At 40.5% G+C, this 217,464-nt stretch overlaps 8 protein-coding genes and 1 long non-coding RNA gene across 15 annotated transcripts; 4 read left to right on the forward strand and 5 right to left on the reverse strand.

The window, feature by feature from the left end:
- Positions 1-13,067: 13,067 nt before the first annotated feature.
- Positions 13,068-25,778, forward strand: LOC115381890 (ceramide synthase 2-like). Of its 3 annotated transcripts, none has more exons than XM_030083521.1 (11): positions 13,068-13,186; positions 14,232-14,408; positions 16,836-16,953; positions 18,533-18,651; positions 18,839-18,896; positions 19,136-19,186; positions 21,153-21,245; positions 21,928-22,056; positions 22,780-22,886; positions 23,564-23,720; positions 23,831-25,778. In XM_030083521.1, the coding sequence occupies exons 2-11, from the start codon at positions 14,233-14,235 to the stop codon at positions 24,026-24,028; spliced, it is 1,206 nt and encodes a 401-aa protein (XP_029939381.1). In that variant the 5' UTR covers positions 13,068-13,186; position 14,232; the 3' UTR covers positions 24,029-25,778. The 3 variants fall into 3 exon arrangements, with proteins under 3 accessions (XP_029939381.1, XP_029939379.1, XP_029939380.1); XM_030083519.1 differs by lacking the exon at positions 13,068-13,186 and adding an exon at positions 13,188-13,317; XM_030083520.1 differs by lacking the exon at positions 13,068-13,186 and adding an exon at positions 13,193-13,330.
- A 1,547-nt stretch (positions 25,779-27,325) lies between these two features.
- On the reverse strand, positions 27,326-29,309 carry LOC115382046 (kelch-like protein 23). The gene is made up of 3 exons (XM_030083687.1): positions 28,328-29,309; positions 27,754-28,165; positions 27,326-27,629 (listed from the first exon to the last, which is right to left on the reverse strand). Exons 1-3 carry the CDS (start codon positions 29,307-29,309, stop codon positions 27,326-27,328), a joined length of 1,698 nt encoding a protein of 565 aa, XP_029939547.1.
- Positions 29,310-30,102: 793 nt separating this feature from the next.
- lsm7 (LSM7 homolog, U6 small nuclear RNA and mRNA degradation associated) lies at positions 30,103-31,692 on the forward strand. Its single transcript, XM_030083282.1, has 4 exons — positions 30,103-30,132; positions 30,365-30,455; positions 30,574-30,645; positions 31,118-31,692. The coding sequence occupies exons 1-4, from the start codon at positions 30,127-30,129 to the stop codon at positions 31,258-31,260; spliced, it is 312 nt and encodes a 103-aa protein (XP_029939142.1). The 5' UTR covers positions 30,103-30,126; the 3' UTR covers positions 31,261-31,692.
- A 3,041-nt stretch (positions 31,693-34,733) lies between these two features.
- On the forward strand, positions 34,734-41,640 carry tmprss9 (transmembrane serine protease 9). Its single transcript, XM_030083688.1, has 15 exons — positions 34,734-34,878; positions 35,071-35,198; positions 35,308-35,375; positions 35,461-35,636; positions 35,781-35,825; positions 36,213-36,326; positions 36,757-36,928; positions 37,526-37,800; positions 37,976-38,118; positions 39,135-39,420; positions 39,545-39,658; positions 39,730-39,898; positions 39,991-40,256; positions 40,747-40,883; positions 41,479-41,640. The coding sequence occupies exons 1-15, from the start codon at positions 34,734-34,736 to the stop codon at positions 41,638-41,640; spliced, it is 2,400 nt and encodes a 799-aa protein (XP_029939548.1).
- Positions 41,641-42,128: 488 nt separating this feature from the next.
- On the reverse strand, positions 42,129-44,871 carry timm13 (translocase of inner mitochondrial membrane 13 homolog (yeast)). The gene is made up of 3 exons (XM_030083109.1): positions 44,639-44,871; positions 44,012-44,080; positions 42,129-43,277 (listed from the first exon to the last, which is right to left on the reverse strand). The coding sequence occupies exons 1-3, from the start codon at positions 44,756-44,758 to the stop codon at positions 43,179-43,181; spliced, it is 288 nt and encodes a 95-aa protein (XP_029938969.1). The 5' UTR covers positions 44,759-44,871; the 3' UTR covers positions 42,129-43,178.
- Positions 44,872-50,451: 5,580 nt separating this feature from the next.
- enc3 (ectodermal-neural cortex 3) lies at positions 50,452-64,395 on the forward strand. 2 transcript variants are annotated; one of them, XM_030083525.1, is made up of 3 exons: positions 50,452-50,708; positions 52,904-53,939; positions 54,028-54,774. In XM_030083525.1, exons 2-3 carry the CDS (start codon positions 52,917-52,919, stop codon positions 54,772-54,774), a joined length of 1,770 nt encoding a protein of 589 aa, XP_029939385.1. In that variant the 5' UTR covers positions 50,452-50,708; positions 52,904-52,916. The 2 variants fall into 2 exon arrangements, with proteins under 2 accessions (XP_029939385.1, XP_029939384.1); XM_030083524.1 differs by lacking the exon at positions 50,452-50,708 and adding an exon at positions 62,886-64,395 and having other exon boundaries at positions 52,917-53,939; positions 54,028-54,802.
- Positions 64,396-78,486: 14,091 nt separating this feature from the next.
- Positions 78,487-122,778, reverse strand: arhgef18b (rho/rac guanine nucleotide exchange factor (GEF) 18b). Of its 4 annotated transcripts, none has more exons than XM_030083354.1 (31): positions 122,621-122,778; positions 116,162-116,304; positions 114,519-115,141; positions 114,140-114,281; positions 112,921-113,047; positions 112,768-112,822; positions 111,570-111,644; positions 110,964-111,072; positions 110,415-110,604; positions 99,636-99,703; positions 97,981-98,023; positions 96,810-97,017; positions 96,422-96,528; positions 94,947-95,087; positions 94,468-94,718; positions 94,221-94,346; positions 93,991-94,108; positions 93,637-93,891; positions 93,451-93,527; positions 93,068-93,246; positions 92,731-92,804; positions 92,256-92,441; positions 91,895-92,041; positions 91,381-91,493; positions 90,637-90,705; positions 90,380-90,427; positions 89,849-90,130; positions 89,580-89,729; positions 83,595-83,946; positions 82,813-82,956; positions 78,487-82,296 (listed from the first exon to the last, which is right to left on the reverse strand). In XM_030083354.1, exons 3-31 carry the CDS (start codon positions 114,686-114,688, stop codon positions 81,977-81,979), a joined length of 4,326 nt encoding a protein of 1,441 aa, XP_029939214.1. In that variant the 5' UTR covers positions 114,689-115,141; positions 116,162-116,304; positions 122,621-122,778; the 3' UTR covers positions 78,487-81,976. The 4 variants fall into 4 exon arrangements, with proteins under 4 accessions (XP_029939214.1, XP_029939212.1, XP_029939211.1 ...); XM_030083352.1 differs by lacking the exon at positions 122,621-122,778 and adding an exon at positions 121,537-121,644 and having other exon boundaries at positions 94,947-95,084; XM_030083351.1 differs by lacking the exon at positions 122,621-122,778 and adding an exon at positions 121,537-121,644.
- A 2,306-nt stretch (positions 122,779-125,084) lies between these two features.
- LOC115381762 (uncharacterized) lies at positions 125,085-131,336 on the reverse strand. Its single transcript, XR_003930445.1, has 2 exons — positions 127,344-131,336; positions 125,085-127,273 (listed from the first exon to the last, which is right to left on the reverse strand). It is a non-coding gene; the product is annotated as an uncharacterized LOC115381762 (long non-coding RNA).
- A 798-nt stretch (positions 131,337-132,134) lies between these two features.
- On the reverse strand, positions 132,135-212,923 carry insrb (insulin receptor b). The gene is made up of 23 exons (XM_030083355.1): positions 211,406-212,923; positions 184,757-185,305; positions 151,376-151,584; positions 151,133-151,263; positions 144,655-144,794; positions 144,346-144,490; positions 144,047-144,261; positions 143,039-143,165; positions 142,228-142,478; positions 141,223-141,390; positions 140,926-141,124; positions 139,105-139,243; positions 138,516-138,669; positions 138,181-138,329; positions 136,741-136,897; positions 136,398-136,494; positions 136,189-136,256; positions 135,815-136,044; positions 135,039-135,149; positions 134,729-134,891; positions 134,468-134,597; positions 134,233-134,367; positions 132,135-132,949 (listed from the first exon to the last, which is right to left on the reverse strand). Exons 1-23 carry the CDS (start codon positions 211,497-211,499, stop codon positions 132,595-132,597), a joined length of 4,116 nt encoding a protein of 1,371 aa, XP_029939215.1. The 5' UTR covers positions 211,500-212,923; the 3' UTR covers positions 132,135-132,594.
- Between the last annotated feature and the right edge of the window lie 4,541 nt (positions 212,924-217,464).

Raw genomic sequence — 217,464 nt, forward strand, 5'->3', positions numbered from 1 at the left:
CTTGCCAGCAACAAATAAAACTTGATAATGGAAAAGAAACACTCCCAGCATGCCAGGATATGGTAGGTGAGCTAGACTAGTCTTGTATGTACTGGTAATTTAAAAGCTTGCTGGTCCAATCTGACTGGGGAATAACTGCGGGTCCCTGATCAAGTTCCTAAAGCTCCATCTAAATGCTTGGACTCGGTTAGGAAGGACATTGTTGACCGTGATAACGAGCAGCTAAAACACATTCTCTCTCTCTGTAGATCAATATTCCCATTTTTAAATATAGCCTTGATGATGAAAGTAATTTAACTACTCGACCAAATGATATTAAGTTCAACATCCTTTTCACAATAAAAGGCATTAATTCTCATTATCAGCAATGAGAAATTTCATACATCCATCTATATCAAAAATGAGTATTTGACTTAATCTTGTCCTAAAAAACCTGGTAGACAGACTTTGTTACCAACTACCAAAGTGAAGTATTTTACTGCAATAGTTGCTGCAGGTAGTGGAAACCAGAGGCATTAGAAAAAATAATAAAATTACATGTTGGCAAAGTTGCCAATGTGTAAAGAGGTAACTGCTGACAAGCCTTCCACATGTGGTTAGAAAAAGATATACTTGATGTTGTGTTTACATGATTTTTCAGCTGCTCACTGCGAGCAATACGATACTGTTCAGGGGCTAATTCTGAGAATTTAATATCAAACATTACTGGAAAATCAAGACAAAAAAAAAGTGGAAGCTAAGAGAATGAAATATCTTAAGACAAAAATCTCACTGACCAAAAATAATTTCCAAACCCAAGGTTTTCTCTTAGAGTTGTCAGATTTTACTGTGCTTAAAAACTCCTAAGTCTTGTTGACACAAGACCTCAGCACAGTGTAGGCCAGCTCAGGGAAGCCGCCAGCTGTGCACAAACACTGCTCTGCGGTTACATATTGCTGTGGTGTTACTTGAAATCCAGTCATGTCAAATGTGCAGTGGCTAAGCTTGTTTATCAGATGTTTTCTAATACAACTTTTCAGTGAAATTGAAACCATGTCAGTGTGCCAAAAAGTCACAAATAAAGTTAAGTGTGGACCATATTTTTGAATTTACAACACATACAAAATGAGATGCGAGAATCATCATAGTGATAACACAATATATAATAACACACACAACCAGACACAGACACAGAGATAAATACACAGAGATAAATACACAGATACAGGAAATAACACAGCTGACAAATGCATGAACAGTCATACAAACCCACCCTGTTGTTAAAGTATAGCAACGCTATGAAAACAGCATAATAGTTGGGTAATTGCTTTAGCACATTCCCTGATGTTACTGCTGTGTCCTTGATAAGAAAACTGCCCTGGAGTGGCCGGTTTGGAGAGCAGTCGGTGCAGCCCGTTGTAAAAGGGAACAGTTATTACCCGCTCGAACAAAAAGCTGAGGCGAGAAAATGTGAAAGATGTTGCGTGTAAATTCCTTTAACTACTTTAAAACTCAAAAGGGCAAATAAGTGAGGTGATGGAAAAAGAATAAAAACAGCTGCCGGTGATAAGACACTGAAGAAATGTTTTGTGCAGGATGAGAACAGATAACTACAATCAGAGGATATAAACTTGATTTTTATTGGCATGATAATGATAAGGCAAGGTCAAAGACATGAGAAGTGCTTGAAGTCTTCAGGTAGCGTCTGCTGCGATTCAGATAGCACACACTGCAGCTTTACGCTACACTGTTTTCCCATTAGTTTCCAAAATACATGCTCTCAACCCCACTGTCTGCTTCCTCCTTCACTCTCGGCCCCACATACCTCAACGCCACCCAAACACTGCTTCTCCTTCTGTTATCCTCTTTCCAAGGACCAGGGAGGAAGTCAGCCAAAGATGATGCAGTTGGAGTTACCCTGCGGTGTGATAATGATAATTATTAGAGAAATGATGATGAAAGATGTGTTGCTGTGAGTAATTCAATGATGTCACCGGAAGACAATGAGAGGCCGAGGCGGGAGAGGCAGCTGTGCGCGTCCTGCTCAGCGAAACAAAGGGACAAGGTTGAAGACAGATGGGGTGAAGGAGGAATGACAAAGTGGACTGAGAGGAATTGAAGTGAAGCTTATCAAAGGGTGGTATCTGGGCCAATCCTAAAATGTCTCTACAGACAATACTGTAATTAGTTTGAAGTCTGGAGCCCTGCCCAGCTGTTGAAGGACATGCTAGAGAATGATTAGGTGAAGAGGTAAAGGCCAGCAAGGAGAGCGGGAGAAATTTACAAGTGATGATGGTATTTTTTTTTCTTCCGTTTTTTTAACCACACAAGTCAGACTGCAACAAAGAAGAGCTCATTTGGGGATTAGAGGCAAGAAGTACAATATGTGCTAAAGTTGACGTGACAAACAGTGATGGTCTCCATTTAAACTTAGGTCACTGAGCTGGCCGTGGTCCAGATTAAGATGCAAAAAATACTGTTGTTCTCAAATATTAATCTGATCCACTAAACAATATGAAAAACACATGAATGCACCAATATTGCTCGTGGGCAAAGATGGAAATAGTATTTATCTCAGTGTCAACAGGTCCTGTAGAAAGCCCAAAACTAACAACCAGCTTCTCGTTCAGGATTCATTCTAAGAGCCAAAGACTAACAAAACAAATTCACTGTTGGCCTGAACAGTCAAAAAGCAACACATTTCCTGATCACCAAAGAAGATAATTTTCAACAACTGTTACTTGTGTGCTCTTGTCTCCTCTTTTTGAGTATCCTGAATACCTGTGCTCAGAAAAAATGTAGTAATTTACGTCAGGAAATAATCTGTATCAAACTGACGCCTGTTTTTAGAAATGACCTGCCTTTCTGTGCTCATAAATACATATTTCATCTCTGTAAACTACAGAAGTCAATGGGTGCAAAGTTTCAGTCTGAGTTCTGTTGTCTGTGTTTACAAGAGACAAAACTGGGATTTCTGGGAAGATTTAAAATGTGTCATTCCTAAAATGAAGTAATAACACTCTCTCTCTCACACACACACACACACACACACACACACACACACACACACACACACACACACACACACACACACACACACACAAAGAGATCACATTTCTATCTTGTTAAAGTGTTTCAAGCCAGAGAAACTCTTTTTCTGCCAAGGTCTGTGTACTCCTATTTTCCTCTGACAGAGGCCCCTGGTCTTGTTTCCAATTATCATTCCTCTCCAATAAACTAAAACATAACATGAATGTGGATGACCCACTTCCCTTTGCTTTACTGTAATCTGGCAGGCAGACATTTTCGTAACACTGACCATTATGATACTGTTCATAAGATTCACAATTTAAAGAATACATCTTGAAATCCGCTAATCATGAGATTTTAAAAAGAAAAACATGACTGTGAATTAAAATAGCACTGTGAATATATATATGCGGCCTTATCATGACAATGATAAGGCATGACAATGATAAGGCATATATATATATATATATATATATATATATATATATATATATATATATATATATATATATATATATATATATATATATATATATATATACATATACATATATATATATATATATATATATATATATATACGTTCACAGCAGACACTTTTGAGCTGAGAGCAGAGTCCGCCTCTTGGCTGATCACAGAGATTTTAGAGTTATTCAAACAATATGATTTGAAACTCATTTAAGATGTCTTTGACAGCTTGTTGATGAGAATATCGCCTGACCATATCCAAAGGTTACTTCCTGAACATTTTGCCTGAAAGACACACACACACACACACACAACTCTACACACACACACACACACACACACACACACACACACACACACACACACACACAATCACGCTACACATTTTAGAGTGAAAAACTACATCAAATGCATATTTCAGACTGTGGATAGTAACAATAGTATCTAGGGGAAGAAAAAGACTGCTCAAGAAAATTTTGAAAAATTGGTAAAAGTAACGTGAACTCCTGGATATTTCACTGCAAGGCGAGAATGTAAATAACTCAACCTCCATACAATGAAACATGTTGATAATTGCAGCTATTGTCCACGCTCCAGTTATCAATAATGTGCAGCATGGGTTTTAAACATTCTTCTTTTTAGTTCATATTATTCTTTAAGCATTTTTGCTACTTTTGGTTATTCAATCTTTTCCTTTATATTATTTTTTTCCACAATTTCTCTGTGCGTTTGTTAGTGGATGCTTTTTCCCCCTCCAATTTGCCCTGGCAAGAGAAATGTATCTGCAGCAACAATTAAAGCAAGCAGTTTAAACTTGGCAAGGGTATTATTTACATAAAAGTAAATTAGGTGTGTATGCTGTGTTTCTTTGATTACTTACTTCCCCTATTTTTTTTCCGATTAGAACAATAACCTCTGAAACCACATCCCATTATTGTAAAACAATAATTAGGCACAATGCTCAGTGCTGGTTTGCACTCAGAGGTTCAATCTTATGACCTCAGGGTCTCTTAAATAGTTGTGGGGTGAAACCATGAGCGACGCATCTCCAGCCTGACACGAGTGATGACGTAACCTCCATCTGACTTGACGTTTGCCTGTTAATTAAGGCTGTAAACAGATGGGAGAAAGAGGCTTTGTAGCTGACTTTATACTTGACAATCAAACTTCCTCACTCTCAGTTTAATGATGTTTACCTCCTCAGGTTCCCTTGAAGGATGGAAATGTACCTTTCACCGAGCACACGAGCACACATCTTTACTCAGAAGGCACGCTATATGAGGAATGCCTATGCAGCTGGTGGCTGTATAAAAATGGGTGTTCTTTCTCCATTGTAGCTGCTAGAGGAGGACTTTAATGAGAAAAATTACATTTCCATCAATGCCTCGGCATGCACAAAGCACCTGAATATACCATGATGGCTATTCCTCTAAGTTAATTGGAGGGTGTGGTGCGTTCTCCTGGCAGCCTGTTTTGTATTTACAGCTGCATACATTCATTTTTGGGAATGTTTTTTCTTTTTCACTAAATCCAAAGTAAGAGTTTAGAATTATTTTCAAGGCATGAATAATTTGACTATAAGCAACAGGAAAAGATTTTGACATCCTTCACCATTTGCACATACATTAATTCCTTCACTCAGCAAAGGTAAAAATTGATGGAGAGTGCTCACATGCCATTGGACCAACATAGGGTTTGGGTCTTGTCCCAGGACACTTCGCCTCGTTGACAGGGTGAGTTCTGCGGCTTTCCCACCGACTTCAGCTCATACACTCCCTCTTATTCGTGAGTGGGCTTGTATTCTTTCTGGGAGATACTCACAATATCCAGTCATCAACAAAAACAAAGTCCCCCACCAGCACCACCTCACCAGACCTCGGGATAACCTGCACTCACAGTCCAGTAATTTCATTTACCAAGTGTTTACAAATGTTTTTTAATTCAATTCTCATCTGGACCACAGAATTATGGAGTTGTTTGCACTCAATAAGAATTCCCAGACTCCAGCCCATTTCAGGCTTTGGGCACATTCCTGTCAGGGGTTTGCATGTTCTTTTTGTCCTTGTGACGGTTTTCTGCGGGTCATCTAGGTTCCTCCCACAGTACAGAGAAGTGCATTTGAGGCTTGTTGGTGACTCTGAACTCTCTGTTTGTAACTGTCTGTCTCTGCATTTGCACAAACTGCAAACATTGCCCCGGCCTAGATGCAGACTTGTCAGTTACCATTGCTTGAGATACAGAAATAGTGGAATCACTAAATAAAATACATAGCACCCTCTGGTGGAGTATTGTAGCAAGACCTTTACTCCACCACTGGAAATTGTGCTCATGAATGAAACTTTCAGTTTCTCCTGAAGCACCCGTTTTACTGGAAGTCTCCAGCTGATGCTTTAGCCTCGTCTCTGAGGAGAGGCTTTTCCCTGTTGTCTTAAGAGCTTAAAGCTGGAGAGTGAGCTGGCTTCGCCCTGGGGGTCCAGCGGAGACCTGATGCCAAAAACAACACACAAAAGAATGAGAAACAACTCACAGGGAAGGAAATGGTCTTAAAAAACGAAGGAGAATTAATAGAGAGGTAGAGATGGAAAGGGAGGAAGAAAGTCATGATTTAAGAAAAAGATTCCTTGGAGACTTTCACAGTGAAATGTGAACAGGGGCCCTGTTGTGTTGGCAGCCATATGGTGCTGGCCGAACACCTGGCCGAGGGAAGAGGAAGGGGATGACAAGAAGTGTCAGAGCTCAGAGAAACAAGGCGGAAATAAGACAAAAAAAGGGATTAAAAAAACTGTGTGTTGATTGTGACTATGAGTCCTCTGGTTTTCTTTTTACAGAGAGAAGAGAGTAAATCAGATGTAACACACACAGTGCACAGAAAACTGGTTTAGGTGAGAGATAATTATGCACATGTGTATAGTATAATCTCAGGTTATGCTCCTGTGGGAAAGTGAGTGAGTGTGTTTCCTGGAAAGAGCGTTCCTCCCCTTTCCTTCCCCTCTTGTCCCGACTGAAACGTGACTGAGCCCCCAGGGAGGTCGTCAGCAGCCCAACCCGGCTCAGCCGAGCTCGGAGCGGCCACCACCGCTGGCTGCTGTGAGGAGCTGGTTTCCTGTGCACATTCCTCACCTCAGCGTCTGTTATTGTTGGCCTGGAATGGGGGGTGCAGAGCTAAAACCCCTCTGGTTATTGATGGATCTTACATGGATTTCTTTGAAATGTAATTACTGATCTCAGGCTCAAACTTCTAATCAAACTTCTTTATTCCTTTCAATGTAATTTTGTTTGTGATAACAGATAGATAAGTCAGAAGCACATATTTACTTCCCTAAAGTGGAAATAATGACACTTTTGAGGAAACTGGTCTCACATATAGATTCAGCTTCATCAAGTGAAAAGAAATCCATGCTCTGAAGTACAGTATGTTCTTCTATAAATGTATAAAATCAATATATTCAGGGGGCTTTGTTGCCCCTTGCAATTAAACAGAGCATGCCATTTAATTTGTCGCTATATTCAATTTTAGCAAATACAATCTTGACCTAAGATGGCACCTATGGTGGAAATTATCTCTGAATGCAGTTTGTGTGATATAGCCTTAGTTTTTAGCTTTGCTAAATTCTTCTCTTTGTTTAAGCAGTGGTGGTCTGGAGAGTAGGCAGTGAGCATGCGGCAGGAAAGTCAGGTTCAAATCCCATGGCCCCCCTTAATTTGTTCAGGTATTGCATCAGGAAGGGCATCAGGTGTAGAGCTTGTGCTAATTCTTAAATGCAGGTCATTATCTACTGTGGCAAAAGCTGGTGAAAGACCATATCCATCCTCATCCTCATCCTCATCCTCATCCTCATCCTCATCATCCTCATCATCATATTGCCACCCTTCTACACCAGTGGCCAAAGGAATTTTTTTTAATTCCTCAAAAAAAAAAGTCAGGGAAAAAAATCAACCAAATAATTAGAATCTGATGTGTGGAAATAACAGTGTCTTAGGATTTAAGCTAAATAAAGTGACTTATGTTACAAACTTTAAAAAGTCATCAAGGTTTTGAATTGTTAGTTTAGAAAGATGTCGATATTTATATTATTCTGGAGATGTCTGGTTACCTCAATGGCTGCTGTCCAACCCCAGAATAGCACTCAACAAACAGAAAGCTTGACCTCCTGAATAAAACAAGACGACTATCACTGACATGTATTGTGTTCATAAGTGAATTATTACTGGAGAATAGACCAGTTGGTACATCGGTCTGAAGTGGACTTCAGATGTTTGATAGATCGTCAAAAGTTATTTAACACCTTTCCTCCTGTACATTAGTTGTTGTGACTGATTTCAAAACAGAACATGACCTTGCTGGTTGTCATACTTGTTTAGATGTAAAAATTCCACTGATCATACCAGCTATAGATACACACAGGCATGAATAGGCACGCATTCATACAGAAATGCAGTCATATGTCTCAATGGCCTTAGAAAATCAGGAAATTTACCGTGATCTAAACTATTACAATCTGCCCATTCCCAATACTGACCCAAAATTCTGTCTTCAGCAAAGAATTAAATTTTAGTTCAAAAGTTAGCAAGCAGATATTAATGTTGGTGATCTTAACAAAGGGAATGTTACCCATGAACTACCCAAATTCAAACAAACTGCCAAACCTGAGAGGGCACTGGACATTTACCACAGTCTGGAATGCAGAGCGCGATGTCCCCCACACTGATTCCTCCACATCATGGTGCATCTGACCTCTGCATACAGGACAAAATTGAATATGGAAACACCACACACATATCCAGTCATAGTCCTCTGTATTGAGAAACGTTCGGTGTTGCGGGGCACTGATCCCAGCTAACTGTGGGTGAGTGCAGGGGACACAATGGACCGGCTGCCAGTCAATCACAGGACAAACACACAGAGAAGATACCATCTAACTGTGAGGTAAAATCCCTGAAACATTGCACCATTATACGTCTGTGAGGAGTGCCGTTTACCAACATGAACCGGGACATGATACACTAATAACAAACCATGGTTTACAACCAAACTCAGCTGAGGGAGCAGAAAGTAGAGGTGTTCAGGAGTGGAAATAGGCACACGTTCGGAGAGATAAACTACAGGTTTAGCAGGAAGTGAAGCATCTGCATGCTGAGAAGCACAAATGCCACTGTCTGGACAGGTCTTATGAAAATCAGTGCCTATGGACCAGGATCCCCCCCTCCAAGGATGGCAAATAGCAAACAAAATAAACCCGTTGTACTGTTGATTTGATAAACAAAGCAACAGTCCTGACACCAACCTAAACAACATCCCCAACTGGTTTCAGCTCACAAGCTCCACCCTGTCTGTGTGAGACATCTGTTTGCATCAGCGTGGTGTGTGTGCTAGACGACCTGTAAAGGTCTGTTCATGCGTCGTCCACAGGTCTGCCTGGCCTGCGTTGAAAAACGTCTTCAATCGTCGAGCACAACAGTCCGCTCGGACTCCTCTGTGGTCAGCGCACAGAGTGAACGTGTTCCTACCACCGTGCGTTTCTTTTTGTGATCCTCTTCAGCCAAAATTTACCAATATAGGAGTTCAACTTACTTAGACTTTGGTTGGGACGCCATTTTGGTTATGACTGCACATGCGTGCAGCTTGTTTGCTGGCGGAGACCAATGCGCATGTGTTGGGTACGTACATGTGAATTCAAAATGTTGTGTGGATGGAATTGCATGTGTGTCCACAGTTCACATAGGTCCAAAGAGGTTTACGGACGTGCAATGTGAAAGTACGAACAGGCCTTAAGGGTACCACCAAGCACAGGCATCATCGTCTTACATGGGCCAAGGAGCATTTACGCTGGACGAGGGGCCAACGGAGCCTCCGCGCTCTTCTCTGAGAGCCCATTCATGTTACGCATTAATGATGGATGCCAGCAATGTTGAAGATTCCAAGGAAAATATTCTGAATCAGCCACTGTTGTCACCAGACGATACTTTGGTGGAGCTGTTATAGTGAAGACAGGTGTGTGAAGTCAATACAGAACTGCCCAACACTTGGTGGAATGTACAGCGACAGCCCAGTCATCCAGTCATCATTGTGCCCCTGCATGAACAACATAGGCCTAATATCATCTTCATGGATGCCAGTGCTCCAGCTCATTGAGGTGGTATGATTAGGGAATGGCTTTTTAAAGACCGGGGTACCTAAAAGAAGTGACCTGCACTTTCTCCTGACTAGAAAACCTCTGGGATCAGCCGTGCGGCGGCTTCTAACTCTTTACCCCAGAACCTTAATGACCTGTGGACTGTCCTTCAAGAAGCTTGGGGTGCCTAATCTTAGCAGACAGCAAGTGAACTTGTAAACTGTGGACACAAATGTCGATTCAGAGTCAGGGGAGAGTTTTACAGTGTTTATTGCCAGAAACTTGAGAAGTAGAGGTATACAAAACCGGCAATCCAGAAGGTAAGTTCAAAAAACACAAAGTTCAAAAGCACAGGTTATCAGAAACACGAGGGAAGTGTGGGATGTCTGAACATAAGGAAGAAAGATGATATGGCTCTGAAGAAACAAAGAGAAGAGAGTTTTCATACAGGGAAGGGGAAGACCCAGGTGAAACATACTGCACGATCAGACACAGACAGAGGGCAGACAAGAAGGGCAGGTGTGCATTGACATAGACGAGACAGGTGAGTACCAAAATAAAACAGGAAAGGACAAAACACAGAAGGGGACCCGACTTTGAACAGCAGGAGACGTCATTGTCAAGCTGTAAATGACGCTACACAACACATGACATGTTATTGAGATGTTGACTTTTTTTTTTTACTGTGCATTACTGTTGCTGGCTTTAGCGTCAATTACATTTATTTGAGACAAGAAAATCACCATTGCGTGCTTCAACTTGAAAGCCATACTTTGATGATATAATTGTCAAGAGTCCCTCTGCTCCTCCTATTCCTCCTTAGCCCTTGTGTGTTTTTTCATCCCCATCTGTCGTCTGTGTCTCTCCCTGCACCCTGTCTTTCCCTCCTCGTCTTCCTGTTATTATTTCACCCAAAGGCCGACAGCCTATGTCTTTGTGAGTAGTGTATATTTAGAGTTATCAGTTATCTTCAGAAGCTTGGATTTAAATTGTGTAAGGAAGAAAAGAAAATTCATGTAGATACATAAACATATACAATCTCCCCACAGAAAGGCCAAGTTGGCAAGCAGTTATTACACTTGCTAGCCTTTGCTTCAAATTGCAGCAGTTTGTCAATGCAGTGCTCTATTGAAAGACTTATTATGAGATTAAAGTTGTATGTAATTAATCAAAAAATTGTTCTAATTATTCTGGTGTGAGCCCCTCTAACAAGGTGATTTACCTCAGATTTGGTCACATCTCTTGTAAGGGAGGTAACTTCTGAGGATATACTGACAGCGTTAACTAGTCCAAGTGGTTTTACATACCAATGTGTGCAACAAGTTTGTATCATTACAGACAAAATAAGCAAGAGCTGGGCAACACAACACAACACGCAGTGGGAGCATGATACACACACACGAGCAGAAGTGGCTGTGTAGCTCAGCTTTGATGACAATATGATGGCAACACAATCACTCCTATCAGGGCTTATCACAGCATATCTATCAGCAAACATAAAATACTCATTATCATGATCAGACAGTGTACTTTTTCCATCTTATTTTGTTTATGGAACTTGGTTACACATTGAATAGTTCCTGTTCTATAATTACATGTAATGTTTTGCACGAGTTTTTATTTTCCACAGACAGAAATGTCTGTAATGTCTCCAAGCCCTTAATCAACATATCTGTGACAAAAAATAATGCGTTACACCCTGGACGGGTCTCCAGTCCATCACAGAGATGATCAATTTAAATGTCACCGATGTGGTGTTTGAGTTCCCCGTGGTTTTGGACAATGGGAGGACACTGAAGTACCCAGAGAGCTCACATGCGCACACACACAAGCTCCAAATAGAAAAGCTCAGTCAGTATTTGATCCCATGAGGTTTGTGCTACGAGACTAACCACTGCCCCATCATGGTATCAAGTTCAAATGGTGGAATCCTAACCATTTTCATTGGATGTTCAAAATAATATATCATACATAATCGCATAAATCTCAGTTTCATGTAGTAACTGAAGGGGGTTGTCTTTGTGACCATAGAGGTGAACAGAGTATATCTTCCATAAACCTGTATAACACCTCCTACATTTGACAACAGCGAGTTAAGATGATACAGGGAAAAGCTGCTACTTTATATCTGTGAGAAAAATAAAACATGACTGTTTCTATGATAAGACATTGCAATTTGAGATTCTGCAAACACAATTTTTTTTTTTTTAACAAATAGCATTATAGGTAAATTCCTCTACATGTCAGAGCTTGGTTCAGGGTATTTGAAACCAAAGAGCGGAAATCTGAATATACTGAGAGGTAACTGTGAGAAGTTTTACCTCTGAAGTCCTTCTCTTTTTTCACAATTGTAGAGAATGAGAGGTATGAAAGACAGCCTCACGTGAACATACCAGTAAATCTTATCAGTTTTCCTGACGTGAACATTGATTGATAAACGATATCAGTGACAAGATGCATACCTGTGCTCTTTTTCTTTTTACACCAGTTTTTCTTTCCTGACTCGGTGTTTAAAATAATTTGGGTTCTAGAGTTGTGATAATGACAAAACATCAACAAGCCTTTACTTTAGTTGTAAAATCATCAAGAAATGTATGTTGGGGCTGTGGTTGAAAATAAAAACAACTATCACAACACATGTACACACAAAGAAGGCTTTTTTTTTTTTTTTTTGAGTAACCACAAGTACACTCAGTAAATCAGAGTAAACATGCAAAGATTGAACATGCAAGCTGCTACAAAAAGGCCCCAAGCCCTGGTACTACTCTGATCAACACAAATGGCTTATTCATGGATGTTTGAGGACATAGTTAAATTGATTAAAAAAAAAACAAAACAAAACAAAACAAACATTAATGAGAACTTGATTTGGTATCCCTTAATCCGTCTTTCTCTGTAAGGAAGTGACATCCCCCTGTTTTTATATTAGCTCAAAAAATTCAATACAACTGTAATAACAAGATATATTGTCAATATTTGTAAGTTAAAAAGACAGCAAAATAAGCTTCTGGGACGTTTGATCACACGAGAGCTTTCAGGCTATGATGTAAAAAGACCTACAGTTGGAGTTTGAAGCAGACTGAATTGGATATACTACTACTACTACAGCTGCTACTACTACTAATATAATAATAATAATAATAATAATAATAATAATAATAATAACAATAATGTGTATTTATTGACGTATTACCCGAGCATTTATTTTACCAGTAGTAAAATATGTATCCTATTCATATTTGTGTCAGAGGATTCCTCGTTTGAGTGGCTTCTTATTATTCACGATGTGATGTCAAAGGCAATAACATTCAGGCAACTGTTCCATCTAACTGCGCACCTAAAATTTTGATGATGATGATGATGATGATGATGATGATGATGATGATGATGATGATGACGGTGTTTTCCTGCATGTTTCGGCCGTCCAGCACATTGTGATAAGCCTCCCGCATGCAGAGGGACAGCCCAGCGTCTTGGTGTGGATGAAAGCGCGCGCCAGTCTCCGCCCTCGGTTAGGAGCAGGGTGCGTCAAACACGCTCCACCTCTGGTGTTCGCCGCTGTGCGTATCCCATCCCCATCACAGGAGCGCGGTCAGGTGAGCACAATAACATTTGTGTACTGTCACAGCACAACCAGCCGTTTGTTTGGATAATTTCGAGTAAGAGATCGATAGGATGGAGGATGCGTATTGATAAGGCTGCTCAGCTCCATGCTGCTGGGCTGGAGGTGCGTGTCGGAGGTGGGCTTCATTTCGCCGCGCAGCCACACTTTTTTTTATTATTTAATTTTATCGTTGTTTGGTTGGTTGGCGTTTCTTTCCCAGCTAAGAAGTGGTGTGTTTCTTAACTATGTCGTCTCTTTATTCTGCTGGAGGACACGCCGCACCTGCTGACGGAGCTCTGCTGCTGCTCGCGCAGTGTTGTGGTTTGTGTTGGCAGCAGGCTGGATGGAGGCTTTGACACACGCAGCACCGATATAGTCTCATCGATATGCCAATCAGCATGTCTCTCTTGAAACTGGAGTCACTTTTAAACTGCGACGCTCATCTGCAGCTGCAAGAAGACTAACTGGGCTCTGCAGTTGTCTTTCTGTGTTTGAGCTCTTGAATCACTTGGGTTTTGATGGATTTATACTGTACTATATTAATAGATGGAGAATAGTGAAAGAGAGAGAGGGCGCTTTGTATATTGTGATGCATGCTACACTGTTTTTTTATTGTCAGTTTTCTTGCTGACCCTGACATTAACATGGAAATTACTGGTCAATAGGTGGATGAGAAAAACTGGCCCTGCAGCTCCAGTATTCATGATGAACAGTTTGTGTTTTTACACGAAGATGTGACATACATAGCTGTATAGAAACCACTGTGAAGTTTTAGTGGAGCTGAATAACTTGTATTGTGTATTAATAGATAATGTTGAACATGGATAGACAGAACCTCATAATGGACAAGATGCTCTTGCTCATTAATTCAATGTCATGCAAACTGTACTTGCATATTTGCTATTCTCATTCAGATATTGAGTTTCAACTACTGTTTGGAATAAGTATGAATAAGGCATGAAAGCTTTAGCAAGTTAGATCTGCTCAGGAGTCCAGAAACTTCAATGAAACAGTCTTCTCCTCTCCTCTCCTCTCAGGATGGAGCACTTACTGAATGAGTGGCTGTGGCAGGAGGAGTACTGGCTGCCTTCTGGTATCCACTGGCAGGACATTGAATTGACAGAAGGCGGAGGCCGCTTTCCTCTACCTCGGGACCTCATCTACACCTTGCCCCTGGCTTTTGCCTTCATAGCACTCAGATACGTCTTTGAGAGGTGAGATTGTCACGACTTTAACATTTAATTAGAAATACATAATTTCTTTTTTCTCTTTCTCTTTTTTTTTTTTTAGTATTTTTGTTTGCTCAAATTCTGCTTATTTCATCTCAGCGGAACACAATTTCAGTATTCATGATGTACCTGAACAGTTTGAATAACTCACCGAGTGAAATAATTGTCACAGAAACAGTTAAAGTATTACACTTCTTAATACCTGTTTGATTTGCTCGGCAGACTGATGTACTGACAACCTTTCCGCCTGCTAAGCTGCTTCTGTTGCTCTTGATAAAAGCTACTTTACCTGGTTTTAGTGCCCCACAGATAGAGCGTAGCTCAGAGAGAGGCCGGTCGTTGTGAGCAGGCCGTTTTAACTGCTGACTGTGAAAAATTCTGACCTGGGAGTGACTGGAGTCGTGCAGCTTGTTTTAAGAAAATGAAGATAATAACTCTGATGGATGACAGTGATGATGATGGTCCTAGCAGGCTGGACACAAGTACGCATAACACATTAAGCTAAGTTTTGTGATAATCCATGGCAGCTCACTGCTGTGCTGATTCACTTCACTAATTACCGGAAAGAAACGCAGCCTGCAAAGCCTCTTGGAGAGATAGGTCCCTGCCGAACACTGGGTACTGTCTCCCCGAGAAGACTGTAATGATTCCCAGCTGTGCTGATTATGAAAATTGGGATGAAGCATCTTGAGAAATGAGAATAGGTCAGAACAACAGCGACTCAGTAATTTGGCACTGTAAGTTTTTCAAAAATGATTTATATTCTTTGATAACAGGAGGTGTTTACTGATTGATTGCTTTGTCTTTTTTAAGCAAACACTGCAGTTTTTATGCTCTTCAGCTCTCAAATGTGAAAGATCTAAAGAGATTACAGGACATGATGGCAAATTGAACATTTTTGGGTTTGAATTGGTGATCCCGCAAATTTTTTGAATTACTATAGAATAATTTAATAGTTATGCATGTTACCTTTATCCCTTTCATCCTACAAGTTGATTGGTTTACAGATTAACCAAGTTGTACATTCTTAAAGGTTAGTTGTTTGTGACTTTGCCTCTTTTATACATCACAAACTAATGGGGTTTTATTTATCTATTTTCAGTAGGCATAAGTGTAACAATGGCACAAGTTTAGTAAAATAAGAAGTAGCATAGCACAGAAAAATTGAGACAAAACCTGCATTATGTGTGGTAAGTCGTATCATATATCCCTCTAATGTCACGCAGTGCCTTTATAACAGGACTTTTATTAGTTGAATCGGTTGTTTAAAACGTGGTTTTAGAGCAATGCGTGATGCATATTGTATGGACAGCTGGTGCTTTTCTACATGCAGTGACTCAAGGTTTTCTTTACATTCAGAAATGCATGACTGTGAGCTGATGATTGAAAACAAGGCTGTTGCAAAGGGCAGCAGCCTTTTACACTTAACTAGTTTAGCTGGTAACAGTACAGCAGTTCAGCATGACGGAGACAAGATTCAAAGATATGTGATGGCTGAACCGATAGGTTTGTTTGTGAATGCTTCTGTTATCTGTTCTCCTGTAAAAAAATAAAATAAAAAATAAAGGTTTGCTTGGCAAATACTGGGTAAGATCAGCTCTGACATGTGCATGTTCCTCAGGTACTTATTAGCAGAATAGTGACGTTACAGATATTATCAGGAGACTGGGGCGGGAGGGGGAATAGCATATGGCTAATACAAACATGAACATAAGTGCGTTGTAGCAGTGAGCATCTGTGCTTTGATGGATGAGGAGGTTTTGAACTACTGCTGCCATCTGAGGAGACAACAGCTGGAAGGTCAATAGGCACCTATTGACCTGCATTTTATTTGCCTCATCATCTCAGGCCATAGTGCTGCCCCCGTCTTTGTGTGTGTGTGTGTGTGTGTGTGTGTGTGTGTGTGTGTGTGTGTGTGTGTGTACAAAGCTGCCCTGCCTGACCTTCTCATTCTCTGTGATCTCTCCCTCCGTGCTCAGTCCAGGATGATTATCTCAGCGATAGAGTTACACACATGTGATCATGCATGTGGACACAAACACACACAAACATACATTAAACCATCTCTGCTGTATTTATATGCTCGTGTTCCCTTCTTCTTTTTGCCACTTCATCTCTTTCTTCTCTGTCATACACGCTCACATGTATCAAGTGTCTCTTGATGCCATATCAGCTAATGACAAAGACTGTTGGGCTGAATGTCACAATATGCCCATGGGAGCGGCTCTGCAGGCTGTCAGGCGCAGCATAATGAGCTATCCTGTTGCTGCGCTCCGTACTGTACTGTGTTACGTTACACTGGGCAGGTGTTGATGACTTTTCACATCAATGCTGGTTGAGCTGTTTGAGAAAAATACTGTTCAAAAAAACACAAATTTAGTTGCTTTTCTCTTATTTAATCTTCCCTCTCAGGGTCATCGCTGTTCCCTTCAGCAGATACTTAGGTGTGAAAGATCGAATTCGAGTTCGAGCTCCTGCAGTCCCAAAGCTCGAGGCCTTCTACAAACAGCATCGCCGACCACCATCACAAGTTTGTATTTCTTCTCTTTCTGATTGAGACTATATTATTTCACGGAACAGCATCGATAAGCGTAGCGTTCAGTTTAGTAAGGATTAAAGAAATGTGCTGGCATAACTAATAAGTGCATAAATTGTGTCAGCACATAATGACATAAATGAAATTCTTGATGCATTATAAAATAATATTCATCAGTGGTTCTTGGAAATATGTCTTACAGGTATTCTAAGCAAGCACGTCAGAATATCATAGCATGAAATGGAAATATAATCCATTTCCACCTCCCTTCCACCTCCACCCACCATATATACACATACAACTACACATGAATGCATACACACACACACACACACACACACACACACACACACACACACACACACACACACACACACGTTCTCATCACTTACTGTAGACAGACACGGTATCTAGCAGGGCTTTTCTTTTTTGATGAGTTGTCAGCTAGTTTTGAACAAGGAAAAAGGAAGTACGGTACTCAAGGAAATTCCCTTCAAACAGGAGTCACACAAACAATAATTGGTTCGTGTGTTACACACACCCAGCATGCTCTCTTCAAAGAAGACTTCAAATGCTTAGTGATAGGCGTGTTCTCTCAACAGCATGAGGAAAGCATTTCCTCCTGCAAAAGGCGTCACATCAGGTCTGTTCACCTCGGATGGCATTACTATGTTTCATAATCAGTATTCCTTCTCTTATAATCTACTAATGTGAGTGTTAAACTCTGAATTAGCAAAATAACAATAATTACTGAATATTTAATTATTAACACACTCATAAATATCCTAAAATACACCAGTCACGTGTTCCTGTGCAGGAAAGCAGAGTGGCGCACTTCTCAGGGCAACACATGGCTCGAAATATCAAATTAAAAGCACCACTCCTCGTGCTCTGTTCTGCTTTCTGTGGCTGCTGTGGGCACACTGTTGCATGAGTGTATTGTTCAGTTGTTGCCTGTGCACCCTCATTTGCAAAGCTTTTGTTTCCATGTGGAATAGACCACAAGCTATAGCAACAGGTGGCGTGTGTGTTGTTCTGCCATGTAAATGCGAGAATACAGGCTCATGATGAAATCGGAAAAATTCGTGCGTGCGTGCGTGCGTGTGTGTGTGTGTGTGTGTGTGTGTGTGTGTGTGTGTGTGTGTGTGTGTGTGTGTGTGTGTGTGTGTGTGTGTGTGTGTGTGTGTGTGTGTGTGAGAGAGTGAGTAAGATTGCAGCCACAATGAAATGTCTCAATTCCATTATTATAATAATTGTGTTGTAATCATCATATACACATGTTTCAGTTTTTCATTAATGCAGAATGTTACTGATCTTTGATGTGTAACATTAAGTTTGACCCCCTCAAGTACATTCCCAGCAGTATTGTAACCCTGTGCCAAGTATCAGGTTGCAGTGATCATCAGACTGACATTAAGGATCCGTCGAAAGAAAAAAATGCAAGATAAATCTGTTAATAAATCTAATATGAAGCCAAGCTAGTAGTATCACAAGTTTTATTTTGCATGTCAAGCTGAGACAGTTGATTATTGTGTGCTGTTTAAAACACTTTTTCCTATCTGTGTGTGTCCAGAATGAATGTGTGAGCCTGGAGAAGCAGTGTGGACTCTCTCAGAGAAAGATCCAGACATGGTTTAGACACAGAAAGAACCAAGACCGACCCAGCAACACCAAAAAGTTCTGCGAGGCCTCGTGAGTTACTTTTGCCTTGTAACAAAGCAGATTCACTTCAGATTTCATCAAATGATCTCATCCACACCGCTGCAAGTTACTGGTTTGTGCAAAGTAGACATATTTTTGAGGAAAGGTTTTTGCTGATAATCTGATGTTTACGACATTAAACCAACGCCTCTAATGGTCTTTATTTTTATCTATGCAGCTGGCGGTTTGTGTTCTACCTTGTAGCATTCATAGCAGGGCTTGGCTCTTTAATTAATGTAAGTGTGTCAGTCACTTTTTTCATTTGACAGATAATAATATCCTTTATTTTATGCTGTTTATATAATAAGTACTTACACTTAAAGAACAAGACAGTATTGTCGGTATGGCTATTTTCCTTCTTGTGTTAAGTAGTATCATAGAAGCATTGTGTTCTGTAATTTTGTTTGTTTCAATTGATGTACAGACTCAGGCTTATTTTAATGTGAAATCTCATGAGATTGACTTGATCTTTTAGACTCCCTGGTTCTGGAAACACAGAGAGTGTTGGAGAAACTTCCCCAGGCAGGTGAGTAGTTGATCGTTCGACAACAACTTGATGCTTTACTCAGCATTTGGGTTTTTGTGATCTAAAATATTCCTGGCATGCTGTAGATATTCATTGACCCTTTGATGATGGCGCTGCCTTGCTTTTTCACTGTGATGCTGTAGAGTTAAAATGAGGATATAATGGCCATTTCAACTTTTAATATCTGGCAAGAAACTTTAAAGAAAACTGTGTCTTTGATGGTATAAAGTTGTATGTGACTGGATGTTTATACTGTGGCCATTCTGAGGGACTCTGTATTGACTAGTATGGGCACAAACCTCTATTTTCCTGCTTTCTGGAAGTTTTTAGATTTCATAGATATCATCAGTGGCCTAGAAGTTATGGCTGTGCGTCGTATTTATACCAGATTCTGAATACAGAGCCTATCAATAGATTGATGTCCATCCTCACACACACACACACACACGCACACGCACATGCACACATTTTTCATTCTATTTTAATTCACCCCTTTAATGTGGGGATCAAACAACTTATCAATAAAATACAAATACTAGAGTGAAAAATAAGTATATGACATGCATATTTAAAACAAATATATAAAGTAAATTCATAACTGGTATGTAAGCTTCCCCTTCTGTATGTTCAGGTCAGCCATAATGGTTCAGAGGTCAGTAATGGTACACACTCTGAAGTTTGCTCTACATTACAACACTAAGTTATTGCCTTTTTTTATTATTCATTTAAATAAGTAAAACACTATCTTCATATTTTATGCAAATTGTAACTGTTGTAGAATGTTTAGCTACATATTGCATCGTGTTGACAAATTAATGATAAAGCAAGTTATCAGCTTTTCAGGCTCTAAATCACAACTACATAGATATAGAAATAATCAAATGATTCTCATTCTGTGTGACTCTTACAATAATAATTGCACAAAGCAGTGACTAAAAGTCAAAAGCTGGAGTAAATCCAGTGACTGAATTAGTTGATGAAGAGTGATTTTGCCTTAAAGCAGACTGGCCAGCACACTTCACTCATCCACTTTATCTCCATTTCTTCACTTCCTTAAAGGCAACACTGGCCTGAATGCTTTGTGTTTCTGCAGGTTTTTGCACCCTTTTTTTTAACCCTGAGTTTGAATATCATTATCTTTGCTCTGTTGGCGACAGTTAGGTATGCCTGCACGTCGGCATTCCTCCCGTCTTTGCAAGGTCATGGCCTCAAATAGAAAACACGAGAAGGAAAAAAGAAAAAGTAAAACCGCAGCTGTTTCTGTCTGCAGTGTGGCTGATTACAGCTCCTGCAGGCAATACTGCTGTTACCCTTGTATCCTCTTCTGAGGGCTTGTGGCCTCTGACAGGCAGAAAGGATGTGTTTTTAGGGGTCGAATGCTCCATTGAACTTCCTACCATTGTATTGCTGTTAACTTTGAATGTTGTGTCTTCATCCAGTGTTTTCACTGGAGATAGTGCACCGTGACTTCCTCCGGCTAAAACACTTCCTCTTTTTGAAAACATGCCAACAGTTCTGTAATTGAAATGTTCAGAAATTGAACTTGAAGAGGTTTTCATATCCAGCCTCTGAATTGCCAAGGTGATCTACAGTTGTTCTATTTCCACACACACAGCTTGCAGACAGGTGAAGCTGTGGTGGGGCTGCAGGGTGGGTTTGGAACAAAAGGCTCTTTAGGGGGTCTCGTTACCTCCTCAGCTCTCAAGTCTTTTTCAGTAAACTCTTGCATGGGTAGCAAAAGTGAGTCTGCTTTATAGGTTGATTCTATTCTTTTCAGCATTTTAACTCTATATACAGTAGATGAAAAAAGATTCACAGTTTTTAATGTTTACTGCCTGTAAATGTCGCAGCATGAAAAAAACTAAGTTTTTTTGTGGCCAATAAGCATAAAAAACTTATGCTTCTGCCACATAACCACTGAATTGAAAATCTGACTTTTCGGTGCTCTCTTCGTGTCTTTCTTCAGCCCGTGGCCGAGGCTCATTACTGGTATTACATGTTGGAACTGGCTTTCTACTTGTCTCTGCTTCTGTGTGTCTCTGTGGACATCAAGCGAAAAGTGAGTATGAGTTTGACTGATGAAGAGATCCCACCCAAACAACTAACCGTAAAGACGAGCATCTCATGCAAATGTTCATCATCAGTCCTTCAGCAACATCATATTTTCTGTATTTTTTGTCTAATTTTTGTCTAAAATTGAAATCAGCAGTTGATTGGGAAGAACACATTGTGTGCACATTGTAACCCCAATGCTGTTTTTTTTCTTGCACAATTTAATCCAGATTATTATGGATTATCAGCCCAGTTGTTACATCATAACTTTGCATACTGCTACAACAGTAATTTAGATAATTTGCCGAAGAGAAGATCACACTGTTTTCTCTTAAGAAACGTAATTTTATTCTTTGCATGCTCTTAATTTAACTTCTCAAATAAGAAAAATATAACTTTTACACAAATACTAACTGTATTGCTCCTGTTTGTATGTAAACCCTCCAATGTGGTTTCAGACAGTTTGCTTGAGTTTGAGTGAAAAACATTTAAGTAGCTTTCTGTCATTTGTAAGTCCACAAGTTGCTGTGCTGAGTTTCACACAAGAAAGTAAAGGCAATTTGTGTAAATCTTGTTTTTCCCTAACTCGGAATTAAACTGTTTCACAACCCCACCAATGAATTGTCCGAAGATTATTTTCAGTTCCAGTTTGCGTTTCTCAAACTGTGTGGTCTGTGTTCATTCTCCAGGATTTCAAGGAGCAGGTAATTCATCACATCGCCACCATCTTCCTCATTGGCTTCTCTTACTGTGCCAACTATGTGAGAGTCGGCACACTGGTGATGCTGGTGCACGACTCCTCTGACTTCCTTCTGGAGGTAAATCATTATTAGTTGATTCAAATTTCATTTTATTTATTTTTTCAGTACTTACACACTGATCACAATCTTCAAACATGCTACTGGAGAGCACGGGATGTGCAAAGCTTGGAAATGCCAAAGCCTTGCTCAAAGGTCATACGACACCTGTCTTGAATACTTCGCATTGCATTTGTCTGGGTTTTTATTTTGTTTTGTTTTTTTGCTTCCTGCAGTGACCTGTGCTCAAAAAAGCATTGCGGTCTGTGGTACCCAGTGTGCCTGTAACTGTTTTACCTGACAGTCTTACAACATGCCTATTGTGTTTGGTCATATGACTCAGAGTGTGTCACATTTTGCTGATAACATCTGGAAATCAGGATTGGCATCTCAGTACAGAGAAAACATGTTTAGCTAGTCGTGTCACCACAAGCACAACTCGGAAACTTAGTTACGTTAAAATTTACAGGAAAGTAGGATTCTTGGGTGAGATTTCATCATGTGGTTCCAGGAAATACAGACTTCTTGATACACCAAAGATAAATGTTTTCAGCATTTCAACTTCAATATGAGTTTGGTGTATTAAAAAACATTTTGGGCTCTTAATTATTTTTGGAAAACTGTACCAGCTGAAAAACTATTGTTTTCAGTGGGTTCTGACAGACTGTCAACTATTCAAAAATCTGAAAATTTCCTCTCTGAAATAACTAAAAATAATTTCTTTATACCCTTTTCTTGCTATAGTCTGCAAAGATGTTTCACTACGCTGTGTGGACGAGGACATGCGACTCGCTGTTTGTCATCTTCGCTCTGGTCTTCCTCATCACAAGGCTCGTGGTGTTTCCTGGCTGGTAAGATGCTGCGAACGCACTTCAGATTTATTATGGATTAACAACACAACTCAAGCATTTGGCAGCTTTTCTGACTTCATTGCAAATGCTGGCCAGTACGCACCAAAAGAACTGTACACTTCCTCGGTGTGTTATTTGGGAAGTGACGACAGCGACGGCAGGCGTTGCTAGTAAAAGCCAATTATCAATCAAACTTCTGTATCCTAATTATCTCTTTACAGCTCGGCATCTCTTGTGTGATTTTACATTGTTGATGTAAATGTACATATTACGATATTTTTTTTAAATAATTTAAGAAATCGTCTTTAAAGTTTGATTTAAATGCAGGACGGAAACCGAGTCCTGCTGATTCCCGTCAAAACACAACCTGGACATGTCTCCAGTCCATCGCAGACAGACAGACAACAAAAAACACTCACATTCACGCCTTGCAGGAATTTAGCCAGCTCAGACTCAATCTCACTTTTATTTCTTTTTTCTTTTTTCCTGTGGAGTTAGAGTACTAACCGTCATACGAGAAAGCTCATTTGTATGACTCAGACTGGATTATCACTCTTTCCTAAAGCAACTTAATCATAATGTAAAAACCAACAACAGAAACAAAGAATCCACATTCTCTAAGCTCTGCTTTGGAGTAGTTCAAGCAAATCTGACTAGTTTATATTTGTGTTTTGCAGGGTCATCCACACAACACTGGTGGTGTCTCTTGATTTCTTCCAACCTTTCTTTGGCTATTATTTCTTTAATTCTCTGCTATTAGTCCTTCAAGCACTGCACATCTTCTGGGCCTATCTGATCCTGCGTATGGTCTACAAGTTCGTGTTTCTAGGCAAGGTGAGAGGATTGCATTGTTGAAGCCAAAAATGCCTTAATTTTCTGGAAATGATGGTGCTGGGAATTGCTTGATTCTTTTTTTTTTTTTTTTTCCTTTCCTGTCTCCATAGGTTGAACGTGACGAACGAAGTGATGCCGAGAGTGAGTTGGATGATGACGAAGAGGAAGAGCCTGACGAAAATGCAGAAGAGTGTGGCTGGACGCAAAGGAAAGGTGCAATCAACTCCAAACTGGCCTCCCTGGCTAACAACTGTGTCCTGAACAATCTGACCCAGCAGATGAACAGTAGACTACCCAAAGCCAGATAGTGGAGTAGTTTCCCTCAACACCCACCACCTCCACTGAAAGATGAGTCATTCCCCCCTTTTCATTGTTGGAGATTAACTTAATTTCTACTGTATGATACATACTCGTCGCTTGTGCACACCCATCACGGTCCATCAATGATTTCAGGGTGGATCTGCATCATGTTTTTCTTTAAAAAAGAATGATTGTAGATCTACAGAGATAATGTGAGTTTAGATCACATCTGTCACTCATACTGCTGCTTGAAGAAAAAGTTATAATTGGAAAAACAATGAGATAGTGCGCTGCCTCTCACATCTAGAAATAATTTGTGCACAATTGTTTTTGTAAATTTTAGATTCTGCAGTTTCCTCTTATTTTATTGTCACCTTTTTGGGGGGTAAATATGTAAAAACAAATTATTCTTAATTTTTTTTTCTTTTTCTTGATAGTAAAATTTAAAGGCTTTTTATACAAAATCAAACTCTTACATACGCTGCAGTATGTTATATATTTTAAAGAAAGCTAATTTTAGGGTGCAATTTAATAATATTCAAATTTCTATGGTTGACTGTAAATACTAAAAACAAGAAGTCCTGGTGAATACCCACTTCACTGAGCTTATTTTTATGAATTAGCAGGAGGATCATTTTTGCAATCTGTGGCAAATTATCAAAATGCCACAGCACAGATCAGATCTCTGAGGAAACATGAAGATATATTCTTTTTTTTTTTTGATAGGAGCCCCCCAGTTTGATCTCACTGCTTAGAAAAGATATGGTGCCCCCTGGTGCCTAAAGTGGAGAAGACACTTTCTGGCTGACAATATGCTGCCTTCAAAAAGTAATACTGCTGATAGCAATGTGGACCTGGACCATACTTGCAAGTTTGCTTTTTGCCTTTTCTTTCTACTAAGCAGTTCATTTTTGCTGGTTTGCGCCACTGGACTCTTGTTTTGTGCCTTGCCTGCTGTTCATATATAGTTTGTGTGTGCTTGTAAGATTTGTGTTTATTGAACAAACTCAAAGGAAGGGCCTTATCTGAACATGTTTTGCATATATTTTTTTCAAGCTGACAATGCCAGAGTAAGCCGTGAATAGTTTGCACACAGACTTGATTTGTGGAGTTATTCACAATGTTGAAACTCGTTATGCCTCAGAAGATGACAAGGACTTTTAACTTCACTTGAAGGTTAAAATATATATTTATTTATAAAATGTTTATGGTATATTTTTAATAAGATCTCATTCTATTAAGTTACTTGAAACAAAAAGTTAATAAATATATTCATTCACAACACTGAAGAAAAATTGAGGTTTGTGGGTCAGTACTGCTTGAGTCCATGTCACTAATCATACCTTTGACTTTAAAAAGTGCAAACATTGTTTACATTCACACCATGTCATTCATCCCCATAAGGTTTTGGTTGATAGCAAGGAAATCTTCATGGTTGATTGGCTGTTGTGCACACCTCTTTTAATTTTCTGTATAACGATGTACGATATAATGGCAGTAGCCACAGTGATGAGTTTGTACTGAGCCCACAGTGTGAAGTGGGATCTGAAATAAAGTCATAGGGTATTTAAAGGGCTGATCCACTAAATGACACAATACTTAGACCACCCAGAATATCATTTTTCTAAAATAAATACAAAGACAGAAGAAATGTGTCCATCAAACCTTCATCTGACTTTTCACCCATGAGTGTGTCTGGATATTTTGTCGCTTGTGTAGTTACTTAAAGTCTTTGAATAAATTATTCTACTAAATCCTCAGAAATTGTTGCACTGCTTTTTGTGTATCTGTTTATTTGGTGTTTATGCCTGGGTCAATGTTTTGATGTCTAAGAAGTAGTGTTTTGGAGATTTCATTCCACCTGTGTTGTCATTGATATGTCAATTCCAAACTATAAGACATAGTCTTAGACAAGTTACTCTGACCCCCTGAGCGAACAATCTTCTTAAGGGGGTTATTATTATTACTGTCATCTATTTGTGACGATTTCATATCTCATAATTTGATATCTGTGTTCCCCCACAAATAATAATTCTTACGAGTCATAAGAATTATAGATTACGTCGTCAGTTACGACATAATCTATAATTAAATACCATTAATAAGACTGCTGATCAGTCTTTCATTACAATCTGCCAGTTGTCTTAGCTTTAGCTTTGTTGGTGGTCAGATGCAAACAAGTCCAGTTCTGACTATGACTGGAGTTTTCACAAAGAGGCATGAAACATACATTTCATATACAGAAAAGGGTCATTTTATTTGGCATCTCGCATAAACAATTACAACAGCCCCCAAACGAGCTTGGAGGTAGTTACGACCATGTTGCTGCTGTGAATAAATTATTTTATGTTACACATATAAGCACAAACTGCATTAAATGAATGTATGCCTTCAACAGACACATCCCAAAATCAGAATAAAATGCCCCTGATTCAGAAATTACACATTAAAGGGAATGTGCCGTTGTTTATTCAGCCCAACAAAAGTCACAGTGTAGCACAGGCTAAATAACTGAATACACACACAATTCACATTGTTAGTATGATGAAGAGAAGTCTATTCATACATCAATTCATTCATCTAGTCTGACTAGTTCACACAGTTTGAGTCTAGATTCATATCGGAAAAAAGAATAATCATACTAAGTGTTATGGTAAAATGAAATATAGTGTTTTCGTGTTCTTTCTGATAATAGTTAACCCATATGACTGAATGCTCCTTTTGTACTAACAGTTAGCTTCATGATACATTGTTTTTAATAACACACAAGACTCGTATTACATTCAGATTCAGGCCTGGAAAATTTTCTGATAAAATAATAAGACAATGGCTGCATTGTCTTCTAAGGTTGTTTTCCTCTAAAATGCCCAGAACCTGTTCTCGACTCCCCCCAACTTGGAAGGTGTATAAGTTTTTTTCTTCTGTGTATGTCTCTCAGATGGATTTCTTCATGCAGGCAGGCCGGCTGTCTGTATGACTCCGGCACTCCAAATAAAACTTTCAAAAGGCCATTCATTGAGGATTCTTTTTTACCCAAGGCTGTGAGTGGCACATCATAGAATTTCCACAACAAAGAGGTCACTGGTTTATGGGCTAATAAAGGTACAGTTACAGAAAGCATTTTGACTCTTGTCCATTTAGAGACAGATCTGTTTGATTGAAAATCATGCACTGAAATATTAGGACCGTTGGATACACTGGGTTGGCTCCATGCGTGCGGCGTAATCCAATACTTTAAATCAATTGGTATATTGTGAAAAATAATGCTGATTGGTCCTGTAATTCCGATTAATTTCAATACATCATCATGTGACCATTTTCATTGTAACACAGCCTTTGATGGGCACGGGACAAGGTATGGCATCATCTACTTCTATACAGGTGTCGATGTAAGGGTCTAGCAGGATCATGTTTGGGACTGCTTTGTTGCTCTTCCTTTCACTGACCAGATATATCTGTCCGCTGACTGTGGTGCAACCACAAAAGAACTTTCCGTGCAGACACTCTTCCTCTACGACATTCCACTCATCTGTCTCCAGGTCATAGCGTAGGGGTTGACCTCCAAACAGGTAGAGAGCGCCATTGAGCTCTGTGGCAACTAGGTCATATCTGGGAAAAATATTAATTTTGAATCAAATATCTTGCTTGTTCTGGAGAAAAGAATACCAACAAAACATGTTTCACATTTCTATCATGTGTAAAACAGCTAATGAATTGCTGTAATTTCACTCACCGTGGAAATGGAGAAAAAGATATCACATCCCACTGATCCTCCTTCACCAGGTACCTCTGAATTCCACCATACGCCTCTCCATTTTCATCCAGGCCACATGCCACATAGATACACAGATCCATTGCTACAGTGGCTGCCCTCTCCACAGCCTTGATCATGGGGCTCACTCCCTCCCAGCCCTCCTGTGACCCCAGGACCAACCTTTCTACATCAGCCACAAGCCCTTCGTCCATGCTGCCACCCACGACATATAGCACTGAATCCAAGCCGATGGAGCAGTGGCTGTGTCTGGATTTCTGCAGGGCTGGACCATCCACCCAGCGCTGGTTTGCACACTCGTATATCCTGACCCAGTCCACACTGAACCACAGCACATCTCGGTAGTATCCACCTGTTACAAATAAACTGTCTCCTGAAGGAGTAATGAGAAAACAAAATAGAATATAATTTCAAATTACAATGTCCACAAGAATAAAATCAGAAGAAAAAAATACTTATTTGGCTTCTTATTCATTAGCAGTTTGATTACTACTGCCTTCTTTATCCACACAATCAGCATCAATGCACACTTTACCTACTGCTGCAACAGAGTACTGTGTAAGGTTCTTCCTCTGCAGAGATGCACAGCACTGCCATCGACCACTCACTGGGTGGAACTGGTACAGTGCCTGTTGCTCCTGATCGTGAGGTCCACCCAGAACATACAGAGTCTCTCTGCCCTTGGTCCTTTTAACTGACCTGCCCACCGACCAAGATGCTGGAAAATGCTCATTCAGCTTGCATATGAGCTTAGCTCTGGGGTCAGAACTTTTCATTCTGGTCAAAAGATCAGTAATAAAAGGCAAAGACAGAGACTCTGGTCTCACCAGCTCAATGAGCTCCAGGAAATATTCTTCTCGTTTGGGGTCAAATGAAACCCAACGCAAGGTGGCCTCCAGGGCTAAGTCATCATGAGAAATAGCCAGGTCATCACTGGCTAATAGAGCTGCTAGTGTGTCCTTGGAAAGGGACAAAAAATCCTCTTCAGAAATGATAGCGGAGAAGTGTGTGAGGGCCACATGTCTAGCTGCAGTGTAAAGCTGTTTGCAACCCAGCTGCCAGGCATAGGCCATCATTCCCAGACAATTAGTGAGGTGCAGTTCACGCTCAAGAAACTTGCAGCACAGCAGTCTAGCTCGATCCAGTTGCAAAAAGTCTGCAGTCTCAAGAATGCCCAGAACATTCTCTCTTTCCAAAGTTAGGTTGCACGTTCTGCTGTAGTCCATCAAGGCCCTGAAATGTTGCAGCTGCACGCCTTTAATTTCCACCTGGCTTCTGTTGCTCTCCACACCACAGCCGAAAAACAGAGCCCTGAAGTAGGGGCTCTGGAGGGACAGATATTGACGATTCACATAGAAATTCTCTCCTTGCACTTGTAGAACAGCATCAGGGATAACACCAAGTTCAGAGTCCTCTCCTGAGAAAGAAGATTCATCTTCCTGTTTGTCTCTTTGCCCAGAAATGAGTGTCAGTTTAACACTCTGAGTTTTCAGTTCAGCGTCAGATCTGCAGGCCATGACAGAGCAAACAGCCACAGCTGCTGTCTTGTGCAGAATGCCTCCCCTCCTTCTGCTTTACAACACACATACTGGTGGTATTAATAGACTTTCCTCCACATGGACAAAACAGCAAGGGAAAATATAGGTCAGTCTTAAAGTTTGGATCTGCTGGCAATCCAGGCTTTTAAATCAGATAATTTAACAATGGGTGTTTTGTTATGGCATTTAGAAACCAGTTAAACCAGTGAATAAAATCATTAGTACTTAAAAAAACAGAACTTTATTGAACAAAGAAAAAATAAAAAGTTGCGCAAACATAGCACAAATAAACGATTTTGACTTGCAAGTGCTCACAGTAGTAAATAAAATTTGGCAGCCTTACCCTCTATATCGAGTACAGGCTGTTAATTTTTGAATCCTAAAGGACAGATAAATTTATATATCTGTCTTTATATTTTGGGAATAAACAATATAATAAAAATATAAAGGAGATAGGACAGCACAAAGAACATTTTTGTAAGAGTTTTTTTGAGAGTTACATTGCTTTTTTGAGTTTATATTATTTAATTTTTTAATGTATTCTTCAAATTCTCTTCATAGAACTCTTTAAAGTTCCGGTTCACATTTTCCAAAGTGAAATTTTCAAGTTAGAGCTGCCGAATTAACTATGAATTCTATTTCCTTATTTTGGTCCTAAAAAATGTTTTAACATTGTTTACTTTTAAACAAGGTGCATAAAATCATGAGCGCTCGCGGCAGAAATGATTGAGGTCTGACGTCAGCTCCGCCTGTGCGTTAAAGGAGAATCAGATTACTTCCGGGTCACACAGCAGCCATGGCGGTGAGTGCGTGCGTCGTACGCTATCATTCAAACATTCAGTCGCTTTTCTACCGATTTAATTGCTCTTTGTTACTTACTGACCGTATAATTCAAATATAACCTGCAATACTGGCCGCGTTGTTAAGTCCTCCGTTTTACTGGCGGCTTACGGTCTGCTTGGTCCGGATCATCTTGCGTCCCACTGCCTCTCTGTCTCATGGGAATAATAACAGCATTGTTTTACTCTTTGCAGGAAAAGGAGAAGAAGAAAAAGGAAAGCATCTTCGATTTGTCCAAATACATCGACAAGCCGATCCGTGTGAAATTCCAAGGTGGACGTGAAGGTGGGGATGAGTCGGATTAACGCGATGCTAACAAAGCCCATTGAAACCATTTGGACTTCATCTTCAAACATTTCCACTTTTAGGCTTTTATTGATTAAAGTTTATGTTTAATTCTCAGCCAGTGGCGTCCTTAAAGGGTTTGATCCTTTGCTGAACCTGGTGCTCGACGGAACAATTGAGTACATGCGTGGTAAGTCAACACAAATCCTCTTTTCCGTGGACAGATGCTTTTCTTCATCCAGCGGTTACTGATTTGGATTTGAGGACACACGCAGTCTTAACAATTGGAAACTATTTCTTGATGACCCTCATAACTCCAGTGGCTGCTGAGAAGTTCCAAATATGAGACCTAAAGACTCGGCGCAGTGTAGTTACTGATGCTTAAAGTGACGCTGCTGCTATATTTTGCTTAAAGATGAGAGTTTTGGAGGGGTTTGAAATAAACTGCAGTCATTTAAGTTGAGCATGTACCTTAATGACTCATGCTGTCCAAAGTCTTTATACATTGCAGTAATGTTTGAAAGGTGCATTGAAATCTATATACAACTTTTTTCAACTCTGTCAGCCAAACTTGAAACCTAAATCATTTTGATGAAGCTGAAATTCTTTGAGAACAAACAGGTCTTTTACCGTGATGTTTTCCTTTTGTGTCTGTTCTTCAGATCCAGATGACCAGCTGAAGCTGACAGAAGACACCAGGCAGCTGGGGCTGGTGGTTTGCAGAGGGACCTCAGTCGTGCTCATCTGCCCTCAGGATGGCATGGAGGCCATACCAAACCCTTTTATACAGCAGCAGGATGGTTAACAAAAATCATGGGTGGGGAAAAAAAATCATGCACATGCTTCTTCTTCTTTTTTTTTTTTTTTTGCCTTTTCAACTTTTGTATTTGTTTCTACCATTATTGTAGTGCATGCAACAAATTTTGTTAATCGGTAAAGACTTTTGCACTTCAGTTTCATTTTTGTGCAAATATTTTTGTTGCGATGCGCCCACATGTTATAGGGGTGATAGCTGTAAGTTAGGAATTCAAAATGCACACCTTTTATTGTTCTTTGTTTTATCATTGACCCAGAGTATCATTCTGGCACAGCTGTAAAGATTTAATTTCTTGGCTGGTCTGTACGCGGCTCAGGGTCCCTCTGGGCTGTTTAGCTTTCTAACTTGTCACTGCATTCTCAATTTGTTGAAACAATGACTTTTGTTTTTGATAAGAAAATAAAGTCAAAATGAAGTGCATGCTGGGTTCTTCTCTTTTATTTTACACAAAGGTGATCCTAAGTAATGCATTATTTAGCAGATTGATGACCTGTACAGTATCCAGAAAGGCTGACAGACTCCTTGGGCTCTTTCCACTGCTGCCTCTCTAGACTCACACAATTTCAAAGCGCCATGGTTAGGTGGTGCTCATTACCGTCTGCTGCTCCTACATACTTATTCATAAAGAATGCTAAGATAATCTTAATCTAAAAAAAAAAAAAAAAAACTTCTCATCCTCTGGCTGTAATTAATTCATGGGTGCAGTCAGTCATTCCACAGAGCAATGTATAGCACCGCCTTCTTTTCATGCATAAACTGGAATTTGTAGTCTTAAGTATTTAAAGGTTGTGTAAACAGACAAAGACACTTGTGGGTTTAGTGCCTTAAGCAAAGGGATAGAATCACAAAGCTTGTTTACTATATTGTTGGGACTTGGTGTGGAAAACTTTATACAAACAATCATGAGGGTTTTTCCCAAAAGCCAGCAAACTCTATCGATCAATTTCAATCAATTTATTTTTGTATAGCCCAGTATCACAACAACAGTTGCCTCAGAGGGCTTCAAGATGTTACATTGGTCGGTAAAGTAAAAACAGTGAATAAGCATAATGGTAATATGTCAATATTTACAGTAACGAGACAGAACGAAGCAACCACCGCCTTCGACCCTCACATCCGGCAAGAAAAAACTCCAAAAACCCAGTGGGAAAAGAAGAAATCTTGGGGAGAACCACAGTATGGAGGGATCCCTCTCCCAGGGACGGACAGCTTTGGCAACTAAAGTGCTAAAAATAATTACCTTCACTGGTATCTCATAAATTACAATTTAAAAAAAGTAATTTAAATCAACAGTGAAACTTACATCTATCTTAATTACAGATAACTTGAAAGATTTCAAGCCAATTTTTTGTTCAAGTCTTCATTATTGTAATTTATGACTCATGAAAATAAAACATTTTCACTATAACATTACACAGAATAGTAATTTGATTTTTAAACCTGCAACCATCATCACAACCAAAACATGTCAAAGATGTTCTTTTTGGTGGCGTAGTAATTTGTGCTCTTGCATTATAGTATAAATTCTTTTTTTCAGGTTTGACTTTAATTTGCTGTGTGTGTGTGTGTGTGTGTGTGTGTGTGTGTGTGTGTGTGTGTGTGTGTGTGTGTGTGTGTGTGTGTGTGTGTGTGTGTGTGTGTGTGTGTGTGTGTGTGTGTGTACGCATGTCCACCCTGTGCCTTCATGTATGGAAAAATTGTCTCATGCTGAATTGAAGTGTCATGAATACGTTTTGTTCAGTAATTTAATCTCTTTTTAAAGGTGTTTTTTTTTTTTTTTTTGAAGAATTTAAACAGTTCTAACTGTTGATTGTAAACTCTTTTCAGATGTTTTAAAAACTTGAACTGTTTTACCATTTTGAATTACTTTTAGCAATTCCACTAATGTTGTTGGGTTTTTAGAGTAGTTTTTTTTTTTTTCTGTTATACTTTTTCCTTTTTGCTGATTCTAGATATTTTAGCCATTTATGGATATTTTTGCTTCTCACATTTTCTTTTTCCACAGTGTGGAACAGTGGTTAGCACTCTGACAGCCCACAGTGAGAAGGATGTGGGTTCGAATGCAGTGCCTTTCTTTATGCAGTTTCTCCCACACCTGGGCCTCCTTCAGGCTCTATAACATACACTGGAGGTTAACTGGTGACCCGGTGATGTCCTGTGATGGCCTGGAGACCTGTCCAGAGTCCACAGTGAGTCAATAAAGTCACGCAGAGACACCTGAACTAGTTTACAGGAGCTGTAACCCAGTGGAAAGACCCCGAAGATTTGGCAGGTGTGAGCAGATCTTAGAGCCAGGACTGAAAGGCAGATCCAGGGGGGCTTCGCTCCTCCTCTGCTGCTCAGTCACTGTGTCAATGGAGCACAGACTGAGCACCGAGCCTGACTGAGGATTATAGGAGCTGCTCACTATTTACCTGAAGCCTATGGGAACCCTGAGCTGACCGTAAAAATACATTTGCACACCTGGGTGTGACTGAAGGGATCAAGACGGATGAAAAGAGGGTCGGGAGGGTATTTGTAAAGCCCACGGTCCACTCCTTCAAGTAAACACCAAACGCGAGTGACCGGCAGGACGCAGCGGACACGCCCCGCACAGGTGAGACAAAAAGCGGACCCGTGCCTGCATCCGTCCTGTTTTTCCTCCGTGTTTCTGTTCTTGTGCAGGACGTAGTGGATGTCGGCGCTTCAGAGCAATCGCTGAAGAAAAGGGTGAGTGAGTCTACCTGCGCACATAAAGCCCGTATTGTTCAGCGCTGCAGTGAGTGCTGCGCGCCGCACCTGCACTCATGCACCCTGCTTCATTTACAGATCTCACAAGCCCAGGTCTGCCTGAAAAAAAGGGGGGAAATGTTTGTTTTTAACTCTGTCCTTTTTTTCACCACGGAACTGTTCCCTCCTAGGTATCAGCTGTTTATTATTAACCCAAAGTTTGATGTTTCTGTTCCGTTTTGATGAGTTTATAACTTGTGATCCTTTATTTACTCTACTCCTTATACTCAGTTCAGTTTTGAAATACTGCCAATCAAATATTTGATTCATGATTCTATTAATTACTTTAGCAGCTGTGCTTTACTCATTCAGAAGGAGGAAAAAAATCATGGAAGTGGATTTTTCTTCTGTTATCTGTAGGTTTAGATTGTCCTAAAGTAGGTTCACACATTGTTTGAAACACAGTCATTAATCACTGAGGACACAGTGAACTGATCTTTGATATGATACAGTGTTGTATGTTTGTATTTGTATAGAAGGTTTGATTGTACCCTGTATATTTAGGTATTATACTGGCACATCTAAACATCTTTATTGTTTTGTTGAGTTAGAGAGTCATATAATGTCACATTCAATTGTAACTCATAAAGTTGTGTATCTTTTGCAGCAACTGTTTATCTATTTCTGAATCAGGCATTATGAGACTGAAGACTTTTGAAAGTGAGCTGTGAAACTGGTGTTGTGAATCCAGCATGGAGATGAAGAAAGAGGGAGGAGGAGGACCATGGCCATCCTCGGGAGCTGCTTCTCCCTTCACCCCCACCTGCTACAGGAGCATGCTCGTACTCATCGTCCTCTTCTTCCTTATTATTGGTGTACTTGTAGGCCTTGCTGTAGGTTAGTAAGTAAACACAAATATCACAAATAGCTCAGCTTTTGTAAAATACACTTGAACATCCATAAGTTGTTAACACATTTTGAATTACACACACAGTACATGTTTCATTCAGATAACCCCTCGAGGACATGTTAACATTCCTTAATTACACGTGTCTTTATGCATACCATTTTTTTGTCTTTCTTTGGCAGCATATCTTGTGCAGGAGCAGCATTACTTCATGGAGACAGTGGAGCTGAAAGGACTGAAGTATGACCCAGTTCTACGGGATGAGAATTCCGGTTTCTCCATAATGCTGTCCTCAGTTTTGAAGGCTAAGGTTAGTGCTGTTTTTCAGAAAAGAGTCCATCGTTTCTTCTCTATTCTTGTAACCTGTTGTTTTTTGTTTTTTTTTTCAATTCTGATTTCATTATTATCATTATGTTCAGATTAAAAACACCTTCACTGCCTCATCTATATCACATCACTATGCTGACTGCCGTATTGTTGCCTTTGGGTAAGCACATCTTCAATCGTCTATTCAAACTGACACAAAATGGACCATATGAAGGAAACTTTTTTTTCCCCACTTATCTTGCCAGTAACAATGATGGTAATGTGATGGTGACGTTCAAGCTGGTGTTCTGGGTGTCCAAGATCCAGCAGTATTCAGACACCTTTCTACAGGACTTGCTGAGAGCAGGCCTCAACTCGGCAATGCACGGCAATCCTCTGGAGGTGCCGGGGTTCGGACAGATCAACACCATCGTTTTACTCGGTAGTAAAGTTATGCTATCGCCTGTTGACTTTTCTCTGACCAGTTGATGTGTATAATAGCAATAATGGAAAAAAAAAGACCCCAGCAGTGCAGGTGGGACTGATGGAAATCACTGCGTCTAATGGTGTTCTGATTAATCCCTAGGAGCCAGTGGGAAATCATTTTATACTATTGGAGAGGATATGATTGGTAAGACGACCCACCAATGTTATTCTTTTTCTCTCTCACATGCAAAACATTCATGTTACATGTTCTCTATTGAGAAACAATGTGTGAAAAAATTATTGCAGGTGTTTGTAACCCTGTGGTTCCTTTACAACGTTGTGGTGATCAAATTACAGTCAGATGCAACTATGAATTTCCCACCAGAACATTCCTCTGTTAGTTTTAGAGCATTCCTCTGATAATCTAGTGTGTTGTAAATTCTTTACTCAACCAGAAAAGTGTGCTTTTTCTCTTCTTTGAAGAAACGTCTCAGATTTAACATGAAAAAGCTATTGTCGTCTTTTTTTTTTTATTAATCTTATTCATGTTCTGGCTTTTCCTTTACTGCCCGTCTGTTTCTCTCCTCTGTAGCCAGGTGTCCTGATAATACGTTCACCTGTGATAGTGGAGAGTGTGTCACCAAAGTAAATCCAGAGTGTGACTCTATCCCCGACTGCGCTGACGGATCCGATGAAGCTCACTGTGGTACGTGCTTCATAAAACTAAATGACAAAACTGTCAGAAATAGCTCCATGATATCATGTGTTTATTGTCTCAGGTGGAAGGTTTAAGGTTTGATCTCTAATCTGTCCACATGTTGAAGTGTCCTTGAGCAAGACACTGAAGCTCAAACTGCTCTTAATGGATGGACTGAATGCTTTGCATGGCAGCTGCCAACATCAGTGTGCGAATGCGTGTATGAACGGATGAATGTGACTAACATTTGAGGTGCTTTGGAGGCAGGTAAATCAGTGGAAAAGCACTGAATGAGTGAAATCCATTTTGCCACTCACCGTTTATTTTCTGGTAATCGAAAAATACTGAGACAGACTTTACATGTTCAGATACTATTAATTACTTCCTACTTGACTAACCCCGAGGTTTTTTGTCATTTCTTACATATCTGAACCCTCAGCCTGTGGTCAGCGTATGGTCCCTGACATGGTGAATCGTATTGTGGGCGGTGAAGATGCTCGTGAAGGTGAACTGCCTTGGCAGGTCAGCCTGAGGCTTCATGGACAACATATCTGCGGAGCGTCCATCATTAACGAGCGCTGGCTTGTCAGTGCAGCGCACTGCTTCGAGGGGTGGGCTATGATACGGCTTTTCTTCTCTTCTCTTTTCTTTGTCTTTGTTTTCCTGCCAAAGGGTTACAGGTTAGCCACACACATATTGTACAGCTGCCTTCCAGGGGAAAATGGCATCATGCTATCTGCAAAGCATAGAATTAAGAATGACTGAGTAGACAAGTTTTGATTGGACCACAAAATACATAATTTGTATATATTTGCAAAACCGTTTTACTAACGCATTGATTTGAAAAATTGATGAATATATTTTGTTTGTGCCATAAAAATGTAACATTTATAAAATTGGAGGGTCAATAACAATTGGCCCTTGAGCAAGACTTTGGTCATGCCTGATCTATTTGGAACCTGCTGATTATTAAATCAGTGTTATATCTTCTTTTCCTTCTTCTTCTTTCATTGCTGCTGTTTTTGTAGGAATCGTTATTTTAGGTTTGAGTTATTTCTGTGTTTGTTTAGATATTTATTTTGACATACAGTTTAGATATTTGTCATACACATTTGATTTAAATGTAACCAGGTCTGCACCTGCATCATGCGTGATCGACCTGTAGATGATATTTGTGTTAACCCTCTTTTTCTTTTTTTTTGTCTTAGTGAAAACAACCCCAAAAGCTGGAAAGCCTTGGTTGGGGCAAGACTTGTGAACGGCGAGGAGTCTGAGTCCAAAATCATCAATGTGAAGTCCTTACTTTCATCTCCTGATTATAACCCTATGACCAATGACAATGACGTGAGCGTGCTAGAGCTGGAGACTCCGATTACCTTCAGCCCCTACATCCAGCCCGTATGCCTGCCCTCCCTGTCTCACGTATTTGCCCCGGGGCAGAGCTGCATCGTGTCAGGATGGGGCGCGCTCACTCAGTTTGACTGTGAGTCTACACGCAATCATTATACACCAACACATCAATTGAATAATTCAAATTTTAATGAAGGTTGCATGCTTTCACAATACAACCATATTTTTGGAGTGTAGTTAAATAACATGTTTAAATATGATCGGTGGGACTAATGACTGAATCATTTGTTATGTCCTCTGCTGTTCAGTTGATGGGGCGTCCACACTTCAGAAAGCACTGGTGAAAATCATTGATTCCAAGGTGTGCAATAAATCGTCTGTGTACAGAGGTGCTGTTACCCACAACATGATGTGTGCTGGATTCCTGCAAGGCAAGGTGGACTCTTGTCAGGTCAGTGTATGTTTCTATAGCTTCAGTGAAAACAATATCACATTATCACATATTGGGTCCAATATCACAGGCATTATTTTCCTTTCTCAGGGAAGAGTAGCAAGTAAACATTGATGATTATGACTTCTTTTCTATTTTGAATCCATAAGTAGGACCAAACCTATATAATAACCTCGGTTCCACGCTAAAAAAATATAAGTTAGGCAATTTGTCATGCCCTTTTCATTTAGGTTGGCATGTTAAATAACAAAGGTAAAGAGTACAGCCTTAAAGAATTATAGGTCAATACTTTTATTTATTTAATATGTATTATTTATGTATATTATGTATATATTTATAAAAATTTATACATTTTATATATTTATGTATATTATGTATATTAGAATTTTATTTTTCTACAACTGTGGTTAGGATGAGCATGTAGGGAAAAATCTACAGGAAAGATTAGTCATGAGTCACAAAAATCAGTCAGTAAGAATACACAAATCACAATTTAATTTGAAGGTCAGTTTCAGTTGAAAGTAATGGGCAACCTGCACACACACACACGCACACACACACACACACACACACACACACACACACACACGCACACACCATTACATTGTGCGCTTCTCAACTGGCAAGTTGTAATTTTTTCCTAATATGAATTTTTATAGTCAGTGACTTTCCAGGAACCATATTCAATAAAGACCTAGATACAGTAAATGCTTGAATTTTAAAGTATACTATATATCTTTTATCTTCAAAATTTGCATGGAAGCTATTCTTATAATGTGTTTATTTGTCTTCATTCCATTCAGACACTTTTAATAAAGTGATTCGTTTTTCTCACCCTCCATTTATTTTTATTATTAAAAAACTAAATTTCAGTTACTTCTTGAAAGAAAAATAATACATGCTGGGAAAAACCATCTCCATGATCTACAAACCTTCCAAATTTTAAAATCATCACATTTTCACTGGATTCATTTGGAGGTGATTTTAAACATCCATTGGTTGTGTGTGTCATGCAGGGCGACTCTGGAGGGCCTCTCGTGTGTGAATCGGCCCCAGGACGGTTCTTCTTGGCTGGGGTGGTGAGCTGGGGTGTGGGCTGTGCCCAGATCAACAAGCCTGGGGTTTACTCTCGGATCACCAGGCTCCGCAGCTGGATCCTCGGACACGCAGATCCCAGCATCGTCCATGATTACACCCAGCGTGTAACTACTCCTGCCGTTCCAATAACAGAGAAGACCCCCAATAACCCACCAGTACCCAGGACTGTGACCGTAGACGTGTCGCCATCAATTCAACTATCTGGTAAAGACATCCGGAAAACTATTTATTTACAAATCCTAATTCATATGATGTCATGACAAAGAGATGAAATCGGCTAAAGATACAACATCAATCTATTGTTAAATATTTCTGTTGTTTCCACCAGTGGTGAATTGCAGCGGAAACTTTCAGTGTGGTCCCAATATGTGCATCAGCAAGCTGAACCCAGAGTGTGACAGTGTTCCCGACTGCCCCAATGGGGCCGATGAGAGAAACTGTGGTGAGCAGAAATATGTGGATGGTGTATTCTGTTTTTAAAAGATGTGTTTCTGAGATGTGCTTTGGTTACAGACTGCGGCGTGCGTCCCGCATTGGGCTCCCATAGGATTGTGGGTGGAGTGACGGCTCGTCGGGGAGAGTGGCCGTGGATTGGCAGCCTTCACTACCAAAGACTTCATCGCTGTGGTGCAACACTCATTCACAGTCGATGGTTACTGACTGCAGCCCACTGCTTCAAAAGGTAATGTGTTCATTTACTTTCACACATACAGAGACAACAACCCCTTCGGTTTCGTTGTACTGACCTTCATTCCTCCTATAACCCATACCCAGTGACTCCAGTCCCAATAACTGGGCTGTGAGCCTGGGATCTGTGCTGCGCTCTGGGCTCGGAGCCCTTGTTATTCCAATCCAGAGAGTGATCCTTCACCCTGCTTTCAATGGCACCAACATGGACCATGACGTGGCTCTGCTGGAGCTGGCACTCCCAGCGCCCATGTCTTACACCATCCAGTCCGTCTGCCTTCCCTCGCCTGTGCACAATTTCTTGACTAATGCAGAGTGCTACATCACCGGCTGGGGATCCATGAGAGAAGGAGGTAACAGAAATAACACCAATCAGATGAAAACTAAATGGGAAATTGTAGCACATCCTTCACATAGCTTTAAGGTCTTATGCAATTATAAAAAATAAATAAATAAATAATGACTATAGCTGCAAAATAAATCTGTCTATAGATGTCTCAATATATTAATAAACAAATGAGAAACATGAACTAATACCAAACATTCCCTTTTTGATTTTAAAATCACCTAAATTTTGATTAATAACAAAGCAGTAACATCTATTTAAATATTTGCTTCTCACATTTATATTATGAGAACAGTTTTCAAATATTATTTCTCTCTCAAAATCTGGCAGTGTCTTTTATTTACTAGGTATTCACCACATCACTATAATGGAGGTGAATCGATTTTAATGTGGTTGTAAAAGCAACGGAGGACATTTGAAAGTTTAGCAGTCAGAATAAATCTTTGTGAATATGCATGAATGAACTATTACACTAATAACATTGTTTGTTTGCACAGGTTCATTAACCAACCTCCTCCAGAAAGCTGCAGTGAACATCATAGACCAGAAAGAGTGTCAGCAGTCGTATGGAAATGCACTGTCTTCCAACATGATGTGTGCTGGACTCATGGGTGGAGGCAGAGACACCTGTTTGGTAATATATCCATTCTGTGATGCAATATTCCTTTTTTTTCTGCCTGGGAATGTCATGGACTTAAGTCCTGATAAACGTGGTTTCAAGCTTTCACCTGTTTTGATGCAGTGAGAAACACGGCTACATAGAGCTGCAAGAAAAAAATATCACTGAATTCATGGTTAACCAAGTCAGAGCAACCTGAAGCTCATCCTTTTTCTGAAAAAAAAAAAAAAAAAATTAAAGGCATATGGATAAATCAGAGGATAATGCATTGTATTTGATAGTATAGTAGTAAAAAAAAAAAAAAAAAAATTCAAACTCCATAAGTGAGAATTGCTTATCTGATGGTTAGGGGCACTTTGCTTCCTAAAAATACAGCAGCTCCCTCTCACTCACGCCATAATCTTCTTATGTAAGGAAACCCCAATGCATTCCTGTCTCGGTCAAAGCACCCAGTATCGCAACTTCAATTCAAGTGACATTTTCTTTGCACCTGCCGGGCCTTTCCTGCTTTTGCACTCCTTAATCATTTTTGTTTAATTATTCTACATAACTGCAGTATTTGTGTTTGTTGTTCTATAAACATTGCACTATTTCTCCTTTATTCATGTAGGGGGACTCCGGTGGGCCGCTGACCTGTCGTCAGCTCTCCGGCCAGTGGTTCATTGCTGGAGTGACAAGCTGGGGACACGGATGTGGCCGAATTGGTTTTCCCGGGGTCTACACTCGTGTGACGTCTGTCAGGAAATGGATATCGACATACGTGCCTTTTTAAGGAGAAACAAAACAAGTCAGCTATGCCCTCAAGGAAACCACAACCAAGGGATGTTATTGATGCTTTTTCTTGACAAAACTGTACTGTACACGGACCAAAGTCATACTAACACATACTCCGTTTACACAGTCTTGACCGGTGTAAATTTCTGGTCATGGGTGCTGTTTGTAATTCTGTGCAATCCACTGAAACTGAACTGGAACCATCATGTGGCAACATATACTGAAACTACACAGAAAAATAATGTGTATTGACCTGCTTCTTACACATCCATGTCAAAGTATTTATTGCTGTTATTTATTTTTATATCTGGGAAATATCTAGTGTTGTCTTTAAAAAAAGAAAGGCACGAGGTTCTGAACAGATGGTGTCTTTTAGAACAGGAAGAATGAATCGGCTTAACCAACTGACATATTTGAACTTGACAAAAAAATTTAAGAAATATTTTGTTCCTAGGTTTATACTTATTAAATGAAAACATGAGAAGAACCTGTTTGACGATGTTTATTGGATTTTCTTGAAAAAGAAAAAAGATGGACATTCACATCTGAAATCCTACTGCAGATTATGCTCAGGGGATTTTTATGTTGGCTCTTACTGTCTCACACAAGCCCGTGGTAGAGAAGAATGGGAGTGAGGTTTCTACACAACAAACAAACTGCTTGCACAAATGAGAACAGAGCAGTAACCCGTCAGAAGCAAGACAAACCCCTGCTAAAACAAGCACACTACTGTGGAGGGCAGCAGATAGAGTGACGACTAGAAAACATGCCAGACAAAACAGTTTTGTTCTCCAGGTGTACTCTGATATAGGGCTTTTGAGAAGCCTGTGAATGTCACGTTTGACTGTGAAAACATAAAATTGATTGAGTTTTCCTGATGGTTTAAAGTAGGTCTCAGTCTTGTCCTGTGACAGCTCCAGTTGTGCTGCTTTTTTGCAAGCATGTTTATGCTGAAATGAATCTGTTTCATTAAGCCAGTGTAGTGACTGAGAGACCTGCTTATATGTGGTGGCAGTACGTGCAGTATGTATACCGTGAAGAAGCATTTGATAAAAGGAATGTGTCCCAACAACTTATTAAAATGTTACTCTAAGTGATTCATATTTGTGATACTGCATTGTTTTTTTTCTCCTCCCAGAACTGCTTTCCCATTTTGGAGATCAGATACCGAACCCTGAACTTATACAAGACATCACCCATACATCCTGAAAAACACCTCCACACTTGACTTAAAAAGAGGATTTAAAGTTTTCAATCAAACTGGCCAGGACATGAAGACTATTAGTATTAGCATACAACAAGAAAATATTTAAAATGTGTTAAAGAGCTGTCCATCAGAGAACACAAAAATGTCAGCAGAACTGCTATCTGGCAAGAGTCCACAGGCTTTGCTTGCAGGTCTGTGAGGTATTATGACAGAAGATGTGTGATGCTGTCATGACACACCCTTGCAAAACTCGTGGCCTCCAGTGGTGCCTGTACTGGTCCTGACTGTAAGCAGAAGCCTGACGGAGGGAAGGATGCACAGAGGGGTGTTCACATGCGAGCTCTTTCCCTCTGTAGTCTGGAGTTGTATGTTCGGGAAACTGTGTTCCAGGCATCCATATACCGGTCCATACACATAGCAATGCATTTCTGTGGACAAAACAGATTAGGTTAGCAATAGGAAGGAACAACCCAGGTAGATCTGCCAATTTATTTGGGTGACTGAAATATGAAAAGAGATTCTTTTACTTAAAATAATGTAAGACCAAATACATGCATATATGCTAAGTCTACAGTTCCACTCATTTTATGTACAAAGGCCTGTAATCATATGCCAAAACAGAAAAAATGTTACTGGGCCAAAAGTCTCAAGGTGATTTAGAACAGCATGGAAACCAGAAAAGCAACTGTCTATCTACTGGTATACCATTTTTATTTGTTAGATTAATAATATACATTTCTACACTGAGTGGTCAACATGTAGCCAAACAGTTTGGAAATGCAGTAAAGGATCAAGTCAAACATCTGCAATTCTGTTCCCAGAATGATAGAAGAAAAACAATTTATCCAAGCAGACAGTTCAAAAATCAGGGAACAAGATCAGCCAGGCACTCAATAAACCAACAGCTATCTTATTTTTCTGTGAGTGTCCACAAGTGATGGTATTATGCATAAACACAATCAACAGCAGAATATCTAAATAGTTAACAGAGGTGACTGAATTACACTATATTCTCACCTTGGTGCTATACTTCAGAATTTATTCGTTAGTATGGTGTTGTCACACATTTGTTGACTGACCAATTTTTCTTTCAGTGGCAACGCAGCACTGAAATATGACAATAAGTTTGCAGGAAGAATAAACTCAACAGTGTTTGAGTTACCTGCTCAGAGTTGTCCAGTGTACTTCCTGGTTTACCTATGCACTTCTTGAAGCATTTGTCAGTCATTCTCTGAAAGAAACAGCAATATGATCAAAATTTGTTTCACACTAGATCTGCAAATACAATCAAGTCAGTTCACTGTTTGGAGCATAGCTGATTCGAATGCTTCTAAATATTCCAGATAATTTTATTGCTATGTGTAAATGTTAAAATACCAGAAAGCGTAGGACAAAGTAAGTCCACTCAAGCCAATAGCCCATAAAAAAACGTAAATGCTACATTAACGAGGCCTGAAAAGACAGCATTCCAAAAAACGATAGAGCGATTTATCACTGCACAAAATCGTCAGTATATTCTCCAGTATTGCAGGTCAGATTTAAGATTAATAAGAGAGGTCAGTCTTTAACTGAACTCGGACAAAGTGTATGCAGCTGAACGTTTCCTCACTGTGTAAGTCGGAGAGTAGCAGCAGTCTGCTGCTGAGTGCTGCAACATTAAATTATGCTCCTGAAAACCGGCCAGGAGACCAGTCAGACAATCTGCAGTCCCCGCACAGCGGAGCTGTGTTGCCCCTGCCTGCTGCCTCCAGGTCAGTGTTGCCCCTGCCTGCTGCCTCCATTGAGTTACCTGCAGGAGCTCCTGAGCGTTAGCCACCGCGATCTGGACCTTGACCTGCTCCATGATGGTGCCGGTGTCCATTTTCCCTCCAGATCCGCCTGCTGAGAAGTCTGAGCCGAATCCGTCCATTTCTAAGAGTGTTGGTGCCTAACGCACGGCTCTGTAACGCTCCTGTAGACACACGTGTGCTCTGCTGCTGCTAGCTCAGGCTAACGACAGCTTCGATGCCCTTGACTGGAGGAAGCGTGTTGACGTCATTTCCGTACAGGTGCTAGGGCTGATGGGAAATGTGGTTTTAATAGAGTTCAAAAGCTCAATAAAAGGCGTTTGGTGTTTAATATTTTGATTAGAATTTTGACATGAAAAAATAACTGAAGAGAATTTAAAGAAAAACAAAACTAAGAACCTACCCACTAAAAACACCCGCGCTTACCGTCACCCAGTGAAAATAAAATAAAAGGTGTTTGAAGCAGGGGTGCATGTGAAAGAGTCACTTTTGTCATATTTAAATTGATCACGAAGAAAACATATTTCTTCTTTCTATTCAGTTTTACATGGATTATAGTTGATCTGTTTGGACAAGCAAGAATTTCATATTTTTGATGGAACAAGCAAGCACTGTGGTATTTCTAGAAAAATTGATTGACTCATACTTTAGGTTTTGTGTCAAATAATACCATAACTTGGATTTTAGAGTTCTAATTGATTCATTCATTTAAAAATCAACTTCATTAAAATTAAATTTATATATAAAAGAAATATCTTTATTTTAGCTCAACATCAGAACTTTACACTGTGGATGAAGCCTTTTTGAAGAAACTGAACATTTATTTGTCTGTCAGCAGACTTTTTGCGCGTGTGAATAAATGAAAAACTGTTTTTTTGTTTTTTTTTTTGTTTGTTTGTTTGTTTGTTTGTTTGTTTGTTTTGACATTCTGGTCTGTAGTCGTGAGAGATGAAGAGGTGGCGTATCTTGTTAAGATGAGTATAAATGTCTGTTAAAATGTTGCTGCTTTTTGTAGTGTGACTGTCATGAAGTATCAACATGTATTCCCAAGATTAGGAGTAAACACCGTCCATAGATAATCCAGTAAGTCTCTACTGTATATTCAGGTCACTCGTTGTGGTGATAACTTTTTGAATTAAGTGTAGTGGTACATCCCTTTTTCCACATAGTACACTTTGTGGACATTTTGACAGCCATGATATTGTGAACATGAAATAACTGCAATTCATTAGGCAATAAGCAATCCATGCTGATAGGAGTGTACAATATATACACAATAATTTATCTAAAGGTAAGCAATTTGGAGGTCCACCTGAAGGTGGCGCCATAAGTAAAGTAAAGTGAACAGACAAAGTCAGCAGCATCAGTCTGCATTTTTTTTTTTTTTTTTTTTTTGGGGGGGGGGTTGTTTTTAATGCGACCATTCAAACGTAAAACAAATGGAACTCATTGATTAGTATGGTCTTTCTACGGGTACCTATAGTGTTAGAATCTAATATTTTTTGTGAAAAAAACTGTTCTGTTTATAGTTTGAAAAACTGCATAAACACAATACCAGCAGCATGTACACAGCATCCAGAAATGAATGTTTGCCATGTGGTGATGTGTTCCTTTGGACATCCTCTGTAAATTGCTATATTCTGTATTATTATCTATTATGTCATCACTCTCACATGTTACTGTATTTGCGTTGTGTTGCTTGGTTTTTTAAACTAACAAACTACTTCTTCAGCACTTTAACATGTCAAGTATCTCAGATATAAGATGACTAAAAATGTTTCTACAGAGAAGAATTTCACGAAGACAAGTCAGCAACCGAAATGGAAAGTCATGTGTAAAATTGTCTTGTTTACTGTTGAGGCCTTGGGGTGAGGATGACCCCCACTCAGACCCCCTGTTATGTTTCAGACGTGATGACCTTGCTGAGGGGACCACCTGCCTCGGCTGAACAAACATCCAGTACAGTGAGTCTGCAGCCAACAATAGAGCGACGGTTACTGTCATCTGAATGGACATTCAATGGTTTTATGGCGGTGCTGGGGGGCATTGATGAATAATTGTAGGGGGTCTGATTAGTGGCGTGCCTTCCCAGGAGTAATTAATGACTGGTTAGACAATGCTTGCAATCATGCACATGTAAACACTCACACACATGCATATAAGTCCTCAAATCAGTTTGGCCTCAGGCCACAGTGTTGGAGGGGGGAGGGTTGAGCTAAAGTGCAACAAAATGAATTAACCCTAGATTACAATCATGAGTTCATTAATCTAATCTGCTTAAAGCATTAATCTCCAGCTAGGCACACTTGTGTGTATGAAAGCATTTGACCCAGTCAGCTATAAAACAGGCTTCAATGGGTAACAGTCACCAAGCTAGTGCGATTTACATGATTAATGCTGTTATCGGTCTCTTAGATTACACAGAGTGTCAGCAGCTAATTTATGACATGAAACTGTAAAAAAAAAACTAAATGAATTATATATTAAGTGAAGTGAAATGTGACTGTAGTCAAATGCAACGTATAATGACACCAGAACAACAGAAAATATCACACAAAAGGAAAGATTGCTTAAACAAGCAAAAAAAAAAAAAAAGAGCTCTCCTCCACACAAACTGTGACAGCTGGGAAACAGCAGTAGTTTTTAATCTTCAAAAGCAGCTGCTGATTGACACTAAGAGGGAGTGAAAGCAGGGAGAGAGGCAGGGGAAACCTGAGACTTGTGGCATCCACTTCGGTGGTTCTCCTTGTGTTTGAGATCTGTCAGCTTTGTGCACAGCAGACAGGCTCACCCAGCCAGTCTGATCAGTCTATTTTCTGAATAGAGGTAAAGCTTCAAACAATAAAAAGCCCACTGGTCAATAAAGAATAAAGTATAGCTTTTTGTTTGTTTTAGTTTTTATTTTCACCTGATGTTTTTAGTGCAGAGATTTTTTTTCACTAGAGAAAAGAAGAGGTACTGCTGCGGATATAAACAAAAGCTTTATTTGTAATGATATTCCAGTTAACTAAACTGGCCTAGAAATGGGAATGCCATATAAATGCATAGCTAATATTATTCATTTCACCCGCAGACATGCATTTTCAAAGAAATTTTATACCAGCATGTTGCTCCTGTAGCTCATTCATCGAAATGCAAACCTCTGGTTGTCCATCTTGGTTTTCATAGATTCAGAATTGTATGAGGGTTTAACTTGCTCAGGGGTTTCTCTGTATGTGTGGTCCGACTCGGTGTATTCATGTCCGAATAATCTGCCTGGAACAGAGAAACATTCTTGACAAATTCTTGTAAACCTCACAAGTATTTAGATCTTTCAGAAAATGCCAGGAATTCAGCTAAAGAAACAATCTCATGATTCTGTGAAGGATTTAATCTACAAACTTATGATCATTAAGACTGCTGATTATGTGGAGCTGACTGTAATCTAATTACACGTGCTGATCAACATTACTGAACGTCAGTGTAGACATCTGGCTGGAAAGCAGCATTGCAAGTCACAAGTGGAAGGCTTATGTTGAATCTCCTTTCATTTTTCATGAATGTGGAGGTTCTAGCGACATAAGAAATATATATTTTATGGAAATGGTGGATGTTTCATGTGCTGAGAGCAGTGTTTTGATGACAATATCTTTAAAATTTATAACAATTTAATAATTTCTTGCATCAAGGTATCCTGATTTAACTCCCAAGATTGTCACGTTTGGAAGCACAGTGTTATCTGTGACACATTTTGAATGTTCACTTTTTTTTTTAAAGTTACATAAGTTACTTGAATTAAAAATTTACATGAACAGTTTTGAAAAAAATTACTTTGACAAAACTTTCTTTTTGTTTGGCACAGTTGAATGTGTTCAACTTTCAGATTCTCTCCTATAATCTGTACCTTCATATTTCACATTCCTAGAGTTATGTGGTTATTATTATTCATTTACTAGGTGTTTTTAATCAATATTTGTTTACTTCCCATTTTGGCCAAACCATAGTTTCAACTATGAATTTATACTTGTATATGATGGTTTAAATACATATATGCATAATTACTCAATTTTATTTATATTTGCAAAGAAAAATAGCTTAAGGAGAACATTTTTTAACTGCTGTTGAATATTTCTATGAAGGTATGAATAATTGTGATGTAGTGATGGCTTTACATTGAGATTTTTGTTTGATGTTTGTTGCTAAAGAGGGATTCGTTTGGCAGAGCAGTTTCATGTTAACAGTCATGGCCATATTAAAGGGTCTGCGCTAGACTGCAGATGAAAGGGGTTCATGTATTATTAACAAAAAGCAGTGAAATGTATGTTTAAAATGAAGCTACAGTGTACAGTGTTCCCAGCTAAAATGAATCTATTTTTGTTGGATATTAAATAGTCTTAGCCTTTAAGTGTTTGCCTGCCAGTCATTTTTTTTTCTCATTTCAAATGCAAATGTGCATGATGATTTTGTACCTTTGTTCCTTCTTGAAGTCACAGCTGACCTATTTTTCAAACAAATGTCCAAAATGAATATGATTTATTTTTGTTTTTGTAATTCCCTCAAAATAAGATGGGTAGTTCTCACCTACTGTTTGCATCTGTCTTATGTAAAGACTTATTACCACTGATTGAAACTAATCTCCACTGTTTTTAGTTGAAATAGCATAGCGGTTTGCCTGGGTCCATTTTTGATACTTTACAAATTGCAAAAGAAATGGCAAAACATTGACAAATACCAGTCTATGACAGTCCATGTGCATATGTTTAGTAAACATATGATCATTATATGAATGGCCTGAGCTGCTGCACTTATTCCAATGTTTTTTCAAGTATATTATGTTTGATGAACCTTTAATGCTAAATAGCTTGTTATTACTTTCTGTGCTTGGCTTTAACACCCATATTATCCTGATTTTTACCAGATTCTTCTTTCTTTCGTTTTTTTATCCAAACAACACAATCTCTGTTTTTTCCTGACAATTGATCACATTGTACTGAAGTGGTGGAAGATTTGGAAGATGATACCCTGAGTCAAAAAAGAATTTTATTTAATCGTTCACCTCCCAATAAGACGTCTCCTTCCCCCATACATCCCCAGCCCCCACTGGACTGTATAACATATCCATCCATGGGACTCTGGGACTTTCTCCCTCTTTTTGTTTATTTATGAATTCTTCTTATGAGTCTCTGTCTTCCTTTGTCTTAATGCTGCCCTCATGGTCAGGCCTCGCTTGTAAAAGGCATCATTTGATCGAAAGCAGTTTGCCTGATAAAATAAATCCCAAAATAATGAAATAGTAAAATCAGATACAGAATTAGACTGAGTGGACATGAACAGGCTGGATTTGATGGCCAGGATTTAGCACTGACACTGAGGTAAAACAGAAAACACACTGCAGTTTAGTTCCACCTGTGTGATCACGTTTGCTCCAGTAATCAAGGATAAATAAATAAGTAAATAAAGAAAAAAAAACTATGTCTATAAAATGTGACTAACTGGAGAGCTCAGGTCTCACAGACCAGTGAAATGGTTGTTTAGATCGGATACAGACAAAGGTTTAGTAGAGGACGACAGTGAATGAATGACTCTTGCTTATTTATGAGAGGGTTGAGGCGGTATACATGCGGGTGAACCGGGAGCACTTGCATTTTTTATAGCATCCACTCAGGACACAGGTGCTGTACACTGTTCAAAGTTGAGGTTAGGATAAAGAAACGCTTTGCTCCTCGTGCTGCTGCAGCTGATTGGGCCGCCGCAGCAGCAGGAGGAGGAGTCTGAGTGGAAACCTCCGCTGCGTGTCTCCTTCCCTCTGTTCTGCTCGCTGCTCCCCGCAGGCTGCGTGACTTGTCCGCGGTGCACGGCGTGACCAACTTTCCACATTGTTGTCTCTTTCATTTCATTCACGTACAAACTCCAAAAGTTCGCTCCCCGGCGGTCAGATGGCGCAGCCGTTTCTCACCGCTACAGGACGAGGCGCATGGCTGAAATCTGAGCCCGGATTTGTTTAAAAATGTTCGCTTGAATTCCAAACAAGTCGACGACAAGATTGACAAGTTGTGGCCGAAATCAAGGAACCAGCCCCGCTCCAGTCTGAAGGTGAGCGTTGATCCTGCCTGATCACCCTGATCAGAGGAGCCGTGTGGGGTTGGAATGTGTGTTTTTCTGATACACTGTAGCTTCAGCAGCCTTTGATGTCGCCTGGCTGTGGCAGGCTGGATGTTTCAGGCTGCCGTTCCTCTTCCTGCTGCTAACTTGGGAGGAAAGTTGAGAGCATGCTGGAGTACTGAGCCGAGTTTCACGTTTACTGCACAAAATGATTTGCATTTCACACCGAGTCACCCCCCGAGGAAGCCCGCCGTCCCCCTTTCACAGGGGCTGAATGGTCGACTTAAATTTATCTACTTTGAAACAAAAGGTTATTCTAGGCGGAAGATATTTATTTGGTCTTGTCCAAGTTGTGTACAGTCTTTGTACTGTGCTGAGCGCTGCAGACTTTTCATTACCAGACGTTTCCATACATCGTAGTTTGGGAATGAAGACGTCTTTTGAAAAGTTAAAATATGACACTTATTTCTACCTTCGCAACAAAAAAAAAAGTCAAGCATTTTATGACTTCTAGTAGAAGAAAAGAAAACGTATTCCCATATTTTGTCGCGACAAAACACTTGAACTATTTCAATTTATTTAATAAATCTGAATTATATGGAAGTTATGTGGTTTGAATCAAGAAATATATATTTGATGATGAACATTAACTGTGTGTTTTTTAAAATTAATCTAATTGGATAGAAGTTAAAAAGGATAAAGGATTAAATTATTGAAGTTTCTGTAATAAAATAAAAATGTATGGAAGTTTCAGGGGGGAAAATAAATCTCACCTCCATAATGTGTGGAGTTTGCGTATTCTCTCTGTGCATTGATGTATTTCTCTCTGGATAATTTAGTGTCCTCACACAGTGTAAAAACATGCACTTGTGATCCTGAATTTCCTGTGGGTGGGACAGTGACTGACACTGTATGTATGAACATAAGGTATGGACCGGCAACCTGCACAGCCTGTTCTCAATTCCCTTTTCTCAACTGTAATCAGCTTCAGCACCTCCTGCATCCTTGATTTGGATAAAGTGATGTAAAAGGTGCATGGATATGCAATGAGGTTTCCATTTTGAATGTAATATTTTACATGCACTGATTGATGTACATAAATCCCTGTGCTGTACTGTGTTATTATTATATATATAAAAAAGTATTAAATACTGTGAAGTTATAATACAACTAGCAGGATGTAATTTAACAACAAACTGAATACAAATGAATGCCAATCTTAATGCAACAGTGTCTCTGCAGTGCAAGTATGTGCAATAAGCAGAGTATACATAATACAAAATGTATTGCAACAGCAGTTGATGTTGAATATTAGTCTGAAATTAAGACCAATAGTTGAAGATGTTGACAGTCATAGTGGAGCGCTACACATCGTTATGGTAGAGTGATTGAAAGCTAGAACCCCTGTCTCAGTCCTTGTGCATATCCATCATATTTGCAACAGTTAGTGAAAATAAATAAAGTTAATCTCATTAGGTCAGTTCCTCCCACTCTGTCTCAACCCACTTCAAATGATCAAAGGAAAGACTGGTTCTCAAATCTGTTGCGCTGTGGTTACATAATTTTATCCTTAAGGAGCTGAGGTGTCACATCTTATGTGGGCTTGAAAAGCTTTGCTTCTGGCACCATCTTGCATGCGAGCCAACCGAGGAACAGAACAAGCTGGCAGGGATTTATTGGCTCTGTCAATTTGGCTTGACGTGACTCACGAAATGTTGATAGGGGTGGAAACAGGTGAAGTACGACAACACGCCCAGGTGTTGCTTCTTTAACTCACAATAATAATTGAAGCTGATGCTGAGAGGTGGTTAATGTAGCTCATTTGCTGCGGCAGGCTTGAAAGTGATGCATGTTTCAGAGATTTTATAGGGTTAATCATTCGGGCACAAAGTGTACACATGCTGTTTTTTTTTCCTGTGGATATGCGCCTTATCAGATCTCCTTTCATCTCTCCAAGTCCAAAGTCCATTTCCGTTGTAACTCAGCATGCTGTTGAGTGTATTTAATTCTTGAACAGCCCATTCACCAGCTGCTGGCATGGTTTGATGTTTAGTCATAAAACAGGAGAGTTTATTGTGGTGCTCACATGAAAGGCGGTTTCACAACTCTATCAAAATTAAACAGTTCATAATTCAAGGATGGTCCACTCATGTGTTTGTAATTTACGTTATCTTTTACTGTTCCAGGTCAAAGTTCAAGATGTCTGTCAGCAACCACGAAAACAGAAAGTCTCGCTCCAGTTCTGGCTCCATGAACATCCAGCTCTTCCACAAAACATCCCATGCGGACAGTCTCCTGACTCAGCTCAACCTGCTGCGTAAACGAAAGGTTTTTACCGATGTGGTGCTGAAGGCGGGGAACCGCTCGTTCCCTTGCCACCGGGCCGTCCTGGCCTCCTGTAGCCGCTATTTTGAGGCCATGTTCAGTGGCGGGCTGAGGGAGAGTCGCGATGCCGACGTCAACTTCCACGACTCTCTCCATCCAGAGGTGCTGGAGCTCTTGCTTGACTACGTGTACTCGGCCCGGGTCATCATCAACGAGGAAAACGCAGAGTCCCTCCTTGAAGCCGGAGACATGCTTCAGTTCCATGACATCAGGGACGCAGCGGCAGAGTTTCTAGAAAAGAACCTGCACCAGTCGAACTGTTTAGGCATGATGCTGCTTTCCGATGCCCACCAGTGTCAGAGACTGTATGAGCTGTCCTGGAGGATGTGCCTGGCAAACTTTGCTACGCTTTTCAAGACAGAAGACTTCCTCAGCTTGCCCAGAGACAAAGTAAAGGAGCTGATCCTCAGTGAGGAGTTGGAGGTGGAGGATGAAAGTCTTGTGTATGAGGCCGTCATTGACTGGGTGAAGGCCGACATGGAGCGGAGGCACAGTGAGCTGCCCGAGCTGCTGCGCTGTGTTCGCCTGGCACTGCTACCTGAGTCTTACCTGCTGAAGAATGTGGCGTCTGAGGAGCTGGTGATGTGTGACAAAGTGAGTCGAGAGATTGTGGAGGATGCCGTTTGCTGTAAGATGAGGATCCTCCAGAATGACGGGATTGTTACGGGGTTCTGTGCTCGACCCAGAAAGGTCAGCCAGGCTCTGCTGCTGCTGGGGGGACAGACATTTATGTGTGATAAAGTCTACATGATTGACAACAAAACCAAGGAGATCACCCCAAAAACTGATATACCCAGCCCCAGGAAGGAGTGCAGTGCCTGTGCCATAGGCTGCAAGGTCTGTATCACAACTGAACTTAAAAAAAAAAGTTCTTCTTTTTACCTTACCTTGAAGATTAAGATTATGTTTCTCATCATTCTTTCAGGTTTACGTTACTGGAGGCCGTGGATCTGAAAATGGCGCCTCCAAAGATGTCTGGGTCTACGACACGCTGCACGACGAGTGGTCCAAAGCAGCACCTATGCTGGTGGCCAGATTTGGACATGGTTCTGCAGAACTCGACCATACACTGTATGTTGTGGGAGGACACACATCTTTGGCAGGATCCTTTCCTGCCTCCCCTTCTGTGTCTCTCAAGCAGGTGGAGCAATACGACCCTCAAACCAACAAATGGGCGCTTGTGGCTCCGTTGCGAGAAGGGGTGAGCAACGCTGCTGTGGTCGGTGCCAAAAACAAACTCTTCGCCTTTGGAGGCACCAGTGTGAACAGAGACAAATATCCCAAGGTGCAGTGCTTCGACCCCTGTCAGAATCGATGGTCGGTACCGGCAGCTTGTCCACAGCTGTGGCGATACACCGCGGCGGCCGTGGTCGGAAATCATGTCGTCGTCATCGGAGGCGATACTGAATTCTCAGCCAGCTCGGCGTACCGGTTCAACAGCGAGACGTACCAGTGGTCAAAGTTCGGTGACGTGACAGCCAAGCGGATCAGCTGTCATGCGGTGGCTTCAGGAAACCGACTGTATGTGGTTGGAGGGTACTTTGGGGCACAGAGGTGCAAGACGCTAGACTGTTATGATCCGTCTTCAGACTCCTGGGACAGCGTGACCAGTGTCCCCTACTCGCTCATTCCCACGGCCTTCGTCAGCACATGGAAGTACCTCTCGGCATAAAGACTGACCGGCTACTGGAAGTTTCATGGTAAGCAGTTGTAACCTCTTCACACTAACACGAATAAGCTGAAAATCATATGTGTCACTGGTTGTGTTCTTTATTTTGTCAGATAAAACTGATTTTATAGAATGATCAGTGTATTGAATTTGCTCAGATATGACCTGAAGAGTAGGATCAATTTTTGATGACTTAAAGCGTCACATATTTCAACATTCTTGCAAGAACAATATAAATTTTAAGACAGATTTTATACCATGTTAGATTCTCTTATGACATTTTCCTTGCTGTTTACACATTCTTCTGTGGCTGTGCTCTGTAACCTCACAGTCACCACCAAATAAATGCCTGTTCATCTGAGGTTAGCTAAGAGCGAAATGGGGCTTTTTCTGATGTGAATGCACTCAGTGATTGAACCCTGCTCCGTCTTAAAGTCCAAATGTTTAGTTTAAATGCACACCGTGAATAAAGAAAATGATTCTTGTTATCCAGTCTATGCTGGTTGCATGCCTTGCAAACAACGAAAATGTGATTTGAAGGAAGGCTGTCAATCTCACTACAGTGCTCTAGTTAGCAGGTCCAGGTGAGTCCACTTTTATCTGGAGGAACCCTTCTCTGCTTTCGTGGTTGCTCGTGGTTACACAGTTGACAGCTGAGTGTTTGATAAACATGGAGGAGACCTGGTTTAAAGTGCAGGAGGAATGTCAGTGGTGCTGATAATCACAGGGAGAGAGCTACAGGGCAACACCTCTGTCAGGGGCAGGATTTAGACCGAGGCAGGGATCAGGTCTGAGCCTGTAGTGCCAGCAGGGCCGGTGCGAAGGCTGCTCTGCACTCATGGTTTTAAAGATAGCATGATGCAAGTCAGTAACCTTAAACAGTCGTAAGTGATATAAGATGAAGTGACACATGGTGTTATATTTAGTAAATATAAGCTTGTGGACATACCTTTTGTCTCGTGCACTTTTCTATGATCTCAGAGTTTTTACATTATTTAACACTTTCCTCAAATCCATTTTGCTCTTCTTTATAAAAAAGAAGTCCTTAATCTGGTTCCTAATCAAAACAAATTAGCCAGTACTTTACACAATGGTAATGCATTAAACCTGTTATGATCCTTAAATGCATGCATACAGTTGCTGGGGGGTTTCTAAACACAAGAGTTTAAAAAAAGGCATAATTTATAATCGAGGAAAAGCGAAGTATTCATTCCCAGCGTATAACTGACTGACATATAGCATATACCGGTACCCCTGAAAGATTGAGAAGCCCAGTCTGCCTGAAGGAATGACAGGTGGCAGTGTTCACACTTTCAGTGGGATAAGAGATGACATGTTTTTTCCTGAGGTGCTCTTGGTTTTGCACTGAAAGGAGGAGGTGGCGGCGGCGGCGGCGGCTCACAGCTTAAATGAAGAGTCTGCAGTGTGATAATGTGTACAGGTTGCTTTCAGATATGCCCCATGGCTGTAAATCTGGTTCATGAAGTGAGAATAGTCATATGTAATAAATTGTTTTCAACGTTAGACTCCCATGTTTTGCATAGGTAGTTATGTGGTTTTAACTTTATTGGAGTGATGAAATCGAAATAATACAGTTTTCTTCAGAGGACCATCTTCTTATAGACGAAATGGTTTAATGTTGGTTCATCTAATAAATGTCCATACAAACAATGTTTCGCCAGTGCAATGTTTAACTATAATGATATATCCAGTTAGTTTGACGCAGCACAAACACAGGTGAAGAGGGGGGAATTGGCGAGCCTTGATATGTTAAAAGTTAACTAAAGGGAAATTAAGTGAACCTCATTTACATGCTAAACAACAGACATACCTAACAGATGAATTAATGTAGCAAAAATGCACTGGACTTAATTTGTTCCATTGTTTTCAGTCTCCTTGCTAGGATAACTCATCCCACTCCTTTGTCATGTTCATTAATCAGATAACTGGGTGAGTGAGAATGTTTCTCATGACATGAAAGTTCCTTTGAATCTTACTGAACAATGTTTTGTTTGTCAAATCATTGCAGCTTCAACCAGAGATTGAGTGCAATTTGTAAACATGTATATTTCTGAAATATTTGAAAAAGCATGAACACAGTGTAAAACCATCACAATGAAGTTAAAGTCTGAGACAACAGTCCCATCAGCGCCACCGATGCCAAAGTAGCAGATGGAGAATTATTATTTTATTGTTAGTGTAGTTTTGGTAGATTCCTTTCTGTTAAACAATCACTCTTCTTAAAAATGCATGAAAGTAACTCCGGACAAGCTCTTTTTTTCCATGAAGGCAGAGTGAAGCTGAAAGTGAAGCTAAACGCATATCGGTGAGAAAGGAAAGGTTTATGTGGGACTTGTGTCTACAGTAAACAGCTGGAGATGATGGACCTGGGGGCTTAGCCTCGGAAGGCTGCTGCTACAGTACGCTGTATCCATGGTAGCCGGGGTTTTTTTTGCCAGTATGGAGACAGACTGACTGTGAGAGATCGAGGCACCATAGCTTCATGCACTCTCAGAGTCATCGTAGACACTGCCATTTAACTTATATATACAAATACATCAGATGTAAAAAGTTCAAGCTTCTGTGTGTCAAGCACGTGTCCACCTTTGACATTGGATCACTCTCGTTCAGCCAGGAAATGGTTGAAAGGAGGAGTGAGGCAGCAAAAATGTGTATCCATCAAAGTAACGCCGTGCTCACATGCATGCAGAGGAGGGGATAAAATGGAGACATAGTAAGACCAGAATAGGCAAAGCTATACTTTGCTTTGTTTGGCAAGCGAGACTAACTCCACTCTAAAAATACTTTGCTACCGAGGCTGTCAACTTTCAGCTGGAAGAAAAACATTTGTGTGAAAGTGTGTCTGCGAATTTGTCCGCATTTTTTTAAACTCCATTTTGGTGTTATTGGTGCTAAAAACCACCAGTCAGCTGTTCAAGTATTCACAAGCAGTAGAGTAAGTTTTTATGTTGTTGTAAAACTCCTGGTTTTCCACTCACTGCTGAGACACACACACACACACACACACACACACACACACACAAAAAGGCAGTCAAATTGCTGGCATTGCCTGTCCTTTAAAAAGCCAACCATCCTTACTCTAATTTGGGAGGAATGAAGGTGTGGCCTGAATTCCCATTAGTAAAGATTTGTTAATGTTCTGTTGTGGTGCAGGCATCCCTGTTGTCCACAAAGTTTATGTGGCTTGTGTGGGATTACCAGACCTTTCTGCTCTTTTTATCACCGCCTACTGTAGTTTGCTGCCCTGTGCATTTTCACCAGATGTGACAAACCACAGAGTCCGATGCAAAGCCAGAGCCCGCTGTAAATGAAAAACTATTAGAGTTCTTATTTGTTATGGCTATGACAAAAACAAATAGCGTTTATCATCTCATTCAGTGTTGAAACATGCAGAACTAAAGGCAGTTAAAGGAGCCATTCACACCTTTGCATGTGCAGCCTTTACAGTTTAACTTCTAGTACCCAGTAGGTTCCTGGGAAGTAGTACGCTTGGAGAGGACTCCTCTGGCCACTTGTTGGTAACAACACTGAGGCAGCCACAATGCAACCGGAGACCCCAGTTCGACTTTTTCTCTGTCTCTTTGTCAATCAGTGGGCTTTTGGAGGTGCTGCAAGCTGCCATATAGCGAGTTTTATCAATAGCTGAGATTAGTTTTAGTGTGAGAGCGAATGGGGAACTTGAAGCCCACAAAAAACTGTAATTGCCTCTGAAACACTGAAAATGCTGTAGTTTGTATGTCAGGCCATGTCCTGCAACTACCAAGGCATGCACCAAACTCAGAGGTGGTGTTTTTCTGCTGTTACGGTTCGGTTATGAGGATAGAAGAGGAGAAAATAAGATGGACAGGGAAAATTGTCATTGAAGCTCTGGTTCAGGTGGAGGGTCTGGATTCAGTTCAACAGACAGAGATCCACTCACTGTAGACAGCTGGGGGGAGGCTCAGACCACCAAGTTTTCAGTTCCACTGTCAACGGTCCTGCAGGGAGGCAGAGAGGAGAGAGAGACGGAGAGCACAGAGCCCCTGATCATGATGATGGAGAAGTAAATATGCTCTTCATAGGGGAAGCAGTGTTAAAATGAAAGCAGCGAGCAACACAAACACACTGAATTTCTCCATTGCAGTTGTTGATCTATTCACAGTTGTTGAGCTGTTTGCTATGACCGTTGTGCACACATGCGCAATCTTACCATTTTCCAAAAAGTTACATTGCCCCCGCTTGAAAAGAGACGAAATCAGAATGTTTCCAAAAAGTACTGTGGAGGCCATTTTTCAAGTTTGAGTCTGTAAAGTTAGCTTTCACTTCAGAATGGGGCATGAGAGATGATGTGGACAAGAGAGTGTTGCTGAATCATTGTATTGCTAAAATAAAAGTAAAACTGGAGGTTCAATGCAATGTCCAGTGGCCTGAGCTAGGGGATATGAACGACAGATACGTGCAGTACAGATATTGAACAACCCTTCCACTTTAAACGGCTTCAACCAAAGCTCTTAAAAGGTGGGCTCAGCTCTTTGTGATAGGGTACACCTGGAGAGGTCAGGGGCCACCAGGGGACTCCTTTGCATCCTCTCTGGATCCCAGACAGCTGCTGTAAAACGGAAAGGTCACTGTGGGATCAGGGAGGAGGAGTGCAGAGGCCCCCAGTCACTCAATACTAATGTTTTATTAATGCCTAGCTGTGAGGGCCACCAGGAACACAAGCTGAATAAGGCTTTTATTGTGGCATCTGTGTACAACAACGACCCCCCCCCTTCCTGGCTCAGACACACACACACACACACACACACACACACACACACACACACACACACACACACACACACACACACACACACACACACACAAACATGCACAGTTAGATTTAGCACGTGCACGCACACGCCGTCTCCGGTCCCTTGAGTAATCAATCTGCCACATTACAGCCTTCAGCACAGCGGTTTAAATTTGCATAAATCTAATGGAGTTTTTATTGGTCTTTTCACCATGCAGTGAGCTACAAAAAAGGGAAAGGAAAGACGATGCTCAAAATGACTGAATAATCGCCCAGACTAATTTGATTACACCCTGAAAAAGAGATGGGCTGTCATACAGTTATACAGGGGCCTCTTCAAAAAGCCAGCTGGGGTAGGACAGAGGGCGTCTGCCTGGTAATTAATCTGAATTATGTAATATCTGCTAAAGTGTCTCTGAAGTGGTGCTCATTCACTTACAGATATGCTTTTTGGTTTCATCTGAATAAGAATTCCCTGCAAGGATTCATTGAGATGTACCTCTTGATGAATCCTAATTATATTTTATAGCTGCACTAAGATGCTCCTGACTGAACTCAGAATTCTTTGTCTGTCCCTGAAAACAAACTCATGTAAATGAAGTGAGTGTGATTCATACAACAGTCAATACAGTGGAGTTCTTGGTGGTCATTAGTAAGCATGGCGCAGGCGTTCTTGCACACAGGGGACAGATAAAGAAAGACCGCTCGGCTTTAGCTCAAATCCACATACCTAATTGGTCTTCAAGAGGACGCAGATGTTGTCTAAAGGTGCAGCTGAGAAAAAGATGAATGTCCCGGTGCATGAGTGCTCGGTTTGAAAAATGAATAGGAAAGGACAGAGTTTTCAAATCATACAAAGCCTTAAAATTGTCCGTTTTCTTTGTAAAGGAAAAATAAAAAAATCTGGAAGCAGAGTTCGACCTCTGACTGTCAGATCCAGTCATTTCACACAGGAACAACGCATCTGTTCGGTCTGCTGAAGGTCACAGAGACTCCCTCTGTCTCTCAGAGCAGCACGCTGTGCATCCTTCAGTGAACCAAAACAAACACACATGGACCCCTGGATAATTCTTGATAAGCGGGTGAAGGTGAATTGGCTTTCACTCTGCAGTGAACACAAAAAGATATCCCCTGTGTACATAGCTGCAATAAGCATAAAAACGTTCCCCCCCCCCCGAGTTTTGCTTCAGTAAATTTAAGTTCTTAAAACAAGGGCTGAAGAAACATTTGAGTTTCTTTAAACAGTCTTCTCTGTTTCATGTTGTCACTCTGTATGAAAGAAATGTTTCTGCGTGTGATCCAGACGACAAGGTAACAAATGTACAGGTGGAAATGAAGGGACTGACTCATTCCTGTTGGCAGCAGGACTCTTGTCATTAAAAGGGTCTCGCTGCTGTGTTATCAAGTACGATGACGGGCGAAGAAGGCCTGTTACTGGATGTTCTCATGATGACTGTATCTAAACTTTGTAGGGTCACAGTGTATCTGAAGAGGTTCAAAGCACCATTAAATTATGATTTTCAGGAGACTAAAGAAGTAGCAGATATGATCTCAGATTAAAAATCAAGAGAAGTAAATCTTTGAAAACTCTGCACGTTATTCCTCGATCTCGAGCCAAGCAGACATCCTGCTGGGCACAGCATGCGAACAACAACTTACATCTCTGTTGCGATGGATGACTAAAAATAACAACTCTTGTGATGTATTTCCAGAGTTTGAGCAAACCAGAGCCAGCACATTTAGATTTCAGAGGTATGATCTTTGTCATCTACTGCGAGAGATTAGACCTGTGGAAAGAACTTGCAGGTGTCCATGTCCAAGTTGATGGTTTGGAGCTAAGCAGCACAAAGGAAACGTACCATCTGGTCACATGTGATACAGTTGAAGGCTGCAAGTGTTGCTTTGACCAGGCCATGAATCCAACGGTGGCTGGATGTGGTAACTTTGAGAATATGGATCTTCATGGCTATGTTCCAAAGAATAGCATTAAAAAAAAATTCCAAACTCCATTAACAGGTGGTTTTGTGTATTTATATAAAAGTAGGATAAAAGCTCATGTGCTTTGTTATTTGAATTAGCCACTTTTTTGGATTATTGTGCACAAAAGTATATTATTTTAGAATTTTATTTACTTCATAAGATACTTACTTTGCATAACTCAAAATTTAGAATTTTGAGAAAGTGAAGATAATTCTAATTGTTTTTACACAAATACATTTTCATCTTTGCCATTATATGTTAGTCTTTTTCTATCTTGATTTTATATTGTGGTTTGTTTTAAGCTGGATAGATTTGTATTTAATTATCTGTCTTACTGGTTCTGACAAATGCTATTTGTAAGCATTAATATTAATTCATCTACTGAGTTTAAACATGAAACAAAAACGTTCCACTAATAATTTATTTTTAAACTTGAACGTTTGTGGCCACTGGTTGCCGCCATATTGTTTTTTCAGTAGATCTCTGCTCTGGCTGCTTCCTACTGTTGCACTCCTGGCAAAGTATTCACAACAGTAACGGATGCATATGGATCAGTGGAGGCTTCTGTAGTATCAACCAGCTTTGTCAGCCATGGAAATGAGGGCTCATTAGGTTATCCAAACAAACCCCCAGCAGAGCCAGAAATGTACACGGTCTTCTTCATAGAACAGTCTTCTGAGCCCAGCTATCGTCAACAATATGCAAATCAAAGGTAAACAGCATGTTAGGATTTCGCTCCAACCCCCCCAAACATGCAGCGTAACATTCCTCCATAACAGCAGGCGAGGAGAATTAGATGCTGAGTTATCTGGAGTTGCACAGAAAGCCTCAGATGAGATCTTTCAGAGAATTCAGCACAGTGTTTATGTTAAAGCTGGTGCTTGCAGATGCAGGAATTTGAGAGTCGGAGCGTAAACCACACATGGTATGAATTATATCCGGATAAAGCAGGCGAGAGAGGATGGCTTTGGAATATGTGTTTTATCTGCTTCCAGAGAAGCTTATTTTCACAGAGGGGTCCTCTCCACTGCCACCCTCACATAATTATTACCTAGCAACATAAATAGCTTGAGCAGCATAATCTCACATGCCAGGAGGACTTTAGTTAAATAATGCCCTGTCCCAAGGCATTATTCATGCTATGTGAGTAAGCCCGATAAAATGGCATGGTGATAAGCTGATGTGTAGCCTTGATGGCTGAAGTCTCGGCGTTCCTCTGCACTCGCTGGGAATGTCCTGGCCACCCGTCTGTGGTCATGTGTTGGGGAATTCACACACGGGGTCCTTGTACAGCAGAGCTCACAAGACCTAAACATTAATCTCCCTCTGTCTCTTTCCCCAGATGAGCTGTGATGTCTGGTATGCAGGTATGCGTCTCCCTTCACTGGCTCTGAAGACGGGGAGGAAGAAGAGGAAGGTTTTTCTTTTAAATGCCCATCATGGCTCCATCCTGCCTGAATCACAGTGTCGTCTTCAGCTGCGGAGGAGGAAAGGAAAGGGTCCTGGAATCGGCCTAGTTCTGTTTACTCAGACTTATTGTGTGACTTTCTCATGCAGCCTCTCATCTGAGCTGGACTGGTTGCCATGTGGACTACAGAGACCTCACAGACGCCTTTGTGATGCATGTGAGGCAGAGAGCATGGAGGTGAGCCATCTCTGCACAAAAACCCACAAACTTCTCTCTTTCCAGCCTTGGGGGCAAATAAGCTACTGTGACTTATTCAGTCAAGCACTTCTCAAATGACTTATTCCACCATCGGATGTGTATCATCTCGTGAGTACATTACCAGTTTTACTGACATGTTGTTTTTAAGTTAACTATAAAGAAAGTGAAGCAGTCTTTTGTTTTTTGTTTTGTTTTTAAACCGATCTTTACATTTGGAGAGGATAGACAGTTTGCCTTTTTCACTTGAAAACGTCACATTAGCATGGCCTGAATTAGACCTTTCCGATGCTACGTATAGAGGGATTATCAGTCTACGTCACTCCCTGCGCAAGGAGGAGAGAAAACATTTGGGGGGAGGTGTAGGATTTTGTTGCACAGGAACAATCTTCATGTCTGTATTTTTAGCCTTTGGACGTGGGCTTCCCTCAATTTTGGTGAGCTAAATTTGTGTCTTCCTCCTCAACTTAAAATACAAACGCGCAATAGAGATTGTGGCCCATCACGGCTGAAGGAGATCATTTTCTACTTCAAAATGCTATTTCAAATTGTGATTTTTGTCATTTCTCTGTGGTTTGTGTCTCAGGGTTATGTATAATTTTTGCCAGATTCTGTCCAATAAAAGGTTACATTTTCATTTCGTGTTGTTGTGAATGTACTGTTTTTGTGACAAACTGTCATTTACATTGTTTTTCCAACTGCAAATGTCTGGTTCAATCTTAACAGCAGCTGTCTTATTTAAAACATAATTGTTGCAAAATAGGATAGTTAGCGTTCGTCTGTATTTTAATAATGAAAGCTAAATGTGTCCTAAGTAGTCCAGTTGTACTATTTTTGTTGCATTCTAAAAATTCTTGTGGAAACGTTTTTTTTTTTTCTTTGAAGAATTTGTGTGTATAGTTTGTTTACTGCTTTTGTAATTAATTTGTAGAAGCCTTTGATTTGCACAATTTGTAAAAAGACATCTCTCAGTGGTCTTAATTTTGTATTTTTGTCTTAACCCAGCCTGGGTAGTGTGAATAATCAAATCCCCTTTGTAGCAGAAGCCTCCTGTCTCTAATCCTCATGCTTTTTCTTGTAACACCATTATGTCAAAGTATATGTCTGATATATGAAGCTATTATGGATACACACTCTGATTTCTTGTGCCGCAGCTCCTAAATTTTCAATAAATGTCCTTAAGTTGAAACTGGTGCTTATTTTCTCTTTTTTCCTGGGGAGGACTGGAGTTCAGCAGCCATGTCATTAACTAGTGTGGGCAGAGATATAATTACACAGGTGCTCTTAACATGCTTCACATAGTTTCCAAATGCAGGTTGCCAGTGGTTTGGGTATTTACCAGAAACACCCATCTCCTTCCTCCTGTCTGTGCACAGAAGATGCAGTGAGTTCACGTTCGCTCTCTGCAGCAATATCTCACATGAGAGCTACGTGTTACGTGAGGTGTGAACCTCTGCTGCTCGGACTGGCACTGGGCAATCTATACATGCACATTATAATGTGATAACGCTGCTCCGAACACCTCTGCGGTGGAGTTTCTGCTGGAGAGAAGGACAGTTCCCACCTATTCGCCATGAGAAGAGATGTTGGATGGGTCGGGAGAAACTGGAGGACGTTACTCAGCTTTATCAATGATTTGTTCAATAGTTACAGGGTCTTCATTGCACTGTAAAATAAAAGGGCTTTTTTTATTACTTTTCATTAATTAGTGCTATGATTTCAAATTTTGTCATTTCCCTCTTTCAAAGCAAACAATTCCTTCGAACGTCAAGAGTTTCTCCTACAAAACACAAAAGATCATTAGGAACCTTGAAAACTAGTCAGAGTCTAAATCGTTGTTTTACTAATTAACAGAAAAAAGGATGAGATAAAAACATAAGACTGAGCTATTTGAAGCAGTCTCTGTTGGCAGACCTGTGGACTTTGGAGCAGTGAAACGGCATGAAGACACCAAAGTATAACCAGTTTGGAGGTGTCTGAACAAAAACAAAATGAAGGATTTCCTAACACAAATGAAATCTTTTGGCAGCAGAAATGGGGATAAAGAAGTCTCTGGATATCCATGTGTACCTGTAACACACCAAACCCTATCAAGAGTGAGATTACAGAGCAGCTCTGTCACTAATGAGTGGGAGAATGGTGAATATAACTGACTGTGCAGACAGAATTTATGGTGCTGGAGTGGCAAAATTGAATGAGCTACATTTATTGCCTGTTATTTATAAATTAATATTCCTATTCATTTGTTTGCTTGTATTAAATAGGTGTGTTGTTTACATTCTGTGCATTTGTGTCTGACCTCTGGGATTTTGTGTGCAGGGGCATAATGTTCTCCCAGTTTATATTTTGGTGTAAGGCAGAAGCCACCATCCAGCGATATGTTTATAAGATGGTGATGGTGAGTCTCCAATGCCTAGAGGTCCGCGTCTGGTTTTCTTTTCACCCAAAGTCACATGGGATCAGCTCCACATGTCTACAATGCTAAGTTAAATAAATAGATGGCTATTGCATGTATCATTGCATGTGTATGTCTTTATTTGCTCTTTTTGTTGAAATTGTCCATTTTTCTTCATTATTCTGTTTTTTTAGGTAATGCCACTTTCCTTTGGTTCAACTTGTGATTTTTTTCCACCCACTGTGATAATGTCATTTTCCATGTAATGTGACGATGTGTGAATTTATGTGATCAAGAGAATATGTTAATAATCCAAGACGACATGAACTCAAATTTCTGTGTAACAAACATTACATAAAGTTTTCAGCCGGTCGAAAATCAATGACATAATGCAACGGCATTGTTCAATCATTTCAAAGACAGTCGGGAAACTTCAAAGTGCTCAGTTAATTGGATATAAACAAAAGGCGGCTCCAAAAAAAGCCCCTCTGCCGCCATGACATCATGCCTGTTACAGGCTACGTCCAGTCAAGCATGTGGATGTGATTGTGGCAGTATGAGTACAGGGATTCATCAAAAGATTAATTTATGGATATTTAAACACAATGCAGACGTACATAAAAAGATGAAACAGTGGCCTCTGAAAAGGAGACCTGGCACTGGACAGTGGGACGAGCCGCTTGGTCAATGGCTCCTATTGTGATGCAAAATGTGCAAACTGAGCAAATCTTCAAACAGATCTCACCGACGACACAATTATAAGACCAAGGATAAATTTGAAAGTGCACATGGAGACAAAACAACCTCAGAGAGCATCAAAACACAATCCCCCCATGAATGAAGGGGGAGGGGGGCGACCACACAGACACAGCTACCTGGATCTTACAGGGTTGTACACAGGCTGTCTGTGTCTGTGCCTGTAAATTTATGCACATACGTGTGTGCAAGATCATGCGCTTGTGCTTGATGTGAGGCGAAGCGGAGCTGTTATGGCTTCTTGTGAGCCGACAAGAAAGGAGGCAGTGAGGTGGAACGGACAGAGACGTTGCTCTCTGCCTCTCCACCCAAATATTGGGAGTGTGTCTGCTGGCCTGGGACCCCCAGCTGGGGCCTCTCTCGTTCAGGACCGAGGACAAAGATGCCCTCATGCAGCCAGAATCAGCCTTCCTCAGGGGGCCTGAATGTTGCCCTCGTGGGCCAGCTCTGTAAATCCCAGAGCAAAGCGGTGGATCAATACAGACCACCTGGCCAAGTCCAATCTTTAAAAAAGAAAAAAAAGCCAAAAAACATCTTTTATATACGAACATCACTCTTTGCCCTTATACTATCTATTTCCCTCTGAGTCACTTCCACATTTAGCTAAACTTCTTTGTACTTTGCTGGTGAGGAATCAAAGAAATGTGAAGAAACAAGAAACAATAATAATGAAGCAGTGTTGGTGATCTGCTCTGAGTCTGAGCTGCTGCTGGTGTTAAATGTCTCTCGGTTTTGTCTCTCCAGCTCGCTGTCTCTTTCTGGCTATCTTTGGAAGGGGGCTTCTGCCCTGGCAGCCGCTCTAAGGTTTCAGAGCTGACCGGGTGAGTAAATGAGGAGTAAACAGTGCGAGTGTGAGACAGACAGACGAACTGAGAAGCCAACCACTGGAGCGGATGCAAAAGTTGTCTGGTCTGCGCTGTCTCTGTGCGTGTGAGTGTGCGTGTGTGTGTGTGTGTGTGTGTGTGTGTGTGTGTGTGTGTGTGTGTGTTCTCGTATTTCTATCCTTGTTGGGGCCAAATGTCCCCACAAGGATAGCAAAACGTGGAACGACGTGCCTTGTGGGGACCTTTTTCCGGTCCTAAGTAGGAGAAACAGTGTTTTCTTGACCATGTTGTTGTTACTGAAAAAAGTAAAAGTGCAAAAACATTTCTTTAGGGTTAGGCTTTGTTGTGGTGTGGGTTAGGGTTAGGGTAAGGGTCAGGGTTAGGGGCTAGACATGAATGGGAGTCAATGGACGGTCCCCACAAGGATAGAAATACAAGACTGTGTGTGTGTGTGTGTGTGTGTGTGTGTGTGTGTGTGTGTGTGTTCTCTCTTGGCGGCAGGGGACTAACAGGTTGGCTGGTCCCAAGAGAGGCAGGAGAAGAGAAACCCAAAGTGTTTGCATTAAATATGCACTCACTGCCAACTGGCCCATTTTGTATAAATGAATTTGAATTTTTCGAGGGCAGTGTAGTGCTGAAATGTGTCAGAATGTAAAAATCTCCGGAACATAATTCTTTTGTCTTTTATGGTACATTGTTAAAGATTGCTAAAAAAAAAAAAAAAAAAAAAAAAAACAGGAAAAAAGAGAAAACAGTGACTCCTTCAGAAAAAGTCCAGACTAAGTGCAAGAACCACCTCAACATTAAACATGCATTTCTTCCCGCCTCTATTGTTTATTTTCATGAGTTATTTAGAATACAAACAGAATCTCTTTATGCATGTTTTGGTCTCACGGCATATATTTCTTTACATATCCTCATTAAATGGTCCAGTTTGGAGTCAGAGCTGTTGTATCAGGTCGTTCTGGTCTTGAAAACACCAAATGGTCGTGATCCTCTGCGAAAGGCAACAGAGTGGACAAGATGTAAATTAAAAGCTCAGGACCAGAGAATTATTGCAATGTCTTTGGTCTTGGCTCTAGCGTGGTGGTCCTACTCTGCACTGTGACAATGGTTCTAGGACCACCGTTGCCATGGTAAGACATCCTTCAATAAAACTCCAGTAGTTTCAGAAATTTGGGGTGATCATGGCTGTGGCTGCAACCTACATCAATTCCATCTCCACCTAAGACATCCATCAGTGACTGACATGAGGAAAATGAGCTCTGTCACAACCCTCCCTGCAAACAAGCCTGACTACCAGGCGAAGGTCAACAGCTCGCTGAATGGCAGCAGCGCATATGAGTCTTTGAAATGGAATCCTTCATGTGGTGACATGAAAAAGGTTGGACTGCCTAAAAAAGGCATGGAAATTCTAACATGGACCACCAACACAACTTCTGTGTCCACGAGCATCCACTATCCAACATTTAATCTACCTCGCCAGCCTGGTCTAGTGAATAGCATGAGTTGAAGAAGCCCTTCACATCAGGGACAAAACATCTTTCAATTAGATAATTTACTAATGGTAAAATATAACAAGCAAAGTCAAAAAAACGTTTATATGTTTTGACAGTGTTCTCTGCATTTCAGCTTTATTCTCTGTTCATTGACCTAATTCTTGAACCTGTTGTTTATGCTTCCATTATGTTTTTCTTGAAGTGGTTTTTATATATTTGAACATGTAGAAGCAGAGCTATACTCAACTATTCCCTTAAGAAAGCTAAATATACACAAACACTTCACATGGCTTCAAGACTATATTAAGCCTGTATAGTTTTACACATTCCTACTATCTTCGAGAAAATTATATAAGTGCACAACAGCTTTTTTCCTATAGATTTGCTCCAGCATCTTTTGACTCTTTCCTCTTTTCTCTCTCTTTCATCTCGCTGCCAGAAGATTAATTTTGCTGCCTCTATTTTTGTGTTTGTTCACCATGGACCTGTGGGTTGGACAGAGAGAGAGAGAGAGAGAGAGAGAGAGAGAGAGAGAGAGAGAGAGAAATCGAGCATTGTGACAGAAGAGCCCTTTCAGACTTGCCAGGATTCAGTCAGAGTAATAGCTGTTTACACAATGGAATAATTACCCAGTAAATTGCAGGGAAAGAAAGGAGAGAAGAGAGGAGAAGAACTTTCTTCTCCTGGCAGACACACACGGTGGATTTGATAGTCAGAGAACTGGTTTGCTTTTGAAGTGCTGCGTACAATGCATTTTCCACCTTACAATCTCACTGGAGCTTCAGTTTTAATTTAGGGTGTTGTTGTTTTATTTTGTTTTTCATGTCAAATGGTTCAAACAGGTCAGAGACATGAATATCCATGAGCTTCACTGAACTGAAAGCAACTGTGGATTAAATAATTTCCATGGTTTTAGATATAAACCATCAAGCGCTTGAACAATTTTGAGTTTAGTGTCATTCCATTATTCCAATTTCATCAAATTGATTTATGTCATCTCGGATCATTTTAAGTCTTGACCTGATTGTAGGAGACTTGCTGTGGTGACTCTTCAAATGAGAGAATAAATCTGATCCACTCATTATCGGACATTTCTGGCTTACACTTTAATCTTTTCTTATGAAATACGTACTTGTGCTAAATAAGCAGCACTGAAGGCAGACTGAATATAAGAAGGATAAATGAACGGATGGAGTGGAGAGGCTAACGATAACACCATGCAATGGGATTGAAATATTGCTTCAGAAATCCCTGAGCAATACAGGAGGAGGTCATCTTACCACCATTATTGAGCATCTGAGTATTCTGGTGGTTTGTCTGCGTCTACAAGTTCATGGATTAAACCTAAACCAGAATAGAGAGCCAGCTACTGTAGTTCATGATAAATTGACCTGTTTATTGGTTGAAAAGTTTTATGATGGAACTAACGATGACAGGAAGAACAGCGCCATGGCTTCAGGGTCTGGTTTGTTTGTGGAGCTCTGTCTGACCAACTGAGTGATTGGTTCAACAGTCTTTTAACAACACAAGAGTGCAAAGCGATACTGGATCAAAACTACAATCCACCAGAGACCGGCCCTGTAACTACAATAGAATATACCATGAACATTTTTTCTACTGCTGGTCATGTTATAATAAAATAAACGATGCCGAACATTCTTTGCCTCTGCTTTGCAAACAAATGTGGGAGGACTATTTGAAACATTCGCTTTGCCTGAGGAGCCATTTCTATCTCACGTCACGTCACAAAGTCAACACGAGGGCAGTTTCATTCACAAGGAAAGCACACAAAGCCTTCATCCACCGACCGTAGTTGATGAGCAAGGACTGTGGGCAGAATAGAGTCGAGCCAGCGGACATTCCACACAAGCCTGGCATACTTGAATCTATGAGCTACAGACAGACACATTTCTATTCCTGTTCGTCACACACACACAGACACACTCACACACACAAATTCAAACCCCCTTTGTTTCTACTCTTTTGTTTGAAATTAGATTTTCTCTTCTAATTGCGGTTTCCTCTGACACTTATTAATAAAACAGAGATGAATTCCCAGTGGGCTGAGCTGGAGTGAGGCTCAAAGAGGGGGGTGGGGAAGGTTGGGGTGACATGAAGGGGCTGGATATTTTGCCTGAGGTGAAACATGCATGTACGCACACGCACGCACACGCATGCACGCACACACGCACACTGCTGCAAACCCCAATCAAAGGTGTTGTTTCTCTCAGAGAAAACTTCAAAAGCTTCATCCACTGCCTGATGAGAGGAGCTCCAAGCTGGAGTGAGGCAGATGTAAACCTGCCCTCTGGCACACACACACTCACTTTACAAAAAAAAAAAAAAAGTCACGCCAAACAGAATTATGAATGTGTGTGTGTGTGTGTGTGTGTGTGTGTGTGTGTGTGTGTGTGTGTGTGTGTGTGTGTGTGTGTGTGTGTGTGTGTGTGTGTGTGTGTGTGTGTGTGTGAGGCAACCCCTTCTGTTGAGCCCTGTCCGGCTGACCACTTCAGATGAGATGTGACACTGAGGATGAATAATACAATAGAGAGATACTGGGACGTGTCAGCAGCATCTGTCTCTGTCTGGGCCTGACGTGTGTCATCCTCCCTCCTCATTCAGAGCAGAGCGTGGAGGCTTATACAAAACTAATGAAGCAGACACACGCCATATTAACACCCACACATGACCCCCTCATGCATGCGCACACAGACAGACAGACAAACAAGTGCGGTTCTGGTCGAAGGGTGTGCCATTTGCTCACTTTGGGACCGCCGTCTCATCTCGGATTCCTCAAATTCCCTCAAGGGCCTCACTCGCTCTGCTCTGGATGCACAGAGATGATTTCCCAGTCAAAAGGAAAAAGCTCAGTAGATGTTGGTCAATGCAAGACAGAGAAAAACACTGAAAGATTTATGATGAGACTGGAGAGGAGAGCTGATTGTTGTATTCTTCCAGATACAAAGCGAAGTGATTCTGAAGAGGGTCTTGCTGTTATTTTCAAAAGAGCTGTGATTGGTTAACGACTGTCACGGTGTTGGAGGGGCTGAAGGTAGGATAACTGAAAGAAACAGTGAGTGCAAACAGGAAGGGAAACTAGTGTGGTCTTCCTTTGTGGTGGAGCAGGTTCTGGTGGAGCTTACGGGAGATAACACGGCTCTCGTTGGAACTCTACTCACATTATTGAATTATCCTCCTTAATGCACTACAACACTCTGCCAAGAATCTCTGACATGTCAAAGATCTGAAACAAGATCCCCGGCTAGAAAATATACAGCATGTGAGTTTGGTTGAGTGCCCGGTGCACGTGCATGTGAATACACACCCAAGAGAGATTTTGAGAGTCTGGCAAACACAACTCAAACAGAGAGCTGTTGCATAAGTTAGTGAGGAACGATTAGACGCTCCCCTCATGACTGAAGGCTTTTGGCTGTGAAATCAGTTCATAGCAGGATGAGAAGCATTTTGCATGTCTGAGCGTAACACTGGACCTCAAAGTCAGTGTCCAACAGGATGTATGAGCACAACAACCTTCATTAAAGTCAAACCATTTACTTTTATTTTTTACCAGCAGATGCTGACAGGGTATCTCAGTGGAAGTCCTGAAACATAACGTAATAGGTTTTCTGACTGATAACCCGCAATTATATTTAAAGCACAGGAGGGCAATCATATTTTCTTGGAGAGCCACTTAAGTCTACCCTCCCTGAAGCTTTAAATAAAACACTTTCCTACTCAGTATCAAAATATTTTAAATCTATTCACAAACAACACTGTGTGTAGTATCTGTAGAGTAACTGAAGACTTATTAATTGCTTTTTAAAACGCTCTTATTTTGCATATAACTGTGTTTGTATTGCCAGTAAATAAGTCAAAATGCAGATACACCTATATGCATATGTTGAAAAAAAATTGGAAGAGTAAAATATAAAGTGAAGTAGATATGTTGCATGCATCATGTATACACTTTCTTTCTTTTTTATTTTATAAAATAGGCCCTGGGAGTGATGGACCCATTATACATATAATTATCTTTCAATAGATGGTTGAGTTAATGTTTGGGTTTCATCCATTCATTCGTCTTTTGTGCAAGCTTTGTCCACATTAAGAGCCTTTCAGCAGACGCTGCAGGACAGACAGGGTGTAGCCTGTAAAGCCACCCGTCCATGACAGATCCAACACAGAGAGACATATTTAATCACTCATGCACACATTCACAACTAGAAAACCAGAAATCTAGAGTCATCATTTACCAGCGCTGGGAATGCATCACTGTAACACCAATACTTCTGGCATTAATGCCCTAGTAAATTATTACTATTGTGAAATGAACCACCCTTTCACAATTGTATAACTTTCTGTGATTTTGTATTTTTTGCTTTTCCTGCTTGCGATGCCTGTTAGTCACAGCCATGCCGTCCACTGCACCGTGATGCATTCATCAAACAAAACTAAATACTAGTTCAATTTCCTGAGAGCTGTGTGCAGCAGGTCTTTTCACAGTTCTCATTAACTGTGCGGAAGTGTAGTCGTCCCCCTGGAGGACTGAGTCGTGGAGTACTCACAGTTATAAATACCAGACTGATATAGATGTACTGATACAGCCTGATCAGCTCAAACTATCGTGTGTGCACCACAGTTCGACAGGGCAAACATTCAGACTCCTCGCAGAAAAACAAGGACATTTTTTTCTAGGTGTCTACCAGCTGGATTAAATACTGCCGCACAGAGAGACTTTGGGTCTCTAACCAGGTTTTATTTGAGATGCACCTTCTGTTTCTATTTTTGTTTTATGAAACGGTTCATTAAATGCAGATTCACATTCAAATCACTCCTTTCTCTGCATGCTGACGCATAAAGTGCACCCGTCTTTGTTTCATTCTGCTGTTTGGCGTCGCAGCAGTTAGTGGCCTTTTGGTCTTTTGGCAGCGTCTTTCATTCCCTCCGGTCCCCCGCCCCTCCTCTTCCTCCATAGCCATCAACCGCAGCCAGGGAGCTACCCAGCCCTGCCAGCTCTGATGGGAGGCCGGCGACTGCTCAGTTTAAGCTCCTAAATCAGAGAGGCTGTGTTTAGATCCCCCCTGCAGAGCTACACATGCAGCAAGAACACTGCTGGGCGCTGCTGGCAGATGAAAGAAGGATGTGCTGAAGACGCTGTGTGTTGTTATTCCCACCCATGTTTAGCATTAAAAGCCTGATGTATGGGTCTTCCTGGTTTGGCAGCTTTCACCCCTTTGTGAGATAATTACACATTTATCATACACCGTGAGACTGCCGAGGTGGTTTTGACATTGAAGAGGTACTCAAGGAAAATGTCGAAGGATATTCACAGATATAAAAATCAGCATGTGTTCTCTGTGCTTGATGATGCTGAAAAGGTTTAGTGGAACAAAGTGCAAAGCCTCTGGCGATATTCTTCCCAAGGAACAACAAATCCTCACAGAGAGATGCACAGGACAACACAGTAAAATTTAAGTGCACCATCAACAAAAGTGCGTCTGGCTGAGCCGCGGTGGAGCGAGATCCTTCCAGCTCCATTTTACTTACTCAAGATACATTTCACATCACTGCCTATGAAAGCTTCCTCCAGCTCTGAAGTTGCTTTTTACTCAGCGTGCATTTTTCCACTACTTATTCCCATTTTCTTGAAAGCTCAGACTTTCAAAAACAACTTTTTGATGGGGAAGAACTTTTGCACAAAAGCTCCTGGGTCTCTCCGAGGAGAGACTTAGCATCTTAAATTGTCCACATCAACACTTTCTGACATGAAGTGGGTTTTCCATGCTGGCTGCCAGGAGGCTGTTTGCCTTGGCACCGCTGCTGTTTGACTTTAGGTACCAAAAATGTGAGCGAGTGTGCATTTGTGTGTGTATGAGGGAAGTTCTTTTGGATTCTTTGGGAATGCCATAGAGACCTCCCACACTGCATTAGCTGTGAACAATGCTGCATCCAGGAACACAGATGGAACATGTTCAAAGCTGTGGACAGGAATTGTATTTCTCCCACATTGTAAGTACAGCGCACACAGAGAGCCACCTCATAAAACGCTGGAGGGGATTCGCTCGTTTTCAGATGACAACGAGTAACAAAGGCGATACTGTTCCTGATCAGCTTATAACCTGCTGCAGCACATATGCTCTGCTGCTGCATGTTCGTTTCTTCTCTGTATTTTTCTACTGATGGCCTTCATGTCCAACATTTTGCAGCACAAAGCAAATTTAGTGTGATGTTCAGAGGCCAGGAGGAATAACTATAAAGTACACAAGTTAAGAAAAGATTAGAATGTGGCCTGTGACTTAAGGTGTTTCCATATTGCAGTTCACATAATTTTTAATAGTTTGTTAAAACTGTAGTAAAAAGTTAATTACTTTCTACATAAGATCTATTGTAAAATGAGATCGTAATGAATTAGATGTAACTATTAGTCATTTCATTGAGTTAAGAATTATATTTTGAATTTATTCTAAATGATTCATGGTGTGTGTGTGTGTGTGTGTGTGTGTGTGTGTGTGTGGGTGTGTGTGTGTGTGTGTGTGTTCTTGTATTTCTATCCTTGTCGGGGCCAAATGTCCCCACAAGGATAGCAAAACGTGGAACGACGTGCCTTGTGGGGACCTTTTTCCGGTCCTAAGTAGGAGAAACAGTGTTTTCTTGACCATGTTGTTGTTACTGAAAAAAGTAAAAGTGCAAAAACATTTCTTTAGGGTTAGGCTTTGTTGTGGTGTGGGTTAGGGTTAGGGTAAGGGTCAGGGTTAGGGGCTAGACATGAATGGGAGTCAATGGACGGTTCCCACAAGGATAGAAATACGAGACTGCGCGTGTGTGTGTGTGTGTGTGTGTGTGTGTGTGTGTGTGTGTGTGTGTGTGTGTGTGTGTGTGTGTGTATGCCTTATATGTAATTGTTAGTTTGTAATCGTGATTTAACCACACCAGGTAATTTTATAAAAGAGTCAGATGGTTCCAGTAGCATTTACAACAGCAGTAACATACATGTCTGTGAGATAGTTGGATTTTAAAGTATCTCACAGTGTTACGTGAACCAATTATACAAATAATTGTTTCCATTGGAGGAAGGAGAATCTAAATAGCAGTTATAGTTTGTCTGAGGTAATTTCACACAGAAGAGAAAACATGGGATGTGTGAGAAATCTTGATATCTCAGTGGATACAAAGGACTTGAAATTTAAAAATCCCGCAATTTTGCTTGTTTTTTCATAAGTTCCCACAGAAATCTCTTTTTTCTTAATCATTTTATTCTTTTACTTCAATATCGTTTATGTCTCTGAGGCTCGTAAATATTGTGAAAAAAAAATATACCTGAGATCTCAGCCTGAACATTGGCGACAAACAAATTCAGGTGCAGTGAAAGTAATATCGGCACCACGGCATCAGATGATGTTTACTCTCTTCTGGAAGTGGCTGATCTGCTACCAGTGGTGGCCATTCACCACTTCCCAATAGAGTGTATTCTGCTCACAAGCAAAACTGGACCGACGAGGCGGTCACCAGGCTGCAGCTGACTGCAAAATGCAAATCTTCGGAGCACAAAGGGCGAGTCAGCACAGAGCACGCTTCCTTTTCATTTCACCTGAGGCGTCTCTTCAGGCAGCAACAATGGCCCTGCACCTGATCTGATTTCTACCTGGCATAAACCTTTCTCTTGGGAGGCCTTTTCACTGTTGCCCCCCCCCACTCAGGGGCTTTCTTTGTTGATGCAAGATGGGAGATCGCTGGAGCAACTCGGAGGAACAATGATTCTCATTCATTCGAAACAAAACTACGTACCAGATGAATTAAATCAAAGTTGAGATATCGCACTTTACAGCCCATGAGAGATATCCGATGTCTGCACAGACAAACGCTGATGTTGTAAAACACACACACACACACACACACACACACACACACACACACACACACACACACACACGCACTTGTTGCAGGAAAAAAAAAAAAATGACTTAGTGATCAAATTTGCTTGAAAACACCACCGTCTGTTCAGGAAGTTATGTAGTCAGTGTGAAGCAACCTCAGCCAGGGCATGTGTTTTACTGCTGGCTATCTTTCTACTATCACCTTGTGTGAATAGAGGACAGATAAAGTCTGCTTTGTGTCTTTTCAACAAGGGGATCCTTGTGTCAGCCAGGAGCAATGAAACAACACTCAGATAAGCAGACATCTAACACATTCCTTCATAACATCACTTGCAAAAGAGCCAGCTGGAGGTTACAGAGGAACGCTGCTGGTAATAACAAAAGAAAGGTTCCCAAAATGTGCAAAATGTAGAGAGAAAAGTCCTCCAGTGACTTTAATAGCAAAGTGAAAGATCATGGGATCATTTTAAAATACAATAAAGAGCATATTCTTGCATATGGGAGCTTGTTTATAGGTCAGAGTATTGATTCATGGACTTCTGGCTTAAATTACAAATATCTTCATGATGACAAGATACACCATCGTGAAGTTTCACACAGATTGTTGCGGTAACTCTCTGGTGTGTATCCTGCCCTCATCCATAGTTAGCTGGGATTGGCTGCAGCACACAGCGACCCTGAACAGAACACAAGTGGTACAGAAGATAGATGCCAGACACTACATCTTCTGACTTTGTGGGTTTGATTAATATGTCTCAAAAAAAACAAAATGTTTGCCTCAGTTTGAATGCATGTTTGCTTTAGCAGTTGCTTGTGTGTAGTGATGTTATTCCATTGTAAACTAGTTTGAATCAAAATCTACATTTCAGGTCAGAATTGATTAAATCGAAGAAGACAGTTGCTTGTTCTGTGATGATAAGATAAACAGTTTCAAGGGTCACAGGCAAATTTCACTTTAAGATGTATGAGTACGATTTCTGCTGTGGCCAAGTGCAACAGAGAGAATGTTAAATCTGAGAGGAAGAAAAGAAACAAAAGATGAAACAACTGCTGACACAGAGCCCATCAAACTAAGATTTGCTCTGGCATTTTACGAGCTTACGGTGATGTTTGTCTGCACGTCTGGCTTTGCAGAGAATCTATTTGTTCTACTTTGTGGTGAAAAAGGAATAAGAGCAGCCTGGCATCCCGACTTCCTGCTCGCTACGTTACATAAAACGGCTTTTTAAGGCAGTTGAGCTGAGGTAGACGCTGGATGAGAGGAGAGGAGATGGGGGAGAGTCGAAATGGGCAGAGCAGTGGAAGGAATGACACAGAAACAAAGACGGAGTGAAGGCAGCTTCTCTCCGCAGGGGAAGCAGCCTGGAAAAATAATTGTTGAGAGGAGACAGAGGAAAGCCACTAATGACAGTAGACAATTAAAAAAAAAACAAACAAAAAAAGAAAACTGGCCACTACTGTAGCGTCTCCCCGGCCAGAAGGACGAGGAGACAGGAACTGACAGCTCTGCTGTTTGCGGCGTCTACCGTGGGATTGGGCAGCCTCCACCGCACCACCTGAAAATAGAGCTTTGTCTGGGAAGAGACTGTTATTAGGCCGTCTAAACATGGGGTCAGCAGCGGCGTTCCTGCACCTCCCAGACACAAAGAAGCAGCTCAGGTGCCGGCTGATTGGGTGGTCAGGTTTGTTTTGACGAGCGGTGAATATGAAACTAAATGACGAGGGAGAATTATATGTTGCATGCTCATGGGCTAGCTTAAAAGGTGCCATTTCCTTGTAGATACAAATTTAGTCCAGTGGAAATAATTCATCACATTCTTGACAGCAATGATCCAAATATGGAGCAATACAAATGGTTTCCTTCAGTTGACAGTCCTGTAAAAAGTCACGAAACGAAAAGAAAATCAATTCATTTAATATCCACGAGAGGAAAACAATTTCAAGACTTTTTATTTACTAAATCTTTCCTAAGGCAGCAGTTTGTGCCCACAGTACTTTCTACTGTTGCGCAGTGAATAAAATAGAACGGTACAAAAATCAGTTTTGCTGTGTGCTACAAACCTCATTAGACAGCTCTCGGTAAATAAAAGTTCACAGATAATAACAACAGGTGTTATAAACATTCATTTTCCCCTTCAAGTATGCTACTATCCAAAGTGACTAGTGTAAAATTGGCTGAGGAAATAAAATATGTTCACAATTATTTACACAATACAGGTCCAACAGCTGTTTAAGTATATGTGTGTAAAAAAAAAAAAAAAAAGTAAAGAAAAATTAAATGCTTCCACTCCGTTTTTGTGTTTCTTGCTGCACATTCACACATGGATGCAGTTCATCGATTGACTGACTTCCAAAACAGAGCAAAAATGTCAAGTAAAGCAAAGCAACATTTAAGACTTGAGCTGGTCGCAGCAGTGGCGCCCGCCGGCAGCCTGCAGTGCTCGTCGCGCTAAAGCCTCGTACCTGGAGCACAGCTGAGGGGTGGAAATGTACCAACAAACACATTTATTCCTGACCCTGACCAATTAAGACATGGAAAATAGATTCAGTGATATTTTAGCCTTGAACCACCAGAAGTGGTGTCCAGCAAATGAAATATTATTTCAGTTTTTTTTACTTCAAGGTGTCATTCAAGGACATTGGATTTTTTTTTTGAGGGGGAAGCCTTGAACAAGAGTCGTTTTGCCTAAATCTGTTAAGTAATAACATTTCTAGGAGGCCTCATCACATGCACGTTATAAGCACATTATCACAAATTTCCTCTGACTCAGTAAGAGTCTGATGAGGAGATTAAAAATCCCCCACATATAAAGTTTGAGTCAGAATCGTCACATTAAGTCTACACTGATGTCTTAAATTATATTTTTGTGCATGATTCCACACAGAATTGGGACTGGGTTGTGAGGTTAAATAAAATAAAGAATAGAGATAGAGAGAGAGCCGGACTCCTAAATGCTGTAAACACACTCTTTCTGGACACTCGCTGCAGGATGCTTTGATAAGTTGCAGCACACTGTGCAGCCCAGTGTCATTCATCCTTCATGAACCCATTCAGCTGAACGTCTCTTTGGTTAAACCGACTGAAACAGGCAAACAGTTTAGTTAACTTTTTGTTTTTCAACCGCTACATCACTCAGGAATCGTACCAGGGTGCTGGCAGACAGCACACCTCGACTTCACTGCTACAGCATCAACAAATGTTAAGAGATTAAATTAACACAGAATCAATATCCGCTTAACAACAGTCACAAATGATTATGGTTTCATTAACTGTGCGTACACATATACATGTGTGGATTTGAAGTGCACATGAGTATACGCACAAACTTCTGACAGATTTTTGCACCGTAATGTTAAAACATCTGGGTGGTCAGTGCAGAAGTTATCACACTCACTATGTACAACAGTTTACATAATATACATGAAAAACAAGCTCCAGCAAGCGGCTGCAGCTTCAGACCAGCTAATTGAGAAAATTACAATAAGACATGTCTCCAAAGACATAAAGCAGAACCATTATCAAATATTTCATGATTTAAAGGGATACACAGAGCACAGGGGAAAACAATGCGATGGACATCATATTTTCTGTGAAAACACACACAGGAATATGAGGCCGCCAGTGTTGCTGAAGGACCGCTGCACCTGTCACAGTATCGTTTTCACGTCAGGCACGGAGATTTAAGACCTGGCTAATGAAATGCAATCGATAAAACACACAGTAAGTGAAACCTCAGGGCCTTGATACGATCCGGCTGTCGATAAGGTGACGTCCACTGCCACAAAGCCGGCTCGTTTTAATGTGAATTACATGAAATAACTGCTGCGAACTGAAATGAGAGCTCCATAAAACTCATCCAGCTTCAGCTTTGCTTGTGCTCTCTTTTGCGAATTTAAATATTTATTGAACGATCAAGACAGCAAAGAATTCTGTAGTTCAATGTGATAAAACACTCTTAAGACTGCTTATGGTTCTGCTAACAATCGCAAAAAAAAAAAAAAAAATATGTATGCGTCGGTGTCTTAATAATAGAAGATCTTCTGGGCTGCGTAGTGCAAAATTAAATGTTGCATTTCATACTAGAGGGGTTCCTCATACTTTGTTTCTCAAATTAACATTAATAAAGTACCAGAAAAGCAAAGCAGCGTGAAGCTGTTGTAAAGCACAGCAATTATTACAATGACTGAAATGTTTGTCTTGATACCAAGGTGAGACAAACTCAGTGAAAACCTTTAAAATGTCAATCATTTGGTTCATAGGTGCTGCACTTCATTGCATGCCCCTCTTCTGTTTTTCCTGAAATGAGTGTTCATGTTCTCCCTGCGTGTTCAGTCCCAAAACATGCAACATTACATTAAGCTTAGTGGTTACTCCAAATCATCCACAGGTGTGACTGAGTGAGTGAGTGTGTGCGTACGTGATTTAAAAGTGGTTCAGCAGTTTGCACTGCAAGTGTGGGAAATACCATTAATAAGTTGTGGGCGATTTTCTTGAAAAGTACCAAAATACATACAGCTTTCTTTTAGGCAATTCATAGTGGTCTTTTATGGACTGTTTCACAAAGATGCAGTGATTGCAGTAAAGAATTTTGCTAAAAGTAATAAAATATGTGTAGAACTACTGGCAACTGTAAAAACATTGACTGCTAAATGCTGTAATAAGGCACAGAACCTCAAACTATATTGACAAAATGAAGGATCCACTGAGTTTGCATTGACTGAAGAAAAGAGTAGCCTGCTGAATGACGCAATATCTGACTATGATCTGTTTCACAACCAGCAGCAACACTGAAGTTGCAGCCTAAAGTTGAGATAACTAAGAACCATGAAATGAAAGGAAACTTTGAAACTTTGACTGCTGTACATTTGGTCCATACATGGTAATTAATCATGCTGGAGCTTCAAGCCTTTCCCATGAAACTGTGTGGTGAAGATGAGGATTCCATTGCTGCACTGCTCCTTTTGCACACTTCACCGAACTTCAGACTGAATGATTTTCATCCACAGTGTTTCCTTCAGAGACATCTTCAGCTCTCATGGCCGTCGTCTTTGGACTGGTACAACTTCATTGAAATATTTTTTGCAAACACATTTTAAGGAACCTTTGTTTTCTTGACAGTTCCTTTCACAAACCTCTACATTTGAGCTTAAGAAAAACACTAATTAAATAAAAACTAAATATTTCATATTGAAATAGGGGGCGGTGTTAGAACGGAAGGGTTGTCCCACCTGCATGAAATGCTATGACCTGCTTGTTCTGTGAAACAGATCCTGAAAATGTCTCATCTTCAACCAAACAGCTACAAGGAAATTCAACACAGGTGTCTCTTTACATAACGCAGTCATTCCGGTTTCGTACAGAAAACTCTGGACGAATAAGTTTCGCACAGTTGTTCCTGATGAGTTGGCACCAGTCTGGAGTTCAGAAAAATATGACGTCCTCCTTGTGGTCCTCTGCGGCGATCGTGTACGGCGGTGGCACGCTGTGGCTGAGCCCGTGAGCGTTGGGCTGTACCTGGGGAGGGACGAGCGGCGCGAGGCCCTGCGGCTGCACCTGAGCCTGGAACTGCAGCAGTCCGGCGCTCTGCGAGTGAGGAGGCAGGGTGGGAAGCTGTGTGGGAGCCGGCAGATGGGACTGTGCAGGAGGTATCGGGGGCTTCTGGACATTTGGAGGGTGGGAGGCGCTGATGGAGGAGGTGGAGTGGGGGTCTGGCCCAGCGCTATCTGGAGGACTGAGTTGATCTGTCAGCAAAATGAAGGGAAAGCAAGCAAAAAAAATTATTTGACATGGCATATATGTGGTTTGTGGCTGTGTAATGAAGCAGGGCTTTGTTATTGTTACAGATTATATTAAAAAGAAAAAACCTTGCTACAGCCTTTTTTTTCCTGAGAGGGAGTGGGATTAAAGTGTTAAAATGTCTGTGACAGCAGAACAGCCTGCCATTAATCATCAAGAAGCATGTGAAATTGATAGGTGTTTACACAGGGTGAGGCTGGGCATGAAGGACAGCCTTGGAGAAGAATGCATTTGGGTGGGGTCAAGATTACCCAGGTGGAGAATACATCTGTCTCATGTCTGCGTCTGTGAGAACACAGATTAATAATGCAGCATGCAAAGATCAACAAGAGGTGTTTTTGTTTGGGTTTGTCTTGAACAGAGAACAAAGCAGGAAGCGTGTGTGTGTGTGTGTGTGTGTGTGTGTGTGTGTGTGTGTGTGTGTGTGTGTGTTTATGTGCAGTGTACATGTAGAAGCACACCTGTGTGGTGATGTGCTGAGTGGGGCTGTGGAGGGGCAGCCAGCGGGAGCTGCTGGTGGGGGCTGATGGAGCGCTTGGCCTTCAGGGTATTGTCGTCCTTCGCAGAGAGTTTCATCGGGAGCATCTGCTTCATATCTACTGACGCTTATAGATGAAACCAAGGGAGGTAGAGAGAGCGATGAAAACAAGAGACAAGGAGTGGCAGGAGGTGATTCGACTGCAAAATGACACTGGAGTAGAAAACTGCAGCAGCCTGGCTTCTCTTAGGTCACTGCTTAATCAATCAGGGAGATGATCCACTCTGGACAACTATGTGACAATTATTGGAAAAACAAAGAATCTTTTTGCGAGTGTGAACCAGAGCAGGTACACACAAGTACAAAGTTGCCTGAGACAAATATGGAAGTGTGAGATGTAGGAACATTAAAATTGCAGCAAACGTGGATCAGACCAGGATGTACTGTCGGGAGAAGAGTAACTGAATGCTGCTGTCAGCGTTGCTCTTTTTCTTTTTTAATATCTTCTCATCTGAACTATTCTGCTGGGACATTGACAGCCATCAGTTATCCTGAAAGAAGCTGACATTAGCTGGACTTAGTCTGATAAATCAAAAGGTTCCCAGAGTATCGACGGTTCCGAGGAAAGGTTCAAGACCTGGCAACTGTTTAAAGAGTGATTTTAAATGTGTTTACATTTCATACCTGTAAAAATAAACAAATTTAATTTGTGAAAACTTAACCCATGAAACCGACTGCCCTCAGGATTAAAGAGTAAGTCAATACCTGTGCTGTCTGTGCGATGGGAGGCTTTGCCACTCTTGCCTCCTTTGCCTTTGCCGCTGTTGATTGCAGCCAGCTTGGTGGGTATTTGCTGCTGCACTCCTACTGGTTTGTGCTGCTGGTTGGTGGTGCTGAACAGATGGAGGGGTACGTCTGTCTTGAGCGGTAAGGTCGAAGAGCTCGTCTCCCGACGCAGCATCACCTCGGGGCGCTCCGGATAGTCGGCCGGTGCCACAGACAAGCTGGAACGCACCAGGGGCTTCTGGGGCAGCGGCAGGTCAGAGACGCTGGTGGAGCTGGTCAGGCCTGAGGACGACAGGAGCTCTCCGTTCAGGCTGCTGGACATAGGAGCCACCTTGAGGAGGGAAGTAGAGGTACATTTATTTTACATTATGTTATTGATGTCTTTGTGTTGTTCACACCTTCATAAACAAACTCAGAACAAGCTTCAAATAGACTGGATTCCCTACTCAGGACTGCAATAACACATCTATGGTTGGTTTGTGTTTAATTTAACATTTCATATTTGTACTCTGTGAAAGAATTCATTTTTAAATCAGAAAAACAAGAGATGGCTTAATCATACAGAAGGCAGGCAGGCACACACGCATACACACACACACACACCCCTTTTTTGGCGACATTGTGCCACAACAGATACACGTTTTGAGGTTCTCAGCATTTATGGGAAAGCAGTGGATCAAAAACACATGGGGTCCTTCTGCTGAGTGCGCATTTTGGTACCACTGAAGCACCCCCTCCCACTTTTTTTTTTTTTTTTTTTTTATAAGGAGCTAAGCACAATGCATACACGCACACACAAACACACACACGCACACACGCACAATGAGAAACATAAGCCTTTAATAGTCTGTGTGCACATAAAGGCGTGTCTAACACTACGGCAGTACTGACAGACAGGCCGAGAAACAGGAAAACAGCTGTCGTGGCATCAGCGGATTAAAGACAGTGGCTGCACTGTCCTCGTAATAACTAGATGCTGCAGAAATTATCCTGATCAATCTCTCTAATTACAGTTGACAACAATGCTCACTTGACCTCTGGTATTTCTTCATCAGTGGCATTTGTATCAGTTAAACTACATGTGCTCCAGGACCACAGCTTCTCCTGTTGTGAGGTTGTAAAAATTCTATTTTGTTGCTCTCTAAAGGGACATTTTTAATCATTAAATTTCCATTATGTGTTCGCTTGCACTTAGCCATACACTTTCAAAAAGTGTCCCACAGTCCTTCTTAGAGGCAATTCGCGGGAGGGTCACAGGAATAACTATTTGGAGTTACTGCACTACACAAAAATGTAAGAAAGTTTCTTTTTAGTGAACCATTGTGAAAACCATGATATACACCACGTTTCCCAAAATCCCTTCTACAGCACTTTTACCCAATAATGTTGCAGGGCATTCGTCTCAAATTATGAAACAGTCAATGTTTCCACTTTTCACTGTTAACAATCAAGTTTGTGTTAGACCACAATTGATTCTAGCATATCTCTGGGATAAGTTGCTGAAATAGTCTTGATGATTTAGAAAAACATTTCTTTAATTAAATCTTTGAACTTTTGGCCAAGAACACATTTATCACAGAAATCTATCACAACAGTCCCTTCTGAGTCACGTCTTGCATCAGTTCTGTTTGGTATGCCGTCTCCATGCTCCATGATTGATGATGATACTGAAGGCTTCCTGTGGCAACGGGAATATACAATGACTGTGTTTTAAAAGGGCACACTCTTATGGCTGTGCGGGAAGATTGCTGCCTTCTCCAGCAGGAAGGGCAAAGGAAGATGGGATGACCTGAGGCGGAGAAAGGCCCCTCTGTTGTGTGGGGGCCTCTATACCTTTCCCCATTCTTCCCGTTTCTCCATCATTTCTCCTCTTTCAGCACTCGCTCATCGTGGCACACAGATGTTCCATTGTTTCCAGAACAAGGTGATCAGCTTCAAGCAACACAAACAGCAGGTGTCCAGGTCGGTAAACTGCGAGGAGGCTGCAGAGCGCCCTGACTGACGACACATAAACAATTAGCCCTGAATGCCTTCCAGAGGGTTCAGGTAATGACAGGTTTGGAACAGCTAACTATAAAGCCAGGTTCTTCTAATCCTCCAAGCTGCCTGGATACTCCCATATCAAACACACATATCCACTAACACTGCACAATGTCTCACCTTGTGCAGGAAGAACAATGACTGGAGGCACAGACTCGTTAGGAGAATCTTGTTTGGATTAAATGATATGCAGAACAATGACACGGGAAATTTACACTCAGAGCTTATGTGTGCCATGTGCAGCTCTGATTCAGGGGATATAATGAGATTAACAAAAATAGTAGGTTAAACAACACTAATCCAAATTCAAATTGCGCCTAAGAAATTCATCCAGTTTAAGAGATTACTCACAGGAAACGCTGTGCTCTATTATTTATTGTGGAAATGAATTCTGTTGTCAAAATCTTTATAAGAATTTATCACTGATGTATCATTCATAAACTTTATCATTTTATAATGATAATGTGTTCACAAGACAAAGTTATCTGCACTGCAGCTCGAGACACGCTTTCAGTTTTCCAACATCTGTAAAATGTGGACGTCCAACAAATTGTTCAAGTTTGCTATTGAATCCAAGTGCTGCAGTGTACAGCGAAGAGGTGAGCAGTAGCTAGAATAACTAGCTACAGCGAGCCCTAAAGTTCCCACCATGAACAGAGCCAATGGGGCCAACGACGATCAGGTGGGAGACCAGATGAAAGAAAGGTTTCTCTGAAGTCAAGACATGCCTCAACAAGAGCCATTGTTGCTCAAGAGCTCACATATGTGAAGAAATGCACACATAAACACACTCAGAGGCACATCTCCTTTTATGAGGTCTAATCATAGCTTTCTGGGTTTGCTGATGAGTCTTAATTTTGGCATGGCGGTGATTAAATGTCTGTTGATATCAGGTTGGCCCAGAGCCTGGAACAGATCCTGTGGTTGCAGCTAATGAAAAGACCGTTTGATGTGTTTGACGCAGAAGGGCAACAGACCACCTCCAAATCTCCCAAAGCCGCAGTCAAAAATGTCCCGAACCACAGTCAGCAGTATAGAACCACAGCTCATACATGCACACAAATCATGAAGGCATAACTGAACTGGTTTGAAACAATTATTAGAGGCATGATAAAGTGAAGTGCGGATGATCTGTGTCAGGCCCAGTCTTAGCTGCAGTCAATGCAAAAACACTCTGCATGGAAATCTTGGATAACCTCACTGTGTCAGTGAATGCCTCTGCTTTAAAGAGTACAAATCTCACATGAGGACAGTTCTACTGGAATCTCTGCAAGACCAGGTGGAGTTTTTTTCTTTCCTTTTTTTTTTTTTTTGCAGTAATCAGGAGTCGCTTTCAAGATGTAACATATTCAAAGAGGTTCTTCTGCAGTCAGGAATGAATTACTAAATGAAATAACTCATGTGAGCTGCTGGTTAAGTAGGTACATGCCTCAGGTTAGCAGGCAAAATCTTTAATAAGGAAACACTTGTTGGCATTAAAAAAGAAAAGCCTTTCATTTGGTTACTGTTATAACCTTAAAGGGCGCAAAACAGTAATCCTGATTCATTGTGTGTAGATGTTTCTGCCTCAGAATACCTTGGAGCATTACTACTTTACAGTTTATCTTTCCAAAATATAAAAGGTGTATCAAGAAAGAAAGCTTCCTGTAAGCATCGTGACTCTCCCCATCTCTTAGTGTGTCTCAGAGTTCACCATTCAGCCAAGAGGCGATAGGGTGACACAGGCCCTTGAAAACACTACAAGCCAATATTAAGTAACTTAACAGTAAGTTGACGGATCTGTTAGCACCAGGCATGAAATTACATCAGTGGATCTTTCTCAGCGCTGCTCTCCCATGAAACCACAGACAAAGCACAGTGTTGTGCAGAAAAGACAGAAAGAGGGATACAAGTTATAAAATACAAGAAGAAGACAAGAGGGGAAAAAGAAGGGAAAGGAAAGTGAAATGAATCTACAAAGGTCAATTCCTGGCTTGAAAAGTTTGGAATTGCTTAAGTAGCTCACATTTTTATTCTTAAAGTTCAATTTATGAAAGAAGTTGTAGATGATGAAACTTCAGCATCTTTTAAATGTGCAGAGGAGCAGAACCCAGGAACCAACATGATAAACGTTGAAGAAAAATCTTATTTACTTTATAACTTGGTGAGAGACAGAAAAACATCAAGGACGACACACATACCATACTGTTAATCTGAAGATAACGCTATCATGCAGACAAAGCATCAACAGAACCTATTTTGGGTTATTAAGGACCTTATGAGGGCGAGTCCCAGAACCACACTACGAAGAACAAAGAAACAACGGAAAAACAGAGAGCAAGACGAAAGAGAAAGCCCCAAGCTTTTTTTTTTTCTTTTAACCCAGTGACTAAGTGCCATCCACAATACAGCTTCTGGTGTTACCTTGTCCTCATTCTATCTGTGACCTACACAAAATGTAAAAAGAAGAATCAATCCATCCAGTTTATCTAAGTTCTTCCAACTACAAACACTGCATCTGATCTGACCATCCCAAAACTTTAGCTACCACAAAAATACACAGTTTTTTAGAAACTGTAAGTTTGTCACCATGCTTTGATTTCTGTGTGGAATTATTACATCAAACTGCAGCAGCTGGCCAGCCTCCTCTACAGCTTCACTTCACTTCACTTCCTTTAATATGCAAAAGCATTTTGTATTTGCACATTTGTTCAACGTTAAACTTATCTGCTGTTAGTATAATTAAAATAAGGTAAGGGTACATTTATTGCTACTAAAAATCTCTTTGCTTTGGCAATACCAAGCACTGGTCCAAGGACACACTGGCTCTCTCATACACACACCGGTTGAGCCCATTACAGCCTTGATTCTCTTACAACACACACTTCTCTTCATATCGCTTGAAAATATGTTTACAGATTCCATCAATCACTTCACATTCTTCAAATAACTGAAGCCAAAGGCAGCAAAGTGTGGGAATTCATAAGTAAGCAGAGCTGCAAAGAAACCAAAAGGTGTGTCTAGAACAATGTTTTTAAATAGGGAGAGACAGACAGAGAGCGTGCTAAGACAAGTAAGTCACTGGCATGTCATTTATTTTCTAACAGAAGATAAATAGTGGGGTGTTTTCCTGAGAAAAAATTTTTGATTCAGCAATAATAATTTTTATTAAATTAAATTAGAAATAATATTAAAAAAAAAAAAAGACTGTGTGAAACTTTTCCATTCTTGCCTTTTCGGTGATTGGGGAACATAGAGAAACAAATCAAAGACAAAAGGCAGTTTGTCTCCAGGCCACAAGTGGCAGGCCGAGGAAAATATTGTCGAGGCAAAGGAGAAGGACAATGGAGGTGACAATGATGGTGATAGTGACCAAAAGCAACACACAGACCATCTCAAAAGACCTACAAGATAATCTTGTAGGAGGTGGTGTCCCTGAGCCTCTTAACAATTCAGCATGATTTGAACGATGGAGAGCTCTACTGGAGAGTCATGCTTACGACGCCTGTTTCACCACGAAACAGAGTCACTCCAGGCTTTCAAAAGCATATCTGGACAAGCCAGATTCGTTTTGGAATCAGGTGCTGTGGACTGATAAAAACAAAGACTGAACTATTTGGGCATAACAAGCAGAGTTAAAAATGGCGGTGAAAACACATGGCCTCGCAAGAAAAACACATGCTACCCTCAGTAAAATGTGGTGTAGGTGCCATCCCGCTGTGTGGCCAGTGCCTGTACTGAGTGTCCAGTTAAAGCTGAGGATCGCATGGATCCCTCTCAATGTGAGTGAATTCTTGAGAGGAATGCTCTTTGTCACATGACTGTACTGCATATACCTTTTTGTATAAACTGTGATTCAATGTTGGTAAAAAAAAAAAAAAAAAAAATTGTGATTGCTTTTAAAACTTGACCTTCAATAAATGCAGGAATCAAGGTTTTTCTAACCTCAATGGTTTTCCTCTTGATTTTCTTCAGGTGTTCGAGGCGCTCCTTTTCCTTTTCCACAGCTCTGGTGGATTCTCTCAGTCTCTCCAGGTCATGCTGGTACGTCTGTCTTTGTCTGTCCAACTCTTCCTTCTCATTCGCCAGATGATCCTGCAAAACAAAGAAAAATTTCACACAGTTATGCCATTCTCGTTTTGCAAGTTCATTAATTGCATGATTAGTCACAAATGTAATCCTCTACAGCCTTCGGGTAACAAAGGAGACCTCACCTCCAGCCGCCTGCACTCCTCCTCTCGAAGGCGTAGCCGGGCCTCGGTGGCCTCCAGCTGCTGCCGGTGCCTCTCCCTCTCCTTCTCCCAGCGCTGCTGCTCCTGTCTGTGCTGGGACTGCAGCTTGTGGAAACTGGCCAGCTCTTCTCTCTGCAGAGCCAGTGTCCGCTGTTTTTCCTGCTCCAAAAGGACATTACTCCTATGACGGCCCGGCAGGGAGGCCCGCTCTGTCAGCGAGGCCCGCTGCAGCTCAATATGACTATCCTGCTGCGATATGATGGCCTGGAGATGGAGACAGAAATGGAGAGAAAGCGGTGATTAGATAGATACTCAATTTTTTTTTGTTTTTACAAATTTAATACAGATTTTACATTACAACTTAAAAGTTGAACATTTTTTAAAAAAAGTTTAAGACTGCAAACACAAATATGAGAACATCAATGCCACAAACAAACAAAAGCTTTGTTTAATATCAATTCTGCCAGCTCAGTGGATAACGAATTTTCACATCGGCGATAGAGACATCATTACCTGGAGACTGTAGAGTCTTTGGGAAAGCATCAGCACTCCTTCAAAGAACTAGGATTTCAAAGAACAAGCAATCACTGTCAAACAATCATCAAACAATCACCCTCATGACCAACAATATGAACTCTTTCAGTGGATTAGTGCACATCTCATGGGGGCATCCCTTCAATTCAGCAGGCAGCTCTTTCGCTGCTGCCTATGAATTTCAAATCTACCTGTGTTTTGCAGCACAAGGTGACCGATGAGGGAGGAGATCTCACCTTAGCCTTAGGGGAGGGTTCAGGCCAGATGCGATTCCATCTGACATGAGAGCAGCAGCTCTCATCGACCTGAGTAATAGCAGTAAAAAAAACAACAAAAAGAGTCAAACACACAGTACTGCTGTACATTACAAGAACAACGATACAATGTGGATGTTCAAAATATTGCAATTTTATTTTTCTGCATCTTTTTTAAAATATATACCTATTCTGTATAATTTTTGTGCAAAAAGAACCTCCTATCCACCCTAAAATGTTTCATTACGGTAAACAAATGTATTGCCACATAGTATGGGAATCAATTGGCAAGAAATATTGCACCGGACGGAGTATTTTTCTTTGTTTTTTCTGTATGTGACAAAAGCAAAATGAAGTAAAGAATCGCTTTACATTTTTCTGATCCTTTATATAAAGGGATGTATGCATTCAGAACCAGTCCTATAACAGGGCACACCGGCGTTATGAGTCATGCACACTGCTGTCGCCAATATGTGGCTAATTTTAGTCTGCTCGATTATTTTCAAGGACCATAACTTGTTAAAATCAAACTATTGTTCAGATGAAAGTGTTTATCAAGGCTTTATCTTGTTTTAATCAAATGCAATGGCCTATTAGAACCAGGATACGGTAAACATCAGGTCATGGCAACCCTCCCAGTGTCATTATCTGGTTACTATTTACAGGAAATAACAGTGTGACTCATCAAAGATGTGCTGTATGTGCATATGTCTGCAGGGCACCTACCGTCTGCTCCGGGGTGTGGTTGTCACAGAGGTCTTTGAGCTGAGGGTCAGAACTGGCTCTTTGGCTCCTGTCTTTGTTTTTGGATTCGCAAGAAAACTTCTTAATGCTGCCATCTGGCACAGATGTACCAGAAACGATCCACACAAAGACAGACAGCAACATAAACAATTTACAAACTGTTAAAACAAACTGCCTGGAATACATTCATAAAAGCAAAACAGGAAGTGTACACACACACACACACACACACACACACACACACACACAGATATATATATATATATATATATATATGCACATACAAACAAAATTCAAAATTATATCCGTAGTTCACTGTGTTTTTGCAAATACATGAATAAAATCAGCCAATAGACCCATCCAAAAGTTCTTGAAAAAAGTCTTAATTTATTCATTATTATTTTATTTGTGCTTCGTAAATGAAAAAGTCACTCAAATACAAACAGAATCCATTAGGGGGTATTCTTCCTCAAGGCATGGAGACTGCTGCACTCACTCGTACTGAGGATGGTGGGGCTGCTGTCATAGCCTCCGAAGGTTTCTGCTCGTCTGGGCAGAGCCCCGGAGCCACCACCTTCTTCCAGGCGCGAGGGTGGAGCGTCTTCCCTCACTCCAGACTGCAAAAGGTTCTGGAGGTTCTCCACTGAAGTGAGAGGAATCGCTTGTTAGGCCGAAGAAAAACTGTATCACCAAAATGTTTACAGAAACATCAAAAAATCCCAAAAAGTTAGAGCATACTAAGAGCTTACATCTCTGAAATAAACGGTACATGAATGCAAAGATGATGAAATCTGTGTAAAAATGACAGCAGCACACATTTAGCTGTATTGCAGAAGCAAGTTATGGCATTGTCCAACCTTCAGTGATAGCTCCTTTGAGCAGGGCCTCCCCCTGCTGGAGGTCTGAGGCATCTCCTCGGAGCAGCAGTCTTGAACGCGACGCTGTGTCCTCCACACCTGCCGTCGACTCTGCCATCTCCGCATACAGCTGCAGTTTCTCCGTAAGAGCCTGCACGATCACCGCATCCTTCTGGCTGAGCCGCTCTACAGTTGGGAAACATTGGACAAGATAGAGGCTTTCTATGAAAAGTGCAAGAAAGTTTTAAACAAAGAATTCATTTTAAAATAAAACTCAAAAGCTTTGTGTGTGTGTGTGTGTGCGTGCGTGTGTTTTTTTACATATACAGTACATTGAAACCATTAATTTCCATTCAGTCTTCTAAAATTGACCGACAGAGTTGCCACATATGAATTTGACATATGAGCACCTTCTTGTGGCCCGGCTTTCAGGATTTATTAAAAATGTATTGCTGGCCAAGTGACCAGTTGTTACCTTGAAACTCTTTGAACTTGGACACCCGTGCCTCTTCCTCCTCGCTGAACAGTCTCTCCTCTGTGTGAGGACAGCTAAAGTAGAGCACAGGAAAGAAAAACAGGACACCACATGAGTTGGAGAGGAAAAGAAATCTCAATGAGTAATGTATTGTTTTTTTTTTTCCAACTTGGTAAAAAAACAGTGCAGGACATACTGTTCATCACAATATCTGGATACATCTCTTTTTCATAATAATTGCCCACATTTTCCAGTGTGTAATAAGGTTAGTCTTCTACAGACAGGAGTCGACATTTTGACAGAGCCAAAGTCACAAAGTCCATGAAACAGCAGCGACCTTTCAGCAGCTTGCCGTATGTGCGTCATCCAGGTGTTTCGCTCCTCCTTGGATGTTGTGTGGATCTCATACATCTCTGGCTCATCGGAAGAGGCACAGATAAGGAACATGGCCTTCTCCTCATGGGCCACCTCTCTGACTATCAGCTTCTGGAGAGATATCACTGATGGCTTGTTGTCCTGGATGGATTAAAAAAAAGAAACAAAGGAACAAAGAGACAAGAGTTTTCTCATTGTGCTTGACTGTTATGGACGAGACACATCACAGGAAAAACTACTCCCGCATTTATATACATGAGTGATAAATGTTTTTTTTCCCTCTTTGATAAACATTTTGTGTTCATTTGGTGCAGTACTGCTAAACATTCGAGACAAATTACTCACCACAGTAGCAAATACGTATCTCTGGTCCTTCTCTTGCAACAAGATTAATACATCTGACAGGAGCACCGCAAGAATATCTGGAACAATAACAACGCGTTCGAAAGCCAAAAGTCAACCGTCTAGATAGCAGATTATAACAGCATGTTACTGGAAGTATTCTGTTGTTGTTGTCATGTGACGACATACCTTTGAGCCTGCCAGAGGCAGCCTTCCAGCTGACTGTACCCTCATGGAGCAGTCGTCTCCTGCCCTGCGCCAGGTCTTCTCTCCGAAACACTCGACCATCTTTTATTTTTCCCTGCACCTTTAGCTCCATCTTACTGTGAATGTCTCGCAGTCGAGAGTTCTTCTCATGAAGATTAACGAGCGTGTCTACCTGGACAATGGTGTCTTTAATCAGAACCAGTGCGCGAGTGAGCTCCTCGTGTTCCTCAGTACCCGCTAGATGCAGAACAAAAAAAAAAATGTAATTGATTAAGAATACAACACCTTAAGTTCAAATATTCTCTAAAGAAAATGTGATTCATGTAGCATAAGAACCTTCAGTGTTTTGCAGAATACGCTCCACGAGTACAGGATACTTGGTAATTCGTTGCGTCACCAACAAAATACACTCAGTCACTCCGAGCCTTCGCACGATGGACAAGTTGTTTATTTTCTGACAACAAAGATGAAATTGTTAATTTTAATTTAAAAAAAAAAGTGGACAACAAAAATTCTGAAGGCTAAATGTGATCTTTGAAGTCAGAGAACAAGAAAACGTTCCTTACCCGTATGACGTTTTGAAACCTTTTATTGTTTTGCAGCTGATCTTTGTAATAGCTGACGGCTTCATGGTGGTGACTGCAGAAATCTCCGTAACTGTCTTTCATTTTCTCACCTATTTCACCTGAAAACTGAACAGCACAGAAACCGTCATGTCCTCAGTCATCTAGGAGGGTTTTTCCTGTTATCACACAGGTTCATGCATTATATAGCGCAAGACACCGATCATGGGATCTGCATCTCTTTTTCTACCTGCGCGATCAGGATGTCGGCCACTCTGCTGATCGTGTAGTTCCTTTCGTTGGGTGAGACAAGGCTTTCTCGCCTGCGCTCCTTAAGACGAGACAAGAAGCGTGTGTGCAGATCGAGGAGGTTTTCCAAGCGAGGGAACAGACAGTCGAGCCTACCCGACTCCATCTGAATATTCTCCTTCAACTCTCTGACATACACACACAGCATTATCTTCAGTGTCCGCACATGGTGCATTTCAGTCTGCATCAGCTCTGTAGAAAGACACAGGTGTAATGTTCAGTTAATCACATCAAATCAAAACAAGCTCCGGTAACATCCAAACTTTCAATAACCCATTTTGTCTCCTTGTTCTTACCGTGGATTACCTTAACACTGTACTGCACTACACCATTATCATGGCATCTGTGCATTGGCAGGACAACTGAGTCACGTATTGGGTCACTGCAGGTAAGAAGACACCTGAAGAAAGTCAGACTCACCGTATATCACATCCTGTCTCTTCACCACTTCTTTAGAGTGCTTCTTAAGGTGCTGCTGGTCTACTGCCAAACTCCACGAGTCTGCCTCCAAATCCTGGGCATCAGACTCCAGATCAGCCCGCACGGCTGTATAGTGAGCTTCTGAGGAGAGGCACCAATATTATAGCAAAACAGGCATTACAGTAACATTTTTCAGTCTGTCCAAGGCTTAAACTGTTGTTTGAAGTCTAAGATTTGAAGTCTAAGCACACCATGAGGTGATCAATTGGGCAATCTGGATTAATGAGGTTCTCTCTGAGGGGCCGTCTGAGGTGAGACCAGTTCTCAAACACTTAGGGTGCTTTCACACCTACTAGTCCACTAGAGTGGTTCGGTTCGGACATAAATTATTCATAAATGTTGCAGCTGTCAACTAGTTCGGTTCGCATTCACACCACTTGTTTTTGCAGATGAACTATCCACTATGACCCTCCTGCCCCTTGGTGGCGCTGTTCACACAATATTGTGTTTTGGGAGACGGAAGTGAACCTTGATTGGCCAGCATGTGTGACGTGATGCGCCGCGCGGCTTGCTACGGAAGCCTCCGCCGACCAAAAAGCCTTCTCCACAACAGAGCACACAGGACCGAGGCCGGTCAACATTCACACCAGCAGCGGACCGCACCGGGACCGTACCGAGACCACCTCCTCGAGGAGGTCTCGGTACGGTTCTTTGTCCCGGACCAAAACTAACTGGTCCGCTTTCACACCAGCGCATACGAACCGAACCTGCAGGAGTTGGAGACTGTAGTCCGCTTCAAGCGGACCAAATGCTGCAGGTGTGAAAGCACCCTTAAAATAATTCAAGACCCTTTCACGGCAGAGTTTTTCCTAAAAGACAACGGCTAATAAAGTCCCCATATACCCAAGACTGAATAATTTTGTGCCACTCATAAATTATGAAAAAGCATTTTGAAGAGATGAATCACTTCTCAATGATCAATGTTGATTTATGAAAGGATTTCTGGCATCTAAACCAAACAGTCGATCGTGCTCTGATTTCAATAATCATTCCTTAATGAAAACACTGGTGTAAATATTTTTAATGTCATTAATGCTCAACTGTGAACAATTTGAAATCTTTTGTTCATAATACCCTTGCAGGAGTTCTTACATGCTTCCCGGTGTGCCTGATAAAACTCCACTAAACTGGCAACTGAATAAAAATCTGAACTGGTGGTGTTCAATGAGTCTATCACTCCCACACACACCGGCCCAGTAAGACCTGGTTAAGTCACCCTTTGCTTCACACAACATCCTCAGCACACAGTCCCTGCTAGATTTCTAACAACTCCTCAAAGACAAACTGGTATCAAGGTAGATCCAGGCATGTCTTAGCAAAGTACCACAACAATAGTCCTCACAGTAAATACTTCCAACCACTTACGAGAACTGTCAAAATTAAATTCCACGGCCCATTTCAGCCAGTAGGCTCACCTTCTACAATGATGGGCTCAGTGGTCGAAGGAGCAAGGGAAATGGCGTCTTCATTACAACGTTTGGAGCGGAGGGCATCGGTCTCATCCATCTCCCCAGGAAGAGATCTGAGGGAAGAGAACCGCACACATGCTGAAACTGCTGTAAATACTTACAACGTGCTTTTAGTTAAGATGCAAAAGAAAAAAAAACAGCAACAATATTTTTCCTTTCTTCCTTTCTGGTTTAACTCTCGATGCTTCCCAGTTTTAGTTAACCATCTACTTCTTTCTTTTGTTTTTGTTTGCCTGGATATTTTAACTATAAATAAACAGACAAAACAGTTTTTAACCTGGCGAACAGCACCATGGAGTGGAGCGCTTTAATCTTACCTAGGACAGGCACTCACCCTGAGCTACTGTTGTAACGGAGGCTGTGGCCAAGGCTGGTGGCAGATGCTGCCGTGAAGCTGTTGGTATGGGCGGCAGCTGGGTGAGTGCTAGGTCCCCACGAGCTAATGGTCATGCCTGGGACACTGAGAAAACTTCGGTGCCCATCCAGGATCTGAGATGCAGTTGGGCCTGCTGGATCTCGCTCCCTTTCTCTGTCTTTTGCAGCTGGGAACGAAAGACGACAGATGGATGAACAGAGGAAACCAAAAGGTGGAATAGGAAGATGAGGACAAATCCCAGAAAAAAAAGTTAAACGGATGACCCCAGAATTAATTTTTCTTCACAACAATCAAGACAAAGATAGAATAATTTGCAGACAGAACCCTCAAAGAGGCAAAGGAGGCACAGTAAGAATGTTTAACACTGCTGTAACTTTCACTCCTTTCACTATGGAACGTTCAGGCAGCAGAATGAGAAGCATCATAATCTCCGAGGTAAGGTTTAACAGGGTCTGTTGAAATATAACTAGATCATTTTGCGCAATGTGGTCGGAGTTCTCTGGCAGCAGTACTCTGGAGCAGTGCATGAGGAGAAATCGTGTGCGGCTGACAAGACTCCAGCTGTTCACAAGACAATAACAACTGCTGCAGGAAAATTATTTTAAGCTGCTGCAGCTACTCACGTCTCCTGTGGGTTTAACTACATACAACAGGAGCTACAGTGGGTCACAATTAGCCTTGATGGCAGATTTTCTCAGACTGATTTAGAATCAATATAATTGTTAGCTCAATTAATTATTGAAGTGATTATCACATTTAGGGAAAAAAGTTTTTTTGTTTGCTTTTAATTAGTTGACACATTTTACTAAAATCAATTCATAATTGATCCAAATATTGCTATTTAAGTAAGCAAAGATTTTACAAAACAAATGGATCAGAAGTTACCCGACACTGTCACAGACTGGCCTTTCCCAGTCTACCCTCTCCTGCTACTCTCACTGAGCTGGAAAACCAGCTGAATAGATCCCTCTTCAGATTTCATAAAGGTATATTAATCCTCTGCAGCCATTTGATTTGACGAGAAGAAAAATGTCTGACCGTCCACGATAGCATCTGTTCTTTGTGAGCAGATAAAGTGGGGAGAAGGATTTATGAACTGGAAAGCTGTCAATTAGTTACTACTACTCACTAAAGTTAAGTGATCCCGGGGAGCTGGTTCTTGGAGTCTCTCTCTGAGGAAAAAACAAATAAAGATTATATTTTCAAAGTTATTTCTTCAAGCACTCAACTGTTCTGATTGGTTTCCTAACAAACAGATTCATGCCAGGGTCATTTACATGGTCAGCTATATAACCTTTGGCCTTTGAGCCCACAAAACGTGCCACACAAAGTGAATTTATGCTCATGCTTCCAGGAGTCCTTTCCAATGATGAGTTTTGAGTTTTCTGGTTCTTCAGTGCAGGTGTCTGTTTTTTAAACTGATAATGAGAAGGTGCTACATTCATATGGCCTTTTAAACTTGTTCACATCTTATTGTAAATCCCATATTGGTCCAAATACAATAAATATTGTAACATTTGTCAATATGGCCTCTTTTGGAGCACTTCAGTGCTTCACAATAACATACAGAGGAAGCTCGGCTCTGACAGCGACAGACTCTTTTCATTCCCAATGGGCCTCAGTGTTACCGATTTATCCCCTTTTTGTTTACACTGATGGATGCTGGCATGTAAAATAAAAAACATTTCCTCTCTGATTCTGGAGGGACTGATGAACTAACGCTGAAAAGACAGCAGCTTCGGACTGTAGTCTGAGTTCAGGATGGACCTTAGTTGTTCTTCTCCATAAAGGCAGTTTGTTACACTGCATGAATCAAGAACACCAGCGCAGGCTGGCTTTAAACTTACTATCATAGATGTTGAGCTCTTTGGAGACTTTCTGTGCTTTCAGCTGAGAAACAGCTTCCGTTATGTTCATTCTGTCTTTACGTTTCATGGTCAGTAATCGTTCCCTCTCCTATCTGTGTCTGTAAACCACAATAACGATCACATTACGGTGTCCTAGTCAGTCCCAAAGGAAAGACAAAATGCATGGTTTTCTCTGTGGACAAGGCTGAATCCACGGCACCTTATTGACGTCTCAACAGACAAACCTCGCTGTTGACATGTAAACCCCTTCGACGATATTAGGTCAACAATATAGTTCTAACACGCCACTGTTTCTGACACTGATGATCCTATTGAATATATGGATATGAATAAAAATATATGAGAAGTGCCTCAGACAGATGGAAATGATAATGGTAGGAAACAATGTGTGCATGCAACCTCATTAATATTAATCACCTGTAATGTCTTTTTACATTTCACAGTTGGCCTTTTAACCTCGGATTATTTGATAACTATGCAGACGTCATTATATTTTAAATTACCGTGTCTACGGCGGTTACTTGTGTAGCACAAAAGAAAGATAGTGGCCAACAAGTGCTTCAGCATGATAGAAGCTGCAGACAGGGAAACAGTGACTTTTTAAAACCAATATTTTAATGCACACATCTATATCGATATTGATAATATTTTCTTTTTAAATATTACATTTTAAGAAAACATCAATAAATCGTAATTCTGATGCATTGCTCATACCTATATAAATACTGTACAACTCACACTCTTTTCCATTTCATTTTCAAATTTTTTTTTTTTAAGGAAATCACTATTCTTACATTTACCAATCATGTTTGTATCCAAAACTATCTGGTAAACATATACTCTCCACGTTCCTGTGAGTAAGATGACTGTAGGTACATTGTCAGCTAAATTCTGCTGCATCCAGAGGAACTCTCACCTTATTCTTGATGCTGGTGCACTCACCCAGCAGAGACTTGCAGCTCTTGTGAACGTTCACAGCACAATCTGAAAAGCAACAGGGAAGTAGTTCAGAGTCAGCGTGGCATTACTCCTGCTGTACCATGTGCTCACATTACACATGACAACAGCACAGTAGTTTGATGTGAACATGAATGTCAAAGACAATCACAGGGATCAACTTTGAAATGTTAGAACTAATTCACACCCTCCTGAAGGCAGCACTAATTTTCTTAGAAACAAAGTTTGTTATACTGAGAGAGAAACACCGAGACATTTTTTTCCAGCTGGTACAGGCAATTACAATGTCAAGTATTAGTATTCAGAAAAGTCCTCTCCTCATGAATAGAATCCCTTCAGGCTCCCTGACACTGCTTCAACAGTAGCTCTGTAGCTTAAAAAAACAACTCTCACATTTAAGCTTAAGCAAACAAAAGTCAGAGTCACAGCTTAAAGAAAGTCCAGATACAGAGAAAAAGGGAGGACTTGACCTACATGCAAACTCCCTGCTTGTCAGCAACAGGTTTGTATTTCAGTCGACTTTTCTCCATTTTTGGGAACTGCAATTTTTGTTTACTGACTGACTGTCTCTCTCAAATTAGCACAAATAAAATTCAATACAATACTCTGGGGAATAAACGCTTCCTGTTGCGAGCTGTTCTTTTTTTTTTGTTTGTTTTTTTGAAACACAAAACAGGAGGCAAGACAATAACATTTTTATGTGTACTGTATTGGGAAAACAAGAAAAACCTTTCCTTGGGAACAGGGTTTGACAAACAAATTAGGTTATCATTATGCAAAATGTGATCTCAGCCCAGGCTGGTAAATGTGGGCTTTAAAGACAAGACTAAAAGGCCAGTAATGAAAAGCAAAGCTCAACATATAAGAACAATATGAAGACAAAAAAAAAAAAAAAAAAAAAAAAAAAAAAAAACACAACCTGTTTTATCACTTCTAATTGTACTTGCAATTCAGATTTTTAAAGGTTAACTTTGCTGTTTATGTTATCAAAAGTGTTTTAATGTTTTCTCTACTTTCAATGGACTAGTTTGCACTATTTGTGATATTCCGCGATTTTCTTTGTTCAATACGTAGCAATGTGTAATAATAATGATAAAGAAAAACTCAAATAAGCTTTATAGAGATGCAAAAGTAGAGATAATGCTTTGAAACAGTCACTCTAAACGTGTGGCTTTTACATTTGCCAGACATGTAGGATGACAGTGTACTATTTGAATTGGGTTGTTCAGCTTGTTGACAAAGACGACACTCCTGCTCTGTGAGCAGCACAATGTAAACATGAGCCATACTGGCAACTTCCACCACATGCTCTACAGCCTCCTCTAAAGGTCTTTCTCTGCTTACTCCATTGTACTGAAATAATGTAGACAAATACAAATGTGCCTTGTCCATTGAGTGAAGAATAAATTGGGGGAAAAAAAAAAAAAACACTTCAGAAAAACTGTATACATTTTTCATATTAAAAAGACTCTAGACAATCACGTATCGTGTCTGTATTTGGGTAGGATTCAAAGAAAAAAAACACCTTTTCACATCACGTGACTCAGACCTGAAGGTCCTTTTCAGCTTATTTAAAGTCAAAATGAAGAGACGATATTTCACAACAAAGCTAAAGCACAAAGACTGGGCAAGGCTAGTAACGGTACAACTAAAAGTAGTGGAAAAATAACACAAAAAAAAAAAAAAAATCCCCAGCAGACCTAAAATAAAGGTTAAAAAGATTCACCTGAGATCAGAAAGAACATTGCACTGTTCTGTGATAATGTCACGATTCGTCAGAACTTAATACGCTCAAGACTTCGTGTTTGTTGACGTCACAAGGCAATACTCAATATGATTTAATGAAACCAACAACATCACAGGAAATGATTCAAAACCTGCAGATCAAATATCGTAAAGCTCAGACACAAGATGAAGCCGTCACATCATGAGATGCGAAGCGCACGAGTCTGCTCTGCCACAAAGTCATGTCAGCAGCTCCTTCACAGGACACTCAGCACCCGTCAAAACCACCAACATCTGTTGACTGCTCAATACCATATCACTCGAGGAGAACACTTGTGGTTTAGGACTGCACACTTCAGTGACTAACACAGTCACCTCGCTTTGCAAACAAGGTCTGCCTCACTCAGCATCCAACAGACGTTCATTCATTTATCCACAAATCCATCTTCTGTGCCACTTTATCCCATTCATAGTCGCAAGGTGGAGCTGATCCCAACTTAACTGAGCGTGAAGGCAGGGTACATTTCACCAGTCCATCACAGAGGGTCACAGAGACAGTCACACACTCACAGTCATGACAATGGGCCATTTTAGGGTTGACAGGTAAGATCACATGCATGCCTTGGACTACGGGAGGTTTTGTTTTGATTTGGTTTTTTAGAGTTGATAGACACTGAAGTTTTTTTGTTCAGACCTGTCAAGAGCATTGAACACTCTGCCACATTTTTCAATTTCTAAGAGGAAACTGAAAACCGTCAAATCAGTTTTTAATCTCCGGTGCAGCCACACTCGTTACAGAAAATCTGTTTGCTTTGACTCAGCGCACAGGAAGAGGGTGTGTAGATGGGTAGAGGTCAAAGTCATAATGGGTGGGTTCTTCCAGAGAAATATCAAGTCATGCAGTAAAGAAACAAGCACTGTTGCTATCATACACATAAAAATAATGTCAAACTCCAGACAGTGTGTGGAGTTGTCATAATGTTGACAGGCTGTTTTGATGGTGATTTCACAATAACTCAGAAGGTGCGTTTTAGAAAAACTGTTCCAAACATTTTTTTCTTCCAAGAAAGGCTGTGGACAAACTGTCAAAACCATGAATCAAAGAGTAGAGAAAACACCCTCTATTGACCACATGAAATAGTACAATTTCTTCTAATTTTTTTTAAATGCACAAGTATCATGACACATGCAAATAGCAAATGTGTGATTTGCCTACAACAATTTGCCAGTGTCGGTCAGGCCAGCCCTTAATCTGACTGACCAATTCTGTCCGGCTTGAGCCTTAATATACACAAATAATGTATTCATCATAAAAAAAAAATAATAATAAAATTAAAAAAAAAAAAAAAAAAAACACTGCTGCAACCAACAGTATGCTGCCATCTCTGACATTATTTTCTGTGACATTATGTGGAAAAAGAAATCTCAATCTGGAGATTTTGTACGTTTCACTTGGAAATTTGTCAATGGCAACAAAATGCTGACTAAACCTCAGTTTGATGCTGTGATATGTCAATTAGACAGCACAGCATACATTTGTTTGTATATTTTGAACAACTCTTAAGTTTGTTCTAATCAATTGACAGCAACCGACTAGAAAAGTGTCACATTCAGACAGCAATATTTTTATTACATTCATTGCACTTTAGGAAATGCCAGAAATGTTGACATCTGCATGTTAGGCTACTAGTTGGTGCTGTGTTTTGCTTTTTGTAATCCAACCATACATGCAGGGCACACGGTGGCAGTGGTTAATGTGCTCGCCTCACATTCAGAAGGTCAGGTGTGGAGTCGCATGCTTGTTCAGTAGGTACATAGGTTTCCTTCCGGTAGCACAGTTTATTCTCACAGTCCAAAGACATACATGCGAGGTTAATTATTGACCCAAAAATTTCAACTAGGTGTGTAATGTGAGTGTGTGTGGCTGTCTGTCTCCGTTTGCCCTGTGATGGACTGGAGACTTGTCCAGGATGCAACTTGCCAATCGAATTGGTTCCAGTGCCCCTGAACAGGATACAAGAGGGATAGAATATGAATGGATCAAAACATGCATGTACAAGGAGAAAAGTGCACCCAAAACATTCAAGCTCATTCAAACTGTCTTTCTTTTTTGCATTTTACCCATTCATTAGTTGCTAAGATGCAGGAGGCTGGAGAGGAATCTGTTGTCTATTTGCTGCTACTCTTGCACTACAATTTTCAACTCTCTCTCTCTTTTTTTTTTTAAAACCACTTCGAACACCTCTCTTTTGCCTTTATCTGCTCCTGAGTCCCGACTAGACCACTGTAATGCACTCCTCATCGGGATCCCTGACAAGAGCCTCCAGAGACTACAATACATCCAACAGCACTGCTAGGAACCTGATGAGGGTGTGCAAACATGATCACATCACCCCATCCTGAAATCTCTCCACTTGCTCCCTGGACAAGGCCTCCCTCCTCATCCACCAGTGCATCGGTGGTCTTGCCCTCCTTTACTTTCAGGATCTCCTTACCTGTCAGAACTCTCCTTGCATCCCCCATTCTTTTAAAAAGTTACCTTTTTCAAAAAGTATTTCACTAAATGTTCCTAATGTGTCTATCTTAATTACTTTATCATCCTGTTACCTTTTTGTGGTCTCCTGCTCAGTAGCATTTTGAGATGACCTAAAGGTAAAGTGCATAAAAAATAAAATGCATTATTACTGTTACTAATCAGTATCTGCAACAATCAGTCCCACTTCAAAATAAAGTATGGATTTCAATCAAAGTAAAACCAAACCAGGTCACCAGTCTGTCCTGTTCAGTCCATGTGTATGATGAATGTTCAACTACATGACTGGTTTGCCAGCCAAGTTAAACATGTTGATCTTTCACTAATTAACCAATAAAGTGTCCAAGCAATATCAGAGCTGAATCCAATTTGATTAAGTTGAAGAAAAAGAAAGCATGTTACTATCAGACAAGAGCGAACAAAACAACCAAAGAATACAGCACCAGTTTAAAAAAAAAAAGTGGTTTCTCACATAGCAGACAAAAACATGGCTGACTTCCTGTATGTTCATGACCACAAAGATATGAAGCATGCTAAATTCCCAGCATACAAGTTACAAAAAGTTTTGGGCCAAGCTCTTAAGTGGCTAGGCAATCCCAAGTGTCATTTCGGGAATCAGGAGGAACTGGGACTGAGGACTTTGTTTTCACAATGAAGTGAAACATCACAGCCTGTTACAGTTCTCCACCCCAAAAGACAGGAGACACAACAGAGGAAATTATATCTATGTGCAAATGAAATAAGCAATGCAATACTTTGAAAAGCAACACTTTTCAATGTCAGATCATATTCTCAATCAAAATTACAGGAATTAAAATCACTGTTTGATCAGCTTAACACCTGATGAAATTTTTGCATAAACCTCACACAAACTACTGCCTCATTTATGTGCTTCTCTTTGTAGAGGAAGACATGAGAAGATTCACATTCTTCCATACTTATTTCTGAAGATCACTTTGCATTTCATCAGTCAGTTTTCATCAACTGAAAAGGTTATTTTGCTTCCAAGACTGACTGAATAAACAAACATTTAAACAGATCAGCATTGACTCCCTAAAAATGTGCCGAAACACTGCCAGCATTTACACCCTTAACATTTCGTATTAAAACTTTTCACTCTAAAAGTTCCAGCAGAAGCTACATTGCACTTTTTGATAAAGGGTGTTTGATGACGAGGCAAAGTGGAAACCAGGTAAACACAAGAATTGCTATGTTCAGGAAGTTCAAAGCTTCAATATTACAAATTTACATACTAAGGAAGTACCGGAAAGCATGAAAGCATGTAGGAAGGCAGAACAGTGATGCATGGAGAAGTGGTGCGCTAACAGGCTAAGATGAGTGAGACCCAAAGTCAGTGGAGTGGGCTGTTATGCACCGTCAGACCTGCCAAGCACAATTAGCACCATGTGACCCAGTCAGAGAGAAAGCTCAGTCAGGACAGAAGGGCTGAAGAGTGACTGGCTGAATGGTCACCCATGAGCCTGGGACATTCCTATTGGTAAAGGGCTTGCAGAAGGCATCACCTGCCTTGCAGAGGAATGGCAAGAATTTAACATTGAAGAAAAACAATTATTTAACACTTCGAGGAACAGGAAATTTCATGATATTGAGATCACTTTTTCAGCATCTCAAGGATAGTATCCAGAGTGATACAGAAGACTGCTGCACACTACAAGCAGATATATTGCATTGTACATGTGATACCCAAGTAGTTGTAAACATTTTCTTTAAATTAGACATCAAAATAATGGGGCTACCTAATAAGAGCAAATGCGTGATGTATGCCAATAACTGAAGGTTGGCTGGCATTCTGCTGTTAGGCTCCTGTATGTGGTTTAGGCCAGTCTTTCCCTGCTCCTCAATGACTACTGTCCTGCATGTTTCAGCTGTCTCACTGCTCCAATACACCTGACTCGAATGAATGAGTCTTCATGAAGCCCATCATAGGCCTGAAAACAAGCCATTCATTTGAATCAGACACCTAAACATGCAACGGGGCAGTGGACCTCGTCAAGAAAGATTCGTAAATATGGATTTAGACCACATTAAACCTGAAAATCCATTAATCATTTCAAACCTGGATTATCACTATTTTCCCTTGGTTCTTCTGGTTTGTGAAAATATACAATTAATATAAAAGTTTTATCATAATAGCTATGCCTCTCTCTCTTGGATGAGTCAAGCGGAAAATAGATATAGAGTAGACTCCATCTTTCTTAACTAGGCGATAAATCAATAAAGAAGTGAGTTCGGAGGGCTTAGTGGTTGTTAAGAAAGGTTATTTTTGGTGCATTTGTACGCATAACATAACGATTTACAGGTTTCATTTAGCTCCTAAATCGAGGTCAGGTAATCAATATTAGGTTAAAATAAATTCACTAATAAATAGGAAAAACAGTTTTCCCTCGTCGTCTCATTAATAATCGAGTCGGAGACCAACTTCGTCGTGAGCAGTCACCTGTTGAGCTTCATGCAACAAAGTCTACCATATGAGGAGGAAAGAAGCTCTCAAACAACGCAAAGTCCCAATAGAACGCGAAAAGGTGCCGTAATCACACACTATAACAAATCACGGTTTGTAGTCCAGTGCGGTCGTTTATGTAAACAATTACTTTAAGCTAATTAACGCTAAATGCTTATCCAACTAACCCTGTTGTTCAAAAGGAAGCTAACGGGCTACGGTTAGGTGGCTAACAGCTAGCTCGAAACGCCTAAAGATGTGAGCAATTTCACAACGACGTGAGTTCTTTTTTTTAAAGAAAGTATTTTTAGTTCGTTTGGTCCAGTTCGACATAACTTCAAGCACACAGAGGGGGATGGAAGAAATGCTCGGACGGCTGGGGTTAGCTTTTAGCTCCATTGAGGGAAACAACGGGAGTGATCCACCTGATCCCGCTTCAGACCATCGCTACAGGAGCTGCCTCTTACCGTGCCAGCAACACCCGAGCTCCTTCCAGCCAGTTACATGCAGCAAATGTAGTCCGTCTGAAAGCTTAATAAATCACATCTGCCACTGAAACCAGAGGCAACAAGTGTCCCAGAGAGCGAGTTTTGTCCAGTTTGTGCCCTGCTCTCCTCTAGGAACAATCTCTGGCATACAAACGACGCATTCCACAGGCTGGTTCTCGGCTGAATCCCCACAGGGCTTGCTCCAAATTAAAGGGACACTCACTTGTTTTCTCCCAGTGTGTGTGTGTGTGTGTGTGTGTGTGTGTGTGTGTGTGTGTGTGTGTGTGTGTGTGTGAATCAACTGTTGAGATTTAGCATATCTTTGCTAAATTAATGAAGGAGGGTATGAGGGAATTGTATTGTTATGTGGTTAATGTCAAAAAGAGGCAGTCCAATGTGACTCACTCTGTGGTACCTGCTGAAATATGCCAGGACAACTTTGTTTAATAAGCAAACTATTACAAACTACATTCATATACACCTTGTGACTGCCAGATTGTGGGATTTATAAATATTCAGGACATATTATGGCCTTTGTTTGCCACTGAGCTGAGTAGAAAGGAAACATGTTAGGTAACAACCATGAAATAGTGACATCCATCCGTCCATCTTCTATACCACTTTATCCTCCTGTGCAGGGCAGCAGGGCGCTGGAGCCAACCCCAGCTAACTATGGGTGATGGCAGGGTACACCCTGGGTAGTTCACCAGGTCATCACAGAACAAAAAACCACACATATTTAGATGCACACCTAGGGGCAAATTAGGGTCAACAATTGCCCTTTAACATACATGTTTTTGGATCATGGGAGGAAACCATAGTATTCTGAGGAAACACACACGTGCGAGCATGTGCGCATGGGGAAAAATAATGATATTATACAAAGTACCTAATTGAAACACCCTAGCATCCTCCAATGGCACGAGAATGAGCCAGTGTACCACTAAATAACTCTCACTGAGTGCTAGGCATTTTAGAGGAATGTTGGACTTTCTAATATATTCTTTTTTTTATTTTTAAGATTTTATTGGAAACAACTTGTGGAATTGAAAGGAAACAACACACATAACAATAATAAACTCCTCTTTTTTACTTTTACACTAAGTTCCAGCCATACATATCTGTGTATCTATCTATCGATCTATCTATCTATCTATCTATCTATCTATCTATCTATCTATCTATGTAAGAAGTCAAAATGAAAAAGCATTCAGGAAAGTATCATTTGCAGGCCAAGAGATTTTCCCTCCTGCTGTACCCACTTGAAGCTCTCTGGCACACATACATGGGAGACGTCCCATTCTTATCCACTGGGTTTACAGAGAAATGATGTGTGACTAATAATGTGAGCTGTTCTGTTTTTGTTTATAACTTCCGATGGAAAGTTGAAATTCTCAACCAGCAGGCCATGGCTTATAAAAAGATGCTTGCATTATTACGGTAATGTCAATACACATTTCAGGAGTCAACACAGCTGATCAGGCATCAATCTCTGGTGGGAACGACACAGGGTTTTCCTTTTCGAAACAATCACGAGCTGGTTTGAACATGTGTTGTTGTGTGCTTGAAAAAAAAAGCAGTTTGCAGATCACCTGACAGAGTACGATGCAGTTCCTTCCTTATTTTTAGCATGTGGCTTTGTCTTCATCAACTTGTGCAATTTGATACAAGTGTGAGGAAGTTCACCCAAACAAGAGTTTTTTAAAGTGTGAGAGAATATACAACACCTCAGCACTCATAGCACTAATTCACTATTTTGCTTTTGTACCAGGCCATGCATTGAATATTAATAGATACCTTATCTAATGTTTATATGTTGTTCACAGATGTGGGGATCCAAACACAAAAAAGCATAGCTCTTGAAAAAATAGGTATATTAGTATATGATTTCCATTAGTCCCCATCAAACTTAAAATAATTTAAAACATAAATTGAGATTTTTAATATGACAATGATGATCATTTCCCACTTTTTGATAATGCAAAATAAATAAATAAATAAATAAAGATTGAAAAAGACAGAACTCATGCTTGACATGCTTGACCCTCTTGGCCTGGTCCCAAATCTTAAAAACTGCAGACTTAGAGAGAGTTTGGAACTTTGATAGCGGGTGTTTACATGCAGGATATATTCACTGAAACTTTGATATTGCTTTCTATGAGGACCAAAAAAAAAAACAAATCTTAGTAAAGTGATGCAAAAATTAACAGAATGCTATTTCTGTTGCAGCGTTACTATCTGCACTTATACATGGTAATATGTTTTAATATTAGTCCTCTACTACTGATTTATTTAGTAGTTTTTACTAAACATTTACTGAATAATGCATAATATTGAAAAGGACATTTGCTGAAATAGTTTTTCTTTACAGTTTGCTAAGCCCATTAAAAAAATACAAAGTATGTGTTATCTTTAAACCTATGTATGCAGGTTCCCTATTGCTGTCATTACAGAGCTTGGACAGAAACACAGTGAGGTGACAAAATAGTTTTCACTGAAAATGAAACAGAAAATTAACATCAGCCCTTATGTTCATAACTTTGGATTCAACCTACTATTTTGGTGCCCTGTGCCTCTTGTAGATAACAAACCAAGAGATTGTACATTATTGCAAATCCCCATTAAAATCATATTGTTTAAATTTCGCATTGTTATTTCCTAAGTGCTGCAAATTGAAAAACAATTGTTTGTTTGTTTGTTTGTTTGTTTTACAGAAGCACCCAGTTTTAAATGTCTGTCAGCAGCCATATTGAAGCTGCACTGAAGATGTCTCTACTGGAGTTGAGTTGGAGGAGTTGAAACGCCCTGTCCAGATTTACATCAAAGGATATGTGAAGCTGCAATATTTAAAGACAAAACTGAGGTAACTCATCGTGGTGACACTTTACTTGAAGCAAAAAAAATCAAAGGAAATTTTTAAAAGTTAACAGATGAAGGTTGAGGCACACAGTATCTCCCCCCCCCAAAAAAAAAACAAAAAAAAACAGGCGATGTGGCAGTAGTTGTTTAGCATAAAATTGTGACAATGTAACATGCTTTTTAGTATTATATTTCTATTATTTTAGTAAGAGTTGGAAGTGAACACGATTTTCTTTGTAGCACAAGGGTGTAGAAGAAAAGCCACAATCTCTGTGCCTAATGGTATTTGTTGTAGCTACTCGCCAGCGTATGAAAACAACAACGTGAAAACCGTTTTTGGATATGCTGCATTTCAACTGTATAAAGTAACACAGATCCAAGATCTCTGTTGGTGGAACAAAAAATACGCAGCCTGATGAACCTATGCTCACTTCACTTTATGTAGTGGAAACTTTTGACCTTTTATGGCTTTTGGTTGTGTGTATGTGTGCACAAGTGTGCAAATGTTTGTTTGCTGGAGTGCTTCAGTAAATGGGTGAGTGAGCATGCAGGCTCTAACTTGGGTATAAATAGATGTGCAAGTTTTTATATGAGCGCAGCACTTGTGCACATGTGTGTCAGGCTGAGAACAAGCGTGGGTACATGTACACCTGTGACTGTTGTGCTACTCACTCATGCACTGCAGGCCATGCTTTTTCTGCAGGGTCTTGCTGCACAGTGAGCAGGTGGCACAGCTGGAGAAGGAGCCAGGCACCAAGTGATGCCCATTGCTGCTGGTGCTGCACTCTTTTTCTTTCTCTTTGGCCTCTTTGTCCTTCTCCTTCCCTTTTTCTTTCTGATGCTCTTTTTCTCGGTTCTTACCCTGCACAGGAAGAAGAAAAAGAAACCCACAAAAAGTTTTTCTTGTACACAAAATTGTGAGTTCTGCTTCATTGTGTTGCTTAGTGTACGACTGCATATAACGCTGCACAACCATGTCAGAGGCAGGACATATAATAGGGTTTACATAAGTGGATTAAGGTGTTGTGTGTGCAACATGTACACCAGTGAACTTTTTATCCTTGAGGATTTTGTTTCAGTAACATTAGAAAATATTAAAGAGGCTTGAGATTATAATTAGGTGTCTATAAATGGTGTGAATGAATGCATTCCTAATTACATGGGTTATTTATTTCATTGCAAAGTGAAGACGTGGGACATCTTCCTTTGTTGCAGGCTTACCTTATCCTTGTTGAAAGAGCCAGTCATCCGGTTCCTCAAAGAGCTGAGAGTCCTTTTCACTTTGGTGCCTTTCTCTACCTTTTCTGTGCGATCTTCCTCTTCCTCATTTCTGGTAGAAAACAGCACATTATGACACAAGTCATACAATCAAAGTGAAAAAAATAAAAAAATGAGGTAGTCAAGTTATACTTAGATTTCAGAACTATTAAAATAATAACATTTATTGATAGGATGAACATGAAAATCTTGAAGATGTGTACCTTTGACTTCTTTGTAATCTTAGTCATGATTTGATGATGTTGAGATTGTATTTAAAAACGTATTTTGTTGTTGATAAATTGTTTGTCTAAATTTACATTATATTATTTACAGATTCAAATCATACTTAAAACAAAATTGCAGCAGACGTCACATTAAAAAGGTAATTACTTTCATTTGTGAAGTAGCAGTGTGAAGACAATGACCACATATTTGAATAGTTATATCTAAAAATGGCAAATCACTTCATCAATTTCCCTGAATCTGTCATGGACAGCTGTATGGTCTCAGTGGCAGTAAAGGTTACAGTTAAAGTAATGAGGGAACCAAGGCAAGGGTCGTACTTACTCATTTGAGAGGAACTCGTACCAAGTGACACTCCCTGAGTCCTTGTTGTCTGATTTGTTGTTTCGCTGTTTTGCTCTATTAGACAACAACAGATAAAGTTTGCAAGAACAGGATGTCACTTTAAATGCTCAAGATATGGACCATGAATGTTGTAGAAGGCAAGTTTGACCTGAAAGTGTTTGTTGTTTTTCGGCTGGAGTGAACATAAGTCCTTGTTTTATCAGATTTGAGTTAATCATCACCTGATGACTTTATGACAGTAAAGACAGTCACGGTGCTTCACACATCCTCCTTTCCCATATTAATGATACACTGTGTCAATGAAAAAACAGCCGCATGCAGACACACGTGCCAAAAAAACATGCAACCTCCTAAAAAGCTTGCACACAAAACACGTCTGGGCCCTGATCGCAATCAGGTGCTGCTACTGCAGTGTTTGAATAGCAGCCGCAGCAAGGAGACCTCCCTCTCTTGTTTACTTACCCATGGTACAACTTTAGCTCCTGCAGAACTTTCTGTACCATCAGCCTAAGACAAACAAGACACTGAGACTGAGTGTTGACTGTAAGAGGAGGGAAGAGGACCGGGATGAAGCTCCAGTGAGCTGGGTGTCAAACTGTGATTTAGAAAAGGATCCTCCCATGTCTGCTGTGTCCACACAATCACTGGAGCTCACTTATAACATACCCCCTCCCCCCAGCACTCCTACCACCATCATTTTCACACACACACACACACACACACACACACGGACACACACACACACACACACACACACACACACACACACACACACACACACACACACACACACACACACGCACACACACAGGCTAAGAGGCCATCTAAGGAGCTGAGAGAACGAGCAGTGGGAGTAGGAGGTTGCAGACATATGACATGGAGCAGAAATGTCAAGAGAGAATGGGAAAAGCCCCTCTGTTTTGAAGGAGTGAAGTAGCTGTACCAGACTCTTTCTTTACAACTACAAAAGACTTTCTGATTTTCTAATCGAGAATCATTCACGTAAATAATACCAGAGTCACTTCTTTCCTTTCCAAGCATAATCAAACTTGTGGTGCTATTTAATAAATACACTTCCCGTGGAGAAAATACAAATACTTTATCATATAGTCCAAGCCATCAAAGGCTTTATACCATGGCTAAGTTGCAAATGCAGCTGCAGATGGCATATACTTACATATGGCTTTGGCCTTCATTAGAGTGGAGGTTTTCTTCAGGGTCAAACTCCTCTGCTGTAGTGAAGAAAGACAAACAGTTCAAATATAAAATTGACAAAGTGAAAATCACTTAGACTTAAATGTGCGCTGCTCATAGCAACACAGACCCCCACCTCCTGCTGCCCTGGCAGCCCGTTTGGACGTCTGTACAATTTTTGAAATGTGTGCAGCACGGGAGGATTCATCTGTGGCGAGGATCTCTGAACGGGAGTACAGATGCCGGCCAGAAATGCCACTAACCTAGAAGCAATGAACAATAAACACACAGACATATTTTACCACCAGCATACAGCAAAAGTATTCACTGCACAGAATTAGCTCATAGTGGCAAATCAACTTTTTCATGTAAAATTAGTTGCTTTGATCGGCAAGCTTCTTCTTACAAATATGAGCAAAGTACTTTTGATGTGGTTTTTTTTCATGAATTTAATGTCCACAAACTAATAAAAAGACATTGATTAAAGGCTATATTGAACTGATAGGCTTGTTTCTTCCGTGCGCCAAATGTATAGTTTATTCTGACAAAGTCCCAAATACTTGATCTAACTCAAAGTCGTTATATAATAGCTCCAATAGTTCCCACTCAAAGGGGCATCAGTGATCAGACTGAAGGTGCAAGATTTTACCTGCTCCAAGGTCATCAAACTTAACCTGGTAAACCAGCCCCGCCCACTCTACATCCACATTTGGATTTTGTAGCTAAGGTGGCCACCCCAGCCCCAAAATCCAAATGTGGATGTGGAGTGGGCGGGGCTGGTTTACGAGGCTACATCAACTTTAGATGACCTTAGAAAATGTGTTAATACCACAAACAGCCACTGTAAAATTGTGATGACACAAAAATGTGTGTAAATTTTTAGCTGAATGGCAAATTTAATGTTTCCTATTGGGCTTAGTATATGTGATCTGACTTTGAAACTTTGAGTCTCAACTTGTCCCCAGAGGTCACCAATGCATGCAATATGTGGTCATGGAAAGAATATCTTTATATGCAGCAAGTGAAATAGAAGGGACAGAGAAGACTTGTGAAACCGCTCTCTTCTTTTAGGTTTAAGGCTCCGTCTTTTTTTCTTTTCTTCTCTTTTAGCAGCCATTGGAACTATCAGATAAAGGCTCTATTGACACCTATATGCTTGTAGCATTTTCAACATGAAAGTAACTATCAGTGAGTGAAATGTTTTGGAAGTGTATGCCTTGTATGCACTGAAGGGACTCGCAGATAATTTAAAGAGAACATCCCTGTGGGACTTTCGTCTGATAATACAGCATAAAATTATTATGGGAGTATTTAATGCTTTGTCACAATCCTGACTCTGACTCTTGGACAGTTACCCTGGAAGCGTCCGCCTCGTCTGAAGGACATGCTGCAAAACTGTCTGGGTGCTTCTGGGTGGACTGGAAGAGACTGGCCTGTTGCTCCTCATCATCCTCTCTCTCCCCATCGCTGTCTATGGCCATGGTATCCAGACTCAGGCTAGAAATAAGACATAGGCAACACACACACACACACACACACACACACACACACACACACACACACACACACACACACACACACACACACACTCTAAATTAACTGCTATTAGCTCACCAAAAAACGTACCAAAAAATATATTTTTTATTACTAATGATGCAAAAATCTCTTTCAGTTTGTAAAAAACCTTGATAAAGTATTAAAGGAGAAACTTATTCCAACACTTGTTCATCTTACCGTCTCCCCAGGTTGATGGGAGAAATGGGGACGCCCCAGCTGTGCCTCCGGGACGTTGACATGGATCTGACCAGGATAGGAAAGCTGTCCAGGTCCGGCTCTCCGTCTAAGTCCGAAGTTGGTTCATCCTTTTCATCCCTCATTGCTGGTATCGGTGTGGATGTTTCCATTGATCCTAAGAGTCCGTTCAGATTTATTGTCAAGCTTAGCCCGACTGCAGGGTCCGTGTTGTCACCACTGTCAATGATGCAACCTGGCAGCAATTTTGGGGTGAGCTGAGTGACCACAAAGCTGCTCGGACAATCCTCTAAATGCTGTTGGCATGAATTAAGAGAAGATTTATCGACCTGTGGAGAGTGTGTGTCAGGAGAAGACTCAGCAGGTTGGCTGATGGAGGAACTGTCTGTGTTTGGAGACACTAGATAGTCAACACTTTGTTGGGTTTTGCTGTCTCCCGTTGTGGCGATGACGGGCGCAGCGGTCTGCAAGTGAAGATCCCTTTCCTCAAGGTCTTTGAAGTATTCTGAATCTTTGAGAGAGGGGCTGAAGCCTTGCAGGTCCTCCACACTGCTGCCCACCTCCAGACAGGGGCAGTCGTAGTCACTGACTACTGAGCAGGCGTCCTGTAAGTTAGAGAGAGGTGAGGAGGCAGAAAACACAACACAACAAAAATATACAAATAAGAGCACCACAGTTGTCTGTGTTTGCCCTGTAATGCACCGGATGTATCATGCCAGTGGGCTGCAGTCAGCGGGGATCGGCTCTATTTACCAAGTAAAGTATGACAAATAATATTTTTCATTTGAATGTCAAAAGTCTCAGCGACAGATAAATGTCTGTTTTGTTCAGTTTTTGGGAACACACAAAACATTTGCACTTGAATACAGTTTGTAGTTATTTTTTTCTAATTAATGAAATAAAGAATAACAACTTTTGACTATTTTAAATTGTCTCTCTTAGTTAAGATGTCTTTAATTTTGCACACATATGTTTTTTTCTTCTGTTGTTGTGACACAATAACTGAGTTGTCAATTGGAAATCAAATATCTGTGCACACAACTAATTTCACTGTTTGAGTTAATCAGTCATTGTTGGTAATTTTTTTGCTTTTAACTGCTAGCACCTTTCTTCTCCCAGGACAGCATTCTTCATCAGAACCTGCAGAAATTATACTCCAAAGAAAGTTGTCGATAAACTGATGGCAAAAAGAGGCCGTAACAAAAACACTGAAATAAAGTACCAACATGCAGACTGTTCGTATAAAGGGAGCTCAAGTTTATGTAAAGGAGTACATGCATCAGAGCAGGCTAATGTTGGCTGGAGCTAAAGTTAAACGTTTACATATTGAGCAGTGCAGAGAGCGACAGCAGCCACAACTATTCATGTGTGAACAAAATAAATGAAAACCCAACAGAAATTTATAAGTAACTGGTTTATTTATTTCGTAGTAACAATCTGTTACTATCATTTTACTGGCAGATCTCATTTCACTAAAATATTGCAGACTGTTGTTCTTGCAAGTGTGACAAAACTATAAAGATAATGTCCATATCTATCTGTTTCATTGGAGTTTGCATCCTTCATTGTTGATTTGTTGAAACAAATCTGGTCCAGTAAAGACATACTGAGATATGTAATTTCACCTGGTCGTCACTGGTGCGTCCGAAAAAGGCATCTTCAGTGACCAAAGCAGGAGGTAATGATGAAGACGATCCTTTTCCACTGGTGGTCTGAGGCTGGGTGATAGGAGGCGCACTGCTCTGACTGCATGGCTTGCACTCTGATGCTAAAAAAAAACAAAACAAAACAAAACAAAAAATGCATTTATGAATATTATGAACAACAACCACATGGAGAAAAGGACATTTCTTTTTCTATGACGACGTAAATAACACCTTTTTAATCAACGATCTGTGTATATTGAAGGAATAGTTGTGCTTTGGGATCTACTGAGGTCTCCCACTAAAAGCTGCTTTACATTTCCATTGCATAAACAGATTCCTTGATTCACATGATGCCACAAACCGCCCTCACCACTACCAGTGCTCACTGATTGAGCATTAGCTTCTCTGTCAGTGGTGCAGAGCTGGAGATTATTCCTTCACCGAGCTTTCAGCAACCCCAAAAACCACTCTCCTGTAAATAATATATTGCATGCACTGAAATGTACAGAGCAGAGGCACAATGTGAAGACTGCTTACTTTATATGCAAGGTAAAAGTATGTGTTTAGCATCTCTAGAAATTTATGTTAATACAGTTGTCTATATGTATCTCAATAAGACATGTTGAGGTTTCAGTCAGGAGATACACCACTGAAGAGGCAAGAGCCACACAGCTACAACCAGTTGCATAATCCACATTTCCCAGGGGAACATCTGGCCAGCTTCAGCCCAACCACAAACCTCTGTCCAACTTTAAAATCTATCCTCAAAATCATCATGGTTAATAGAATAGAACAGAAATAAGTAGAAATACTTTTTTAATCCCAGAGTCCAGAGGTAAACTGTTTAAACAGCTGTTTCCCTCAAGCTCCTACACTACACAGTTCTGATATTGATACAGATGCAAAATTATTGGATTTGGGGATTTTTTAGTCAATTAAAGACATTTAAAAAAACAAACATGACTTGAACCACTTGTGGTTTAGACTAACTTGAGAACAAACTCAAGAGAACCCCATGACTAAATGTGGTGTTTAAAATGGACTTACTGGTCGTCCAGTCTCACACTCAGACCACTCAGTCTGCATTTGCTCAGTACGGTTCAGACTGCTGTGGCTATGATGCTTAATCTTATTTCATTATATAAGTTGGTGTAATTACACTTAAACAGGCCCTGAAGATGTGTATTGAACAACAAATAATCTGAAGTGCTACACATTTCTTCTTGATCTGTTCAGTGTCCAACGTCTTTTGTAAATAGACATATTTGAAGGCACAAATGAAGGATGTAAGCATTTTATCAGAAGAGTTATGGAAAATAAATCTTCATTTATTTTCTTTGCAGTTTTATGCAACACAATCGTAACACCACCTATAATAATCACAAAGACCGCATCCAAAATATGCATCCGATTGTTGGCATAAGTAAGGCACAAACCTCAGACATGAAGACACTTGTAACGACTCACTATTATGAAATCAGTAAAGCAATTAGTAGTAGGCATGCTGAGTTTTCTGAGAGGTAATTACTTTTGTTGTACATGGAAACACCTCTGAGGTGTTGAATTCTTGAATTCTTACATAAAAAAATTGGGTTTGCCCAAATTGATCTCTGCACTTATAAATATTGGATTCATAAAGGACTTTATACCCTCAGGAATACATAACGATAATAGATCAGTCTGCATCAACTCCATGAGGATGGTCATTTTAAATCCTTTGGACAGTTAGGACAATATAAACTTCTCAACACTGACATTTTCACCAAAGAAGGTGTCAAAAGAAGATCCAAAAAAAAAGCATTATAATCTATTATTAGCTAAATGCGATTAAATGCATTACAATAACGTGGCTGAATTCATCCCTCAGCGTACAGGATGTAAGCAGAGAAGGTTTGGGAAATTTATCAGATGAACAAGATAAAATGCTCGTGGAGAAAGATGCATTTATTAAAAGTTTGATCCCTGCTATAGATATAATATTGCAGTGAGTTAATCTGAATTACAAAGGATATCTTGGAACAATTGTGAGCCTTTGTCCCTTTATTTCACTTTTTCTCTTAGTATATGTATTCAATAATTCCACCGTTTTACCTGCTGGTGTCACCCTCTGAAATGTGTACCACCTCTGGTTTTGCTTTTCTTTCTCGTCTGTCTGTCTGTCGCAAAAAAACTGTCAAAAAAAAAAAAAAACCTTAAGGAGCTGCTGTAACTCTCTTCAGCTTCAGCTATCTCTTTTGCAATTCGATTAATTCAGTTAAAGACAGGCAATTCAAGGCAAACTGAACAGCTTTTCCCTACAGGAGGATTTCTCCCACCGTTAAATGTATGTACTTGACTTTTAACTATCTCTTGTGTGTGTGTGTGTGTGCGCAGGTATGCACATGCATGCAAGAAGGACCTACATAATTTAAATATATACTTATCTGTGCGCAAACAAGTATATTTTTACACTTCAGAATTAAATTACTGAGTTACATACACTGAAAAAAGAAGAAAAAAAATTCTAACAACTTAATTTAAGTATAACCAGGTGAAGCAGTTTCCTTTGTTCAGTACTCTAATAAGTTGCACAAACGCAGGTGACCAGGGAAGAGGATGTGACGGGTTCTGGGAGCTGGCTTGGCTGTGTGCTGCTCAGAGAGCGTGAAGGATTCCTCTTCTGTCCTGCTTGATCGAAAAGGTCACGATACTTTCATTGAAAGAGTGATAAAAAGTTAACAAGATGGTCCTACTGACATAAAATTACCTCAAGTATTTGTATTGATGACTTCCTCTGAATATCCTTGATGTTTGGCATGAAATAGAAATGTTGATAAAAAAAAAAAAATAGTTTGTTCAGTAAACAATAGCCTTTAGATTGCTGACTAAATAAGCTTGCTTTATAAGAGTGTTCAGTTCCAGCCCTCATGTCGTGGATGTAGTTTCATCAATACTTCTCATTGTCACAGACAAGCTTCTTTCAAGACGTCATACCAAGTCCTATTACACCAAAAGTTAAATCATCCTCACAGGAGAGAGTGCATTGGAGCTCTTCAAGCTGAAATCGCCTAGTTTTAATTCAAACTGACCAAAGTGATGTGTGTGCACCATCGACTGACTCCAGGATAACGGATTCCTTTAACTCATCCTAACTGCGAGAAACAAACAACAGTAACACACACCTGTCTAGTTAAGTCATAAGAAAACCAGCTTTGGCCTGCAACCAAATACTTTATATATATAATATGTTGTGACTTTGAATAATTTTCTTGTTGCTAGATAAAAAAAAAAAAATGTCATTTGAGTGGGAAACTTCAGCTACTGTTGAGCCTCTGAGATGAAATGCAGACTGAGTCCTGCTCCATGTCCCGCTGCAGGCGAGCATCATCTCCTCCCATCTTTAGTGTGATGGCCAGAGATGCTGTTTTATAAACACACAGGCAGACGCAACGTAGGTCTAGTTTTCTATATTACTAAATAAATCACTGAGTGAGGCTGCAGGGGTGGCAGTGTCCCTGCCGCAGGGAGAACTTGTTTGTGTCTAAATCCCGCCCGTCTTAAGTGTAAACTCGAAACAGACTCTTGTCTTGTAGAGCTACTGTGGCCTTTTATGGTTGGCCTCTCATATCTCCTGAGACAAGACCAAGGATGAAACATCAATGTGTCTGAGTGTTCATGCTCAGGTGTGTGTGTATGTGTGTGTGTGTGAGAGAGAGAGAGAGAGAGAGAGAGAGAGAGAGAGAGAGAGAGAGAGAGAGAGAGAGAGAGAGAGAGAGTGAGAGAGGGAGAATGTTTTTTTTTACAGTTTGGCTTCACTTTACAGAGTTGGCTACAAAAGCTACAAGTGAGAAATAAATCACCAAAAGACTTCATCACATCACCAAAGCCTCCCCTGAATGATTACTTTTCACATTCAGTCAGGATTATACTTGAAGTGTTTTAAATCAGGTTTAACAAAGCCTTGTCATCGTCTCACTTTTTAAGTCTTGCTACATGATTCACCCTGCATGGATCTTTGCTTCAGGATACATTAAAGAAAACTGACCAAATCTTTAAAAGTAGCTATAAAAGTTAAATGAACTGCATTATCCTAAACAAATGAACAACCGTGGTTAATCATTTCAAGGAATTAATTATAATTAAGTCGTTGAAGTAGTAGTAAGCTCAAATGTATATAAACAATATTGTAATATAAATAATTCATACATAAATTCAAGAAAAATAGTAATAATAATAATGGTAAATTACAACACAGTTTTCCATATTTTACCATTTATAGCTGCTGTTTTTTTGTTTTTTTTTGTCTGAAAAGGAGTAAATCTGTGACAGGAGGAAGTAAGACAGACTTATGCTCATCACACTCCAAGTATCACAAGAAGAACACTGACAGCATGTGATGAGGCATGGCGGATCTGTTGCACTACAAAGCCAGTGTTTTAGAAAACAAGACAAACTCACCTTCATTTGAAATCATTTTGAAGACAGACAAACTGTTCCCAAACTACACAAAGTAAAAATAAAATCACACGTGCAAGTCTAATAGTCTAAAGTAGTCTCAACTCAGTACTTCAGATATTACTGACTGTTTGCCTGTAGAACAATAGCAATGCTGTGACCATATTTGTGCCTGTATGATTGATGTCTGACGTGAGTTTCCGATCTGTGGCTGAGTGTGCACGGCAGATACTGTGTGTCGGTGAAAAAAGAACAGAGCTTGTTTTGTCTGAGGTTGGAGCGCACATCAAAACAACTGTCCTTTTGCAGATCCCCTTGATCAGAAATACGACCGACTACCGTTTCAACCTGCCGAACTGCATTCACACCAACACATGGTCCCAGACTGAAGGAAAATCGATCGGCCCTGTGGTTTTTCTAATGTAGATATGCTGAATAATGCTCAATAAAAGCATGCAAACCATTAAAAACAAGTGCATCAAACACCAGGCTACAAGACAGCAATGAAGTACAGGATAATGCAGCTTTGAGGCGAGGTCAGTCCAGTTTTTGAAAAAACATTGATGGATTTTTAGAAATACTACATAGAAACTTATTTTGTGGGCGGAAAAAAAAGCAGTTTTGAATTACACTAAGCTCAGAAATGACTGACTGAACTTGGTACTGAAACCTCTACTGAGTCTTTGCAACTGCCATTCACCACAAACCCCAATCAGGTCAAAACAACTTTGTGAAAAGAACTTAACTGTGTTTCTAAGAGGCAAAGTTAAGCCAGGTGTAGCATATCACACTCTTGCAATGTCTTTGGGTTGCATGCATTCTGCAGCCTTTACTGTATTTTTCACGCCGATCAACAAAATCCATCCTGACTACTCAGTCTTAAAATATATCTCATATTCATTCATCTAGAACCAGATTACCTCTCTTGAAGGACCATCTCTTCATCCAGAGCTTGGAGAAGGATGGCCAGGAGTTGTTAAGAGGAGAGTCCGCCATGGAAGCAGCACAGTGAGGAGGCCAGCCGTGAAGTGGAGCTCACTCACACTGGAGCTTTGGCACCCAGCGAGAGGAAGAGAGAGGTGAGAAAAGGGCACTAGGGGAGGGAAAGCAAAGGAGGGAGGGAGGGAGGAGAGTCGAGAAGGAAAGCCAGTGAGTTCATAGCTAAGATCAGCAAGCGGCTGGTTGGGGATTACCTCCAGCGGAAAAAAGGGAGAGAGCATGAAAGCAGAAATGGGGAAAAATGGGGGTGAAGAGGGAGAGAGACGGAAGGTGGCAATAAGATGAAGCAATTTGCTTCCTGAAAACTTGAAATGTACTGAGAATGTTGTTTCAGTGTGAAGCTGCTTCAAGAAATGCACATTTCAGAATTTTGGTTTTACTCTAAGAAGAGTGAAGCAGAAGCAGTTAAAAGCTTTTATAGTCTTTTTAAAGCTTTGTCATGTTGACTCGATGTCAACCATACTAAAGTACTGAGTGTTTAAAAAGTCTTCAATCTTTTCTCAAAACTGAATTCAACACGTCTATAAAGGCTTCTTTAAAGTTAAAGTGGTTTTAAGGAAACTGCACTGAACAGAAAATGAGAAGGAAGTACATGCAATAAAATCAACCCGTGATGATGCATGCAGCTTCTTTCCTGCTATGACTCACAGGACAACAAACATGAGTTTCTTTTTTAATGCAAAAGATCATGTGACATTTCCAAAAAATGTTGCAGAAATTGTGCAGAACAGTGATAACTGCAAGAAAAGACACGATTCATCTATGTGCTGCAGCTCAGAGACACAGCCTGACGATTCCTCGGACTGTGGAGCTTCTTAATTTGCTCCAGTGTAACTACGGATTACTCTCAAGTCCAGCTCACTGCACATTAAGTGGAAAACCTTCCTTACTTTCCCACAGACAGGGAAGCGGAGAACTGGCACAGTGAGGGCAAGTGGAAATATCTGAAGAGAAAATGCACAGAGCAGGACCCAAAGTTACATAACAACTGAAAACTTTACTCACAGTGAGTGGCAGATGACAGGCGGCAGCGTCCAAATCCTTTGTTAAAAACAAAACAAAACAAAACAAAATAAAACAAAATAAAACAAAACACAACAAAACAAAACAAAACAAAACAAAACAAAACAAAACAAGAAAAAGCAAGACTTTTTAAAGGAGAGGAGAACAAAGTGAACTGCAGGTTTCAGTGTTTACAGTAAAAAGGTCTTGGTCCTCAGTGTGAGCGTAGACGCTGCAGCACCCACAGGCTCTGAAGCTGCTTCCTCTTTTTTATATTCTGTGGAGCTGACAGTGAAGTGCAGCTGACTGGCCCACACATAATTTCACACATCACTGCTGCTTCGAAACATGTTGTGACAGTTTGCTCTTTCACTGGTAACACAGCAGCATCTCTCCACGAGACTATGGACTGTTGACAGCAAAGCACTGGTTTCTGACTTTGTAAAAACATTACTCTATAAACACAAATAAATGCAGAGGTCTTGTATCTCTGACTGGATTTCCCTGCAGACGTGCATGCATGCATCGGTGTGATACTGTTACATGACTTACCCAGGATTCTTTTGCTTTGAAAGATCTTAAGCTTTTAGTTTCTCTCCACAGCCTCAAACAATTGGGGTGAGGAATCGTGTTTTATTCAAAGTCTTATTGAGACTGCTAAGTCAGTGTGCTCACTTGAGAAAAATAAGCCCCTCTATAAACTAGGGCAAAACTTAAAAACATATTTATTGTCATGAACGTCAGCGTGTGGCCAGTGCACAGCTGGCTGTGGTTCCACCACAGAGTGATTATCTAGTTCGAGACCTAAAAATGTTTTTCTATTTTACTGATCGGTGGCATAAACACAGAGAAAAACAAACAGAACAGCACACGTCATTTAGTTCAACGTCAATAAATACAGATGCAGAAGTTGATGCCAATCCACAGAGCGCACAGTATGATCTACATCATTTGTGCAGTTTCAGTCTAAATCTTATCGAACGACATGTCACCTTTCACAGGGTGGGAGGGTCAATTTATTCACAATATGAAAAATTACTTTACAGATCGATTTAGCTGAATTGACTTTGTGGTGGATGTTATCTTTTTTTTTTCTTTGTCTTTCCTGTGAAGGCGCCATGAGGCAAAGTGCTCAGATGATGTTTCATCGTCTTTCTTGAATTCATCTCCTTTGCTTGCCTTAAGTCTAGTTCCAGAGAGCACATTATCCCAAACCACACACACACACACACACACACACACACACACACACACACACACACACACACACACACACACACACACACACACAGCGGCTGAAAATGTGTGATAAGATGAGGAGGAAATTCAGAAAGGCAACAGGCTGTTACCTGAGAAAAGTGAGTGAAGCCGGCAGATCCTCAGCTAGAGGATTGAAACTGTCGCACCGGCTTCACTTTTGGCTGTTCACTTTATAACTTTTAATTTGGTTCCAAACAATGAATGTTAAATTGAAAATTACTTCAAATCTATTCTGTTCATTAGGAGTTTTTCATAAACAAAAAAAGTAAGAACCATAAACATGACGAATACAATTAGGCTGAAATCTGACGAGTTGTCATTCTTTCTACAAATTAAGAAATATCTACTTAGTGTCATATTCTCCGACCAAGTCTTCACCCTCCTCTAATAGTCTTCCTCCTTTGTGTGTGTGTGTGTGTGTGTGTGTGTTTATGTTCTGACTTCAGGTGTGGAATCAGCCGTGCAGGTGCAGGACAGCTAGTGGACTGCAGCAGCCAAGCTTCATACGCGGAGCTTGGATTCTTCTACCATCGAGATCCTGGACACACAAGCATTTGCAATTTGCTGTATTTTTGCAAACCTCCCTGACCATTTCCCCCGGTCTGCGGCCATCCTTACCAGACACCAGCTCCACTCTGCGTTCACTTCTTCATACCTTCGCTGCAACCAAACCCTGTGGAGGTTAGATTCGACCGCTCAGCACATCCCCAGATCAAGCTCCACTCACTGTTCCCAGCTAATAATGAAAACTGTTTCTGAAAGTTCTGAAATATTCAGGTCACAGTTTGTGTGTTTGGGTTCTGCACTTGGGCTCAGGCCCTCAGTGAAGGACACCCCCGCTCCTCTCACACTCAGCCTTTTCAATTAATGTTTCAGCTGTTTCAAGTGGAAATAATTCCCAGTACTATTATTCTTTTTTTTTTTTATGTGATCTTCTGTGAAATTTCAAATATTTTGTGTGAAAAATGCGATGGTGGCACGATACAATGTTTTCTGGCTTCAGACCACAGTTAAAACATGCAACAAGACATATTCTCCAATAATTTTATTCATAATTTTAATATAAACAGTAATTATTGAATAATTTACACACAGCAAGATTTTCATTTTCATATCATTGCAACATTTTCTTTACATGTCACTACTTGGCTCTCCTTTGAAAACATAGAAAAAATAAATTGTCAAGCGTTCATTTCATCATGGCACATTTTTGATCCTGTACAATATGCATGTAATTCTGTGTGTGTGGGTGTGTGTGGGTGTGTGTGTGTGTGTGTGTGTGTGTGTGTGTGTGTGTGTGTGTGTGTGTGTGTGTGTATTCAACATGTTGATATTAGTGATACATAAAGATAATGGCACATTTGGATCCAGTGTGAGGGATGAAGCGATCTGTGGGTTGCAGATTTTCGGAGGGTTCGACTGTACATACACACATAAACTCCTGCTGTCTGCACACACACCACCGTCTTTAACACAATGTATACACAACATATCCCAAAATTAATACATCAGCATATTCATCGGCAATAAAATGACAATAAAGAGGTATCCTGCAAGACTACACACAGCATTCTGGGGACCACCTATGTGCACCGAGGAGAGACTTGAAGACACAGAAGAAGAGGAGGAGGAGGAGGAGGAGGAGGAGGAGGAGGAGCAGCAATCGGACAAAGAAAGTCATGGTATGGACTTCAACCGAGGACGACGACAGACTCAACTCCACCATTTCAAACAACACACAGCACAGGGAACATGATAGAGACAAATATAAGGTGTTATCATATAAACTGGAGCAGACCACTGGACCGACAGACAACTCTTTAAAGTAACGAAGAGGCTGCTTTTTCCTCCGATTTGTTATCTTGCCAACAGGGTCAACGCACCTAAAAAGCCTCATGTATAACAAAGTGTGAACAGCTCATCACTAAACTGACAAGCGGTGCTTAATGCATTCTCAGCCGAGGTGTTTCATTTGTACACTCAGTCTGTTTGAAGGAACAGCAGGTGGTTTGGGACATGTGCTCATTGCTGAATGAGAAACAAAAGGATTGAAGGATTTTCATGTCTTTTTAATAAAAGACAGATGGTTCCATGACACACTGTTGGAGTTTAACCAATATGAAAGGTTTTTTTATGTCGGTTTTTACATGGACTAAAGAATTCAAACATCCCAGAGGATTTAAATATAGGTGATTTAGGTGTAAACTTTGATTGTGGATGAGAACTGTCGCAGCCCAATACTCACTTCTATCTTCTAATGTATCTCTTAGATGAACCACGTGTCCCAAAGTGTTGTGCTATCCCTTTAACACCTCCAGCTTTACAGTCTGAACTCGACGACACATGCTCAATAAAAGCATCCGTTTTAGCTTATTCAGGATTTTATCACTCGAGTTTTCTCTTCTTTAGGAAGATGTGCAGTGGTCTTGTCCAGTTTTTCACATGAAAATAAAAACATCTGAAAATTACACATACGAATCCTGTCAGAATTCAATATTTTACGACTAGCATTTGTGATCCATGATGCATCTGCGACAGAAGAAAGGCTTTATGGCTGACATGCTGCTGTGACTGGGCGGGATGGTTCAGATGAGTGGCATCTGCAGCCAACATTCAGAACATGCATCGGATTAAGAGCAGGGTGGGTTTGAGAAAACTGTTCAGGCCACCAACTGTTTCGACAGGGTTTAAGCCCTCAGACAGGAGTTGTGCTGCTTTTGCTAAATACTTTAATAGACAGAACTCTGCTCTTTCTGTGTAGTGGGTTGTGTCATGAAAAAAAGAATATCTTTGCAAATTTAGAAAAAGTTATATACACATTGATAACAATGTCAAATTCATAATGTACAAGAGTAGTAAAACTTTACAGTCAGAAAATGTAATTGTACTTGTACTCCCTACTTGGCTAAAAAAACAAACAAAAAAAAAAAGGAAAAAAATCAACATCTCTAAATGTAATACTTTTTTTCTTTGAAACAAAACCATAGTACATACAATGCTTTGTTCTCACCCTGTGTTGCATTATGAGCATGCTCCGTCCAACAAGAGTTCAACAAAGCTTCCCTACAATCAAGTGCTTTCGTTTTTTTTTTAGGGGCCCAACAAAATCAAAATCTGCTATGTACAGTAAAGAGCTTATAATCATCAGTTCATCTTCTTAACAAAAATAGCAACAAATGAATGCATCTCAATGGGAAATCCCAAAGTGCAATGCAAACACTCGTTAATAATTACTTAAAAACGTTCTCTCTTTTTTGCATGTGCTTTGGGGCATCACTGTCATAAATAGAGGAGAAGCGAACTCGATATGCATCAAATCAAATCATAAAGATATCCACCGGTATAGATATTTAATTTTTCATGCACACAGCAAGCCAGGTCTTAGCAGAGTACAGACTATATATATATATATATATATATATATATATATATATATATATATATATATATATATATATATATATACATATATATATATATAGTACAAATACTTCCAGTCCAAATTACAGTATTTTGTCAATAAGCAGTCAGATTGTTGCACTGCAGTTACAACTCTAGAGAAAACTGAATAATAAAACAACATAATTCATGCGTTGTCAACTCAATGATTTGTGGAAACAGGACAGTCAGGGGCAGAGGACCGGGGGGGAGGGGGGGGGGCTGTTAGTCTGAGCAAGGCACTATGGGTCGGGGCCCTGTCTGCTTTGCCACCCCTGACCTGCAACGCTCCCATCACACCACTAGAGGGCAGTCCAAACCACACCAAGTCCAAACCAGTAAGCGAGAGAAAGCGACAGGAGGACTCCTTGATTATCTTTGAAGGGGCAGAACTTGGTGAAGAGGGTGATTGGGTTTTTGTAGGTGAAAACGTGCCCCTCATCATCTCCATTTTGCTTTATACAAACACGCTGAGAACTTCAGTCAGAGTGGATAAAAGATAGGTTTCTCTTCTTTCTCCTCCTCCTCTTCATCCTCCAACCACCAAGCATCAGGCCGCCTCCCTGAGACAAAAAATTACAATCTAGTTTTCATGTCAGTATATAGTTCTTATGGCACACAGGATTGTCCCAGTCCAGCTTATTTTTTTTTTCCTTTGCAGAGGGGGTGGGAGGAAAGATCCTCCTCTTTAAAACTTTTGAACCAGTCCAGACATCTGCATCCCGATCAGCCACGACAGACCCAATGCATGGCGTCAACGTTGAAAATAAAGGTCATCTCTCTTGATATTCACAGTAGAAAAAATATACATTAAAAAAAAAACAAACAAAAATTAACACAGGCAAACAGACGACGACTGAAGGAGACACGTGACTTGAACATTAACTGTTTTGAGTACAAGCAGACTGATGAAGACGAGGAGCCTCCACCTCCTCCGGGCTCCAGTGTGGTCTGGATGTGGTCTGAGCAGGAGGTCCATGACCAAGCTGTGGCTGCATGTAGGCGATCACAGATATGCATCAAGTCACAAGAATTTCAACTCATGATATAATGCTACATCTCCAGATATCAGTAGAGCCACTGCTCCGTACAGAAAAGGAGGGTTGGTGTAAGGAAACATACAATAAAGCTACACAGCTTCTTCCAGAGCCCTGGGGGGGGGGGGGGGGGGGGGGCTCTCATGAATAGTTACATGAACTGTATTGATAATTTAAAGGAGACTGTCCAAAAGGCTGATTTTGAAAGGGTATGAGTTGAAATATTGCTTCTAAGCTCCCCATTGATATTCATCAATTACATGCAAAGTTGAAGCATCTGGATAGAAAACCGATGAAATCTGCTTCTGAAATATTCACATATTGTCAAAGTCTACAAGAGTCCCCCCCTCCGATGCAAGGAGAGAAAAGTACGAAAACCAGGAGGTGTGGGTTCCAATCAGTATGGCAGGAGAGGGGAGGAAGTCACCAGCTATGTAGGTAATGTGCAATAAAGTGATATCTGAAATTATGGGATAGTGACTAAGTGATGGGGATGACTTAGGCTCTTTAGACTGATTCGTCCATATGCACTGAGGTAGACTCTGGCCAAACAAAGATAACAACAACTGCTAACTAAGTAACTAACTTACTAAAACGAGCACTCCTGCTGCTCACCGCCGCTCCATCTGCACAACAGCAAACTAGGCCTTTATACACAGCTCCGCTCTCATAAAACCTCAAAAATGCTCAACCACAAAGCTAACCGTGTTCTTCTACACAATGACACTGATCATATTAAAATAAATATCTGGTATTTCAAATGCATGGGCACCATCTTAATTGAAAATTGCATATGCGTGTGAACACCACCACAAGAAAGCAACCGAGGGCGAAGGTGAGATGCGTCCCGCTCCCAAACTACCGACTAATCCTGACTAGTCTCTTCTAGGCATCTGGTGTTTTTTTTTTTTTTTCCATGATTAAAAAACAAATGAACTAACAACTAGATTGATAGCTTACAGATCATGAGGGTAGATTTAGGGACACAGAGTGGATTTGGGACACAACTCACCTTCAGTATTTTTCTGTCATGTACACACTACTAACAGGCATTTGTTTTTTTTTCCCCATATATTTTTTTTCCAAAGTATGCCACAGATAATTTACAAAGTACAAAAAAACGAAGACTGTAACTAATCAGGATCGTTTGCTAAAATCTAGATCATAACTTCAGATGCTTCTGAGAACCAACAGCACAGACTCTGCTGGCAAATCCACAGTGTCACCACTAAAGCACTGGATGAACAGTGGAGTCCAAAACTGACACCGGCCACAAGCTACAGAACATATCTACCAGGAGAAGGAAAAAAAAAAAACCTGCCCCAAATTCTGCACACACAGAAAGTAGATGTAGCTCAGATTTCTTTGCCTCTTCGTTGGCATGTGAGCTGATACAGAGACAGCACGGCGGGCTGTGTGTTATTGTGTTATTCTAGCCAATGTAATTAGCCTGGAAGTGGCTCTGGGTTTGAGAAGGCACTGGTAACATGTGGAGGCAGCTTCTCTGCTTTCTCTGACTTGATTATGTGGATTCTTGTTATTGACAGTAAGCTGCCAAAACTTTGGCTTTTATATAAGTGCTGAATGCTTTTCTGTTTGATTGGCAATCACACTGGTCCAACCCAAGTTCCCCAAAATAAAAGCATTGAGAAAAAAAGGTGTTGGTCTGCACTGGCAAGCTGACTGACTGACTGAAGTGGAAGGAGACCTCGCTGACTATAGCTGCTGTGGAACACTGATGGCCTTTGGGCTCTGAGCAAAAGGTCAGACTGGTCTGCGTGGAGGACGCCCAGTCTTCTGGTAGCTCTGTGTGAGAGTACAGCTGACTGGAATGCTTCTGACTCGCAGCAGAAGGGACAGACGTGAGAAAATGCAACAAATTTCATTGTGAGGAAATTACTCAATATACCGGATCTGTCTGACACTGGATCTCTAAAAACATACAAAAAAAAAAAACAATTTTTTTCTCAGTGTGGTAAGTATCGGGACGATATCAGCTCTGCCGGCAGGCAGGCGAAAACAGGAGCATGAGGGAACGAAGAGTTCCAGAGAAATCCTGGAATGTCAGCCCTGAGTGAACAAGCTGTGGCACACTGTGTCCTGACTGCTTAACTGCATGTGATAGTAGAGAAAATAACATAATTAACAATCAACTCAAAGTTCATCTTGCTCTCACAGATACACTGAAGGACAGGGAGAGGCTCGGGGGCAGACAGAGACCAACCGCCCCCCTCCTCTTTACCTGCTGTCGACTCTGAAAAGAGCTGGAACTTTCCATATTTCTCTCTGGCCCACCCGCCACAACACGTGGAAATTTCCACCAGGCTAATTTTGAGCAGTGATTTCAGCAGCCAATGGGAAGCCTCAGTCAGCCTGAGGAGGGTGAGAGTGCAGTCGTAGTAGTAATAGTAATAGTAGTAGTGTGTGTGGTGCAGAGCAAACCCAACAGAGCGACGACAGGCTGCAGTGAGAGTGTGCATTCAATCCATCCTTCCATCAGACGGGGACCCTGAACTGAGACATACACAAGGCCGGGCCAACAAAAAGATCTCCATCCGTCTGCCTCTGTATGAGATTTGTTATTTATTCACACCCTGCCACGATCCCTGCAGCACCAGATCAACCAAGAAGCTGTTTCTGCTAAGCTGACAGAAGCGGCACACTCTCCAACAACGGTGAAGAGAGACGGACGTCCAGCATATGAAAAACACACCGAACATGTAATAAACCTGCCATGACGGACACATGCAGACCCCAACTTCAGAGCATCCCGACCAGAGACTGAAAGCAGACAAACAGACAAATATACATCAGGTGCATTTTGACCTAGAAAGACCTCGATCCCCATTTATAAAGCTTTTTTTGTTGTTGGATATACTGTTTTTATTTGTGTGTCTGTGTGTGTGTGTATGTGTGTTTTTTTTTACTCGTAGCTGTAGTGACGTTGATCACTCTCAGCAGAAAAAAATGTCTGTCCACAAAAAAAAAAACAAAAAAAAAAAAAACACATTTTTGCAGTGAATTTACTGGAGGGAGGCTAGAGGCCTAAGACACAGAGAGCACTGATGGTAGATTAGTGTGATTTCTGGGGTTATAAAAATAAGAAAATAATCCCCCCACAAAAAAAAAGAAAAAAAAAAAACCCTCACAAAAAAAAAAAAAAATACTAGCAAAGCTTCTGATGAAAAATATTACAAATATGAACTATTTACAAAAACATCAATGTCATATATTATATATAAAACATTGGTAGAGGAATACCAATATTCCATATATATTATATATATTACATATATTTTTATATATTTCTATACCCACTAAAATATATCAAAGCAGCAGCTATTGGTCAGTCTGAGGAACTCTTTTGTCTAATTCTTAACTGTTTAAATATCCTTCAGCCATATAGTGAGGACACAGAAATAAAACAACAAGAAAAAAAAAAGAAAAGAGAAAAATAGAGTATAAAGCAAATAAATTAAAACTATTCACCAAACACCCGATGAATCTGTGTATATTTTGGAATTCTGCAGAACCAAAACAAAAAAGAAAAACAAAACGACAACAACAAAAAAATCCTCTAGGAATAGATGTTTGTTCTACGATCAAGTCTTTGCAAGTCATCCCACTGATTAAGTCATTGTTCAAAATGAAATTAGTGTAAGCGCTGATAGACACTTCTCTTTGTTTATAGGCCACATATAAAAAGGCCACTATCTGAGTAAAAAGATTTTGCTTGGAGAAAAAAAGCACAGAAAATGTGGAAATGCTGATCTGTAGGAGGAGAGAAGGGACGAGTCTTGAGGAGGTTTAAGCATGAGCAGCCTTCTTGGTTGTCTAAGGTTTGTTGTGTTCACAGTTTTTTTTTTTTTCTTTTCTTTTTCTGTTTCCGTCACTGGGAGTCCTGGAAACGTGGCAATAGTGAAAAACAAAAGACAGGTATTCTGATAATTTAAAGTCTGATGTGTTAAGGAGCAAGTTAAAAAAGAGTTACACCATGTTTGCATCACTTGCCTGCCTGTGCTCGGCAGCTGTGAGGAAGAGAAACAAAAAGTCCTGAGATCTGTCTTTTTTTTTCCTTTCTTTTTTTTTTTTTTTTTGAAGGGCTTCTCCGAGAATAAGAAAAAATCATCAGAAAATGATGAGAAGAAACACGAACGATACAGAAAAAGTGGACTGTAAGAAGGGGGGGATGGGAAAAGAAGGGGACAGGATTTAACAAGTTCTTTAGGGAAACAGGAAATGTTAGGAAGGGCTCGATCTGGGCAATGATAAGATTCTTCCATTTTTCTTGCCACCGTTCATGTGTGTGTAGGGAACATGCTCCTCGTAGTTCCCCCTCAGGGCCACCGAGGGCCCGCTGTCCCTGCCTAAGCTCTCCTCTCTCTGGGAGTATGAAGATGGGTCCAGGGGGATACTTTCCATGTTGTCCAGGTCCAGGTCAAACTCCTCTGTCTCGGGGACTTTGTTTTCCTCGCTGTAGAAGAAAGAGACCTCCTGGAAAGAAGGGTGTAGATCCTCCCGTAGCATCTCGATGATCTCGTGGAACATCGGCCGCATTTTGGGATTGTACTGCCAGCACATCTGCATGAGGTTGTGCCTGGACGAGGGGGGAAAGCACATAAAAGCCTTAAATATACTCCTGTCCTGATGTCGCCGACAGGATTTGGCATGCATACTTTTCATGACAATAAATCATCATGAGAACCGGACAACCAGAGAAAAACAAATCAGAAAGAAGAGAAGAGTACTAGTCATTATGGTTTCCTGCAGGACGGCTGCTACCATCCACCAGAGATTCACCCCGCTGCTGTTTTGGAAAATATTCAATTACACGAACATTTTCCAATGTGTGTTATTGTTATGGCTCATTAAGGTGGTGGGAACCACCAGTAAAATAATCTACCGTCTCTACTCAATGTTACAAATACACAGCGTTTAGTCTTTATTTTGAGCTTGCTGTCAAATGGATTTGCTTCTCTCGCTGCCAAAATAGTAAAACTGGCAAAAAAAACAATTTAGTGTAGTCCCAAAAACTCCACCACAATGTCATGTTTGTAACATGACCTTCTCACTAGTGACAAAAACAGTCATCGAATGAATGAATTTCAAATCAAAATTTGAAATTCAATTTTCTGTGGATAAAAAGGGGCAGAAGCTTCTACTCACTGCTCAACTGACAAAACTACAGTCATAAAATATAAATAAATCCAGGATGGAATCAGAATGGAATTTCAGCCATAACAGGGTTGAGGAAAAAAAAAAGTTTAAGTAAGAAAAACGATTAAGAAAAAAGGCTAATTCAATGCCAGTGGACGTTAAAATACAACAAACCTGGAAATCACCGATAGCCAGAACAGTGGCAAATTAGGAATAATTAGTGAGCCTCCACAAGACCACAGAATAAAACAAAAGCGAATAAAAAAAAGACAGTGTTCCCTCCGCTTTAGGCCGATGGCACGTGGACTGGTTCAATTAAAGAGAGTAAATGCTCAGGATCTCTATCTGAAGACGTAACTTATTTTCAGATTCTGAAGCGCACCAGCGAGTAAACAAAATCTGCAACAACCAAACAAACTCTGCTGGGGTTCAACTGAACTACGGAAACAACATGAGCCAAAGACTCAACAGGATTCTTCTCAGCACATCACTTATTGGTTTGTAACAGAAGAGCTTCTAACGTGAGTGTTTGAACCTTATATCTAGTCCAAAGCTACTAAAAAACTGTATGAATGCAAGACTTTTAGACTTTTAGAGTAAACAAGCAGCTATTTTGTTTGGAGCACAGACAATGACTATTTATGACATAAAAAACTTATTGATAGACCAACACAAGACTCAGTATAGGTATGAGTTCATCCAAACGCTCGTGCTTCCACTCACATCCTCTCGGGGCAGTTCTCTGGTCGGTCCAGGTACCCTCCATCCATCACGAACTTAAGAACCTGCTCGTTGGATAAACCCTGGTAAGGCTGCTCTGCCAGAGTGCTGATCTCCCACAGCACAACGCCAAATGACCTGCAGACACACACACAGACACGAGCAAATATGTTCAAATGTTCAAACAGTATGGTGACGTCCACAAGCAGAGCAAAGCCGGCGCCGAGACTGAACTGACCAGCAGTCAGAGTGGGCAGTGAAGACTCCATCCTTCAGCGACTCCGGAGCCATCCATCTGACGGGCAGCAGGCCCTTCCCTCCTTTACGGTAATAGTCAGTCTCGTAGATGTCTCGAGTCATACCGAAGTCTAAGAGAGACGGACGCAAAGAGAGGGGAAGGGATGCTTTTACTTCAGAAACCAAAACACTTAATACCTGATAGAGGCTGAGTTAGAAATGCAAAGTGACAAACACGGAAATCAAACACAAACGCCTGTACCTCCGATCTTGACGGTGAAGTCCTCGGCCACCATGCAGTTTCTGGCTGCCAAATCTCTATGGACAAACTTTTTGGCGTTGAGGTAGGCCATTCCATCTGCAATTTCTGCAGCCATCTGGAGCATGTCCTTCAGGGTAGGTGGTGGACAGCCTGACGGGTTGTTCTGGAAGTAAAAAGGAGGTTTTAAGAAGCGCTGCCATTCGAAAGAACTTTCGGTAAACTATTCAACCAGGTGAGATGTGTTGGAAGCACAAGAGGAAACTTTCCACTGGAGTGAAAATGCTTCACCAAAAAAAAAAGGACTGCACACCTCAGAGTCTGGCCGGAGACTCCGCAGGTAGCTCTTCAGGTCGCCGTGGGTCATCAGCTCCATCACTACCAGTGTGGGCTGACCTTTGGACACTACACCAAGCAGACGAACCTAAAAACAAACAAAAGGCAACGTTCACATTAAACTTCATCGTCCAGTACTTCAATCCACTATCATTCACATAACGATTTTATTTGCTACTTAATCCACTGAAACCTCCCACTTACAGACCATCACAAAAACTGACATTCATACACCTGTTTCTGGACAGAGGGAGGAAATCAGAGTACAAATATAAATTCATGCAAGCCCAGACTCACACTGGGAATATTTTTTCTTTGAAGCATGACTGGTAACCACTACGCCACCGTGCCACTTCCTCATGATTACCGTAACATACTTAATGTCCATATTTCACTTGATACACAGCAGGTAACTTATGACGATGATAATCTGTTGTGAGTGGCATAGATGTTATCTACATCTTTCAGAAAATAATCTCTTCAACATTGCAACATAATTTCACCACTTGAAAACACCACGTCATAAATTATACACAGCTCATGATCATGTAATAAAACAGTGAGATTAGCTATAGCTGCTTACTGAGTGTGTGTCTTATAGGCGTGTTTGTCAATAAGGCAGCATCAAACCAACACGCTACGATTCTGTGATATATAATTGTTCAAGATGCTTTGGATGAGAGAACTAAAAGTTCTAACATGCTCTGACTGAACTGGGCTGTTCTCTGTGAGACTTAAGGAAACGTGTTGTACCACATGGTGACAGCTGAAAGCCTTCATGACAGAGGCCTCGTTCAGGAACTCAATCCTCTCTCGCAGGCTGGCACACTCGTTGACCGTCTTGACGGCGACACGCGTCTCGGGGTCTCCTTTGACGATGTCCTTGGCAATTCCCTCGTACACCATGCCGAACGAGCCCTGGCCGAGCTCTCTGAGGAGATTGATCTTCTCCCGGGGAACCTCCCACTCGTCGGGAACATACACTACACAGGAAACACAGAATTGATCGTATTAGGTGAGAGAACCTGCTATGATTCAACATGTGTTTCAATCTTTTACTGAAGAACACAGAACCGTAAGCAGGTTGTACTTTGAGTGTGAAGAATATGTCATGACACTGCTCTTACTGTCATTGGCGCTGAAATATTCAGGGTTTGGTGAAGTGATGAGATCTCCTAGCGGACCTTCAGTATGCCTACAAAACAAACAGAGCTTCTAAGACACGACAGAAGTAAGATGGGAATTTATATGGTCAATATACTAAAAAGGCTTCATCATCTTCCTTTAATGTCACAATACACCTTCTGATCAGCATGTCGGATCATTCTCATCCTACCTTTTCTTAAGTACCACAAAGATTCCACCTCCCACGACCAACAACAGGATGAAGAAGATCACCGGACCAAGCACGATCCAAACCAAACCAGGATCAGCTGCAAAAAATAAAAGTTTACTTCAGGACGGCTGCATGCAAAAGCATGTTGGACATAATGAAGAACCACATCAGGCTTGGATTAATTACAAACGAAGGAAAAGAAAAGTTTAAGGCTTCGTTTTGATTGCTGTTACACATCTAGCCTAATCTGACCAAAATAAATCCAATGAGAACAACGTTAATACAGTTTATGAACAATCAGAATCACGAAAAATTGCAGTGAGCAGAGATAGGTGAGCCTTACGGTTCGGCATGACGAAGTAAGTGGTTCCAGTAAAAGAGCCGTTTCCTGCCAAGGAGGTGGCTCGGACCCGCACGCTGTAGTTCCCGGGATGCACAAGTGAAAGCTTTGCGCCGCCTGACTTCAGGTAAGCTGGCCGTGACACGCACACAGTGTGAACCTGAATATGATGAAAAAAACAAAATGCACTTCAGAATGAAGGAATAGAGGAATGTTTTTCAAACTTTGACCCAAAAAAAAAAAAAAAAAAAAAAAAAAAAACCCACTACAAAAACATACCCACTTCAATGTGATGGTCTCAAAGAGTGGATTAAAAAACTCACACAATAATCACAAACTTTAACAAGTAAAAAAGACCAAGTCACAGGGAGTCAGTGTAATTTTTGTATTATCACCTCTTCTGTGTTCAGAGAACAAGATTTAATGTAACTATTTATTTAAAATATGTGTTATGTGAGCATAACTGTGAAAGTGTATAAAAGTAGAATGATTAAGGACACCCTTATAAAATGAGAGAGAGAGAGAGAGAGAGAGAGAGAGAGAGAGAGAGAGAGAGAGAGAGAGAGAGAGAGAGAGAGAGAGAGCATTGTGACAGAAGAGCCCTTTCAGACTTGTCAGGAATCAGTCAGAGTAATAGTCATGGACGGATGGATATTACCCACTTATTAAAGGAGACCTACACAAAAGTCAGCTGTCTGCAATTTGAAATCTGGAATGACTGTTGAATTCCTGCACAATATTTCATTTTAACCTGAACATAATCTAAACTTCACTTTAAATAAATCCAGAGTGTTCTGTTTGGGCTGCAGGGTGTTAGTTAGCGGTGTGTGTTTTCAGTGCAGTGCAGATGTCGTCTGAGTCCGTCCCAGCCACTGCATTCGAGTCTTCCTTCCTGCCTCTGTCACTATGGTAACAGAGCTGCTACTGGCTCCTAAGGTCAGGCAGTGCAGCAATGAATAGCAATGAGAGATAAATTTGCACACTTACAGCAAATAAACAACAACAAAAGCTTAAGTGCACGCACGCACGCACACGTACACAGTGTCACACACACACTCAGACACACAAACACTGTATAAAATTTTAATATGCAAGCACACGTAATAGAAAACGTCAACACACACACAAAGGAAGCATCAGGAGGCTGTAAACAAATATTTCCTTTGTTCGTCGGTGCATAAGGAACAGACAGAAATTGAGTGCATACAGGAAACCTTTCCTGCTCTCCCCAGATCCGATATAATCACTCTTTGTTCTTCTTGTATTCCTTGTGCACCTTCTAACCCTCATGCTTTTTTCTTCCTCTACAGAGTATATCAATGTAATCTCTGCTAGCTTTTTGTCTCAATTACCTTTTTGGATTTCACATCCCTCCCTCCCTCCCTGGATAGCAGCCTGTATTGATGCCCTCTCTGTAGCAGTTTATCAATCGTTCATACTGACCTCTGAATCGCCAACCCTCTTGTAGAAGACCTCGTACAGGATGATGAGGCCATTAGGGGACTGAGGAGCATTCCACTTGATCAAAACATAAGGAGGCTCTGCTATCACTATCTCATGGGTCACAGGACCTGGGATGTCGTCAGCTTTTTCTGTAGATAACAGAAAAACACAAAATCCATAGATATGCACATCATTTCTTGTCTTTGTGGCGCCAGTTTTATCACCTACAAATACAAACTGAGATTCAGAGTGTTTGAAAGTGCAACTGTGAAATCTATGCACAGAATGAGCAATGCTATAGAGTTCAGAGGAAAAAGGCGTATATATGTTCTTACCCTCTGGCATAGTTCGAGCACTGACATAAGTTGCCATGCTGCACCGTTTGAAATCGGTGGGATGGTTACAGGCCATGATCTCTATCTTATAGCTGGTAAAGTGGTACAGGTTGGAGATAACTGTTGACTCCTTAGAAAACACCTTCAGCTCCACCTGAGCAGAAGACAAAGAAGCAGCGTCGTCAGTTACATTGGGAAAAAAAAAAATCGATCTGAGTCTTAATTTCAGTAATTTGACGTCTAAGGTTCAACACCTTTAAGTGGTAATCGGATCTTTGCGTACTCTTATGAAAACATCATGTTTTAAAAAGGACACAAGTAAACTAGGGAGTGACAATTAAATCGATGTAAAGCAAAAAGTAATAGTCAGTGGAAAAAAATGCATTATGATTTAAATAAAAAAATTACATCAGGTTCAATCAGGTTACACTAATCTGAGTGAGTTTTAATGAGAATCTATTGAATTTTGCTTATTTCACAAAACGTCCTACTCATACTTATAGACAAATAACCTGCAAGTTTTTCTACATAAGAGTAATTAGATGGGAAAAAAAAACTTGTATGGTAAACATCGTAGAATATTTCAGACCTTATATCCCTCTTGGTCCTCATCTTCGTCATTTGGGGATGCAGTGGTGGATCCAAACGGCAGATCTGGGATTGTGGTGAGGAAGAAAGGAGTCTGGGTGCCGTTAGCAACTCCCAACGAGCGGCGCCGACGAGAAGGCCTGCAGAGACAAAGCAACAAGTTAGTTCAGTGAGCAAAAAATGGAGTTTGAGAATTCTGTACGAGCAACAAATGATTTCTCAGCAACTGAAGGGAAAATAAATATGTTGAAGGAAAGTGATGATAGAGTCAGTCACGCTTGATAAGCCTTTGCAGATGTGTGGAAGACTTTAGTGGAGATATGGATGCTCTTGCCATAACTGATGGTCTAAAACCCGTCGGCCGGCATCGCATTTATCCAGTAAAACCACCTCTTCCACTGCATGAGGCACCACCCACCCTCAACACATGGTGGTGCCAGAGTTCAAGGTCCACTTCACTCAGAGGTCACTACAGTAGCCAAACCACAGAGACCTTCAGGTTGAGATTAAAGAAAAGCTCTCAAGTGCAATTTTTTTTTTTTTGTGAGATGAAGGGAGTATAAAAGAGACAGGAGATGTTCTGTGTTCAAAAAAAGAAAAAAAATATGTTAGCAAGAAGTGTTCTTGAGAAATGTACTTTATCTCAAGAAGTTACTACAGCGAAGCTTGTCCTTCACTGAACCAGGCAGTGTAGGACTGTGTTAATGCAGAACTTACAGTTACTCGGGTAGAATTAAAAAAACTAAGCCTATGCACACCCTCGAGTGATGGAATAAGAAAGGATGAGGAATTCTTTGGGCTCTTGAGTGTATGGAAGTGACCTTGGCCCATTCAGAGGGCTCGAAATGCAGCTGCAGCGAATGTGTGCGAGTGAGACGTTGAGTTAGTGCGTGTCCAAATCGCAGTCTGCATGACTGCACCCCTGACTGGCATGAATGATAATGGGCACAGTAATCACTCTCCTCAGGAAGAGGAGGGAGAGACTGTGGGTGTTTGTGTCTGTCAGGGGAGAAGGTAGGGGCACCAGAGCCCAGACACTCTGCGCCTCCTACCCTCAGCCCCCCCACAGTGGTGCCCAGTACAAAAACAAGGCTCTGAATCATCCCCATACACACAGATGGAGGAGACAGTTGGCACAGAGCTGTTTTGAGACTTAGTGTGGATTTGATGTGATGAGAATTGCCCTGAATTTTTTAAGTGTAAAAGTTTATTGAATAAGAAACAATATTCACTAAATTTATGCTTGAGGATTCAGTGTGTGAGATCAACAGAAAGAGGACTGTATATATTGTACAGATGCTAACAAAGAAGTTTCTGAAATCATTCAAAAACTTCTATGGCTGTTTAATTTTTGATAAAGTATTTGTGAATTCAAGGCCGAGCTCCTGTGTCGGTTTGAGGTGGAGTTACATGATTTTGACGAGGTGCAAACAGACCAATGCGAAACATCTGAAAACAAACTGCTGGGATGAAGAGATAAAGCCGTGACTCCTTCTTTGGAACTCTATCAGCAGGTCATTTAGCATTAAGTGAGTAAACGCTACCCAAAGAGAGAAAACAACATTCAGTTTGTTTGTTTTTTTTTTGTTTTTTTTATCAGAGCAACATTACTTCAGTGAACACCGCATGACACACGTTACAATCAAATGATCACCAGTTAAAGAGGATCAATCAATGAATCAATCAATAAAAGAATGAACAAATAAACCAACAAATGCATTCCTATTGTGCTCAAATGCAACTACTTCTACTGCTGAAATGGGAGTTGATATACGATGACTGAATGTACTTTGATCGTATAGTTTAATCTCACGATGTGTACCTGGTCTCAAAGACTTCGTTGTGGAGGTAGTTCTCAAAGGTCTTCCGGTACTCAATCTCCTCCTGCTCCTTCTTTAGCTGGCTGTCCGTCTTGGGACAGGCGCAGCACCCGCCCCCCGAGGTGGGCTCGTCTGTGTGGTTCCACTTCTGCTCGTCCTCACTATCTAGATGGGTTGGGGTGCGAGACGGCAGCTTCATCCCTGAGCAGGAGAAAAACCCAGCGTTAGAAAAAAAAAAAAGCCTGAAGAACAGCAGTGAGGAGAAAAGTGGGACTTGTTTAAGTGGGGTAATTGTGCACCTTGGAGGCAGTAGTCGAACTTATACAGGTCGCTGTCCTCGCGCTGCTTGCGACAGATGACCCGGTAGTGGGTTATGTTGCCATTGGGACTGGAGGGAGGCTTCCACTTCAGGATTATCTGGGAGGAGGAGTTGGAGGAGGAAATGGGGTCCAGAGGCACAGAGGGCTCTGAGGGAAGCAGATGGAGACAGTGAGATAACAGTTACTGGGTTCAGAACCATTTTCCCACCACAGTCTCTTAAAAGACACTCATGTGGCAAAGCAGCCAAAAAGTTCTACGGCAAAAAAAAAAAAGTAAAAAATGCTCCCAACATGTCAAAGAAAATATTGATATTACTGCAAATTCAGACTCTCTGATTTGACTGAAACTGGGTTTTGCTGAAGCTGACTGCAGAAGGAAGGAATCAAATTAACACTGCATTCTTGTGGTCGACAAGCCAAAAAGAATGGTGAAAGTAATTCAGAGGAGGAAACGTAAGTTGAAACACTGAATTGCATATACATGAATATATTCAAATGGTTTGTAACAATAGGATTGTATTTTTGCATATTTGCAGTTCCTGAACATAACACAACTATGCTTTGGGAATGGTAACACACTGCAAACAAAACTATACACTGTTTACAGTATATCAGTAAGTTTCAGCAGATTTTTCACGCGAGTGAATGTTGTTTTCTACTACTGTTGTTTTCATCATGTACATTATTGCTTTGAACACAAGGAATACAGAAGTCATACATTGCTATTTATCATTCTAATATATTATATATTAAGTAATAGCTATATTATATTGCATGTAATTTCACTGATAAACAAGCTAAATAAAACATTTCTATTCTATTTGAAGAAAAAAACTTGCTGAATATTTCATACAATACTTCAAATTTCCCAAAAAAGTCATACAAAAACTCCAAAAAGTTGTAAACAGACTAAATCAAATCCAAAAAGTTGACAATCGCTGAATCCACATTTTCCTGACAGGTGTTTGTTGTGGTGTAACTCACTGGAAGCATTGGTGCGGACGTAAATGATCTCGCTCTTGGCTCCGTGCACTTGGTGCTCGTCGGACGAGGACAGCTGGGTTTTGACCATGATGGCATACTGGGTCCAGGGCTTCAATGGCCGGATCAGGTGCCCCGGGTCTTCTGCCTTCTTGCCGTCAGTGGAACGATCCGGTGGATCCACATCAGCAATCGCCCAGCTGTTAGAGCCGCAGGCATCCTGCCCATCGAACTCTGTCACATTTTTAAATGGCCTGTCACAGAGAAAGGAGAATTTATTTAAAAAACAAAAACATACTAACATAAACAAAGCCAACATGGATCAACAGAAACAAATGAAACAGAAAAGTTTGGAAAAAAAGCTCATATAGCTCAAAGACTAAAGCAAGAAACTAACATACATAAATGTCCTCATCTGCTAAGCTGACATTTCCATTTCGACTGGAGACAGTACTCTGGTTCGAAACTAACACAAGCCAAAACGTTAGTGCTTTTGAGCCTATAAGAGGGTAGTGTTAAGACTTTAAAGATGATTCTGTGCAGCACAAAGACTTGGCTGGCTTTAGGAATGATCTGTTGCTATTTGTGCTCTATGTGGGTGTGAGAATTAGCTGAAAGTGTCAGACTGGTAGATTTATCTAACCTGGCTTAATAAACCTGTCAACCTGATACTCACAAGTTCCAGTGGCATCAACACACACTCTGCTGTGTTTTTATGATGTTCTTGTATCTCACTGATTGATTACATTATGATGGTTGAATGAAATAAACCCAGTGAATCACTGCTTGCATGAAAATTGCACAATTTACTTACGCTTCTTTGTAGAGAACCATGAATCCCAGCAGGTCTCTAAAGTCTGAGGGCCAAAAAGCCTCCCACTTCAGGATGATCATATTGGATGAGGTTTTAATTGTGGTGAATTTCAGCAGCTTCGTCTCACCTGAAAAGTAAAACAGGTGACGCTCAGTCAATATCTCTGGAGAAAGGCTTAAATGCATCTGCAGTAAATCTGCACAAACTTAACATGATACAATATTTTTCCATATAGATAAAAGCAAAACAAAACCAATCCTACAGTTGAAAAAAATGAAAGACTGCAGGTTTACATGTGCTGTCCTTCAGATTACCGATAACCCACTTGCAATAAAACACTAATAAGTCACATAAAATCTGTTAAATGATCAAATAAAAAGCAAGGCATCGAGGTAATGGTGGACATTACCAATATATTTGAAAAGTATGTTCACCTCTAGTAAAATGTTGGAATTCATTCATTCTTCCCTGCATGAAGCTTAAGGTTTCATTCATTCTAAAATAAATGTTGTAAGATTCTGACTGTGACACTTCAGAAAGTTTTTAAAGTCATTTTTAAGACCATTCCTAAATTACTTAAAGGTATAACGGACGATGTTTTAGCCAATGAATGGCGTGATGCGAGTGTCAACTATTGGTCCTCCAACATGTCAATCACGCTGGAGAAATGCTTGCGTAACGCCGTCAAGCGCGCTCATAGGAGCAGCAGAGCAGGTAGGATGGTCTGGCGCATGTGCGTTTTTCAAAAAGCGAGTAACGGACGTTTGGCTTCGACTTTTTCGAGAAAATCGTAAATTATACCTTTAAGCTACGATGATTTTGTGTCAACAGTGTGTGAAATAGGTAAATGTCGTCAAAGCGACTAACACTAACCATCAGCGAATATCTGTTTTTATAACCTACAGTAAATAGTTTTCTTCTGGTGGGTTAATGTAGTGTGTCATGGGTTATTACAGATACGCAAACATCTCTTTGTTAAACATTTTGTAAACAGTTAGGGGGTCGTACAGGAGGCTTGGTCCCCGTTGTTGCGGACAGCGATGTCATTCTTTTGGTTGCGCTCCTTGGTTCCTGTTATCTCTTCCATCTTTCTAATCTCAGACATGCAAAGTTTGGAGTTGTAGTGGAAGAACATGCGGCCACGCTGGATGGTCAGGTTGTGCTTCGACCAGTCCCACAGTTCACGCAGGTTCTGGTTGTCCAGCGCGTAGAAAGCATAGGTGCTGCAAGAAGAAGGAGGTGAATCAGAAATTAATATTAATTATAACATGAGGAGAGAAGAGAATAGAAGAGAAGAGAAAACTGACTCTGCCTCAAGATGTTCTCCGCGGATTATGCGGAGTTTACGAAGGAAGGAGAGGGAGACCAGGGCGTAAGCTCTGCGAACAGTCAGGTATCCGGTGATCTCCTCAATCTGACCCAAACTGGCCTCCAACTCAGCCGCTATGTTATCTGCAAGCCGAGAGACAGTAGGTCATAAAAACAGTCACTAAGCAATGACAGCGCGCAGAGAGAAGATGCAAAAACTGCTCATGAACTCAGAAAACAAAAAACTAAAGTGATGGGGGACGAAGGGAACACAGAACTGAAGCCTGTGCGGGACGGCAGGTACTTACTTCCTCCTCGAATCTTGATGATCATGTTGCCCTGAAGAACGGTGCAGCCCCTCATAGCCTGGGCTGAAGTGACCGAGTCGATCATCTTATTCCCCACACAGAGTTTAGGACAGAGGCCAGCACACGGCGAGCACATCAACCTGCAGAGGCACAAACACACACACAAAAAACTTTAATATCTACATAATAGTGAGGGAGTGGAGTGTGTGTGTGTGTGTGTGTGTGTGTGTGTGTGTGTGTGTGTGTGTGTGTGTGTGTGTCGGAACTAACAGATGTCACAGCCATAACAAGCTGAGAGCCGGGACGTACCAGAGAGGAATGTCTTCAAGTGAAAGCAAACAAACACGTTTTTGTGCAAGGAAAAGAGGAAAATGCCACACATGCCTCTGTGTGCGGTTATCAGAAATAAAACGGACAGAGACTGGATGGTGTGAGTCAGGAATGCTCTGTGACATCCTGGTGTGGCGTGGGCTGAGACCAGGGGATGACATGGCAATTTCTAACAAGGCAGAATCTGTTCAGTGGAACTTCGCTGATACACATTAGTTCTGAGATTTATTCCTATTTTATAGTGTGGGCTGTTTCCTGGCTTCATTTTTGATTCAGTAATGTGGTTTTTCTTGTACTTTTGTATTATGGTGGTCTTGTAATTGAATCACATCAAATAAATATGCTAATTAAAAACAGCCTTTCTCTAATCTTCTAGAAAAAAAAAAATGTTTGTGCTTAAACAGCAGACTCTGGGGGGGAGGGGGGTCTAATTAATTTCAGTTAAGGATCCATATAAAGCCCAGTTTGACCTTATTGGAGGTGGCGTAAAATAACTGATGAAGACATCTCTTGAGAAAAATGAACTTCTACTCATAATGGTGCACATGATAATTCTGTTTTGATAGCAATAAGCTAAGCAACCTTCACCACAGCATTACTAAAAGCTGCAACAGATACACACTCTCTCAATCTGATCTTTGAAAACTTCAAGCCATTAAACAGGTTTCCAATTCACTGGAAATTCTGATGCATTTGAAGGTAAATTTGAGAGTTGTCTCTCATCAGGTCAACTGGATTATTCCCATAATAAATCAATTTCTGGGATTTCTTGGAGACTTTTAGGAGTAAAATGAGATTATACAACCTCTCATCAGCATCTGTGCGTCATTGATCTTTTTTCTTTAAGAAACACAGGAGACCTTTCTCGTCCTCTGTTTCAATCACTGTTGTTGCTCATGCAACAGCCATGCATGCACAAATGCACACTCACACTGAGTGCACAATCACAGACAACAGAAACAACATGCCTGAAACACCAGCTGCAGTTCTGAACAGGCATTCCTCTGTTTTATCCCCTCAGTCCTCTAAGTGACGTCCTCTCCCTGCAAACATGTGCTTTTGCACGTAATCACACACTCACACACATATGCCGAGAGATGAGGTCTTGATAATGCCTTTCAGAGAATTCATTCACAAAAGGCAAGCTTTGTCTGGCCAGCAAATGGGCCCACGCCACATGCAGAAAGAGAACCAACACCTCATTCTAAAATGAGCACTTTGTTTCATGAAGGCCTCCAAAAAGAACATAATCCCTCCCTTTAACTGACACTCAGCCCTGACATCCTGAACCACTAAGGTCCACAGAATGTGTTTTCAGTGGATGTTAAGAAATCCTCAACATGTATCTCAAAGCAGCACTGATGACAGATTTGGGGAGAACATATAAAGTTGGGTCAGTTTTCTGATGGGGTCTGATGATGGCAGTAGGATGAAACTTATAGATTTGTAGAGATCTGTTACTATCTAGATCAAACTTTAAAACCAATCCAAAGGGAACTGACAGTAACATCAAACAGAAGCCCAACAGGCACCTGTCTAAAGCCTCGCCTGTGCACAGGGAAAAGCTAACAAAGGATGCTGTTGTTCACTGTGGGGACCACGCAAGGTCTGCACGAACTGCCATTTGTAAGCTCACCCTGCTTTAATTCTTTGTTTATGCAACTCTTATTATAATCCCCCACTCCAGGAAACACACACACAAGCATGAACACACCCACATGTGTGTGCAAACCCAAATACATACAATTATTAAAACAGTGCCCCTAGTTTTGCCTTCCGAGCAGCCAGGCCAACAAGCCATTTACCATAGCAACAAAAACACACTCCCGGGGGCTTTGTTTCGGTCCTCATTCATCTGATTTCTGGCATTCAAATCCAACAGCAGCTAACCTATTACATGCCTCTCTCATTCCTGTTTTTATGTTATCAAGCTCTTAATAGCTAAATCAATCAGTGGGCCAACCATTGTATACCCTGTATGACTTCTGAGCAAGTGGAAACATGCTGCGCTGAAGCCTCTGAGACAACAGTGACTAGTAAAAAAAAAAAAAAAATCAAGCATATTTTATGCCTCTTTTTCTCCCACATGGAAAATCATATATTCAGTTCCTGAAAAGTAACGCTCTAGTTGCAGTGTAGAAAGAGACAATGTTTTGGGCCGTTGTACTGAAAAACACAGACACACAGGCAGACAGGCTGGGTCCAAGGGCAGCTCTTAAAGCGACAGTGCTCGTCTGCCCGGCTGAACTCCATGACTCCAGCGCCGGGGTCTGCTAGAACCATCGAGAGAAGATGCCACAGTTGACACTTGGGTTTGGTTTCGGCTCAGACAAAACCGGGCCAAGCATTACACACAGCTGTACTACTGTACTGTCACAGCGTCAATGAAGGATGAGCAAACTCCTCCAGACCTCAGTGACCAGCAAACGGGGAAGCGAGTGAAAACAGAAGACACGGAGGGAAATCTATTGCAAAACTTTACAAGAAATGGTAGTTATACATCATTATTATTATACACAGCGACTGTTGAAAACAATGAGTGGTTTCTATGCAACAATTAATTTTCACCACAAAATAGTGCAAATATTAGAGACTTCCCCAAAAGACAGTTAAAGGGATTTAGAAGAGTGTGTGTGTGTGTGTGTGTGTGTGTGTGTGTGTGTGTGTGTGTGTGTGTGTGTGTGTGTGTGTTTTTCTTTGTAATTTGTTTTTTTATGAATATGAAAAGTGCTCTATATGTAAAAAAAAAAAAAGACTGATTGATTGATAATATAATAGAACTGACCTACGCTCATCCATATGGACTCATGTCACCATGGGTGTAAAAATAAAGGTCTTCTTTAAGGACACTCAAACATTTTAGATGAAGACATGTTTTATGGTCAGGTTATGGTCATGGGGTAGGTCAAGGGGTAAGGTCAGGGCCATAAGTTTAAATACTGCTGAGTTCATACTATGTCTTGATGAAATGAATGTAAGTGGATGCAATTTCCTCGATAAGACAGAGAAACAGCACACGTGTGTCTTTCTCTGTTGTTTAGCGTGTGCGTGAATCTTTCTGTGACTTGCTTCTGCCAGACTAAACCACTCTGATGACGCTCGTTCCTGCTATAACCAAAACACCGCAGCAAACCCCACACAGCAACAGACGTGTGTTGTGTATAAAAGCACGCACACAAACCATGCACATGTTTTAGCTACTTCAGATGATTAGTTTTTCTTATTCACCATGCAGTGCCATCAGGGAGGCATTAGACTGGCTCCAGATTTATTCTGCAGCATGACAACGAGCCCAAACATACAGATCGAGCCATAAAGACGTGTCTTAAGCTGCAGAGAGAACAAGGCGTCCTGCCACAGATGGTTAGGCCCTCACAGAGCCCTGATACCAACATCAGCTGACCTGCCAAGATCCCTCAAAGTGCACCGAGATGATTTTAAAGTCAGATGTGCTCACTTAAAATACAGATTTGAGTTATTTTGCATGGAGTTAATTGATCAGTAAAAACTAGTGACATCATATTATTGGAAAATATTCTCAATGTTAGCCCTCAGATAGCACACACAGTCCTGTACATTTATGTGCAGGCACACGCCTAAACAATAAGACACACATAAAGGATGCCATTCTGCTTTATGCCTCGGGGTGTGTGACTGACGTTTAAAGCAATGTTCTTTTCTGTCTAAGCACCTGATAATCCCTTCAGGCAGTCAGCATGCAAGAGAAAGTCAGTTTTCTCTGTCATAAGAAACATTTTCATCCAAGTCATGTCAGGTTGAAACACTAACTACTCTGTACATATAGCTATGTAAGCAGAGTTCAACTAAATTTAACTGAACACGTTCCTGCCTCCCTCTCTCCCAGGTACAGCCTTCAGTGGGAGCACAGTCCCAAACATGTTTTGCTCACAGTTACACTCAAATGCATGCATGTATGTATGCACAAACAAACAAACAAAAAAACATGTATGCAAAAACACACATGTGTACACACAGGTGAACCAGAAACATGAAAACACCATCAATCATTCAGCCATCTGTGGCTTTAAGCTGCGCGGTGACCTCCAGCACACAGCATGCGCCTGTGAGAATAAACATGCTTAAAGACACTTCTTAGCCCCACAAATTAACGCTCTCTTTAGCTTTATTAAATTGAACAACCCATGAGAATGTATTTATTCTTCTCCACACCTTTTCAAAATATGCGACTGGTCTTTTTATAATCAAAGCTGGTCTGGGCACGCTTGTGATGGCTGTTTTGTCAGATGTGACGGGACACAAATAGAAATGTAACAATATTTTAGCTGGCGAAAGGAAAGTGTGTTTTCCTCACAGGCAAAAATGATGATGAATGATGAGTGTGTTTTGAAAGCAAGTAAACAAGAGTGCTTTAAAAACACATGCTAGCCCTCAAAACAAACAGATATTTACCTCTTTTAGCAACAACAACTGAGACTAAATCAATAAGCCTGCAATGTTTCTCTACCCCACTTTTAGTCCAAGTAAGAATGCTAAATAAGGTCGTGGCCTCGATTGCTGCATGTGCAGACCAAACCGAGGGTTAAACATGACCAGCTGAAAGCCATAAAGGATTTTTATATGACTGTTGTGGCTGATGTATGCTATTTATATTAAATTTACTTTAGAATAGAATGAACTTTAAAGTCCATTGAGCTTTCAGGTAAATTGACAGTGAGTCTTTCTGTAGCACCTTCTTTTGAACGTCTGAGAATCAAAGGTACTTTATCAGCAGAGAAGTTGGTATTCCTCTGTCCTCTGATTAATCTCTACATGTTTAGTTTTGCGTCAAAATTCTTTTGATTTAGTCTGTCATTCGAAATACAAACAGGATCAGCACGGCCTCAGATATTTGGACAGCTTACAGTAAGTTGTAGCAAAGGTTCAGACTGACCTCGAAAGAGAAGTTTTCAAGTTTGTATTACAAAATTCATGGAATAGTTTACAGATTGGTTTTGAACAAAACATTTTTTTTCTTTTTTTCTTGCTTTCTTAAACTTTCACAACAGTATTAATAAATCTAAACTGTAAAATCTTGTGAAACTTTTAAAATTTCAGCAGTCTGTTTATCTGGGTGTAAGTTTTTCACATGACAGTATTCGGCACTGTCTCTAAAAAAAGAAAATTTAAAAGTATTTTCTATAATAAGGTTTGACTAGATAATGTTGACTCATGAGATCTGCATACTGAATTTGCAAACTGCTGCGTTGGGTTGTGTGTTACCCGATGTGAGTTTAATAAAACTTTGACTGAATGCAGCTGTGTGATCACAGAGAACAAAGTGTGATGGAGGCTGTGAAAACACAAAAGGACTCATTTCGAGCAGCTCAGATTAGAGGACATATTTTTGCACACATTTTCTATAGACTCACAACAATATGGAAACTATTTAGTGCTACTTAAGAACTTTTATGAAAATGTCCATATTTGTCTAATTTTTCTTTTGTATCAAGTAATTTTAAGTTGTTTCTTTCCTTTGTTTTTTTCACTGCGAGACTCACACAGGTTACAGTTTTGAGTACCATACCGGTCATCAAAAACAACTGTAAGCTAAATTTGTACAGATCTTTTTACGTGCAAACCACGAGAGATTCAAATCTTAATACCTCCCATTTTCTTTTCAGGCTTTATATATTTAATGTCCTTACTCTAAAGTGTGAACCTATGACAGAAAAACACTTCACCAACCCATCTTCCTCAAGGAGTATGAGACTGCACTTGATAATAACTTTTTCAAACAATAACTAAATCAGGAAAATTTTGCAAACTTGTAGAAAAGTGCATGTTGATGTGCTGTATTGGGACTGATCATAATGGCTGAAAATAATCTAGCTGTGTTTTATTGCTGAAGAACTACAAATGTTTAATGGGAGGAATATGCTACATCTCCGTTATTTGTTACCGACTGAAGCTTTCCTGAGAAAATGAGTCTTTTCATTGAGAAACTGATAACGTTACCATCTCTTGTGTACAAGTGTTCACTGACAACAGTGCAATTGTTTGTCTGAAGCGGCAGGATGATTTGTTGTGGGTTGCGTCTCTGATCATGTCATGATGCCCACCATCAATAAAGTAGCAGTGTTGATGGTGGCATTAAAGGAGTGGGTGTTTGTGTGTGACCCGGACGTACGTGGTAGAATTTATGGTGTATCCAGAAGGACACTCGTGGATACAGGCCCCGTTGTGGATGACATATTCATAGCAGCCTGACTCCCGGTCCTGCATCCGCTTCTTAGTCTGCTTGCACTGGTTGTGTAGTTCCTGAGTTTGAAAATAAGCCCAGAACACAGACAATGTGAAAATAGAGAAGAGCATGGGCATTTGTGTTTTGTAGAAAATTCAATTTTGGATCAGGCATTCCACTAATACCAACCTGGCAGAAAGAGAAGCTAACACAACGCCAGCCCCTGAAGACATAGAATCCTGGAGGACATTTATCCACACAGGTGCTTCCATGCTGGAGGTTCCTGCAGGCGACGCAGCTGCTGGCGTTACCTGGCTCAGAACAGCCACCGAGGCACTGGTCATGACAGCACTGACCCTGAAGGCTGCATGCACCGTGTTTGCAGTTGTCCAGACACACTGAAAAGAGGGAGGAGAGGAAAAAAGATGGAACGGGTTAATTTAAGGTCATAGACATAGACATGCTTTATTGTGACTTCATAAAAAAATGCCTGGACGGCATATGCAATGGAAGGGCTTTGGTCTTCATCCAAAATAGATAAATATCCTGCAGAGGCCTGGTGATGTAAAAAATAAAGAGCACTGGAGTTTTCTGGGATCTTTATATTTCATCATTCAACAAGGAGAGCGTAAATCATGTGATCAGAAAGTTTATATTGAATGAACCAGATAGATGTGTACTAGTAGTCTCCACAAGACACCACACCTCCATATTGCCTTTTTACTGCATAACTACTCCACTCATTCAAACATAAGCAGAGAACCGAAGCCAAACAATCACAAAAAAAAATACATTTTACCCTAAGGAAAAGGACGAACCCATACTTCAAATTAGCGTGGTGAAAACAATGATTTCCTCTCTGGTGTTCACCTCATTCACTTTGCTTCCTTTCAAACATCTAATGATGCCAATCACGTTATTTATTATTAAGTTACTAGAATCTACAATGTTAAAAAAATGCAAAATCAACAAGTTGGTTGTAGGCAATAAATTTAACACTTCTACTTATGCATGTGTTCATTTAGTGTTAAAAGTTGTGAGATATTGATCGGTCAAGAAACTAAAATTAAAAGTAAAACAGAACTAGTTGAAGCCATATAAAACGGTGCTTCATAATCAAATTTGATTATTTAAAGCTACTAAAGTTTGTGTGAATGCAGGGAATTATTAATCATGTCAGGTTTAATTTAATCTATTGGAAAACAACATTTTATCAAAGAGAGTGAGTGTCAGCTGTGATCCAATTAGCTGCAGCGCCAACCTGTGACCTGAAATGGACTAATAAACTACTGTTATTGCTTTGTCTGTAGGTCAGTTAAGACTAATTAGATCTCACTTCATACAAGGCAATGACCTTTTTACCATTCATGCATATGATCTGGATATAAACTGGACATAAGGAATCGCCCTAACTCACCAGTTAGTGAGCGATCACTGTGGACGTGAGCTCATGTTTAGACTGAAATCCTCTGAGAGGGAGTGAAGGGAAATTCTGTCAGATCATGACAAATGTTTTCTCGTCTTCAGACAGCAGGGTGATTTTCACCTGAGTGCAACAGACATTCTGCCCGCATCTATCCTCCAACCGAGTTTGCTGCTCATGGCTGTGTGTTAATCAAACCTCTTCAACACTGTGTACTGACTGAACCAAAGCATGTTAACTAATGACTAATAACAAGCTACAAACTGCTTTAAAAGTATCTCATCCAAATTTAGGTTCTTGACAGGCAGAAAGTGGTCCATTAGCATAAGCATTAAGTTTTTTTTTTTTTTTTTTTTTTTAATTCCCATGACATTTTGGTTTAGCTCTCCGTCGCAGCTGAGAAACGACGAGGTGAAACACGATTTAAGAGCACTTCACACTGTTGAGTAGCTGCAAAGTGCAATGAGGGCACAGTTTGCCAGCCTTTGGGGGGGGTGCCACCTCTGTGAGGACATCACATGATAGTTCACTGCCAAGGATACATCTAGGACCCCCACCCCACCCCCTTCAGTATGGGCAGGCTGCCCATTGTACTGCCTGACGAAAAGAAGAGGGACAGACAGGGGCATGGCGGGGGGGGGCGGTAAGGGTGGGATAACAAGGTTTAAAAAAGGAGGGGAACTGGGGTTAAAACCATGAAGAGCCAGAAGAAAAACTAATGTAGGGAAAAAAAAAAAAAAAAGCAAAAGCACCGATCTCTAAGGTTGTTCATGGGTTAGGGACCGTTCCACTGCATTTTTTGATTGTTTGTTTCCACTGTACATGAGTTGTGAAGCCACCACAGCATGCACACTCTGACCCACAGAGAAAAATGCATGGCGCTTCTCCAGCCCTCCCCCTCTCGTCTGTCTGCTGCATGTGTACACACTGCGGACGCAGCATCACATAACAGAGCTGGGAGGGCTGCAATCCCGTTCCAGCTCAGGATCCACGCCGCAGTGCAACTGCAGCCCCAGATCCACCCTCAGCTTCAGCCAATGTGTTTGCTGGCTGGTGGAGGCAGCTATTCAATGGCCTCTTCCATGTTGGGAAGGAGAGACACCCGGGGTTAACCCTGGCCTTGCTGGGGCAGACAGAGGGCAGACGCAGCTAAGAAGCCAGCATGCCAGGAAAAGACTAAATTGCTGCTGCTGCTCTGAGGGAATTAGAATTTGCTTAAAGCTGAAGCCTGTGAGATATGAGAAGGTAATAATTTTACATTGACATTTTATGTATATAAAAATGATTACCTTGTCATATCTTAAAGGCTTCAGCTTATATGTATTTATGCAATATATGTAGTAATATGATTAGATAGAATGAGTGCAAAACAAATTACTTCACAAAGGAAATCAATTCAGTAACTTAAATTTTGAAATATGGAAATATGGTCACAAGTCACCTGTTTATGTTTACATCAGTTTCTCTGTTCTTTGCAGAAACATTAAGATGTGCAGCTGTGTCTCCTGTTTCTCAGTGACACAGCACAACCACCTCAGCAGGCAGTGCTACAGTACAATATCAGCACCACTGCAGAAGGAAGGTTTATTCCTCATTCTGCTCACGATACCACCAAGCTAGCTCCTATACCAAACATGCTCCAGTCAGCGCACTCATTCATTCATCCCCTCCTCCTCCGCCGCCGCCTGCTCCACTGTGCTCTCCACTCTGCCTTCTCTACACCACAGCCTCACCCGGCCCTGCACCACTATCTATGTCTCTATCTTTCTGCCTGCCTTTCTAGGCCACTCAGCCCCTCCCACTTTCATTCATACAACCCCTTGTTTTGTTTTCATGCTGACTGGATTGAGGGGGATGGAGGGAAGGAGGCATGGATGGAGGGATGATTTCACTCGCGGTCCAACGAGAGGAGGAGGTGGAGACAGCAGCATCCTGGAGAGGTTATCTCTCATTAAGCTAAACAAACACACTTATGTAAACCTCGCTGTGTCATTCAATAATTTGCCTACTGCTTCCCGACACAGACGCACGCACGCACACACACAGACATAGACACACACACACGTTCAGTGGCTTTGAATGCAAAGCCTGATCAAAGGTGTGTTGTGTTTACCTTTCATTTGGCCGTGGCAGTAAAGCACCCTGGCTGCTCAGTCCCAAGAGAGGGAACATGGGAGAAACCGGGCAGCCAATAGCAAGCAGTCACACACAACACTTCCTGCTCTTAACACATAAAACCTCCCCTTTAATTGGCAGTGTTGTCTACAGGCAAAAAGCTGGGAACAATAACAAACACGTTTTTACCCAAGAGCCGTTTACTCAGGAGAACAAGAGCACATACATACTCATTCACACACACAAGCATGCACACACACGGCTGCTGGATTCACGTTTACTATATTTGGCCACAGTGGGAGTCCTAAGCTTCAAAAGCTTTGCTATAAATGCTTCGAGTGATCTGATGTAAGACACTTGCCCTGGGAGAGTACAGGAGAGAAAATGGGGGATGGGAAAGAGTGTAAACAAAAACATGCTGATTGCTGGGAGGGGAGGAATGACACTATGATCAGAAGCACCAACGAAAACAAGCAATCACATACACACAGATAAATCCAACATGCACGCTAAGGCAAACGTTTGTTTTATGGTTACAGAGAAAGGGACAGAAGGGAATGCAGAGGGTAAATAAGGTAAAGCAGAAGAGACAGAGTGAGAGTGATGAGATAAAACAGGAGAACAAAACAGACGCTGTAAAAGATAAGGTTCTAATGAATTTTCCATTTCAAAATGACACTGTTGCCAGACTTTTTATGAAAGAACAGCACTTTATTCTGGCCAAAACACCTCACAGTAGACTTAATATGCCTGTTATGACTGCTGCTGTCTGTCTTTTGCTTATATGTTGTGAAAAACAGCCCCCTCTCCTGACTTAACAGAGGTGGCAAAAGAACACAATGTCTTCATTCAAGCAGAAGTACAGACATTATCTGGTAAAAGCTGGACTTCAGTTTCATTTTCTTAAAATGAATGTAAAGTAAAAAGGCTCTGGCATGTACTTATTGAACTAAGTATCCTTTTGAGGGATATTTCTATTGTGCGTTTCTGTTTTTGGAATTGACAGTTTTCTTGATTAATGGCATAGTTTTTGAATGTATGTTCTTAATCTGCTCACTGTCATAGTTCACTTTTAGTCTTACTGTGTGTAAGAGCCATCCCATTCAAAGTGTGCATTTTAGTGTATTCAAGCATCTTTCATATTGTTTTTTTTTTTTCCTGCTGTTATGAAGTAAAGACTCTGCAACAATGATCAATTGGATGAATGAATAATGGGTATGTGTGTGTGCGTGTGTGTGTGTGGGGGGGGGGGGGGGGGTGCTCAAGGAGATGATAGTTTAACTTCAGAACAAATTTATCGACCTCTCCCATTTGTGTCCTTCCATTTATTTTATGATCCAGGTAACTCTTCATTTCAGTATCTACTGTCCAAGGAACAAGTGTCACCTGATGATACATCCAGCACATTTATAATACATTCATCACCTTAGCACAGGGAACCACAGCAGAGCTGTATGACACAAAGACCAGTGTAAAGCTTCTCTGAATATAATGAAAGCATCATTATTGAAATATGCCCTTCAGAAATGAGAACCAATCTGATTTCTTTAGAAATCGCTCTTTTTATCACTACTTGAAAATCAAGTTTACTCAGCAATAAGAGTCAGGAATAACAAACTGAAAGACATTCAATATATCTTTTCCCTCTACATCAGCCCTATTTATATCGCCCTGTGTATCTGTCACCAAGACAATGACGACCATGACTCTCTTTGGTGTCTCTTTACAGTGTGTGCATGACTCACCCACTGAAGCCTGACTCCAAAACAGTAAATGTTTGGACAAGACATTTATGCATGTCTGCCGACCAGCTTTGTACAGGGACTCATCTCTGGACACCACACACACACAGACACCACGCACATCACTCAGTAATGAAAGTGGGTGGTTTACCACTGAGAGCTGCTGTTTCATGTCACTGGGCTGTAATGGCTTTATTGAACACACAGTATTCAGCAGGTGATGGTACACAGACACAGGCAGACAACAGCGTTGAAATGTTGACATGTCAAAATTTGGAAACACTTCCTTCAGGGTGGATCTGCTGTGCCAAAAGTGACGGGACAAAAAGCTGGGAGAAGCAACGAAAGTGATGTCAAAGGAAAAAGTTAAATAAGGAAACATTTTCCTGTGTGTGTATGTGTGTGTGTGTGTGTGTAAGGCTAAATGACTCTACAGACTATATTATGTTATTAATGGTTGGAATTGGTTGAAAAGACAAAAGCTTTTTAATTTAATGTGTCTTTAATCACTACTTGTTGGGAAAGAAAAGTTAGAAGACACAAAGGAAAACCTGAAGAAAAGTTGCAAAATTAATATAATTTAGTTTAATCAGTGTGTATCTTTTGTGCTTGGCTGTTTTGTTCAGCCATTCCATTGAAATTCATCAAGCACACATTTTTATTCCTGCCACACCTCTTCCACATATCTGCAAGCCTGTCTGGACATGCCCACCAGTTCACTCACATAAACAATAGTACTCTATCAATCTGCCTTCACAAATGGAGGAAGACCTTCCTATTAGACAGTCTTAATGTGTACTGTATACTGTCTCCAACTTCACTGAAAAGACGTGTTAAATGAAAACACTTTGTCTGCACTACCTGCGGTGCTGCTATGGAAAATGCTGTTGAAAAAACATGCAGTCCTCATCTGACTGGGGTTGAATAGGAACATGCACAGCAGTGTCTCACAACATTATTCCGCAATGCACTCACTATGCAACTGTTAAGTATATTCATATTCTAATAATGCTGCTGCTACTAGACAGCAAAAAAAAAAAAAACATGATAGGGAGTTAAAGAGTTTTGCTTTGCACAAAAATATTTGTCAGTGAGTTCTAAAGCTAGAGATGTATCTATTCTTGAGATCCTATTGTGACAGAATCAACCATAGCAACTTATCGATATTGAGAAATCTGAAAACATGAAAACACTATTGCTACCCAGTCCAGACCTCTAATTTTCATCATTACACTTATTATTCTGGTGCAGGCAAAATGAGTTAGAGGTCATGCATGACTTAAACAAATGTCAACATGAAGATAAACACAATAAAAAGGTAAATTTGATGCAATGAGTACAGTTATGCTTCTTGCTTTGTCTGTCTGTTCATTGATTTCCTTCTCTATGTCATTCTGTGTGATGGCCAGCACGGCTGGCCCATCCTGTTACCATGGAGATAAGTCCAGACAAAGACTGTCTGCAGTAATTAGCTGTATGTTCCCAACAGGCATTTTCTTAGATTCCCCCTCTGGCCATCATTTATGTCTTATCTTGCGTTTCATCGTTGAGTCACTACCTTCATTTTTGTAGTCCGTTTAAGCTTTGCATTCTTTCTGACTTCGTACTCTGCTCTCGCTGAGCCTCTTGACCCCGTCTCTCGTCCCACCCAGCTGTAGCATCTAACTCCAGGTGACAATTCTGCCCCTGGAGAAACCCAGCCACTGGATCTCATTACAGATGCAATCAATACGGTCCACTGATGACTCCTGTCGCCACTCCCTTAATATTTTTCTCCTGCACCACTTCGATAGCCAACACCCTCCCAACTCATCTTCTGTCATGGCTGTGTAGTGGAACCTCTTTTGTTACAGCCCTCTATTCACTAAACCCTCCACACCCACCGATCTTCCTTCCCCCTCTGCCATGTCACATCTTTAATTTTGTCACACTGCAACCAGCTCCAGCATTTGACACTGGCTGCAGTTTTTCTTTTTCGCCCTTCTTTTTTTTTTTTTTTGACAACTACATGCAAATATGGAATACAAACAAAGACGAGCTGGGAATGCACAATACACACAAAACCATGCAGATTCATCCAGACACATTACAGCACGCTGAGCTGAAGTCGACAGATTCTCTCTCACACAAAGTGAAAAGTAAGCAAAACAAGTAATAGAAATAACAGAAATAAACATAGAGCCTTTCCCTCTCTGGTATTGAAGACGCACGTCCCCATGCGTGTGTGTGCACATGCACCGAGCGAGTGGTCCAGTCGTTTTTGCTGACTAGACTTTTTTGGCAATCGTGTGGAGGTGATAGAAAGGGGCAAAGGGTGACATTCATCTAGAGAGTGAGACACCTGCATCACTGGCCTCATGATTTCCCCTCACATAACCACAGAGGATCAATCACAACACTCCTCTGCACAGAAGTGCATGAACGCACACGTACATGCAGGCCGACAGTACACACACACACAAACGCGCACAATGTTTATATGTCATATGGGAACCATACATTGACTTACATTCATTTCTAAAGGCTTTCTTCATGATAACAGACACTTCAGAAAACCATCAAAAAATCAGCAGCACATCCAGCAGTCATTAAATCTGTGGCGTTTCCTCAACAGACACATGCATCAAGCAATGTAGACTAAGACGAGACACAACCAGTGGCAAACATTATTTTGCAGACTCCTTTGGTCTCAAATTAAGCTTGATGGAGTTTCTGCAGCTGTTGATCATCATAAGCTGTTATGAGCAACAACTTTCACATATTTTATTGTTAATCAAATGCAAGAAAGCAAATGTGATGTCCCGCCTTATGGCTAAAATAACTCACTTCCGTCTCACTCACCCAGAGAACAACAGAAAGCTATAAGCCAGAATACTGGAAGCGACAAAGTCAAGCAACCCAAAGGCTTTCCTGCTGTTCAAACTACTAATATGCCACAAACAATATTGAATGGCCAAACAAATAAATGAAATATTTCTGCTTCTCTACATTTCAACTTCACACTCACAAAGACACTCATGCAGCCACAAAGAGCTGCAGACAGTGATTTGACATGTTTAACTGGGCACCTGAGTGCAGGACTATGGATTGTAGGTGTGCTTTTATAATTTTCCCTCTTCATCTGGGTAATTTAATCTGTGGTGCTGCGTGGTGGCCCAGTCATGACTATGGTGCTTTTAAGCCTTCCCCTTCTGATTCAAAAGCTGATTGTTTCCTCATATTAGCCACAGAAACATAAAGAAACAAAAAATGCAGAGCGAGAACTCAAAGTACTCCTTCTGCCTTCAGCTGACAGAAAATGTTTATCATGGGGCTGATTGTCACAGATACTGTCCTCCTCTTTCCTTACTCTATATTTCATTCTTTCTTACCTCTTGTCTTCTCGCTGTCTTCTCCTTTCTTTGTATTAAAAGGGCTTTGGGTTCAGTACACATGACCCAGACTGTAATACCCGGGCTGCTACAAACTCTGTTCTCATAGACTGATGTATATTTGTGAGTACAAGGTGTGGGCTAGGTACATGTGTACATCCCTTGAAGATCAAACTTTATTTTCAGAATTTCATTGTGTTTAGTTTTTAATTGATTGTCCTATAACTGCATGAAGAGGGTTTTTTTTTTTTTTTTTTTTAATTTAAGTTTTGTTTTAAAGCTACTCAAATATCACCTACAAAGGTAAAACCAAGAAACAAATCTTAATATTCTATGACCAAAAAACAACCTAAGACCTAATTTAATACTTGGCCAAATTTAACGTTTATGGCCCAACACACATTTTCTCCTGGAAGAAAATGCAAACTATGCATAATAAAGCGCAGCACTGAAACACAGCAGGGTTTTTCAAAGTTAGGCCAGAGTGCTGACAGCATCTTCATGCCTCTCAGGAACTGTACTAACAGGTTATTTTAACTTCTGTCTTTCCTCTACACATTTTAAGCACTTGGGGGGGATTTTAATTACGGGGGACAGAACTGTTTATTTAGATCTAATGGGTCAACCAACTGAAAATGAGTTGACAACAATTCCTCCATCCGAATAATTATTTAAAAATATTCTCAGGAAAATATGAAAACAAGGCTGTTAAAATGTTTCAAGATGTGAATTACTCTTCTTATGTTTGTAAACTGGATATCACTTTGTTCAAACCAGTCAAATTTGATCATCTCTTTGAGGAACCCCCTGCTGAAAATGTTTTCCTGTTGAGAACACTTTGAATTGAACACCAAGTAATCAGCAATATATAAATATTGGATAAATAAAAGGTGATACATTTTAAGAGTGATTATTGGTGATAGATGAGATAAAGAAGGCAAACACAAGCCAAGTATTTCAGAAAACAAAAGGATAGCAAACAAGGAAATTAAGCCACACAAACAAAGGAGCAGACCCAAGTAAACATGACCCTCTCTCTCATCAACACACAGAGGTTTCATGCTCCTGCGTCTGAGCTGGCTGGCCAGCTGCACTGAGCAGGACTCACAATGTGGGGGCCAGGGCAGAATGGCTGCAGTGCAGATGCTAGCTGTCCTATTTCATATTCACAGCATAGCTCTAAGCAGAGCTCCGGTGCACAGGAAGACACACAAAAATACATGTGTGCGTACGCTCATACATTAATGTACAGGAAGCAGAGAGGGGCTGACAGCAAAAAAAACAAACAAAAAAAAACAACAAAATGCACCAAATCCAGCACAGCCGAATCACAGATGTCAATTTTGAAGTTTCAGTGAAGATAATGAAAAAAATTTAATTATTACCAGGGGAACTCAAAGAGGCACAAAAAAAAGGACAGGTGCTAGGTTACATTAAACAAAGCTGCAGAGATTGAATCCAAAGCCTTTGTAATCATTTTCTTATTGGTGATTTTCCAAAATGTGCCCTATCTGCTCTTTGACAAGTCCATGAACTCTCACTCTGCCCAGCTCCTCATTAATCGCAGATCCTACACGCGAAGGAAGGATTTCACTGTAAGGAAGGAGGGAAATTCTTCATAATTAAGGGGAGGCACAGGCTTGCCACAAAGGGTCACATACAGACATTTCCCCCTGTCACGGACACAACACACTAGAGATATGGTACACAGATCACACGATGGAGACACGTGGAGTTTAGATTTTTTTTTTTTTTCCCTCCTCAAAGACAACTGACTCTGCTTTCCTGCCCTCGATCCCTGAGTCCAAGCTTGGAGCAAAGTGTTACAGTTGCCAACCATGAATGAAACTGTATTTAGAGTGTGTCACCACTGCTCTGAATTTATCGCATATATGAGTATTAAACACTATAGGAACTTCAAACAGAGCTGCTGATAATGTGATAACTTTTATTCCAAAAACATTGGAATGAAAATATGTGGTGGCTCAACAAGGATCAAAAGAGGCAGGGCTCAATATATGAAAGTGGATTCAACACAGGTTTGCTAAAAAAAAATTAATTTCTTGCATGTTTAAGGAACACAATGTCTTAATAACTAAAAAAATCTTAATAACCAAACAGTGTGAGTTCAAAGAGCCACTTGTCCTGGAACAGGCTTTGCATATACAATCTAAAAATAAGAGAGAATATATTTTATCTGTACTCCATATATATATATATATATATATATATATATATATATATATATATATATATATATATATATATATATATATATATATATATATTTTTTTTTTTTTTTTTTTTTTTTATCCACAAAACAAGTGGTTCTCAACAGCGTCCTCCTTCTCAACCTCACTTCAAGTTGACAGAGCCTCAGTTTGACCTCAATGAGAGCCATCTTTCCATCAGCAATGCAGGCAGCCAAGGAAAATAGCCAAGCTCCCTGGCCAGGAGTCTTCTGGGTCGGTGTGCAGAGGCTGATTATGGAGAGTGTTAGTCACACACGAAAAGGCCTACACTTACATTTTGTTGAAATTCTTAAGAAACTGGGAGGGAAGAGGGGATTTCTTTAAGTTCCTTATTTTAGGAGTCCAACTATCTGATGGGAAGTCCTGTTTGTTTGGACAGAGAGTTTGTTTGACATCAAAAAGGAAATTGAGGACAAAAACCAACAGTTGCTAAAGTAATACAGAGACTTCATAGCAATTCTGCACGAATTCTTCAGATTTATAGTTTAAATGGGACGTGATCTGTTAAACTCTGGTGATTATTTTTGTTGACCCATTTAATTATTTGGAGCAGCTGTGTGAATTGAGCAAAATCAATGAATTTAACATCAGCATTTCTGCTACTCTTCAATCAAATAAATCACAGTACAGACACCAAGTCCTGGAGAGGACACTGACATAGTCTGAGAATCATCACAGAAAGCAAACAAAATCATATAAACTGAACAAAATAATTGTCAGAGAATATATATCTTATTGTAAAATTACAGAATTAAAAAAAATGTTTTCCATCCACACATAGACCAACTGTTGACAGCCTATAGCACAAATTAGTTGTGTGTTGCAAGAACAAGGTGATTGTTTGCACATGCAGCAAACAAGCAGCTGTAAAGTAATCCGTTTGTTTATTGGCTGAAGCCTCTCCTTCAGACGTAAACAATTATGAACATGCAACTGAAATCTAAGTCGATGATTTTGTGCATGTATATTCTGAATGCAGTGATTCTATGGAGCGATACAGCATCATGACTACTGAAGGGACGGGAGAACCAGATGCACCTGACATTCATTTTCAGAAACTAGCAATAATGTACTAGTCTACACACAGCCAAAACACAATGAAAGTTAACATTTCCCAGAAATTAAACCCAAACTAAAGTTGTAAAATATACTCAGAGATTGAATTACATGGTTTCACTTTCATATGCACATCTGTTTACTAGAAATAAAATGAAAAAAAAATAATTTATATTTCCAGTGAGATCGTTCTGGTTTTAACTTCTCTTTCACACATTCTTGTAACAACTTGAAAATGACAACATGAGGCGCACAAGACTGAAAGCTACAATGATTCTGCAAACTCTTTACATGGATACATCAGACTGACATGATGTTTCCACATTTTGTTTTTCCTGCTGTCCCAATCTATCACTACAGTTCCTCACTTCAATAAAGTGAGATATTTATGGCAATATGACAGCAATAAAGTACGGCAAATCCTTGACAAAGTGCAACTAATTTGATTATTGCTCATAAACCAGCCAGTTAGTCCCTCAAAAATTTAATTAATCCAGCATGAAAGTATAGAGAGATCCTTTCCTGGTCTGGACTGAACAGAAATGGCAAGCATACTATATTACACTGTACAGTTTACATTGGTTTTCACAAGACAGGACTGATACACCAGGCTGGTTAGGATGATGGCTCTGTGTCTGCTTTCCAATCCATCCTTCAAACTTGCCCCCGTTGTAATTGCTAACGCTGCATGCATTGCTGTAAAACCTGCCCTAATTAAAATCTTAGTTCCAATAACTGCCAGACTAAAGAGATTTGCCATAAGCACACACTATTAACTGTTGAGCAGAGAATGAGGGGAGATTATGTGTGTGTTCCTCATGAGTCTTATATACAGTACGAATGAATGTAGACATCAGCAAGTTAAACTACACCAAGAAGAAATGCATTCACTTCCCGCATAGCAGCACCTGAAGTGATCTGGACACAAACAGGCACCACGTCGGTCGTGTACAGGGATGTCGTGTGTCCACTGGTGATGAGAGGGAGGAATAGGGGCGAAGCTGCTGCAACATATCAAAACGCATTGATCCAGATGCACAAGAGAAGTGGACGTAGGGAGGGGGAGAGGGAGTGGGGCCCAAGCTATGGGCTGAAACTGAAGAGGAGGGTAGAAGGAAAATGCAATGAAAGGAAAATTCGGAGAAAAGCCTCGATGTGAGGGACAATACATAAAGGACAGAACGAGAGCAGATGGCGGAGGCACATGGCCACTACGAGGGAAACAATTAGCATAGCATCCCGACCAAACCACGTGGATTTAACGGTCCAAAGTAAAGAGCACCGTGATCCCTTCTTCCTGTTCCTCCCTCCCTCAGATCAGATCTCTCTAACAAACACCCTTCCCCCAGGCTTGTTTTTCTCTCCTTGTAGAGAAATTTGTGAGGCGTCTCCTCGAAAACAAGAATAAACAGTGGACATATTATTTACCTGTAGAGAGCCACTGTGGGTAAAACATATCACTCAGGTATACGTCACATTTCCCTTCGTCCCTGAGATAACATTATTTAAAGTATTACCCAAACCTTTTTTATTTTAAATCAAAGATTATTCCTATTTTGTTTATTAGAAGAAAACTCAAAAATGATGTTACACAAAAATTCTTCACATACACTTACATTTTTCTTTCCATTTATATAATAAAAAAAAAGGTAAATCTTTGCTCTTATTACTATAGCATATGCTATATATGTATACGAAAAGATGACAGAACAACAAACACAGAAACACTGTATAAAATGAAAAATAACTACAGGATGTGACGTTTTTGACAGACGGAATCTTTCATTTAATTTTTCTGTCCTTTATTGTGACGTGTTTCTGTATGCATACCTGCATAGTTTTTCCACCCCAAATAAGAGAGAATTAGGAGATTCTCCACCACTGCAGACTCTTAGAGATGACAGGTAGTGTCTTTTTATGTTAAACAATACATTTCCATGTAATAAACAGAAGGAGCTGGCGCTGTTTACAACCAGTGTAGCTGAACTTAAGCAAAGTGATAGAGTCAATATTCAGGTGCAACTGGCTGAAAAACAATTCACAGGGAAATGTAGTAGAAAAATAAATCTACACTCTGTTGGTTTGTTGTGATCACTGGCTTCGGTGCCCGAGCAACAATACGCACTCATGCATGCATGCATACAAACCAACAAATGCTGGATGTGGCATATTTATGAAAATCAAGGTACATCACCAATACAATTGCAAAAAAATAAAAAATAAAAAACCTTGAGCTGGGAAATAATTACATGCAACTACCTGACCACAGACCACATAACAAAGGCTTGAGCCTGAGATGAAGCTTTATTATTTACAAATAACACAATGTAGGTTCCAAAACTGCTGCAGGATGATGTCGCCATTTCATTCCAAAAAAACAAAAAAACAAAAAAACATTCAATTACTGCTATGGCTGCAGAGTGAGTGTAATGTAGGTATTCAAAGCAGAGTTCAGAGGGGCTAAGTCTTCATCCAGATCCATCTAGATGCCAGGTTCATGTGCATGATGTCCCTTCAGGGGTCTGACTGAAAAACAAACTCAGGCCCAGGGATTTACACAGCGGGTGACTGCCGCAGAAGAATGGTCCAACCACAAACTAGTACTCACTCGTATCATGTCACGATGCATGCATGCGTGTGTGTGTGTGTGTGTGTGTGTGTGTGTGCATAATACATGTTCAGCAGGGTTTAGGACAAAAGAAGGAATATAGCACATACATTACGCATGGGAAAATAGTGTCAGGGGACTGAAGAGGCCCTACTTATCCTTAGGGGCGCAGGTGTTGTTAGCAGAGGCCCCTCTAACAGGCAGCCGGAGCGAGTGGGTGGTAGGCACACAAAGAAAAAGCCTTTCAGTGAAACACAGCAGCCAGAGGTAAACAGGGAAAAAGCCAAACTGGCAGACACTACCTGTACCTCATGGTCTGCTGCCGTTACTGTTGCTGGTCATACATCAGGTATTAAAAAAAATTCCAACTAAAAAATAAATAAAATGCTCATCAAACCCAACACTGTGATATTTGCATTTTGATTCTCCCCATCCCCCATTTAAAATATCCTACCTGTGGCAACAACAACCTGTTAGGATCTGTGATTAAAACAGACATTTATTGTTGCTTGTTTTCTTAAGAAGGCTTTAGGAAATCCCAAAGTGCTGAAGTTTACCTCCAAACACAAAGATGCTATGAACTGAAACTTTAGCTTTAGCAGTTATTGACATGTTTGTCCCACTAAATACCAACAGTTTTTAAAATGAAGGGTCAGTGTGTCTTGTGACAGCGTCACTCCTAGTGAACACCATATTTTTTGTTGAGAGACACTAAAGGTCGATGACATTGAAAATAAGGACAACATGAAGACAAGCAGAGAGTAATACTCTATATTTCTACTCAATGGAGAGTCTCGTATTAGCATGGTGTGTTCAATATGAAGTGTAGCTAGTTTTTCTTCCTATTTCACTGCCTTCTTTTCTGGAAGAAGAAAAAAAAAAGCTCAGTAAAGCCTAGAACAAGCACCACCAAGCAGCAGTACACAGAAGCACTTTTATTTTTAATTTAACAGGCAGCTGGTTTTCTTTGTTGCATAACCACCAGTGGTGTTTGATGTTTGATGGAGACTGGGAAACAAAAGGCCAGATTCACGACTCAGTTCTCACAAACTTCACAAAAACCCTGCCATTATATATCATCTTGTTTAGATTGTCACAATACAATGTGACATCTGGAATTTCTAGTCCATACACTGTAATAAGTATGACATTATCAGATTTCTGCCAATACACAGTACAGTTTAAATTGATCTGTAAATCAACTTGTGATGCCAAGAACTAGCAGACTTGGTTGACACATGCATGCATGTGCCTGTAACCATCTCACTTTGATCAAATCATGCTCTTTGATGTAAAGATAATTTGCAAAGAGATAATTCTACCCAGGCTGTCAGCATATGATTCTGATATCTTGAATTATTCCTGTAATTGAAGCTTGTAACAACACTACAAGACTCAACTGAACTGTGAAAACAAAGATCCTCAAGTTCTTTATAAGTTCAAAATCCATCACAGTTCCAGTGCTATCAAGGATAACTCATTATTAAATCCTATCATTAAAAATAATTGTATCATCAAACACAATAAAGTCATTGATCCAATCAAACACACCGATGAAAACACCCAGGGCTGTTTTAAAGGACATATCCAGAAAACACTGAAGGACAGGAGAAGAATTTTGTCTCTCCTTGCTGCCAAAACAAACATAACGAAAGCATCTCAGAAAAAAAAAAAAAAAACAGACTGCCTGCAGCTTTGCTGGCTACTGTACAGTTATTCTAAGAAATTCTGCTGGTGTGCAGATTTGTGCATTTGTGTAACTGAGCAATAGCATCCAGGCATGATGAGTGGAGAGCAGTTTGTGGCATTTACACACTTGTATGGTCACAAAGTAACAGGTGGGTTCTTTAACATCTCACACACACTTGGAGATGAGTCTAATGGAAAGCCTAATGAAGTGAGAACGTCTACACCGTTCAGTATTAAAGCATAGAAGAACAAACTTGTGATTTTTCATTGTGCAGCAAAACCCACATTTATATGGTTAGCTTCTAAATATTTGCTTCAAAACCCCAAGCCCACTGTACTACAGATATGTTGTTCTGTTACATTACATTAGATGGGCAGAGGCTAGCTGGGAGTGTGCACGAGCGTGTGTGTGTGTGTGTGTGTGTGTGTGTGTGTGTGTGTGCCTGTGCTTGCGCTCACAATGCGTGTGTAATGAGCGTAATGAGATTGTGAAAAGTAGAATGAGAGATAAATTCGATCACTGTAGAAGGAAGAGTCGGGGCGGTCATGGGCTGAACGGTTAACAGGAGACGGTAAAAAGATAGTGGTGACTGATGCTATCAGCAGCTATGAGCAGCTCCTGAAAGAAGGAAGTATTCACGGATGGGCCTGGTGACAGAAGCACAGAGAAAATACCACGGTTAACAAAATACTACCTGAAACTACAATTACTATAATACAGGTTGTGGTCTTGGGTCTACTTTAATCAAATCAATCATTTATAATCAAAGGAATGGCAGAAATTTTTGGATGTTTCACACAAGTGAGCAATCGCACAGCAAACCGATTCCTAAAGAAACCTAAACAATCAGTCCCTATATGCTCACATTATGATACTTTACTTTTGTAAGTATTATAAAACTCCAAGCAAAGAGAAAACCACAATGTCACATTTGAGCAAATGACATCTATTCTCCGCTGATATGAAATGCATTGACACCAAAATTCGAAACTGCGCAGCTTTAAAATCTTGCATCTTGCAGAGGTGTGGTCAGCTGGCACAGCCAAAGACTGCCATGCATCACCACAGCAATTCTCCTGCTTTCCAGAATAGCACTATTGACTCATTTATCTCTGTCAGTGGTACACATGAGACAAAGAAACAAGAGCATCTGTCTCAATCTACACATACTGCCCACTGTATGCAGCTATGGAGCATCAGCCTGTCCCGCTTACCAACACGTCCCGTCGAAAGAGAATCAGGGGAGAAGTTTGTCATTCATTCTGTTCATTCATCCCCCCATCCATCCATCATACCACGTCTTCAGGGCAGGTTATGTCATCTTGAAGAAAACCAACTGGATGCACAAACTTCCGCACTGCAAGAAGTCATTCCATTACACTAACCAAATGATTCAGTGATTTTAACTACATAATATTTTCTCTGCCTTGTTATGGGTTAAAAAACTTCCGTAATTGCTTAACTTTTAGCATGATCATGAAACTCTTGATCTGATCACTGTCTCAAACAAATACAATGCTTTCTACTTTGGGGCACTTTGAGTTAATTTCACTATATTCTATAACATTTCATATTTCCAAAAAATATTTTGCGTCGAAAGTATTTTCCAGGATAATGTTAATATCCTGGATAACTAATTATGCAGCAGAATTCTTGTTCTCTTCACAAAATTCCAAAACAAAAGTTTTCTAAAAACTTTTAGATAAGTGCATTTATAACGTCATTTTTATGACAAAAGCATTATTTTACAAACCCTGGCTTGTATACAATTGCCCACTACAGACAAGTTCAATTTCGAGGTAAAAAACCCTTGAGGTCTTATCTGAGCTGCCATGCATATCTTTTCTACTTTTCATCAGCAAGTGAAAAATACTGAAGGATATTACAAATGCAAGATTGCTCCCATAACCAATTTGGAGGAACTGTGGGAAAGACTCACGGAGTAGGATCCATCTATGCTCGGTTAGTTACCAACATATCATGTGCATGTGCACACTCCCATATACTGTACATAGATTCACCCAAACTGCCACCGATCCACAATCATTTGTTCGCAACTAGTTCAGTGGAATTGGTCTGAGGGGCTCTCCTCTCCCTTCAGCTGCTGCCTGCATCACTTCAGGCAGGAAGGGAGATGGTAGGAGATAAGGGGGATCTACACCAGCATTCCTCCAGGGGCCTGAAAATGTTATGTGGGCAACAAGCAAAGTCATTTCTTATCAGATGTTTCATAAAGAAACCAGTTTTTCAAAACAGTGATGAGTTTTGCACTCATCTTCCATTTATAACACAGGACCATATAAGTATGAAGTTGCAGTGTGTCATTTCTTTGTTTTGTTTTGTTTTTTTTGTTTGTTTTTTTTTATTCGAGCACCAGCCACATTAACAGAAACAGCAGGCCCAAAAAGGTTATTGTGTGGACATGGTTAGCTGGCTGTGGGCTGACGGATGGACGGATGTTGTTGTCGTGTGTCTGCCAAAGTCAGCTGCTCCTCCCTCGCTATTGATATGAATTACACTGGATCACATGCTTGCCGTCCACACACCAGAAATACTGTGGTTACAGTTGATCTCATTAACCTAAATTGTGTGCTTTGTAGGTCAGATGCTGGCAATGAACACTCAAGCAAAGTAAAAGTGGAAAATTAACAGCACATGATGGCAAACTTACTGAAAGGGTGAGGGGGAAAAAAATCATAGTTCACTCTACAGATAACACGGTAGTAGTGAGGTGACATATGGATACACACAGTTTGCTCATACAGACACAAACGCATGCACACATGCCATTGGAAATACCAGCCAAACATGGCTGGAGGATTCATCCACGTCGTGCATGTAGAACAGACAGCAGAATGCAGTACGTCTGAATGACAGGCTGCGAGCTGAGCACCAGAGCACAACCTTTTTTAGCTGCAACAATGACACCACAAGGCCCAGAGCAGAAGCGGCTGGAGAGAGAGAAAACAGCCAAGGCATGCTAAATATTAGCTGGGCTGGACATCAATCTGTGCTTTGATATAGACTCGAGCACAAGTCGGAAGAGACTAGATCACTAGTTCATTGTCTATATTAAGGAAAAACTATTGGCCCAACACTGGCTGTGGTCACATGATGTTTTTTAATTTGGAATTGATTATTCTGAATAATTCAAAATAGAAGCACTGTCCTTAGCATTGACATGGAAAGAGTAATTCCAAATTGAGGTTTACATGGAAAACAGATATAATCATCTTTATTTAATTTCGCTTAAAAGCTGGAGTTGGGAAGTTGGGAAGGGTTCTGATTGGACAGGAGGCGGAAGTGACGTATATACGTCTACCGGAAGTAAAAAAAAATTCTCCTGACGCTCCCATTAAATAAATCGTCTTCGTTAGTGTCCAACACTTGCTCCAAAGGGCCATCCTGGAAAACGTGCATCGTCACAACACAACGGAACGAGCATGCACAGAACGACCAGGATTAACTTAAAGTGGAGTAAAGGTTTAGACAATTGTGTAATTATTTAGCTCTGCTTTAAAGTCAAAACAAACCACCCACTTTATCCAGAATGAAGTTTGATTCTGAATAATCATTTCCATTCAGAAATAGGTGTTTACAAGGTCATTTTAAAGTGAAATCAAGTTTTATTTGGAATTAAATCTATCATGTAAACGTGGCCAATGTGGCACAAGTAGTATAATAAATATTACTTTCCCACTGAAACTAGCGGGTTGACCCATGTTTAAAACCACGGGCAGACCCGCTAACAATTGTTAACTGACTCCTCTCCCACGCTACGCCCACGTCATCACGCAAAATACCTCGTCAACCCGGGTCTGCCTTTCCCCAATGAAGCCGATAGGAGGCGAGCCGTTTAAATCCCAGGTTGCTTGAAGGGTTGGTCGACCCGGGTCGAAATGCCGATTAAACCTTTTCCCACTGCCATGAAAAGCCAATTATTAGCAGGTTTAAATGGGGTTTTTGGCGAGTGGGAAAGGGGTAAAAGCTTCAGGATCAAATACTCTGGAAAATAAATAGCACTTGATCAATAATGAAAACATTTGTTTGATATAATTTGAGTCTGGGCTATTGTGCCCTTCTTGTAAGGTAATGCGTTGGTTACACTGAGCAGAGTCATAGTGAGTGACAGACACAAGAATAATGATCCATGCAGCTTAGAACTGTATGAGAGAAAAGGGAGAGGAAACTTCTCTGAGTCACTGACTACTGATGGAAACTAGACCATACTTCCTTAACAAACAAACAAAATTTTAGATTTCTGCCAACTACACATGGACTGTGAACCAACATGTTCTGACCAATCACACAAGGAGTCACTCAAGACGTGCACCAATCACAGGCATACACACTGCCAAGGCAGCCATCTTTAGTAACAGGAGCCAGGGCTGACAAGTTTGGTCTATCATTTTGAGGCCCAGAAATTCCTGCATGTCTGCATACCACAGCGTGCAAGTGGGATGAAGAGGAGGGGAGGAGGGAGGGAGAGAGAGAGAGAGAGAGAGAGAGAGAGAGAGAGTACATAGAAAGAAATGGAGAGAAGAAGAAAGGGAAAAGGGGGAGTGCAGAGGAGGATCTTTCACATGAGGTGGAGCATCAGAAGCAGTGAAAAGAGTAACAAAAAAAAGAGTAAAAAAAGTGTTTCTTCCCCTTTTCATTATTCTCTTTTCACATTGTTTGATGTGATTTTCCAAGCTATTCTACAAACATCTAAACCATGTTGGTTAAAATTTAAGATGTTTTCATTCCTCACGAGTGCAACAGGGCCATCAAAGTGTTGATCAGCATACTGGAAGCATGACTGCATTCTCTCTCAAGTGCAACACATTTTTCCTGTGACTACTTCAATAAAGTCAGCATGGTGTGAGAGATGACCACTGAAAAGCAATGGGAACTTTTACTGCAGCTTTAAAACCCTGTCTGATGCATTTAAGCAAGGAATGAAGAATTACCAGAGCATTTTAATACTTGTCATGCATATATAAAATACCACTCAAGCTATCTGGACGACAGTAAAGATGGCAGAAGAAGCTTAGTGACATTATTGGTTTAACATTTTTATGGCATTGCTTTTATCATTCAGGATCCTTGTGGCATTATCAGAACAGATGAGTAGAGAGGGGAGAATAAAAGGTTTCACTGAAGACTGAACACAGCATGAACCAAAGATGTGTACACAAACCAAACGGTGGATGTGACAGGCATCAGAATCTCCATCTCCAAGAGGAGTGAGCTATGAAGAAATCCCAGTACGTAGATTGTGAAAGATGTATCTTGTAATGAATACATAATTTTTATGCTAACGTACACATACGTGACCCTCAGTTCACAGTGCCAGGTTAAACAAAAATTCTTGTCTCAATATCAAATTATACTCAATTAAAATGCTATCTTTGCTTTGCTTTGATTTTAAATATTACTGTTAGTAATGAACTATGCAACATTCATATGAACACAGGTTGTATGTTTTAGTTTTGCGCAGGAGCTCCAGACAGAAGAAGAAAAACATCTAACGGTATGACAGAACTTCAGGACATTACGGGAAAAGCACAGGTTTCAATTGTGTTTCAATGCTGGCAGTTACAAACACTATGAAGCTACACCTGTCCGTGCTTCACACAGACGCTTCCTGTCGATGTAAGCTCTACTGTGGCCACGTACTTCCCCGTGGATACAGCCACCAAATGGCATTTCAAACCTCCACTTGCTCACCCCTGACATGGGTGGTTCGACCTCGGGTCACATTCTTCCAATAGTATGCCACTGCATTTGCCCACCCCGGCCACCGTCAACCCTGATCTTAGGTGTCACAAAGATGTTGCCTTAAATAGACAAAAGTTCTCTGAACTGAAGCTGCTCCATTACAAGCTGCACACACAACGGTGGTCACCATCAAAGCGTCGCTTACTGAGAAATATGCTCCTCTCTCAAACACTTCACACACTCTCGGTAAAACTAAACTGCCCAGAGGACATTGTTTTTTTTTAGCCCTTAGACAAACCTGTTAAATAGTTCAAGGAAAAAAGGCATTTCTTGAAAGCTGAGGACATGTTGTTCACTGGAGTGGATAACCTGGGTCTGGACAGACCTACACGGAAAGGATTGAGAGGTCATTCCAGGATAAACAGGTTCAATTTAGGAAAAAGTTGATTTCCAGTGCTGATTTTAGAGGCTTTTTTTTTTTAAACATGTTTTGGAAATTCATTGTTCCAGACAATCACTGGCCATATAAACGAATGTAAAGGTTTCTAAAAAAGGTGTTGAGTACTGAAAGAGTTCATAAAACGATGTAAATGCATCAGGAGGGCATAAGCTCCATCGTCCACCCACTGAAACAAACACTTTATCGACCTGCGGGAAATACTGCTCTGCAAGCAAGGTAACAAGGAAATTCTTGAGAATTTGCAAATATCCAAACATCTTAGGACTCCTTTCAGCTGAGTCACAGCACCACCTCAAAGCCACTCATTAAATTCCAAGTGCTTGACGGAGCAAAACCATTACATACTACAAATACAGCACATGCTAGTAGCTGTGGTTACAGACTATGCTAAGCCCCGAACACGTGGTGCTGAGATCCTCCATGCATGTGCTTCAGTGAAGCAGGACCATCGCTGTTTGTTTTACAATGTTTAAGATGTAAAGGTAGATTGTTTCTGCTTTGATTCAGAAGACTGAGCTCCTTCTGGATCTTCACTATTTCAGATAAAGTTCATATTCTTGTTGGTAGGTATTATTTCGTAATTCATGTGTAGTCTAAATTTTAGAAAATGTGTTTTATTATAGCCTTGGAGTAGAGTGATGCTACTCCAAGGATGATTATGCTGTGAATAAATGCAAGATAACTTACGGGTTAGAAAAAAAAACAGGATTTTTTTTTTTTTTTTTTTTTTTTATTATCTGTTTGCAGAGTTGGGGGTAATGCATTACAGTAATGGTTTTACTTTTTTGGTGTGAAGAAATTACTTTACTGGACTACAGTAATGTGCTTTTCTGCGTTACTTGAGCCATGTTTGCCTTGTGTGAAGTTCTGATTTTTTTCCATGGTGAAGTCTGTAAGGTGACAGCGATTAACATTTCATCTCACTCTGCATTTTGTTCACAAGTCGCGATACTGTCATTACGTGATGCACTTTACACAATACAGTTTCTGCTTTTCCGTACACAAACCCGATGTGCAGCTTCTACAAAGAACAATGAGGTCCTCACTGCTCCCCACTGATCAGCTGCACCCCGATGCGTCACTCCATCCACTCATCAATCCGATACTGGTTATTGTCCTTTTCCCCTAAAATATAATCTATAGATAATATATGTAGTTTTATAATTCATTAACAGGTTCAAGAGAGTGTGACTTGGTAGGTTACAGCCTCTGGCAGCTATACAGTGTGAATTTTCTGTCTGTTTAATAGCAGCATTTCCTGTCTCCTTCTTAGGGTTTTAAGTGCATTTCTGCTTTAGTTTCACAGGAAAAATTCACCAGACTGTTATTTTTATATTTCTTGTTGACAATTTAATATTTTTATTTTGGAAATAAATCTAAAGAGAAGTTGGTTCAATTTTTAGGAGAAGAGATTTTTTCCTTCATGTTTCCAAACGCCTGTGTTATGAGGCGTGTGTGCTTATTTCCTTCCACAGACAGGGATATTGATCTTTCCTATGGTTTTACATTTTCCAATAAACACTATGTGGACAGGATAAGTGATGATATGGTGATGAAGTTTGTCCAAGTATCCACACAGTGAATTAAAAAATGGTAAAATAAAGTAGTAAGTACTTTAATTACTTTGCAAATGCAGTAACTAGTAAAAGTAATCTTATTACAATTACAGAGGTAAAGAGTAACTGGTAATTAATTACTTTTTGGAGCAACTACATCAACATTGCTTGTATGTAATAAAAACTGGTCTCCAGAAACTGTTTTCTATATTAATTAAAAACAAAGACAAAACAGAGACAGAGGTTGTTTAACAACCCGACACTGTGACAGATGGCACTGTAGGTTTTTTATTCTGGTAGTTCTTCTTTCCACTGCTCTTCAAGCACAATTATTGAAGAATTCTACAAGGCTCATTTCATTAAAGTTAAAGTCTTCCTCTGATTCCGTAACACTTGTTTTTAGGGTAAAATGTCTAACTTTTGTGATACTTGAATTCTCCAGGTTATCACTGTTTTTTCTTTTTTAAGACTTTTTTGTTTTTGTTTTAAGCAAGTAAAGGTCACATCTTGGTTTCTTATGCAAGATGAGCTTTTGTAACGTATTCCCAATCAAACGTGGAAGTTGTATGTGAATAACATACAGCATGACCTGCTTTGCGATCGTTCTTTGCCCAGCTGATAAGTAAAAAGCTGAGATGCCACAGACATTTTTTGGTGCTCCTTTAAACTGCTTTTTTAAGTTGCAATGCAACTCTGAGGAGAGTAAATATCGTTTTAGTGTAGGACTTCAGTGAATAGCTAAAAAAAAAGAAAAAAAAAAAAAAAAAAAAAACAACGATTCACTCAGATGTCTAAATAAAGCAGATTTCTCATGTTGAATGTAAATATATTCCAAATAAAATTAAAAAAAATTTGCCATAAAATATATAAAAGGCAGATGAATGATTTAACTATTGTGATCAGTGGAAGGCTTCAGAGTTCAGATTAAACTTCCACACTAGCTTGAATGCAACGTCCACCACTTGTGAGAACTACTGTGTCTGTGTTACAATGTGAGGAGTGTCTTTGTTTACCGACGAAAAGAAAATCAGCCAGTAAACCGTTCATCACACTCTGTTTTCATTGTTGAGCCGCTGTGACTCTTTTAGTGAGGACTAATCTACAAGAGCTTCACTTTCGGACACACTTCCAAAGATTTGTGCCCGGGCTAAGACCTGTGTTTAAGTTAGAATTAGAAAGAAGGGTCGAGTAGAGGTATTTAGCTTAAAGGTTTAGATTATGTAAAGACACTTAAGCATGATTATTATCAATGTGAAGGCTTGAGAAGAGAGAGAGAGAGAGAGAGAGAGAGAGAGAGTGTGTGTGTGTGTGTGTGTGTGTGTGTGTGTGTGTGTGTGTGTGTGTGTGTGTGTGTGTGTGTGTGTGTGTGTGTGTGTGTGTGTGTGTGTGTGTGTGTGTGTGTGTGTGTGTGTGTGTGTGTGTGTTGTTGCTGTTGTCAGAAAAAAAGAAGCAAGCCTTCATCTGATCTCCCCAAAAACCCGAACCCTTGACCAGAGGTTCTTGTTATTTTGCAAACACTATGCAATCTCCTGATTGCCTCTTTTTATCACTATGAAGCACACTGTGCAGCACCCCGGTGGCTTGCATGAGCTGGAGACTCGCAACTTGCAAAATGACTAATGAAATAAACATTTGCAGCAAATGTAAGATCTTGGTATTTTTGTTAAAATGGTGAGGACCTAGAAAGCCACAAACATGTCAAACAATTTTTTTAGTTTCCTTTAATATTTTCCTTTTCTTTGTCATTGCCAGGTTTTCCACTTGGGTTCATTCATTCAGCTCTGTAGTGGGAAGTTATTTGAACAAAGGCAGGAAGTAATGAGGAAGTAATTTTAAACAGTTCGGGCTTTGAAATCCGTCACCTGGCAGAATGCCTTCCTTTGCATGACAAACAAATCCACAGCGAAACAGATAAAAACATACACTGATATCCAATATCTATGACTTAACAAATAAGATCCTTTCTATATATTTGGAAAAATGCAGAGGAAGCTTGACATAAGGAACATCTTGTTCTCTACAGTGCAGCAACAGTAGCTGTACATGTTGTTTCAGTCTGCTGGTATCCTCAGAAGCCCCCATCCTCTACTCACTATTGGCTACTTCCATTTCTACTCCAAGCCCGTCTCATGGCTAAAGAAAAAAAGAAAAAGTGGGCAGTAGAGTCAGTCTTGTGTGTACAACTCTGTGTGTGCTTGTTGTGTGTGTATCAATGTAACACGTCTGTGCCTATGCATGTGCAGTGTGTCAGAAAGTGTTTTTGTGTGAGAATGCGTGTGTGTGTGTGTGTGTGTGTGTGTGTGCGTGTGTGTGTGTGTAAAGCAGGATGTGGGAGTGCCAGTCCATTGATGAGCTGGAGGAGAGAGGAGAGAGATAGCTTTCCAAATCCCCCCGGGGCGCTCGGCTAGCACTGCCTGCCTGCTACTGTCTCTCTCGCATGTGAGCACGCGCAAGAGCGAACACACACACACACACACACACACACACACACACACACACACACACACACACACACACACACACACACACACACACACACACACACACACACACACACACACACACACACACACACACACACACACACACACACACACACACACACAAATGTCAGCTTATCAAAGTTAATTTGGATTTCCTAACAAGGATGCAAGCTGCCGGGAAGGAAAACACAAGAGCATGATTACTACCTCTCCCCATCCATCTGTCTGTTTCCATCCTTCCATCATCTATTCCCTCTTTCAGTTTCTCTCTCTCTCTCCTTCAGCCTTATAAGATATTCATGGTAATTCAAAGACATGTAAGAGACTGCGTCTGTATGTGTTGATGTAAAGGAAGCCACCAATGAAAGGCTTGAACTATCGCCGACAGACAGCATAAAAGGAGAGCGTAATTGTATCTATGCCAATAAACGAAAGAAAGATGAGAACAAATTTGAGGGAGCGTCTCGCTATCAGGATCACATCAGATGCAATTCACTTTCCTAATGTTCAGGAGTTGAAACCGAAACTGAGATCAATTCAAACGGCATCACTGGACAGTATTCCTGTTTGAATTAACAAGAGTCACACTTTTCCCATCAGATTTATGTCAAATTTGTTTTTTATTCTACTGATGTTATCAGAGGTACTAATTGTAATTAACAGCTGTGATCATAAACAGCAGTCTCCCCATTTTTTTCTGGAATTTTGCAGTGTTGGTGTAAACGAATGTGTGCCAGACTCCCTCAAGCATCATTATTTCAAGTTAGCCGCACTGCCAACTGAGCCCAAAATGGCACATGTTACACAAATACACATTGTATTACCCTGTAAGTGTAAACATGTGCATTACATTATGTTTTCCTCTCACTGCTTATAAGTTATTTAATTAGCTGTATAACAAGCTCCCACTTCCAGGCAGCCGAGTTAATTCCAGCGGGAAAGGAAACACAGCAAAGGGTATGGTTTCAAGTTCAAATCCGCATTCGCCGGAAAAGCATTTGGGTCAAAGTTCAAACTGCCAAAAGGCAGCAGAACGTGATGATTTGGCTCCATTTTTTAACCATTTTTAGACACAGTCAGTGAGACAATCGAGCAAATGCAGCCTTTGGGTGTTTACTGTATGTACTTATTTTCTTCTCAACTCGTCAAAGTACTTTCGCCAACTGTCAATTGAAGAAAAAAACCAGACCAATTTGCATGAGTGTGTGATCTGGAGAAGTTACAGGCATTTGGTGGGCACACACGACAAACAACAAACCGTCTCCACCAGATGGAGGCTCGTGAGTTAAGCGGAGTGAGTACATGTCCAGAGGTTGTTGTCTCACATATTGGTAGCACATTAAATATAACACAACATTTATTGAATGCAAAGTTACCTGCATACTGATCTTAAAGTGAGAGATCAATAAACATCACGAATGTGCTGCAGTTTGGGTTAAAAACCCTGATTTCAGGAATATAAAAATACTTTGTTTTCCTTGAGATCGCCAGAGATAAACTGCATGATAAATACAGGGTTTGTAAATAGCTGTGATATTAAATGCAAAGCTAAATGATAATTGGTTATTCTCGTAAGAATCCTCACCGTCCATGGTGTTTTAATCCTAAAAGCAAACTTTCAGCCTTGTCAGACGAGAGATGAAACACCTTAAAAACCTCAAACAAGTCCAGAACAAGTTGGGAATCACCCCTGCCTCCACATCTTTTAATTCATACCAAGGGAGTGTAACAAAGCTGTTATTATATTTCCAGAAAGAAAGACTTAATGAAAAAGAGAGTACATAAATAGATAAGTATTTCCAAACTGTGGCCGCCAAATTTTCTTGCACAAAGAGGCAAAATCATAGCTAATAGGAGCACCTTTCAATTATGAAGCACTTCTTTACAACACCAGCACAATTTAAAAAAAGAGATTTTATCACCTTTGCAACTGAAACATTGTAAGGTTTGTAGAAGTAAAATTAATTTTATTACTGCTGTATTACATTGCTGACATTACACTGTAAAAGTGGATTAATGTAGTGGCCAATGTGTGTTTTCTGCAATGATAATTTTAAAAACTGACTTTGAATTATCTGATCTTGGGTGGACGTATGGTTGCCCTCAGGACATAAAGTTAGCGATTGTAGTAAACTAACACTTTTCATAGTATAAATTAATTGTCTGATGATGATGATGATGATGATGATGATGATGATGATGATGCAATATTGCATCAACCATTATAGTTTCAAATATGGATGAGGAGTCTTATTATTCATGATTGGGAGTCCTCACAATTAAAAGGATGCCTGATCTAACACAAACTAAAAGCCTCTACAGTAACTAACACCTCTGCGCCAAAGACGCGGAAGAAAAGATCAAGCAAGTCTGGTGAGGAGCCTGACTGCAGACACTTTTACACCCCAATTAAGAGGTTGGGCTAGCAAAGTGTTTTTGTTTGGTTGTGGGTGAAGGCCAACAGAACACTTCGTTGAGCGTCTCCATCCTTAATACTGTCATTTTCTTTCTCTATTTAGACTCTTAACTTGGCCACTCGCCACTGAGGCAAAAATGTGTACGTGTGTGGCTTTTGAGTGTGTGTTTGTGTGTGTACCTGGGAGCCACACTTGAAATGCCCCGCCATGTTTGTTTTGCTCTGTTTATTTTGCTTTACCCAACCCTTTTTCTTCCCCTCCTGGCCTCCTCATCTGGCCCCAGTCTTATCCAAACTGATGGTCCACTTTCATTTGATAGCATATGAAATAAAACACTAATGGAAATGTCACTGTTGAACATTTCCATTACCAGAGGAGACTGTGAAATCCAGCTGAGAAAGCATGACCGTATTGTGGATGATATGTGAAATGCACGTGAAAGACTTACGATTCCCTTAGCGAATCAAAGTAAAACCTACAGATAGTAAATGAACAATTAGAGAATCTGCTCATTCTTATCTGCTTGTAAATGTTAAGCCAGAGGCAAAAAAATTATTACTATATTAACTATTCTTTGTATAATGCACACAAAACCAATGTGTAAAAATATCAGTTTGTAGTTTTAAGAGGGGTTGGATGAGGGACTATTACTTGGCCAGTCACTGAAACTTCCTTTCGAAGTTTAGGTACAAAATTCCCCTCTTTGGGTCTAAACAGTGTGTTGGCTTCCTCAGCTGTGGTGTAAAGGTATGCTCGGGTACTGTTGCCCGGACACAACTTCAACCATAAACGTAAACACAAATACTACAACAAAGATAGATAGAGACTTTTTCAGCTCAGACAGAAGAGTCCGCATGCAAGCTGTGAGTGAAATTTAAAAGACAAAAATGGTTCAGGCTTACAAAAATTATTACAAGCATAGATAGGATAACTTCTGATCATGTCCTCTCACCCTTCCCTCACTTACTTCTATGAATAATTGTAATAGTTTAATCTTTAATGGAGGCAGGCAAAACTGTTGTCTTCTCAGAGTCAGTACTGCTTCTCCAGGAGTCTTTTCACCAAACCTGCGCATTGTGACAACTGAGGCTATCTCTCGTCGGGGGGAGAATCACGAACAGGTGAGGCACATTACCACATTTTGACTGACCACCAATAGCGGCTTAATCTTTCATATTGTGGCAACTCCAGTAGGTACAATAATGGGGCTGTTTTCTTCTTCCGTGGCTTTTGTCATGGGGATCTGAGGCGTCTTTAGATCGGAACAATTGAAAACAACAAAGTACATGGGCATCGACTAGGTGAACTTTGACCTGAAAAGCTTTCTTTCCTCCTGGATATGTGTGTTATGTTTCTGTGTGCATGAGTTGTGCAACCACACTGCTGGCTTGTGTTTGAGGCTGAACACAGTGTGCCAGGTCTCAGTAGCAGATAGGGCCTTATCTAAACAGATCGACTGTTTGTGCCTTTTCCCTCTTTCTGTCATCTGTCAATTTTACCATTTGTTTTCTTTTTATTTTGTTTTTAATTGCTTCACTTTGCAGCTCTCATCCAAAGCCTTTGTCACTTTGTTTCTATCAATCAAGCCTTTTTTCTATCTCTTCAGCTAATATTTTATCTAATTAAAACCTACTTTCCTTCTCTTTTTTCCCTTCTTTTCACAAATTTAAAATTCAAACAACTATCCAAGGATGAACATATCTGCTGCTAACAGCCAACTCATAGTGAACAAGAGCTTCAGCTGTTGGTTCAAAAGCAAAACACAACATCGTTTATCTCAAAAGCAACCTGATAAATAGTCTTTTTTAGTGGTTTGTTGATTTTGTTCTTCACAGAAAAATCTTCTTCTATTTTGAAATAAAATTTGTCATTTTAGTCATCTTGGAAGTATCATTGTGAAAACATGCTGGTGGACAGAGGAGAAAACATGCCTATATATTGACAGTCAATCTCAGAGTGAAGCAGATCTAAAAGCGTCCACTTCTCCTTCACAATATGTTTTGAGCTTCAGTCAGTAGTGTTTGGACACCAGCAGCCAACTCTTTCATACTACGATTTCACTGACAAGCTGTAATTTTGATTTAGAATTTCTGAGAATATTCTGTATATAGATATACAGGGTCATCCAGAGCATTTAAAGTATTTGGATTTCTTAACTACTTTTCAAACAAATTTCAATTGGTAAAGAAAAATGAGCTCCAGTGCATTGAACAATTTTTAGCTTTCAAAGTTCAGTGTACAAGACAGGCAACACTACCTTCTCATAACGCAGACAGTTACACTTGATCAGAGTGCGCAATTGGACTGGAAGAAGGAAAGTAAACAACCACCAACATTCAATAGGGCAACAAAGCCACAGTGACTCATAGCAGCTTGTAAAAGCTGAGAAAATTGTAGCCTGCGTTTGACAAAAACCAACTACTGTACACACAGACTGCACATCTGAATGGCAACTTGCACAAAGTTGTAAATATGCAGTGTACACATCCACACAAATTACATATGCACACCACAGAAACACACATACAAGACTGAGATAGCAGCACGGGGCAGTACACGGCAGTTCTCATTCACACTGCCAGGACTGGCAGTAAGTTACTTATAAGTTTTCTCACAGTAAAAAATGACATGTCTCAGTATGCACTCATGTGAGCGCAGGCACGCACACGCACACACTCTCTTTTCCTTCCTGCTTGTAAGGAGCAGTGTAAGATCAGAGGAATGCAGGCTCTCCCCTGGCTCTTACCTAAGGCAACTGGAACCCCATAAAAACACAACAAAAACAACCCCACAGTTTCCACTCACACATAAACTTTAATGCTCCGTCTAATGTTCCTCCACTCTGCGCACAGGTCTGTGCGCACGTGTACATCACATTTTGTAAACTGTGTGTTTTCATTCACAGAATCTTTAATTAAAAGATCTTCCAGTTTCCGCAAGCCACTTCCCTGCCATGCAGCATATGCATGAATGTGGAGCGCAGTCTCAAATGGGTTTTGCCTGGAAGTCTCTTTCACTTACACACATAAATATTGATGTTATTGCTCAACTTTCACTCCTGCTATTTCTTTATTACTTGCCATATTCTAGAAAATCAGTAGTTAGTAACGTAAAGCCTGACTGCATATGGCCAGAAGGCATTGCATCATGTTCTAGAAACGGCTCTTCTTTGACTAAACTTGCTGTTTACACAGAGCAGGGCACCATAGCTGTTCCACCAGCTCCAATAAAGCAAATATAGAAAGGAAACTCACAAAAAGTTAATCTTTGATATACTATACACAAACAATTAATGATCTTTTTAATTTTACACTAATTGTATTTTAACTTGTAACTCTGTGCTACATGTCAGGCATGAAATTGCTCTATAAATAATATTTGATTTGATTTGACCATTTCAACAATTTGTAAAAACTTTTTAGTTATGTTAGCAAGTTGCTTGACATTTAGGAACAATGACATTGTAAAATGTTCAAATAACAATCCCTTCAAAAGGTTTTTGAATAGTACTTGTTTTTTAAACTTTATCAAAAAAAATTTTGATTAATGTGGGCCTAATTATACATGACACTTGTATCTGAATTTTGTGCAATTAATTGTGTGATTTGAAACTTTTTACAGCCGACTAACAGAGTCTGGGTTAGGGTCAATCAACACAACCACAAAAACCTACAAAAGTGCCCACATTTCCTGGATAATTGATACAAATGTGAATGCAGTGCACTTCAACTAAAATCCTGTGTGTAAGAGGGAGACCAAGAAACAAAAAGAGCCATTTACTTACTTTCCCAACTGTGAGATCTTTGCAATATTATACACAGCCTATATAGCCGTGTTGAAGAACAACTATGGCCAAGGTTGTTAGGTTTTGAACACTAGCGTCTCTGCCAAAGACAGAGGAGAAAAAAAACAACACAAGCTATAATTGCCTTGAAAAATAATAAGCATTTCTCTGTGTCTCACACAGAAGACATTCTCTGTGGTAGCAGAGGAAAGAGTGACAGGGCTGAGAAGGTGCATATCTTTGTTTCATTCCTCTTTTATATCAGCACAACTTCTGACAAGTGTGCATACTGTGCTGTTTACTGCCGTTGGAAGAGTACATTGGTACACCAATCTTTGTTTCATTACAATTTTGTCCCATAATGGCTACCTACGAGTGCACCATTCCCTGACTCAACAATGTAGTTGAGTCATTTCGCACATCAAGCAGATCTCAAGCCCATAATTACAGATCACTTGCCCACAATGCTCCAGTCAATGAATGCTAATCGGAGGGCGTGGCACGTCCACGACCCTTGGCTGCTTATATTAGAAACAGCCCTCCGCATCATGGAAATCATTACATAAACCATTTGGAATGAAAACATCAGTCGCCTCAATTGATTTCTGGCAGGAAAAGCCTTCTATGCATATTCTCATTATGTGTCTCAAAGGACGGCTTTACAATGAGCAGCCTGATGGTTTCTGGAAAGGTACTATACCATCACGCCTGCAGACAAGAACCTGTCAATATGAATACTTTTTTTTTTTTTTCAAGCAAATATAGTATAGAGAGCCATTGGTTTTTTGTTCATCTGAGATGTAACTGACTTTCTATGAAAGGACTACATTAAAACAAAAAAAACAAAAAAACAAAAAAAAAAACCTACTTTCATTTAAGTTTTGAAGAAGATTCCTAAACAAACACTTACTTCTCTGGCAGTGATTCTGCGACCAGCATCGTCCCCTGAAGTGTCCATTGATGGTGCTCTGAGGGCAGATGGTCTGGCCTTGGGCCGTGCCAGGACACACATCCCCGCACTCCCTGTCGTTCTTATTGGCCACAATGAAATTGTCCTCCACAGAGTCCAGGATCTTAGACCAGTCCAAGGTGGCAATGTAACACAAGTCGGGATTCTTCTCTATCCGCACTGCGCCACGGGTGATGTTCATTAAGCTATGGAGGCCCACCTCTTTCAGCTGCAGCATCTCGTAGAGCACAAGGGCGTAGTTGAAGAAGAGGTTGTTGCCCCTGATGACAGTCAGATTGGGGAACAGCTCACTGAGGCTGTCTAACCCATAGACCCTGAACAGCAGCACGTAGTCAGTCACTACTCTCAGTTTCGGATAACTAAGGCCCCGGAAGTCTTCAGTCTTGGTCTTGAACATGAGCAGGATCTTTAGATGGCCCTCGATGATGGTGCACTTCTCCAAAAGCTGGAGGTTGGTCACATTATTCCGGATGTCTTTACTCTGGCAAACTGGAGAGACAAAGAGAGACGGAGAGAAAAGATAGTGTCAGTTATCACTCACTATTTATCATTTATTTACTGGCCGATTCCCGCTTCACTCAAGTGGTTTTTGAATGAAGTCCTCACATTCAACAGAAAAATTCAACAGATAGACTTAGTTCGTTAATAGTGTTGGTAAGCACTGCAGTGTGTAAATTGTTAAAAAAAAAAGAGGTACTGAATGTAGCTTGACATTTAAAGAAACATTACATTTAGCTCCAATGGAAAAGTAAAAAGTTGATGGTTGGAACAGTTTCCAGAGGTTTTAAGTGCTTGGCAATCTTGACTGGCATATTTTTTTCATATGAAAGAATCTCAAATACACCAGTGTCGTTTTTTTATGATTGTTATCATTATCGGTTAAAAAACCCACTAATTCAATTTTCCATTGACCGATGCTCCCACAACAGGATGCTACCGCATTTCTGTTTTCATGCCATCAACTATTCCAAAGGTTAAAAGTGGAAGCTAGATGACTACAGTGCTTTTTGGAAGAAAAAACTAAAATGATACATATTAAGTCTGCTAATTTCTTTAGTTTTCTCACTGGACCATTTCAGTTTATCATGTTTAGTTCCTTTATCTTATTGTCAATTGAAAAAGAAGTAATTTTAAAAGAGCATTACTGTGTGAATGGAGGCACGTTATTACTTGTAATAACTACACTGTGGCTTGCAGAGACGGTCCAAACAGCCAAAAGGTTCGTCCTCAGTTTGCAGCCGTATTGAATCAAACGGATATGAACACAAACAGATCCTTCTTTTACCAGTTAAGCCATGAAACCACCAGTGATTTGCACTAAGTAGAGCAGGGCCATTCATGAAGCAGCCTCACTCTCTCAATTCCCCCATCTACAATCTGAGAGGCTGCGAGCGTTGGCTGCCTCCCGCTTCCCTCGTTCTCACACACAGAGTTTCTCTCTTCTCATTGGCTGCAGGGATATTTCTCAAGAGAGGAAATTATTGTATGGTACCGTCTGATCTGAATGAAGCAGACATGAAGGGGTTAATAGAAATGAAGCCTGGAAGCAAAAAGCTTATCCATGCTCATTCATACTCTTTAGCTGCCACACACACACACACACACACACACACACACACACACACACACACACACACACACACACACACACACACACACACACACACACACACACACACACACACACACACACACGGACCGGCATGTTACACACAAAGCACGCACATCAGAGGAGTGGAGAATTCATTAGCAGATAGTTACTGTGGGAAATGTACAGAGAAAATGCATACTACTCTTACTTGGTCTAAATAATGAAACTGTTAAATTACTGAATAAGAGGCCAGAAAGCCTCCCAATTTAATGCAGGAAAAATATTATTACCATACGAAAGTGAGAAGCTGTTCATGAAGTACTTACTACACAAATGCAGTAGTCTTCAAACACAGTCACTACCTTGACCAACAATCACGCATCCCATTAATTCAACACATAAAAAGCATTTATAAAATATTCAAGTTCATCTGTCCAGTCTTATGTGAGACCAAGTCAACTTCAGATTAGATGTATGGACTACTCTTTGGCCTACAGCAACAAAATTGAGCAACTTTTCTCTTTAAAAGAGTTTTGAGTAAAGTGAACAGACTGCAGTCTGATGTGGGTGAAGCATGATGTAGTGATGGGATGCAGGGTTTCAATACAATTCTAAAAGCCTGCAGTGATGCCACACCCATTCGCATAAACACACCCATAACACATTCTGGTAAGGAGGTCCCGAGCAGATCAAGTGATCGGAAACCGGGGCCAATCGCATGATTTTCAAATGATCGGAATCATGTGGAAATGATTGGATTTAACCATACAAAACAACAAATATGACCATGTTCATGTTTTAAATTCATTCCGAGATACAAAGCATTTGTTAAACGGGATGACAATAGCTCATCAAATCGGTTCAGGGTGGCTGTGCCTGCTGGCAACGTCATGCTATGGCAACTCCACTCAGACAAACTACTTTGCACCCCAAGTCAGATGTGCTTGGTTAAAAGCTACTCCTTGTTTTCTTTATTTTCATTTGTTCATTCAATTCACCTTTCTTGGTAAAAAATTAGCAAAACTGTTCTTCAAAGAAATGCAATCCCATGAAATCTAATCAGCCGTTTCAATAAACATCTTAAAAAAAACCCTAATCCCTAATATAGTACCCGAGTGCATCTAGTACCTTCACCCGCCTACACCCACAAACAAAGTATCGGATCGGGACTCGGTATCGGCAGATACTCAAAACCAAATGACTCTGAGGCAAAATAAAGTAATTGGGACATCGTTACATTCTGGTAGCAGTCACATCTTACATATGTTTTCAGCATGAAGAATCATTGCACGTATCACAGACAGGTTAATCTAACCTTTTTACTTGAAGTCCAGACTGCCTTGAAAAAAAATGCTGTAGACTCAATCGCTCTACAATCTTTGATTTGATCAAATATTCCATTGGGAAAAATTGCAAGATCTCGGGAACATACAAAAGCACGACCCATGAAAAATAACAGCAATGGTTTATTTTTCATGTCTAATCTAAATCCTGACAACTTCAAGCTTTTAAAACTTCTGAATGTGAAATATGTCTTTCTATTGATGTATCTAATTTGTATGGAACATAACAAACATCCTTTACCTGTAAGAAAAATACATTACACTCAATATTTCAGTTCCAAATATTCTTGAGTGAAAGAATACAATGCATTAAAATACATTGCAAACATGACAATGATAATACATATTTTAATAATACTCATAACAATTTCTGTTTGTTAATGAAGAGAAGTCTGGAGTATTTGCCAGTGCTAAAAAAACAAAAAAACAAAAAGCCTTAATATCACAAAAACAATCTAATGCTCTCAATGTTGACTGCTGATTTCAGGAAAAACAGATGCTAATCACACTAAATCTGTATAACTTTCCTGTAGTTTATTGGTGTGATCACTGTTTACTTTATCAAACTCTATTCCCATGTGATCACAATGCACAACTAATTTAAAAAAACAAAAAAACAAACAAAAAAAAAAACAGCTAAAAGTCCAGTGGTGATGCAGCAGTTTGTTTCCTCCCAGTCATTATTGGCTTTCATGATTTACCGGATGTAAGCTACCGATTAACTTCCCATACTGTTAATGGTTAGCGAGACAAACATGTCAACAATCCAGGTACAAACTCTAACTAACATCACGTCAATGAAGTGACTTCGAATAACGGAGCACTGCCAATGAAACCTGATGACACTGACGATTCAACCACAAAGCTTTCTTCTAACCGCCTGTTTGCAGTTACTCAGACTGCAGCTTGCCTGAACAGAAAAGTGAAATGAGGACATGAAAAGAACTGAACATATTGTTTTATCTCTGAAATAAATCTGTTAAATTTGAAATAAAGATTCTTTTTTTATTATTATTATTCTGCATTGAGTTGTTCTGTTTCATCACTCATTATCAATTATTCTTTAATATAACTTAAATCACTCATAATGTTCTCGATAGCTTGTTGGATCCAAGAAATCTATCAAACTGTCTGACTCATAACACTATACATGCCAGCATGTGAGAAACTGTAAATATTTCATTTAAAATCTGAGCTTTCAGTGACAACTAACTTATGCAATGAAGAAAAAAATTGTGTAACTAAACCTTTGAAGCAAAATGTTGACTACTCAATCTGATAAGAGCCATACACACAGATACACACATCTATAGCCCTTTAAAATCTATTATTCTCTTCAGAAAACCTGCGTGGAATCACAATCGATGGCATGAAAATGGTACCGATAAGTAAAAACTGATATTTCGTTTATATTTTAAGCATAAAATCTTCATATATTGTGGAAATATCTGACCAAATGAGGACAATTATGTTGAATTTTAACCCGAGAGAGTTACCTGCAAAGAGACATGTGAAAAAAATCATGCTAAAACAAATTTCTGTTAAGCCAATGTTATGGAGAAAGTTAATGTGTTAGTCGTTCAAATTAAAAAGCCTACCCTAGGAAGCCATGACTAAATTTCTCTTTGGTAGACCTGTTTATGGATACAAAAGTTTCTTTTAGTTAAACGCCTTAATTAAATACTGTAAATAATTCACTTAACATGGTCACATTAAAATATTGTTCTACACTTGAGCCTATTGGAGTTCTCTGAAAGAACGTCCAGTCACCATCAATATGACAAAAACCACAGAATGATGTCAAAAACAACTGTGTGCTTATTCAAATCCATCCACATTTGTGTAGACAAGGCCTTCTACTTCGACTTTGCACACTTCCGCATCCAGCCAGCTTTTCCCAGCAGCCAAAAACAACTCATAAAAAGAGGTCAATAAATCAATTTTAGCTGTGAAGCATCTCATGAGATAACACACATTTTGAAAACAAGAACGACAGCAGCATGCTCGCCTCGCGCTCTTGAGCCACACCTTCTGTACTGGACTCAAAATGTATCAAAGTCTTGTCAGAAACCAGCACACTTTCGCCCCCCGTGTGGCAGTCAGTGTTATTCCCGGTGATAACAGCAACCTTACACCTCTCCATGCCCTTCCTGTCTTATCTACTGGACACATCAGACAGGCCTTCAGGCCACCCACTCACTGTCAGCCTGCAGCACTAACCGGATACTTATTGTGAAACATGACAACAACACAATCTACGTTACGCAACACAAGCGGGGCCAGGGTGCAGCTCACCTCTGCCCAGAATGATCTTCAAGACACACCAAGGGTACACAAACAAGACCTTTTCACATGGCCGTATTTTTCACACTGCAGGTAACACGCCGCAGGTTCGTGGAAATTAGGTCTTTCTCCTGGCACAGCAGTTGAGCACATATGTTACATCTCCTGTTGGGGGGGAAACTTTCCTCATACAAAGAAATGTTCGTGGGCCATGGGGGGAAGCGGTCAAAAGAGCTGGAAGCTCCCCCTGCAAAATGGAGCCTTGTTTTTCAAGTGACAGAAATGAGACGGGAAAGAGGTGGTGGTGGCGGGGGTCATCAGGGGGCGGATGAGGAAAAGACAAGGAGGAGGAGGGAGGAAGACTAGTCAGAGGTTGGCTCTGAGAGCCACTGTCTTCAAAATAATGAGCCATCTCCTCCCTCTCCTCCCAGGTTTGGTAGCAGGGGGACACAGGAGCAGCAATGTGAGTGTATGGGGAGGGAAGGGGTGGTGAGGAGGGTGAGGCTGAGCCAGAAAGGGAAAAGGGGTCGCGGGCAAAAGAAGAGAAGAAGGGGGTTGAAAGGGGGCAGAGAAAACTGGTGGGAGGGGGTGAAAGTGGTGTAACCTGAGCCCAGACAGGAACGCAGAATGACGTAAGGGACCTACAGGACGGTTGGTGATCACATGCATGAATGGAGGCCCGCTATGGACCGATCTTACATGACAAGCAAGACGCACACGCTGAGCCTCTCCTGGGGGGAGGAACAAACACGGCAACAAGCGGTTTTCCCCTAACACATTGAAACTCCCAAACTAAGCCTTTGTTTAGGTTTGTGGTGCACGATTAAGAGACAAAAATCCAGAAAATGAAAACTGTATAGAGAAATACAGAAACAGCTGCTGCACACTTTGTTCATTTGTATTAAATTGAATTAAAAGAAACTGTTTAATAATTCATCAGAGGGGAGAAAGACTGCGATGTGAACTTCTACATGAACTGATTAACTCTCAGCTGGAGCATCAGGTGTAATATAAAAGAAGACAAACTGTCAGACATGGTCTAGGCAGGAGGTCTGTTGGACAATGACCGTGATCCCCCCTATCGGCCACCCTGCCACTGCGGACCACCCGTAAGCAGACAGCATTGTGCTCTCCCTGGATATAAGGGATCTCTTAATTACAATAACAACCCAATCAGCAGCTAATGAGGCCGGGTGGGGGTGTGCAATAACAGAGCACAGACAAGAACGCACTGTACCATACTGTCATACTGTAGACCTCTATAGGAGAAATGTGGGCCATCCACCCGCCTTCTCGGTCTGTTTGACACTTAATTTGGCAGCAGGAATGAGGAGGGAAGGAGAGAAACGAGGAGGAAGAAGAGGAGGAGGAAGAGGAGGAGGAGGAGGAGGAGGAGGAGGAAGGTGTACAGAGGGGGTGTCAGGCAAACAGAAACAGCAGAAACAAACAAACTCAGGATTTGGAACAGGGTGGACAAGTTTAGGTGTTCCAAACAAGAATATAACAATAACCTGAAAGTTTATAATTTGGTGATGTAGTATTAAGTAGTCTCAATATTTGTCACTGTGCTGCATCTTGAATAGTTACGATATTTTCAAAAAGTGTCTCGCATATTTTGTACAAGACCGAAATGGTTTTCTGCTACTAACAAAACAGCGTTGCCCTACTATTTTACCAAAGAAATGCTACTGATGCTGTATGGCTAACAGAGTTCAAAATACTTATCCAATATGTGCAAATCATTCATTTTTATTTGTTTCTATTTAAATGTTAGTCTCTCATTACATCAAATCAAGATGACTGTTAAGAGCATGTTGTGGTCAAACTGCTTTTGTAATTATTATAATTATAGTGTTCATAAATCAGGTGCTTCTCAGCTCTCAGGAGAACTACTGTGATGGCTTGTGATGGCTTCTTGTCAATCCATAAGTTTATTACACTTCTTCTACGCAGTCCTTTGGCCTAATATAGCTGATTACTTTAGAATAAGATTGCTGCAAGTGAGATATGTGCCTATGTTGAGTAACAGTGATGATAGTGCCCTTTTTTCCACACCTAATAGATGAAAAAATGGACAAAACCCCAGAAGATAAAAAAGGCAACAATAACAATAATAATAATAGTAATAATAATAATAATAATAATAATAATAATAATAATAATAATAATAATAATAATTGCAGCTAGTGTTTCCATTCTTTAAAAATACATCCAAACATAATTGTTGTTGGTCAACCTACAAAAACTTCTGTAAAACTTGTTAAAATACTATATTCAGTCCAGTTATAATGGTGTGATTGTATGATGACAAAAAAAATATCTGCTTAAGACAAATTGTGATGGTTTTAAAAATTTGAATATCTAGATTTAGATCTGGGCCTTTTATTATGTCATCATTTATTTCCATTTATGTTTTTCAAGTATTTTTCTCTGCTCAGTGGACTTGGCTGAAAAAAATGGGGGTATATTATTTTAAAAAATTTAGAAAAAACAGAATCCAATAGAAAGGGCAGTATTTGATAGTTTTTTGTTTTTTTTTGACTGTTAAATGATAATGAGGTAGATTTAATCTGTACTCATCATGTTGTATCTCTTGCAAACAATGCTCAATTTCTACATAAAACTACTTTTGTTCAGCTGCTTTTATTCACACACAAAAAATATAGAGGCAAAATCACGTGAACCAAAAATGAAATGTAGGCAACAGGTACAAGTAAAATCTGCATAACTACAGCAAGTGTGAGGATTGTATGGCAATGCTGTGTGTGTGTGTGTGTGTGTGTGTGTGTGTGTGTGTGTGTGTGTGTGTGTGTGTGTGTGTGTGTGTGTGTGTGTGTGTGTGTGTGTGTGTGTGTGTGTGTGTGTGTGTGTGTACAAACCAATTTTTCCTGATTTCGATGTTGTACAAGAGTGTAACTTGAAACTAAGCTGTCAAAATTGCTCAGTACCAACAAAATCATGACAAATTCCAGCACTTTTACTCTACTTGGCAACCAAGCAGACTCTGGTTTTAAGGTGAAAAGCAGATGAATTCTGGTATCAGCTTCACATGGGCCCCAGTCTGAAGGAACTGTTAATGCTCCATGGAAAGAATCCAGACACAGTGTAAAGAAGCTACATGGAGTTAACTTAAAAAACAGACTGCACTTTCAGATTTCACTGTACAATTAAACTTATGACAGTTTGATCAAGGAAAACTGTCCAAACCTCCTTCTTTTAAAGCCTTCTTCAGGGACATGTAGAAATGTTCCCTATATTGGTTTAAATTCATGTACACTGGCTGTTTGCAGTGTATGTACATATATATATATATATATATATATATATATATATATATATATATATATAGACATATATACATACATATATACACACACACACCATCAAAGAAATAGCTAAAATAGCAAAAACGCTAACCTATTTCAGTTAGTTCCTAGTTATCGCCCATCTCATCTTCACCTCACCTGTCATGTCAAATATGGAGCAGAATTATTTCACCATTACTACAGGTCAGAAATTATCCGAGTGTGACGAGTGCAACTGAGATCATACCGATGTATCTTTGACTGAAACTGCCATCTCCACTATTCAGTGAGCACCCACAGCTGCAACCTCCGTTATAGTGTAGCTACAATTTCAGGGAGATTCTTCTCTTATTTTTAGAGTTGTGCTCCCTGCAGAGAATTTAATATGCATCATCTAACAGTAGCTGGCTGGCAATGAGAAAGTGCATCATGGTGGCACTTTTAGAAGGTGAGAGTGGAGCCCCCTATGGCCTGCAGAACGAGCCGCCACTGTGCCTTTCAGTGCGTAGCAGAGGGCAGCCGCACATTAACTTAGCGTGAAACCAGACCTGTCTAGCATGAAACCAGGTGGCAGCTAACTCTGGACTGTGAGAAGTTTCCTCTCTCTGTCAGCTTAGGCACATGTTGCCTCTGATGAGGTGATCTGCTGATTATAGATTTGTCAACAGCTCAGTTGCTGAACAAACCCCAGGAGAGAGAATGTGCAGCCATGGTGCCAAGTGGACTGCCAGTGGAAAAATGCATTTGTTTGTTAATATAACTGTGGAAAGTACTGAGAAGTAAAGCCAGCTCCCTGTGCACCCACTGCCAAGATGTGGCTTCTACAGTGAAAAATTATGCAGTGAAATTACAAGACAAGCATTTCGATTAACATGTGCTGACATGTACCTCTAAAACAAAGAGTTCGGGACCAAAATAACACTGCACAGGCCAGGAAAGATACAGAGAGGGCAGTCTGAAGAATGGAAAAGAGTTCAGTGCCGTCAAGTTAAAACACATGACAATACTTATTTTTGTATTCTTACAATGCAGACGTGATGCAGTGAGCAAGCATAGCTAACATATGCACTGTCCTGTACTTCCACATTTTTTTCAGGACATCAGATAAAGGTGGTGGAGGGGAGGGGGTGACAGATTGGGGAGTGTGGGTTGAAGCACCTGTTCCTTCATTGCCTCAGCTTCCCATTGAGGAGCATGGCAAACGGAGCCGGCCCAAGCCTATTTATATACAACGCAGAGTCCCGTTACAGCTGTGGCACTAGGCCAGGTTGTGGCCGATTGAAGCGGGTAGAAGGGAGCTCCATGCAGGACCTGTACTGTCAGAAGCTCGCCAAGAGAAGAGCGAGGCCTGAATCAGATCACAATGGTGACTTTGGCTTGCTTCCCTTGTCTCTACCGTTCAACACTGGCAAAAGAAAGAGAAGTGGAGGGCCGGCAGGAGAAGAGAGGGATCGGCACCAACAAGGGACAAAAAGAAACAGAATGACAGAGGGGGGGAGGTGCTTTGTCACTGTCATTTGTTTTTAACAACAATGACTCACAATACTTCCAATGAGCTGCTGGGTTCGACCTTGGACTCAAGGCTGCTGGGAGGGAGGAAGTGAAAGACAGGTGTAGAGTAGAAGCCGAGTGGAGAAGAGAGTGCAGGAAACACGCTCTTCCTGATATGTTCTCATAACGACAGGTTAACTGTTAGGAACCAAACATTAGGATCTATTCTAGGGATGCACGATATTGGATTTTTGCCGATATCCGATATGCCGACAAATCGAAACCCCCTTTTGGTCGATACCAATAATCACAAGGTTTTTTTTTTTTCACTGTAAAGAAAGCTAAGTCTCTCCTGTACTGGAATTTACATGTTACTCTTATTGTGACAGTCTTATTTGTTTAAGAAACACAAATAAAACAAGACAAAAAACATTTGATTTTACCATACATAAGAAATGTAAATTTTTTCCAAACTCAAGACATTCAGTGTTGAAATACAGAAAAATAATTTCTTTTGATCACATGAACTTTAAATGTACAATGCATAATTGCATATTTAAACATAACCAAGTTGCATTTGACTGTAGAGCTACTGTAACAACCTGGTGACAGACACAGAGCTCTGCAGTGCAAATAAACAAAGTGTTACATTTTATTTAAGGAGCATTTTCAGATGGAAAACAATAATAATCCTAACTGAACAGCTGACTTGCAGGGTGTTTCCCTGAAATAATACTAACAAAGTGCTTTAACAAAAAACAAGCAGTGCAAAAATTTAAACTAGCTAGCTCAGACCTAAAATGCCAGTCCATTTCAGTATGAGGAATGAGGATAAAGAACAAAACCTTTTCAATTATTTTTTTTTTTCCTGTTTTTGGAGCACTATGGATGTCACCGCGCGCACCCAATTACTACGTCACCTTATCGGCTGTGCCGATATGAAATTTTCATATCTGCAGATACCGATAAACGTGTTTTTAAGCTTTTATCAGCCGATACCGATATTGTGCCGATAATATCGTGCATCCCTAATCTATTCGCCACCGACCAACACAAAATCCTAACTTTACCAAGACACACTCTTGATAGCAAAACGTGACTCACATATCAGATGGATATGAGTGAGATTTAAGGTAATTTCAGTTGCCACATGACACTCAAGTAACAGAACAAAGTGTTAAAGGATTGGATGAGTCAGATGTGATTTATCCCGCAACTCTGAGGATTGACCACTCTACTGTATTTTCCAAATTCCTTTGCAGTATACTGTAAAAGCATGAAGGGTTTTGAAAAAACTGAATTAATTAAAAAGCAGAAACAAACCATAGCCTGTTTCATATCACTGAAGCATTAACAAGAGCATATAGGAAGCAACATGTAAAAACATATATATATATATATATATATATATATATATATATATATATTTTTTTTTTTTTTTTTTTTTTTTTTTTTTTTTTTTTCCCACCCACCACAATTGCAGCCATAATCAATTGCGGCATCTTGCTTAAAAATAATTACAGAGCTGGTAATACATAACCTAAAAAAAAGAAATTCAGAAAAAAATATTCTGGCCACACCTTCCTAAACAGCTGAACCAGGTGGCGCTCCTAACAAATGAAAAACATGTTTGGGGGGAGCCGCATTCCTGACATAGTCGAAGCATTTTGGAACAAACAGACAACTCAGAAACAGGAGCAAGTAATCAACTGCAGCCTTGACTTGACTGTGTGAAGATACAGTGCGAAATGACAGACAACACACACACACAACTCACAAAGTGAGTAATACAAAAAACATCTGATGTTCTTTTTCATCTTCCCACGTTAGCGAGTGGAACAGTGCGGCGTCTTGGTGTGGTAAGCCTCGGCCTGAGAAGGAGGCAGCATGGGCCCAGTTGCCCTGCTTGACTTGCAGCCACACGGCAGCAGCTGCTGGGACCGGCCCCACCAACGCTCTGACCCACAAACCAGAGCTACACATGAGGCAGGAGGAGCCATGCCTGCCTGGCGGTTCTGCCAAATCTGTTTCTCCCATCCTATGCAACATTTCTAATTCTTCCAAGTTGGCCTGGCTCCCTGTCTGTGCTGATGCTACATTTCCAACGTGATGTTATTTCCTTTGGTACAGTAGTTTGTCCTTAAAACCATTCACCATCAAGAACAAGGTATATTCGCACAGATAAAGAAACAGTACAGTGATGAATGGAAAACCCACAACAACTGTGGCTCACCTCAATAAAACCTTTGAGCAAGTTTTGATTTCATTGTCTCACTACAACAGTTAAGGGATTTGGTGGAGGTGCTGCCTGTGTGGTGAATGGATGAGTAATCTCATCTCAAGAATGGCAAATCGTATCGATTTGACTGGATGGCATGCTCCCAGTATGGCTGTCAACTTCAACCGACAGCTGAAACTTAAAATTTGATGCAGGTGAAGAAATGCACCCAGATGATAAGGAAATCATTTCATTGTGACAATATTGACGTTAAACCATGACTGTTTGAAATGAACATGAGTGAGTTGTGTGAATTAAAGACTACAGGGAGAAATAAGCAGGTGAAATCACCAGTAGAAGAGTTGGGAATACAAGGCGGCAAAGGGGAAAGAAAACAGCAAAGTTTTAGGTTTAGATAAGGAGTATTCAAAGTGCAATGGAACCAGACTGAAACAGAGTGATTTCATGATTTTAAAATGGGCAAAGAGAAGCATAAGAGGGAGTAGCAGAAGATGAAGAGGTGTAGAGCAAACGGGGCCAGGTCAGTTTTAATGGCCTGTTTGTCTGCACTGTTACACCACCAGTTCTCACTGACCGCTGCAGAAAAAAACTCACATTCACACATTTACACAAACATGCAGACACACAACCTGCCGACTTCTTTCTTTCCATATCACTCTTTCCTTTGGCCTTTTCCATGGCCAAGTGTTGCACCCACAGACATTGTGCCTCCTTTCATTATAGAAGCACAAGCATGTGATGAATCTGGAGAAATCCCCACCTTTGAGCACCAGGTTCATCTCAACCTGATATACTTGCACAGGAAGCAGTAGTACCCAGAACATCGTCAATGAACACACAGAACTTGAATTTTGATTTGTATAAATCTTATGTTTGCACATTTTTACAAAATCGCTGCATAGAATCTCAGTGATTTTCAGTGGCCACCCCTCTCTGCTCTGTTGATTTTTCCATACAGGATATCCATGAGCATGCTAGGCATTTCTTGGAGGGAGTGCTGACGTCATGTTAAACATTCATAAGGCCCCCCAGTCAACAAATCACTCACTGTTACCTAGCCTCTGACAGACAGGTCCCTGGAGTTGAGGGTCTGTGGCCACAATGGTATTGTAAAATTACTTCCATTCATTACGCTGTCATTTAACAGCGAGGCATAATTCAATATGGGTCTCCTTTAACTGTAACAGAATTAGGTAAGCCTGGTGCAGGTCCATAAACAGGGTGCAAGCGCTTCATCTCTGTGTACCTTCTCACAATGCCTTGGCTTCAGTTTCTCTCTCTCTGTGTTTCTCCCTAATGGATCCCACAAAATTAGCTTTGCCACAATGGGACACACTTTTCACTCCAGTAAATCGTTATGTGTCCGTTTCCTTCAACATGAATGACACCTAATAGTGAGAGGGACCATGTTAAAGCAGAAGAGGGCCCATGATGCAGACAGACATATGTATCTACAACTATCTCGTGACATTAGGTGAACCTGGGTACGACCTGGATGAGTCAAAGCTTAATGTTTTCCTATAACCGATGTTTACATCTGTAATTTGATGGAGGGCATGAATGTGGATGGGGCCCAAATAATATAAAGGTACTGAGACTGACTTCATCTGCATCCAAGTCAGAAAGGAAAGACTCTAAAGTGTGTTGAGGGGGACCGATGAACAGCATTTCATCCTAAGAAAATGAAAAGCTGACCCTGACTGGTTGTACCGCGCATCCTACTGGTGTGTGTATGTTCACTGTCCAACAAAATTCAGCTCGTCATCAATCCATTCATGTTCTATACTACTTAATCACCAGCCCTGCAGTCAATCCCAGTTCAGTCAGGGCAAAGGCAGGATCTACTTCCAATGGGTCTCAAGTCCAGAGGCATGACATGAGGTACTCATTTGTTTGGTACCCTGGGCTATCTATGGTCTTCCTGAGAGCCTGTCATCTCCACATGGGGGAAGTTTACTGTGGTTTGCACTGTAATGCTATTTGTGTGCTGAGGATTTTTTTTTTCTTTTAAAGGGCTAGACTGATACGTGTTTTCTCGTTTTTAAAGTCCATGACTGCTATTTTTAGGAGTGAAGTTATTGGTTTGTTACAGAAAACCTTTACTTTAAATGATTTCTTGTGGAAAGCTGCTGTATACACTGATGCTATAAGAAGCTCATGACAAGGTGCTGCTATGGCTAAGATTGACAAGCATGACAGGCTTGTGTACAACACCTGTGGGTGTCTTCATAGTAATCATTTGCCATGAAAAATTGATGAGCCATTTGTATTTCCGACTGGAAATAATGTGTCACTCCAGCTTACACGGTCAGATTGGTAAACAGTCTAGATTTGATTGCATGAGGACAGGCAGTTTAAGTAGTAATAATAATAATAATAATAATAATAATAATAATAATAGACACCATTAGATTGGATTATGACTTTTTTGGATTAATACACGATGGTGTGCCATATATCTCATTTTATAATTTCATTTCAAACAATATCTTAAAAAAAGGCCTCAGCCTACCATGCAATATGCAAGTATAGCGAGTATAGGGTGAAAGCAAGAATCTATCAGGGATAATCAAATTTCATTAAAAGAGAATAAAATATATGGAGTGGATTTGTTTTCACAGCATCAAATAAAAAATAAGTCTTGTCTCCACCATGTTCTAATGTAATTTAGTGTGAGCAGCTTGTTTAGCAGCAGCAGCAGCCGCAAACACTCAGCCTGTACAACCAAGAGGCATTTGAGGACAGTTCTAAGTGCTGGTCATCTGTGTTTCATAAAAACTCTGAGCCCAGTATACAATGATTGTAGTTATGCATGTAAAAAGAGAGAAACAGACTCAGTTGTCTAAAAATATGCTTCTGGTTGTGGCTTTGGTCTCAAAAAAAAAAAAAAAAAAAACAACAACATAGGAATTCAACAGTAACAGCTAAATTTATAGAAGAGCTAAATCTGAATTACTACTATGAGTCAGGAGAGGAACTATTAGAGCAGCGTCGTCTTGATATTCAAGACACTAAATGAGTCATGATTTTTTTTCTTTAATTGGTGAATGAGAATAAACACCTTACCAAGATTCCCATCACACAAAGTGCAAAATTTAATAATGACTTTTAATAATTGCAATAATTACATTTGATGAAAACAAATTCTTATTTTAAAGTACCATTTATTGCATCAATTTAAACTTTGTCCTGAAAAAAGCAAAAAAATATGATATTAGTACTTCGGGACGATATTGCTCATCAGGGTTGGGAGGGTTACTTTTAAATTGTAATCTGGTACAATTACAAGTTACTTGTCAAAAATGTAATCAGTAACTTACTTTAATTACTTCAATTAAAAAGTAATGTACCAGATTACTTTTAGTTACTTTTAGATTACTTCACCAGCAAACATAAAATAAATACATAGACAAATACAAATACAAGGTGTCATCCTCACAGTGTATTGAAAACTCCACACGGTAAACTCTAAATCCTCTGAGTGTTATGAACTCTGCTGAACTCTGTGTGCTCAGCCTCAATTAATACCAACAACATGACATCCTCTAAACCTACTGAGAATCTGACTTTCTTTCTTTCTGACTCAGGACCATCAGTTCAGGCTGTGTTCCTCTAGTAGTTCTACAGTCCAGCAGCACCAGGAGCCACATTGACAGTGTTAACACACATTTATATTATATACTCAATCTGCTGTGTGGCTGTACTGCTGTAGTGAGGAGCAGTATTTTGTGTTCAGGTCGGCCATGCACAGTATTTTTTCAAGAGATCAGAGTTGATTCATTCCTCAATGACAGAAGGAAACATGCAGTCTCTAATAAATCCTCCATGCAGGCTGAAGATATTATTGCCTCCATCAGATTCTTCTGAGTTCAGCCTGGTGAGGCTGTGGTTCTCAGCAGCAGGTTACTGACAGGTTAGCAGGCTAATAACACTTTAGCTTCACTGTGAGTTCAGTTGTATCATACCTGTAGATGTGTCTTCAGGTTTGATGAGTTCCTGGATGTTGAGAGCATTTTCACAGCTGGAGGCAGAATTTACATTGTACAGAGAAGTTCTGGGCCTAATCTGACTTAAATACAAAATGTCAACGTTTCCAGCCAAAGAATGAGATTCTCTCCCTGGGAGCAGCCATGACTCCAGCAGCAGGTGGTAAAATTCAAGGCAATGCGGGTTGTTTAATTCTCGGCTAAACATATCAGTGGAGCGGGAGGCTGCTTCAAGACAGCGGTCGATGCGGCGTCTATCATTTATAGATCTACGGTGTCTATTGTTTATAGATCTATGATGTGGCGGTTTGTGCTGTAAAGTGCTGTAAAGTGCCGTAAAGTGTCACAATGTGTGTATAGGCGCGTATGTCTGTTGTTGCTGGTATATTCCGTCTGATTTTCAAAAGTAATCCTGCTCAGTAATCCGTGTTTTTATCAGAAGTACCTGTAACGAGATTACATATTTTTTGCATGTACTGTAATGGATTACAGTTACATTTTTTTTGTATCCTGATTATGTAACGCCGTTACATGTAATCCGTTACTCCCCAACCCTGTTGCTCATTTATATTGGAACCTTATCTAGGGACTAAAATATAAGCCACAGATATATTTTCAATGACAATAAACACAATCCCTGAACAGACACTTAAGCAATTACAGATGACGATAGGTTATGAGTAAAATACAGACCAGAAGTGACTTCCAAATAAAAGGTGGTGGGGGATCACTGTAGCCTGCTGCTAGCACAGCTAGTGCTGTCACCATAGAAACCCATCGCAGTCTGGCTCATCAGAACAAAACCAGAGTGCACCCCCCGGTTGGCGCGCACACAAACACACACACACACACACACACACACACACACACACACACACACACACACACACACACACACACACACACACACACACACACACACACACTAAATGCACATGACACATACAGGCACGAGTGCTCATAAAAGGACATCCAAACAAATAAAGACACAGACAGATGCAGCGCAGCAAACTAAACATAATAAGTGAGAGCCATGTGACTGGGTGCTGTTGTCCACCATGTGCAGGTGTACATGCGAAGCATTACTTAAGCCCAGCTGGAGCAAGCAGGCTTAATAAGAGAGGAGAAAACAACATCGAGGGGGAGACAGAGGTGTCAAATGGATGGTGTTCACACGTTTAAGAGGTTTGAAAGAGGAGGATTTCCCACACCATAGACTGGGATTAGCAGGTGTGTGTGTGTGTGTGTGTGTGTGTGTGTGTAAGATCGGTTCGCAGGCTGTGCGCATCTGCAGTGTGAAAGAAAAACAAATCACTGGATGACAGTGAACCCTCTTACCCCTGAACATACAAGAAAATGAAGGGAGGGAGGGTTGGAGGAGGAATGCAGGGCAGATACTGAGAGACAAGAAGCTCGAGTGGGAAGAGAGATCAAGAAGCACTGCAATGAAATAAAGAGTTGCAAGAAATGGGCACACGAGGGATAAAGGGGGCAGAATTTTATAGTTTTAAAGACTAAATTTAAGTTTTGAAGAAAAAAATAATGCCATCTGCCACATTTGTGTTGAAAAAGTTAATAAGTCTGATAAGATAAAAAGACAAATCTTGTAAATGTGCAATGCTGGTCTGTGTTTTGTGGTATAATTAACCGCTGAGAGAATCGTTGGGCTGTGTGTCAAATGGTCACTCCTCAATCATATGACTGTTCTCAAAATAAACTTAACCCATCAGGTTCATTGAAGGCAGCCTCTTGAGCCGAGCTATCACACACTCACGCATGCCGTGTCCTGACGTACTCAGACATATGATACAGATACAAAGAGGGTGTGTAACTAATGCACTAAGTTCCACAAATAGTGTTTTGCAAAAAGTATAGATGTTCCAAGTGATTTTCCCTGACAATTCAGCCAGTGAACTTGATATAAATAAATCGCATTGTGTTTTCAGAGGACTATACATGCACACATTGTTTTTAAGTTCCATGCAGGGTTACTCAACCTTCTGCCGGGTCTTTTTTGCAGCCTTGTTACATTAAAGCTGGGAAACTAGGAGGCTACTTGTTTCCTTTACCATTTAATTTTGACGACCGTCAGAGAGGAGGGAGTGGAGGAGGAGTCAAAGAGGAAACTCTTAAAGTGCTGCTGGAGCATCAGTGTCCAATAGGCTGTCTGCTGGTTCTGTCAAACAAGTGTCTCATGTATATATATATATTTTAGTGCTGGGCAACAATTAAATGTCTTAATCGTGATTAATCGCATAATTTTTCAGCGATTAATCTCAATTAATCGCGTCATGCGCAAAATACAATAATGAATTCAAAGTCCTCTGTAATGATCATCCTGCCCCTAGCCGGGGACAGGAACATTGGGGACAGGGACTTTTTTTTTTTTTTTTTGCAAGAAGCATAATTTTACAATAATAATATTAAAATTCATCAAATATGATTTATAATAACGTAAAATACCAAGTCTTTACCAAGATTGTCACCCCCCGACCCCAACACACACAGACACAGACACAGACACAGACACAGACACAGACACAGACACACACACACACACACACACACACACACACACACACACACACACACACACACACACAAGCAAGAGCAGAGCAGATCCGCACACTTATTCAGGCTTATTCAAGAGCACACTTCCTCAAACTTCATTCTCTCTCTGACCCTCAGACAGTGAAGACAGGATACATTCAGTCAAGCCGAATTGTGCCTCATTTAGCCAGATTGTCTGTTGAAGGGAAATTTATTTTATTTTACATGTTTTCAGCGCCTGAAGACTGTCCAGTGGGCAGAAACGTTCTGCCGGCAAAAGACGCGATTTCAGTTTCACTTTCATTTTTGTCAAATTTGCGCTCCTTATACCAGTTTGTGTCTTATACCAGCAGTTTCCTCGCGATTTTTCTGATAATTCGGCCGAGTTCATTATGGAAAATAATGAGGAATTGACTGTGTTTCACCGCAGAAAGCACCGCAGCTGTGTGTGCTTTTTTGACTCAGCTGGAGTGCAGTGTGTGTGTGTGTAGCAGTGCGTTAACGCTTTAATAACGCGTTAACGTACCTAGTCCTTATATATTTATATCTTTTTTTTGTTTGTTTTTTAATGGATTTTTTTTAATAAGTCTCTGTCTTTATAGTTACAGATGCATTTATCTACTTCAAGGGGGCCCTCAGATTTCAAAGCAACTTATGAGCAACTGATGAGCAGAAATAAGGTCCAGAGTCACAAATAATGAAATAATGCAAACACCTGAGTTTATAAAGCTTTCTATTACACAGAGTGACAACAACTGGGTTGTATGTAGTTGTGTATAAAATAAAAGCAAACAACAAACTCAACAGCAGCTAGTTTAAAATCATATCCTTTACCACCTTCTGATGCCAGATTCTTCTAAAAGGTCATCAGTGTTTTCTGATCCAGGTTTCAAAGAGACTTCCTTATGCTAAAGCTACAAGATTCTTTGACTTTGCTCACTGATGACTGTTTATCACTAATACGGTTGCAGCTGTCAATTCTTCTTGAAGTCGAATCGAATATCCTACCAACTATTTCAGCGATTAATTAAGTGATCGGATAATATACACATCGCACAACATTCTCCTCTGTTTTAAGTTGGAAATGATCCCATACGAGACATCTTCTTTGCCATTTGTGGACGCTCTCTTCACTCTGCCATAGGGCCAACTTTTTTAACTTTCAATCACGTGTATCACTGTTTACAGTCCATGTAGAACATGGTCCCCAGGGCAGAACACAAGTAATTACTAACCAAATACTCAAAGCAAAGAAATTTCCTTGAGTACCTTTTGTAATCAAATTACTCTATTTCTTCGAGCAATCGTTGCACCTCTAATCACTGATATAATTTCTTACATATTAAAAGAATGAATGAGCAGCCAACCCCATACAAAAGTGACATAAGAGATTGTCTAAATATGTCTTAACATCTCCAGTTTTTTTTGATAATCCAAAAACCTTGTTTATTTTCAAAATGTTAGACTCTTTACAGTTACAGTCAAACCAAGGTAGGCATCTTTAACCTACTCCACTTTGGACAGCATCAGCTCCAAAACACAATGCAAAAGGAAGTAAAAGAACATGGAGACAGATTCTGACAATTTGTGTTTCTGCCAGCAAAATCCCCCCAAAAGATCCCATTCCTGATCCCAGCATTACAGAGTTGGCTCAACTTGGATTTTGCAGCGTGAAGTCACCAACGGTTAAAATAGGGCAGACCCAAACAGCAACAAGGACTATCAAATCAGATTGTTGCAGCATGGCGTAACGGCGCTCTGTGTATGTGTGTGATCCCTGCACCCCATCCTAACCCCTCCCAGCTACGCCACATTTCTATGCAGTGAGCGCTGGTTTACATAAACAGTCATAGTTCTCTATCTAGGAATGGGAGTCGGAGAGGAGGACATCAGCTAAGCAGCGCTTTTAAGAACGACATCCCTGCCTGTGTCAAAACTGACAAGCAAATCATACTGTGTTGGGTAAAGAGACGTCATGTGACCAAAGTGACCAGTAAGAATAGTTTTTACCTCTTAATCTTTGAACAGCTACTACAAAAATATCTTGTTTTCGTTACACTTCCTTCCAGTCATCAAAAAAACAACTTACACCTATTTTCTTGTTTAATCTCATCAGGGCTGGGTCTGGAGGCTGGAGTCCAAATGAAAGGCATCACAGGATTACTACTGCAACAACACATCATCAGTAGGGTAAAACTAACCTGTCTCACCACGGCTGTCTCTCATTATTGTAAGTATGAAATTCATGTAAAATCAAACCCTCAGTAGGTATTTGCTGTAATTAAAATGTTACAGCTGTTTTAAACCCATCTGCCTGACATCGAGCATGAAATCATCCGTGAAAAAAAATCTCACGAAAAATATTGACGACACTGCTTTGAAAACCAGAGAATAAGACAGTATAGCAGTCTGGTGTTCAAACTGTTATAAATCCTCTCTCATTCTGTCACCTCACTCATCACTTTATTATTTTCCAATGTACTTTTTGTGCTAGCATATTTATTCTTCATATATTTCACGATTGATAATTTTGCATCTCTATAATATGTTAAAATCCTTTATAGACTTGGTTTTATTCAATACAAAACAACAGCAGGTAATGATTATAAAACAGTTTACATTGCACAAAAATCAACCCTTTCAAACTGGTATCAACTTTGCAGATGAAGCAATCAAATGAATAACACTGTAAGATTAACAGCTCATTTTACCTCGTTACATGATGTAAAGCCATGAGATACACTAAATAATGATTTTCCTGAAAACATCAGGAATTAACAAATAAAAGGCTTCATTTATTTCACTCTGTGTATGAAAACATCTTAACTAAATGGAAGTTTCACTTTAAATAAAATATTGGAAAAATTGATTCCAATTATATAGATCTATTCATATTATCAGGACTCAATTTTCCAATAACTGTCTTGGACTTAGTCCCATTGGCGATTCCTGCTAATCGGCAACAAGAAACGACTGTCGGTGCAAAGAACAGAAGGTCATTCACGGGCCGTTTCTTATCCTTGTTGTTCATAATTTATAATAACAGAATGGATGCCCTACAAACAAGAAAACAAATCAACTGTGTTTCTGGAAATGCAGAATGTTCCTTTTCTGTTATTTTACAAAGTCGTGTTTCCCCCAACTGGTTTTCAATAAAATGAAAAACGGGTGGCCCTGTTGTCACTGCCTTGAAACACATTTCCTGGGATTCAAGGGGGCTCCTTAGAGGGTTTGAGCAGGGAGAGGTGCATTTGTTTGGACAATCTTCCTTCAGAGATGCAGACACTTACCTGGACAAAAGAGTAAAATGCCTTCAGAGGGATATCTTTAAATACCCAACACATGCTTAAAATAAATATTAACAAAAACTTTTAAAGATTAGCCACCGCATTTGCCCTTTCAAACGCACAATGAGTAATTAACATGATGTTTAAGTGTTAACTACAATCAGTCAAAAGCAAACATACAAGGAAATGTATTTACTTCACAACCAGTCAAAATGAGCTGGAGATCAGAAGCGCAGGTTGGGTTTTTAATCCAGCTCCTGTCCCTTTTTTGAAAAGATTGCTGGGAATATGGACACATATGCACAAGAGCAAACAACGAGGAAAAAAAATGTAATGGTAAGTTCGGAGAAGTTAAAAGGGATACTTAGAGAGATAAGAGCAGAGGAGGAAGCACTTAGGAAAGGCACCCAACAGTTAATTTCCTTTAGCAGTACATATTGCCTTCCTGGCCAACACTCAGAACGCAATACACAGCTGGTGGAGCCTCAGTTCATGACCCCCATTGTCTGCTGCCTCTGTGAACATGGCCTACCCAAACATACAATGACAATTTACAATCAGCAGAGGGGCTGTATTGCGAAAGGCACGAGTCTGTGTGTAGTCTATCAAATGTACAGTACAGGCTGTTCTTATGACAATTAATGAAGTGCACACATAACAGAGAAAAGCAACGCAATGACAGGTATTTTTCCTGAAACAATTCTCAACATCTTAAAACACTGAGATAGTTGGTGACTGGAAAAGAACATGGAATAAAATACCCCGGATTTTATTAAATTTATTAATTAAAAAGTTTGGTTCTGCATAGTTATTGACTTTTTAATTCCATATTCATTTTATTTTCATCTAGTTGCATTAACATCTCCATTTAAGTGTTTCCATCCAATTTCATTTAAAAAAATGCATTTATGGTTTATTCATTTATTGTTCTAATCACAGAAATTTTCCATAAATGATGTTTACTGTTGTATGCTTACATATTTGTATAACCAGCAACATCTTTCAAGATTTTGCTGTCATTCCCAAACTTCACATAAGTAGAAATAGTACAGTTAACTGGAAAAAAACAACTTGAAGATACCTCCTGAGTGTCAAGACAAAAGCGGATTGCAACTCTTTATCATTTTTCACAAAAAACAAAGAATTTATCAAATGATTGGCATAACAATTGACGACGCTTTTTGACAGCCTGATCTCCTTTTCTTTAACCCGCAGATGATACATGAGGTGACTTCAATGCACAGTCTTAAAAAACAAATAAGTTAAACACCAACTCTCGTTCTCCTCTCATCACACAAGTCAGAGATTCAACCGAAGATGGTGAGAACAGGGTGCCGGTTTAATCCGTGCTAGTCTTTGCCTCCACCTCATTTGTTGTTTTATGTATTGAGACAACTCCTAATGCCATTTGTCTCTGTGATGAATTGGATGTGTGGTAGGTCAAGGGGCCACTCAGGGCTTGGGGGCTGGTGCTAACAGGCAGCCTAGTCTTGAGCCCATCGCTCTAGTACACGCTGTTCTCGTGCGCAGCCACCTCCTCTGGACACACACAGTTGCACACAGATATAGAAAACATACATTGCCCGGACGTGGGCAGGTCAGGAGCTGAGAGATGAGATCCTGCAGACAGCACAGGGCGACAGGAATGAGAACACACACACACACACACACACACACACACACACACACACACACACACACACACACACACACACACACACACACACACACACACACACACACACACACACACACACACACACACACACACACACACACACACACACACACACACACACACCTACATGGTGGGCCACTTCAAAGGCATTCCACAACATGCACAGCATTGTAGGAAAATGCCAATGTGCACTTCAGTGAAGAGTGCCTGAGTATCCACATGAGCTGCACCAAAACTCACACACAAATGGAGATCAACTCCACTCGCCTTGATTTTTATAGCTCCACATGTTTCACCATCAGCAGAGGTGGCAGAGCAACTGCTCAGCCTGAATAAATGACACCACCCCAAACATTCGATTGGCTCTGTCAGAGTGTGAGCGACATGAGCCAATCTGTGTGACAGAGCCGGTTCAAGAATTGTAAGCAGTGTGGAAAGCATACATAACAATGCATGTACACGACTGCCAGAGCTGTACTTACAAGTCTAAGAGGAGCAAGAAGGGGGGGCAAGGCTCACAGTTGCACAACTTGTTTTTCACAAGTTGGACCAGGAGACACCTCAGCAGTTACTTCAGAAAAATGTTTATTGATAATTACGACAAGCAGTCCAGCCACAATCGTATTTTCAAGAGTGTGCTCCACAGATAGGAGCAGTACCAGTGTGACATACATCAATACTGCTTTATTTGTTTCCCATAACTGAGACAGAAATGTAATGTGGACTCAGAATGAAATATTCTAAGTATTTTGGTTGTTACCCCTGCCCCCACCCCTTTTGGCGTAAACAGCCCAAAAGTTCCAAATATGGTCACTTCCCAGCGTACTCTCGAAGCAGGAACAGTCATGACATGTACCCCACTCCCTGAGAGCAAAAGAATGAAAAAAAAAAAAAAAAAAAAAAAAAAGACAGAAGGAGGGGTACCAGCAGCCCTGTCTCATAAGACCCCCTTTCAGGGGCCTCTGCTCTGTCTGCATGTGTGACCTGTGTAAAGTAGCCAGATCATTTCTCCTGACCACTGCAAATTACCACAATTAAAGACTTTGTTTTTCTAAATATTAAAGAACCGTTGTTACTGGATGTTTTTGAGGCAAATTTGTTTTTACATTTGAACTGATCTACCTGTTGACTCCTTCTGAACTGACTTTGCGTACTGTAACACTTGGTCTACTTGTGCAACACCTCAAGTAAAAAAAAAAAAAACTATTACAAATTGCACATTGGATGAATGTAGGCCAAAGGTTAAACCACTGGCAAACATTTTAAAAGTGCTTTAATTGATTTCAGAAGAGTTCTCCTCATTCTGTTTGTACAATGAGATGTCCATTCTTTTAAAACAAGATAAGACTTAAATGGTAACTTATTATGCAGTCAAATGTTTCATCTGCTGTTTTTCTCAACCTTATTTTCAGATGTGTTAAATTAATGTTTTTTATCAAAGTTGGGTGTTGCTTAAATCACGACATAAGCACAAAAAAGGGAAATATATTTTAGGTGCTAAAAATAAGATTTTAAAATGACAAAAACACGCAAATGATACCAGCACAAAGATTACGATCAGACTATATTGACTATTATTCTTCAGTGGTAACTGTTGAAACTGTAAACTTAAAATTCTTATATCTTTTGACATCTCTGAATGGTATGGGGAATGTGTGTTTTTCTGACAGTAAAAAGGTCATCCCATGTGAGTTTAATGCACTGTCTCAACAGCAGCCTGCAATAAACGTACCATGTGTAAAAACAAAGACCTCTACTGTAAATTATAACACCACTGATATTATTAGGAACAGGGCATTACACAATTTAAAGAGAGATCATTATCTCCAGCTTTCCCTCTCTCTCTGGTAAAGCACAGTTTAGATAAGGCGGCGTTATGTTGCTATAATCAAACTCGTAATTCATTGATAAAAAAAAAAAAAACACCAGCGCGAGGAGCTGACATCCTCCGGTAAGGAAGACGCCCCGTGCTTTGGAGCAATGTAGGCTAATCCACCACTAATGAAGAGACTTCTCAGCGTCGGCGGATAACTTGTTTACATTCAGGCTGCTGCGGCGCATGAGTGTGTGTGTGTGTGTGTGTGTGTGTGTGTGTGTGTGTGTGTGTGTGTGTGTGTGTGTGTGTGTGTGTGTGTGTGTGTCGCCATGAGAGGCCTAGCTCGGCTCACACAGGGCCAATCCTGCTGCTCCCAGTTTAGACTCGCTGCAGCAGACCACCCTCGTCCAGTTAAGCGACTAATCTGGCCCTGGGGCTGAGGCATCCAGCGCAGGCCGCTAAGACTGTATCTTTAAGAGACATAGTGCGGGGCGGCGGGGATAGTCCCCAATAACACTACGGAGGAATATCAATTATTACGCGCTAACGCACGCACGCAACCACTGAAATTACCACCCCCTTAATTGGAGCCGTGCGAGGATCTGAGCATGCGCCACACCGAAGGCGAGAGTCCCGTGACTTCGACTGTCATCTTGATTGATAAAATAAAAACATTAACTTTAACAGGCTTATTTGTCAGCGCCTTTCTCCCTATGATGGTAATTTCAAACGGATAGGGAAGCAAACGCGCAAAATACACACATTGCATTCAAGCTGACACATGCAGGCATTGATGTTTATGTCGTTTTTCTGTCACTCTGTCAGACAGCTGCGAGCTCATTCAAACTTGGGGTTTACATTTTAATATGAATAAGTTAATGTCAAAAGCTGTATACCTTGAGTTTGTAGGAAAACACCAAGCACTCAATGTTTTGTGCAGCTTTGAAGAGCTATGGAGCAACGTGCATACAATGAATGTTGTGGACTTATTTTCAACATTTTCAAAAAGGCAATACTTACTTTCTCCGTTGATTAGTCCACACTGGCACACGATGCAGGTGCAGATGATAAAAAACACCACTTGGGCTCTCAGCTTCAGCGTCGACCGGCTCATTTTTACTGGAGGATGAGTCAGGTGTGTGCTCCTCTTGAATGAAGCTTCTCCAAAAAGCAAAACAAAACAATTTCGACAGAGAACTGTCTCTTCAAAAGCAAGTGAAACAAGTGTTAAAACTTGAGGTCCAAATGCTGGTATAACTCCCACCCCCCTGTAAACCGGGGGGTGGTAATAAATTTATGATTATCAGACCCGTCAAGTTTGTGAGACCTGGAAAAAAAAGCAGGCCTCTAAATAACGTGATCTTGGGTTCTGGCTACACATGTGCGAGTAAAAATCTTCATTTTCCATAAGTGAAGGCGACAGTCCACGTTCATCTGTTTGACTTTGGTGCTCGGCTGGATTCAGAGAAAAATAACGGTATTACCGTTTCTTATGTCTAATATCCCACATGCGAAAAGCTAGTTTGGAGGTCCTGTATGAAGGTCCACTGGTCCCGTGCTCATTTCTCTGCAATGCACTGCTGAGATGAGGGAAGACTCACTTTAACAACAAACTGCGAGCAGTGTTTTTTTTTTCTTTTTTTTTTTTCTGATGCACAGTGTTATAAGTCAGTGTTTTCCTCCGGTCCTCCTGCAGGCATGGGTCAAGCCGACGACGGGAGTTGGCTGCTGAGGCTTTCGCAGTCTCCGTTCAGAAGAGAAGTCCTCCAGTCTTTAATATCACCCCCTCCAGTTTTTGTCGTTATCTTGCAAACATCCTCTATTTAAGGGGGGGCAGGAGCACATCCCAGGAAACTCCTCAGAGCTGCTACGTGCAGGAAAAACGTGCCGCTTTCCTCACCGCGACCTTCCTCTGAACTCCTTCACCCCGCTGACCAGCGCGCCGCAAAACGACTCAACGGCCATAAAACGACAAACCGGAGGGAAAGCAAACAGGCGATCAAAACTTGCGGGGAGGGGTGGGTGGGTGGAGGGGGAGAGATACACGCTACTTCTCCCGGATTCCCACTGAGAGTGTAAAATACAAAAATAATGTCCGCATTTAACCTGCACGGCGCTGTGAAGTGGGAAAACTCTTCAGCACGCCGCCCGTCGCTTTTCTCAGATTAACATGAGCTGACGGGAGGAGAGAGAGAGAGAGAGAGAGAGAGAGAGAGAGAGAGAGAGAGAGAGAGAGAGAGAGAGAGAGAGAGAGAGAGAGAACAGCTAACCTTAGCTAGCTAATCCAAAACAAACGAGGTTTCCGAGTCGGTGGTACAGTGGGGCATAAAAAAGCAAAGCCCATACACGCACACACACATAAAGTGAGTATCCCGTCTCCGGTGGACAAAACGAAATGAGGTAAACAAACGTGAAAAGGCTTAAAAAGACGGGTCAAGTGTAAAAACTTGGATTCCCGTTCCGTCCAGAGATCGCTCTCCCTCAGGTTCCCCTCTTTCCGTCTCTCTTTCTGCGAGCTTCTCCACCAGTAAACAAGTCCTGCTAGTCGCCTCAGCTGGGCCACACGTGGTCTGCGGGAAAACACGGAGCCCGCTCCCGGATCCGGACTGTCTGAAGCGGCGCTCTTTGTCAAGGTGGAAGAGGGTGAGCAGCAGCGCCGTTCACCCTGCGAGACACCCCACTGAAGTTTGCAGAGCGCATAGAATTACCCTGTAAAACTACGATTAAACAGTTTTCACACAATGCATTTATACATGAAGAGTGGAAGTTCTCAAAGATACAAAATAATCTCAAACTACCATAAAGGTGAGAAAAATTATAGTTGCAAAGTTTCATTTTCATATAAAAAATAATTTACAATAAGCAATGCAAATTTACCTCAGAATGCTTTCAACTTCTACAAAGTGTTTCAAAATGTATTTCAATAAACATACAATTCAATTAATATAAATTAATAACTGATTGCAGGGAAATATACTGCAGGGAAAATTGACCACAAAAAATCCATAATAAATGGGAACAACAAGAGGTCCAAAATGTGAAAACAACATCTTCAGCCTACTGCAATTAGGTATAAAATGAGCACAGTGCTGTCTATAGTTGAAATGAAATCACAATAAAGCAATGTAAAATTACTACAAAGACACAAATGAAAGAGACAGTGTCTACAAAAAATATGAAACTACTATTAAAAAGTACCAAATGAATACATAATGGATTAAAATTTTCTGTTGAATGGGCAAAATCATCAGAAACAAATGTGAAACTACTACAAGGACATGAAAAAACACTGTTAGGTGTCAAACAACAGGAAGTCCAACATAACCTCTAAAATATGGAGAAAAATTCAAGACACAAAACACCTAAAAGAAGATCGAAAACACCTATGAACACAAACATTACCACAAAATTATTATTAAGTGGCAAAAGAACAACTAAATGATAAAGAACTAACATAAATAATTCCAAAATATCTGCAAGATGTAAAGCTTCACGATGATCACAAGCATGAATGAATTCAACAAAAACACTTAAGGTGTTTGTGAACCGACTAGCAGTCACAAAGCTGTCATGAAAACAAAGAAAACTTAAGTTCAGAGTGCCTGTTTTCTTATAATATCCCTTTAACTTTAGGTTGCAAATAATTATTTTCATTGATTACAAACAGACTGATGCATTGATGACTACTATAGGTGACACAGAAGAGTCAAAAATGCTGAAAATGGAGAAGATGAAATGTGATATGAATTGATCTCCTTGTCACAAAAATGATTCATCTTCAACTGATATGAGTGGTCCTTAATGCACATTCAGCTATTGTATGTGTATACATTCATTCACTGACAAGTGGTGTACGCCATTATTCCTGCCTCTTTCTTCTCTAACCTTGAAATGGCAGAATATCGAGCTGAATGAAGAGGTTCCTTTCAGATTGTGACATCCAATATTTTTTCAACATTCTACTGATATGGCTGCTGCTTCATAAGCATTAAAACATTATTGATTAGCCTTTTAGGTAATGAATTACCCTGCTTAGAGCCCAATTGAAAAACAGATCTCCAACAAAATGTACATGGTGCTTCTTTTTTCCATTTTTTGTTTTGATAATGTTTCATAGAGATTCCAAATAAACTCTGCACTCCCACCTGAGGTGGACTTTTGAATTTTGAAGAGATTTTATTTGCATTGAACTTTTTTAACCACTCTCTCCAATAGGACTTGAATATATCTGTATTGGAATTAAATGCCAACTTATCTCCCAGTTCACAAAATTTAACAGTAAACATGACATTCGTAAGTGGCCTTTTATTTTCGAACTCCAACATTTTCCTTGCAGATTAGTGAAGTCGTGGGCTACATGAAGGCTCTCTGTGTCATACATCAGTGTAAATATTACACACTTCCACTTGGCATTGTTGAAAGCAAACAGAGTTTTTGCCTGCAGCAAGGAAGCTCTAGCCTTGCTCCTTCACATTTGCATGGCAAATATCCTTAAAATGAAACCTATTGATAGAACATGAAAACACACAAAAAAAAAAAAAAAACTGGAGACTTTCCCTACTGGCATACACTAGAGCACTGAATCTTGCCCATGTTTCTTTTCACTTGAACTTGACCCTCCACTGACTCAGAATTGAACAGAATAGATTATGGAACTACAATAACTTGCCATTCATAAGGACATAGTGTTCAGCATATGTGCATCAGTTAACCTCACATGTATGTTTTTACACTGTGTGAGGAAACGGGAGTATCCAGATTAAAACCTACACACAGGGAGAACATGAAACTCCACACGGAAATGCTTAAAACCCATGACATTGTCATTATAATGATAAACTGCTAACCTCTACTCCACCATGCGGCCCTAGCTAATCCTTTTTTTGTTTTGTTCTGTTGTTAAAGAAAAAAAACAGCTAATTGGAATCAAGAGTGACCAAACCTGGAGTCCAGTAAATGAGATAAGTATTTAATGAGAACGTGAAGTATAGACATTTTTTGTGCAGTGAAGCATGTTTTATTTGTCAACACTTATGATAATGACCTATGATTATAACCTATAATAATGATAATATGATAATAATCTATGATAATCAGTAAAATCACAAATTGTTGAACAGAGCAAGACAAAAACACATAAATATCATTAAACATATCATAGATTTATTTGGTGAAATATTTAGCCTAAAGCTTCCCTTAATTAAAACTGTCTTCAAGTCCCTTTTGAAAGAATCCACAGACTCGGCCGTATGGAGAGAGAAGGGCAGCAACACGACAGGATCAATCTCCCTGAGTTTAAGCCATGTCTTTAAGACCTTCAGAAATTTCTGAAGACTGAAGGGTTCACTCTGCTGTAGGGACTGGGTTATATTTTATGACCAACATTTGAGCAAAACTAGGAAATATGACATAATAATAATAATAATAATAAAACATATTTATATAGTATATTTAAGAACAGTGTTCACAAAGTTTTTTGACAATCAAAACTAAAAAAGGTTCACATACTTTTTCTTGCCACTGTACAACATAAGGGCTTCTGTTTGTGTGCATGTATGTGTACATATTGCTCCTCTGGACAAAGCGGAGCTCGTGAAGCAGGCTTGTTTTTAATCTGAGGAATGTTGTTACCCAGTGAACAGAGTAAATGAGGTCTTAGTGAGATTAAATGTCACAGGTCTGAGGACTAAAGGTTGTGGAATCTAGTCAAAACAGATCTCTTTGTGGTAGTCACGCTGTCTGACGCCAACTGGAGGCACACAATCATGCCTCTCCTCTCGTCTCACACTTGTCCCACTTCCTCTCAGGTGCTGCACATAACATCAGTTTCTGTCCTTTTTGGAGTGGGAGTAGAGGAGGTTGAGTGAATGGCCATTTATCCTACTAACCTACCTAGAGTGCTATTGTACGAGTCCACACATGCGGCTCTTGTGCAGCACTACAGTCCGCCACTCCTGCTCGGGTGTACTACGATTTAATTTCAGTAGGTGGCACCAAAAATAGCAGCCGATTCACTTCATCCAAATGTCAAACAGAGGAACAAAGCAATACGATTTTGTGAATCAGTAGAATTAAATATTGAGGGGAGCTTTTGTCTGTCAAAAAGTACTGATGTGAAAATGTCAACATGCATTTGGAGTAATTGTGAGGAACCTGTCGTAATGAATGCAAATTATTTTAGAATTACCTAAACAATTGTTCTCTCTACTATTCTCTTCTGCAAACATGATAATCATGAAGCAGCATGGCCTTTTAATATTGTTAATATTTTTTAATCACAAACTTGAGTTAAAGTTGCCATCATTCAGCCCCTGATAGGCAATACTTAAAAAGTTGACAATATTTTTTTTTCTTCTGAAATCCTGTTAAATATTTTCTTTATTCATTATCCAATGTGCAAAACAAACAACCAGGTAGCCAAAAACCCAACCAGATACCCCTTATCTTCCCAACCGTCTCCCTCAAAGCAGGCAGGGCAAGAAAAGAGAAACAAACAAACAAAAAAACAAAAACAAAAAAAAACAAAAAAAAAAACCCCTCTGTACTCTAAATAAATTTGTGTAGACAACTGTGGCTATAACTACATTACAAAATACAAAATAAATACATGAAACTGGACAATATGAAGACAAAAATCCAACTATCTCCATGTTTTTAAAAAAATACTTTCCTTTCTTTGCCACAGCAGTTTATATCCACAGTATAAACCTGTCAGCACTGGAACAACAAGAGATAAGCATTTCCTTCCACCAAGGTCTTTTTTTTCCCCTTCGGTTTGAAGAGATATCAGAAGTATAAGATGTTGAATGTTGTTTTTAGTGAGCCGGAACAGTTTCCAAAACCAAAATAGAAGTGCCCTGAAGAAGAGAACACACTGTTGAAGTTCAGCTTGAAGGCCAGAGCTCTGGAGCCAACAGACTGTTGACACTGAGTTACGGATGCTTAAAGAGGAAATTGTGGTTATTTAATAGGATGTGATGTTGTGGTTTTATATAACATTGAACAGTTGCTGTGCATCTAGAGTGGATTTATAAAACCTACTTTAAAGCAGCACTTATCAAACTCTTTAAAGTTTTGAA

The sequence above is a fragment of the Salarias fasciatus genome, chromosome 23 (genome assembly GCF_902148845.1).
Source record: "Salarias fasciatus chromosome 23, fSalaFa1.1, whole genome shotgun sequence".
In the NCBI taxonomy this organism is placed as follows: Eukaryota; Metazoa; Chordata; class Actinopteri; order Blenniiformes; family Blenniidae; genus Salarias; species Salarias fasciatus.

Coding starts and splice junctions, on each gene's coding strand:
- tmprss9 (XM_030083688.1), top strand. CDS start 34,734: ATGGAGATGAAGAAAGAGGGAGGAGGAGGACCATGGCCATCCTCGGGA. Junction 39,899..39,990: donor GCAGCCCACTGCTTCAAAAG/GTAATGTGTTCA, acceptor ACCCATACCCAG/TGACTCCAGTCCCAATAACT. Junction 40,884..41,478: donor GAGGCAGAGACACCTGTTTG/GTAATATATCCA, acceptor TTATTCATGTAG/GGGGACTCCGGTGGGCCGCT.
- LOC115382046 (XM_030083687.1), bottom strand. CDS start 29,309: ATGGCCTGCAGATCTGACGCTGAACTGAAAACTCAGAGTGTTAAACTG. Junction 28,166..28,327: donor GTACTCTGTTGCAGCAGTAG/GTAAAGTGTGCA, acceptor TTACTCCTTCAG/GAGACAGTTTATTTGTAACA. Junction 27,630..27,753: donor TCTTTTTCTCCATTTCCACG/GTGAGTGAAATT, acceptor TATTTTTCCCAG/ATATGACCTAGTTGCCACAG.
- timm13 (XM_030083109.1), bottom strand. CDS start 44,758: ATGGACGGATTCGGCTCAGACTTCTCAGCAGGCGGATCTGGAGGGAAA. Junction 44,081..44,638: donor ACGCTCAGGAGCTCCTGCAG/GTAACTCAATGG, acceptor TGTTTCTTTCAG/AGAATGACTGACAAATGCTT. Junction 43,278..44,011: donor CACTGGACAACTCTGAGCAG/GTAACTCAAACA, acceptor TTTTGTCCACAG/AAATGCATTGCTATGTGTAT.
- insrb (XM_030083355.1), bottom strand. CDS start 211,499: ATGAGCCGGTCGACGCTGAAGCTGAGAGCCCAAGTGGTGTTTTTTATC. Junction 151,264..151,375: donor TTAGCTTCTCTTTCTGCCAG/GTTGGTATTAGT, acceptor TTTCAAACTCAG/GAACTACACAACCAGTGCAA. Junction 136,045..136,188: donor ATATTTCAGCGCCAATGACA/GTAAGAGCAGTG, acceptor TTTCCTGTGTAG/TGTATGTTCCCGACGAGTGG.
- arhgef18b (XM_030083351.1), bottom strand. CDS start 121,612: ATGGCGGACTCTCCTCTTAACAACTCCTGGCCATCCTTCTCCAAGCTC. Junction 115,142..116,161: donor GACGCACCAGTGACGACCAG/GTGAAATTACAT, acceptor TCTAACTTACAG/GACGCCTGCTCAGTAGTCAG. Junction 97,018..97,980: donor CCCGGGATCACTTAACTTTA/GTGAGTAGTAGT, acceptor TTTCGTTCCCAG/CTGCAAAAGACAGAGAAAGG.
- LOC115381890 (XM_030083519.1), top strand. Junction 18,897..19,135: donor GGCTTGGCTCTTTAATTAAT/GTAAGTGTGTCA, acceptor TTGATCTTTTAG/ACTCCCTGGTTCTGGAAACA. Junction 23,721..23,830: donor AGTTCGTGTTTCTAGGCAAG/GTGAGAGGATTG, acceptor CTGTCTCCATAG/GTTGAACGTGACGAACGAAG.
- enc3 (XM_030083525.1), top strand. CDS start 52,917: ATGTCTGTCAGCAACCACGAAAACAGAAAGTCTCGCTCCAGTTCTGGC. Junction 53,940..54,027: donor CCTGTGCCATAGGCTGCAAG/GTCTGTATCACA, acceptor TCATTCTTTCAG/GTTTACGTTACTGGAGGCCG.
- lsm7 (XM_030083282.1), top strand. Junction 30,456..30,573: donor ATTCCAAGGTGGACGTGAAG/GTGGGGATGAGT, acceptor TTTAATTCTCAG/CCAGTGGCGTCCTTAAAGGG. Junction 30,646..31,117: donor AACAATTGAGTACATGCGTG/GTAAGTCAACAC, acceptor TCTGTTCTTCAG/ATCCAGATGACCAGCTGAAG.